Source organism: Rhinatrema bivittatum, chromosome 1 (assembly GCF_901001135.1).
Source record: "Rhinatrema bivittatum chromosome 1, aRhiBiv1.1, whole genome shotgun sequence".
In the NCBI taxonomy this organism is placed as follows: domain Eukaryota; kingdom Metazoa; phylum Chordata; class Amphibia; order Gymnophiona; family Rhinatrematidae; genus Rhinatrema; species Rhinatrema bivittatum.
The window spans coordinates 160702398-160937364 of record NC_042615.1 but is presented as its reverse complement, the minus strand read 5'-3'; the positions used below and the strand labels follow the sequence as shown (position 1 = coordinate 160937364).

The following is a 234967-nucleotide window of genomic DNA, read 5'->3' as shown; positions in this document are numbered from 1 at the left end:
CAGCAGAGGGCTGAAGGGATGTCTCAGTAGAGAGCTCCTTTAATATGCCAGCTAAAAGATCATTTTCCTAACTCCTTTCATAATCTAAACAATCTTTGGGGAGGGGGGAAGCTGTTATTTTTGTACTTTGTTACCTAAGCCCTAGTTTCAGCCATGTCAGTTGAAGTAACTAAAGCAATGGAAGGCCTGATCCTGAATCCCTTTTCCAGTACGCACGGAATGGGAAATATCACTGCTGAACTGAGCTCGGGGGGCATCATGTTGCTTTTAGGCATTGATAAGGATTCTCCTTTTTAATTTTTGGAAACAGGAAATCTTAATATGGAAAACTGTTCATATGTAATTTTATAAAAGATAAATAAATCCATCATATTAGATACCAGCCTTAAATAGTTTCACAACACAAACTCTGCACTCAGCTCCTGAAGTTTACATATCGCTTTGCACTTTGATGTCTTGATGTGTCTCTGAAAGTTATTGTTTAATGCCGTATCATCTTTTCTTGTTATGTTAAAGATTTGTATTTCTACATAATGCAAACCCCACCAGAAACTGGAAATAGAAATCCTTGCAGGCAGTGTGGGAAAACCCAGGAGTGGCTCATCCTCTGCCTTCTGACATGGACCTATACTGTCGTACTATTTAAAGTCAGGGTTTCCATTTTGCACCTGATGTGATCTCACAAAATGGATGAGCAAGCTGGAGCACGACTTTGAGGATAGGCACTAGGTAAATTATTTATATATAAGACCAGCAACCAGCCAGTTAGTCATTCAGCTGCCAAACTGCTAGTGTAGCTTGTATTAGGATTAGAAGCTCTCCTTTAGACTTCAAGGTAGCTTCTTTGAAATATATTTGTCATGACTGAAAAGTGGATAATTTAACTATTTAATTTATTCCAAATAAATTACTTTAATAGTCCATGTGGAAGCTTGTGCAGACATTATCAAAGTCAGTGCGGTGTTTATTTCAGATTGTAAAGAGTGTTTGATCATGCTGGATGAAGTTGTTTTTGGTAAGAACTGAAAAAAATTAATTGCACTGTGAGGGTGTAATTTTCAAAATGTATACAGGGAGTTTTGGGCATAAAATTGGCTTACACACATGTAAGTAGTGTCTGTGCAAATTTACAGAAGGGCAGGAGTATGTGCGGACTGCCACTGCCATGCTGAATAGTATGCACATACAAAGCAGATGTTCTGGGGTGGGAGTGCTAAGTATGTGCACATTTACGTATTTTATAAACAGAATACACACATTCCTCATCAATCACACATGCATGCTTTAGTGCCTGCTAAACAAGTCATGGCTATTAAATCTGACTTCTCTTTTCTCTGCAGTTTGTGAGTGGGGGGTGGCTCTGGAGCAAGTGGAGGAGGGGTGTGAGTGAACTGGTGTACGTGTCGGTAAGCTGGTGCTTGAAAGTATGCATTCAAGTATTTTCAGAAGCAAGATCTGTGCATATATCAGCTAATTTCATAAATATCTGCCGCTCCATAAACCGAGAGTTATAATGTACATATTACAATTATTTAACACGTCAGATATATGCATGTACTTTTATAAAATAGGTGTATAAACTATGCAGTCTGCATTAAAATCATGTCCGTGTGCTGAAAGTGGAGCTGCTTATTTGTAACAGGTACTCTCTGAGGACAGCAGGATATCAGTCCTCACACATAGGTGACGACATCTGATGGAATATGACATCGAAATTTGACTGTGCTTCACTGAGCATGCCCATGCATGCCATCACACCTCACAGGAGCCCTTTCAGTCTTTTAACCTTAGCAATTAAAGTTGAAACCAACTCCAAGGGGAGGCAGGCAGGTTTCACAGAAAAAAAAAAAGTTCACATTGCAAAATTAGATCAATGCATTTACTAATTGTGCATGTTATTCTTCGTTTGTTTATAATTTTTTCATCTTTTCCTTTCTACACAAATACTTAGGATAAATTGGCCTTTTAAAACAGTACTTATCTTCAGTAATGAAATGATTTTGTGGGGGTGCTGTCTAAGGTTTTCCCTTTTCACATTGCTTGATCCTGCGTGATGAGGTCTGGGGAAGTCCCCAGTCTGATCAGTTCCCTGTTGGACATCTCCCTGAGCAGAAGGAACCAAATCTCTCAGCCAAAAGGAGGCTATGAAGATCATAGTTCCCCTGGTGTTTTTTCAGCTTCAACAGCGTCTTCAGCACTAGTGGTAACAGAGGTTACATGTACAGAAGCCTTCTTCCCCAATGTAGGGCAAAGGCGTCCAAGGCTAGTTTGCCCTGCACCCTTTATATGGAACAAAGGAGCCGAGCCTTTCTGTTCAAAGGCAATACAAACAGATGCACCACAGAGTTCCCCACTGGCAGAAATTCTGTCTTGCAACTCCCTACATTGGCTCCCTATCCATTTCCACATCCAGTTCCTCTTACCTACAAGAACCTTCATTCTGCAGTTCTTCATTACCTCTCCTCTCTTATCTCTCCCTCTACCCTTCCTCATGCTCTCTACTCATCAGACAAGTCATGCCTATCTATGTTATTCTCCTCTACTGCCAATTCCCGACTCCATGCTTTCCACCTGGCTGCACTGTATTCCTGAGAACCATTTAAAAATGGAAAAAAACCCCCACATACCTCTCAAAAATCTTAGGACACGTAATAGCTCTATATCCATTTTATTCTCCTTGAGTATTATAGAAGCCAAGTTCTATGGACCTCTCTGATTGATCTGTCCAAAGTTGCTTGGAGCAATTCATAGTGGTAGAGAGACATAGCAGTAGCCTCAGCTGATTTTTTACAGCCATTAATGAAACTCCAGGGAGGACAACTCAGAACCGTCAGGAAATATTTTTTCATGGAGAGGGTAGTGGATGCCTGGAATGCTCTTCCGGAGGAGGTGGTGAAGACAAAAACAGTGAAAGATTTCAAAGGGGCATGGGATAAATGCTGTGGATCCCTAAAAGCTAGAGGATTAAAATGAAGAAAAGAGTGCATGGGGCTAACTTGCTGGGAGATGGTTAGCCAATAAGCCTTCATACTGTTGATGCAACTCCATTACTGCTCTCTGTTTCAACGGCAGGAGCAAAATAGGAATTAGATTCAGGCAGCAACCAACAAGGACATTGAATTTTACAGTCTGGAAAAACAAGCATGAGGTGGTTACTTGCTGATGCGGCTGTTACTACCCTTAACCAATAAGCCTGATACTTTTGATGCAACTCCAACATTGCTCTCTGCTTCAACAGTAAGAGGTAACTTGCAATTGGACTCAGACAGCAACCAACAAGGGCTCTGACTTTGATGGTCTGGGAAACATAAATATGGAGGTGACCTGTATGGTACAGAAAATGCTACCATAAGCTTGCTGGGCAGACTAGATGGACCATTTGGTCCTTTTCTGCCATCATTTCTGTGTTTCTAATCTAACTACCAGGAACCATGGGTGGGATATAGTCACAGAAGAGACCAACCAATGGTACATTTATTATATAGTCTAGTGGTTCTCAACCCTGTCCTGGGGATCCCCCAGGCAGTCGGGTTTTCAGGATATCTACAATGAATATGCATGAGAGAAAATTTGCATGTTATGGAGGCAGTGTTATAGAAGCCATGTTCTATGGACCTCTCTGATTGATCTGTCCAAAGTTGCTTGGAGCAATTCATAGTGGTAAAGAGACATAGCAGTAGCCTCAGTTGATTTTTTACAGCCACTAATGAAACTCCAGGAAGGAGTGAGGCACCAGAGCTACCCATCTCTTGGTTAACACCTGAATAACAAAAAAAATAAAATGAGAAATATCCAGCCTGTGAATGGGGAACCCAACTGTAGCTCTTCACTGCATACACTTGTAATGATAGTAGACCTTTGTGCTATGGTGTAGTCGATGCAACCTAGTAGGCGAATCTACTAGGCCCACACCGACAGCTGATAAACATGCCCTGGCCTTTGGAGTCCAGGGGCCAGCAACACTTTTTCCTAAATCCCACAGGGAAGGCTGGAAGAGTGAGTCCAGGGCCGGGCCAAGGGCAGGACGTGGTCAGGCAGTTACCAGAGTCAGAACAATGGACAGAGCAGGCAGTGAGCAGAGTGTAGTCGAGGTCCATGCAGAGGTCAGTAGCAGGTAGCAGGCAGAAGAGTAGTCCAAGTCTGAAGCAAGGATCAGTACCAGGCAGACAAAGAAAGGACTGGGATGAGACAGACTGGAACAGGAACAAGATTGGAGCAAGGCAGGATCAGGAATGCTGGAGAATCAACATGCACTGCTCAGAAGCAGGAGGACCTGTTGCTGAAGGGTTGGCTGGGAGCATGGCTGGGGTTTAAATCCCCAGCCAGTGGCTGTGTCATCTCCCGGTACCTGGGTCACTTTCCTGTCACGAGGCCTTTATCTGTTAGCGCATGTCTAGGGAAGCCAAGAGAGGAAACAATGGCGGTGCCCTAGCTACAAAGCAGGGATGGAGAGTGTCTGAGGCAATTGGCCGGTTGACTAAATCGGAGCCAGGACAGACCGAGAATGACAGGATTGACTGCCTTGAGTAAGATATAGGAGTCTGTGTGTTCATTGTGAAGGAGCCCTATCTGCATGCTAAGAGGGGCAATGATCATGGACAGGTGACCAGATAGAGGCTCGCCATAAACGGAGGAGATGGTGAGGACATTAGCCAATATATAGTGGTGGGCAAGTTGTGTTGCTGGACCAGTGACTCCTCAATAAAATTACCTGCTGCCCCGGAGTCCAGGAAGGCCTCTATATAGATCAGGGTTTCTCCAATGGTGAAGCAGAAAGACACCACTAATTGTGGAGGGGTTGGCTAGGGTTGCCTCTCCGACCAAACTGTAAGAGATAGCAGATGTTTTTACACCACTGTACGCAACCAAATATGACTACTGACCCTACAAGAGGGACGCTGACTTCATAAGATGGATGCCAACATGCATGTTTCAACAGAAAAACAAGATGAAGAACTTTTGACCAAAATGACAATATGTGCCCAGGTTATCTGTTCTGCCTGTTTAACTTAGGGCTATAGCTTCTTTCCATAAACAATGAGCTAAGACTGTAAAAACTAAGAGGTGAAAATAACCCAAATCTACCCTAAGACGTAAAACAGTCTATCCAAAGGGCAGTTTATCAGACAGGCCAGCCCACAGAAAAGCACCGACCCCACAAGACAGCTCACGGTCAAGAGGTTGCAGGACCGAAATCAGGTCCTTGTCTAGAGTCACCACGCAGCAGAAGCAGTGACTCCCCTCCCGATGGGAGAGAGGGACCAGCAGGCTGAAATGAAGAAATGTTCTGCTGCTTGCCTATGCACGAGCTTCTTACATATTCATGTTTTGTATGTTAAAAGCAGCTGGGGAGAAGGTTCAGGGGGACTGGCAAAAGAAGAACCATTAACACCTGAGGATAATGCCTGAGCCAGCACAAACCCACCCTTCCCTGTGATAAAGTAGATGAGCTCTGGTGTCCTGCGTATGTAAGAAGCCCTGGTTTCTTACCTGGCAGTTCATCTCAAACCTGTCTTTTTCTTCTCCAGAGCTTAGACCAGCCTTAGCCCAGCAAGCAACTAGGGACAATTGTGCCTGCTCCCTTCGGCAGTTGCTACATCCTCAGAGATTGTTTCAGGATGAAAAGGAAGGTAATCTCCTAAAATTATGGGGGTAGCTAGTTAGTTACATTTATTAATATACCCTTTGAAAGTCAAGGTCTCTGATGTTAAGTCTACTAATGATGCAGAGTTGTACTGATAAACCAGTGCTGAGCAACAAGGACTGTAGAGATATGTATTGTCTATTTTATTTTAATGGCTAAACCTGAAAAGTCTGATAAATAAAAGTCTGATTCTGTGGAAAAACCATGGGGTCTTTTCTGAGCTATTTGGATTATGTAGGTATAGGAGGTGATAAAGGTAATTGTCTATAACACCGCCCATCCCGACAGAAGTCAGGGAGGGGGAAGGAGGTGTACTAAGACAGATAGGAACACCCTTATATTGCTTACATAAATGGAGGTTCCAGCACAACAGATTAAGGCTATGCCGATCTGCAGAGATGACTTTGTATGCACAGTCAGATTTACAAGAATTAGAAGAGGAAGTGTTAGTGAGAATTACACAGATTTATACTAATAAAGAGGATGTCCAGCATCAAATCTCTAAGATATGTGAGAATATTAAATTAAAGACACATACCTACAATTAGGGCCAGTCACTAACTTATGTATTTACCCGGAAATTCTTGGTTAGTGAATCTAAATTAACTATTAAGATGATAGCTGAGTATAGCACAACTTTGCATTTAAGAGAATTATTACAAAATGATAATTCACACCTAGCATCACTGAATCATATTGGATGCACTACTTCCAGCTAAGGGTGGAAGTAGAAGGGGTTGTAAATATTTGTGTACACCAGGAGAGAGATTGAAAGCAGTTTGCAGAGGAGAACCAGAATCTGATAATGAAAATGAATACCCTAGAAGGATAGCCGTTAGATCTTCAAAAGCAAATCGAAGAAATGGAAAGGCAGATCTCTGCAGGGCACCCGAGGAATTCAGACCCTAGTACAAATGCAGATAAACTACCAGAATCAGAAACTATCACAAGAGATTAACCCAGTTAGAGTTTCAGGATTCAGAGCGTGATGGCCAGATAGAAAAGTTAAAGCAAGAGGTATTTTCTTCTCAAGAGGTTCGATACATTGAAATGAAATCGTTCAGAGCCAGAAATCAGAAGCTTGATAAGCAAATAGGAAACCATGATCAGCCAGCTACAGGGAAACGTATGCCAAAGTAAGCATAAAAGAGAGGAGCTGCAAGGTTTAGTATAGTTGCTATCTAGCAGCGCTGCAAGATGGCCGCTTCATTCAACTGCTCCGCTCCCGATCTCTTTTACTGTGGCATTTTACAGAAGCAAATTAAGCCCTTTATTATAAAATCGCTGTCTATCAACGTGGGAAGCACTCAGGATGACTACCCGCAAAAGAAGCACGGATTTAAAACAATTTTCCTTCAGTAAAATTGCGGAGGAGTTACTGCCCAATGGCGATAAACAGGCCACAATGCCTCCGGGGGAAGCAGATGCAACCGCCAAAACGAGTCTTTTACCTGAGCTCGTCGACGAACAACTTTCAGGTGCCCCCCACCCGGACTTCTCGACCCGTGCTGAAATTAGAAGCTGGTTCCTTGAGCTGCGAGCTGACCTTAAAAATCCCAAGGCTGAATTACAAGCGTCCATATCAGAAATGAAAGAGGACTTAAACACAATGGGACATCGAGTGGACGATTTAGATGTTTGAGCAGACAATCAAGGAGCTATGATGGACACTCTTGCTTCCCAGACTAAGTGGCTAAAATCCAAGCTCGAGACCATGGCGGATAAGGTCGAGGATCTCGAGAATCGATCGCGCCGATCAAATCTCCACATTAGGGGGATACCTGAAATTGAGCAATACAAGGACTGTATGCTGACGGCGACAGCTATTTGCAAGGACCTGCTATCCAGCAGCGGAACGACTATTGATGCAGGTGAAGGAGAGCATAAGATTGACTTGGAGCGCACACATTGAGCACCGGGCCCCAGGTGGGACAACCAACCGTGGGATATAATTCTCATATTTCATCACTTCAAAATAAAGGAGGAGATCATTCAACTAGCTCGATCCAATCCTCAGTGGAAATGGCAGGACCTCGACATTTCCATATACAATGATTTGGCACCACCCATGTTGCAGAAACGCTTCCAGCTTCAGGAGGTGACCACTGCTTTGAGGAATGAAGAAATTCGTTATAGGTGGGCCTTCCCGTTTGCCCTGATTTTCCAACGCAAGGGAGTTACTTACCGGATAAAATCGCTAGCAGACGCGGCTGACTGTTTCCAAAAGGCAGGTATTGCCATTAATTTCAGTGTTGACCCCAAGCCTGCATCGGCCATGCCCGCAGACACAACACCAAGATAGCGGCGACCAGGCCTGGATGAGGCTGTCTACACAGACAGCAAAACCGGATCGGGGCATCAACAGCTGACAAGAGTTGAAGTTACCAGACTGTGTTCACTAAGGTTTGTCTTAATACTGACCCGATGGACAACACATATGACACTGCTCATATTTGACTTTCAAACTGTGTGGCAGTTATCTTTTTTTGTTTGGGCTGTGGCGAAGCATGAAGCTTAATGCCTCTTATCTGTTTTTGTTTTACTATTGTCGAGGAGGAGGGAGGAAGCGGGCAGATGAAGGCCCATCGTGTTGCACATTATGCACCCCCAGGACCACGATTCGCGATGGGTGGTTAGCGAATCTTTAAGTGAAGGGTTTCGGGGAATGGTGGAGTTATTTTTTGTTTGTTATGCAGTTTACTGTATATTCTGAAGTACACTTGATTTCCTATCCATGACTGAGCCAGTCTCCTAGTTTAACTGTTTTCCTAGGTACAGGGCGTCTCAGCGGTATCCATATAGTGGGATACTCCTACTTTTGCGGACATCATGGTTAAAAAATCTCACTGAATGTTAAAGGTCTTAATACCTATAGGAAGCATTTCCTCCTCAAGAGAGAGCTACTGCATCAAAAGTCTGACATAACCTATATCCAAGAGACCCACTTAAAGCAGAGGCATGAACACCTTTTAGCCTATAGAGCAGCGGTTCTCAACCTGTGGGTCGCAACCCCGGCGGGGGTCGAATGACCAAAACACAGGGGTCGCCTGTGTTTTGGTCGAACGACCTGTGTTTTGGTCGTTCGACCAAAACACAGGTCGTTCGACCAAAACTGATCTGCGGACCGACCCCAACGGCCCGGTCCGCAGACCAGTACCGGGCCGTTGGGGTTTTTTGCCGGTCCGTGGCGCCGCGACTGCTGCGGGGAGGCGGGGCGAAGCTGGAGACCTGCCTCCTCCAACCCCAAAAGGGAGCGCATCGCGGTGCTCCTCCTACTTACTTCCTGCCCGCCCTGCCCCGGAAGACAAATGTTGCCGGAGCCGCACGGGCAGGAAGGAGGAGGCGCGTCAGCCGCGTGCAGAAGAGGAGCAGCGGGGCCGGGAAGACTAGGGCCGCTGCAGAGCCCATCCTGTGGTAACCCTTAAAGAAGAGGCCCAGAGGTGAGAGAGAGGCTGAGTGTGTATGTGTGCGTGTATGAGATTAGTTGAGAGATTGTGTGTGAGAGTGAATTGAGAGACTGTGTGTGTTTGCAGAGACAGCATGTGAGAGCCTCTGTGTGTGTGTGAAAGAGACAGCATGTGACAGTGAGAGCCTGTGCTTGAGCAAGGCAGCATGTGGGGGTGTGAGAGAGCCTGTGTGTGAGACTCAGCCTGTGCCAGTGAGAGACTGTGTGTATGAATGATTGCATGACAGAAAGAGCATGTGACAGTGAGATCCTGTGTGTGTATGTGTGTTTGAGAGAGAAATGCATGTGAGAATGAGAACCTGACTGTGTGTTTGAGGGAAGAAGACAGGTGGAGAGAAAAGAAACAGAAAAAAAGGCAATATAAAAGGAAATGGCAAAAAAATAAAGGGAAGCAGATGTAAAAAAAAATAAATTACTTTTTACTGATTGGTACATGTAATCTTTGGGAATGTGCAAGAGTAGCACTTTCTCTATGGTGGATCTCACAATGTACGAGATCAACATGGAGGAAGTGGAAACCCAGGGGGCCTGCACAAAGGAGGCAGCAGAATGGGCTTCAGTGCCAATAGCAGCAATCAGCGCCTCCCCGATAGCCACGTGGCAGCAGTGGCAGTAATTAGATTAATTGTTTGACTCAGCTGGAGGTGACAAAGTATGAAGTGGGATGTGAAATCACCTTGATCTGGTGGAGAATTAGGATTGCGGTTACACATGAACTGTATTTGGCAAACATTAAATTAAAGGGAGCCAGGATAATCAATTGAAACCTGCAGCTGAGGACTGATTCATTATGACTCATGTAGAAATTAGTGCATTTTCCAGATTAGTCTGCATAACACAATTCTCAACATTCAGCATTATTTCTGCTGCATAGAGTTTTATCTGAGAGGCTCTGAGGTTGTGAGGGAGCCAGTAAGAGTGAGAGCATGAGTGTGTATGAGAAAATCCAGGGGAGTAAGAGTGTGTGTGAGTGGGGGGGGGGGGGGGGGGGGGGGGGAGAGAGTGTCTTACACCCTGAGAGTGTATCAGTGTCTGTGAGAGCGAGAGGTTATGGTGGGTATAAGAGCATGAATGTGTATGTATGTGACAGTGTATGTGTGAGAGAGAATGGACATGTGAGAGTATGTGTGAGAGAGAGAGGATAACCTCCTAATCCTCGACAATATCAGGGTGACTGGAAATCAAGAGCTCCCATGTATGGACAGCAGGGGCTTTTTTAAAATCCTTATTAGTTTTAATTATTGTGTGTTATTTGATATATGTGCTGTTTTGAAATATTTTATTGGTGTTTGGGAAATTATAAAAATGTATATGATTTTAATTAATAGAAATTCTATTTATCAGTAATTTTAAAATATTCTTTTATTAGTATGGTTTTACTATTATAACTGATGCTTTATGTTTCTTAATTTTATTGTTTTATGAGGAATGGTGTTTCTGTTTATAAATGTCATAATAAATAAGTATGCACTAAAATCCAACCCCATCCATAACCCCGCCCCATATGACCAAAGCCCCGCCCTCACCCCGCCCTCGCAGGGCGAGGGCGGGGCGAGGGGTCACCGCAACATGAGGAACTGTATTACGGGGTCACGGCATTAGAAAGGTTGAGAACCACTGCTATAGAGAATACCCCCATGTTTTCTTAGCTGCCAGCGGGACCAAGAACAAGTACACTGGTATGGGGATTTTGCTCTTAGCTCAATTAGTATTTGAATTAATATCTCACACAGCACCCAGCAGGGAGGTTTTTATTATTGAAAATCCGGATAGGCACTCAGACTTACACATTGGTATCACTTTATGCTCCCAACCAGGAACAAAGCACCTTTCTGCAGGAGGTACAGGGCCTTTTGTTAATCATGCAGAGGGTTCAATTATTATCGGAGGAGATTTTAATGTTACCCTGTGCCAGGAATTGGATAATTCCAAAACACATCCCTACACCACTCATAAAATTTTTATTCAGTGCTCCACGATAGTTACTCACGCATTGATTATTTTTTAGTAGATAAAATTTTAAGCAATCAAGTACACAGAGTGGACGTTGATGCTATCACCTGGTCTGACCATGCTCCCATAAGCCTAGATGTTAATATGGGCGATGGGGACTTAGGTGACCATTTCTGGAAATTGAATGAATCTTTAATGCAAGATGTACTTTTTGTTAAGGAGCTGGAGACACAATTACATGAATACTTCACATTAAATAGAAGCCCCTCTATCACTTCCAGCACGCTATGGGAATGTTCGAAGGCAGTTGCAAGAGGGCTTCTCATATCCAGAGCGACCGCATGCAAGCGCCTTCGGCTCCAGGCCAGAACAGATTTATTGGCTAGAATAGACTGCCTATCTAAAGACCATATGAGGAATCAATCGAAACAATGCTATCAGAAGCTATTAGCCCTGAAATCAGAACTTTATCAGTTAGATAATAAACAATTACTCCACGCGCTAGACGTAACCAGGCAGATGTATTATGAGGGTGGAGACAAGGCAGGGCGCCTATTGGTGTGGCAGTTATGGGCCAGAATATCCCAGAACAGTATCTCTAAAATTAAGGACGCTAGTGGCAGCATATTGACAGCCTCCTTGGAGATTCGTGAAGTCTTTTCTAGCTTTTATCAGAAGCTTTACAGTCCCAAGGAGGCTATCCTGCAGCCTGAAATAGTGGACTATTTGCAGGATACTGAGATGCCAGGCCTATCTCCCAAGCAACAAACAATCACATATAAATCAAATTGTAATTGGATACCTAACTGCTGCCGCTTATCCGACTCACCTTACTTGTACTTTGTGAATTATAGACATATGCTCTCATGGATATGGATTAGTAACTTTTATTTATATGAATATACATTATAGAAGTTGAGAAGATGGACATGTGCTCTGATTTGTTCTTACATCATTTTGCTTTCCTTCCAATGCTCCAGTATTAGTCAGACTTTCTGAATTTATCATATTAAACTCTACCATGTTGGGGGAGGGGTGGGCGGATGGGGAACTGGGGGGTGATTATTGTTCTGCATGTAACATGTAAAGCTTGTATAAGTTCTTGTTTTAAACATTTACAATTTCAATAAAAATTTAAATTAAAAAAAAAAAAAATAGAGGACCTGCAGAAAGCAGTGGTCGGTGCCATCAGATCTGAAGAAGAAATGGCAGTACATCCGGAAGCCTCAGAATCGCACCATGATCAGGGAGCAACCCCTATTCCAGATACACCTTTCCCATCGGAGTTCCAGACTTGGTTCCGCGAGCTGCGAAAGGATATGGCTGAATGCCGCAAAGAGGTGGGCGATCTAACTGAAATGCGCGGTGATCTCTTGGACTTGGGCTGCCAAGTAGAGGAGGCTGAGAACAGTTTGGATGACCAGGCCTCTGCCCTAGGCAAATGGCGGGCAGAAAACTCCAGGAAATGAATGGAGAACTAGCTACTCGCTTAGAAGATATAGAGAACAGGACTCGTCGGGTGAGTTTACGTTGTCATGGAATACTCGAGGGGGCAGAGTTTGGGAACTGCTTTCAAGTAGTGCAGAGCATATGCACAGCCCTTTTGGAGAAGGAAAAAGGGTCAGAAGATAATCCCACCATTAATTTGGACAGAGCACACAAAGCCCTGGGCGCCACGTGTAATAATCAGGCTAGAGATATTATAGCCTGTTTTCACAATTTCCCACTAAAGGAGAAGATTGCGCAATTAGCACAGAAGTCTGGGCCTTTGACCTGGTGGGGCCTAAAAGTTGAAATATTTCAAGATCTAGCTTTTACAACTATCCGGAAGAGGCATGAATTCCAAGACATTGTGAGCCTCCTGCGAAACAGGAATCTCAGATACCACTGGCTTTTTCCCTTCGGACTGAGCTTTATGATTAGTGGTATGACATCATGAGTTAAGTCAGTTTTGGAGGCTGAAGATATTCTAAGGGCATTGGAAATGATGGCTCCATGGCTGAAACTGCCTGGAAAGGCGTCTGATGGCAAGGGATTTTATGAGGATCTGCCAAGATGGCAGCGTGTGGAGAAAGGAGGTGGAAGACTGAGATGCCAATCCGGTGGGTCATCTTCTTCTAAAGACCTGGGCTGAACTTGTGGAACTCTTGGTTTTGCCTTTTTTCTTTTTATGACACATAAAACCAGGTCTACCTTTGAACTGAGGGTATTGAGGGTAACACCAAGTATTTGAGTTGGGTTCACTTTCTGGAGGAGAATTTTGTTATTAGCAGTGATGCTATGGGGTTTGGGCAGGGCAGGAAAAGTGGCTCTCTCATAAGATGGCAATACCCCTCTGCATGGAGGGAAGCCATGAGAGTGGAAGGTGGATTGCTTTTGGGGAGGGGCGGGTGGTAGGGAGGGACTTTATGGTAAAGTGGTGGAGATATATGTCTGTGCTTCATTTATTTTATGGTTTTCTAGGGGATGGAGGGTCCCAAGCAGGGAGATATGATTCTGGAATTTTCTGGGGACGGAATCTGGGCAGCATCTCTCTTATAAAGAATTCTCAGATGTTTGCTTATAGGAGGAGGAGGATGGAGTTTAAAAATAGTTTCTATAAACACCAAGGAATTAAACTCGCCAGTGAAGCGAAGGGTATTCTTTCAGGACATGACCACGCTTAAGGCTGATATTATCTTTTGCCAGGAGACTCACCTCTCTAAACAGGAAAGGCTGCTATATTCCACGAAATACCCTCAATATTTTCATGCTGCAGCCTCCGCAAAGAAAAAGTATTGCGGGGTGGGTATACTATTCTCTACCTCAGTAGTGGCAGATATTAAGGCAGTCCTGAGAGATGTAGAGTGCAGATATGTTTTGCTTAAGGTAAAGCTACATGACAAGATTTACACCTTGTTTAATTTATATGTCCCAAATGTAGATCAGGACTGTTTCATAGATAAAATCTCAGCTATAGGGAGGGAATGGGTGGAAGGCCACTTGATTGTGGGTGGAGATTTTAATGTCACTAGATATCCCTACTTGGACAACACGAGCTCTGGAACCGAAAGAAGGAAGAAAAGTAGACTAGCATTGAAGAACTTAATTGGGGACAGAAACTTGATAGATATCTGGCGACTACAGAATCCCACTACTCATAAATATACATACTTCTCCCATTCTCATCGTTCTTACTCCCAGCTGGATTTTTTCCTCATTGACAAATCTCTAGTGAGCTCTGTCAAAGCAGTAGATATTTATTTATCTGCATTCATTTATCCACATTTATTAATCGCTTTCCAGAAAAAAAAATTTGCTCTAAGTGATGTACAAAATAAACAAAGATACAATAATAATAATCATAATGTAAAATACCAAAATGCCACAAAAAATTCAGACAAACATACATAATATAAAATGTAGTAAATGAAAATTATCTCTCCTGATCAAGAAAATATTTCCTAATAAACTTGGAAAGCCACTTCTCTCCTCATCGACTAATACATCTTAGAATTTGTAGAAATAAACCAGGTTTTTAGTTTTTTACTAAATTTTAGCAAATTGATTTCTTCCCTCACCTCCGTAGGAAGAGTATTCCATATATTTGGAATGGCAATATTACATGGTCAGACCATGCTCCAGTATTGATGACATTACAAACTGCTAGCAGAGAGGAGGGTACTCGCTTCTGGCGGCTAAATGATTTGCTATTGGATGATAAATCTTTTATCAACTCCTTAATAATAGACATCCGAGATTTCCTAGCTATCAATGATACTGGAGAAGTGACACCCGGTATTCTTTGGGACAGCTTAAAGACAGTAGTAAGGGGTAAGTTAATATCCCGAGCCGCATTCCTGAAAAGAGAAAGAGAGCTTACATGTTTAAGCTTAATGGAGAAAATCGCGAAATTAGAGTTAAGCCATAAAAGAACTATGGAGCTTTCTACCCCACACCACTTAAAAGAAGCTAGGAGAGCTTTAAATGAACTGGACATTGCCAAAGTAGTGTTTCAGTTAGATCTCTTAAAGCAAAAACACTTTGAATTCGGCAATAAGGCAGGTCGCCAGTTAATGAGGAGGTTGAAAGAGAGGCATTCACAAACCCATATTACTAAAATAAGAGATTCTGGTGGGAAATTAGTCTATAGGCATGCTGAAATTAGTAACCATTTTACCTAATTGTATCAAGCTTATATGACTCAGATAAGTCAGCCAGCTCACAGGCGATAGCTCAATATTTGGATAATATAATTTTACCAGAAGTTCCAATGGAGTATAGGACACATTTGAATGAAGAAATCTAAGCCGGGGAGATTTTATAAACTATCAAGGAATTGAAGGTGGGTAAATCACCTTGCCTTCATGGCTACACAGAGAAATTCTATAAGACCTTTAGTGGGGTGCTGGTATCACCCTTGGAGTACATTCCACCAGCTGCTAACACAGCAGATATAACAGTTCTGGCTAAAGAAGGCAGAGATCATATGCTTTGTGGCTCATATTATAGGCCAATCTCCTTGATAAATATTGATTTAAAAATACTAGCCAAGATATTGGCGGTACGACTGGGGAGGGTGGCTCCATTGCTTGTGGCATCGGATCAATTGGAGTTTATCCCAGACAGATTGGCTTCTGACAATGTTCGATGGGTCACTGAGTTGATTTGGATTTCACAACATCATATACCAGCGGCCTTATTAGTGGCAGACACAGAAAAGGCCTTTGACTGTGTCCACTGGCTCTTTCTATTTCAGGTACTAGCAAAGATGGGTTTGGGTGATGATTTTATATAGTGGATTCAGAGGCTCTATGAAGCCCCAAGGGGCAAGCATTGAAATTAATGGCACCTACTCTGAATCCTTTGAAGTAAAAAGAGGAACTCGGCATGGCTTCCCCCTTTCTCCATTATTATTCGCTTTATCCCTTGAACCTCTAGCAGAAAAGATTTGTTGTAATCCTCAGATTCAGAGTATACAACTGGGGAAGGGTGACTATAAAACTACCCTTTTCGCAGATGATCTTTTGTTCACTATCACGGGTCCACCAGTGGCAACAAGAGCCTCTCCCTGCTCCCAACACTGCCCAACTAGGTGTACTGCCACGTGCAATTGCATGGTTTTGCACACCTGGTGGCACTGGGCCTGGCTACATGTTATTTACCAAAAAGGTAACATTGCTAACAGAATTGTGACTTTTTGGCAGACCATCCGGGTTTAAGAACAATGAGGAGAAATCTAAGCTAATGAATATCTCTATGCCAGAGGGGGGGTTTCTTACAACTGCTGCTAAATTATCCTTCAAATTGGCAAAGAAATTGATAAAGTATTTAGGGGTCAAACTTAGTCCAGATCTGGGAGAGTTCTTCAATATCAATTAGGAGCCCCTGGTTAAGAACATACAGCAGGACCCGGATAGGTGGGATAGGCTGGATTTCTCATGGTTGGGAAGAGTGGCGGTCATAAAAATGAATTTATTTCCATGCTTTTGCTATCTCTTCCAAACTCTCCCTGTGGCAGTTCCTGAGGGGTCCTTGAGAACCTTGCAAAGGAAACATTTTTGGTTTATATGGAAACGAAAGCCCCTTAGGGTTTCCTGCAGAGTATTATATCACAGTAAACTGAATGGAGAGCTTAATATTCCAAATTTATTGTGGTGTTATGTAGCAGCCTTAATGGTGGTAGTAATTAGTTGGCATACCGTTGGGAATCTCTATCACTCAAACAGTAGTGGGAGAGCCACCTTTTATAACGAGGGTGTGAAGGACTGATGGTTCACGAGCAAAGGGGGAAACACCCTTTACCAAGTTAGTGATGGAAGACTTGGAGGAAATGGTGGAGTCAGCTTGTAGGCGATCGACGGTTTTATTATCACACTTCTTTTTTTATTCGCCAATAACTTTCGGCCAGGAGTGGAGAAGCTTGAAATAAAGAGATGGAGAGAGAGAGGTCTAACTATGTTGGGGCAACTATAAGATGGTCAAACGATGTTAGCTTTCTCTGACCTGCAGTGTTCATACCCCCCTGTTGTCGAAAGATATCTTTGCTTATAAGCAACTGGCCCATTATTTTATCTCAGAAAATTGTTCCTGCGATTTGCAAAAAGGGAAAACCATGTTTGTAAAATATTGTGAACAAGCTAACATGCTTAGAAGACCTTTATCCTGAATCTATGCCTTGTTAAACGATAATCCAGTTACAAAAATGTCTTACCGATTGGCTTGGGAGGCGAACTTTGGAGAAACATTAGCAGAAGGAACCTGGGATCAATGCTATATGGCCATATCCTCCCTAATTAAAGAGAATGGATATAAACTTTTGTAAAGTTGGTTCCTGACACCTGTTAGGTTATATAAAATGTCTCTACTCTCCTCGGAAGTTTTCGGGGACAAAGGCACTTTCTATCATATGTGGTGGTCTTGCCCGAAAATGGGAAAGCTCTGGGATGAAGTTTTGGCCTTTACAGGGGAAGTGGTGGGCTTTTCTGTGCTTAAAGATCCCAAAATATGCCTGTTGAATATTGCCCAAGGTGTAGGTACTATATCTGAAACTGATCTGATTATTCAGATAATGACAATGGCTAGAAAGAAATTGCTTGATGGTGGAAGAGGCAAGAAATTCCAGCTTTGTCTGATATTATATCAAGGATTAAGAGGTTGTATTATATGGGACATCTTACAGCTATCCGTATTGATAGATTGAATGCATTTCAGAAAATATGGGAGCCCTATCTATGTTGGAAAACTGAAGCTCAATTAGGATAATTTTGGGGCAGAAGGGTTGTGTGTGTGGGGGGGGGGGGGGGGGGGGGGGGGGGAGGAGACTGAGGGGTACAAGTTGGGGGTTATTTTATGTTCATTAAAAATCTATGGGAATCTGAGGTAAGGCTGGGGCCCAAGATGGCAGCATGAACGGTTGCAACAGAAGCTGCTCTCTGATAAATATTTCCTGGTTGAAAATGCCTCCTAAAAGGAAAGGTAAAATTCGGGTTTTCCCCCCCTCCGGAGCCCCCTTTACCTGATGGACAGAAGCTGATTACCTCCTTTGCAACCGCATCGGTGGAAAGAACGGGTGGAATTGTCCCTGCTTCAGCGACAGGAGAGGGAGCTCCGTCGCTGTATTGGGAAACCACACTTAGTCCCCTGGATTATCGACCTCCACTGCCTCCAGCACTGAGGGTGAACCTGTTGGAAGCAGCGCATAAGGATGACATCACCTGCCCGGCGAGGGGGGGGGGGGGGGAAGCCGAGACGGAGGAACGACGCTGCAGCCTCAGTTCTCCTCCAGAATGCTGGAACCAGCGTCGATAAGGGTCCCAGAAGAATCCGAACCCATCTTTATCCTCTGTTGATCCTGTGGAGGAAGAAAGGAGGATTATGGCGGCGCAGGCGTTGGATCTTCCAGGAGCGCTGAATGCCCATGAAAGGGGTGAGCCTTTTCAATTTCCCCTTAAACCAGCTATAGTGACCCTGAACACTTTATGGGACCTTGTTGCTAGCCTCAGAAGGCTAGTGAAGGACTGTGAAAACAAATATGTGAAAGTGGTATCGGAGATACAGTCTCTTAACCTTAATTTGGGAGGCCAGATTAAGGATTTTAGCAACAGAGTTGAAGTGGTGGAACAAAATACATCACAAGTTCAGTCCATGAAATTTAAATTTAAATTAAATTTAAAAGATTATGGAAGCCAGTCAAAAACACTGGAATCTTTGGAAAACCATGTGAGACATCTCAACCTAAGATTCTTAAATTTTCCTCGTGTCTTGGGAGAGGATACCCATAGCATATTAAGGAAGTTTTTTGTGGAAAATTTAAAATTTGAAGAGTCTAAACTGCCTCTGGTAAATAAGGCATATTTTATATCAAAATCCAGAAGAAATATTGGAGATAACCAGATGGAAGCTCTCAACAACTTAACGCAATTTTTGGAAAGTTCATCAGTAGAGATACTAGATCGAGGAGTGTTACTCATGTCATTTGTGACCAAGAAAGATATAAGTGATGTTATGAAAAAATATTTTCAAAATATAACTACTTTTTTTTTTTTTGGTCAAGTTGTTAAAATATTTCCAGATTTTGCTAGGGCCACCAAATAAGGAGAAGGGAGTTCCTTAATATGAGATCTCAAGTATTAAACTTAGGTTATACATTTGTATTAAAAGATCCTTGTAGATGCATAATTCGAGGAAAAGTTGAAAGTTTTGTTTTCATTATGTCTGAACAACTGAAATCCTTCTTAAATGCCAGGAATTTTAAACATCAATCCTGGGTAATAGATCCCTTAGATAATCATTTATTGTAATCCATCGAATCCGTTAAGCCAGTTTATCTTGTTTTGTATTGTTCCTTTTACACACTCCCTTTAATTATTAGGGCCTGTCTCTTTTGTTTCTTAATGTCTGAGATTTACACTTTGCTGATAAGTGTTGTAATTGGTAATTTCCTATTGGCATGTTTAATGTGAAATTAGATATTTTACATATCTTTTCTTTTTCGATGAAGTAAGATGTATGATTACTTTATGAAAACTAATAAAATATGAATTATATAAAAAAAAATCTATGGGAACCTACTGTTAGAGCATTTAGTGGCACTTACATGTTAGAGGAGAATTTCCTTGTTACCTGATGTCATTTTGGTATTTGGTGATTATGAAAGATGTTATTGGTATTTTATAATGATTGCTACTGTTTTGTAGCTTTTCAATAAAATTTCAAATTATAAAAAAAATAGGAACTATAACAGCCAATTTAAATGAATCTCGATATCAGTTAAAGGTGTCCCATAACATGATTGATTTATGGAAGGAAAAGACAGCTACTGTTGCGCTAAGTCCTGATCTAAAGCAAAGCATGCATGAATCAGAGTATCCCAGTGCAGCCCAGAAGTCTTTCCTTCCCCGACTCTTAGCTTCTCAGATTGTTTTTCATCCAAGACGGGGATGGGACACTAAGAAAAAGCCAGAGAACAAAATGGAAAACTTAGTGCATGGGACCAAGCCAAAGTGTTAGATTCCAGACACAGCCACGGCCCCTCCCAGTGCCAAGGGTCAGGACACACACCACTGCTCCGCCCTTCACAACCTGGGAAGAGGAGCAAGAGAAGCCCCTCCCATTATCCCAGAAGGGGACTAACAGGGGGCTGGAATCTGAAACGTCCACCCAGAATGGCTTACCTCCAGCCGACACTAGAGGGAGCTCCAAACCTAACAAAACAAATTAAGTTGATACCTTTAAAAAAAATTCTGGTTCAGATATTTTGCAGCACTTGGCAAGGTTGTATGAAGTTTTTGACATATTAGGCATTCATTCTGAAAAAGACCAGGTAGCCCTCTTTCCTTGGAGATTTAGTGAAGAAGCTTGACAGTATATCGCTAGCATCCTCCTAGAGGTTAAGGGTTCTTTAGACACATTTGAGTCCACCCTAAAGAGCACTTTTGAGGCTTATGCCAGTAAAATAATGGCTCAACAAGGCATCTACAACATGACAAGTGGCCCTGAGGAGATCCCACCTCGCAGCAGCCCTGACCAGTACGTGGCCGATGCTCCTCCTCCTTTCTGCCTGCACGGCTCCGGCAATGTTTTTCTTCTGGGGCCGTGCAGGCAGGAAAGAGGAGGAGCACCTGGATGTGACTTTTTCTTCTGCTGCTGGTGGACACGATTCCACTGGTGGCATCACAGGCCTCCACTTTTTCCGCCACTGGTGGGAACAGGTCCATCAGTGGCATCAAGAGCCTCTCCCTGCTCCCAACACTACCTAACTAGGTGTGCCGCCACGTGCAATTGCATGGTTTTGCACACCTGGTGGCGCTGGGCCTGGCTACATGTTATTTACTAAAAAGGTAAAACCACCACTAGGGGGTGGAATACAAATAAGAAGAAAGAAAGTAATCAGGTGCCTACCATAATTCAGAGTCCAGATGGAAACCGTGAAATTAATTCTCTAACTTCTTTTCCCAAATCTGACAGGCCCAGGACGCCTCCTCCCCTGGAGCAATCCACTGCTCCAGTGGAAAACCTGGAAAAGGGCTCCAGCGATTCAGAGTCTCCCAAAAGGAAATGCAACTGGAGGTGCAGGCAGAACTATAACTAGAGACAGTCTTTGGAGAGTTAGCTGGCAGAGTTGAAAGCCACCTTCCAGAGCCTCAGTGACCAAAGGAACAGTGTACCTGCTATGCCGGAGAAAACTCTCCAGAAAAATCAGAAAAAGTCTGGGGAATCTAAGAGTAGCACCAGGCCTAGCACTTCCCAAAAGGGCCTCAGTACCTCAGGGCCCTCCATTAGCACGCACTGACTAACCAATCATGTTTTTTCTCCCCAGGGGATCTTCTCTGTTTGAAGTGCCTGGGGATCTTCCCTGTTTGAACTCGCTGATGCCAATACTTCTGCAGTACCAGGTGACATCCAGCTGCACGAGAGTTATGCCCCCCCCCCCTTCTGGACGTGGACTCTTTCAGGAAACATAAGTATTTCTTAGGGAAATTGAAGCCTCAGGGACTCCGCTAAATGATCCTTATCTGAATACAAGATGTATTCAGTTGTGAAGGTTTTCTAGATACTGGTTCTGAGGTCACCCTAGTCACTCAGAGCTTGTTTAACAAGCTCTCCACTTCCTTACAGAAAGGGTAGTCCCGTGTGATGTGACTTTAGGGGCCTATGAAGGAATGCCCAAGGAGGTCAGAGGTAATGTTGCATGTCCCGCCCGTGGCAGGGCTGCGACCGGGCCTACTTACCTTCGGCACCCGGCTCCTGGACTCTGCCCATCCTCACTGGCGGCAGTTGGCAGCCGTCTGCGCTCCCGCTTCCCGGTTGCCTCCTTGGCCGTTCCTGGCTCCTCTGCGGACCTCCCCATGTGTGCCGCAGGGAAACGCCACCGTCCAGCGTCCTGCCTCTCCTAGGCATGTGTGCGCGCGCCTGCCTTGCCAGCATTTAAAGGGGCCACAGCGGGAAACTAACCTGTGGCCCCAGTTGATGACATCGGGCCCTGCTACTTAAGGCAGGGCCCGCCACTCGTTCCTTGCCTTGGCAACAGGTCTCCATGCTTGTCATGTGCTCATTGCTCGTTCTATTTCCTGACCATTCCTGGTTCCTGTTACTGTCTTCGTTCCTGGTCCTTGTTTCTGATTCCGTTCCTGGTTACTTCCTAGCCTTGCTCGGACTGATTACTGGCTTTGACCCTTGCTTTGTTGGAACTCTGCACCTTGACTAGCTCTGCCACCTGCCCCGACTCCAGCCTGTTCCCAACTATGCCTTCGGTATCTCCCTGGACTTGGCTTTCTCAGGCTCTGGCCTTCTACTACCCGGGTGTCATTCGTTCTTGTTCCTGGCCCGTCCTTGACGCCCGGGTCTCTGGATCCCTGCCTCGTCCGGACCTGCTTCAGTCCCTCCAATACCTCTGTTGGTCCCTGGCTACCTGCTACAACATCCACTGGGAATCGTCTGACAGATGCCCGCCTAAGACCAGCCGGCCCCGGCACCCAAGGGCTAAACCTGTGGAAACGTGGGCTGGTATTCGCGAAGCTCCAGTCGGCCTCCATCTCCTAGTCTGCTCCGCCTCCTGATGGTGGGGACCTGTGGGGCTTGCCCTACGGGTAGCGTCAACCCTACCTCGGATTGCCAAGGCCATGGACTCTTTGGTGCCTTCCGCCCTCCAGGCCATTCCGGGCCTGGCTCTGAAGAACCAGGAACAGCAGCGGTTCCTAGAGGCACTGACCTCCTCCGTCGAGCGCCTCCATGTCTGGCTAGATACCCACACTGGTCCAACAGCACAGACGTCTGCACCAGCCAGCCTTCAGCTTTCACCCTCACTCTCTAGGGTTCTGTTGGCCCTACCTGCTCCACCCCGTTTCAATGGGGATCCCAAGCTCTGCAGAGGGTTTATCAACCAGTTTGCTCTGCAGCCTTCCATCTTCCAGGATGAACTCACAAAGGTTACCTTCATTCTTTCACGTTTGGAAGGGAAGGCGCTGGCATGGGCATCTCCCTTGTGGGAGCATTTGGACAACCCGGGGAGGCAGACTGTAGCTAGTTCCAGTCTCCTACGTTTGCAGCAAGGTCAACGAGCTCTCAATGAATATACTATCGAGTTCCGAACTCTTGCCACAGAATTGGCTTGGCAAGAGGATTGCCTCCGAGCTATTTATTTCAATGGTTTGTCATCCCAACTTAAGGATGAGCTCACAGCCCGCAAGCTACCATCCTCCCTTCAGGACCTTATTGATCTTGCAGGCCGCATTGACCACCACCTCCAGGAGCGTCACTTAGAAGTTTGGATGCCCTGATGTCCCACTGCGGAGCATTCACGTTCTCCACCAACAGCAAGGTCCACCCCCAGTGGAAACCTTCCATCTACTAAAGTGGAAGAACTCATGCAGCTGGGCCGAGGGTGTCTGTCTCCAGAGGAACGCCTCAGATGGAGGCATTCGGGTCTGTACCTGTACTGCGGGGCTTTGGGTCACCACCTCCTGTCCTGTCCCGTCCGTCTAGGAAACTCCCAGGCCTACGTTCCGTGGGGTCCTGAACTTGGGCGCTACTACTCCAGCCCCTCAATTGACACTGCCAGTCACCATGACTTGGGACTCTTGCTCTTTCCCACTTTTGGCTCATCATCAAGGACCTGGTGCACCTCCTAGGCATTTCCACTCACACTATGGAGACACCACTACATATTGCCTCCATTCATGGTGAACCGCTACCTGGAAGGATCTCCCATGTGACGGAACCCATCTGTCTCCTCACTGGAGCTCTACACAAAGAGGAGGTTGAGCTCTTCATTCTAGAGAAATCCATCCATCCAGTGATCTTGGGATTACCATGGCTCCAGCGCCACTCCCTCTAGTTTGATTGGGAAACCTTACAGCTCACCGAATACAGCCTAGACTGTTGTCAGACGTGCCTCAAAAGGGTGGCACCATCCCTTCGATTCCCCTCGCAGTGACTGCTTCTAGTCTTCCTCCTCCATATGCTGACTTCAAGGATGTATTTTCTAAGCAGAAGGCAGATATCCTTCCGCCTCTTCACAAGTTTGATTATCCCATCGAGTTGCTGCCCGGCACTACGCCTCCTAGGGGTAGGACCTACCCTCTCTGTCTGTGCCCGAAACCCGAGCAATGTCAGAGTATATCCAAGAGAACCTGGCTAAAAGTTTCATCCATCCCTCTACTTTGCCCGCGGACGCGGGCTTTTCTTCGTCACAAAGAAGGATGGGTCTCTAAGACCATATAGTGATTACCGTGGCTTAAATGGCATTACCCGCAAGGCCGTTAATCATGGAGCTGTTTGATTGCCTCCAGGGCGCCCCCATTTTCACCAAGTTGGTCCGCATATGTCCTGAAGATGTCTGGAAAACAACATTCAATACCAGGGATGGACACTACGAATATCTTGTAATGCCATTTGAACTTTGTACTGCCCCTGCGGTATTCCAACGCATGATAAATTAAATCTTCCATGACCTCCTGTATACTAAGGTTGTCGTGTATTTAGACAACATCCTCATCTTTTCGAAGGATCTGACCACTCAACGTTCTGACGTCCGCACGGTACTCCAGCACCTATGGGAGAATTACTTGTTTGCCAAGCTCGATAAATGCCTTTTTGAAAAGATCAAGCTTGCCTTTTCTAGGCTATATCATCTCCCAATGAGACTCTCTTTCTTATATATTTTTACATTTTATCCTCTTAAGAGGGGTTTCTTATTGTAACTTCTATTAATTTACCTAACTGTCAAAAGATAACCTAGACTGCCATTTTTTTCACCACAGACAGGAGATGCAGAAGAGAAAATGCAGCAAAACCAATCTGAAGGCCCTGGTTTCCAGTCTGTTGATGGCCTACTAGTCCCCTGAGCAACTTGATCCTTACAGTGGGCTCCTCACCCCAATAATCTTGTATCTATATTCAGGAGCACCCATTGAGGAGATTCTCACTCGAGAGTGGTGTCGACCCCCAAGAGAGGTTTTGCCTCCTCAACTCTGGGAGAAGACAAATGTTGTAGTTCTTAGATTAAGGGAATCAGCAAGACAGATAAAAAAAACAAAACAAAAAACTGCTGGACACATATGGGCCCTGGTCCACTGAAACAAATGTAAGGAGGCTGCCATGAAGCCTAGGAACTGTAGATAATCCTAAACTCTGGGATCACTCCCCATGCTGTCTGGCCAACACCGTTGATGCTTCTCATCTTTTGAGCTTTGTGTCTCAGCCAATACTGTTCCACCTTCTTAGTCCTATTTTCTTCAGGACATACAGGCCCAACCAATGCTGCTTCTTCTTCAGGCCCTGCAGACACTGCTCTGCCTCACTGATTTCTTAGGACCTGCAAGCCCAACTGCTTCTTCAGGTTACATAGCATGAATGCTGCTCTGCCTCCTTTCTTCTGGCCCCGCTGGTTCAACCTTTGCTACTTCTTTGGGTGCATGGCCATCCCCTGACATTGCTGCTTCTGCTCCTTCAGGCCGCATCAGCCAGGCCTTCTTCTTTGGAGGTACAGCAGTGAAGGTCCAGGCAGCACAGCCTGAAGGACAGAAGCAATAAGGTTGATTCCGATCAGGGTTGATAGAACTAGGAGGCCGCTTCTAAACCTAAGGCGCTCTAGGTGGCTGCCTAGTGCTTCCCCTGGCCCTGCATGGGATACAAACAAAATGGTGCTCTAATTCCACCAAAATGGCCATCTGTGAGGAGAAAATAAAAACAGACTCCAACACCGGATTCAACAGCTGCAGCACATGACCTAAGGGTCTGACTACTAGCACTGTTGAACTTGTGCTACTGGTCCTAGGGGCCTTTACAAGCTCCTTCGAAGAATCACTGCTGCCGATGCAAAAGGGACAGTAAGAGCTTGGCAGCGCAGCAGAAATGCTGGCTCATACAAACTCCAACACCAACCGGACTCCAATGTGATCAGAAGCTGCACAGAACTACTGCAGCCAGAAGACAAGGAGAAGATTGACGGCTGGCACACTGACTCAAAGATGCCTCCACCCCAACTGGGAACTTACCTTTCTCCAGTTGCTTGCTTTAGCAGAAGCAGCCGATCTCCTCCTCTTTCTCTACTTTTTCTTTTTTTAAAAAAGCTTTACTAAGCCAGAGGGAGAAGGTGAAAGACTTCAAACAGAAGCTCTTCCTGAGCCAGAAACAAAGTTCCCATTCTCTAAGCTCTACCAAACAACCTCTGGGCATGGGATCTTTTCACAGGACTGGTTTCACTGGTGAGCACCAGAAGCCTGGTCTGCAGTTTGCTGTCAATAAAGCAGAAAGGGCTGACAAACGCAGACTTGCCCAAAGATTCTCCACCAGGCAGTGCAAAGGCCAAAGCCTGAAAGTCAAATTCCAGCTGTACCAGACCAGTATGTCCTTCTATCTGCTGGAGGCAGAGTATTGGCTTTTTGCTAGAGCTGCCCCATGCTAACTACCAGTGATGTCACAGAAAAAGGCTTGTCCTTTGTCTCCATCTCCTAGTAGGAGAAAACCCATCGGTCTGCACTCGTGTAGCAAGTAAAATTGTTTATTCTTGGGGGAGACAGCTTGCAGGCGCTACAGTGGCTCTCCTTTCATTTATAACAAAAACTGTCACTTTCTTATACATTACCATAGCTGGGAACTTTTTATTTTCAGTCATCCTGAGATTGTTGAGGAATCGTGGAAAGGTGGGGCAGCAGGGAAGGAGGAAATACAAAAACGTTCTCCTTTCTTTGTCATACACATGCACACAATCCTTCTACCCTCTTTCTTCATAAGCTTCCTTCAGTCTCACTCATCTGATCTCCCTTCCCTCCCAGTAACTCACCACCTTACTCCCCACTCATCTTCCCTTTCCTCAGTCACTCACACACCTCTTCTTTACCTCTCAATCACTCACCCCTTCCCTTTAAGTCACTCACCTCTCCACCCCTTCCCTCTCAATCACTCATCTCCTCCCTTCCATCACTCACCCTCCACCACCTTTGCCACTGGGCAGAATGGTAAACCCTGGCAGCCACTGATAGGGCCAGTGCTAGCATTTTTGCTGTACGCTGTGAACAATTACTGTGCTGTTTTTCCCAGTATCCAAAACGCATTAGAAACTGTCAATCTCACACTCGCAGGACCCCTTCCCCACCAAAAAAAAGCCATGCTCCCTCAGGCAATCTAAACTTTTAAAATTGATACTCCTCCTGAACCTCAATGTCAAAACTGGGCAGGAGTAATCCACTAACTTATGTAAAAACAGTGCCGGCTGACCCCATAGCTGGCATCATTTTGTTGTATACAAATGCATGCTCTATGGTGCCACCTAGTACACCCACATGGAATTAGGCCTATTGTAATATGTTGGGTGTGGGTTTCAGAAAATCTTGAGTAAACTAAGTGACTATAATGATATAGTTAACTTCCCATACTAAAATAGTACTAACTGCCAGCACTCAAACAGGAACAACCCTATCTATGAAAAGGCAACATTGCACAGTCTGCCTCTGTGTGTGTGTGTGTGTGTGTGAAGGACGTTTATGCAGCCCCACTAATCCACGACATGCTCAGGGTGACTGGAAATGACGTTTTCAGGTATGTAGTGAAGTGAATTTTCCAAATTTGATCATGTTGTGATCATTAATGGTAAGTGGCTCCAACAGTTACCTCACACAACATCCTGTGATCCACTAAGGACTAGGTCTAAAATAGTTTCCCCTCTTGTTGGTTTTTGTACCAGCTGCTCTATAAAGCAGTCATTTATTTCAACTAGGAACTTTACCTCTAACACATCCTGCTGTGACATTTACCAAGTCAAAACTGGGGTAACCGAAATCACCCCTTTTTACTGTGCTGCTGATTTTGTTAGTTTGAGATCACATTTGCATTTATGTATGCATTGTACCATATAAAATTTGTGATGAGCTATCCATGATGCTATCATGGTTCCTTGGAAAACCTTCTTGCTGAAGGAGTCCAAGAGATGGTAATCTTTTCCTGGTGGTGAGTTTGAGTGAAGTTGTGCCTTTTTGGCCTTCTTAAGAGCTAATTCCACTATCATTGACAAATGAGGCAACTGTATCATTCTGTAACCTGGTGACTTTTGCATACAAAATTTGATATCAAATTTCCTCGTTGCTGTTACAATGGATGAAGGTGTTTCCCATTATTTTCATCTATAGGCTGTCTAGAATTGCATGAGTGAGCACAGCTACTGGTTCTGAAGGTATGTCCAAAATATTGAAGGATATTCATCACATCTATCCAGGAATTTGGGTCTTTACGGACATGGACATTTAGAGATTTGCCCAGCTTTTCTTTGAATTTTGAATATGAGAAATCCTGCAGAGGAGGTGTGAACTGGAGGGGAGATGGGTCCAATAGGCTTCCCAGAATCCTTAGGGCCTTTCCTGGTGATGGGACAGCCAAAGAAGCAGGAGAGGGTGAGCAAGGAGACAAATGAGCAGATGGGGAATAGGATGGGCCCTGTGGTGGGGGTGGATATCCATTTCCATCTCCTTCTGTTGGAGATGTCACATCCTGTGGCGAGATCAAGGGGATTGGCACTGGAGGAGAGAACTCTAGGAGACTGCAGTTGATTAGAATGCAGGAGAGATATAGGATACACAAGTTGCCCTAGATAAAATATCACAAAGAATGTTTTTACAATAGCAGTCTGTTGTTCCAAGGATGTCTGGATCTGCTGAGTAGGTGATGGCAATACTACATCTTCTGGCTGGATTGTAGGTGGCCTATTGGAGGTTAGGAGAAGAATGGAGAAAATTGGCTCCAGCACTTCAAGCCTTAGGCCCTGCGCAATGAGAAATGCATATGTTCGAAAGGCAGTGGATAACACATCTGGTGGAAAACCATGTCTTGCAGATGGAACTGGAAGCGTTGTGGACAGGGTCCAGACAGAGAGACTAGGATGCTTGTGACTGACAGGGCTTACTTTAACACTCTCTCACACAAAACACCTTGGTGCTAGGTAACAGTAACAATGGATTATTGGCTTTTAGGAATAATTAGAAAAGGGGAATTGCTACATATAACACTGAATGGTTAATTGCAAATAGCAACTACTACAGCAAATACCAAAAAAAAAAAAAAAAGCAATATGTATATATATCAGGGTGGCTCATGGAAAAGTAGCCTCCTTCCACTGCACTGGTAGTGTAGGCAGGCTACTTTTCCATGGGCCACCCTGTATAAAGATCCAGAGCTTACATAGTCACTACTGCAAACAAGTATCCAACAGATGTCTGTTCATCCTTCCATATTGTTGACTAAATCCCTTACGGCTTTGCTCACCATTATACAATTTGTGAGAAATCGATTAGGAGAAACTTAACATTGGCCGATCCCTAAGGTGAGAATGAGCAAATTGCTTGAATCAGTTGGGGTGGGTTATCTTCCTCTCTTTGTTTTCTTATTAGTCCTGGTGCCACAGTTGAGCACATCATACACATCAAAGCAGTATTAGGGTATCTTCAATGCTTGGGCACTGTAATTGGGCAAATTCAAATCAACAGCATCTGCATATGTGAGTCACACCTTCCTGCTGCTGTAAACAGTAGCAAAGAGGCCTCAAACTCTAAAGCAATTGCTTGGGGATGTACAAACAGTAATTATTCAAGTAGTGGCATATATGCAAGCAGTAATTATATGGGGGGATTAGACAGCAGGAATAGTTCTGTGTGCCTGCCCAGGTAAATTAACTTAACTGGTTCTGAGCTGGCCAGGTTCAGAATCCATTTCTATATGCCTAGGTACATTGTGCCTGTGTTTGGCTGAATTAATCAATAGTGAGAAATAATCCCATAACATATTCCACTCCCTGCATTCAGAGAACACACACTACTACCTGTTGGTTGAAAGGTTTCCTAATAGTCAGCACTATCAAACGTAATATGAACATACATTACACACTATTCTCATAATATCAGGTTCTGGTAGAAGAGTAAGGGCTGTTTGACCCAGTATATAAATGATTCCAGTCCCACAAGAATTCTGGAAGGATGCTGGAGCAGATACCTCCCTTCATTCAGTTGATATTTCAAGGAATACAATGAAAAACAGTGATGTTAAAGAAGCATGAGCTTTCAACACATTGAGTGCAAGAAGTTTCAACACCTTTTGCTTCAATTGCTCTAGAGCATAGTGCTTGGTCTATTCTAGTGCACCGTGTTGGACAATGCTTCGACACACACCGAGTTGTTTTTTCTAGCATGTCGAGCTTCTCTTGCTCCAATATGCGTCACTTCTCTGATGCTTAGTGTGTCAAATGCACCGATGAGTATGCAGTGGGCTTTCTGAAGCAGCATGCTTCCAGTAGTCCGACACATTGGCTTTTTTCGGCTTTGAAGCAATATGCTTTGATAATGCAAGGGCTATACTCAAAGTACTTAAGACTGCCATCGACTCTTTTCACACATGCTTCATCTTTGACACAGACCGTTTGTATTTTTGTGTGACACAAGCTTAGAGTCCGATTGGGTCGTTGCGAAGGAGGGATTGAGCAGCCCCTTCACTCGACTCACTTTCTGGAGATACTGAAGAAGTTCTGCTGTGGGAAGGAGCAGGTGCATAAGTGTCTTGGTCTCAGTGCAGCTCATCTATTTTGGCCCCTCTGTGTTCTTTTGGACATTCTACCACCCACTGGACAGTTTGGTTGATTGTGCAGTGGTCCTAGACAATCTGTAATACTGATTATGTGTATCAATCATCAACATGAGCTGTCCAGTTACAGGCCTTGAAGTGGCTTATTTTGTTCTTTGTTGACATTCCAGAAGATTCTGTTTTCATCCTCTGCTCATTCAGGGGATAAAAGTTAGGTTAATTCACAAGTAGGTTGGTCTAAAAATTTATTCTGCTTGAGTATGAATAAATACTGAGGAGCAGCAGGTGGCACACCAAGTTAAGGGGGCAGTGCCTTCGAAACTTTCTGTCTCCAACTGCTGGAAGGGAGGCAAAACCCAGCAGTCTGGACTGACCTGAGGTACTACAGGAACGAAAATTAGCAGGTAAGAACCAATTTTCCTATATCACCTTCCCCAGCAATCTATAACCCTTGTTTTCGAGTCATCAAGTATTATGACAGCTGCCTCGCCTTTGATCGATGTCCGACACACTGATTTTGCCCCTCTGCTAAATAATTTGATTCAGGCTGACTTTGGAACCCAAGCTCGATTTCTTGGCTTACCTAAACAATTACTTTTCTGATTTGCCCTCTTCTATGCAAAAACAAGCCACCAAATAGCATACTTCAATTATTTTTATGTGACACCCAACTTCAGGCTAAATGGTGAGAACTGTTATGTTGACAGAGGGTCTTCCAGCTGGGTCCATGCACATTATGAAGATAATGTCTGCAACCCTCGAGAGCAGGGAAAGACAACTGAAGGTTTCACAATGCAGGAACAAACTCTGCATGCAGAAGGCAGCAATGAAGAGTTCATTTTCCTTCCCAGAACCTGACAGCAAGAAATGACTGGTCACCCAACAATTGTAAAGGAGAGAGTGGGCCTAGAAAAAAATGTTTTACCATTCAAAGAAAGAGGCTAAAGTACTGAAGCGTTATACCAAACATTTTATTTGTCCAACACCTTAACAGTGTTTCATATAGTCTCTTAAAGCAGACCGCATCCGTCACGTCTTCATATGAGTATTTATAGATATCCTGTTGTTTCATGGGTATAGATTTCACAATATAGATAACTGCAGAGAAAAAAAAACAAAATATTAAATTGATGCTGAACGATGGTCTACTAATATGGTCACAGGCAAAGAGTAAATTAAAAAAACATTCCTCCCACTGAAAGTAGTACATTGAGAGATACAGAATCATGACAGCAGAAAAAGACTCAATGGCCTATGTAGTCTATCCATCCACATCAACTACTCAGCTCTATAACATCTCAATATAATCCACAAATCAAAATATCAAATGATACATATACAAACCTTTACTGGATGTCTAGTTGTAAAATTCACCACCCACAGGTTTCCAGAAAAAGGATGCAGTAATCTCACAATTGCTAATCTGCATTAGAAGTAGCCTAGTGCTGTGGTTCTCAACCCCACCCTTAGGACACACCAGCTAGTTGGGTTTTTAGGATATCCAAAATGAATATACATGAGATAGATTTGCATACAATGGAGGCAGGGCATGCAAACTTATAATACACATTCATCGTGAATATCCTGAAAACCTGACTGGCTAGATGTGTCCCAAGTACTAGGTTGAGAACCAGAGTAGTGGTTAAAGCAGCAAACACAGCCAGGGCTCAAATCCTGTTTGTTTCAGATGTTCCATTTGACCTTGAGCAAGTTACCTCACCCGCCACTGCCTTAAGATACAAACTTAAGATTGTAAGCCCTCTGGGGCAGGGAAATACCCGTGATACCCACATGTAACTTGCCTTGAGCTCAGGTCTGAAAAGTTAATTAAAAAAAAAAGTTTGAAGTGCAATTCTAGTAGCTGCGCTGGTCCTGGAAGTGCAGTACTAGTGGCCATGTTGGTCCTGGAGAAAACTGAAATCTTTTAGAGTGCAATACCTTTTATTGCACCAACCCAAAAGATCAACTCATGAATATACAAATATTGTGACAAGCTGTTCTTTTCAGCATGGTGAGCTCTCAAATAAGGAGAACTGGTTAACAGGGATGTCCTGCTCACTAACTACCACATGATGTAATATCATAAAATCATTAGAGGTGCTATATGGCGTCAGACCAAAAGACCATCAAGCCCAGCATACTGTTTCCAACAGAGACCAAACCAGATCATTAGGAAGTATGCAGCAGATTCCAAAGAGTAGATCCAACTCCTTGTTATTCACTTCCAGGAATAAGCAGTGGGATTTACAGAGTTCATCTGGCTATTAATAGTTTATGGACTTATCCCCCAGTAACATGTCCAAATCCCTCTTAAACCCAGCCATGCTAGATACCTTGATCACATTCTCTGTTAAATTTCATTGCTTAATTGTGCACTGAGCAAAAAAACCCCCAAAAAAGCACTTTTCCAATTTGTTTAAATCGACTATCAGCTAACACTATTTGAAAGGTTAAACGATTGTTCCTTATTTACCTGTTCTCCCCCACTTATGATTTTAGAAACCTCTATCATATCGCCCTCAGTTTTCTCTTTCGTAAGGAAGCCTTCCATTCCTTTTATCATTTTAGTTGCCTTCTCTGCACCTTTTCAAATTCTGCTATATCTTGAGATCGGGCGAAAAGAAATGCATCCAATACTTACGGTATATTTGCATCATAGATCCGTACAGAGACAATTATGTTCTTTTTCAATAATTCCTAATATTCTATTTGTTTTTCTGACCACCCTCACACACTGAGCTGAGGATTTCAACATTGTCCACAATGAGTCCCAGATCCTTTTCCTGGATAGTCATTCCTAATATGGGACCCAGCACTGTGTAGCTATAGTTAAGATTATTTTTTGTTTTATGTGCATCACGTTACACTTGTTCTGTTCACCTCGCCCCTGAAACAGGAGAGAGCCCTACCTAGACCTTCAAGGAGTTAAGGGTCAAACCTTTAATCAAGTCGTCCTGCAAAAATTCCAGAATTAGTGGGATTTTGACTGCCCGATGGGGGACACTGTGTCCTCACACCAGGCCTCAAATACTCTCCAGACCCGCACTTACACTAGGGTCGATTAGAACTTCCACGCGCGAAGTAAGATGGCAATTACTGCTGCAGAATATCCTCGCTTCATCAGGCAAGCTCTCTCAAGAGCCAGACCCGTAAGACAGAATAGAATCTGATCCTCATGAAGGACCAGTCCCTGCTGTAGCAGGTCCCTGTGCGGTGGGAGGCACAGAGAGGTCTTCACCAGGAGTCGCCACATGTCCTCATACCAAGGACGCCTGGGCCAATCTGGAGCTACTAGCAGGACTAATCACCTGAGGTGCTCAATTCTGCAAATGACCCTGCCCAGCAGAGGCCACAAAGGGAAAGAGTATAGCAACTCTTCTTCTGGCTAGGACTGACCAAGAGCGTCAGTCCACAGGGACCACTGATCTCTTCTGTGACTTAAGAATCAGGTCAATGGCCGCATCTCACAATGCGGCCATTGACCTGCTGGCCGCATTGTGAGATGCGGCCAGCAGGTCAATGGACGGGAGACCACAACGATCTACTATTAGCTGAAAGGCTTTGGCCAACACCCACTCTCCTGGATCCAGACTCTCCCTGCTTAAAAAGTCTGCTCTGATGTTGTCTTTTCCTGAGATGTGGAAAGGCTGAGATCATCTGTAAGTGTATTTCTGCCGATTCCATAAGGAGATCTATCTCCTGTGTCACTTGCTGGCTCTTGGTTCCACCCTGGCGGTTGATGTAGGCTACGGTTGTTGCATTGTTTGACATTACATGGACCACTTGAGACTGGGGCTGAATTATAATCACGCCAATCTGACTGCCCAGGCTTCCAGGTTATTGATGTTCCAGAGGGCCTCTTTCTCAGTCCAACGTCCCTGGGCCATCAGTTCCTGATAGTAGACTCCCCAGCCCTGGAGGGTCGTGTCTGTTGTGAGGACCAGCCAAGTTTGGAGAGGATAGGGGTACACCTCTGCTCAGATGAGCTTCCTGCAGCTACCCCTGGAGCCGAGAGCATACTCCAATCGGCAAGTGGAGGCAAATCGAATAGTCTTGAGACTGCAGGTTCCAACCTGACAGTAGTGAGCATTGAAGTGGTTACATGTGTGCCCTTGCCTACGGCACTACCTCCAGGGTGGCCATCAAACCAAGAATTTGGAGATAACTCCACACTGTTGTGCGTATCATCCTCATCAACTGACATACTTGGGACATCAACTTCCTTATCCACGTGGTCAGAAGGAAGACCTTACTCTGCTTGATGCTGAACTGGAGTCCTAGATATTCCAAGGACTGGGAGGGCTTGAGATTGCTTTTGTCCAAGTTTACGACCCAACCAAGTTCCTGAAGCAAGGAGGTCACCCAAAGACTCTCTTCCACAGACTTGGCCCAGATCAACCAATCGGCCAAGTGCAGGTGCACCAGGAGTCTCTCTTTTCTCAATGCTGCTATGACCACCATAATCTTGGAAAATGTTCTGGGGGCGGTGGCTAGGCCAAAGGACAGTGCCTGGAACGTTTGTGTTCTTGACGGACTGGAATATGTAGGTAGGCCTTGGATAGGCTCAGGGAGATTAAGAACTATCCCGATTATACAGCCATTATCATGGAGCGTAGGGTTTCCATGTGGAAATGATTTACTCATAGATGTTGGTTGATGCTCTTGAGGTCCAGGATGGGGCAAATCCAGCTCCTCTGCCCACTGTGAGGCAGAAACTGCATTGGGAGAAAAATCTAAAATGGCTGCCGTTCCCATGGTTTGCCGGGTCGGGAACGGACTGGCCATGCGAGGTGAAGCCCATCCTTGGGCTTGAGTTTTCTGTGCCGCCGCGAAGGAGCCCTCCCCACCCGGGAGGCATCGGGAGCACACTCCGTCTCTGGAGAGCCGGGAGGCTGGCTCTCCACAGGCTAAGCACAAATTTGAATATGGCATGAGAGAATCAGCACAGTCGGGAAGGAAACAAATAAACAGCTGATAGGGGAGTCCCAGAGGAGAGGAACAGGAGATCGAACCCCGCTCCCTCCCTAAGAGCCAAAACCTTACTGCCGTTAAATTACCACAGAAAAATTACAAATTTAATATTTGTTGTCTTACTGGTTTTTTTTTTAAACAGTAGAGAATTACAGGGGAATGCGCTTCCCTGAATATGCACCCGAGAAATGGGCATCTTGGGGCAAGGTAGAAGGCCGAGGGGGAGTGACTGGCACCACCAGTATCACCCCAAATACGAAGGTCACCGGGAAGGGAACCTAGGCTGAGCAAGTCAAGGGGCAAAGCACCAACAGGAACCCTAAGAGCGAGGGAGACAGGACTGTCTCCCTAACACAGTCAACAAAATGACAGAATTTAAAAGTAGTATTTTTTTTTTTTTTTTTACATAAATATAACTTCAATCAATACTTGCTTGAGCTTGCCCCTACAGAAAAGAAGCAAAGAAGGAACCCCGAAGGGAAAGGGCAAGCTAACAGGGAACTGCAGGGTGAGCTGTCTGGCATCTGCTGGAGACAGACAAATACTGAAGGGCTGCAGGGTAGGTTCTGTCCTGATATAGGATACCCTTTCAGTTTTGGTCTGTCTCCATCTGCTGGACAGGAGGCTCAACCCATGGTCTAGACTGATCAGGGTTCATACAGGGAAGGGTGCATTGTCAGCTCGCTCTTAAATTTTATGCGCACAGATTTCAGACGCTTAGGCAGGGTGCGGTGAGGCACACATACAGCCTTACGCCCAGCTTTTACCTGTATTCTGTGCTTAGTAGGTCATGCGCGTATGTACGTGCACGGAGTTATGTGCACAGTGCGTGCGCAGAGCCAACACACTGCATGTGCTGTCCTTCTACGGAGGGCAATTCGGCACGCACAAAGATGCACGCAAGATGGCGCCACCACAGCCTACCATGCGGTGTGCTGACCAAGCCTAAAGAGGGGCCTAATCCACTGGGGGGTCACTCAATCTGCTTGGAAGCCCACTTCCCATTACCCCAATGGGCTCGGGAACGTCGGTATGGTGCGCCGAGCAAAGAGACTGGAGGAAGTCTTACGAAACCCCTCCAAATGTCTCTGAATTGGGAGGTAAATCATCTTTTCTCTCTCTCTCTCTTTTTTTTTTTTTTTAAACTTACCTGGGCTCAGTGCTTACCAACTCAGTAGAGAGACTGTCCCCAGCTGTGGGGCGAGAGGGCTTTGGCTGTCACTGTCACACTCGGCTTACTGCACCAGTTGCCTTTCAGCTGCTTGAGCAGCAAGTCCGTGCCAGGAACCAGCCACCGGACCAAGACATACCTTTAGGGATCTCAGAAACTGCCTTAGGAATTCTCAACTGGGGGAGGGACCTGTAAGTACTATCACAGGGCTCAATTTTTCTCCAATTTAAATGTAGAATTTCTCCTTCCAAAAAGTACAGCAAGCCCCATAGGGAGAAGTATGTCCACCAGTTGCTGGAGATGGCGAAATACTGAAGGGCTGAGGTCACTGCAGGGGTCTATCTAGGTTGACATCAGCTTTAAAATCTGACTCCATCTCCATGTGCTGGCAGGGGAGCATAACCCCAGCATAGTCCATCTGGCTATACGCAAGGAAACTGAAGCTTACTGCACTGACACTTAAGATTAGACAGGGAAAACTGGCTCAGTGTTATACAAATATTTTACAACAGTAATGTCAACAATACCAGAGAAACAGGAGGAGCGGGATGTTCCTGAACACAGGTTTCCTACTATGCGCATTAACCTACTGAAAGCTAAGCCAGCAGTGATCTTCCAAACACTTTTCAGTCCTACGTATCATCACCCTAGGCAACACTCAAGATATGTTAGAAAACCAACCTCCTGCTTCTTCATTCCTCAACTTGCTGAACTGTTCCCTTCTCAGAGACATAGATGCCATCCAAGAATTTTCGGATATCCTTGTTCTTCACAGTGGTGGCCTGCTGGATCAAGGCAGCTATGAGGGATGCAAAATATAAAACTTGGTTAAGGTAATGCTTCTCGCATCTGCTGGAGTCAGAGAAATACTGAAGGATCATAGGGGGCACACCAGTATATGAGGGGTGCTTTTCAGTTTGTTTCTCCGACTCCATCTGCTGGAAGGGAGGCACAATCTCAGCGGTCTGGACTGATCCTGGTACGTAAAGGGAAACTGTACAATCAGAGCACACCAGTACCAACACGCATCACAGCATTCGGCTTGTGTCTATGACAAACATCACATACAAACAGGTTCTCTATCACAGGAATTTCTTTAACCCCAGAACCAGTTTCTTAAAGGGGCTTATTCAGAGGAATCTTATCCCCACACTAGCAGTTGCTTCTTGTTTAATTAAGCCTTGCAGTTTTTATTTTAAAAATTTTCTATTCCATTTATGTCCAGCAATTCAAGGTGGATTACACAGGATACATGCACAATTGAAAAAACTGATATAACAAAGAGTGCTGCCTAGTCAATCATAGCCAAAGATGGAAACAATCTATGAAACTATAGTCCTTTTGTGCTTTTTCTTCCCTCCGCCCCCCCCCCCCCCAATTTAATAATGCCAGGATTTAAGGACTACAGTATGCCACAGCAATGATTGACATTTAATACTGCTTTGCAACTGCAAAGATAAGTAGAAAGCCCGGAGCAAATAAAGAGGAACAAGCTGAGACCGGAGCAAACCTTAGTCCTGGGGGAATTCTGCGTACTGCGGAGTGCAGAATTCCCAAATTCTGCACAGAAAATGTTATAGGAGAACCCGGCATGCTGCGAACGGAGCGTGCTGTTTGTGGCAAAGATGAAGGCCCCGGTGCGCCATTTGCAGCGCGAATGTGTGTAGAGAGGTGTGTGTGTGTGGAGGAGGAGGAGAGGGTAAGGAGAGAGGTGAAGGGGCAAGGGAGGATGAGAGGAGGGGAGGAGTGTTTGAGATAGCAAGAGCAGTGAGGAGAGAGAGAGAGAGACAGCAGGGGGAGGGTGTGAGTGTTTAAGTGTGGGTGCCAGAGAGAGGGAGTCTATATGAGGAGATTGTGAAGGAGTGTATGTGTGAGAGAGACTGGGAGCTGGTATGTATGAAAAAGGGATCCTGTGTATGTGAGGGTGCTAGCCTGTGTGAAGGGATTGTGTATGTGTGAGAGGAAGCCTGTGTGAAGGGATGCATGAGAGACATAGGTAGCCTGTGTGAGGGTGTATGTGTGACAGAGAAAGGGAGCTTGTGTGGGTGTGTATGCAAGAGAGAGGGACCCTGTATGAGGGGATGTGTGTGTGCGAGAGAATGAGGGAGCCTGTATGAGGGTGAGTGCATATGTATTAGAGAGAGGGAGCATGTGTGTGAGAGAGGGAGGGACAGAGGGAGTCTGTGTGAGGGGCAGTACTGAGAATGGGGTCAAACTCTGGGAATGGAGATAGAGTGCAAGGGACTGAGCCTAGAGATGGATGTAAGAGATACTAGCAGGTGGAGGAGTTGGGGCCTGAGAGGGCAAAATGGCTAGGGGAGTAGGGAGAGCGAGTGGGACACCCTTACAGTGAATTTCTATGGAAATTCTGCATCTTTAAGTAATAAGTTTTTTCTGTATTAATTTAAAATGTAATTACTTAAAGACTGTCATGTAAATTGTGTTATTTTGACCAATATAAAGTTTGCAGAATTTTAAGTTTTTGTGCACAGAATTCCCCCAGGAGTAAATCCTGTTGGTTTAATGGAGAGATTACTTACCTGATAATCTCGTTTTCCTTAGTGTAGGCAGATGGACTCAGAACAAATGGGTATAGTGTGCTCGTGCTAGCAGTTGGAGATGGATCTGATGTCAGCACGTAGTACATATACCCCTGCAGGAAGTGCAGCAACTCAGTAATCTTCCTTGCAAAAGCGTTATGGATATATGTGTGACTGACCGATTAACCTGACCGACTGACAGTAGCTGGAGACCGCCAGTGTTCTCAACCGGAAGGCGTCGACACCCGGCAGGGTGGATGCCCTATGTAAAAAAACATTGCTTACCTTGAATCGGTGAATTCCCATGCATATCGGCAGCTGGGCGGGATGCTGAGTCCATCTGCCTACACTAAGGAAAACGAGATTATCAGATAAGTAATCTCTCCACTTCCTAGCGTGTAGCAGATGGACTCAGAACAAATGGGATGTACAAAAGCTACTCCCGGACTGGGTGGGAGGCTGCCCGAGGTCCGTTTAGGATTGCCCTTGCAAATGCTGCGTCCTCCCTGGCCTGGACGTCCAAACGGTAGAATCTGGAGAAGGTATGGAGGGAGGACCACGTTGCCGCTTTACATATCTCTGCAGGCGACAGCATCCTAGTTTCTGCCCAGGAGGCCGCCTGCGCTCTGGTAGAGTGAGCCTTGACCCGTAGAGGTGGTGGTTTTCCCGCTTCTACGTAGGCCGCCTTGATAACTTCTTTGATCCAGCGGGCAATGGTTGCCCGTGAGGCCGCTTCCCCTTGCTTCTTCCTGCTGTGAAGGACGAACAGGTGGTCCGTCTTTCGTACTGCTTCCAACATTTCCAGGTATCTGGACAGCAGCCTGCCGATGTCGAAATGGCGCAGTATTCGACCTTCTTCCGACTTCTTCAAACCTTCCGTAGTTGGCAAGGATATGGTTTGGTTGAGGTGGAAGTGTGAGACTACTTTGGGTAAGAAGGAAGGAACCGTGTGAAGATGGATAGCCCCTGGGATGATTCTGAGAAACGGATCGCGGCAGGACAGCGCTTGTAGCTCTGAGATGCGGCGTGCTGAGCATACGGCCAGCAAGAACACCATCTTCAAGTTTAATAAACGGAGGGACAGGCCTCGGGGGGGTCTGAAGGCGGGTCCCGCTAGGAATTCCAAAACTAGGTTGAGGTTCCACAGGGGCACTGGCCACTTCAGTGGCGGGCGAATGTGTTTGACTCCTTTCAGGAAACATGAAACGTCTGGGTGTGTGGCAATGCTGTTGCTGTCACTCCTGGGGCCGTAGCAGGATAGCGCTGCCACCTGAACCTTGATTGAATTGAGGGACAGACCCTTCTGAAGCCCATCTTGCAGGAAATCCAAAATGATGGAGATTTTAGCAGCATGTGGATTGGTGCTGCGAGTTTCGCACCAGGCTTCAAATACTCTCCAGATCCTTATATAAGTTAGTGATGTGGAGAACTTGTGTGCTCGGAGGAGTGTATCTATTACCGGCCCCGAGTATCCCCTTTTCTTCAGTCGAGCCCTCTCAATGGCCAGACCGTAAGAGAACAGAGCTGGATCCTCGTGGAGGATGGGACCTTGTCGCAGCAGGTCCCTGTGAGGGGGCAGGGGTAGAGGATCCCCTGCCAGTAGTCTTCTCATGTCTGCGTACCAGGGTCTTCTTGGCCAGTCCGGGGCCACCAGAAGAACTAGGCCTCTGTGCCGCTGAATCTTGTGTATAATGGCACCCAGCAGAGGCCATGGGGGAAAGGCATATAGCAGGATCCCCTGAGGCCATGGCTGTACCAGGGCGTCGATCCCGTGAGAGAGGATCTCGCCTGCGACTGAAGTATCTGGGTACTTGAGCGTTGGACCCGTCCGCTAGTAGGTCCATGCCCGGCGTCCCCCACTGATCCATGATCATCTGGAAGGCCGTGGACGACAGCTGTCATTCCCCCGGGTTTAGACTTTCTCTGCTGAGGAAGTCTGCCATGGTGTTGTCGTTCCCGGCGATGTGGACGGCGGAGATGTCCTGGAGATTTGCTTCCGCCCAAGCCATCAGGGGGGCTATTTCTAGGGATACCTGTCGGCTTCTGGTTTCGCCCTGTCGGTTGATGTATGCCACCGTGGTGGCATTGTCCGACATCACTCTGACCGCTCTGTTGCGAAGTCTGTGGGCAAATTGCAGGCATGCTAACCTGACTGCCCGTGCCTCTAGTCGGTTGATGTTCCACCCCGACTCTTCTCTGCTCCACCGCCCTTGGGCGGTTAGGTCTTCGCAGTGTGCTCCCCAGCCGCTCAGGCTGGCATCTGTAGTGAGCAGGGTCCAGGTTGGAGAGGACATTTTTGACCCCCGGTTCATGTGGCCGGGCTGCAGCCACCACCGTAACTGATGCCATACTCTGGCTGGTAGAGGTAGATGCACGGTGTAGTTCTGTAATCGTGGGCTCCATCGAGATAGGAGAGCGCGTTGTAACGGTCTCATATGAGCCCGTGCCCATGGTACCACTTCCAGAGTGGAGGCCATTAGGCCGAGGACCTGTAGGTAATCCCAAGCTGTGGGCCGGGTGGCGCTCAGCAAAGTCTGTAAACGATTCCGGAGTTTTGTTTTCCTCTTGGATGTCAGGTTGACTTTGTCTCCCTGGGTGTCGAATCGGACTGCTAGGTATTCCAGCGACTGCGACGGCTGTAGGGAACTCTTGTTTATGTTGACTACCCATCCTAGGCTTTCCAGAAGAGATAACTCTGTTGGTTGCCCGGTGGCTCTCCTCCGGTGACTTTGCCCTGATCAGCCAATCGTCTAGGTAGGGATGGACGCGAATTCCTTCCTTCCGGAGTGACGCCGCCACCACTACTATTACCTTGGTAAAGGTCCGCGGCGCGGTGGCTAACCCAAAGGGTAGAGCCCGGAACTGAAAGTGTTGTCCCAGGACTTTGAAGCGTAAGTAGTGCTGGTGATCCCGATGGATTGGGATATGCAAGTAAGCTTCTGACAGATCCAGGGATGTGAGATACTCCCCTGGCTGTATTGCACTTCGGACTGACTGCAGAGTTTCCATGCGAAATCCTGGGACCCTTAAGTGCCGGTTGACTGACTTGAGGTCCAGGACGGGTCTGAAGGTGCCCCCCTTCTTGGGTACGATGAAATAAATGGAGTAATGCCCAGAATTTATCTCCCATGCAGGCACTGGGATTATGGCTTTTAGGGACAGGAGCCTCCCCCCAAGGTAGCTTCCAGCGCCGCCCTCTTGAGGGGCGGACAAGGAGATTCCACAAACTTGTCCGGAGGGAGATGAAGGAAGTCCAGGTAATACCCTTCCCGGACGATGGCGAGGACCCACTGGTCCGAAGTAATCTCGACCCACCTGCGGTAGAATAGGGTTAGCCTGCCCCCTATGGCTTCTTCCCCCAGAAGGGTCGGCTGATTCTCATTGTGGGGTGCGGCCGGGACCCGAACCCGAGCCGGTTCTCCTCTTGTTGTGCCTGGTCCGAAAGGACTGGTTCCTGGTCTGAGAACGAGGTGCTTGGTAGCGAGCCCTGTAAGGGTTGAAGCGCTGAGAGCTTCTACCTCTGGATGGCCTGGGAAAAGGGCGCTGGTTCCTCCTTGACTTGTCTTCTGGTAGATGGGGTAATGGAGAGGCGCCCCATTTATTAGCCAGTTTCTCGAGGTTGCTGCCGAACAGGAGGGATCCCTTAAAGGGCATTCTTGTAAGGCGCGTCTTGGAGGAGGAGTCGGCCGAACAATTTCGTAGCCAGAGCTGTCTCCTGGCTGCCACTGAGGATGACACTCCCTTGGCTGCCGTACGGACTAAGTCGGAGGCAGCGTCAGTGAGGAACGAGAGGGCTGATTCCATTTCTTCTCCCAGGGTGTTGTTCCTGGTTTGTGATAAACAGGAACGCGTCACCACGGTGCAGCAGGTCGCAATTCATAGGGACATGGCTGCCACCTCAAAGGCTTGTTTCAGAATGGCGTCCATGCGCCGGTCATGTGCATCCTTGAGGGCCGCCTCCCCCTCCACCGGAATGGTGGTGCGCTTCACAATTGCGCAAACTATGGCGTCTACCTTGGGGCATGCCAGCAGCTCCTTGGTTGCCGGGTCCAGGGGGTACATGCTAGACAAGGCCCGACCCCCTTTGAATGAGGCCTCCGGCGCATTCCAATCCAGATCGATTAGCTGCTGTGCTGCTCGTAGGAGGGGAAAATGGTGAGCTGTTTGACGCAGGCCCTCTAACAGGGGGTTCATTCTAGGTTCCCCTGGGGTGCCCTGGCCCGGGATAGCCAGCTCTGACAGGCATTGAGAGACCAGGTCTTGGAGATCCTCTTTAAGAAAGAAGCGTCTCATGGTTTGATACAGCTCTATCCCCGAGGGAAGTTCTCCCTCCTCAGGGGGCTCGCCTTCTTCCTCAGAGCAATCTGAATCCCCATAAGTGGGGCTTCCGGGTGGCGAGTGGCCGTGCCTAGGTCTTGAGGGTCCAGGGGCAGGGTCATCCGGTACGTATGGGTCCGTTCGGGGATCAGACTGCATCTTGACAAAGGCATGAATCCCCTTGAATAACTCCACCCAGGAGAGCGAAGCAGGTTCTAGCCTTAGGGGCACCAGGTCTCTAGGGTTCCCTGGCTGCTCACCGCGGCCTGCTAGGTCCGGGGTGTTCCCTGAGGAACTGGCAAGTATGCTGGGCTGGGACCGGCCCTGGCCTGGAACTCCCAGGGCCTCCTCACATTGGGCACATAGGGAGTCTGCTTCCTCGCTCTGTGTGGCTCTGAGGTGGCATGCTGAGCAGAGGCCTAGAGCTCTTATGCCCGATTCTGGAGGTGCCGGCTCTGCGGACGCATGGGCTCTCATACGCTCCACCGAGTCTGTTATCTCTATGCGTCAGTGCGCTCCCAGCCGAAGTATGCGCCTTGTAATATGCGCGAAAGATGTGCGCCTACTAATGTGCGCCTAGCATCGTGTATCAAGGCGCGCCCTTCAACGTGCGCCTCTATCAAATATGCGCCCAATTATTTTCGGGCGCCTAACATATGCGCCCGTCGCCTGTGCGCTTAGTCTGGTCTGAGCGCTAGAGCGAGGCGGCGAACCAGGGCAGATGGCGACGGTGAGCAGGCAGGCAAAATGGCGACCTCCTTGGCGGGCTGCCACGTAGGCAGACCCTGCTAATCCTCGCTTCCTCGGAGACCAGCAAAAGTAAAGATGTATGCCTTACCTGGCCTTCGGCGCTTACCGGCTGCGACCCGGGCGGTCTCTGGCTGCGGGGGAGAGAGGATGATTGCCGTCACCGCCACGCTCAAGGAAGTGCACCCGCTGCCTCTAGGCCGCGCCCGAACTAGTCTCGTTCGGGGGCCAAGTCCTCACCGGGACAGAGGCTGCCTCTATGCCGCACCCGAGCCCTTCTCACTCGGGGGCTAGGTCCCTGCCGCGAGTTGGCCACCGGACCGAGGCTCGAACCTCCGAGGGACCACGGAAATCACCTCGGGAAACTCAACTGGGGGAGGGACCCGAGGGTATCACCGCAGGAGTGCGGGGCTCGTCTTCAGGTAGGATTCTTCTATGAATTTAGTCGTTAGAATTTGGAAAAACGCTCAGCGAGCGTGAGGTAGCTCCAAACTGCTTTGGAGACGGAAATTACTGAGTTGCTGCACTTCCTGCAGGGGTATATGTACCACGTGCTGACGTCAGATCCATTTCCAACTGCTAGCACGAGCACACTATACCCATTTGTTCTGAGTCCATCTGCTACACACTAGGAAATGTGCAGTTATTGTAATATCAAAAAAGATTTTCAAATTCCCATGTAACCAATCCTGATACTAAAGACTGTCCAGTGTTCTCTGGAAAACACCATGCTAGGTCTCATAATACTACCATTATTTTATTAAGGTATAACACACCTGAATTTGATACCAGTTCAATGTCATTGCCTTCAAGAATCAGCTCATCCTTTTGGGCTTGGGAGAGTGAACAGACAACACCTAATGGAAGTTAAAGAAAAATCAATATCTGACAAATCATACTTTTATGATCTTAATGCATCTCTGCTCTCTGGATAAAAAGTTGACACACCATGGAAGATCATCATGGTTGAAGAATCTCATCTTTTAAAGGCTAAAGCACTGTTTGCTAGGATGGTTGTACTGCTCTGATGCGACAGGAATGCTGCTTTACAAAGGAAGTGCTTGATAATCTCAGCAGAGGTCACTATGTCCCAATATGGCAAAATTCAAAGAGCTTGATCCACCCACCCCACTTAAAAAAAAGCCACCCTACAGATACATCATGAAGCTTGTAAAATAAACTTAACACACAACTTACTCTAGAGTGCAACATTCTGGAAGTTGGCCTTTCATAATTTATCAAAGATCTGGAGCCCTCTTTTTTTTCCTTGGCCTGAATTTTCTTCTGCTCCTTTAGGATTTCAGCATAACTAGAATTTGCCATAAGTGGGCCTACAGCACCATAAGCCTTTATTTACCATTAGTTGAGATTCAGTCCCTATTTTCAATCCCCTATCATCTAGCTCAGTCTTTTTGTAGAGCAAGTCACGATCAGGGTCACAGACTGCCGATCTCTGGAACCTGGTACATGTGTACCCCTAGTCTGGCCTCTGCTGCTGTTGAGAGATAGCTGAGATTTCCCCTACCCCTCCACCCTCCCAAATACTTTAACATTACCTCCATAACTTCTCCAATACTGAACAGAACAAGGAGCAGAAACCTGAAAGGATTAGGTTCCCTCCAAGTAAATGGATCAATACTCTAACCGCTAACACACAATGCTCCAATCTACTCTACAAACACGAAAAAGTATTTTGCATGTACTGCTGCTTTACGTATGCAGTAATGATATTAAGGCATGCTGCAATGAACCTAGACAATAAAAGGAATCAGTTTTCAAAACAGACACAACAGAATCCCCTACACACAGTTCAGCTGCTTGCAGCCTACAAAGGAATTTTAGTCCATAGCTTGAAGTAAAGAGATGTTAATGATTTTATTTCATTCTGATGGTGTTGGTATTTTTGACTACTATTCAACTTTGTCACTTCGATCAAGAGGCCAGGACGGCACTGTTGCCCTGATCCCCATGCAGGAATCACGTTGGCCTATAAAGTATCAATACAGCATTAACAGCAAGAAATGATATCAGGGGAGCAGGGCCAAAAGAAAAAGCAGATGCAGATTGTGTGGAATCTCAAAATAATTTGGAGAACTTTGGAAAAACCCAGCCTTCTGATTTACAGAAAAATCCTACCAACTACTAGCACTGAACTATTAAACAGAAAAAAAATCCTTTATCTAAAGACACCAAAATGAAGTTCCAACTAAAGAGGCTGTTTCTGTCACAGAAATAAAAGCTGCAGTTTTGCATTAGTTTTAGGGAAAAGAATGATCAATTTATTCTGTAAATGCTTTGTCAAAAACTATCGTACTGTTACACAGTGGTGATGGGATGGAGGAGTTGTCATTCTTACACCTTTTACTAAGGTATTCATTACCAAAAAGGGCTCATATACAAGCAGAATTACTGCATATTCAATTACTAAATTTCTGTTTTTTTTTACATTGTGTTAACACACAATAAAAATTTATAATAAACAGAAGGAAAAACAGAAACATAATATGGCCATAAGGTCTGTCTAGTCTGCCCAATTTGCTTCCTTTTGCAATGCTATAAACCAGATAATCTCTGGCCCTCCCCTCACTTTCTGGAAGGTAAGAGAGGGGAGGGCTTATCTTAGGCTTTCTTGAGTTTTATTGTTACTTGTCAACAGAAAAGTTAGAAAAAAAAAACAGAGGAAACAAAGCGATCACATGGAATCGAGGTTCGCCTCATGGATGATTTCTTGGCACCTCTCCTGGGCAGCCGTGGGCAGGATGCTGAGTCCATCTGTCTACACTAAGGAAAACGAAATTATCAGATAAGTAATTTTTCCATTTCCTAGTGTGTAGCCAGATGGACTCAGGAGCAATGGGATGTACAAAAGCTACTCCTGAATGGGGCAGGAGGCTGCCCGTGGTCCGGTTAGCACCAGCTTCACAAAGGTTAAGTCCTCTCGGGCCTGGACGTTTAAGGGCAGTTGAACCTGGAGGTGGTGTGTAAGGAGGACAATGTCACTGCTTGACATATGTTGGCGGGAGACAGTAGCTTAGCTTCAGCCCAGGTTACTACCTGGGCCCTGGTAGAATGATCTTTGACCTGAAGGGGGTAAAAGGCTTCCCTGCCTCTTCGTAAGCTCCCTTGATTACTTCCTTGATCCAGCGAGCTACGGTGGCTCGTGAAGCCGCTTTGCCCAGTTTTTCCCCCGTGAAGACAAGTGATCTTGTGTACCGGATCTGAACGTTCCAGATACCGCACTAAAAGTCTACAGACGTTTAGATGGCGAAGAAGGCGGTAGTCTTCTGCGTCCTTGCGTCTATCCAAGGACGGTAAGGAGATGGATGGTTCAGGTGAAACTCCAAGACTAATTTTGGTAAGGAGGGGACGGACTGAAGCTGTACTGATACTGGAGTAAATCAAAGGAATGGTTCCCAACAAGACAGCGCCTGTAGTTCAGAGATACGAGTCGAGCATATCGCCACCAAGAATACAGTATTTAGTGTTAATAGGCGTAGCGCCAGACTGCACAATGGTCTGAAGGAAGGCCCTGCTAGGAAGCCCAATACTAGATTGAGGTTCCATAGGGGGACCAGATACTTTAAGGGTGGTCTGAGTCATTTAACCCCTTTTAGAAAACGGGCCAAGTCTGGATGCGCCGACAGACTGTTTCTGTTCACCTTGGCCCTGAAGCAAGAGAGGGCTGCCACCTCGACCTTCAGGGAGTTGAGGGACAATCCTTTGTTCAGGCCATCCTGTAAAAATTCCAGAATCATGGGTATCTTGGCTGTTTGTGGGGGAACCCCACGTTCCTCGCACCAGGCCTCAAATATTCTCCAGATCCATACGTATGTCAGGGACGTTGAAAACTTCCGTGCGCAGAGCAATGTGGCGATCACGGCCGCCGAATAACCACGCTTCGTCAGGCGAGCCCTCTCAAGGGCCAGACCATAAGAGAGAATAGAGATGGATCTTCATGAAGATTCAGGCCTTGCTGGAGAAAGTCCCTGTGCAGGGGGAGGTAAAGAGGACTCTCCACGAGAAGCCACTGCATGTCTGCATACCACGGGCACCTGGGCCAATCCGGGGCTACCAGAAGGACTAATCCTCTGTGGTATTCGAGCTTGTGAATGATCTTGCCCAGTAGAGGCCACAGAAGGAAAGCGTACATTAAGTCCTCCTCTGGCCAGGTCTGGATGAGGTCGTCGATCCCTTGGGAATGCTTATTTTGTCTGTGACTATAGAACCGGGGAACCTTCGCATTGTGAGATGTAGCCAGTATGTCAATGGATGGGAGGTCCCAGTGATCTACTAGAAGCTGGAAGGCTTTAGTCGACAACATCCATTCCCCTGGATCCAGGCTTTCCCTGCTGAGAAAGACTGCTCTGACATTGTCTTTTCCCACTATGTGGGAGGCAGAGATCCCTTGTAGGTTCAACTCCGCCCATTCCATAAGGGGGGGTCTATCTCCAGAGACACTTGGTGGCTTTTGGATCCTCCCTGGCAGTTGATGTAGGCAACTGTTGTTGCGTTGTCAGACATCAAGCGGATTTCTTGTCTGTGGAGCCTGTGGCTGAATGCAGGCATGCTAATCTTCCAAGTGGTTTATTTCCAGCTCACCTCTTCCTTGGTCCATCACCCCTGGACAGTGACAGTGAGTTCCCCACCCTCGGAGGCTAAGTTCGTCATGAGGACAATCCAGTTCGGTGGGTACAGGCTTACACCCTTGCTTAGATGAACTTCCTGTAGCAACTGGAGCCAAGAGCATACTTCTGTCAGTAGGTGGAGGTGAAACGAGTAGTCTTGAGAAAGTGGGTTCCAATGTGACAGCAGGGAGTGCTGAAGAGGCCACATGTGCGCCCTCACCCACGGTACTACCTCCAGGGTTGATGCCATAAGGCTGAGGACTTGGAGATAGTTCCACACCCTGGGGCGCGTTGTGATTGTCAACCGATGCACTTATTCCATCAGCTTCCTTCTCCTCGAGGGAGGAAGACCTTGTCCTGCTTGGTGTCGAACTGGACCCCCTGGTACTCTAAGGACTGGAAGGGCTTGAGGCTGCTCTTGTTCATGACCATAGTTCCCGTAGGAGAGAGCTGACAGTGCTGGTCACCTGGAGGGCTCGCCTCCAACATCACTCAGATCAGCCAGTCGTCCAAGTAAGGGTGCACCAGGATCCCTTCTTTCCTCAGTGCTGCCACGACCACCATAATTTTGGAGAATGTTCTGGGGGCAGTCGTCAGGATGAAGGGCAATGCCCGGAACTGGTAATAGCAGCCCAGTACTGAAAGCGTAGGAAACACTAGTGGTCTTGATGGATTGGGATATGAAGGTAGGCCTCTGAGAGGTCCAGGGAGGTTAAGAACTCTTCCAGTTACACTGCCATTATGATGGAGCGAAGAGTTTCCATGCAGAAGTTAGAATAGAAGGTTCTATTCTATTCAGCCAGATCTACCACTTCCACATGTAAAAATGTTATTACTAATGTAAATACCTATACCTAATTCTCTCCCTTTTCTTCTCTTCTCCCAGTTCTATTACCTTGTTATTTGTAACTGCTTCCTTCTACACTAATAGGTTATTCAACTGTTCATTGTACACCCCTGTTATATGTAAACCGGCATGATGTGTTTGCAACATGAATGCCGGTATATAAAAATTTTAAATAAAATAAAATAAGAAGTGAATAATTTAAGGTGCTGGTTGACGCTCTTGCGCCCTCTTTCTTGGTCATGATGAAATAGATGGAATAACGCCCCGTATTTACTTGGGGCATAGGTACCGGAGTTATAGCCCTCACACTGAGGAGTCTTATCAGTGTGGATTCCACTGCCAGTGGCATGGTGACATCGTGAACCTCTCCTGAGGGACAGTAAAATTCCATAGCGTATCCTTCTGGTATGATGTCCAGTACTCATTTGTTCGACGTGACCTTGACCCACCACTGATAGGGGGCCGACTATCTCTCTTCTATCTCCTCATCCCATGGATAGGTTGGCAAAACTTCATTGAGAAGTTTGGATCAAGCCTGAGCCCGAACCTGTTCCTCTTTTTGGTTGCCAGCTCCAAAAGGACCAAGATGACTGAAATGAGAAGTCTCTGTAGGGCCGGAGCCGCTGGGAGCCCCTGGCCTGACCACTCATGGGTGAGAGGTGCTGTGACCTCTTTTTCTAATCTTCCGGTAACCGGGGCACTGGAGATTCACCCCATTTACTGGCTAGCTTCTTCAATTCGCTTCTGAATAGAAGGGATCCCTTAAAGGGCGTCTTTGTGAGGTTTGCCTTAGAGGTTGTGTCCGCTGACCAATTTTGCAACCATAGCTGTCTTCTGGTCACCACCACTGAGGATAATCCTCTGGCAAAGGTACACACTAGGTCAGAGCTTGCATCCACTAGGAAGGCCGCAGCGGGTTCGATCGCCTCTCCGGCATGTGCCCCTGAGTTATCTGCCTCTCTCTTTCGAGGAGCAGACATGAACGAGCCACCAGGGCACAACAGGAAGCAATCTGCAGTGTCATTGCTGTCATGTCAAAGGCTTGCTTAAGGATGGATTCCAACCGCCTATCATGAGCACCCTTCGAGGCCGCTCCTCCCTCTACAAGGATAGTTATTCGCTTCGAGACAGCGCAGACCAGGGTGACCACTTTCAGGAAACTTAGGCATTCCTTAACCCCTAAGTCCAAAGGGTATAAGGCCTCCAAGGCCTGACCTCCTTTAAAACTTGCCTCCGGGGCATCCTATTTCAGATCAATCAACTCCTAGATAGCTTCCAGCATCGGGAAATAGCAAAAGGCTTTCCAAAGAAAGAGCCAAAGAAGAAGCCAACAAGATTGGCTTCTTCTTTGGCTCTGACATAGGGTCTGTGCCCAGAACTCCCAGAGTCTTCAAGGTCTGGGAGACTAGGGCCGGTAATTCATCTTTGTGGAAAAATCGAAGCATGGTCCGGTATGGCTCCAGACCTGGAGGGATTTCCCCAGCCTCCAATGAATCTCTGTTTGTGGTGTCTATGTCCCTGCAGGGATAATTTTGGTGAGGCAAGGCATATCCCGAGGCATGCTGACAGGGCTTGGAGGGCGAGGCCTCCCCAGCTGGGGCTCAGCCTGGGCAGGGGAAGGGGGTGACTGCACCTGAACAAAGGCTTGAAGGCCCTGAAAAAATTCCAACCAAGAGAAGGCTGCCAAGTCCATATTTGGCCCAGGAGGAACCGGGGTAGAGGCCGTTGAACTGACCTCTCGAAGATGATGACGCAGTTCTGGGATTCTGTCAAATAAGGTCGTGGCTGACCCATCCTCTGACTGGGTTGGTCCGGACTTGAAAAAGTTCTGAGAATCCAGCCTCCTCACAGTGTTGATTCAGGCAGGATTCAAGGTCAGACTGTGCAACCCTAATATGGAAGGCAGCACAAAGGGGGGAGTCATCTGAGTTTCTTTGCTACCTCTGTAGCTTGTACGTTTAGCCGGTTAATGGCTCTCGAGCGCGCCAAGACTTGCCTCAGCGTGCATAGATCTAAGCAGCCGGTTGTGTGCTAGGGTGTGCGCGCAGCTATGCGCGTATTTACGCGCATGTTAGGTGCACAGGTCGGCCTGCACTGCGCGTACTGTTGGACAAATGGGGATTGGAAATATTATTGCTCCTTTAGTAGCATCCATAATTAATCTTTCTCTACGCGAAAGGCATTTCCCAGAAATATTAAAATGCGCCATAATCAGACCAAAAAAAAAAAAATCTTGATCCATCCGTACTGATTAACTATCGACCCATATCAAACCTTTCATTCTTATCTAAATTAATTGAAAAGGTTTCCTGTTTGGATTCAGGAAATCCAGTTTGGATTGAGGAAATACTTTAATACGGAAACTCCATTACTAGCATTAACAGACACAGTATTGAGAGGCTTTGACAGTGGGCAAAGTTACCTGTTAATTTTGCTCGATCTTTGATATAGTAAATCATTCAATACTGTTTGACAGACTGGCTAAGATAGGACTAAAAGAAACAACTCTACATTGGTTCTCATCCTATCAAGTCCAAGTTAATAGGGTAACATCAGATAGGACAACCCATGATACTGGCATTCCTCAGGGCTCTGCATTGTCAGTGACAATATTTAATATATATATATCTGTTGCCTTTACGTCATCTTTTATCTGGACAAGGTCTTACGCACTTTTTATATGCAGACGATATTCAAATTTTGATCCCGATACATGACACAATTGAAAAGACCTACAAACTAACAACAATGTATCTAAAAGAAAATTATTACTTACCTGCTAATTTTCGTTCCTGTAGTACCATGGATCAGTCCAGACCGTGGGTTATGTCCCCAATCCAGCAGATGGAGTCAGCCAAAACTTTGAGGGGGCGTCACCATAAGTAGAACTACCCCCTCTGCAGGAGTTCAGTATCGAGTATATCAAAGCCCGAGTAGAAAAACCCGAACCCCCTCATTGAATCAAGTTTATAGAAAAGTGGCAACAACCAGCCATGTAACTGTAATAACAGACTAACAGTGGGCGTCCTACAACGGGTAGGAGGCAACAAGGACAACACGTCAACTTGTGAGGCACTGAGGCTGGGACAACAGTGAAAAATGGACAAGTGGTGAAGTACAGAAACCCTTACCGTTCCCACGAGCAAGATGAAGCAGGAGTAGAAAACCCAAAAGCGGTGGGCGTCTGGACTGATCCATGGTACTACAGGAACGAAAATTAGCAGGTAAGTAATAATTTTCTTTTCCCTGTACGTACCTGGATCAGTCCAGACCGTGGGATGTACCCAAGCTTCCCTAAATCGGGTGGGGTCCTGCGAGGCCTGCTCGGAGAACCTGTTCACCAAAAAGTCCCGTGACTGAAGAGGCGAGGTGTAGGCGGTAATGCCTCGCGAACGTGTGCAACGACTTCCAGGTAGCCGCCCGACAGATCTCCTGGGATGAGACCGAGCGCGCCTCCGCCCAGGAGGCCGCCTGAGACCTTGTAGAATGCGCTACAATGCCAGGCGGAGGCGTCCGCCCCGCCCCAACATAGGAAGCGGCAATACCCGCCTTCAGCCATCTCGCAATGGTTGTCTTGGAGGCCTGGGAGCCTTTCTTCGGACCGGACCAAAGGACAAATAGATGGTCGGAAGTCCGGAACTCGTTGGTAGCCTCCAGGTATAGACGCAGTGTGCGTTGAACATCCAAGAGTCGGAGAGACTTCGGCTCGGAGGCGGAAAAGGACGGCAACTCCACCGTCTGGTTCACATGAAAAACAGAGACCACCTTCGGTAGGAAGGAAGGGACGGTGCGGATCGAGACTCCCGAGTCGGAGAACCGGAGGTAGGGTTCCCTGCACGATAGCGCTTGTAACTCTGATATACGCCGAGCGGAGCAGATTGCCACCAGAAATACCGCCTTGAAGGTGAGATCCTTGAGTGTCGCGGTGCGCAAAGGTTCGAACGGAGGCCCCGACAGGGCTCGCAGCACCAGGTTGAGACTCCAGGAGGGACAAGGATCCCGTAGCGGAGGCCGGAGGTGCTTGACACCCTTGAGGAACCGAGCAATGTCCGCGTGCTGCAAGAGAGAGCCCCCATCACGCAACAACGAACCAAGAGCGGCAACTTGGACTCTCACCGAGTTGTAGGCTAGTCCCTTGTCCACCCCGTCTTGCAGGAACTGAAGGATCTGAGGGACCGAAGCCGTTGTGGGGCTAGTGTCCTGGCTGGCACACCACCGCTCGAACACCTTCCAGACGCGAACGTAGGCCACCGACGTGGACGTCTTGCGCGCCCGCAGCAGCGTTGATATTACCGCCTCCGGGTACCCCCTGCGCCGGAGGCGTCGCCTCTCAAAAGCCAGGCCGCAAGACAGAAGAGTTCTGCCTGCTCGAAAAATACCGGGCCCTGGTGTAGGAGGAAGGGGAGGTGCCCCAGCCTGATCGGGCCGTCGACCACCAGCTGCAGCAGGTCCGCGAACCAGGGTCGCCTGGGCCATTCCGGGGCGACGAAGATCACCGTCCCCGAATGTCCTTCTATTCTGCGGAGCATCCGGCCGACTAGGGGCCACGGTGGAAAAGCGTAGAGCAGCAGATGTGCCGGCCAAGGAAGTGCCAGGGCGTCCACCCCCTCGGCACCGCGCTCTCTTCGCCGGCTGAAGAAGCGGGGAGCTTTGGCGTTTAGAGCGGATGCCATCAGGTCTAGGTGGGGAGCCCCCCACCGATGAACGAGAAGCTGCGTCGCCTCGTCGGACAGAGACCACTCCCCGGGATCCAGCCGTTGACGGCTGAGGAAGTCCGCTTGAACATTGTCCACCCCGGCGATGTGTGACGCTGCCAGCCGGACGAGATGACGCTCCGCCCATTGCATGAGCAGCGCTGCTTCCAGCGCGACTTGTGGACTGCGCGTGCCTCCTTGGCGATTGATGTAGGCCACGGTGGTCGCATTGTCCGATAGCACTCTGACCTCGCGGTTTCGGAGGAGCGGGAGAAAGTGCCGCAGGGCGAGCCTGACCGCCCTGGTCTCCAGACGGTTGATGGACCACGTCGCCTCCACCGCCGACCACGTTCCTTGCGTGGCGCTGCGATCGCAGACCGCGCCCCAGCCCGCTAGACTGGCATCGGTGGTTACCACCACCCAATCCGGTAAGTCGAGGGACACGCCTCGGGCTAGGTTCGCCGGATCCAACCACCAGCCCAGACTGTCCCTGGCCTTCTGAGGAAGTGGCAGAATCATCTGGTAGTCCTGCGAGACCGGCTTCCAACGGGAGAGGAGCGCCCACTGCAAGGGCCGGAAATGTGCAAACGCCCAGGGGACCATATCTATGGTGGATCCCATCACCCCCAGGAGTTGCAGGTAATCCCATGAGGTGGGTTCCGGTAACACAGAGAATCGTCGTATGTGATCCCGCAAAGAAAGCGCCTTGTCCTGTCGCAAGAAGACTTTGCCCAGCCGGGTGTCGAAGGTCGCCCCCAAGAAATCCAAGCGCTGTGAGGGTACGAGGGAGCTCTTGGAGAAGTTCACCACCCATCCCAGGGAATGCAGAAACTGTAGCACCCTGGACACGGCCGCCTGGCCATGGGTGAACGACTTCGCGCGAATGAGCCAGTCGTCCAGATAGGGATGAACCAGGATACCCTCCCTCCGGAGAGCCGCAGCCACGACTACCATAATCTTGGTGAAGGTGCGTGGTGCCGTCGCCAGTCCGAACGGGAGAGCTATGAACTGGAAATGCTGGTCCAGTATCTTGAATCGCAGAAGACGGTGATGATCCGGCCGAATGGGGATGTGCAAGTAAGCCTCCGTGAGGTCCAGGGAGGCAAGGAACTCCCCCCGATGCACCGCTGCGATCACCGACCGCAGCGTTTCCATGCGAAAACGGAGCACTCGGAGGGACTTGTTGACCTCCTTGAGATCCAGAATTGGCCGAAACGACCCGTCCTTCTTTGGCACAACGAAGTAGATTGAATAGTGGCCCAAGCCCACCTCTCCGAAGGGCACGGGCGCAATAGCGCCTATCTCCTGAAGCCTGTTCAGCGTTGACTGCACCGCCTGCCGCTTGAGGGCCGAGCCACAAGGGGAAAATACGAAGCGACTCTTCGGTGGCCGGACAAATTCCAACGCGTAACCCAGCTTTACGGTGTCCAAGACCCACTGGTCTGAGGTAATCCGCGCCCACTCCCTGTAGAAAAACTTCAGACGCCCCCCGATCCTGGGGACGGTGGAGTGGGCGACTCTGGCATCATTGTGAAGACTTGGAGGAGGGGTTACCTGTCCCGAGAGCGGGGCGCGCGGGCCTGCGGCCGCGAAAGGAGCGCGACCAGGGTTGGGCCCGGGAAGCGGGCGGCCTGGAGCCCCCCGGCCTGTAGCTCCTGTAACGCCGCTGCGCCCTGGCTCTAGTCCGGGACGAAGCAAACGCCCGGGAAGGGCGATATCTATCCTCCGGGAGGCGGTGAACCGCATTTTCCCCCAGCGACTTGATGAGCTGGTCCAGATCCTCCCCAAAGAGGAACTTACCCTTGAAGGGTAGGGAGCCCAGACTCGACTTGGAAGACGTATCTGCCGCCCAATTGCGAAGCCACAGCAGCCGTCTGGCCGCCACCACCGAGACCATCGCTCTTGCCTGGACGCGGAACAGGTCATACGAGGCATCCGCCCCGTACGCCACTGCAGCTTCTAACCTGTCCGCCTGGGCGGCCTCCGCCGCTGGCAGATCCTGGGAGGTGAGAAGTTGTTGAACCCACAGGAGGCTTGCCCGCTGGGCGAGTGAACTGCACATCGCTGCTCTCATACCCAGCGCGGAGACCTCGAAGACTCTTTTCAGGAAGATCTCCAATTTGCGATCTTGTGTATCCCGCAGGGCCGTGCCCCCTGTCACCGGGATTGTCGTCCTCTTCGTGACCGCCGAGACTGCAGAGTCAACTCTCGGAACCTTGATGAGATCCAGGAAATCTTGAGGTAGCGGGTACAGCCGTTCCATGGCACGACCCACTTTCAGAGTCGCCTCGGGGGTATCCCATTCCCTCGTGAGGAGCTGCAGGAACGAGTCGTGAATGGGGAAAGCCCTCGCCCTCGGGCGCAGGGCCGCCAGGACCGGATCTCCTTTCTTTGAGGATGTGACCACCGCCGGCGCTACTGGGGCAGGCGGGTCAGGCGGCGGATCCAGATCCAGCTCCTGAATGATACGTGGGATGAGCTCGTCCAGCTCTTCCCTCTGGAAAAGGCGCAGCGTACGCGGATCGTCCCCCTCCGTCGTGGCGTCCCCTTGCCCCAGATCCATGAAGTCCGGGTCAGGGTCCACTGGGTCCGGCGCCGCTCCCCCTGTCGCTGGCGAAACCCGAGCACGTGCGGGAAGACGAGGGGCCCCCGCTCCCGCCGCAACGGGGGGGGCCTGAGCCGAAGGCGAGGTCCGGCATATCTTGGCAGGGGGGGGGTCCACCGGTGTATCCAGGCCCTGCAGGTATGCCGTGTGCATAAGAAGGACGAACTCCGGGGAAAACCCCGGTCTCGCCGCGGGGGCTCTGGAGGGGGGCACGTCCGCGCTCTCCTGCCCCTGCGGGCCCTGCTCCGGCAGCAAGGTCGGGGGCGAGTCCGGTTCCGACTCCCTGTCATTCGCTCTCTCCTGAGGTGCCGCGGGGCGCCGAGCGCTCAAGATGGCCGCCGTTCCCGCCAGGCCTGTGGGAGGGGCCCGCCCCCGGCGTCCTGGCAGAGGCGCTAGAAAAGAGAAATCGGCAACGGGCTGTGAGGTGCCTTCCCCCCCGGGAAGACACCGGGCACAGATGCCCTCCCTGGAGATGCGGGACCCCGGTTCGCCACAAGCCGCGCAGCGCGTCGGCCGCGGCATCGCGGTGCCGAAAAAAACCGCGAAAAACGAAAGTGCTCAAAAAGGATAAAAAAGTGAGCCTCGGGGTCCCGCGAGCCGAAACGCCGCCGCCGCGGGGGGGGCCCGATGGCCTGCACTGCCCGCCGACGTGAAGAATAAGAAGGCGCGGGGGGGCCCTCCTGGCCGCACTACCCGTGAAGAAGAAAAAGCCTGCCTGCCTGCCTTTCCGAGCCGCCCACGAGGCGCTCAAGATGGCCGCTGGCAATGTGGCAAGCGCGGAGAGGCCGGTGCTGTCGGCCTCCGCGAGGTAGCAGGGGAGTTTGGGGAGCTGAAAAGTAAAAGCAACACCAACTTACCCCGTCTGTAGAGAAAACAAGGAAGACACAAACAGAAGGTAAGCCACGCCTCCCCAAAGTTGAACCCCTCAATTAATTAATTAACTCAATCAGAGTCTTCTTTTTTTTTTTTTTTTTTTTTTTTTTAAACAAACTTGATTCAAACCTGATTCAAAAGAAATAGGCAATAGCCCAAGAAAGGGCAGCCAAAGACAAAGTTAAAAGCTTATGCTGAATTGGGAGCACTCCAAATTCCCTACTCGCATCTGCTGGAGTCAGAAGATACTGAACTCCTGCAGAGGGGGTAGTTCTACTTATGGTGACGCCCCCTCAAAGTTTTGGCTGACTCCATCTGCTGGATTGGGGACATAACCCACGGTCTGGACTGATCCAGGTACGTACAGGGAACAGTAATTAAGCAAGTACTAACAAACATGACATTGGTGTTAAACATTGATAAAACTGAAATTATATTGTTAGAAAGGAAACCCACAAATGTAAGACAAACAAATCTATCATTCCAAGACAATATCACAATTAAACCAACTGACAGTGCTAGAGACCTAGGAATAATTATTGATACCAAACTTACTTTCAAAAAGCATATATCAAATAAACTAAGAGAGGCTTACAGCTAACTTTTGACTCTCAGACGACTAAAGCCACTACTAACTCAAAGTGACTTTAGAACAGTTCTACAGTCACTGATCTTTTCTAGCACTGATTACAGCAGTTCACTCTTGCTTGGCCTACCATCTTCAACACTCAATCCACTTAGAAACCCCCTTCCCTCATCCAAACGGATTGGAAACGATGCTGGTATGGTGCACCAAGCAAGGAGATCGGAGGAAGGGATTATTGAAGCCCTTAGACGTCTCTGGATTGGAGGAGTTCTTCTCTACTTATCTGGTCTCAGCATTTACCAGCTGAGTACAGAGACGGTCTCCGGGTTGGGGGGGAGGCTTTGGCATTCACACTACACTCTGCTTCTGCACCCGCTGCCTTTCAGCTGTTTCAGCAGCAAGGTCCATGCCAGGAGCAGGCTACTGGACCAAGGCACACCTCTGAGGGATCTTGGAAATCACCTGAGGAGTTCTCAACTGGGAGAAGGACCGTTAGATATCATCGCAGGAGGGCGGGGCTCTATCTTCCTTTCAATTTGAAGGTAAAATTTCTCTTCTGAATTAGTGCTGCAATCCCACTGAACCCCGCTGCTGGTGTGGGAATAGTGTCCACATCTGCTAGGAGACAGAGATACTGAAAGGCTGAGGTCACTGCAGGGGTATATCTAGTGACGTCAGCTTGGAAACCTGACTCCATCTCCATCTGCTAGCAGGGGAGCACATAACCCATTGGTCCTGAGTCCTTCTTGCTACATGTTAGAAAATAGTTTAATTTGAAACAAAAATAACAGACGTGATTTTTTCTGATCACTCATGTTTCCTTAAAATGCTACATATCTTACAAATTCTGCCAGGGTGTATGTAAACTTATGAGCACAACTATATGCTTTGCTTGCTGTCTATTGATGTTTTTTTTTCTGTTTCATCTTTAGATTTGTTCCAGATTCCCCTTGAGACAACTTATTGTGAAATGTGGCTTGTGTTGAGGATTTTTTGCTGGACTAATTACATTCTTTACCTCTTTGGATTTACTTTTTATTGCAATAGATGTTCACTTGTTTTTGTCCAATAAACTGAACTTTTGCCTTCTTTCCATTGTAGTGAACAGCTATATGATTCTTGTCAATATTTTTCCGTTTTGACTTTGTCACTATTTCCATTATGTGAAAGGCCATTCCACACATCCACCACCCTTTTTCATGAAGAAATATTTTCTAATATTACTACCAAGTCTGCTATGTTTGTGTCTTACATCATAACCTTGTTCTTGAACTTCCTTTGCACAGAAAAATGTTTGTTTCTTGTGATTTATACCTTTGAGATATCTGAACGTCTAATATCCCCTCTCTCTCTCTCTCTCTTCAAGGGTATAGGCAAATTCATAAGGCTTTTGGTGTACATCCTGCACGATTTTGGTAGTCCTTCTCTGGACTGCATCTTCTCTGTCTATATCCTTTCAGATGAGGCCTCACTAATGAGTTATACAGAGGCATTATCACCTTTCTTCTGGTAATGCCTCTCCCTGTGCACTGTAACATCTTTCCAATTACTGCTTTTCTGCACTCTTGCCACACAGATATGATCGTTGTCATATACCACCTTAACACTATCCCTTAACTCTCACTTAGTGTTAACCCCCCTGGTTTCTTGGTGGGGCCTGCCTAGCACTGCTCAAGCGCCACCTAAGCCTGCATACTTGCCCCTATACTGGTAAGCACCAGCCAACTGGATTTTTGCTGGCTTCTGGGCAAGTAACCCGCTCCACAAGCTATTCCTTGGTGGTTTCTAGGAACACCAATTGCACAAAACCCAGGGGTCACATAGTTCCCAGAGAAAGTGCAGACCAAATACAAATACACAGGTCACCCAAGGACAGATTATAGGTTAATCAGTCAGAGAAAGAGCTAACAAACTAAGAAGTTTAAAAAGGAGTAACCGTGAATATGGAAAATATAACTTGCAAAACAAACAGGTGGAAAGAAAAAGGGAGTACACAAACACTACCTCATCAAGGGTTACTTTAATTAGCCAGTGCTGAGGGAAGCTCTGTTATTCTATTCACAGGATACTGTTCAGAAGTAGTACAAGTTCCAAAAGTTCTAGTCCACTGCACTTCTCAGTAAAGACTAGACTAGAGTGTTCTGGGCACATTCTCAGGCAATTCTCTGTGGGCCAGTCATAATCCAAAGCAGTAGCTTTCTGACCAATAACACTATAGAACATTATAACATCACAACACCTTGAGAATGGGAAACAGGCCAAGCCTCATTTTCAAACTAATGCCACAAAATTAACCCCCTTTGGTCCAGCTGACACAAAGGGAAACTTCCAGCTGCCAGGTACTGTAAAATACTGCAGAGTTTCTCAGATCACCCCTCAGTTTGTTTGCTACCTTAATATCTCACCTCTGTTGCAGATCTCAGTGTTAAAGAGACAAATCTTCCCTGCTACCATTAACAATACAACTCATCAAAATAACAAACAGAATCAACTCCAGGACAGTTAAGTAATGAAAGGATTTTAACAATTATAATCTGTGTCCAAAGTAACACCCCATACAGCACATCTACCTTCCATTTCAGAACATGCTCTGGGAGGGCTGATATCCATGCTGAGCATGAAGCAAGGATGCCAGATCTTGTGTCAGACAATGCTGCAGAGGCAGACAAACTGGGCCCTCACTAGATCTTCCTGCCCTAGCCAGATTGATTGTCCAAATAGATTTAAACCAATTTCACTAACCAGCCTTGAGAGAAGAATATGACAAGTACAGACCATTAGACCTAACTAATTTCATTCCTGGTGCATTGTCATAGATCCCAATTGATCTGTTGTCTTCCCCTCATTTCTTCATAACTTGGGATCCTTTGTGCTTACTGCAAGATTTTTTTTTTTTAATTAATCAGTTTTCTCCTACACCTTTGGGCTTTCAGTGCAATCAAAATCAGGGCTGGGATCTGGTACCATGTCATGAACCTTCACTTGTAATCAAGCAGGGATTCCTCCCCCTCCATTTTTTTCTCACAATTTATGATAGTCTAGCTATTTCAGCTGGGGGCCATGTACCTAGGCTTCTTCCAGACCCCTGCAATCGCAGGCACCACCACTGCCAGAGACTGAAACTGCCTCTACATCACCACTACAGTCCCAAGCTGGGAATCTAATCCAGATCTCTGCATAGCGCTGTCAGTGAGCTGGCCCATCCCATGCTTTCTTGAATTCCAATACTGTTTTATCTCTTCCATCCACAACTTGCTGTAACAACTTGGGGAAAAAAATCAGTAAATTTGTCATTGGCTCATAGTTATCTATCAGATTGGCATGCAGGGTATATTTTTTTGAACAGCAGCTTAAGAAATGTTTAAAAATATTGGGGGAAAAAAAAGCTCCTCACAGATGTATTACCATTTTTGTCTCCACTACCTCCACCCAGAGTCTATTCCAAGCATCCATGACCCTTTTAATGAAGAAATATTTTTTGTTGATGCTGAGTCTACTCCCCTTGGAGCCTTATATCATGCTGCCTATTCTTCTAGAATAGTCTCTCTTATGAATAAGGTTTGCTTCTTGTGCATGCATACCTTTAAGGTACTTTAAAGTCTATCATATCCCCAACATCTATGTATTCCTAAGAGGGTATACGTAGATATAGTCTACGTCAGAGCTTTGACTTAATAAGAAATGTAATAAAAATCAAAACACATAATAAATCCTGATTAAATAACTACTGAATCACTTACAAGAAATGTTTCCTATAAATAAAGGTTTGGGGATACCTGGTCTCATGCGCACCCTGCGGATGTACTTCTCACCCAAGAAGTTCCGGATTTCCACGAGTGAACCAGTCTCCTGTATAACTACATTGATTGGAAAGTGAGCATACACAGACCTCATCTTATAACGAAAGCCCTGAAATTAAACAAATCAACACATGTGACTATAAAGGCAATAAAACTGAAAAGTGTATCAAAAACACTATCTGTAAATTTTGAAAACTGTGCTGTCCTTTGGATCTATTCTCAACTAATGCCAGTAGTAATTTTCTATTTACAAAAATAAAAGTGGCAAGTTGGGACCAATAGTAACCTCCACTTTCCACTCCAGTTACAATGGAGAAAAGGAAGCAGTATAAAACCACCAATTTCTATATTCATACAAAGCTCACAAAATTCAGTGTGTGCTTACCAGTGTGACACCCTTGATCATATTTTGCACATGACTGCAAATTGTGCGGACTGTGGCCAATTCCTTCCTGTTACCCCACCATTTATCCACACGAAGCTGCAAAACAAAGATGAACCATGCAGTCTGTGAACAAAAGTAATCCTAACTATATCACTCTGACATACATTTTGATAAAGCATCAAATCTGGATGCCTAATTATAAGCAAAACATGTGAATGTGGGCACTGTCTCAACTGTCATCTGGGCCATATTAATATTCCCATGTATAACCAACTCTATTTACCACTCAAGAGTGCCTCACAGAATCATACTACCTGCTGACCTCAAACCCCAGATCTTATTAGGGACTTACTTATGGAGATATTTGTAGTGAAGTACTAACAAAGGTGCACCACAGAATAGGAAAGCAAAAAATCCTATCATATAATGTCTTCCACTATCAAAATTATTGCATCATTGTTTTCCTTTCAAGGCTACATAATACCTTTGTTTTCTGTTGCCTGGGAATTTCAATGTTAGAACAAAAAGAAATCAGTGAAAGTCAGTTTTTCACTAATTTCTTTTTGTTCTAACACTGAAATTCCCTACCAAAACTACATACATTTCAACTCCACTACATTGAAGAATTACTTTGATAATGTTTGTCTACCTAGCACCAGCATGGGTTAAAAAATAAAAAACCTTAACTCCTCACCTTCTTGCGCTTCTTGCCCAGAAGGCAGAGCTCCACGTTGATGTGATTAAAGTCCCGGCGCAGACTTCCCCTCGGACCCTTCACAATAACTGTGCGGCCCTTCAAGGTGATGTCCACTAGAAAGAAGAAAGAAAAAAAAAGTCCCAAAATGTAAAAAATTGACCAAGGGAGCACTACAAGTTCTTTTTTCACACCACTAAAACTACCCAGCAGGTAGGAAGCGCTTACCCTTCTCAGGGATGTCAAGAATCTGGTTGCTGAGAATGGTCTTCATTCTGGAATACAAGGACTGGGATTAATCACAGGACACACATCCATCGCTTTCACTTCTCCAAACCCCCAAGGATCAGGTCCAGACGAGGTCTCATTAACCTCAACTAGGGGCAATGTGGTGCTTGAGCATAAGTTGATAGATCCCGGACACTCTGCCCACGGCCGTGAGGATACCGAACGCCTGACAGAGGTAAACGGAGGATCCCAAAGAAAGGAGTTTGGGACAGCTCCCCTCTGGATATTTGCAATCACCCTACATCTTGCCCCACGGCACCCGCTCAGAGACGGCCCTGACCCACCGCAGCCTACATTCACAGGTACCCGTACCCAGCCCAATGACACTCCCGAGCGCGGTTTCAGACCGGGTACAGGCCACACGGGGGAGGGGCAGCAAGGGATAGCTCAGTAGCGCCAAAAAGCGAGTCCTGGTAGCTTGATGAAACCCTCTGCGTGAGGCATCCATTCGCGGGGCCCCAATAGTGCTTTATCCACATAGATGGAACTGGATACCAGCGACCACAATCCCGACTCCATTTCCTCACCTTACAGCTAACAGAAGAAAGGGAAGACGTCGTGCGTCATGACGCTATTGTAGGCCCGACTCTTTGACGTCATCTTCCGGCGTCATTCTCGGAGCGTAAAGCGAAAGTAATCAAACGCCGCTCACTTCAGTTTCAAATCAACCTCAATTTCGTCTCCAGCAAAATAAAGTAAATCAAACAACAACAACAACAATAATAGAAAATAGAGTTGTTAGCTTGTGTTGGTTCTCAGGGCACGGGCTGTTCCTTTAACATCTTCGTCCCTAGGAGCGCTCCATATTTCCGCGCGGCTTCAGTGGCAGGCCAGGTAGTAGAAAGCCGATCGGTGGAATATGGCGGCTGTGATACAGCGGGGTGGTATACGCTGGGTTCGCGTTTTGGGTCCTGGAGCTTCTACGGTGGGTATCAGGAGAGTGCCATCTGTTTTCCATCCTCTGCTCTCTCGAGACGAAGGAGTATAATAATGCATAATCTCAAATTTAGTCAAGGCCCTCACTGATATTTAGCAAGAGCGCAGGAAGCCGGGAGATGGGACGGTTGGGATTTGCGGTATGGAAGGTTGTTAGCTGGCTCTAGGTAATAAGCAATAGGCTAATGCAGTCCTGGTTTTGCTCTAATTCATGCATAGATTTTCTGTTATAATGTTTTTATTAAGGAAATCGATGAGACAATCATAACTACAAATTTGCACATACAAGGATTAGATTAACCTGTTTTTTTTATGACATGGAGCCAAGTGGCAATTATGTCCGGGGGGGTAGCCCATGGGTTATGAGGAGATCCTTTGCTATGGTGCCAGCCCTGTCCCAGATGAAGCAGAGGAGGAAATATGCAGGGAGGAGAGGAAGCAGAGTCACATCTCGCTTATGAAAATACACATATTTCGTTATACAATGAATTGACACAGCTTGCAAATGATTGCTGGCACAAATCTAAAGTTTTTCAGAATCTTTTTCACACACCTTCAGGCCAATACAGTACAGTGCGCTCCGTCAGCCTGCTATTGGACGAGCGTTTTCCCTTGCCCCTTATTCAGTAAGGGGAGGAAAACGCGCGTCCAACCCGTGGCACCTAATAGCGCCCTCAACATGCAAATGCATGTTGAGGGCCCTATTAGGTATGCGCGTGGGATACAGAAAGTAAAATGTACAGCCAAGCCGCACATTTTACTTTCAGAAATTAGCTAATTTCTTCCGGTGCCGGGAAAGTGCACAGAAAAGCAGTAAAAACTGCTTTTCTGTGCACCCTCCGACTTAATATCATAGCGATATTAAGTCGGAGGTCCCGAAAAGTTAAAAAAAAATAAAAAATTTTGAATTTGGCCCACGGCTGACGGGCCGAAAACCGGACACTCAATTTTGCCGGTGTCCGGTTTCCGAGCTCGTAGCTGTCAGCGGGCTCGAGAACCGACGCTGGCAAAATTGAGCGTCGGCTGTCAAACCCACTGACAGCCGCTGCTCCTGTCAAAAAGGAGGCGCTAGGGACGCGCTAGTGTCCCTAGCTCCTCCTTTTCCCCGTTTTTACTGCATCACCTAATTTAAATACAGAATCGCGCGCACCGGCAAAGGGCCGGTGCGTGTGCCGGTGGAGCCGGAGTTCGTCCGCTTTCCCACGGACTTTACTGAATCGGCCTGCTTGTAAGTTATAAGATCATGTAAAGAAGGGTAAATTTACTGAGGAAGAATTTATCTCTAATCTGTTGTAACAGTCTTTACAAAATATACTTTCCTGGACATACCCAGATCAGTCCAGACCAGTGGGTTATGCACTCCCACCAGCAGATGGAGGAGAGAACAAAACTTTGAGGCACGGCTATATAACCCTAGAGCCATCTGCAGTTCCTCAGTATTTCTCTGTCTCCAGCAGATGGTGGTTGTACATCCTGCAGCTCTGGACTGAGTGTTAGCAGGGTCCCCGAGGTGTGAGGTTCCGATCGCGGGCCATCCTTTTGGTCGAGCAGGGCGAACGGGGGGTTGGATACCCCTGGCTGTAGAGCCCTTGGATTCCGGGGAGTTGGATAGCCAGGGGACTGGTTCCCTCCATGCCCCGAAGCCCTCTTCCAGCGCCTTGTAAAGGAAAGTACCCCTGTGGGGATTTTTTTGTTACTTAGAGTAAAAAGAAAAGATTCTTGCCTTCAGTTTTTTTCTCTGCACGGGCTTTTATCTGAGGCTTCTCGTTTCAGGCAGTGCTCGGCTGGGGAAGGAGGAGCATCCTAGTGCCCAGAGCCTTCTCGGGTCGGGTAAGCAGCTCCTGGGCGTTTTTAGCCTCAGGGCAGGCGTCTTGAGGGCCTGCGTGGTCAAATCGGAGGTCTGCAGTAATTTTTCCTGCTTCCTTCCTCCTCTGCGGAGCGCTGAGCCTGGGCTATTTTTGGCGCGGGCGCCATTTTGAGTGCTGAGCCCGACAAATTTTCTGCCTTCTGGGACCCCAGGGGAGCTGGGGGAAGGACTGCCATGTCTGAAAGTGCCCTGGTGAAGGTCTGTAGGGCCTTTTAGAGTTGGATGCTCATTCTCTCTGTGCCTCATGTGCTGCGGGGGGGGGGGGGGGGGGTTTGGCATCTGCCAAGGGCCAGAAGCCCAGAAAGCCTAAGTGCGAAAGGTAAAACCCCAGGGTCAATGGATACTCAGAAGAAGGAAGCTAACCCCGCCCCCCCCCCCCCCCCCCCCCCCCGCTTTCCCCGGCAGTGATAGAACCGAGTCAGGGAGACCTGAAGGATTCAACTTCGGATTCCAGTAGCGATGATGTGGGACTTGGAGGTTTCTTCCCGGAGTTTGTGCTACTAAGGCATGAAGCCTTCCTGGCCAGGAAGGCAGTGAAGAGGAGCTCTTAAGACAGCACTGGTGGCTCTGCCAAGCGTCTGAAGAGACAGGTTCTACCTTCTCCGGGCTCAAGGGAGCTGTGGAGATGCGGGGATCGTGGGGGACCCCCTGGTGGGGGGTCTAGCCATGCCCCTGGGTGACACTGATCCCGATCTGGACCCAGTTGCTGGCGGGGATGATCCGTTGTTGCTGGACGCCCCTGGGGGGGTGATGACCCTCGGGTGGTCCGGCTGTTTAAGCAGGAGGAATTGCGTCCCCTTATTCCCCAAGTTCTGGAGGAACTGGGGCGCCAACTGTCACAGGAGGATTCGGACAGCGAAGGGGTTAACCCGGTCCTGGATGGGCTGCGAGGACTCCCCTCGGGTTTTCCCAATTCCGAAGAAAATTCAGAAGCTTATCAGCAGGGAGTGGGATGCCCCAGAGGCCGGTCTCAAGGCGGGACGGGCCATGGCCAAGCTGTATCCACTGTTGGAAGAGCATTTGGAGCCCTTACGGATCCCCAAGGTAGATGCGGCAGTCGCCGCTGTTACTAGGAAGACTACCATTCCTGTGGCAGGTTCGGCTGCCCTGAAGGATGCCCAGGATCGAAAATTGGAAGTCCACCTGAAACGCCTTTTTGAAGTCTCAGCCTTGAGCCTCTGAGTGGCAGTGTGTGCCAGTATGATGCAGTGTGCCTGCCTGTGTTGGATTCAGCAACCACAGGACCCAGCTGCCTTGGGGATCGTGTCCCAGGTGCAAGCAGTGCGCCTTGAGGTGGGGGTGGCTTACATGGCGGATGCCCTGTATGTCCTGGTACGGATATTGGCGTGTTCCATGGTCTCTTCAGTGGCGGCCCGACGCGGTGGCTCCGGAATTGCTCGGCTGACACTTTTTCTAAAGCACGTTTGTGCAATCTTCCCTTCAGGAGGAAGCTCCTGTTTGGCGAGGACTTGAACCAGCTGGTAAAATCACTGGGAGAAGCCAAAGGGAATAGATTCCCGGAGGATAGAAAGCCCTTTCGGAAGGCCTTTGCCCCAAGGACCCGGGTCAGAGATTCCAGAAGATTTAAGTCGGGAAGGGGGGGTTCCTCCGCTTCCGATGGATCTGGGCCTTCCTCAGGACGTCAAATGTCCTTTCGTGGAACCAACCAGGCAGTGAGAGGAGTTTCCGGCCAGGGAGCTGTAGCCAGCAAAGCCTCCCAATGAAATCAGGAGCACCCACTCCCCGGAGGCGGCGGTAGGGGGATGGCTGTCCCAATTCTATGAGAAGTGGGCAAGAATTACGACCGACCAGTGGCTACTGCAGGTGATCTGCGTCGGTTACTCCTTAGAATTTTCTCACCCGGAGCCGGGAGGAGAAGGCTACTATTACCTGTTTCCTGCGTGCAGTGGATTCCGGGGGTGAGTGCTATCTTGCCCCGACGGTATTCTCTTTACATCTCTGCCCGCGGTGATTTCCTGTCTCAGGGGGAGGTGCCTGCAGGAGGCGGGACCCGGGACTGACTTTAAAAGTGCAACTGTGCCTGAACTACCTGAGCCGGGAGGAGAAGGCTACTATTACCTGTTTCCTGCGTGCAGTGGATTCCGGGGGTGAGTGCTATCTTGCCCCGACGGTATTCTCTTTACATCTCTGCCCGCGGTGATTTCCTGTCTCAGGGGGAGGTGCCTGCAGGAGGCGGGACCCGGGACTGACTTTAAAAGTGCAACTGTGCCTAAACTACCTGAGCCGGGAGGAGAAGGCTACTATTACCTGTTTCTTGCGTGCAGTGGATTCCGGGGGGTGAGTGCTATCTTGCCCCGACGGTATTCTCTTTACATCTCTGCCCGCGGTGATTTCCTGTCTCAGGGGGAGGTGCCTGCAGGAGGCCGGACCCGGAACTGATTATAAAAACAAAGCTTCCTGCGGCGCGCAGCAGACGCCGGCGAGCTGCTAAAGCCGCGCGCGCTCAAGGGGCACGTGCAAGTAAGGCTTTGCCGGGCTTAGCCAGGACTTCGCAGGGACTTTGCCGGGATCTTGCTGGGACCTCGCTGGGACTTATTTCATATGGTTTGCTATGTTTCTTAAAGTTATATTGAGATAATAAGATTGATTCTTGTTCATAATATTGCTAGACCTCCCAAAGCTCCTAGAAGTGGAATATATATTAACATTAAGGGTGCATTTGTTATCCAGTACTGTTTTGAGATAATAAATTTTGCCTTAATAATGCCACACACTAAGAGGAAGGCTAAGATAAAGCCTTCTGGTGAGGTGGCTTCATTGGTATTAGGACAGAAAACAGTACTGGAATGGATAGATTCTCAAAATTCCCCAGGAGAGCTGACCGCATTAGAGACACCAGAACGGGGTGTTCCCTTATTGGTCAATGAAATATCTTTAAGCCCCGGGGCACCGGTTCCACCATCTCCACCTAGTAGAAGGGGTGTAATAACCCCAGAGATACTAGGTGATATGCAGGAGGGGATATTGAGTCCTTTAGTGGTACAAACAAAGAAAAGTGAACTTAAAGATTTGAATATTAATGTAGAAGAAAAGAATGATGAAGGTATATTGAATATCTCTCATAGCTTAAGTGAAACCCCATTAGATTCTAGTACACCAACTACAAGTAAGGTAGTAAAAGAAAAACAGGGTTCCATAGATATAGTTATAAAATCTGATCCAATAATTATGAAACCAACTAATATAACCCTAGAAAGTCTTTGGAACTATATGGTAAAATTAGATACATCTATAAATAAATTAACCGAAATGGTAAAGAAAACCTCAGATTCATCAGTAGTGAATGCCGTTGAATTAGAAAAACAAAAAGTGGAAATTGCTAAAATAGATAAAAAAGTATTACAGGTAGAGAAAATTCAATCCCAGCAGATTGTGGCTGAGGAAGAGATAAATAAAAGGTTGGAGAACCTAGAAAATGTGGTTAGATCTTTAAATATTAGGGTTAACAACTTTCCCATTATAAAAAAGATAAATCCTAATGAGTTATTCAGAAATTATCTGATGCAAATCTTGAAAATCCCAGAGAAATGTTTACCTGTTGTTGTAAAGGCATTTTACTTAGGGGGTAAGAGAAATGAGCAGAACCATGAGTTAAAAGAAGGGAGTAAGAAAGAGGTAGGGAATATTGGTGGTTCCATTTATTTATCGGAGCTATTGGAGAAATCGCAGGATGAATTAGAGATAAAGTTGAGAGGTACCTTGTTGGTACAACTTGCTTTTTCTACCGATAAGGATAATATAATGAGATCCTTTTTTAGAAATAGGACAACTACCTTCTACGGACAGAAAGTATGGATTTTTGCAGATTTAACGAAAACTACGCAAGTCCATAGAAAAAATTTTCTTCAGTACAGGGAAAAAATATTGGAAAAAGGTGGGAGTTTTAACTTAAAGTATCCATGCAGATGTTACATTAAATTGAATGAAAATAACTATTTGTTTACAGACCCAAAGGCTCTCAAAAACCTTCTTGCAAATTAATGACCGTATAGGATAAGAGTAGGATCTATATTGATGCACAGTAATTTTGTTTTCCTGTTATTCCGTTCATATAGAAATATTCCACTACTATTTTTTCCTTAAGTGTTAGTGAATAATGACATCTATGGATAAATATTGCAATTTATAGAGACTGTGATGATTAGTATGTTTTTTTAAGATGGTCATTCTCGCTTAAATGTGATATGTTTATAAATTTATTTGTTGTAATTATTGGAAACAAATAAATAAAGAATTAAAAAAAAAGAATTTTCTCACCCTCCCAGAGATGCCTGCCTGGTGTTGTGCTGTTCTTCCCTAAACAAGCGAACCATGGTGGAGGCTACACTATGCTGTCTGATAAGCCTGCAGGCCATCGTTCCAGTTCCAGAGGCAGATTAAGGGGCTGGATGGTACTCTGTGTACTTTTGTGGTGCCAAAAAAAGAGGGGACATTTCGTCCCATTCTGGACCTCCAACAAGTGAACCAGAGTCTGAAAGTCCCGCGTTTTTGAATGGAAACCCTGTGCACGGTGATTGCGGCGGTGTGCAAGGGAGAGTGCCTCGCCTCCTTGGACCTCACAGAGGCCTACCTCCATATCCCGATCCAGAGCGATAATCAGCGGTTCCTGCGGTTCTCGATCCTGGGACAGCATTTCCACTTTTATGCTCTCCCCTTCAGGCTGGCATCGGCACCCCACACCAAGTGATGATGATAGTTGCGGCAGTCCTCTGGCGGGAAGGAGTGTTGGTGCACCTATACCTCGACGACTGGCTCCTCCAGGCGAAGTTGGAGGAAGACTGTCGGCGGATGATTCGTCATGTGCAGTCATTAGGGTGGGTGATCAACCTTGCAAAGAGTCACCTGATTCCCTCCCAGGTCCTGGAATATCTAGAGGCTTGCTTCGACACTCTCCTGGCCTGGGTGTCTCTGACGAAGGAGCAGATGCGCAAATTGCAACAGCAGGTGAATTGCTTGAGGACGACGCAGGCTCCTACGGCCTGGGACTATCTACAGGTACTGGGATCCATGGTCTCGATGCTAGATCTCGTCCCGTGGGCATTTGCTCACTTGAGGCCGTTACAGCAAGCGCTCCTGTCCTGGTGGAGCCCAGTGTTGGAGCAGTATCAGGTGCAGCTGCCCCTGACCTCGCACTCCAGATCCAGCCTGGCATGCTGGCTAGTGGATTCCAATCTGCAGAGAGGAATGCCCCTCGAAACCCCAGACTGGGTAGTAGTGTCCACGGACGCCAGCCTCTGAGGCAGGGGTGCAGTGTGCCTGGACAGAGTGGCACAGGGCATGTGGTTGGAGTCAGAACGAGCTTGGTCCATCAACTGCCTAGAAACCAGGGCAGTGTGCAGGGTGTTGGGAAGCATTTCTGGATCTGGTGCAGGGTCGGATGGTTCAAGTGTTTTCGCCACCACGGTGGAGTACCTCAGCTGCCAAGGTGGTACAAAGAGTCCTGTCGTAGCGTGAGAAGCTTATCTCCTCTTCACCTGGGCCGAATACCATCTGGAGGGCATTGCTGCCTCGCACGTGGCAGGCGTGGACAACTTGCAGGTGAACGTCCTCAGCAGGCAACAGCTGGATCCAGGAGAGTCTGAGCTATCCAGAGAGGCTTGGAACCTATTTGTGCCAGATGGGGGATTCCCCAGTTGGACCTCATGGTGACCTGTCTTAACGCAAAGACGACGTGTTTTATTTTCAGTTGACGGAGATGGGGTTGGTAGGTCTCTACGCCCTGGTGTCCAAATGGTCAACAGGGATTCTGTTGTACGCCTTTCCTCCTTGGCCTCTCATCGATCGAATCCTCAGACAAGTGGAACAGCACAGAGGTCAGGTAGTGCCAGTGGCTCCTGGGTGGCCCTGTTGTCCTTGGTTTGCAGATCTGGTACAACTAGCCACGGACGGGCCCTTATGGCTGGCGCATTTACCGGACCTGTTGTGTCATGGTCCCATCTTCTCAGATCGGGAGGATTGCTTCTATTTTGCGGCTTGGCTTTTGAGAAGTGGCGTCTGCGACTGAAGGGGTATTCCGAGCCGGTGATTGCCATGCTGCTACAGGCCAGATGCCCTTCCACTTCCATGGCGTATGTGCAAGTGTGGACAGTGTTTGAGTCCTGGTGTGTGCAACAGGGGATCGGGCCGGGGTCGAAAACCATCCCTCATAGTCTGGTTTTTCTACAGATGATCTCTGCCTCCCATATCACGGGAAAAGGCAATGTCAGAGCAGACTTTCTAAGCAGAGAGAGTCTGGATCCTGGAGAATGGTTGTTAATGACTAGAGCCTTTCAGCTGCTGGTAGATCTCTGGGGCCTCCGATCCATCGACCTTCTGGCCTCATCTCACAATGCGAAGGTCCCCTGATTCTTCCCTCCGTGGCTTTTGCTGAGTAAGGTCATTCGCAAGATCAAGAATGACCTCTCGAAATTCTAAGACATTTATACCTAGCCTAAATAGCATATTTAACTGCATATTAACTATATGCCCAACCTGAAAGCCTGTTTAACTAATTGACCTGGTTGACTCATCCCACTTACTTTCCTACCCATCCACCTCACCCTGTAACCCCACCCTACTTGTGCTAGAACATGTTATACCAACTAACCACAACTTAACACGAATTTGTAAACTGATTTGACGACTATACGCTGTAATTTGCTTTAACTAACACACTTACCAATTCCTGTAAACTGTTCTGATGGTGAAACCGAATGATGGTATACAAAACACAACAAATAAATAAATAAAATAAGAACCGCAGAGGCTAGTCCTAGTGGCTCTGGATTGGCCCAGACGCCCGTGGTATGCAGACATGCAGAGGCTTCTGGTGAGACCCTTCTATGCCTTCCTCCACATGGGGACCTGCTCCAACAAGGTCTGATCCTTCATGAGGACCCGACTCGGTTTTGTCTTATGGTCTTGGCCCTTGAGAGGGCTCGCCTGATGTTACGCTCTCCTTCTCCAAAGGGGAGGAGCTAGCAATCTGTTACGCTCACCTCCTCCTAAAGGGAGGAGTTAGCAACCTGCTGTCGCTCACTCCGTCAGTAGGGCGGAGTTGGCAAGCTGTTCTGCTGTGCTCCTGAAAGGGGAAGGAGTAGCGATATGACATGACCTGCTCCTCCAGAGGGGAGGAGTTAGCTATCTGTAATTCTGTTAGCGAACTGCTGTTAGATACTCCTGTAAGGAAAGGAAGTAGTAAGCTGTACCAATCTACTAAGGAGTTGCAATCATATATATATATATTGCTACTCCGTAGTGGGGGGGCATGATAGATTGCTATCTCATAGCGAAGTACTATATACCTATTGCCAACTCCTCTTAATTGTGATTTACTAGCTCTGTGGACTCCATTAATGGCTGCTTTGGGAAATATTAACTTAGATGAAGTGTGGTAAGCTGTTAATCAGTGCCTCAAAACAGGTGCTTTTGGTTAATAAGTTTGGTGGTCAATATGATAGATCATCTTGCCTGGGTGTGATTCTGGATTAAACTTTTAAGAATCATATTTCCCATGTTTGTAGGATGTTCTGGTATAAATTGTATCTCGTGCTTGTCCTAAGACCTAGGTACACAATTACAAATGGTTGTTTAATCCTTTTAAGGGATGGTGGGGTGCAAACAGGCAGCCCTTTGATCTCAGGGCACAGACCTGGAGGATTAGCCACAGGACCAGCTGACCTTGAAACTCCTTGGTAATAATTACCTATTCTGCCTGGCAGGGGTAGTCCAGATCCCAGAAAACTTTCATATGGAAAGTTCACAGGAAGCTGTATATGAGGAGACTTTGCTTGAGACCCCCTTGCTGGTCCAAACAGTTGCCTGAGGAAATGCTGCATGACTCCCATTGATTCCTGATTCTCACCTGACTCCTGATCCATGCCTAGGCCTGAAGCCTTGACCTGCTTGTGTCCTAAGGTATTCCTTGCACCATCAAATCCTAGCTGTGGTCTGCACCTGTGGGCTCAAGCTGTGGGGAATGGCTGTGGTGTTGGGCAAAGGCACTGCCCAGGTGCCATGCCTGGTAAGCTTCCATTCTTAGCCACTGCTTACTAAAGCCCTTGGTCTTCCCTAGACTCCGTCCTCATTCTCCTTGGAGGGGAACCTCTGTGACACCAGACATGTCCTTAGTTTTAACATCAATGAACCATTGTAATTCTCTGCTTGTGGGGCTTCCCTTAGGGACTGTAAAAAGATGCAGCTACAAGACTGGTTACTGGATGTAGTGTCAGGAGCATTTCACACTGATTTTAGCCAATCTCCATTGGCTTCCGGTTCCTTTCAGAGCAGTTTAAGATCGCTTGCCTGTTTTTAAAGCTCTGTGTGGCCTGTCTTCATCTTATCTTTTGGCAAACTTTCCTGGACATCATTTACGGTCTGAACATGATTTTTTTTTTACTATCTGTGCTTTTTTATAGTAAATATGAGTTTGTGAAAACCAGATCCCAGTTTTTTTACATGTGTCTTTCTGGTCTTCTGGAACTCCTTAGCAAAGGAGCTTAGACTGTTGTCACTATTTTTATTTAAAATATTGGTAGTTCTTGAAATTGTATTTTTTTCCATTTGACTTTCGAGTAAAGTGTTTCTTAAAGGCACCTGCAAAGGCCTTTAGTCTTTCTGTGATGGCCTTATCATCCATAAGTGCCCCTTTAGCCCCTCGATCATCTAATGGTCCAACCGAGTCCCTTGCAAGCTTCCTGCGTCGGATATATTTAAAAACTTTTTAATTATGAGTTTTTGCCTCTGTGGCCAACTTCTCTTCAGATTCTCTCTTAGACTGTCTTTTATCAATGTTTTACATTTAACTTGCCAGTGCTTATGCTTTTTCCTATTTTCATCAGATGGATCCTTCTCCCAATTTCTGAAAGAAGTTCTTTGGGTTAAAATAGCCTTTTTCAATTTGCTTTTTAACCATGCCCGCAATCATTCAACAGCCTGTTTCTGGTAGATCATCAGACATTTCTAACTGGATCTTTGCAGCGAAGAGCAGATCTTTCATCGGTTTGAGGCACTTAATTTTAGTTTGCTTGTATTTCTTTAACATATAATAAAGTTACCATATTAAGCTGAGTGCAAAAGGGCAGAAATCTAGTGGTATCCAAAAAAACTGAGTTGACCCAGCATTAGTGTGTGGCCACATGACCAGTAACCCTCAGGAATTGTTGCACTGTGTTTGTTGTTTTTAAATCGTACAAACAGATGAAGCCCCTTGAAGCACATTAGCATGAAATGCTCCAGAGAGAGGGTGTGCCCTTTTAATCACCATTTGATTGGGATGGATTTTACCATTTTTAAATGGACATTTATACAGGTTTTCTTATTCTAATATAGGAAGAATGCTGCTCAATATTTTCTTTCCTTTTTGAAACAAATTAGATGCAGAGGGTATTTTAAAATAATTTTACCAAATAGACTATGTGTCATGATCCGCTATGCTGGTGGGAGGAGCAATCAGATAGGGGTGTCAATCTGATGTATTCCGTAGGCGGACTTAGCAATCTGTTGTTATAGACTGCCGAAGATAGTAGTAAGTGGATCCTTGGGTCAGTGGCAGATGACCACGCCCCCGGGGGAAGATCCCGAGAGGGACCACCGACTAGGCTTAGAGTATGGAGACAGACACACACGAGTTCTTTTATTAAACAGGTCTTGAAACCACCAGAGGTGGCAGTAGTGAGCTGAAGTGCCCGGTAGGGCTGTAGTCCCTCAGATACTGTTAGAGCGATCCCTGGATGGCTGAGCTGTTGAGCAACTGTAGACAGTGAGTAGGCAGGGTATGCAGAGTTCATGAACAGAACTAGATGACAACACTCACAAACTGGTCTCAGGGAGCTCAGGAGCTGGAAAGGATAGGCCCTCGAGGAGCGAGTACCTGGTTCCAGGGAAAGCTCTGAGAGAGCGATGGTAAGTCACAATGATGTAGATAATGATGACTTCCAGGCAGAAGAGAATCCGCAGATAGTCAGGAACGAGGGCCTTCGAGGAGCGAGTACCGTTTCCTGTCTGTAACCTGAAAGGCAAAGAGAGAGCACGAGGCCCCCGGGGAGCGGGTACCTCTGGTGAGTCCGAGGAAGCAGAGTAGCTTAGGCAGGGAACCCAATCTGAACCTTAGCCCTTGCTAACTCAACTAGTAGCGATATCAGAGATCTTTAAATATCGGAAGCGGATGACATCATCTCAGGGGCATGCCCCTGAGGTTCGCGCCCTTGCTGGTGCTTCACTCGGAGCGCGCGCGCGCCCTAGGCTTCAGGCAACATGGCGGATCTGCAGCGTCGAGCCGGCCCGGGGACGCGGAGAGAGTCGGCAGGGGACGCCGCGGCAGCCAGGTGTCCTTCAGACTTGGAGGGCGGAGTGAAGACGTAGGGCAGCGACGGTCGCAACACTATGCTTGTAGTTGCCAGATAAAGCTGAAAATGATTTGCCATTCTTATGGAAATGGTTTGGGGAAAATAGAAATTTATTATCTAGTATGTGCTTACCACGAACCATGGTTTACTTTGAATTTTGTCCCAGGGTGTCAGAACGCTAAAGAAGGTTGGCCTGATGGCTCAGTGGCCATGCTATGTGCCGCCATGCAGGAAACCTGGATTTGATTTTAAATCCTCATTTCTGCGTAGGCAGCGTTCCCAGCCTTTAGGGGAAGGACTCTCGACCATCATTTTATAGCAATACCTTGTCAAATTCAGGGCATATGTATACTAGGTTACAGAGGGAGCTACAGCTTGTTCCCAACCGAGGAGTGCCACTGCCATTGCTGGGTTAAAATTGGAAAAATCCTGGTTGGTAGCACATGAGAAGCCTCTTGATGATGTAGTTCTGATAGAGGCCAATTCTGATTGAATTGGAAGCCCAAAGGAGTAAGAGAAAACTACCAGACAAAAAAAAAAAAAAGAGCAAGCTAAAGCTGAATGCTGATTTGCAATGTCTAGTTTTATCACTGTTATGCATTGTTCAAAAGAACATCGGCATTCCATATAGATGTTGTTTTTGAAGAAATTTAAATATTTTGAGATGTGCAGCCATGTCCGGTGTGCATTTTGGCACAAAGTTAATTTTGGGGTTTAACTTTTCCAAATTATTTTCATTATACTGCTGTAAGTTATGTGGTGTGTGTGTGTGAAATAAATCATTTAAGCTTGTTGTATTAACCACATTTATTACATAGAACTATTAGAGTGTGGTTTCAATTTGGTATGTTAGTCTTTTAAAACAGGAGGTAAGATTTTTCCTTAAGGATGTGCATTAATTTTCGTTTGAGCAGCTAGTTTTATTCTATCTTTGTAATCCGCTTAGTTCATTCTATTGATATTTGTAGATTATAAATATGTTTAATAATAAATAATAGTGATGCACATTTAAAACCAGACAGTACTCTTTTATTTATTTAAAGGATAATTAAGGTAAGAATATATTGCCAGATGCTAAACTAGAAAAATCTCACTGTTAGCTCACTTATTGTCAGTTTAGATACTAAGATTTTTTCTGATTTATCCAAGATCCTACTCCATATTCCAATCCTTATTTTCTTTCTTGCTGAATGTCAGTTTTGTCAGATCCTTTTCCCCAGTAAATCTACACTGTTATAGTTACATTATAATTTTCTTCTCTGTTTTCTTTCCTTTTCTGCCTGTAGTTTATACTTGTTGTGCCAAATTGGCTAAAAAAAGGTTTTGAAGTTTGTTACAGCTGTGTTCTAAAAAAACAAAAAAACTTTTAACATGCACTTAACACAAGGGAGAGAAGAAATATTTCTTTTAAGGAAAAAAATGAACCTTTACTGTCTAAAGGTAGTGTGTAATTAGGATGACTGCTCAAATAGATATCACCTTCATTGATTTATATTAAAGTATGCCATAGGTAAATGGATAATGAGATTTGTTTGAAGATCCTCTGGATTTAAAGAAAAAAAAAGAAAGTGTTAAACAATATGATGTCTGTTAATGAATGTGTGGGGCACTAATAAGCACTGAATACAAAAAGCCAGTAAGAGAAAAATATTTTGTCTTTTATTATATATCATCTCATAATAGCAGTGCAGCATACCAATGTAGAGTAAATGTTAGCTCAGCTCTTCTGAGCCCTTATACTCAGTTAAATACATCACTGCGTCTAAACTTACAGACCAATGGGTTAGTTTGCATATCATTTTCCAGTTGGTTGGCATTATAATTTTCTCGTATATATTAATAAGACTGGATTCTTTTAAGTCCTATGATTTTTTGAGCCCAAAAGGTAGAAATGAAACTCTGTGCTGATCTTTAACATGCTAGTTAACCTTTAGCACACTTTAGCATTTCAACAACCTTGACTATTTCTAAAAGTCTGATCAGTGCAATCTCATTGTGCTGTGATTAGGCGGTTATTATCTTTGTATTTCTTCACTGCCACCAAACTAGTCTGGCTTTATAGAAAACCTCAAAGCACCCTTTTGTAGCAGGCACCTGTTCCAGCTTCTATGGCATATGTTAACTTTGATGTTGCTGAGCGACTAACCATTACAATTGTTCTGATTTAGGTGTCTGGAAATAGCCTGTATTGCCAGTACAGAGTGTCTAGTACAGTGGCAGATGGGAAGAAAGAGCTTATACAAAATGGACCTGACTTGCAAGATTTTATTTCTGGGGATCTGTCAGACAGAAGCAAGTGGGCTGAGTACAAAGGCAACTTGAAGCGCCAGAAAGGAGAAAGGTAATTCAAATGTGAAACCATTGGAACATATGTTTTATGTGTGTCCTGATACTACCAAATTTCGGGCTAAGGTAAGGGGCACTATGTTCTGCACTTCAAATATTATAATCCTGCATCAGGACAGCAGTGCACTTTTTACTTACTAGATATTAAAAACCTTGTTATTAAAGCTACTTATTTTTTTTAAGAATTTATACATTGGAGTTCATTGCATTGTTTTGCATGAGGGAAACATTACTTAATATATTGTTCAAATCTTGGAGAAGAGCAGAGGATCATGTTATGTTCTCATTGATTACTGTTAAAGGTTGTGTGTTTCATATGACATGCTGTTCAGTTATATCAGTCCTAAATGAATCATTTTTTGTCAGTCTAGTTATTTCATGTAAAGCCAAATACATTTTGCACCTTGTTAAGATGATCATGATTGCCCTGTCTGCTGTCTTTATAATCAGTGCTAAACTTGTGTGAGGCAGCATCAATGCTGAATTGGCTTCTACAGAAGGTTTTTTTATTTTTGTCTAAAGTTTTTTTTATCTTCTCTAATTATTGCAAAAATAGGCCTAGATTCATCATTCAGCTGTAAATATAGCGGAATAAAAAGGAGTGGGGGTCAGCCGCATCATGGTGGTGCGTTTTCATCCGCCAATTTTTTTTGGCCGCGCTGCACAAGATCGGGGCGATCTTGTGCAGCTATAGGCATTTCTGGTGCTACTGCTGGCAATAATGTGTGAAACATTATAGCTTGCAGCTCTACCGGCACCTCATTATTCCAAACCCTGCCCAAACATCTCCCTTTTTTACTTAAATTTGAAATGTAAATATTCAATTTGCGATGCAGTAATTATTGCATGCGTTACCATGGTAACGCACACAATAAGGCCCTATCGCAATTTGATGAATGATCCGGATAGTGTTTTAAACAACATGAAAATGTTAAAAAGATGAGATTAAGGGACAGAGGGAAAATTCTGCAATAGAAAACATTCTGCATCTGCAGATTAACAGAAAACTGGAAAAAAAAATCCCAAGGACTTCAAGCATGCTCTTCAATAAATACTCTATTACAACATACTTTTTCCAAGGTTTTTTGTTAAATGTTAACTAAAATACAATCACTGTCTTGAAAATATCTCCTTTCTGTCTGCATAATGCACACTCAAGAAAAATAGATCTTGTAATTATAGTACTTTTTGTGCTGCAGGGAATCTGCAGTATTTGTTCTCTGAAGTGTATTTTAGTTGGAAGTAGTAAAGCTGAATATGTGCATGTGTCATAATTTCATTTTATTGGTTGCCCTTCGCAAAAAGACTCTGAGCAGCATATAACAAAATAAACAAACTACAGTAGAAATACAATACATAAAGGGGCAGATTTTCAAAGGGGCATGTGCGTAAGATACGGGCGTAAGACCCGGGGCTTTCCTAGGGGGGGCATGTCGGGGGCATGTCGCGGCGGAGCGTCATCTGGGGTGGGGCCGCGGGCGTGGTTCCGGCCCGGGGACGTTTCGGGGGCGTGGCCGAGGCCTCCGAAACCGCTCCTGGGCCGGAGAATCGCGCGCCAGCCTCAGGCAGGCATAACTTTTCTAACAAAGGTAGGGGGGGGTTTAGATAGGGCTGGGGGGGTGGGTTAGGTAGGGGAAGGTAGGAGAAGGTGTGGGGGGGGGGGGAGGGTGGAAGGAAAGTTCCCTCCGAGGCCTCCACGCCTGAATGCAGTACTTGAACCAAAACCTCAATTGACAAATTGAGCAACAATGGAGGCAGCAGGCACCCCTGCCTCATACCCTGTCTGATTCGAAAGGTACTGGCTAGAGAACCATTTGTCAGCACTCTTGCCATGAGATGTGACTATAGTGCCTCGATCCCAGCTCACAAAAACCAGATCCAAGTTTAAAGCTCGAAGCACCATAAAAAGAAAGGGTCAATGAATCCTATCAAAGGCTTTCTCTGCCTCAAGTGCCACAAGGTGACCTTGAGTCTTGTGCTTCCAGGCCAAAGAAGTATGAAACGCCCTTCTTGAATTGGCTGTGAATAGACAACTCTTCACAAAGCCAGTCTTGTTCTTCCTTGAGTTGCGAGAGGAGGCCCTCAAGTCTCAACTGCGATATCTTGACCAATATCTTAATATCCATGTTTGAGGGAGATGGATCGATAAGAGCCATTCTTCCTTTCCTATATTCTAGTTACAATAATCTTTTGAGCATATGCCCCCTAAAAAGTGGCTCCCAGTCTGAGGTACTCCATCTTATGCAAACTTTCTCTCTCCACCCCTCACTAACCCAGTGGCAGAAATTAAGTCCCTGATTCCTAACTTATTAACACTCTATCTAAAGCCCTAAATAACCATCTTCCCTGTGTAGTGGGAGATTTTTTCCCCTTTTCAGAATATATACCGTACACATACACTTTACTGAATAAGGCTCCACTGTCTGTGAGGTATTTCTAAATCGATTAACTCTACCCATAATTAAACCAGCCCAGATGAAGTTTTAGGAAAGGAAACGAGGCAGGAATAAAATAATAAAAACAAACAGAGAAAAAGAGCAAAGTGGGAAGAGAAGCAGAAAGCAACATGAGGTCAGCGAGAGGTGTAGCTTTGCTCCATAACCCCAAGCTCTGGACAATCACTATGTTCTTCCTTGTATATAAGTATTATGGTGGTATTGGTTAGTTAGTGTGGGAAAGATGGGTTTTCTTTCAAGTGCTCGAACTCGCTGGCTAACAGGAGGGCTAAGTCCAGAAAAATTTCTTATAAAAATCTCCCAGCCGGGAGAAGTTAGGCCATCCTAGCCAGCTCCATCAATGTAATAGGTGCCCTTTATTTTTCATTTTGTTCATCTGTAACTTTGAACTATTGTAATTTTTCCAGAAATGAATCAATATCTGCCAGTGTACAACACTTCCTTCTTGTGTATAGGTCTGCATAATATGATCAAAAGTGTTTATCTCCTGGAGGTTACTGGACACCTGCCCATTTGCGGCACGTATACTCGTGATCAGAATGCCTCTGGACTGCCTCTTTAAGAGATTAGCTAGCAGTTTACCCGCTCATAGCATTTCTGGCACCTGAATCACATTGCCTTCTCTATTTAGTCGATGTGTAACAATTCCAAATCCTGGCTCCTCATCCCTAATTGTCTCTGGATATTTTTGGAGTAGCCCCTTTAATGAGGTTGTTCTAACCTGGTGATAGTCTTCTCCAGTGACTTTTCTCAGGCCATTCTGACCCTTTTAACATAACTGGTATAGTCGATAATCTTGTCCCTTAGGAAAGCCTTTAAAGTTTCCCAAAGAACTACAGAGTTATATGCTACATTGGCATGAATTTCTTTGAAAGTTTTAATCTCCCCAATAATCATAGCCATGAAATCCTAGAACATAAGAACATGCCATACTGGGTCAGATCAAGGGTCCATCAAGCCCAGCATCCTGTTTCCAACAGTGGCCAATCCAGGCCATAAGAACCTGGCAAGTACCCAAAAACTAAGTCTATTCCATGTTACCGTTGCTAGGCCAATACAGAGAGATTAAGCTGCCATGTATGTTCATTCAGCAGAGTCTGTGATATATTCACAGTTAGTTCAATGGGACTGTGATCTGATATATAGTAGGGCAAGACATCCACCTCTGTAATCTTATGCAGTAGACTTTTAGAGCAAAGAAAAAAATCCAGGTGACTGTATGTATTGTGCACTGCTGAATAGTAGGTTTGTGCATTTGTGCGTCCATTCGTTTTACCGCTAAGTGCATAGCTCACGAATGGATGCACAATGAATGGTATGCGCCTAGGTGAGTGCACAATAGATGAACGTGCACACCATTTGTTTTTTGTGCATATTCGTTACGTGTATGCTTAGTGGCGAAATGAATGGACGCACAAATCTCAACAAATGCACATCCCTAGTGAATAGTGGGTGTAGTCCCTGCCACTTGGAAACTTTACCCTCCACTCATCAATAGTAATCTTAGCCCCTTTTTGTATTCTACCTTCCTCTGGCATGGGTCCATACAAGCATGTCAATCCCCAGCTGCAATTATAGGGTTCATGGTGAACCCTCCACTATTGCCCAAAACTGAGTGTAAAAATCATTTTGATTCTTATTTGGCCCGTAAACATTCACTACCACCATCCCTTGTTGGTACAAGATTCCTTCTGTCAATAAAAACCTTCCCTCCAGATCCTTCTGAACCTTATTAACTTTCAGTGGTAGGGCCCTATGTATAAGGATATACACCCTTCTGCTCTTTGAATTATGAAAAGCATAATAAACCTGTCCAACTCAGTCTCTTTTAAGCTTATTGTGCTCCTTATTGGTTAAGTGAGTCTCCTGCAGCAACATTATTTGTGCAGAGTGAGTGTTTCTTCAGAAATTGGAATATATGTTTTCTTTTAATGGGTGATGTGACTCCCCTTATATTCTAGGACACCAAGTTAGCATTGGTATTCGCCATAGTAGAAAGAGAAAAATCAGTTGCAAACTTAAACATCTAAACCAATGATCTTGGTCTACATAGCTTTGTGATACACAAAAATAGAAAATACAGTGTCTGTGCTTTGAATTTTTTTTAACAATAATCTCACAACCATTAAACACTTCCAGCAATAGCCCCCACTCACCTCCCCCCCCCCCAACAATCCCCCAAGGCTTGGGAGAGGCCAGACAGTACCCACGTCAGCTTTCCGCACTCCCACACCCCCTATATCCAACAATTCCCCCTCTCTAATATGGAGCACACTCTGAGCTGAAGTTCTGCTGCCCCTTTCCATCCATACCTACATCTCCCTCTACCCCCCTCCTCTCCTTTCCCACTGTCCTTATCCTAACCTATAACTTCCCACCCCTTATCCTTATCTACCACCCACCAATGAAACTTGCCCACAGCCTCCTCCCCTCTGTTGGGCTGAGCATCACCTCATCCACATACTGGGCAACCCAGAACCACCCACCCCTGTGTTCCAACAATCCATAAAAGCAGTATCAAAACATATCATAGAAACCCATAAATTTCACGTGTTTGCTGTTATAGTCCATTGGCTGGAACAACTGTTCATACAGTTTCCCAGCGCCATCAGTGTCGCATGACAGTTTCCAGCTGCATGGCAAGGATCATTCCCCCCACTCATGCTGTGTAGAGCTCTTCCAGTCGTCAGCCCCGAAACACTCTTCCCATATTCCTAGCGCTGCAATGAGTGTGTTCCGCCTTCATAGCTGACACTTCTCTGAGCATATGGCTGTGCCATCTTGTTGGATGTACAAACAGGCTGTAACTCAGTATACTAATTTAGTACCCCATGTCCCCAGCTCACCCATACCCGACACAAAACAAAAGATCCCACATGGTTGATATCCCCAACCAAGAGAAAAAGAAATGTCCAGGGGTGCCTTTGTCAATCCGCAGAGACATGTTACATGGAACCTCCGAAGCCCCTCAGACCCTGAGCACCAGAAGAAGGAATAAAAACCAGATAGCGATAGGGAATACACAGGCACAGCAAGAAGGGCCAGGCTGAATCCTCAGTCATTATCACTGTAGCTGGACTCTTGACAGTAACCATCATGCTGCTCCTGCTGTTTGGGGGATCCAAAGCCACCTTTTTTTTTTTTTTTTGCCAAAGACTTGGGGAAATCCACTGTTTATCAATGGGATAAGTAGCATGGAATCTATTTAGCTTTTGGGATCCTGCCAGGTACTTGTGATCTGGATTGGCCACTATTGGAAATAGGATACTGGGTTGATGGACCTTTGGTCTGACCCAGTATGGCAAAATCTTATGTTCTTATCCGACGCCCTTGGCCAATAGATCGGCAGCTGTCTTATGACCTCAGCTCCTGAAAGCACAGTCTTTCCTTTTTCAACTCATTTTTACTGTACACTAATTAAGTTTTCAGATTATTATGATTTTGACTAGTAAATGATTGATATCACCTTGAAGTCACGGAACAGAGAAAAGCAGCTGCTTATGTGTTTGGACTTTCAGGACCCACCTGGGTTTGATAGAAGAACGTTTGAACCTCTGTGGGAGACTGGAAGATTTTTGTTGTATTATTCACTGACAATTTTAATTTAGCTGGATAAAGCATATTTGAGGACCTGCTGCCGAATAGACCTTTTAATTCCAGTGAATCCAGCCCTCATTTTCTGTAAAGCTGCCATTGAAGTCGAGGTAAAAGGAGACCCGGTGCTGCTGGTACTTCACATCTCCTGTAACTCTTGCCACATCAAGAATTTTCACCTTATCCGGAAAACGATGTCATTGGAAAAAATCACTGTTCAGGGCCATCCTCCAGGCATTGAAGGGGGGGAGGGGGGGGCAGTGTACGGTGATCTCCTTCAATTTGCAGGCCCCGATCTTCCATAGTCTAGGCCCAAAACTTGTGGTATCCAGTGCACAAGGAAGGCCTTTTGATCAGAGCCCTCCACCCCCTCCGAAAGCTCCACTAGACACAAGTTTGTTTTTTTTTCTCCTACCACAATTCTCCATGTCTAGTTTTTTCATTTATCGTAGTTACTCGGCATGCCAACACATCAACCTTTGATCGCTCTCTAGTAAGAGAGGCCTCTAACTCCTCCACAGGTGTCACTATTTCTTCTATAAATTGTGTTCTCTTGCATGCATTCCACCAGGGTTGCTACCTTCTCAATAACAACCCAGAGCTCCGAGTGAATGCTTGTGATGAGCTTATCGGAGAGTTTCTCAAACATATGCTTCAGTGTCTAAGTTGTATCAAAGGGAGTCGAGGGAACAGACTACTCGTCTTCCAAAGCCTGCTCCTCCACTGCATCAGATTTCCCAGTAGAAGACTTTTTCTGGCTTTTCTGAGCTTTCCCACTGATATCTCCTTAGATAGCTGACAGTGAACTCTTAGGTTGTTCCTTATTCATGTCTAGTGTAGTTTACCCAGTGTTAAAGCCAGTAAATAAAGGATAATATGCTCAGGTTCTAGGGAGCTCACCACACCAGCGTCTGCTCAGATCCTAGGCATCATATGACACCCTGCCCCTCCCCCCCAGCTCAATTCATTTCTAACCAACAGTTGTAGACTATTCCAGGCCAAAGGGCTGCTGCTGTTAAGTCACGTTTAGAACTCCTACTAGATCTAAATTTACGTCCATATCAGAATTCCAGATGTGTCCCCTGAGATGCTCTAAGATATTTGTCTCAGCAAATGCAATGATAACTTTGAGAGATATAGCGAATCTTTCAAACAAATACAACAGAATGTCATTACTAATGAGCTAAAAGGTGCTAAAAGGGCAAGCTTTAAGTTAAGTACCTGGCAAGATCCCAAAAGCAAAATAGATTCCATGCTGCTTATCCCATTGATAAACAGTGGATTTCCCCAAGTCTTCCTTTATAATGGTTTAGTCTACCTTAATAATGGTTTAAGTCCAATGATATCAGTTGTATAAATAACATATTCTGTGCCTTGTACTTTATTTTTGTGCAGTAATGGCATGTGGGAGGTCAAAATTTGATTTTTTTTTTTTTTAATCTGGAAAAATCACTAGGTACGCCTCTTACAAAGCCAAATCACTCCTTTTGGCACACAGGTGCATCGGGTAGCAAAAGGATGTTTTGTTTTTTTTAAATAAAATGACTGTACAAAAGGAGTGATCTCCTTAGGAGCTTTTGAATAACTATGATTGTTTTTATCTAGGCTGAGACTTCCTCCATGGCTAAAAACAGAGATTCCTATAGGGAAGAACTACAACAAGCTAAAAAATACGCTGCGGGCTCTCAACCTGCACACCGTAAGTAAACTGGTTTAGAACTTCTGTGAGAAAGTGTTTAATTTTTAGTCCATTAGCTGATAAATACAAACTGTCTTGGGATGATAGTCATCTTTCTTTGCTCAGATTTCAGAAAAATAGTCATGAAGTCCTGTTTTTATTTAATCCTTAAGAGGTTTATTTGGCAAAAGACATGTCAGTGTTGGCAAAACAGAGAAGCCTGAATAAAATTTGCGTTGCTTTATCCCTTTCAAGCCAATACTTCCACCGAAAGAAATTTCTGTCCCCTAGTTATATAAAGCACCAGCTAACTCCTCCCACAAGCTAAGTATGTGGGAGTAATGTCAGCATAATATCCAAACTCAAACCTTATTCTGATCCAGAAAAGCAAACACAAGCTGTCACTGCAGAGAAACCACTAATAGAGCAAATTGACAAACTAAAGAGTAACAAATCAGCCGGATTGGATGATATTCACCCCAAAGATCTCAAACAACTCAAATATAAAATTGCAGACTTGTTACTACTAAACCGTAATATATCATTTATAACAGCCACAGTATCTGAAGCCTGGAGTGTGGCCAGTGTAACACCAATTTTTTAAAAGGGCTCCACAGGTGATCAGGAAAAATATAGCCCAGTGAGCCTGATGTCAGTGTGGGGCAAAATGGTAGCAGCTATTCTTAAAAACAAAATTACTGGATAGACAATATGGATTTAGCAAAGAGAAGTCTTGCCTTACCAATGTACTAGTTCTTTTTTTAAGGTGTTATGTAGATAAAGGTGAGCTGATTGTTATGGTGTATCTGAATTTTCAGAAGGCATTTGATAAATTCCTTCATGAAAGTGTCTTCAGAAAATTAAAGAGTCATAGATTTAAAGATTTAAAGACAAGAAATAGAAAATAGGTCTAAATAGCCAATTTTCACAATAGAAAAATATAAATAGTGGAGTACCCCAAGGATCTATACTGGGACCTTTTTATAAATGATCTGGAAAAAGGAGCAGTGAGTGAGATGATCAAATTTGCAGCTAACACAAAATTATTCAAAGTTGTTAAAACACACGTGGACTGTAAGGAACTGCAGGAGGACATTGTCGGACTGGGCATCTACATGGCAAATGAAGTTTAATGTGGATAAGTACAAAGTGATGCACACAAGGAGAAATAAGTGTTACGATTGGCAACTTGCAGGAAGCTCCTATGAGCTGCCTCACTTACCCCTGACGCCATCAGCTGTCAGATACCGCCATCCTCCTGCCTCAGCACGAGGCCTTCCTCGGCTCACTCTGCATGTTAAAGGGGCCTCCGCAGGAAAACTCCCCGTGGTGCCCTTTGATGACATCACTGGCTCCTTGTGTTTAAGGGTTCCCAGAATGCTGAACGGGTCTCCTGCATCAGCAGTGCATGTTGCTCTCGAATTCCTGGTTTCTGTTTGTCCAGCGTTGTCTTCTCCAGCCTTGCTTCATCATAAGAACATAAGAACATGCCATACTGGGTCAGACCAAGGGTCCATCAAGCCCAGCATCCTGTTTCCAACAGTGGCCAATCCAGGCCATAAGAACCTGGCAAGTACCCAAAAACTAAGTCTATTCCATGTAACCATTGCTAATGGCAGTGGCTATTCTCTACGTGAACTTAATAGCAGGTAATGGACTTCTCCTCCAAGAACTTATCCAATCCTTTTTTAAACACAGCTATATTAACTGCACGAACCACATTCTCTGGCAACAAATTCCAGAGTTTAATTGTACGTTGAGTAAAAAAGAACTTTCTCCGATTAGTTTTAAATGTGCCCCATGCTAACTTCATGGAGTGCCCCCTAGTCTTTCTACTATCCGAAAGAGTAAATAACCGATTCACGTCTACCCGTTCTAGACCTCTCATGATTTTAAACACCTCATTTTAAACACCACATCCAGCCTCATTCCCTTCTCCGTGTCTTGTCCAGTGCCTTCCTGTGTCTTTGCTCATCCTGGCCTGATCTCTTGGTATCTACCTCTTGCCTTGGACCTAACTACGGTTGTCTGCCACCTGGACCTGACCTCTTGCTTGCCCCTAACCATGTTTGCTCGCTGCCTGCACCAACCTTTAGCCTGACTCTATGTCTCCAGCTTACTGTCTGCTCTGACCCCAGCATGCCCTTGGACTCTTGCTCTCTTCACCAACCTAGGGACCTGCCTAGGTTCTCTAAGGCCAGTGCCAGACCCCAAGGGACTAAACTTGCGGGGGGAGACGACTGGTAAAGATGAAGCTCCAGACTAACCTGCTAAAGGACACGTTTGCCATCTGCCGGCGTGCGTCAACTACTCTGCAGCACAAAGGGCTCACTTCCACACCACTCGTTACACTAATCCTAACTATATGTACATTATGCTAGGTTTTATATTGGGAGTCACCATCCAGGAAAAAGATCCTGGAGTCATTTTGGACAGTGTGTTGAAACCTTCAGCTCTGTGTGTGGTGGTGGTGGTGGTCAAAAAGAATGTTTGAATGATTCAGAAAGTAATGGAGAGTACGATAGAGAATATCATAATGCCTGTGTATTGATCTATGTTGCAACTGTATCTTGAGTATTTTTTTTTAATTCTTTGTTTATTAAGTTTTCAATATGTTATTACAAAAAATAGTTTGCAATATGAAATTACAGAAAATTCATGTACGCCGATATAAATCATACATTTACATTTATGCAGATGATATACAATTACTGTTACCCATTCCAAACACCATTGAAGAAACAATGAAACTAGCCAATATGTACCTAGAAATAATCAAACAGCTCCTAAACCAGATGGAATTAGTTATAAACATTGACAAAATTGAATTCTTACATCTTGAAAGTAAAAACACTCACCACACACAACCAACGTTCACAATCAAAAATATTCAAACCACCGAGTTAGCAACAAAAGTTAGGAATCTAGGAGTAATAATTGACCCTGAGCTAAACATGAAACAACGCATCTCACAGAAAATAAAAGAAGGTTATGCAAAACTAATGATCCTAAGAAGACTAAAACCTCTTAACGATTAACAATTTTCGCATAGTTCTACAAGCAATGATATTCACTAGCACAGATTATTGTAACTCCCTGCTGTTAGGACTACCTCAATCTACAATTCGGCCACTGCAAATATTGCAAAATTCCGCTGCCAGAGTTTTGACAGGCAAAAAAAAGAGTGACCATATTACAGGAACACTTGCTGAACTCCACTGGCTTCCAATTGAACAAAGAATACAATATAAAGCACTTCGTATAATCCATAAACTAATCCACGATGATAAAGCCAACTGGCTTAACACGGCACTGCACATGCATGTACCACAAAGAAACCTGAGATCTGCAAATAAAGCTCTACTAACTGTCCTCTCTGTCAAATCAGCACATCTCACGCAAGTAAGGGAAAGAGCACTGTCACTGACTGGTCCTGTACTCTGGAATACCATGCCACTCGAAATAAGACTACAGACAAATCTGAAATTATTCAAAACTAATCTGAAAACCTGGCTTTTTAAACAAGCATTTTATAAAGATAAAGAAAAGGAGAAAAATAGTTGAGCGATAAGCATGCACCAAGCTAGACGTTTTTAGTAACCTACATAAGCATATTAATGTTAAAATCAAACTGCCTAATTTGTTCCTAACAATCAGGTTTAATTTACACACCTAGTTTATTATTTTACATTGTTACCGTGCTATGATGGCACACGAGTAATTTGTAATCTGTACCACCCATATTTCTCTTTATCGTGCCCTTCTATAAACCGTTGTGATGGTATTTAACTTAACAACGGTATAGAAAAATTTTTAAATATATAAATAAAATATATATTCTTACTTAAAAAGAGCAAGAAGAAAAAAAGAAAAAAGTATTATATACCGTACTTACACATACATATTCTGTATATACTATAAGAAAAAGAAAGAGAAACTGTTAGATTAAATGAGCGTTATCACCACGGCTCTTGCAGCCTAAGAAAATAATAATAAGAAAAAAGTAAGTTTTCCCCTTTTTAATGACTTAAGATGTTCTGGATCGGTGAATTGATAATTATGCCCTTTAAATTTAACTAAACATTTACATGGATATCTAAGTTGGAATTGTCCCCCGTTTTCAATTATTTCACATCTATGTGCTAAAAATTTCTTCCTTTGAAATTGTGTTACTCTGACAAGATCTGGATAGATCCAGATTTTTTGTCCATAGAATGTTTTCAGTCTGTTTCGAAAGAAGAACTTCAGGACATTCTCTTTATCAGAAACAAAAGCAAATTTTGCCAGCATTGTTTCTCTGTTCTCTATATTTAACTCTTTTTGTGACTTCTGAAGAATTTCGGAAATATCTAAAGATAACTCAGCATTAGATTTATGTTTATTTGCTTCTTCATTATTCATTGTTATTTGATCTGAAACTTTTTTCTTTACTGATATATTTATATAGAAAGCTTTAACAATCGTGGGCATACATTATTCAGGTATATTTAATATCTGTATAATATAATTCCTAAATAGTTCTATTGGGCTTATTTTATCCATGATAGGAAAATGAATAACTCTAAGATTTAAAGAACGGGTATAATTTTCTATGTTTTCAAGCTTTTTATGAAATTCTACTTCTGTTTTTATTTGCTGAGTTTGTACTTTCTCAGCTAAAATTAAACGTTCTTCTATCTTAGGAATTTGCTTTTGCTGAGTTTCTATAGTTTTGGAATTTTTTTTCACAACTTTATTAGTTTCATTTACTGCTTCTGTTAGTTTCATAATAGATGAGTCCAACTTAGCAATGTAATTCCATAGCGTATCCATAGTTATGGTAGCAGGTCTTACAATAACATCCGTAGTATTTTTTACTTTAGGTTTTTTCTCAGTTTCTAGACATATATTATAATCAGAATTTTTATCATCTTTTGGTGTACTCTCTCCAGTTGGAATCAATGGAGAGCTAACAGCTCCTCTGGGATCTAATGTTGAAAAAGATACTTGTAAATCTATTTCGCTAGATGTCAGTCTAATTTCTTTCGATTACTCATCGTCCTTCTCCAGTTTTCTTAGGTCAGTTTGGGATATGCCTGGTATTTCCTGGGGTGTTACCCCTTCTTTTCCAGGCAGCATTGGAATTTCCGGCGCCTCCGGACTTAAAAGTGATGTCCTCAACCATTAGAGGTGGCTTCTGCTCTGATTCCACTCCTATCGTGGTTTCCTCAACAGGGGCTACTTGAGGGGATCCTAACCATTCTGCTACAGCCCTTTGGCCAGACTCTGCAGTTGGAATACTAGAGGAAGGCCTTATTTTGGCCTTTCTTTTAGTATGAGGCATCTCAGTCGTGTAATTATTATACAAGGCAATAGGAGAATATGGTTGCAGGAAAGCAGAACGTTTCCTTACTTATTTTTAACACTGCTTCTCTTAATGGAGGAAAGGCTGAAGAGGTTAGGGCTTTTCAGCTTGGAGAAGAGATGGCTGAGGGGAGATATAATAGAGGTCTTTAAGATCATGAGAGGTCTTGAACGAGTAGATGTGACTCGGTTATTTACACTTTCGAATAATAGAAGGACTAGGGGGCATTCCATGAAGTTAGCAAGTAGCACATTTAAGACTAATCGGAGAAAATTCTTTTTCACTCAACGCACAATAAATCTCTGGAATTTGTTGCCAGAGGATGTGGTTAGTGCAGTTAGTGTAGCTGGGTTCAAAAAAGGTTTGGATAAGTTCTTGGAAGAGAAGTCCATTAACTGCTATTAATCAAATTTACTTAGGGAATAGCCACTGCTATTAATTGCATCAGTAGCATGGGATCTTCTAGGTGTTTGGGTAATTGCCAGGTTCTTGTGGCCTGGTTTGGCCTCTGTTGGAAACAGGATGCTGGGCTTGATGGACCCTTGGTCTGACCCAGCATGGCAATTTCTTATGTTCTTATGGAGGACTGAGGAGACTCTTTATTAGGAAATCACAATATAAATTGCCTTCCTGAGACTGGTTCTATTCGAAGTCAGTCAATCAATACCTTAAGTCAACGAATGGAAATCACAGGCTCTGGGCAATTAGACAAATCCAGGCGAATCTGGTTGGAGCTGGTCAGAGCCGCGCGCCCCTTAGGCACGCGGCTTTGGCGGCACGCCGTCAGCGGCTATGCACCAAAGGAGGGCCGCTTTTACCACTGCTTCCGGCCCCTCCTTCTGAAGTTCTTGACGCTGATTGGTACGAGGACTCGTTGGGGCAAACTTCGGTCTACCGCCGAACTTCCTTCCACCGCACTGGCAATCACCCGAAGCAGCAAGGAACAAGAAATAAACAGTCCCGGAATTGATTTCCAGTCTCCACAACCAGGTAATGTAACTCCTCTGCATCTTGAGTATTTTGTGTAGTTCTGGTTGTCCCATCTAAAAAATTGATAAAGCAAACCAACAAAAAAATGATAAAGGGGATGAAGAAAGTCTTAACAGCTTGGGGAAGAGGCAACTGAGAGGTGACTAGGGGGCGCTCCATGAAGTTAGCAAGTAGCACATTTAAGACTAATCAGAGAAAATTCTTTTTCACTCAATGCACAATTAAGCTCTGGAATTTGTTGCCAGAGGATGTGGTTAGTGCAGTTAGTGTAGCTGGGTTTAACAAGGTTTGGATAAGTTTTAGGGAATGGCCTCTGCTATTACTGGCATCAGTAGCATGGGATCTTCTTGGTGTTTGGGTACTTGCCAGGTTCTTGTGGCCTGGTTTGGCCTCTGTTGGAAACAGGATGCTGGGCTTGATGGTCCCTTGGTCTGACCCAGAATGGCAATTTCTTATGTGATATGATAGAGGTCTATAAAATAATGGGTGGAGTCCAACAGCTGAATAGGGGACAGATATTTACCCTTTCAAATAGTATTAAGACCTGGAATACTCCATGAAATTAACAGGTAGCCTATTTCAAACAAATCAGAGAAAATATTTTTTCACTGAAGGAACAGTCAAGCTGTGGAATTTATTGCCAAAGGATGTAGTAATGGAATCTCTTTCAATGTAATATTGACGTAACAGTGGCACTCATGAAAGATGACATTTTATGTTCAGCCCCTATCTGCTGCCACCTTTGAATGACTTTCAACATCTCAAAGGTTTCACATTGGGCTGCTGAGGAAGCAGTTTTTCACACAGAGCCTACTCATCCTAGGTAGCATGACTCAAGGCCTACAAGGGAGTTGTCACCATCTATCTGGAGTGGACTCAAGCCCAGAGATAATCCATTCAGTTTTTTGTTTCTTTGACCTCAGTATTCCTGGAACTGTGATGACAAAGCACACCTTTTCTAATTGTGTAACAGATTGCATCTCCTGTTATGCCCAGGTAGACCCCTTTAGAAGGGCATGTCAAGGCCCATAATGTTTATATGTATGTTTATTTAATAAAATTTGATATTTAGCCATTTATTTTATGTAGCAACATTACAGCAGAGTAAAATTATATAAACATACAAAATTACAATAACTTCAATCCTCCCTCCACCATATTTCTCCCATTCCTATTCAATACCAATCCGTTTATCTACATATCATTCTTCAATAACCCCGATCTGTATAACAGTCCCCCAAATATAATTTATTTACTGAGCCCTTAACTACATCTTAAAATTTCCTCATAAAATCAACTTTTTATTTTTTCTTGAAAGTTAAGTATCCCATTTCATTACTCTGCTCAGTTGGGAATAAATTATACATAATTGGAATCGCACAACTCGAACTAAGAATAGCTACTGGAGGAGGTATCATCAACAGTTCTTGCTGTGAAGAATATAATGTTTAGAAGGTACATAAGCTTGTATATAGACAAGCAGATACTGTGGAACTGCTGAATATCGACAGTTATAGATCATGGAAAGAAACTACACAGAAACTGCTCATCCCAGGCACCATGACTCAAAGCCTTCAAGAGAGCTGTCGCCATCTATCTGGAGTGGATTCAAGCCAAAGGATAGTCCTTTCGGTTTTCAGGACAAATATGTTGGATGAAGCGGAATATAATATTAAATAAATAAATAAAATCTGGACCTGGCTTTAACAGGCAGCCAGTGAAGCTCATGTAATACTGGAGTTATATGATCACTCCATTTTTTTCCCCCATCAGCAGCCTTGCAGCTGTATTTTGCAGTAGCTGCAATTAGAGAGAGTTACAATCATTTAAACTGTTTATCAACAGATGAATAGTAATAGCAAGAGAGGCCCAAGATGACTAATCATGCGTAGACAAAAAAATTTCATAGATAATTGGGGATCCAATATAACTATTCCAAACTTGTTGCACACACTTTAGGTACAAGCATTTCTCCTGATAGGCCCTACCGCGTTTGGAGATCCACAGTACCTCTGATTTAGTGGGGTTCATTTTGTGTTTAACTTGACACATCCACTGTGCCACTGCCTCCCGACAGGAATTTAAATTCTGAATTTCCGTTATCTGGTTCTTCTTCCACATATATTAAAAGCTGGATACCATCTGCAAAAAAACCATGACATTCAATGCTATTCTCCTTAATCAGCATTAGTAATAGAGCAAGATAAATGTTTGAAAAGAATTGAAAATAATACTGCAGCCTGTGGTACCACACGTAAAAGCAAATGATTTGTGGTACAAGAACCATTCCACAGTCACCAATCTAAAGTCTGTTTTCATTGAGGAGATATGCAGTGCTGCCATGTGGAGTTCAGTCCACACGTTTACATCCCATTACTGTCTAGAGAAGGCCTCCCGGCAGAATAATAGTTTCAACTCCATCCTCTCTGGAGCCTGTTGAAATCATTTTGGGTTGTCTTCCCTGTTTAAAAAAATAAAATAGAAAATGGAGTTTTTCCCCAAAAATATTTCCCCCCTATTTGTGGTTCTTGTTAAATTCTCTATTTTGGGCACATTTTGGGAGGGGAGAAAGAAATCCCCTGTGCTAAGTGGCTCTTTCACCTTGGATCAATTAAGATGGTGTGGGGGATTTCCAGAGAAAAAGCAGTATGCACACTAGACTTTTGTGAGTTAATAACATGTATGCTACTACCATGTGCACACTATGGGGTAGATTTTCAAAGGGTTGCGCACGTAAGATACGTGCGCAACCCCCGAAAACCTACCCCTGCCTCCCCCGGCGCGCCGAGCCTATGCAAGATAGGCTTGGCGGCACGTACAAGCCCCGGGACGCGCGTATGTCCCAGGGCTTCGAAAAATGGGCGGTCCGGGGGCGGGGCCGTGGTCTGGGGGTGGGTCTGGGGGCGGGGCCATAGGTGGGGCCGCGGTCTGGGGGCGGGGCCGTGGGTGGGGCCGCGGTCCGGGGGCGGGGCCGTGGTCCGGGGGTAGCTGTGGTCCAGGGGCGTGGCCAAGTGTCCCGACACAGCGGCCTGTGTTGGGGCCTGGCCAGCCAGCGCGCACAAGTTAGTTACGCCTGCCTTGGGTAGGCGTAACTTTCCCAACAAAGGGAGGGAGGGATTTAGTTAGGGCTGGGGGTGGATTAGGTAGGGGAAAGTGGGGGGGCTGGGAAAAAAGTTCCCTCCAAGGCCCCTCCGATTTCGGAGGGGCCTCGGAGGGAACGGAGGCAGGCTGCTCGGCTTGGCGCACGCAGTTTGCACAATTGAGCACCCCCGTGCGCTCGCATGTTATAAAATCGGGTGTAGATTTGTTCGCGCCGGGTTGCACGAACAAATCTACGCCTGCCCATATGTTTTAAAATCTGCCCCTATGGATGCACTTTTTTAGTGTCTGCATGTTGTAATTTTTGCACAGCACAGTGCCATTTTAGCATGCGTGTTTAATTTTTACCAGTGTGCACGCTAATATTTTTAGCACACATTTTTATTGCATAGTCTCAAGTGTGAGTAATCTAAAAATTGTACATCATTTCAATGGATTCAGTCAAAATAAGCTGCTAAATTTCATGGAAAGTCAGCACTTTATCCCAAGTGTATAGAAAGTTTGTTCATGCACTTAAAAGCCAAGAGAATACAGTGGCTGCATGTGTAAAAGACTGAAGCAAGAAAAGTTTTGGCGCACGACTGTAGTTTTTAACACAGCTTATAGATGGCCAAGAATAGTAATCCATTTATCTGCATGCAAGAACTGTTGATCTAAAGTAACAAAAAGTAGGTAGTAATGTTCTTGGAGAATATAACAATAACTAATGCAAGGAATGTCTCTTTCACTGCTGTAACAATAAGGGAAGATTTTGTTGCTCAGATCACAATCCTTTTAGTATATTGCATGATGATTCTATTGTCAGATCCACAACAGAGTTACTGCTATTATTGTATGCGAAGTACTTGAAGGATTGCATCATCAAGGAATCATTCTTGGGCAATGAACCTTTGAAAAATACCACATGGGATAATTATTTTGTTGCAGTAGAAAAAGAGCTAGTGAATCTTAGATTGGAGAGATGGTCCGCAGAATTAGAACTTGGCAGAGACACAGGTACTAGTATGAGTGAGAAACTTAAGAGTTACAGCAGGAATGACAAATGTTGCAAACCATTTGATATCTGTACATTGTATTATGTGCAGGTTAGTTATGTGTTTTGAAATCTGTTAAAGATGTTCCATACATTTCCAAAGTGGATGGCACACATTGCATTCTTCAAATTCTGTCAAGGTTCATCCAAATGGCAAGGTGAACACCAAAATTTATCTGATGCTTTATGTGCAAAGATACTGAAAATTTAGCATCTTTATAGTGTTTGATGGGTGGCCAGTAAGTGAAAGCTTTCAGATTGCTAATTATAGATCGGAAGTCTGGTGATGTTCATCTGAAATCTGTTATGGCAACAGCCAATATTAATGAATCCAACGAATGCAACTGGCCTCTGAAGTTTTGGAAGGATTTTAGGTTTATATTAATGTTCATTTCTGGGATTCCCTACCTATTTTTAACAAGCTATAATTTTTCAATGAGAAGACCTGTTGAGTAAAGTTAAGATCTACATAGAGAGTACACTTTATTCTTGGAAAACTAGGGAAACCGTTTTGGAGAGCACATCATCAGAAGAGTTTCAAGAGGTGTAGTTGTCTAGAATGCCTAAAGCACAGACAAAATTCCAGCCAGATAGAACTGAGCTCCTTAAAACCTTAAGACAGGTTTCAAGCACTATTAATTGTGAAGTTATTGTGAAGAACTACTCTGTGTTTGATATTTTCACAAGAACAAGTGGTTGTAATTGGAAGTCTTTTGGCAATTATGAAGAAAAAAGGCTTGCTTCTCATTTTTGGCATCTTCTATCAAGGGAGCCCGTTGAAAGTGCTCGTGAAAATGTTCTCTCTGAATGCCCTTAATAGAAGATGCCAGAAATGAGAAGCAAGCCTCTTTTCCTCATACCAACTAACAAGAAATAGCCCTAGCAGGGGAGGTCAAGAAATCTTTAAAGATTTGTGACATAAGAAAGTAAATCCTAAAAGAATTAAAATATTTAACTCCATTTTCAAATTAACAATGTCTAAAATTAAACAGTTGGAAGTGATTTGTAGAGAACGTGTCCATAAAAAAAAAAAAAAAAAATTTGGTGCATAGGATATTTTAAAATTAAACAATAACATTTTTTTAAAGGGACAGTCATATGTGGGGGAGGGAAACCTTGCAATTTCAGTTCTTGTGAATTCAGGAAGAAAATCTGAACATAAAAAAATACAATACTATGTATGTCCTAGTCAGCTGTTGTGCACGAAGTCATTCCAGAATAGTCTGTGAAAGTACACATTTATTACATTAAATTTGGCACACTGCACAGGCAAGCTTTTACAGCTCACACCTTAGTGATGACTCTGTTTTAAGGAGGAGTTTTGCAGAATCATTTCTTTTTCTTTGATAGGTTTGTGAGGAAGCCCGCTGTCCTAATATTGGAGAGTGTTGGGGAGGTGGCGAGTATGCTACTGCCACAGCAACAATCATGGTAAGTGACAGCCCGGTGCTCCAGGGCCAGCATCCCATGACTCATGTACAACTTGCAAAGATCTCAAGCACATACATCAAGGGAACCTTAACTCTTCCCCCGACCTGCATCATGCTTATTGTACAGAAAAGTTTCTCATCCACCTTACCTCTTCCATGCAAATAAGGAAGAGATATGAAGGGGGAAAAGTTTAAGGGAATCTCAGTCAAGAGTCATCTTCTTTCCATTGTGTTTGCGGGTGAGAGTACGAATGGTCACAGTGCAGATACGTTTATCACTATGGCAGCTACCAAAGCATAAGATCTTGTATTTAGTTTAATTCTTCCATATACTCTCCTTTTGGTTTTAGAGAATATTGTGATGGGCGGAGCATACAAATGCACAATGTCCTCTTACATATAAAGTGAAAACAGGGTATTTATATCTAGGTGGTTATGGCATGTTTGCGTGTTCCCAGTCTATACTTATTTTAATGCTCTAATAAAGAAGAGGCTGAGCTCAGCAAGTGCCCTGCTGGAGTGCTAGCATCGAAGTTACAAAAAGAACATTTGAATGCAATCTTAAAAATAGCAATCTGCATGTGTCAGGTATGAAAGGGGTTTATGGAGTTGGTCCAGTAGCTATGCTACTCACCACCTTGAGGAAAACCCAGGTTCGATTCCTAGGCCTAGGTTTTGCTACCCAGCAGCAGTAGCACTCGCAAGCCCTGGGGTGGGAGGCAGTCCCATCTGTTGTTAGATGGTGACATCTACCATCTGGAACTAGGCTGTATGCTATCAGGTTCCATAGAGAATCATAGTCTGGGGCCCACAGCCAAGGACTATCACCACAATGACTGGGCAAGGAAAAAAGTTATAAAATAGGGAAATACCTTAAGTAGTTTCAATGAAGGTTTATGGTGCTGAGTCAAAATAACAGGCGGGAACTGCTGGGCTAAACATACAATAAAAAAAAAAAAAGTTAAGGATTCCCAGAAGTGGATTGCAATATGAAGCCCCACAGTATTTACTCATCCTGGAGAATCAAACATCCAGAGCAGGACAGCAAGCCAGCAGCATGTGTTGCTTACACATTCAGAGCATTAACATTGTGAAAAGTACCACAGTTTTTGATTTGGATTTTGAAGTCACCTCATTAGCTAGTAGTACTGTGATCATAGGATCCAAGTGGACTTATTTGAGCACCAGTGCCTCAACGAACAAGCACATCCCTCTGATAACACAGTAATGCATCAGAATGTCAGTGGTACATGGTCAGTGTACAGCACCTGCTTGAAAACTGTGTGCAGAACAGCACAGAATGCCATTCATTTCCAGCATTTTGAAGGAGGTAAGTTGTGTTCTCGTGTAAGACAGACTCAAGAGTTCTGGATATGAAGCAGTAGTAACACCATATGTCTATTTCAGCTGATGGGGGATACGTGCACCAGAGGGTGCAGATTCTGCGCTGTAAAAACATCAAAAAATCCCTCTCCACTGGATCCCATGGAGCCATATAACACATCAAAAGCTATAGCTGACTGGGGCTTAGACTATGTTGTGCTGACGTCTGTGGATAGAGATGGTTAGTATCTTGTACATTATCACTATCAGAACAAAGTAGAAATGCTAATATTCCTAACTTCCAACAAGAAAAGTGTTTGGTTAACACTTCATGTAAAATCTGTGTAAAGTAGTTTTCCATTATAGGCCATCTATAGCAGTGCTCCTGAATTTTGGGAAATGCAGTATTAATGACTCAGTTCAGCATGCATGCAGTAACATCCTCCAGAAGATTGTGCACCAGGTTCCAGGTGTTGCTTCAAGCTCGTTCCTTCCCCACTCCCCATAACTAGTGTCATGAATTGGGCTGTCACATTCACAATTTTTAAATGTATCACTTTCAGGCAAAAGTTTTTTAAAGTGTTTTAGGTTTTCCCTCTTACTGTCTCTAGGCTTAGAATTGTTTCTTATAAAATCATTTGCCAGACAACTGATTCCACCTTAAAATACAGATTTATTGCATTTTGTTCACGTTGTTTATACTCGGAAGGTGACAGCCCATCTCTCATAAACAAAAATTTAAAGAAAGCAAACAGTTCCAGCTATCTGTTTACTTTCGCCAGCAGCTTTTCCTACCAGTCCTAGGAACTCTCCGGTTAGGCTCTTCTGGTAGGATTCCCGGCTTTCCTTAGCCAGGTTTACTTCTCTGTGGTTTGGGCCTGTAGTCAGATTGCCTCTGGTTCCCTCAACTCCTTGGGCTTCAGGACTCCTAGGCTTTTCTTTCCCGCTGTCTTCAGGCTGTCATTCTTCCTGTTTCTTCTCAGTCTGTTTTAAACTGTAAGAAACAGAGCTCACCTGTTGAGTCAGAAGGTTTCTGTTTTTTTAAAGTGGACCAGTCTAACTCCTCTTGAGGATTTTAAGGTGAGGGTATAGTCCCCTACCCTTAAACCCTTACAGCTATTTTGCAGTAGTTTTTGCAGCATTATTTTCTCTGGAAAATTTTCCCTTCAGTTGCAAAAAATTAAATCCTTAGTTTAAAGATCTATGACTTTAAATTTGTGCAGTCAAACTGATTTGCAGGCATTTTATCTAAAACATAAATCTCTTAGAATACTGTAATAACATTTGATAGCTTTACAGCTACTGCTAAAGTATATTGTCAAGCCAGCATAGGAATATACCATGAACAGGGGACTAGAATGGAGAGCATCACCCACCATATATCTTGTTGGATGTGTGCATTCTTTGAGCAGTTGCTCTATAAGACCTACATCTATGTACTGTGTTTATAAATGGAGTCCTTATAGTCTGCAGTCCAGGAGCTAAAGGCTGATATCACCTCACTGAGAAACATTGTCCACCCATAGTGGTTAATAGATGTGACCAAAGAGCAACAGCTATGGCAGATTAGGTGATGGGAAGGAAGTAGGAGGGAGAGTAGTCTGAGGACACTAGAGCACTGAAATGACTAGAGGTATCAGGGAAAAGATGAGACATATCATTGCCCACCTCAGCAAATACACTCTGTCAGGAGTGAATAGCAAGGAAGGCTTGGAGTTGCAGGAACACTGGAGGATATGTCTTTATCAAATACACTAAAGAACTATCCCTCTAACAAAAGGGCAAAATAAGATAGGGAACACAAAGATAACTAATAGTGATAGATGATTCAGTGGTTGAGAATAGAAATAGGCTAATCTGTAAATCAGATGACAAGAATCATTTGGTCAGTTGCCTCAGATACTCAAGGTTTGGTACATTTCATTAAGGAAAGAGAGGTTGTTATTGGAAGTGACCCATCATGATGGCACCAATGATGGCAGGTATAAAGAAAAGAGGTTCTCCTTGGTAATTATAAGAAACCAAGGGCCAAATCACAGGATAAGATCTTAAAGGAAGTATTTTTGGAAATATTGTGAGGAAAACCTCCTTTAAAAATCAAGGCCTTGGGAGGAAGTGACGTCACCTCTGTGGATGGTTGCCTAATTCAGAAGCTCTCCCAGCACCACACGCAATCTTCAGCTCATACAAACATCACTGGCAAATTCGATCAATAATACTCCTACCATTTCTGGCAACAGCAAGCTGATGTCAGTGAAACGCAAATCGTTGGATTTTAAAAAGTATTCTTATCAAAAACAAGTTTGCAGCGTCGGGTCCGATTTCCCCAAAATGGCGCAGGGGGCTGAAAGCGCGATACCAGAAAGCACAATGGAGGACTTAAGCCCCGAAGATGATGAATTACCAACCCGGGCCGAAATGAAATCTTGGTTCGCGGATATAAAACAAGATATTCTAAACAATAGAACGGAGATCATGCACTCAATTGAAGAAATCAAAGAAGAGCTTGCTGAAAATGGCCGGCGGCTCTTCGACGTAGAAACTCACGCCAAGGTGAACAGTGAAGAAATTAAGCAGATGCGCGAAACGCATGCGTCTCTGCAAAGTGAAATAGAACGGCTCACAGACAAAGTCAAAGGTTTAGAAAATCGATCGCAGCGACTAAACTTACGATTCAGGGGAATACCCGAGACGCAGGATCATCAAAACTGCATGGAGGTGGTAAGCCAGATCAGTGTTATGCTCCTGCAAGTCATGCCAACCACTTCAGCTCTAGAAAATCCTCCGGCTGTTAAAATTGAGCGAGCCCACAGAGCTCTAGGACCCAGCTTGAATAATAAACCCCGATATATCATAGCTTGTTACCATGACTTTGCAATTAAAGATCAACTAGCTATGATAGCAAGGAAGCAAACATCGTGGTCCTGGCAGGGTCACAACATAATGATTTACACAGATCTTTCACCTGCTACCATACGGAAACGCCGGGAACTACCATACAGAAACTCCGGGAAGTTAAAAAAACATCACTGATGTCCTCCGCAAGGACAATGTGAGGTACCATTGGCTATTCCCTTTTGGGTTAAGCTTTACTCTTAAAGGGGTATCACATCGGGCTAAAACTCTGACAGAAGCCACCCGCATCATGGCTGAAGCAGGCTACCCGGGATTCATATGCCAAAAACCGTTCCGAAAGATTTTAAATGGAAAGAAGACCCTGCCATGCTGGCAGCGTGTGCCCAATGGAGGCCAATTCAGAGGATGGGAACCCACTCCACGATCCAGCTTGAGCTGAGGGTATTCATTCATAGGATGACCACAGACTTTCCTGTCGTGAGCTAACACATTGTTGGTCAAACGATTGAATGGTTTCCTTTGGTCACTTCAGAGTTGCTGAAGACTCACATAGGTTGCATAAATTGTTCAAATGTTGCTGAGGTTTAATATCAAATGATGTTTCAGTATTATGTTTAAGAAAGTGCTGGGGGGGCTCCCTCCATACGAGGTAGATTATATCCTCCATATTCATTCCTGTATCACCCTATTATTGGGGTTATACAGAGAGGGGTGGGGAAAGTGGGAGGGAACTTGCAGGGAATGTGTATTTTATATTACTGTATGGGTTGTTGGCTAGTGATTCTATCTGGGTTTCTCTTACATTATGTCCCAACGCGAGACTGTCAATCTCATTACGAAGGGTCAAGTCCACATTATTACACCAGGATTTACAGGGGATTTCCTATGCTTTTTCAGTATATAGTACATAAAGATGACACACATCAATTTTTTCTCCCTTAACGTAAAGAGGTTGAACTCTCCTCTCAAACGCCACTGACTCTTTACAGACCTGCAGCAGCATCACATAGATGTGGCTTTTGTTCAGGAGACGCATCTTAAACTGCATCATGAAGGTCTATTAAAACACAATATATATCCATCGCAATTTTGGGCGGCCAACTCTAAAACCCACAAATATCGGGAGTAGGCATACTGATAAAAAAGGACATCATTTTTGATCAAGTGTCTTTATATTCAGATCCCGAAGGCCGCTATCTCCTGCTAGTTATTTTAATCGGGGGAGTGAAATATACATTCATAAATGTTTATGCCCCAAATTCTAATCAGGGATTATTTTTTGACAGATTATCTCATATTATACATGGCCATGCTGAGGGTCACCTAATACTAGGAGGAGATTTCAACCTCACTATCAACCCATACTTAGATAACTCACCCGGTCACAATCAGGCCATTGGGAAGGACCGTAAAAAACTCAAAGCGTGTATTTTCCAGATTTAACTTGATAGATACCTGGAGGAACAGATTTCCGAAGTCCAAAAGCTAGATGTTCTTTTCCAGAGCACATGAGTCACATTCCAGATTAGATCTATTTTTGGAAGACAGGGGCTGTATCAATATGGTCTCTCAAACCACGATAGAGCCGATCACATGGCCTGACCATGCACCTATTCGAATGACCCTAACTATTCTACAATACGATAGAGGGAGACAGTACTGGTGTCTTAACGACAGTCTGATCGAGGATCCAGACTTCAATACACAGCTAAAAACAGACATACAAGACTATTTACAATTTAATGATATAGTCGATACTTCCCCAGTGGTCCTTTGGGACTGTCTAAAAGCAGCAATTCGTGGCAAATTGATAGCTAGAGGTACGCATTTGAAAAAACAGAGAACTGCTGAAAGGGTCCATATCCTGATACAATTACAGCAGCTGGGGGACTCACATCAAAAAACAGGATCCCGTAAAATATTGGCTCAAATAGACAAACTCAGGCTACGACTAGGAGAATTGGATGCAGCCTTCATTGCCCATAAATTAGAACTGTGCAAACAAGTATATTATGAAGGAGGGAATAAGGCTGGTAAACAATTAGCTCGTAAACTAAAAACCCAGATAGCCCAAAATAATATAGTCAAACTTAAAGATCACCAAGGCCTCATGTTAATCACTAACGCGGACATTCGACAAAGATTCTTACAATTTTATACGGAACTTTACAGTGCAGATTCTAAAATTAGAGTAGAGGAGACTACCACATATCTAAAGGATATTCCTCTGCCACATCTATCAGTAACAAATAAAGAGGCATTGGATAAAGAAATTACGGGAGCTGAAGTGGTGTGGGCGATCAAAAATTTGAAAGTTGCATCAGGAGTGAATGCCTAATAGCCTCATTCACATGCATTTAAACGTAATGATCGCTATTAGATTCACTCCGCGTTGGAAGCGCGTTGAATATGCACTAATCCCCTTATTGCATTCCGTGATTGATTAGCGCCCAATATCGTTGTGATATTAAGTAGGATGAAAAATAAAAGAAATAAAAGTAAAAAAAAAATTTGACAGTTGGACCCATCATGAAAACAGATGCCGAGTTTATCGGCGTCGGTTTTCCTTAGCGGCGAACGGTAGTCACAAAAAGTAACGCTGGGTTTATTGGCGTCAGTTTTTGTGGCTGTCCACCAGTAAGGAAAACCGACGCCGATAACCTCGGCATGTTTTCCTTACTGCCGTACACGGTCATGAAAACCGATGCCTAGCTGTCTGCCAGTAAGGAAAACCAACGCTGATGAACGTGACCGCCTAATTTTAATATTGCATGGCGCCCGTTAAGAGAGCGGGTGCTGACTGTTCAGTGCCCGCTTTCTATGCAACTTTATTGCATTGGCCCCTGAGTGTATGAAGCACTGACCATACTTCCTCAGCATTCCAGCTTGGGTAACTTTCAGTGTGAGTTGGAAATATTCTTTTAAACAGTAAGATTTGACATAGCATTTCACATGGTCACCTAGGTAGACAGGATTTATTTGATTAAGAGCTTCATGTATGAAACATAAAACCTTAAAGAGTGATAAAGGGAAAGAATTTAAGCTAGAACTAATTAAGTTCCTGTAATATACTGGCTCTGCCAGTCAGCACTATAGGCTTGAAGAAAAATATTCAGGTTGTTGATTTTTCTTCTTTCTCTTTCTGTCCTTAGATATTCCTGATGGTGGAGCAGAACATTTTGCTAAGACGGTGTCCCTCCTAAAGGAAAGGTACTTTTTTGCTCTTTCCTTGTCATTGGAATGTAGACACTGAGGAGCAGGTCTGTTTCCCAGAAGTGTGGTTAACTCCCAGTTCTCTGAAATGCTAAGCACTGGGCAGTTTCTTCAGTATAGATATTAACAGCTTCTTATAAGATACATGTAACCAAATTTCTTTATTTACATTAGCACTAAATAAAGCAGCATTTATATTCATAAACATAAACAAATATAGGATGAGCATAATTGATTTGCTAAACCAGAGTGGGCTGATGATAAATCTGAGACACAAGTACCCAAAATCATGCTCATGGCCAATTCGGCTGCACTCAGGTTTAGTTCCCACCAGAAATTAAATGGAGACCTATTGATGTTGGCACCCATCATTCTGGTAAGGCTGCATTTCAGGCACATATGGGGCCCGAGCTCATTAGGACTCACCATCACTGTCCTAGCAATAGACAAATCTCCATATCCTCTAAGGATTCGGGAGTGTTAAAATTCTACTAAGAGGAAATGTGCAGAAACAAGCAGTGAGTACTCTTCTGCAAATCTTGGCTTCTCATCTTAGTGTTCCATGTTCTGCCCTGTATTGGAAGTAGAGAGGCCCTCAAATGTTATGATTCTACATGAAAATGCACACACACAAAGGAGCTGTAGTATGTTACCTAGCTATTACTTCTCCACCAGCAATTAGTTATAGAGACAATTTTAAAGCGCTGCAGGGTAAACTAATTTTGAAAGAGAAGATCTTTGCAGAGTTTTCTTTTCAAAATTTGGGGCTGGCTGGAACTTTGCACCTGCTTTATAGATGCAAAGTATGCATGGGGATTTCAAAATTAAATCCCGGCATGCGCTTTACCTCCTCTGCTACATTTTGTTGCACTGAAAAGGTGTGCACATGGTAAAACAGCATATGTACCTCTGGCTGCTAAAGGGAGGACATTTTTCATCCCAGATTACTGCTTAGTTGCCCGGCCAAATTCCTCTGAAAATTGTCCTTGCCATACAAAGTTAACCACATTTCCAAAGTGAAAGCTAACCTGCAGCTGAAGACAGACATTTTATGTTTGTACGGAGTTGTATAAAAACCGAAGGAGAATCAATTGCAGCATCTTGAGGACAGTGTAGCTAAAATCCAGCCTGAAGGAGGGCCACCACCTTTCATTATTCTGTGACTGTTACTATAAAGGAACACTGGAATCACTCATCAGAGAAGGTTGTGATTTGTAAATAGTGTCTGTATTAAAATTTACTCAACCCTGTTTAAAGTGGTTTGGTTTTTTTTTTAATGTGATATTCAAAAATTGATTCCAGTAGTACTGCAACAGTGACGTCACTGAATAATTTCATGCATCCCCTACATTTAGCCCTGATAATTGACCTTTGATATATCTGAGAGAGGAGGAAAACGAGAGGTAGTATTCTAAGATTGAAGGAGACGAGGATTATTTTGTGGAGAAAAATAAGAAAAAGCAGAAATTTTAAATACTTCAGTTCCACGTTCATTAAAGAAGACCTTTTTAGTGATTGGCAAGAGTACAGATGGGAATAGGGTGGATGCATCTTCATTTCCAGAAGAGAATGTTTGGGTGGGACTAGCAGATCTGAAAATGGACAAGGCCATAGGGCCTGATGAGATACGTCCCAGGATACTAAGAGAGTTCAGAGAGATGCTGGCAGGCCTGCTGAAAAACCTGTTCAATAGATCCTTGGTAATGGGAGTGGTGTCACAAAATTAGAGAAGGGCGGTTGTGGTTCTGCTTCACAAAAATGGTAGTAGAGAGGGAGCTGGAAACTACAGGCCAGTTAGCATTACCTCAGTGATGGGAAAATGAATGGAGACAGCTAAAAGAAAGGATAGTGAACTATCTACACTCTGGTGGATTGCTGGACTTGAGGCAACATGGTTTTACCGGAGGAAGATTGTGTCAGGGTAATCTGATTGATATTTTTGCTTGGGTGACTAGAGGATTAGATCAAGGATGAGCACTTGTGATTTATCTGGATTTCTGCAAAACTTTTGATACTGTCCAGCATGCTCATGACCAAAATGAAAAGCTGGGGAATAGGTCCCAAGGTGGTGGAATGGATTATAAATTGGTTGACTGACAGATGATGACTAGTTTTAAGTAGAGTACCTCAGGGATTGGTTCTGGGATTGGTCCTATTTACTGTTTTTGTGTGTGATATTGTGGAAAGGTTAAAAGGAAAAATGTCTTTTTATGGATGACACTAGGATCTGTAACAGAGTGGACACACCTGAAGGAATAGAGAGAATGAGAAGCAATCTAAGAGAGCTTGAAGAATGGGTGAAAACTTTGCAGCTGGGATTCAGTGCCAAGAAGTTGAGTCGAGGATATGGGGTGCAGATATCCAAAAGAGCTGTTTGTGATTAGGGGACAAAAGACTGATGTGCATGGACCGAGAGAAAGATCTCAGGGTGAAAATGTCTGACAATCTGAATGTAACCCCTGGGCAGGACGGATTATTTAGCTGGCACCCAAGGGCACATAGGTAATAAGAGTTGGTTGATGACAGACTTCTCCTATACACACTTCTCTCACCCACTCCACAGATAGCATTTACTAATCTGAGTTCTAAGGCTCCCAGTGGAGGAGAACAATAGTTCTAAGGCCCTTTTGCGATAGTCACAGTACAAGCCCCTCATCGTCCTTGTAAACAGCACTAGTAATTATCACAATCTTCTCAGCCAAAAAATACACTGAGAAGCAGAGTGATTTCCAACCTCTTTCAATGATAGTTAATTCAATGACTGAGGAACACCCACATCTCTCAGGTCAGCAATCAAATAGTCAATAAGCAATGGAACAGCAGATAGACTAACAAACTTGTGATCTCACTTTTATAGTAAATTCTTCTAATTCCTTAGAAGCACACATTTAATACTTTATCTCTTTCTCTTCCCATTTTCTCCAACTAATCAGCTTACTCAACTGAAGATAGTCAATCCCCCTCTAAGTTCCCAATTCGATCCCAGCTTCTCCCCACTGTGGAGTGGCCAGAAGAAAGACCCAATATTACATATTAAAATGTAAGTCCGAGACTTCTGGTGATGTCACGAAGCTAGGAAGTCGCAAGGGAGAGGAGCTCCAGCTGGGCCTAATCTTTTCTCATATTTTATGCATCCTCCCATTCCCTCTTTGATTGGATGAGACAATATCTCTAAGATTCACTATCAACTTCAACTTGATGACTACAAAAATGCCTAGAGTGACCAGAGAAAAAGGGAAAAGGCTGGGAAGTGCTTTTCCTTCATTAATGGGTCTGGTGGCCATGTCTTCAGCTGAAGAAGAAACACAAGAAAATTCTCTGGTTGTCTAGCATAATCTGTATATATACCCTGGAGGAGAGTAGAGACAGGGGGATATGATAGAGATTTTTAAATTTTTGAAAGATATGGAAAGAAAGCTGTAGGACTAGGGGTCATGATATGGAACTCCGAGAGGATAGATTCAGGAACAGCGTCAGGAAATGCTACTTAACAGAAAGAATGGGGATGCATGGAATCCCTTCCCAGAAAAGATAGTGAAGACAAGGATGGTAATGGAATTCAAAAGGGCATGGGATAAACACAGAGGATCCCTAGTGGCTAAAAAATGGAAGGGAAGTAAAGGGGGTAACCTGTGTTAACTGGAGTAACTTGCACGCCGCGACAGTTATTATTCTAAAAAATAAATAATAAGATAAAGTTGCTGGGCAGATTGGATGGACCAATTGTCTTTTTGTGCTGTTGTCTACTGTGTTACTAGCTTAAAATGTGGTAGTAAGGCAACTTGGAAGTTCCTCATTTTTGTATTTCTTTTTCAGGAATCCTAAAATTTTAGTGGAATGTCTTACCCCCGATTTCCAAGGTGATCTGAAAGCTGTAGAAATCGTGGCACGGTCTGGATTAGACGTGTATGCCCATAATGTGGAAACTGTCCGGGAATTACAGAGGTGATCACAATACATTGAATGCTAGAGTGTAGGAAACATAGGATCGGGGTTTGATTATGTTCATCTTTTCTCAGACAATCAGGTATGCTGTTTTATTCTGCCTCACTATATCTCCATACATTTCAGAATAAAGCTTGAGCAGCTTTGTGAGGATCCCTGCGGAAACCCACCAGAGTATTTTTTCATGCATGTTTTTTTTGTGTTCTCTAGAAAGAGAACATTATTCCTTTATTCTCTCTTTCAGTACACCTTGAGTCTCTAGTAAAACATCGATAGAGGAAAATATGATTGTAGCCATTTAATTTATATTTCTTTTGACATAGCTGTTTGCATGAAACTGGCAGTGCAGTAAGTTAATTGATGTTACCCTATTTACCGGTGATGTGGGTTTATTTTCAATGCCTTGGAAATTAAGATCAGAAAACAAGTTGTATGCAGTGCCTATTTTATTGAATGGACCTAATATATTGCTGACTCCATTGGTGTCCAAAGGGTCTATCTACTAACTGTTTTCTCCCATTTTGTGTCTATGGGAAAAATGCTTAGTAAATAGGGCTCTAATTCTTAGTAAATCCAATAACCGAAAGTGCCCCCAAACTTATATACTCCAGGCTCACCATATATAGTCCCCATTCTTTCAGTAAAAGTGTTCATGATCTTTGTAACCAATATTACTGTTACAGTCCAGCCAACAATTTACTGATCTATTCTGACCTTCCTTTGCTCATTTGGCACGGACCCAATTAAGAGAAGTTGACTTTCAAAAACCAGTCCCAATTGTTAAATCAGTCCACTAAAAGAGTCGCCTAACCTGGTTTGCTGACTTTTATTTGTATGTAGTTTGGTGGACTTGACACAGCACCTCATTAATTCATTTTTTAATGCTTTGAATTCCATAAACCAATAAGATACCAGAATATTCTTTTGTCAGTTATTGTTAGCACTTGTTTTTATATTCACGGACCACTGTAATAGTATGATAGCCAGTGAAACTCCCAGAATACTCTTGGCCTCTTCTCTTCACACACTTACATATTTGTTGTGCAGAGTTTTCAGCAGCAGTCTCCTGGTATGTTTAAAGTAATCTCTCCATAGTTCCTCAGGTCTGTAGAAAAGAGATGCCATATCCTGTACAGGCCACATTGCATGTCGTGATACCTTTTATTATACAAAGAGGATGAGTGTGAGTTTTTGGGACCACACAGGTTGCTTTTTCAGATGTGGTCTCAAACTCATGTTCATTATCTTTGGAAAATGATGTTGCTCCTATAAAAAGAATCCCAGCCTGCAAAACCTCCACTCTTCTCGAGGTCCAGTGCAGTTCTTAGGACACAGCATGTTAACCTTTCCTAAACATTGTCATGCTTGTGGCAGGCACGTCCGAGATCCTCGAGCCAGTTTTGACCAGTCATTGCGTGTGTTGAAGCACGCGAAGAACGTGCAGCCTGATGTAATTTCCAAGACCTCCCTAATGCTGGGCTTAGGAGAGACGGATGACCAAGTGTACGCAACCATGACAGGTCAGTCAGCTGCCAACAAAAACCATATGTTGGAGTTGGGGCTTCAGGTAATTTCACTTTTGAAGTTTTTAGCTTCCAAAAGAAGCTAGAAATAAATGCTGTTCAAAAATGTGCTTTCTTTAAAAATGATTATTGCGTCCTATAAACATAACATTTACAAATATGTCCACATGGGAATTTTTAAAACTTTAAATGTACCTGAACCCCTGAATGGAAACAGAGTAGGGTTGCCAGCTGACCCCAGGTCGACCAAACAGGCTGATCTAGTCCTGGTTTTGTCCCCTTATATGCAAGCACATGTGGTTCTGTTTTTCTTAGTAAAATCAATAGGACAATCAGAACTACAAATCCCTGCATGTAGAGGGCAAAGCCAGAACTGGATCAGTTTGTTCGGTCAACCATAGTTTAGCCTCTGTATGGTTTGGATTGGTATTAAAATAGAAGTGCAGTCCGAAAATACTTACTTCATGTATTGTGCTCCTTACTTTTGTAGAAGTTGCAAGCAGCGTTCTGTTTTGTTTTGTTTGTTTTTTGTTGGGCAGTTTTTTTAAAATGAAAGTTAACTTTGCAGTTTTTGCTAGAAGTTGAACTCAGTCCTCGAATGCTGTTAAGAAAGTGGTTTCCCTCCCTGCTTTTAGGCTGCTGATCTGGCCACTAGGACCTCTTATTTCTGACAACTGGAAGAGCTAATGGAAAGGGATAGCTTCTGAAGATATAATCCCCATGCTCTCTCTGTTGTCCTACTTCCAATTTGGCACAGGTTTACATAGGCTCATTGTAGTGTCAGATTAGATTCAGTCACTTTAGCACCATGCAGTTTAACCACTTATCCTTAACCTTATCTCCAGAAGCTGCACTACTATTGCCACTTCTTTTGAACCCCTTTTACTGCTGTTTACCTTCAGCCTTTTCTGACTCATCATTATTCAGCCACCACTCCTTTGCCTGCCCCCATCCTTTAGCCTCTGCTTTTTGGCTAATCCCTGCCCTTGTCTCCCCTGCTTCATGCCAGTTTTTAGGTCCTCTTTCCATCCACCTCATGCCACTATTTCTCAGTCTTTCTACCTCAAGTTGCTACTGGCATCCTTGGGTCCTCCATGCTTCCCCCAATCCTAACTTTATATCATTTCTACCACTCCTTAGGTTTTCTTCCTCTGTCAGCTAGCTGCTCCTTTGGTCCTCCTCCTAACTGTCTCTCAGATCCACTGTCCCAGAACTACTCAATTCACCTCCAACTACCAGCAGAGGTTCGGGATCAGCTCCAATGGTGGATACAGGAAGATCACCTAAGCAGAGGAATAAGCCTATCCCCACCGAACTGGATCTTGCTCACCACGGATGCGAGCCTGCGAGGGTGGGGAGCACACTGTCATGAGCTGACGGCCCAGGGACAATGGAACAAGAAAGAGGCAGAATGGCACATAAATAGCCTAGAAGCTCGAGCAGTCAGACTAGCGTGTCTGCAATTCGCCCACAGGCTCCGGGGCGAGTCAGTCAGGGTAATGTCCACAAATATCCACAAACAAGCCTCTTCCCGAGTCTAATATCCATTGAGAGACCTTACTGCATAATGTAAATAAGTTATTTCTGTAAAGATTCTTCTCCTGTCTCCTTCCTCCTCCGGTTCAACTACCCTGTTATATTGTAACTTTTGTTTCCGTTGCACGTGTTAAATGCACAAAGTTATTGCACCCCCTGTTATCTGTAAACCGGCATGATATGATTGTATCATGAATGCCGGTAGAGAAAAGCTTTAAATAAATAAATAAATAAATAAATAAATAAATAAATAATGTCGGACAAAGCGATAACAGTCGCTTACATCAACTGCCAGGGAGGAACTAAGAGCCAGCAGGTGTCTCTGGAAATAGACCCCCTCATGGCATGGGCGGAGATATACCTGCAAGGGATTTTGGCCTCCCACATTGTAGGAAAAGACATCTCAGCAGACCACCTCAACAGAGAGAGCCTAGACCCGGGGGAATGGATGCTGTCCACCACAGCCTTCCAGTTGATAGTAAATCGCTGGGGCCTCCCAGCTATGGATCTACTAGCAACCCATTTCAATGCCCAAGTTCTTCAGCCACAGACGAGAACCACAATCCCAGGGAATCAACACCCTCGTCCAGAAATGGCCAGAGGAAGACCTAATGTACGCCTTCCCTCTATGGCCACTACTGGGCAGGGTCATCTGCAAGAAAGAGCACCACAGGGGACTAGTTCTGCTAGTCTCCTTGGACTGGCCAAGACGACCATGGTACACAAGCATGTGAAGACTACTTGCGGGCAAACCTCTGTGCCTACCTCCACACAGGGACCTTCACCAGGGCCCGATTTTCCACGAAGATCCGTCTCTATTCTCTCTTACGGTATGGCCCTTGAGAGGGCTAGCCTGAAGAACCGTGGTTACTCAAAGTCTGTCATTGACACCTTGCTCCAAGCACGCAAGTTTTCCACATCCGTATCTTACATACGGATCTGGAGAGTATTCGAAGACTGGTGTGAAGACCGCAGGACCCACCCGTGGACAGCCAAAATTCCCATAATCCTGGAGTTCCTACAGGACGGGATGAAGAAGGGGTTGTCTCTCAACTCCCTCAAAGTCCAAGTCGCCACGTTGGCCTGCTTTAGAGCCAAAGTGGAAGGCATCAGAGTATCAAATCATCCAGATGTGTCCCGCTTCCTGAAAGGTGTTAAACATCTCTGACCACCCCTAAAGTGGCCGGTGCCCCTATGGAATCTCAATATTGTATTAGAAACATAGAAATGACGGCAGAAGAAGACCAAATGGCCCATCCAGTCTGCCCAGCAAGCTTCACACATTTTTTCTCATACTATCTGTTTCTCTTAGCTCTTGGTTCTATTTCCCTTCCACCCCCAGCTTTAATGTAGAGAGCAGTGATGGAGCTGCATCCAAGTGAAATATCTAGCTTGATTAGTTAGGGGTAGTAGCCGCCGCAATAAGCAAGCTACACCCATGCTTATTTGTTTTACCCAGCCTATGTTATACAGCCCTTATTGGTTGTTTTTCTTCTCCCCTGCCGTTGAAGCAGGGAGCTATGCTGGATACACGTGAAGTATCCGTCTTCTCCCATGCCGTTGAAGCAGAGAGCCATGCTAGATGTGCAGACTTCCTAGTGGGGGAGTCTTTCAGACCAACACGCGGTCTGTCACTACGCCTCCTAACATTAAAAACGGCATTCTTGGTGGCAATCTGTTCAGCTCGTCGCATCTCTGAACTTAAGGCACTATCGTGTCGGGAACCATTCCTTAGGTTCACACCTGGAACCATTCAACTGTGCACTGTGCACTCTTTTTTACCGAAAGGGGTTTCCCAGTTTCACATGAACCAAACCATCTTGCTACCATCACCAGATGAGCATAAGGACTCTGAGGTCTCCCGCCTTCTTCGCCATCTGAATGTTGGCAGACTCCTAGTCCGATACCTGGAAAGATCGGAACCTGTGCGCAAAACGGATCACCTATTCGTTCTTCACAGCAAGAAGAAGCAAGAGGAAGCGGCATCACGGGCAACCATAGCCCGCTGGATCAAAGAAGTAATCAAGGCAGCCTACATTGAGGCAGGAAAGCCCTCACCTCTACAGATTAGGTCTCATTCTACAAGGGCCCAGGCTGTCTCCTGGGCGGAAACCAAGCTGCTGTCTCCTGCCGAGATCTGTCGGGCGGCGACGTGGTCCTCCATACACACCTTCTCCAGGTTTTACCGCCTGGATGTTCAGGCCAGGGAAGACACAGCATTTGCAAGGGCAGTACTAAGTGGACCACGGGCAGCCTCCCACCCTGTGCGGGAGTAGCTTTTGTATATACCATTGGTCCTGAGTCCATCTGGCTATATGCTAGGAAATGGAGAAATTACTTACTTGATAATTTCGTTTTCCTTAGTGTAGACAGATGGACTCAGCATCCTGCCCACGGCTGCCCCAGAAAACGAGAACCTCGTATAACAAATCTCGAGATTAAAGTAATACGGGTAAGCCATGGCCTACCCCTAGCATAAGACACCCACTGTCTCGTCTGGTGTCGGCGTTGATCAATTGAGTACACCGGCGGTCTCCAGTTTGAAAATCAGTTGAACCAGTTCAAGTTTAATCAAGTTATTCGAGTTCATCCAAATTAATCAAGTTAGTAAACAAACGTATATCCACAATGGCTTTTCGAGGAGAATACTGAAGAGCTAAGCTTCCTGCATTAATACATAAATCCCTTTACAACGAGAAGGTTGTCTGGCTAAATGCAGCGCTACATTTTCATGTACCAGCACGAGTAACCAGATCCGCTAATACAAAGCTACTACCAATTCCGACAATAAAATCTGCACATATGAATACCGTACGAGAGAGAGCATTATCCATTGCCGGACCCAACTTATGGAACAGTTTACCACCGTATTTGAGGATGGAAACTAACCTTGGAACTTTTAAAAACGGAGTCAAAACCTGGCTTTTTAATCTAGCTTTTAACAACAAGGATTGACTCTGCTATATTTATTTCCATTATTACAACTTTTAGTGGTACAGTCTGTTTATTTTTAGGATGCACTTTGATTTGCAGTTTTAATTCTATTTTAGCTTTTAATGATATTGATATGTCTTAGATTTATTTTTATTTTAAATTAATATGTTTTAGATGTTTTTCTCTTTATTTTAAATGCAAATGTGTTAATCAGCATTTGATTTATGATGTGAACCGACATGATATGTTTTGACATGAATGCCGGTATACAAAAATTATTAAATAAATAAAAATAAATAAATGTAGAGTGACGTCAGCTTTGAAATCTGACTCTTAGTCTCCCATCTGCTAGCAGAAGAGCACTATACCCATTGGTCCTGAGACCATCTGTCTACACTAAGGAAAATGAAATTATCAGGTAAGTAATTTCTCCATTTGTGGTGTTCAGGTCTTCAAGGTTAGGTTCAGCTGTGAACATCCTTTTATGGTAAGTGACTTATGCCCTACAGCAGGAAAATAAGATGGCAATTAATAAAATTAAGAAAAGGATTAGAAATTACTTCTTAAACAAGATATTTGCAAATCAAAATTACAAAAAGTAAAAAGGCAGATTCTAACAGGACCGGTGCTAGTTTTTTTGCTGGCCTGTGCGAACAATTATTGCGCTGCCCCCCCATCACACTTCATTCATTCTCTGTCTCGGGCCTGCCAAAATAAACCCAGCTCCTTCCAGCAAACTAAACTTTAAAAACTGTCACCCTCTACCCTCCGAGTCGTCACTCCCTCCCCTGGAACCCATTGCTGATGCAAGAGTATTAGATGCCCTAAGCAAATCTTATACCCTTGCACCCCCGCCTCCTGCTCTCTCCACGTATATAAAAATGTTGTATTTATAATAGATTTTGCATGAAAAAGAATATTCAAAGGACAGTTTTCTGATTAAAAAAAAAGTATTTGCATGCAGTTCTTTGGTGCCAACCAGAAAATCCTATAAAAAAAACCCCACTTGGAACCATATAACATTAGGGAAATCACCAATCATTAAGTCTTAAAATCAAGAAATTTAATAAATACATTCATTATAATAGTATAAACATACTAATAAAAAGAATATTTCAAAACAGCTGGTGAATGGAAGATCCAATAATTAAAAACTCAATTTGTTTTACATTTCTCAAACCCCAATAAAATATTTCAAAACAGCAAACACATCAAACGGCATTCAAAAATTAAAACTAATAAAGATAAAATAATTCATACTTTCTATACCTGGAAATTTTTGATTTCTAGTCACTTAGATTGTTGTGGATTAATGAGAGTTGCATAAACTTTCTCCTCTCTCTCTGTTTCATAGATATATATCTATACATACCTATGCTCTCGCCCTCATACCATGCCCATGTTCCCTCTTACATATATATGCACATGCTTCCTCTCTCTCTCACACACATTCTCACTCACCCACATGTTCACAGATGCTCCCTCCTACATATACATGTTCATACTCTCACGGTCCCTCTTACATACACACACAAAGATCCCTCTCTTTCTCACATATACATGCTCAGGCACATACCTGCTCACAAATGCACACATGCTCAGACACATACAAAGCTTCAATATCTCAACCTTTCCTGATATTAACTGAAGAATTTATTGCTCAGAAAGAACTTGCTACTATTTAGACCTCTTATTCCATGATCCCTAGAGCTTGCATCTGTCTCAGTGCTCTCTATCTCATGCATGCACACACGCTGCCTCTTTCACACACGCCTCCTCTCACATGTTCAGACACCCACACACACACACACCACTGCTGCTCACACACACACACACACACATATATGCTCAGATAGCCACATACACTCCACTTATGCTCAGACACCCACCCACACACAGGTTACCTCCTGCTCATACATACACTGTAGAACCAAGGCCTCTCCCAGCAGCCCAGGCCCTCCACTTCTTCAGTGGGGCAGGTTGGGAGCTGCCTGGTGGCTTGTTTCTTCCTTCTGGCTGCCTAGCACATGGTCCTGCAACTCATCCTGACCTTGCAACTCTTCACCGCACGGCAGGTTGGGAATTGCTGCATGGTCCTATGGCTCCTGCTCTTCGTCGTCGTGTGGCAGGTTAAGAACTGCTGCGTTGCCCTTTGGCTCCTGCTCTTCTTCGCCATGCGGCAGGATGGGAACCACCGCGCAGCCCTAGAGCAGCTCCTTTCCTTTGCTGCGTGGCCCTAAGGCTCCTCTTGTTCACCGCGGCGCTATGGCTCCTTCTCCGCTTTGCCGTGCGGCTCTGCAAATCTTTCATCTTTGCCGTGTGGCGGGTTGCGAACCGCCACACAGCCCTAGGGTGGTTCTTCACCGTGTGGCGAAGAAGAGGAGGATATAGCGCTAAGAGTTCACGGATCCTTATATTAGATTAATCGAGAAAATGAAGCAAGGAAAACATTAAATTAAAGAGTTTCCACCTTTTATTTGTGAGTGATTGAAAGAAGGTTTCGGTCCCCCAACACAGACCATGTTTCGCCACACGGACTGCGTCAGGAGGGACAGAGGCCCAGAAAATCAACTTATAGTAGTGCCAGAAGGTTTCCAATACATAAACCAATAATCGTGTCTATATGAGGAGAAAACGCCAGTGTTGTGTGAAGGGCGCCCTGCGGAAGATTATCCAGAGCAGAGTGAGCTGCCAAGCACAGTGAAAACAAAATCTCGAAGCAGTTTTCGATCTCTGTATAAGGCCGACCTTTTAAACTAATTTGTTCAAATGGGGGGAAGGCTCCAACACAGATAACATTAGAAGGCAGTTGGAACAATGAGTCAGTATCGTCTCCTCATATGGACACGATTATTGGTTTATGTATTGGAAACCTTCTGGCATTACTATAAGTTGATTTTCTGGGCCTCTATCCTTCCTGACGCAGCCCATCTGACGAAACACGGTCCGTGGTTGGGGGACCGAAACCTTCTTTCAGTCTCTCACTTCATTTTCTCGATTAATCCAATATAAGGATCTGTGAACTCTTAGCACTGTACCATCCCTATTTGTGGTTTTCACCGATAGTGAATTCCGATCATCATCTCCATTTCCTATTTGCTGAAGAAGAAGGAGCCATAGCACTGCATGGTCCTCCGCTGCCTCATCTTTGCTGCGTGGTGGGTTGGGAACCAACACAGGGCCCTGCAAGTTCCTCCTCTTCGTCGCTGTGGCCTACAGCTTCTCCTTTTCTTTGCACAGTGGGTTGTGCCAGCCCTGAATTCTAAGTACTTCAACAAGAAGATACTTAAATGTTGCACTTCCCCTTTAAGGGTTCTGAAAGTCCACTCAAGTTGGTGGGATTGATTTGCTGTGGTTTGGGGGTGGGTTTTTTTTGTTATTTTATCTAAAAGTTTTACCTCTTCATTACTGTACACATATATACACATGCTTTGTAACATCCATCCTCCTAGGATTGTAATTGCAATTCAGTTTATTCACGTCTTTCTATGTGCCAGTCCCATACCCAATTTGCATTACATTAGGGCTAATACTATATACAGAGAATAACAGGATTCACCTTTTTCCTACAAAGCACTACAGATGAGGCTGTGAGGTATCATGGATATTTGAGAAGAAGCAACTTTCAGAACTAATTTTATATCAGATTGGAAAAGCTTTTGTAAAGGTCTTTGAGAAACCTCATTTGATTTTCAGTAATAACAAACTATGCAGAATCAACATAATGGAATGTGTTTGGTAAGAGCGTTACATTTACTTGAGAGGGAAGTAAATTTTTGTTTTGGTGGGGCAAGGAAGAGAAGAGAGAAAATTCTCTCAGCCCTCTGGAGATAGGCCTGCAGTATAAATTTTATGCTACAAAAACATTTGGGCTGGCTTGAGGGATATTAGGCTCTGTGCTGCAGAGGTTTATACATGATCATTATTTTTGCACAACTATAAATTTTGTAGTCCTGAGGCCACACTCAGTGATTGGTTTTAAAATAAGAGCATGTGCGTCAGCAAGAAAATGCTGAAATTTTTAATTGTGCACACACTTAACACACGGTGCATTTTAAAACATACACGCGCAAGTATGCTCCTAATTTTGCGAGGTTACTCAAGCACAGCTGGTGCGCGTGTTTTCCATAGGACCTTGTCTGCTTTTACGTGCATATGTCGGTGAATTTCAAACCTTGCTCATGCAAGGCACGTTCCCTGTTTTGCAATTAGTCCACAAGTTTATGCAATTAATAGCCCTCCAATTGACCTGGACCCCTCACCCTGTTCTGTAAACCCTAAAACTCGAGATCTATAGACTTGCTCCTCAGCAAGAGCAGCAGTAAAGTTACGCGGATATCTGGTGTACGCATGCTGCGGTTTTCGGTTTTAAAATTTGCAGTTACGTGCATAAGTCTTGGCCCTGGTTCAGAACGCCTATGCCCTGCCCATTTCTCACCCCATTCCCGCTTCCTTATTTCTTACACATGCACTGGTACATATGCGCTTATTTTGCAGCTTTTTAAAATCTGTGTTGCTCACTCATGCGCATATATGGGTAGTTTTGTGTGAGCAACACTTTTAAAATCGACCTGTTTGTCTGTTATCACTGTGCAAAGAATCTTAGTGGTTGCAACCCCCAGAATTACGATGTGCCTCTGAAACACTTAGAACATTTAAAATATTCAGAGAAATTTCAGGGTATGGATCCATGGAGTGTTACTAAGTATCAGCAGACAAAATGTCTCTTATTTTGTGTCATATGTCAAAATATCTTTTTCAAAATTGGGCTTTTAAATAATAAACTATCACTGCAGTTAGACATCCCAACTAGGATAAGAGCAAATGCATGCTGAGCAATAGATAGTTCTGTGCTCCCCCCTCAAACTGTGACTGACACCCATTTTCATACAATACCGGCTAACATTACTACTTTCCATTTGACAGCTTTACGAGAGGCAGACGTGGACTGCTTGACCTTGGGACAATACATGCAGCCAACAAAACGTCATTTAAAGGTAAAAACACGGCAGTGCGCAAAGGAAGCAAGCAGTGCTCATCGTCGCTCACGATGACAGGGGAGTTCACTTGCTGTGCACATCACATATCACCCATGACTGTCCTGGAAAGGATACCTGTTTCAGACACTGCCTGCCCATGGCTCCCACGCCTGTGCTGTTAGTTGTGCAACAATTCCCTTTGAGACTTTCAGAATGAGGAGGCATGGACTAGTGATTAGAGCCCTGGACTGTATTTCTGGAGAAGCCTTGGAACATGAGGTCAGTAATCTCCTCTGTTCATTCCTTCCTTAAGCAAGTCACTTTATTTCTCTGAGTTCCAGGATCCAGTTGTAAATGAGGGATAATGAATAAATAAAGCACAAGATGGAACAATGTATTTTGTACTGTTCCTGCAACTGTCTCCATTCACAGGATAGAAGCACAAGGACTTGATTTCCCATATGATGTTTAAAGGACATTGTCCCAAAATGCTGGGGGGGGGAGTTAAATTCTGGTCACTGTTTGTTTCCATTCCCTCAGTTTGTGAACAAAACATTGGATCTCTCCAGACCAGGCATTTTAAAAAGAAAGTTTAGAAATCATTTTGGATCTAGTTTCCCATTTCTAGGCTTTCAGTGGGTTTCTCGTTACCATTTTTGTGAAAGGGACAGGAAGATGCAATTAGATGAGACATGCTTGACCACTGTTCCACAGGCTATAATTAAGAGCTTCAGTTTCTGGCTGGCCCAGTATCAAATTCTGCAGTGGATTTTGCAGAGGTGCAGCAGGGCCGGGCAGCTCAGTAGATGAAATGTTGGAATTTGATGAGTGAAATGTATGGTGGGATTATTATAATACAGTGGCTCCCAAATTCTGTCCCTGAACACCCCTCCCCTCTCCCCCACACAGCAGAACTCGTTGTCAGAATAACTTCAATGAATTTTCATGAGATGAATTTGCATACATGTGGTCTAATAACCAAGTTAATTTGCATGTTTTGGATACTCTAAAAACCAGACCTATTGGCGTGGCTCTTCAGGACTTGATTTGGGCATCATTGTTCTTAGACCGACCCTCTGAAGGACATGAGTTTTGTTCGGGGTTTGTTACTGCCACTTGGAATCTGAGCATTCTTCTGCATGGATTGTTACTTTTTAATTACAGATCAAAAATGAGAAATGATGGCTGAGATTCATCCTGCAGTGTGTTCTATTGAGGACTGTAGAAAGCAAAGAGCTATCTGTATCAGCAACAGATGAAATGAGAAATTTGATGATGGAAAATGTTTGACATTAAGACCATCTACAAGTTTTTATAGGCTTTCGTCACAGGAAGTGCTGGAGAATGCTTTATGTTGACACTGATTTCCATTCATGTCTTTTTTTTTCAACTTATATAATGTTCAAAACTGTGAGCTTAAGTTTCCCAACATCGGAAAAATAGAGATTGTGAAATAGATGTTAACTAATTTGGATGCAGCAAGACGGCATCCGTTCTCACATTCAAGTCCACATAAGCTTGGATTTTCCAGCTGCTGCAGAACTTGCACATGTAAATAAGCAGCAATGGAAAGTTTACCTGTGTAAGTTGAAAAAGGGGACAATGACAAAGATCAAGGGGACACACACACTCCATTTCTCAAACACAGCCCCCATTCTTTCACACACCAACACATAGACATCCTCTATACCACACACAAACAGCATCTGTCACCAACACACCTAAAAATTCAAAGTCTCTCTCAAATACACACACCCATGAACAACCTCCTTCTCATATGAACAGCCTCCCTCTTGCACAAGGAGCCACCTATTCTCTCTCTCTCTCTCATATATGCATATTCACTGTGGATATTCTGAAAACCAGGCTGTTTGTGGTTCTTAAGGACAGGAGATGGCCAGCCCTGCCATTGTCCTTTGAACACAATCCAGCCTTTTTGTAGCTAGACTGCATTCAAGTATAAAACCATTTTAACATGTAATGTGATGTCCCTGTTCATTGGCAATAGAAATACTTTGGTAGTGTGCTGTTCCTCTGAGCAGTAGTGTTGCCAGTGATGAAGAGCCTTTATTTTTTATTAAGTGTTTTTTTCCGGTTTGTCCTGTGCTGCCGGGTTTTTTTGCCATGTATTTCCTTCGTCACCTTGCAGCTGTGTGGCCTCCAGTTTTGTTTCTCTGCTTCTCCCATTTATTTCATTTTCATTTCATTTATTACAATTTATTAATCGCTTAACACAACAAAATTGTGGCCTAGGCGATTTACAATAGAACTAAAATAGTATCAAGAAACAAACACCAAAAATATCACATACAACAGCCTTGGATTCTAAAACAACACAGAAACTACCAGCATTTAGAAATTCAGACCTTGCATCAAGAGCACTGAAGGAGGAAGCTTTTTAGGGAAAGTCTAAATTTCTTCAGATTTTCCTGCATTCGAACCTCGAAAGGTAAAGAGTTCCAGATAGAGGGAGATCTCGTTTTTTTCCCAGCTGCTTGGTGTCTTTGTACCAGCAATGTTGAGCTTGGCTGTGCTCTCTCCCATCACTACTCCACTTGTGCTCCCTGCCCTGGCCAGTCTGAGGAGAGTTCTAGCTATTGAACTAAAGTCCTTTGCTGTAATAAACTTTTTTTTTTTTAAATGTTTTAACTTCATTGGGATCCTCTTTGTGTGAGCATTACAATTTTGGTTTTGCTTGGTAAACAGTATTTTGTGGTGCTCAGAATTGATCCTCTATTACAGGTAGAAGAGTACATTACACCAGAAAAGTTTAAACACTGGGAAAAAGTAGGTAATGAGCTTGGATTTCTTTACACAGCCAGTGGGCCTCTGGTACGCTCTTCATACAAAGCAGGTATGTGGAATGCCATTGTTTCCCTGGTTTGTTTTTGGGTTTTTTTTCTTTTTTAATAAGGTTACCGAACTGTCCTGTGGTTAGGTGAAAATGGCTTTTGATGGGATAGAAGGGAATGATCTGAGGGTGACAATCTAAAAGCTGGACTTCGGGGTGAGCTTTCTATGCTGGGTCATCAGCCTTTACATGAAACCGAAGGCCAAAGTAAAAGCCATAAGATTTGAACTAAGTAGAGGCACGAGACAGGGAAGAACTAAGTAGAGGTGTTTGAACTAACTAGAGGCTTGAGACGGCGATGTCACCTGTCCCCTCTATTTGCTGTTGAAATGGAACCGCTGGTGATGAGTGTGAGAGAACAAGCAGATAGCCATCATTTCCAAATATTTCACTATGTGGACAGTGACCTATTATATTTCAGGACCTGTTCATCTCACTGAAAGCTGTAGTGGGAATACAGAAGGAATTTGAGAAGGTGTCAGGCTATAAGATCAGTATACATAAAATACAATTTGTGCACACTTCCCAAATACAGAACACCACAAACTCCATGTTCAGTCCCATAAATAAATACTAGCACCTGAAACTTTACTTCTCTGGCCAGGAGTTACATTTCCAGCAATAAGAAAACCTGAGTTAAGCCTAAACCCCTCTCTGCTCTGGGAAATAATGTCTTGTTAACCTGGGATTTGCATAGAGGCATATTAAGTTGTTTTTTATGCCCTAAACTCCTTGTTAAGTCACAAAGAAAGTTGTATACATAGAAACGTGTGATAATATATGCAGAGAGCCGTGCTTCCCTTATTACATTGGCCTATGAATGATATTCTTCTACTGTCCAAGTTAAAATGAGACCTGAGAGTATGGTTAGGAAGAATACCAACAGTCAAGATGAATGTCCTTCCTAGGGCTACTTTTTTGTTTTAGTGATTCTCAGAATGTTCCTGAGAACTTTTTTAGAGAACTAAAGTGGGCTAGCAAGCCCAGACTTTAAGCTTTTTTTTTTTTTTTTACCGGCCAGTCCAAATAAGAGGGATGTTGGAGGGGTCAGAGGATAAGTATTGCATTGCCATAGAAAAGGAAATGATACCCATGGGGGATTGTATGTCCTTGTTCTCCGAGGACAAGCAGGATGGCAGACCTCACACATAGGTGACATCATCCGATGGAGCCCGGCACAGAAAATGTATGCCAAAGTTTTTAGAACTTTGACTGAGCCTCTCTGAGCATGCCCAAGCATGCATTATACCATGCATCCACGCAGGGACTGTTCAGATCTTCTTTTCCACAGAGCCCAGTGGTTTGCGGTAGTTGTGAGACTCACTTCTTTCTGTTTTCTACGGGAATTGTTTTTTCTGATTTTCACTGGAAAGTACTATTGGGATCTTGCTTGTTGATATGGAGTCCCTTGATTTCCCTAGTAAACGTTCCTAGGTAGGAGCTTTTGACGTTTTCCAGTAATTTTCCTTTCATGTTCGTATCCCCAGGGTGGCGATACACTTGATTCTTGACAGCTTGACAGCCATTGAAAGCTACCACCATCGATTTTGATCTCACGTCCCTTTTGTTTCACGACATGATGTCATCAGGGTTCCAGAGATGCTCCCAATGCACAAGGACCATGTCTTTCATGGATCTCCATGCTAGATGTGTCCTCTGCTTGGGGGCATCGCATGACTTCTGAGGTTGTCGCAAATACACACAGATGACCCTCAAAGGATGCTGGGTGTATTTGGAGAAGATGGATCAACTCTTTGGACACTGAAAGACCAATGTATCGGCATCGAGGGACTTCTGAGCTGTACAGATGACCTTTGATCCATCAATGTTAGCAGGGCCATTGGCTTCAATGGCATAGATGACTGTTAGGGACTCCAAAGACAGGTCATTGCCCAGATCTGCCAGGCTGAAGACAACATTGTGTTCATCTTCTACGACCTCTGCATGGATAAAGACCATGCTAAGCATTGAAGGAAGCCGAAGAAATATCGGCATCTGTCCCTGTCAATGCATGGTGCAAGGCACAGGGATGCTCCAGCATCAGCAACCTTGTGGTGAGGAGTACCAGTTCTCCACAATTCCCAGGAGTTTTCCATGGCATCCATTAATCCAGATGTCAGCCACCGATCCTCCTTTCTGTTCCAAAGAGGATCTGGTCACTCCTCCTGGCTCCCATCAGTGTTGACATCAGCGATTTTTGAAGATGAGCTAGAGAAATTTGTGCAGCTTGCCATGAAGAAGGCGCTGCAGGTTCTCTGTGTTGGAGAACAGATAGCACCAGGACCGGCACAGTTGCTCCTCGAGTGGCTGCTCAGCTCCCTATATGTACTCATTGGGGTAGTGCCAACGCAGTCACCAGTATCAGTGCCTGCAGCAGTATTGACACTCGGTAGGGCATCAGAGCCACTGGTTATCCATGGTACATCAGAGGATGAAGCTCCCCCAAAAACGAGTGAGGTCTCAGGTCCAGGCCCAGGCCCACCTGGCCAGTCGCTTTGGTATCTGTACCGCTGGCCAAGGACTGAGCATCACAGGGTCTACCCCCAGTCAGTGACAGTGATGAGGGCACCCTTTACCCCTGGGGAAGGCTCCTCAGAGGTTTCGGAAGATGAGGCATTGGATGGCCTCCCTTCCGACCCTTCTCCTTCCACCTGTAGATGAAGTCTCACACTGAAGACCTCTCCGTTGCAGGTTTTGTCCGACTGATGGATGAGGTCATCCCCTTTAATTTACAAGCAGAGGAATATATCCAATACAAGATGCTGGATATCCTCCAATATGTGGAGCCTCCTAAGGAGACTGTGGTAGCTTCAGAACACAAGATCCTTTTTGAGTTACTGAAGAGGATGTGGGAGAACCCCCTCTCAGTGGCTCCTGTTAATAAAGCTCCCAACTTTGACAAGCGCCAGTTGCCACACCAATCAGTAGTGGTCGAATCTGCTCTTATGTTAAAACATTTTTATTGGCATTTATCATACACAGATACAACGTTGAGGATGTTGTGTTTCTGATACATCCCCGGGCATATACAACTTTTATTTCAAAAACAGTAAAATGCCCCCAATCTCCCTCTCCCCCTGTTTACAAATCCCCATGCAGACATTCTGTGTCAGTGAAATTCAAAAACAGATAGTAAAGAATCCAAACCAGCAAAGCGAGGTAAATAAAAGGAAATAAATCTTCAGTCATTCAAAATCAAACTTCTTGATCTGTGTGGAAGTGCCTGTAGGTACAAGTCCCAAGTAGGTTTGAATCTGCTCTTAAAAAGGCCAATTATACTTGGACCCACTCCTTGGTTCCCCCCTGGAAGCGATCTGAGGACCACGGATACTTTGAGGAAGGTGTTTCAGGGAGCTATGCTTATTGTCCACTTATTAGCCTACCAACTCTTCATAAGCCAGTACATGAGGGATATCCTGAAGCAGGTGCAGGAGGTGGCCAAGCAGCTTCCTCAACAGCATCACAACACCCTCCAAACACTGTTGAATTTGGTTCTGGAGTGTGGAAACCACTGGGTCTGTGTTTGAGGCAGCATCAAGAGTGTCTGCCGCAGGGATCAAGTGCCACAGACTCACCTGACTACAGGCCTCTGATCTCTGTCAAGAGATGCAGGAATGACTTGCCGACGTGCTATGCACAGGAGAGAATCTCTTTAGAGATCTATGATCACTCTGCAATGCTCCAGTAGCTCTCCATGAGCCCTCAGGACCTCCGGCCTCCTTACTAGGAGGGCTCCTAGATTGGGCCCAAGGAAGTCTTTCTTCTGCCCAAGGAGACACTATCCTCCACTATCTCAGGCCCCAGGCAACAGAGGGCTCTGAAACTGCTGATGGCGCTTCAATTAACTTCTGGGACGGGGTTTTGACTTCATCGGAGAATGTAGTCAAAACTCCAGTACCCATGTCAAAGGTTGGGGCAGGCTGCAGTTCTGTGTGAACCAGTGGCCCAGTATGAGCTCAGACCAGTGAATCCTGGGCATCATTTGCAGAGGGTACAAATTAAACCTATTGGATGTTCCATCAAATCGCCCTTTGAGTCCATTTTGGAACCTGTTGCTCATCAGGAGGTGCTTCTTTCAGAGCTCTCCTCTCTCTTCATGGCCAGAGTGATTGAGTCCCTTCCACCAGGGCAAAGAAGGAGGGTATTCCACTCCTGGTACTTCCCGATTCCAAAGAAAACCAGGAGACTTCATCCCATCCTAGACCTAAAGGCCTTGAACACTTTTTTTCAAAAGAGAAAAGTTCAAGATGCTTTCCCTGGGTACCTTGATCCCTTTTCCTGCAAAAAGATTATTGGGTATGCTCTCTCTATCTAAAGGACGCATACACTCACATTGAGATCTTCCACAGCCACTGGAAGTATCTCAGATTCATAGTAGGAAACAGTACCATGGTCTGCTATTTGGGCTACTGTGTCCATCCCATGGGTCTTCATGAAATGCTTAATTGTGGTGGCAGTGCATCTTCGCAGACTGGAAGTGTACGTTTTGCCCTATCTGGACAATTAGCTGATCAAGAGCACCTCTTGGGCAAGGGCCGAGGTGTTTGTACACTCAATCATGCATGTACTGGAGTAACTAGGGTTTGTCATCAATTACCCTAAGTCCCATCTCAGCCCACCACTTCAGTTGGAGTTCATCGGCGCCCTGATAGACATAGCTCAGACGAAAGCCTTCTACCCGAGGTAGAGGGCGTCATCTTGATGACCATTGTGGCAGAGATTCAAGGGAGTCCGCGGGAATTGGCATGGCACATATTGAGGCTGTAACGGCCATATGACCCAACCATGCATGTTACTTCCCTGGGACACCTGTACATGAGAAGAGCCCAATGGACCTAAGATCCCAGTGGCTTCAGGTCACTCAAAATCTTCAGGACTGCATCCAAGTCACTCAGGGACTCATTGTCCTGGTGACAAGAAAGACCAACTTAGTTAAGGTTCATCTTAGTGCAAGTGGCACATATCACTATGGTGTAGAAGGTAAACCCATCTCTGTACAGCCTATAGTTGTACATTTCATGTTGGGTCTGCTTCATTTGAAGCATCCATGAGGCCTCCCACTGTATCCAGCTGATGAAGGCCTCCCACTATGTTCAGCTGATGAAGGCTCCTGTGATCTGAAGTACCTGACCCAGTGATTGTCACTTTGGCACACAGGGTCAGTGAGCTCCAGACCTTAGTGACATATCCACCTTACACTAAGTTTTTTCCTGCCTAAATTAGTGTTGGACTTCCATTAATCATCCTGCCAACATGTTTTCCCAGGCTTCATGCTTACCAAGTTGGACACAATTTGGACTGCAAGAGAGCCTTAGCCTTCTATCTGGAGCAGACAGCAGTTCATACAGTCCACTCAGAACAGGCTGGGAATCACAGTTGCCAAACAGATGCTATTCCATTGGCTAGCAGACTGCATCTCCTTTTGGTATGCCCAGGCAAGATTGCAGCTTGTGGGTCATATCAGGGCTCACTCTGTCTGAACCATGGTAATGACAGTGGCCCAATTGCAAGCAGTCCCCATGGAGGAGATCTGCAGACCTGTGATATGTGGAGCTCCATCTACTCATTCACATTCCATTACTGTTTGGACAGAGATGGCCAGTCTTTCCTTCGGAATTTGTTTGAGATTTAGAAGTCAAATCCGTTCCTGCTTCTAGGGTCTGTTATTTTTGTTCAGGCTGGCCCTCACATAGGCTGCATGCATACCCAAAAATGGCCTGTTGCCAACAAAAACTTTATTGGTGCTCGTTGGCATCTGTTGTTTCCCCCTTTTTTGTTGGGGGACCGCCTGTAGCTAGGGGTTCACCCATAATGGAGGACTGCCATCCTGCTTGTCCTGGGAGAAAGACGAGGTACTTACCAGTAACAGGTGTTCTTTGAGAACATCAGAATGGAGTTGGGTTTCCCTTTCATAGTTTTTTTTTCTTAGAATTCTATATTATAAGACTGAAGGGACCGTGCATGGATGTGTAGTATAATGCATGCTCGGGCATGCTCAGAGAGATTCAGGTAAAGTTTTAGAAATTTTGACATAGGTTTTCTGTGTCAGGCTCTCTATTTATTTATTTGTTTTTATACACAGCCTTCTCCAGTAGGTTGATCATAGCGGTTTACACCAATACTATACACATTATGCGATCAAATTAAAACAAAAAAAAAATGGTGCAATAAAAATTAAATTTGTAATTTAATTAATACTGCGAAGGAGGGCCAACTGAATCCCAACAATGACACAAAACATACAGGGAAACAAGAACCAAGTATTCCCAATGCAGAGTTCTAGAATTACTAAATTTGAAAAAAAAAATATATTACCAAAAAAATCAGCAAGATAGTCCATGTGTCCTGCGTTGCACAGGCCACTCAGTCTGTTCAATCCTATATAGCAGGGGTCGGGAACCTTTTTGGCTGAGAGAGCCATGAATGCCACATATTTTAAAATGTAATTTTGTGAGAGCCATACTAACTACAACCCCCCACCCTCCTGACGCCCCCAAGACCTGCCAAATTAATTTACTACAACCCTCCATCCTCCTAACCCCCCCCCCCCCCCACCAAGACCTGCCAAAAGTCCCTGGTGATCCAGCGGGGGTCCAGGGCTCGCAGACAAATCTTTAATAAAAAAGTAAAAATCTAACAAAACCCCCCACCCTCCTGACGCCCCCCAAGACCTCCAAAATTAATTTACTACAACCCCCACCCTCCTGACCCCCCCAAGACCTGCCAAAAGTCCCTGGTGATCCAGCGGGGGTCCAGGGCTCGCAGACAAATCTTTAATAAAAAAGTAAAAATCTAACAAAACCCCCCACCCTCCTGACGCCCCCCCAAGACCTCCAAAATTAATTTACTACAACCCCCACCCTCCTGACCCCCCCAAGACCTGCCAAAAGTCCCTGGTGGTCCAGCGGGGGTCCGGGAGCGATCTCCTGGACTTGGGCCGTCGGCTGCCAGTAGTCAAAATGGTGCCGACGGCCCTTTGCCCTCACTATGTCACTGGGGTCGACCCCAGTGACATAGTGAGGGCAAATGGCCGTCGGCGCCATTTTGACTACTGGCAGCCGACGGTCCAAGTCCAGGAGATCGCTCCCGGAACGCTCCTGGACCCCCGCTAGACCACCAGGGACTTTTGGCAGGTTTTGGGGGGTCAGGAGGGTGGGGGCTGTAGTAAATTAATTTTGGAGGTCTTGGGGGGCATCAGGAGGGTGGGGGATTTTGTTAGATTTTTACTTTTTTATTAAAGATTTGTCTGCGAGCCAGATGCAGCCATCAAAAGAGCCATATCTGGCTCCCGAGCCATAGGTTCCTGACCCCTGCTATATAGGGATATTAAATCTGAAAAAAAAATTTGGGGGGGGGGTGGGTAATTTTTATTTAAAGTAAATAAAAACATTAGACAACAGTCTTAAATAAACTCCTTTGACAAAGCCCAACAATGGCCAATATTTTGCAGAATACTTCCTCAGGAGCTACTTAGTAATGAGTAATCAGTAATCTATTTTCTTTGGCTTTTCCAAACTCCCAGAGTTAATTTCCTGTGTAAGATTATTAAGTTATTTTACTTTATTATATTTCTCCCTGTTTTACTTTATATTTATATTGATTTTATGTATGTTGAAATTTTGTAAACCACCTAGATCCACCATTGTGGGTGTATGCGGTAAATAAGAATCTTTTAAATAAATAAATAAAATAATGAATGTTGTAATCTGGCGGTGGCAGTAGACCATTGTCTGTAAGATCAAATCAGCAACAAAAATCAATACAAATCCATAAATAAAGTATAAAAGTACTTAGCTCAGAACCCGTGTTACAGGTAAGCAACTCTGCTTTATCTTCTTCTAAGAGAATTATGAAGCTTTTAACCACTAATCATTCCTTGGTCAGAGTAGGACTGCAGACATTGTGGCTCTGCAATTAAGTCAGGGCACTAGGTGTTGCTATTGTGGGATGGGACAGGACCACCCCCCTTCCCCACCCAGTCACTGTGAATACAGAACCCCTGGGTCCAACCCACCTGAGGAGCAGAAGACCTGAGCCACAAATCAAACCCAGCTTCCTCCAAATGGCAGTGTGCTATTGAACCACTGTGCTTGCCCATAATTGTAAATATCTGAATGCAGAGATATGAGCTTTTTTTTTTGGGTCATTTTTTTTTAAGCCTTGGAAAAAACTGCTGTGGAATAATGTCCAGCTTTTGTTACACACACCCTGTTCCAGAGGTCAAATGCCATAGTCGAATACATTTGAAGCAACTCTGGGTTCCCCATTGGTACTGTTACATGGAAGGGAGAAAGAAGTCAGCTTATAGTTGGTGGCTCTCTGTTTCCAATGTTGACTAAAGTAAATTGAGAGGGGATATAAAACAAGCAACAAAATCCTCCACTAGTTGCAGGTAAAGGCTCATGGCACCAACTCCCAGCCCTAGTTCTGACTGAACTGGAAGCACAAAGGAGCAAAAGGAAACAGCAGGGTCCAAAAAATATTTACAATTAAAAAGCTTAATGGCCAACCCCCTACCACCCCCTCCTTACTGGATGATTGGCCACACTTGTAGTAGTTACTTTACAGAGTACAGGTGCCATTTCAAGGCTCAGTGTTCTACTGCAAGATGACGCCTAAGCTTTTTGGTGCTGAATTTTTATTCCAATTGGAAGTGTCATCTCTTCAACAGCAATCTCTCTTCACCATGTGAACCGGCATGATGTTCCGATGAATGTCAGTATATAAAAAAACAAATAAATAAATAAATGTCTTCATCTCAAGTCCATGAGGCAGAATGTAGTGGAGTTCAGATTCACAGGAATCAGACAGGGGCAGCAATGTGAATGCTTCTGCCGTGGTCCCTGGAACTGCACGGAGACCATGATCTCATTGCCAGTGCTACACTATATTTATGAAAGTATAAAACAAATACATAGTCTATATTACTTCAAGAGCTTTGTCACTTAAATCATTGACAAATCTATTAAATGAAGACTTCTGTATGTTTTTCTTTCCAAAATGTAAATTTCTTTTTAAATTTAGGTGAATTTTTCTTGAAGAATTTAATAGCGAAAAGGAAGACCAAACCCCTCTGACTGGAAATCTACCAATCCACAGATCCAGCACACAAATGAACTGCATTTGTTCCCGAGGAACGAGTTAACACACTTCAGAATAAAGACATGAATTCACCTTTTAGCTTCTGATTTCAGGGCATATTTCTGCAGAGATTTTTTTTTTGTCTATTACTTGTGTTCTTCTCTAATTATATTAAGAACAAAATCGACAAACAGGCCTGAAATTTTGTTGTGAGTGAGTATATCATTACAGAACTAGGGCACATGTGCTATTGTAGTTAGGAAAACTGCTGGTGCTAGCAACCTACCTGCCTGCCCGCATGATACTGTACAGTAACCATTGCTGATATTCTGCCACTTCACCAACCTGGAACCTTTTTTTTTGTAAATATTTTATTGAAATATCCATATCCTTCACACTAGTAAGCAATAGTTTAAACCTGGAACCTTTTTGAACTTGCTTCCTTTTGCCCAGTGGGAAAAAAAATGGAAGGTGGAGATTACTCAAAAAGCACGAAGGAAGGCGATCTATGAAAGCCGTCAGGATGAACAAAGAAGATAGATGCCTGATGTCTTATGAATTCCTTTATTGAAGCGGAGACACAAAATTTGCCCGACTCAGGCCGAGTTTCGCCGTTTGAAAACGGCTGCCTCAGGGGCTACAACATAAATAAATAAATAAATATATAAATATTTAAAACACAATGATAGTATAAATCCAAAAGAATCCTTATTTTTTAAAAAAACCTATTGAATATGTTAAAATGGTGACATATAAAAAGCGCATGGAAATACATAACGTTCAAAACATAATAAACAACTATGAAATACTTATATTTTAAAAAATACTTATATTTTAAAAACTCACGGTTTGTATAACAAATTCAATAAAATTTAAGAGAAGAATTATTAATAGTTACCTTATATTCTCTCTAATTCACAATTGGGGTAACTGTATACAAAAGGTCACATAGAGAACTATGCGACCAACAGCATTATCTGGTCTGTAATGATTGAAAAAGGATGGCATAAATATCTAGGACATTGATATCGATATCTTGTTACTAATGAAATGTTCAAGAAATTATTTTTGCTGAAAACAATAACTTAATAATAATAAATGCATATAGAACAAAAAATTGATTCTGTAAACGATTAATCCAATGATGGTAAAAAATATATATGTAATTGAATATTGAAAGCTTGATTCAATTGTAAAAATAATAGCTATAAATGTATGCATAATGTATTAATGCTATAGTAACAACCATGCTATAAATAGATAAAATTAATATATCTTTTCGGAACCACTGTTGTAATTTATCTCTATTGAAACCAGAATGTATTGATTGATCAATATCAAAAACAATCTATGTGATATTGTAAACTAAAAAGATATGTTATCACTTAAAGTTGAGAATGCTGAAAAAAATGTTTATATAAATGTGTGAATATATTGAACTGAAGTTGAGAAAATTGTACATTCATGTATTTATAAATATGGTCACGTCCATATAAAACAAAAGAGAATTCATATAAATGATAATGAAAGGAGATATCAATAACTATTCACCAATTGCCTCCTAATGAAATAGAGGGGGCTCGTGACAACGCCTACCATTTAAAATACCTAAAGAGGCTAGTATATATTAAATTCAACATATAGCCTTCTAATGCAAGAGCAGAGCGTGGAAATGTAGCGTTGGATGCCGAGTCAGAATCAATATCGGCATTTTTAGATCTTTTGCACATAATAAACTTATTAAATATATGTCAATTTGTCAAATAGCTTGCTTCATAGAATCTAACAAACTAATTCTTTGATATGTCAAGTATCAACTAGAGCATATTCAATAGTGATTCGTATAGTAATTTAAATAATTGATCAAATGATAGTGAAAAAATAATAAATACAAAATATCCAATCAAGTATTAAATACAAAATATCCAATCAAGTATTAAATTATTAAATAAAAAAAGGCTTAATTCAATTATATAAATTGTGACTATAAGTGCATTATTTAATGTTATCTTATTATTAATCCATGATTGCTTGTGTAGCGATTATATAATGGTGTATTAGACTTGTAAAGAAAAATTGTATGGCATCTGTTTTTTAGAGAATGTGTGAATGTGTGAGTGCGAAAAAATTAATTATGATACTTCAATTGAGTGATAAATTAAAGGTGTGCATATGATTGAAAGTGAATTAGTGCTGCAAAAACATCAAAACTGTAAAAAATATATAGAAAATGCATCTTTTCCGAACCACTATTATAAATCATGTGTTGAAACTTAAACAAATCGTTTGTTTAAGATTCAACACATGATTTATAATAGTGGTTCGGAAAAGATGCATTTTCTATATAATTTTTATTTTTATATTTTTTACAGTTTTGATGTTTTTGCAGCACTAATTCACTTTCAATCATATGCACACCTTTAATTTATCACTCAATTGAAGTATCATAATTAATTTTTTCGCACTCACACATTCACACATTCTCTAAAAAACAGATGCCATACAATTTTTCTTTACAAGTCTAATACACCATTATATAATCGCTACACAAGCAATCATGGATTAATAATAAGATAACATTAAATAATGCACTTAGTCACAATTTATATAATTGAATTAAGCCTTTTTTATTTAATAATTTAATACTTGATTGGATATTTTGTATTTAATACTTGATTGGATATTTTGTATTTATTATTTTTTCACTATCATTTGATCAATTATTTAAATTACTATACGAATCACTATTGAATATGCTCTAGTTGATACTTGACATATCAAAGAATTAGTTTGTTAGATTCTATGAAGCAAGCTATTTGACAAATTGACATATATTTAATAAGTTTATTATGTGCAAAAGATCTAAAAATGCCGATATTGATTCTGACTCGGCATCCAACGCTACATTTCCACGCTCTGCTCTTGCATTAGAAGGCTATATGTTGAATTTAATATATACTAGCCTCTTTAGGTATTTTAAATGGTAGGCGTTGTCACGAGCCCCCTCTATTTCATTAGGAGGCAATTGGTGAATAGTTATTGATATCTCCTTTCATTATCATTTATATGAATTCTCTTTTGTTTTATATGGACGTGACCATATTTATAAATACATGAATGTACAATTTTCTCAACTTCAGTTCAATATATTCACACATTTATATAAACATTTTTTTCAGCATTCTCAACTTTAAGTGATAACATATCTTTTTAGTTTACAATATCACATAGATTGTTTTTGATATTGATCAATCAATACATTCTGGTTTCAATAGAGATAAATTACAACAGTGGTTCCGAAAAGATATATTAATTTTATCTATTTATAGCATGGTTGTTACTATAGCATTAATACATTATGCATACATTTATAGCTATTATTTTTACAATTGAATCAAGCTTTCAATATTCAATTACATATATATTTTTTACCATCATTGGATTAATCGTTTACAGAATCAATTTTTTGCTCTATATGCATTTATTATTATTAAGTTATTGTTTTCAGCAAAAATAATTTCTTGAACATTTCATTAGTAACAAGATATCGATATCAATGTCCTAGATATTTATGCCATCCTTTTTCAATCATTACAGACCAGATAATGCTGTTGGTCGCATAGTTCTCTATGTGACCTTTCGTATACAGTTACCCCAATTGTGAATTAGAGAGAATATAAGGTAACTATTAATAATTCTTCTCTTAAATTTTATTGAATTTGTTATACAAACCGTGAGTTTTTAAAATATAAGTATTTTTTAAAATATAAGTATTTCATAGTTGTTTATTATGTTTTGAACGTTATGTATTTCCATGCGCTTTTTATATGTCACCATTTTAACATATTCAATAGGTTTTTTTAAAAAATAAGGATTCTTTTGGATTTATACTATCATTGTGTTTTAAATATTTATATATTTATTTATTTATGTTGTAGCCCCTGAGGCAGCCGTTTTCAAACGGCGAAACTCGGCCTGAGTCGGGCAAATTTTGTGTCTCCGCTTCAATAAAGGAATTCATAAGACATCAGGCATCTATCTTCTTTGTTCATCCAGGTGGAGATTACTTACTGTTAAGTTTCTAGCATTAATCTGTAGTAGTAGGATTTATTAAGAATAGAGCTGTAGGAAGGGCAGAACTATGTCATTTAATAAACTGTCAGTTTTACAAAGTAATCCTGAATGCCGCAAAGGAACTATGGAAAGATAAGGGATGTGACAGAGCTTTTATGTAAATTATCAGTTTTCATTTGCTGGTAGCTTCCTTCCCTGGCTTTTAAAGCAATCGGAACATGCCCTAAGTAGGGCTTGGCTGCTGTGAATCTTATATAGGAACATAATTGCCAAACTAGGTCAGACCGAGGGCCCAGTATTCTGTTTCTAACAATGGCCAATCCAGGTCCCAAATACCTGGAAAGATCCCAAGTAGTAAATAGATTCCATGCTGCTATTGCAATGATAAATTGTGGTGATTCCCTAAAAATAAGTTTATGGACTTTTCTTCCAGGAACTTGTCCAAGCCTTTTTAAAAGCCAGATATGCTAACAACCTTAACCACATGCTCTGGCAGTGAATTCCAGGGCCTTAATTGTGCTTTGCGTGAAAAACATTTTTCTCTTATTTGATTTGAATGTGCTACTTACTAACTTTTTGGACGGGCTCTTGGTCTTTATAGTTTTTGAAAGTGTAAATAAACAATTTGTTTACCCATTCTATCCTGCTCATAACTGATTAATATTTACCTGTTCTATTCCACCCCCTCTGGTGTCTCTTCTTTAAGCTAGATAGCCCTAACATTTTTATTCTTTCATAATAAGGGAGCTGTTCCAGCCTCCTTTATCAGTTTGGTCACCCTTCTCTGTACCTTTTCCAATACAACTATTATTTTTTTGAGATGTGGCATCCAGAACTTCAGGTGCAGCCTCACCATGGAGCAATCGTGAGGCATTATGATAGTCTCCATTCTTTTCCCAATGATTGATAAAAAATTATTTGCTTTTTTGACTACCATTGCAGTGTTGAGGATTTCACAGTATTGTCCACTATGATACCCGGATCCTTTTCCTGGGTGGTGGCTCCTAACATTATGTATCACTTTGCACTTGTCCACATTAAATTCCATCTATTTGAATGCCCACTCTTCCAGTCTCACAAGGTCCTCCTTCAATTTTTCACAATTAGCTTATGCTTTAGCACTGAATAATTGTGTTGTCTGCAAATTTATTCATTTTACTCATCATTCCCCTTTCCAGATAATTTATAAAATGTATGAAAAAAAACACAGGTCCCAGTACAGATTCTTGAGGCACTCCACATTTCTCCACTGAGAAGACTGACTATTAGTCCTACTCTCTCTTTCCTATCGTTTAACCAGTTTGCAAGCCACAATAAGACATTGTCTCCTATCCTGTAACTTTTACACTTTCTCAGGAGTCTCTCATGGAGTATTTTAACTGCTCCTAAAAATCCAAATCCACTACAGCTAATGGCTTGCCATTATCCATGTTTACTAACCCCTTTGTAAAAATGCAGCAAATTGTTGAGGCAAAATTTCTCTTCTATACATTCAATAAACCAAGTCTTTCTATATGTTTTGTGATTTTGTTGTTTAAAATAGCTTACACAATTTGTCCCAGCACTGAAATCAGCCTCACGGGTTTAGTTTCCCATCTCATCCCTGGAGGTCTGCTAGCTGGGGCTCTCCCCGCACACAGTGCTTGCAGTGCACTGCAGAACTATCCCCAGTTAGCATTGGCTGTGAATGCTGCCTCCAGCCATTGCTGAAGAGTTAAGTTCAGCACTGCCAATGGGCCAGCTGCGAAGTAGTAGTTGGATATGGCAAATAATGCCAAACAAATAAAAAGGGAGTAGCTGTCTCTTTTCTCTTAAAAAAGCTATAGCTTATGTCAGGATCCACAAGCATTTAATTAAAAACAGTTGGTTTATTTAATGCAACACTTGCTTTGGCTTTGCTTGTGCCATAGTTGCTGGAATTACTTTACTAGTTGGATTATACCTACAGATTGGTTTTTTTTTCTACTTCTGGAAAGCAGTGCCCTTGTTTCTTCTACACATTGGTACTGTGATTTGTAGCTTTTGCTAGTGCTAGGTATACATGTCTAACTATTTTGATAGTGTTTAAACAGCAGCCTGCTTTAGAAATAATACTGAAACAGGTTTTACCGAACACTAGTTTAGCAGCACTGTAAGCCCCAGCTATAAAACAGTAAGCATTAGAGGTGGTGCTGTAGCAAGTAAGTAATATTTTTAACACTTTAATAATCAGTTTGTGTCTTAACTTATTTATTAAACTGACTGTCACTGCATTTTTATCATCTTATAAACTGGGTTTTAGATATATCTGTTCAGACCAAACTGTCCGCTGGCTTTTGGGGGGCAGTGCTTCTTACCAGGGGAAAGACCTGCATTTGATTGGGGAGCTTGGTTTCTGGCCCTGGGACCAGAGATCTGGCAGAGAAAGAAGTATTCACCATGAGCTGCAGGGAGTCTCTCAGGCAGCCCCCACTGGTGACACCTAGTGGCCAGACTCCAGCAATACACATCTCAAATTTCAGAGAACAGTAGGCAGAGGTCACTTAGTGGGGTGGTGCAGGAAGTAGGACAAGAACTCCAGTATGGTTAAAATAAAGGCTCATGGTTCTGATGCAGAGAAGTAGGAAGAAACTACTGAGCCAAAAAAACCAAACGAAATTTTTCTTCCTTGACTAACACAATGTTACATTTATTAAAATCTGAACCACTAACATTTTTTCCTCAGAATACTGCTGCTTTGCTGAATTGATCATGAACTTCTGGTTATCCATGAGGCAAGTGAAAAATATTTTAATAGGAAAAAAGTTGCAGTGGATCTGATTTTTGTTTGGTCTCCTCCCTGTGTGCTTTGTCTATCATTCCTACACAAGGGGTACATGCCCAGTTTATAGTAGAGTAGTAAAATGAAGTATGGTGAGGTTCTCCTTGCAGAACCAATGTGAGAGAGAATGAAAACATTTTTTTAAGGAGTTACAGTCCTCTTAAAATGTTAGAGCTGTGTGTTTATTTCAGAAAAACCACCTTTTAAGTCAGATGCAAGGGTTTCAATAGCCATTACTCCACAATTGAGTTGAGGAGGATAGTACTTGATGTTAGCAAAACACTGAAGTATTTTGAACCGGAAATAAGATTGTAAATGGAGAATCTTTATTACAAGACTAAAATAGCAGTTTCCTGACAGAAAAGCAATCACAATGAGTATTAATGCATTATGGAATACAAATGGTAGGGGGCCATTATTTTCTGCAGTTCTGGGAGAAGAAAAAAAATGGAGGGGGTTGTAGCATAGCTGAGTGACTTTAAATCAACAGCCTTTGGAGTGGGTCCCATCTTATAGCAGCTTGTAACTCTATTTTCCTCCATAATACTGACACAGTAAGCAAGCAGAAGGCTGTCAGGAAGGGGAGGGAAGCTACAAAATGTTAGTGACCTTTTGGGTTTAAGCAATAAGCATAACCTCCCCTGGCTGGCTTATTGTTCAGCTCTACAAAGAGCCTTACTTCCCTTAAACAAACGAATATGAACAGACCTTAGACCACACCCCCTTAAAGAAAGCACACCTATCTTATGCTAAGTAATCATTTTCCCTCCCTTTCCAAGCTGATTTAGATAGGAATCACACTGATCAGTCATGATATGGCTTGTACAAAAATAATGCAGCTATCTCCCTACTGTTGAAACAGATTGTCTTGCCAGGTGGCCACTGTCACCCACATGGATAATAACGGCCATGAGAATTTGTGATCTAACCGTGCAGTTCAGGTCTCGACCCACAATCCATACCTCAGTAGTAACAGCCCGTGTGTTGTGTTGAGGCATTATCCACATATAGGCCTCCTCTGGCATTGATTAAACCAATTAGCAAGTACACAAGTCAGGGCTGAGCTAGTTGACCATCAGCAATTTTAGTGTAAATGTTTTAAAAAATGAAGTACATTTGTTAACTTATTTTTATAGCATTTCTGGACATGCACAGTGCTGTACAAAAGGTAACAGGCATTCAAGTACGACAAGTCATTTGTCCTTCAAGCAGTGACATTACACAAATCACATTTCTAAAAATAAAAAAAATGTTGATCTTTGAAAAATTCTTCTTGTAATTAAAAACAAAGTAGACAAGACAAAAAACAGTCAGGTTGTAATTTTATCTTCAGTAGAGAAGTTATCACAATTCTATTCATATTCCAAACTACAAAAATAGAATGATCAGGAACAGCCTGGCAGTAAAAAAAAAAAAAAAGTACCAGGTCTTACTTGTGTGTAAGAAATACATTATTTAAAAAACATTGTAACAGAGGGCTATCTTCTTCAGTATGCTGATTCAGCTGCTTTCCCACAAGCAGAAATACTTAGAAAACGGGCATTAAGTGTTTGCCCTGTGTTGGGGTACAGTTAATATTCTCCAAGTCCACAGCACCCCGTTAGACCCGTGGTTTCTTCAGAGGTGGATCCGGAAGACTGAACTTTAGAATTTCACCTGAAGGAGTGAATGGGATTCTCGTCGCCACTTTCTTTCCAATTGTCTCAACCTAAAAGGCAGCAAAAGAATAATTTTACAGGGCAATCAGGCAAAAATGTACTGTTGCAAATCTAACACTGGGGGGTGGGGGAGACAAAGGCTCACCAATGGGTTTACTTAGACAAATATTAAGTTTTTCTTTTCGTGCTTGTACTGGTAGGGCATGTGCAACAATTCAGCAAAACAGAGAGAGGGGCTCCGAGGACATCTTCTGGCAATGGAAGAGAAGACTGCAGTCACTGTTCAGGACTACTCCAGGCTCTGCATTACACTATATTAATGGCAATGACGATGCCAGTTGTGTTCTGAATGAGGGATTATTAAGGTGGTAAAGCAACAAGCTCCCTATCTGCATCTCCCAAATACTTGGAGTGGAAGAGTAGCCCTACAGGTTACAGCAGGGCTCAGAACCAAATCCCACTGCTGCTCCTTAAATTCACCCACCACTGCTTCAGGTATAAAACATATTTTAAGTCCTCTGGGAACAGGGAAATATCTACCGTACCTGAATGTAACTTGCTTTGAGCTACCACTAAGGAAAAAAAAAAGGCACAAGCTAAATCTAAAATATTGCTAAAATGTGAGTCTACAAGCAGCAAGGGAGAACTGTTACTGCACTCAGCATCAATAATACAAGAGAAATAAGTGCAGAAAAGTTTATTGGTCCACACACAAAGTTTCATAAATAAAGATATAATATTTCAGAAACAGCAACTCCACTGTATAAATAAGTTTTTAGAAGGGTCCCCCAACATGGACCCCGTGTTTCGCTGCAAGGCTGCATCAGGAGGGCCAGCAAATTTTAGCAACAATCTAAAGAAATACATAAAAGCAAGTTTTACTCAAATGAGACCAACACATGGGTGAAGCCGATGTAATACATAAGAAATGACATTCCTGTGGCCATAGTTATATAGGTTCACAGGGAGTGCACAGGAGGGACTTTAAACGCTGTCAAATTGGCACAAAAAGCATCAACCAATCAGATCACAGCAATGGGACTTAGGTAAAAAAAAACCTCTATCATTATTTAAACCATATGGAGACAGACTGTTCAGGATGTAAATCCATTTTTGCTCCTTCCGCATTAAAATTTCTGAAAAATTGCCCCCCCCGGAGGAGGTGAAACAATAATCAATGACAAAAAATGTTAGATCTGAAAGAGTGGGATAGTGAAACCCAGTGATTAAGGGAGCATTCTCCCGAAGATTTTCAATATTAGAGCAGTGTTCTACAATGCGTGTCTTGATCATACGTGTTGTGCTCTCCCTGTGAACCTATAACACTACGGACCCAGGTATGTAATTTCTCAAGTATTACATCAGCTTCACCCAAGTATTGGTCTCATTTGAGTAAAACTTGCTTTTAATGTATTTCTTTACAGATTGCTGTTAAAATTTGCTGTCCCTCCCGACATAGCCTTGCAGCGAAACACAGGGTCTGTGTCGGGGGACCCTTCTAAAAAAACATATTTATACAGTGGAGTTGCCGTTTCTGAAATATTCTATCTTTATTTATGAAACTTTGTGTGGACCAATAAACTTTTCTGCACTTATTTCTCGTGTAAAATGTGAAAGTGTCACATCTGAATCTGTAACTCTTGCTGATGTCTGCGATCTAGGATGAGACTTGCTGGTTTGACATCGTGCTATAAAATCAATTACCACCAACACACCTAAAATGATTTTTCTTTTTTTTTTTTTAAAACAAGGAGCATTACATTGCTGGATTTAACACTTGAAATTTAAAATTTATCTATTTTTATTTTATCCTTCCCACTGCCCAGACTCCAGCAGTGCATTTGGGCTTCAGCTGAAGAGGGCTGGCTAAGCATGTGTGGGCATCAGCTTCCCAAGTCCAAGGATCATTCTGGCATAGCTGCTATCAAGCGCCAGAGTTCATGCACTGCTGCGTCAAACCCAGACACGCACATCCCCACATCACTTGTTGCTTCAGGCTCCATTTCTTTTATTAATTACCTTTTTTTTTTCCTTTAAAGTTGTTTTAGCACACACCCCTCAATGCTAGGTGGAAGGTGAGAGATCACTAACACACCCAGGAGGGATGGGTCCATTCATTCCCATACTAGGTGAAGCACTGGAGTGGCAGAAGATTGGCCTGAAGTTGCTGAATTTTCTCAGGGTCATGCACAAAATCGGCATTGTCTTGCAGACTGGATCTTGCTCAGCCAGTTTCCAAGTTGTGAAACATGAAGACTTTCCCTAGCTCAAGGGTTTTAGCACTCTCTATTGCAGTGCCCAAAATGTCACACACACACACACATTCACCACAGCCAACTGTTGGCCAGCTCTTACTAAATCCCACTTGTCCCATCTTTTGGAGCAATCCAAACACAGGAATGTTACACAAAGGTACAATTTTCCTGCTCATCTGAAGGCAGGAGTAGAAATATAGTTGGGGAAAAAAAGGTTTTTGGACTAATTCAGGCACACAAAAACTCAGTGCTCAAATAAAGGAGCAAAAGTGGTGCAAACTAAAGACAGTTTGAATGCATAAAAACAAAAAAAGACACGTCAACAGCTAGGCAACAATTTATGAGAACACAGTTGACAAATCTGAACAAGCTGCAGGTTCAGCATGATTGGTGCATGTTGATACAGTGGCAGCTATGAGTATTACAGGTAGCCCAGCTGATAAGGGCAGTGTTAACAAAGGATCAGTAAGAAATTCTCACTTCCAGCCCTCTCCAGCATGACAATATTAGGAAAATAAAATTTTGGGACCACACATGATGCTCCAAGGTAAGATCTCAGCCCTCTCCCATACAAGGGGGGAGGTGGCTGTCTAATGGGATGCAGGGCTACTTGGCAGCTATACAGAGCTTAACATTTTTGGGCAACCCTCAAAAAAAAAAAAAAGAAGAATTGGGCAAAATCATTCTTGAACTTTTCAATGCAGTTATCCATGCATTCTCATTTACAATTAAATAGCTATACTGGGCTGGTATCAGGCCTCAACGTGTCATGAAGATAAGCTGTCACCAGGCCTGACCCTTGCTGACATTTGCTACACAGTCAGTGCCTATAGGCCAACCAATGCCACTAAGTGTGCACCTTGAAGGAGGTGTCCTTCCAGACCTGGGACGTAGTGGAGTCGTTCCCCTGATGGTCGACTGCACCCGCTAGATCCTCCTGAGCCAAAATTGCCTGGGATGGATGACCATCAGTTCACAGATGGGGACGCTTGGGAACTCCCACTCTCCCATCCTGGGCTCTGCGCTTTGCGAGCTTCCGAGCCACAAATGCTTCATGCATGAGAAGCACAAATTCCAGTGAAAATCCCCCCCGGTCCCGTTTCGTCATTGCTAGAATCAGTGTCCGTGTCTCTTGATTCCTCCGGTCTTGGAGACCGCGCAGTGGGGGACCCCAGGGGAAGGTCATCCTGGGAGACCTTTTCCACAGGGTGCGCAGTGGGGGTTGGGCTCCTTCTGTTAGACCCAGCCGCCGAGCCTGACCTGTGTGCAGACTTTTTAGGTTTGGTCCTCTTGTCTGAGGCCCCTTCCCCACACAGTGCACAGTGATAGGGGGGGGGGGGGTCTAAAACTGACCATACCCCGCAAGCCTTACAGGGTTCCACTAGAGTTTCTGCCATGTTCCTCTTGCAAAAAAGGGCATATAAACCCCCCCCCCCCCCCCCCCCCCCGGAAGAAAACAGGTGCTGTCACCCAGCCCTGGTGACTCCCACCAAAAACGCCGGAGCCGTGTGGGAGGTCAAAAAAGAAAACAAAATGGCCGCCACGGTAAAAATAGCTCCAGAGCCAGTGGTAAAAATGAGGCAGGAAGCCTAAAAACGTCCTCGGAGATTCTTAAGAGGGCTGAAACACTCTCCCTTCCTCTTCAGGGGTCTGCCTGGCTCTGCACCACCAGGCAGACTGATTTACCCTGGGAGCTACGCTGAACAGGGAACATGGAGCTGGTTTTTTTTTTTTACACACAAAAACTAACTTCTGGTAACAGAAAAAAAATAAAGCCTAAGCTAAGAATAATAGAAAAAATCCCCAAAGGGGCTACTTCCCTGTACCGCAGACACTGAGGGGGAGCCTTCTGGTCACTGAGGGAGCCAGTCCCCTGGCTATCAGGGGACCCAGAACCACACAGGCTAGCACCGCCAGGGGTTCACCCGGCTCTACCTGAGGGATGGCCCAGACACTGAACCTAGCACCTCAGGGAGCAAGAAAAATCCGTCTCACACAGAGCTGCAGGTATGCACGACCACCATCTGCTGGAGTCAGAGAAATACTGATGAGCTGCAGGTGGCACACTTGGGATACCATTGCCTCGAAGCTTTGCTCTCTGACTCCATCTGCTGGTGGGAGTGCATAACCCACTGGTCTGGCCTGATCTGGGTATGTACAGGAACAGCACCTCCCAGCCATAATTATCTGGGGAGGGGGATTGAGGGCAGTAGAGATCAGAGGGTACCAGCAAGTGTTAAAAAAAAAAAAAAAAAAAATTAAACCAGCCAAGCAAAATTAATTTGGCAAAAGAAGTGAACATTAAGATCATTTGTTCAAACTTAACCAATATTAGATGTGCAGCGTTTTATCTACCAGTCCTTAACAGCTACTTCTCTGTTCCCCAGTCCCAGGGTCGGTGCTTCCTTTAGACAAACTATGCGGTCACGAGGAGAACCAAAATTCTGGGGTCAGCAAAATCCTGCCAGTACAAGGCTTAAAGGGGCACTGTGCTAGAGCCACTACTGCCAATAGGAGGGAGTTCTGTGCTAGAGCCACTACTGCCAATAGGAGGGAATTCTGTGCTGGAGCTAACTGAGGGGGTACATGACCAAAGGTTCACCCAGGGTGGCAAATACTCTTGCACCGGCCCTGCCCAGACCTAAGCCATAGTTTTCTGAGATACGCTGCACAGCAGGAGGAGATCACCTCAGGATACCAGTAAGCAGAGAATGCCGCTCTTTTCAGAGGTAAGTTAAACTCATGTTGTGGATTTGTAACAGTTATGATTCCTTGTTGTACCCTGGGACCTTTGAGGGGGAAAGGTGTTTCCACTGGGAAAAACAAACTCTTCAACTAAATATGCACACTCCCTGACCTCTGCAGTGTTAATCCTCATTTTGAATCACTTGCAGGATTAATCTGCTGGTTTTTCAGTTGTCACAGAGTTGTTACAGTGTAAAGTTGATAGTTAAGTGGGTTATTTAGATAAACACTTTTCTTTATGGTGTTTGTTGTCTGCAAGTTGTAGTTTTATGTTCACTATTTTTTTTTTTTTTTTTTTTTAGGTAAAGCTTGTTAAGTTTGTTAGTCCTGTGTCTGATCAGTAATTCCAGTACTTTTGTAGGTGCTTTTTCCAGGAACTGCAATATCCAGAGTTTTGTGGGGGTTGCAGTGTCCCTAGAAACCACTATGGGATACGCTCGTGGGGCAGAATACATGCCCACAGGCAAGGAAGAGGTTGCAAATACAGGAGCACATGACACACGAGCAGGACCATCCAATTAACTGAGGGATTAACCCTGAGTGGGCAGTAGGGTTGCACTAAGGCATCGTGAGACACATGAGAAAACAAAAGAACCCTGCATGTCTAAAGAATACCCATTTCAAAGGTTCAAATAGAAACTAAGCTATGCAGAGAGGTAAGTACGCAGATAAGGACACTGGCCCCAACAAGTAGAACGTTTCTTTACAAATAAACTATAAAAAAGTGCTTTAGTATTTGGGAAAGATACTTTTCTTCCTTTCCCTCTGTGTGCAATTCTCTTCAAAAGGAGATACACCAGAGGGAATAAATCCAGAGAGTGGCTACTAAAATGATGAGTGGTCTTTGTTTTAAAGCATAAGGAGACAGACAAAGATCTAACACACACATATCCTAGAGGAAAGATGAGATATGGAGATACGATAAAGACATTTAAATACCACAGGAGGTAGCTATGTACAAGAGGCAGGCCTCTTTCAACAGAAAGGAGGTTCTGGATGGGATGAAGGTGAAAGATTATTCCTGAACTTATCTTCTAAGGAAATATTTCTTTAAAGAAAGAGTGGCTGATGCACAGAACAGCCTCCCAGTAGAGGCAGTGAAGGCAAGGACAGTATCTGAATTCAAAAAAGGTATGGAAGATCCGGATGAGACGTCAGCGGCTTGAATGGAGGCCCGATTGTGTGATCTGATTCCCGCTAGGCAGAATCTGCGGCGAAACACAGGCATCCATGGACAGAAAGATTGATAGAAGTGCCTGAAAGTCAGGACAGTACGTAGAATATCCGCCTGAAAGAAAAGCGTGGACTTCATATAAGAAATGGTGCGGAGGGCAGAATGAGTCGGCGAGCAACAGGGGGAAAGATGGCCACAGCTCACCAGAGCAGTGCGAGCAGTAAATAAATTATGAAAGCTCATAGGTGGGAAGCGACTTATCCTCTACAGCTGAGTTTAGGAGCTGGTTTTGTGAGCTCTGTGCAGACATGAAAAAAAATAACAGGAGATTTTAGAAATGATATCACAGAGCTGGGCAGCCAGGTAGATGAAACAGAGAACCACAGACACCCAGATGAAGTCCCTTGCACAGCTTGATGGTAAATATCGGGCGCCGCAGGCAGAGCAAGCTGAATTACAGGACAAGCTGGAAGATATGGAAAACCAGGCCTGGAGGTGTAATCTGTGCTTCAGGAGGGGTGCCAGAGACCTGCAAGGATGAGGACTGCAAGGTGGTGGTGGTGGTGATCAATATATGTCAAGAGATTCTGAAAGCATAGGAAGGGGGAGAAGCCGAGGCTGAAATAGAATTGGAACAGGCACACCAGGCAGGCATTGAACCAGCGGATACAGAATAAACTCTGAGTCAATATAGTTTTATTTATTTATTTATTTAGCACTTTTATATACCGAATTTCCAGTAACAGAATTACTAATCAAGTCTGTTTACATTCAAAACAATAAATATGACAAGGCGATGTCTTACAATAAACAGGGAGATTGAACTTGGATAACAAAAACTGGGGTTAACAACATAACGTAAAAGTTATGGGGCCTAATGTAGTCTGGAGTTGAGAACGGGTGATGGGCATAAGGCTAGTTTTTTAATATTGTTCTTTGTAGCTTTGGGAGAACCCTTCTATTGCAATTTATGCTGACTTAGCCCCAGGCACGCTGAAGAAGGGTCAAAAGATGAGAGAGAGAGAGAGAGAGATCACGGCAATGATGCGCAAGAAGGAAATTAAATACCGGTGGCTATTTCCCTTCAGTCTCTCCTTTACTGTTGAGGATATTACATTCAGAGTAAAAATAGCACGTGGAGGCAGAGCAGATTTTGAGAGTGGCTGGAATCTCTGTCCTACCACATCAAGAGAGACCAATGCAGAGGCCTGAGATGCAGGAGGAGGTCTCTAAATGGCAGCTTATGGGCAAAGGAGGAAGAAAACTGCGCAGACAGCCCGGAGGATCCACATCAAAAGACACACAATGACCTGAAAACATGAGGTGCCTGTCTAATGGGCAAGATTTTGCCATTTTTCAATAAGCAGAATAAGCTTTAATTAGAGGTGGGATATGAGTGCCTTCTAGATAGGGTTGATGGTTTGGGGGGGGGGGGGGAAATATGATTTCAGCAGTTCAATGATAATAAATGTGAAACTGATTTGGGGGCATAAATAAGTATGTTATAGATTTTATGAATTTGGGAGTCCATATTGAAATGACTGCCTGGAGGGAGGTGTTTGACCCAGAGCACAGTCACACCTCCTCTAGGGCTAAGGGGAGTTACCAAAAGAAAAAAAAAAACAACTCATGAGTATGTTGGATATATGGATTGCAGGATGGTTTTGGCACAAGGTGGTGATCTCCTGACTCAATTTCAATCTCTGGAGGAGATCATTGCCTGCTATGGGGAGATGGTTGGGGTAAACTTGTGAGGTAGGAGGTGCCAGAACATACCGGTAGGTAGGAGAAGGTTAGGTGGGAAAGATTATAAGATGGGGATGAAAAGAGGCATAAGGGTGGAGGAAGTATTGATTCAAATGTATGGGGGGGGAGTAGGTGGGTTAAAGGAGCGGGGGCTGTAGGATAGCTGAGTGACTTTAAAGCAACAGCCTTTGGAGTGGGTCAAAGGCCTGCTTAAGAATGGATTCCAATCGTCTATCTTGAGTATCCTTCAATGCAGCCCCTCCTTCAACGGGAATGGTTGTTCGCTTTGAGACGGCACAGACCATGTTGTCCACTTTCGGAAAATGCAGGCGTTCCTTGGTCGCTGGTTCCAGAGGATATAAGGCTTCCAAGGCCCGACCCTCTTTAAAGCTGGCCTCCAGGGCATCTCACTCCAGGTCAATCAGTTCCTGGGTGGCTTCCATCATTGGGAAGTAGCATGAGACTTTATGAAGGGACACCAGGATGGGGTTCTTCTTTGGTTCCACCATAGGGTCTGTGCCTGGAATACCCAGAGTCTTCAGAGTCTGTAAACAAGGGCAGGTAATTCATCCCTGTGGAAGAAACGAAGCATGGTTCGGTATGGTTCCAGGCCTGGAGGGATTTCTCCTTCTTCCAGGGAGTCGCCATCATCATCTGAGGTGTCTGGGTCCCTGTCAGGGAAACTCTTGTTAGGCAAGGCATGTCTTGAGGCATCTGAGTAGAGCTGGGAGGATCTTGTGCTTCAGGCAGGGGGTTGAGCCCAGGACGCAGCTGGGGCTGATTGCACCTGAACGAAGGCTTGCAGCCCTTGGAAAAATTCTAACCAGGAAAAGGGAGTTGGAATAGGGGCCCCTGAGGTGCCCTCTTGTGGAGAAGTCATCTCGGGGCTGCATAGATCTGGTGAGCTATCGTATGTAGTAGTTCCAGACCCATATTCAGACAGTGAGGGACCGGGCTTCTTCACAATGCTGACATAGGCAGGACTCCAGTTCAGGCTGCGCAGCTCTTATGTGGCAGGCTTTGCAAAGAGTGTGCCTTCTGGCCTTCTTGGATGCCGGTGCCATTGCCTCTATGCCCAGGCGCACAGGAATTGAGCTTAAATGCGCGTGTGTAGTTGTAAGCTTGGTTCTGTGTGCAGTTCTGCGCACGTCTATGTAGGACGCGCACAAGTTAGGCGCATCAGCCGTCCGGCCTGCCCCACGCGTACCACCGATCGAGAAGGGAAGATGGCACAGACGACCCCGCGCGTAAGATGGCGCCCCTGAGGGTCTCCACGTATGTGGACCCTTGCACTGGATCGGGGCCTAGCCCAACCAAGGCTTTTCAACCTGATCGGTGCTCCCTTTTTCCTCGCCAGAAGGAGGAATCGGTATGGCGCTTCAAGCTCTGGAGAGCTGAGACCTGAATTTAAAGTTTCCTGCTTACCTGGTCTCAGCGCTTAGCGATCATATGCCAGACGGTCTCCAGCTGCGGGGGGGGGGAGAGAGGGTTTTACCTTCACCGCCGCGCTCTGTTATGCACTCGCTGCCTTTCAGCCACTCTGGGGGCTAAGTCTACACCAGGAACCGGCTACCGGACCAAGGCACACATCTGAGGGATATCAGAAATCACCTTAGGAATTCTCAACTGGGGGAGGGACCCTTAGGCATCACTGCAGGAGAGCAGGGCTCGATCTTCTTTAAGGTAATTTTGTCTTCTTGCTGTAATTTTTCTAACACTGTGCTAGTGTGCGGGATAGTGTCTGCACCTGCTAGGAGACAGAGATACTGAGGAGCTGTTGTAACTGCAGGGGTATATCTAGGGTGACGTCAGCTTTGAAATCTGACTCCGTCTCCCATCTGCTAGCAGAAGAGCACATAACCCACTGGTCCATCTGGCTACACGCTAGGAAAACTTTGCTTTCTACAAAAATATTCATCTGGCACATTCGAGAAAAAATGACAAGAGGCAGATGGCACCTTATAGACCAGTGGTTCTCAACCAGATGTGTCACCAAAAATTTAACATAAGAAGCCTATGCTTTCTATTACAGCCACATGTGGTTGCTGCTTAAGGAGAGTGCAGAGTAGGGAGCTGATACTTAAATTCCTCATCACCGCTCCCTGTTGCTGCTTTACCCTCAACCCTGGTGATCACTTCTGCCACCAGTCCAAGCCATAAATGTTGCAGGCATGCTGTACCCTGCCCCATCATCCCGACACACCTCCCTCTCCCCCCTTCTTGGAGTTTGTTTTTCTCTGTATTCTTGTTTATAATTTATGATCTTTTATTCTGTATTAAATAAGAGAGTCAGTCTGCATTATGTATGTTTGATAGAGGTGAGGGATTCTGCTAACTAGGATATAGATACTATTTAGTAAGCTAGTCTGGCTTCCTTTGTTTTTCCAATATTAAGTGTACTGGGTTCTATATTTGCAGTCTTGCTTTTTCATAAGTAAGGTGGTTGTTGCTGTTCAAGTCCTGGGTGTTAGTTCTCTTCCCTCTTCCCTCCCCCTCTCGCCTTTTTACTTTTCCTATTCCGTTTACCATGGCACGCTACTACTATTGTTATTATTATTATTATTGTTTTATCTTTTAATTAAGAATTTTATTTTAAACTAGTAATTATCTGGCTACTTAACTAAATTTATGTACTTTTTATTATTTAATTTAATTTGCATTTTATTTTTATCTTATTTTAACTACTGTAAACCGTTTTGATAAAATTTTATTTTAAAAAGCGGTATATAAATACCTTAAAAAAAAAATAAAAAAATAAAATGGTATGGCTGGTATGCTATATAATTTCTAAATGTCTTTTTAGCAGGTTTTCATGTTATTTCACAAAGTGGCTGGCAGGAAATGGATTTTGAAGTACTATTACTGAGGGGATATCAGAATTTGAATATATTTTTTGTATGGTGAGTTGAAAGGGGAAATTTCCTAACTCTGCTCTGTATAAACTTCAGAAGAGGTCAGCACTTTCTGAGGTTGACAGTGAAATGCATAAGTGTCTGTATCGAAAAGCTGTGCATTGCATTTGCATATCAGTCCCAGGTTTCTCACTGATGCAATAAGCAAAGATCTAAATTTTTGTGAAAATAATAACATTTAATAATGATATTTTATAAGCAGTTATCGAAATTAAAGAATATGTTCTCTCTCTCTCCCTGCATCATTTTCAACAATAAAATGTCTAGGATTTTTTTTTTAGTATAACTGTTAAATGTAGTGTGCATCATCTGTCAACTGTGGCATGATGGAAGAATGGTTAGTCTATAACAGTGGTTCTCAACCTATTTGAGGCATGAGTTTGAGAACAGAATCCACTTAGTCATGCAGCTGATGAAGTGGACTGTCCTCAAAAGCTCATGCCTCAATAAACTGGTTATTCTATAAAGGTGCCATCTGCTTCTTGGCATTTTTGCTACACAAGACTAACACGGCTACCTGTCTTTAAAAAAAAAAAAAAAAAGTGGCATAGTAAGATCCCAGCATGTAGATATAGACTACATAATGCTTAGGGTATAAAATCAAAGCGATGCTACTGCCCCCTTTAACTACATGAGCAATTTTCATTGTGACTATAAGAAGGGAGGGGCTGGATGAAGATGAACAGCGTAATAAAATCAAAGTGCATTATTTTTCAATGTTCTCCTCATGGAACCAAGTCTCGAATGAGCAAATGGCTCATTATATAATGTCTTTATCCAGAGTGCTTTACAAGCTTTACATAAGAACATGCCATACTGGGTCAGACCAAGGGTCCATCAAGCCCAGCATCCTGCTTCCAACAGTGGCCAATCCAGGCCATAAGAACCTGGCAAGTACCCAAACACTAAGTCTATTCCACGCATCACCTCTTACAACTGCTGCTGATTTTTTCTATTTCAGATGAACAGTAGAGAACACTTTTACTGTGAAGCACATGTTTATACGTATGTTACAAACAGATGCTGCAGGTGGCAGAGATTTCTCTAGCATAAAATCAACACATGGCGAGTTTTTATTCAACCAGTTAAAATATGCTCAAGTCCTAGTCATTTTGTCACCCTCCTGCATCCCTGGTTTTACACAGGACTAGACCACGGATGAGCTTGGGCTTTATGTTACAGACTCCAAGCTGAACGCAAACTGGAAAAATGTAATAGAGGGGAAAAGATCATCAAGATACAGAGACAGGCAGATCCCAAGGACCTGTACTAGTCTCGGAATGCACATGCTGCATACAGATAAAAATGTAACAAGATACAGCTCAGTGGCCTAGTCTGTATGATATGGCAGACCATTCTGATTTGCTATTGGTTTCATTCCTTTGCTAAAGCTGTATTTCACTAGTAAACCCAAGAGTGCTCCTTTGTGTGTTGCACTTGGGCATGAACTTGCATCACATTTAAAAATTAAAATATCAAAAGGAAGGGAAAAAAATATATCAAGTCACCTGGAAGCCAATGTTCTGAAGCTCAGCATGAAGATTGTCCAGCACACGCCTGCCATCAAAGATGAAAGCTGGCTTCAGCATCTTTTTGTGAATACGCTCAAAATCCAACTCCTGCCACATACAAAAAAAAGCTTTGCATAAGAATTCATAACTATCCTTCAGTATGGTAATCCTGTTCAGAACCCCCTCTTTTCTGCTGCCTTACCTTAAACATATCCCACTCTGTACAGATCACAAGAGCATGGGCACCATCACAGGCTTCGTAAGGATCCTTCGCAATATGGACCAATCGAGAGACTGTGGCACAAAGAGTTAATACAATATGTTAAGAGAATTCTCACTGGCAACTTGCATTTGATCTTGACTTGAGAGAATTTTCAGTAAAGGAAAAGGGTAAAAGCCTATCCTGGAAAGGCAGACTAGTGTCTTATAATATTGTTTCACAGCATATGACCAGCATTGACAGCCAAGAGTGAGAGAGTGTGGGGGGGGAGGGGCAGGAATAAAAAAAAAAAAAAGGTGATCATAAGATAGTTTTGAAAGTTAACAGATAAACAACAAGAACTGAAATGAACTAACCCCTGTCATCCCCGGAGACACCTGGAAGGGCGAGGTCCTGGAAGATTTGTTCGTTTGGAACTTTTGGATCATAAATATGGAGTTTTGCACCCTCGTCCATCAAGTACTTGCTGATATAAATACTGGAGGATTCTCTAGGGAGATAAATCAAGATGTTGAGAAATCGTGTGCAACATTAGAATCTAATGAGAAATTAAGACAGCAATGTTAATTCATGGATAAAACATCTCCTAGGTAATGAGGGAGTGGGAAAAGGCAGAGTATGAGACAAAGCCAAGGGCAGTGCCTGGAATCACTAACAGCAAAAGACATTCACTGCAAATGGCCAAATTTATCTGTAAACCACAGTTTATATATAAAAATACATAAGCATTCCATAAGTGTGTGTATCTAAGAAGAGTGGTTCTGGCTCTATTCCTGTATGACTGAGCAATCACATTTAAAGCATGAAATGCAATGCCACACATTCAATAAAGTTGCTTGAGGAGGTCACATGCAGTCTCTCTGTGAAGACAAGGAGCATGTGTGCTGAGCTCCCATGAGTAACCAATTCATTCTTTTAACACCATCGTAAATCCTGAAAAAAAAATGTGCTAAGTAGTGCCCAAGGAGTGTTCCAAAACCTCCATTCTGACACTTTGGTTGGATCAGTCAGCAAAACCAAAGCAGTCAGAAAATAAAGCAGTGCTTAAAGCATGATCAGAGGGAAAAATAGCACCTGAAGAACTGAAATCAGAGACCCTTCCCCCCCCCTGCATGATCACTGTTTTTCTGAGCTTTGCTCCAAACTGGCACTCCCTTAAACAATATGCTGCTGGCTCTCGATCAGGCCAAACATCTCGCTCCACTAGAAGCTGTTGAGGTATGGAATATAAGAATCATAGAACAAATCACAGAAAACAGTATATGCACTCGATTGTCTAGGAGCTGTTGTGAATAATCATTTTTTTGTCCTCAGTAGTTTGAAGAAAGGGTTTTAGCTTTAGTGTAATTGCACCATGTAAAATCAGTGAGACAATCTATACACCATGGAACTAAAAAAAAACCCCAAAACAAATACAACTCTTCAAAGTTGTCAAGTAACCTGACATTCTTCCCTAGTAGCAAATTGCAATAAATAGATCAGCGGAATACAAGTTTTAAAATAAATAGTAATAAATCGTTTTCTTTGCACTTTTCAGGGCAAACTCGATAACTGATTATTGTGGTAATTGGACTATTCCAAATCTGATAATTTTTATACTCCTTATTTGAGATTTAACTTTCTTGCAGTTGGGGTTTTCCCACTTTCTCAGTAGTACATCACCTGGACCGGATGGTATACACCCCAGAGTTCTGAAGGAACTAAAAAATGAAATTTTAGACCTATTAGTAAAAATTTGTAACCTATCATTAAAATCATCCATTGTACCTGAAGACTGGAGGATAGCTAATGTAACCCCAATATTTAAAAAGGGCTCCAGGGGCAATCCGGGAAACTACAGAGCGGTTAGCCTGACTTCAGTGCCAGGAAAAAAATAGTAGAAAGTGTTCTAAACATCAAAATCACAGAGCATATAGAAAGACATGGTTTAATGGAACAAAGTCAGCACGGCTTTACCCAAGGCAAGTCTTGCCTCACAAATCTGCTTCACTTTTTTGAAGGCTTTAATAAACATATGGATATAGGTGAACCAGTAGATGTAGTGTACTTGGATTTTCAGAAGGCATTTGACAAAGTTCCTCATGAGAGGCTTCTAGGAAAAGTAAAAAGTCATGGGATAGGTGGCGATGTCTTTTCGAGGATTACAAACTGGCTAAAAGACAGGAAACAGTCGGATTAAATAGACAATTTTCTCAGTGGAAGGGAGTGGGCAGTGGAGTGCCTCAGGGATCTGTATTGGGACCCTTACTTTTCAATATATTTATAAATGATCTGGAAAGAAATACAACACGTGAGGTAATCAAATTTGCAGATGATACAAAATTGTTCAGAGTAGATTAAAGCACAAGCAGATTGTGATAAATTGCAGGAAGACCTGAGACTGGAAAATTGGGCATCAAATTGACAGATGAAATTTAATGTGGATAAGTGCAAGGTGATGCATATAAGGAAAAATATTCCATGCTATAGTTACACAATGTTAGGTTCCATATTAGGTGCTTCCACCCAAGAAAGATCTAGGTGTCATAGTGGATAACACATTGAAATCGTCGGTTCAGTGTGCTGCGGCAGTCAAAAAAAGCAAACAATGTTGGGAATTATTAGAAAGGGAATGGTGAATAGAACGGAAAATGTCATAATGCCTCTGTATCGCTCCATGGTGAGACCACACCTTGAATACTGTGTACAATTCTGGTTGCCGCATCTCAAAAAAGATATAATTGCGATGGAGAAGGTACAGAGAAGAGCTACCAAAATGATAAGGGGAATGGAACAGCTCCCCTATGAGGAAAGGCTAAAGAGGTTAGGACTTTTCAGCTTGGAGAAGAGACAGCTGAGGGGGATATGATAGAGGTGTTTAAAATCATGAGAGGTCTAGAACGGGTAAATGTCAATCAGTTATTTACTCTTTTGGATAATAGACTAGGGGGCACTCCATGAAGTTATTAAGTAGCACATTTAAAACTATATCTGAGAAGATTATTTTTCATTCAACGCACAATTAACCTCTGGAATTTGTTGCCAGAGGATGTGGTTAGAGTAGTTAGTGTAGCTGGGTTTAAAAAAGGTTTGGATAAGTTAATGGAGAAGTCCATTACCTGCTATTAATCAAGTTGTCTTAGAGAATAGCCATTGCTATTACTGGCAACAGTAGCATGGGATATATTTAGTGTTTGGGTATTTGCCAGGTACTTGTAGCCTGGATTGGCCACTGTTGGAAACAGGATGCTGGGCTTGATGGACCCTTGGTCTGAGCCAGAATGGCAATTTCTTATGTTATAATCAAGAGGTGCAACAAATGAAATATCCAGTTACATCCAGGGTCCTTAGATTTACATGAGCCAGGGTTTAACTGATTTCTAACTGTCGATATGGCCCTCCCCAGGCAGGGCCTTGAAATTGGTTTATCCTCCATGACCAGGATTAAGTGTCCCAAATGGGCTGGTGGGTGTAACAGATACCATACCCAGTCCCTGAGGTCCACAAAGAATCCCAAACTCTAACCTAGAAGTGTCCTGTGTTGAAAACTCTGTTAGGGGTCTCCAGATGTTCTCCTCTTTCAGACTCCTCTTCAAAAGACAGATGTAGATGCAGCTTTCCGGGAGAAAGGCCAGACACTGAAAGCACTCCTTACATCTTCCAGCTTAGGGCAAGGAATGGTGGCAGAAAGTTTCCTTCCTTTTGGAAAAAAAAAAAAAAAAAAAGTGCATGGTCACTGCGGCCTCCTCTTGAACTGGATGAACACGCACAGCTCCCTCCTGACCCACTGAGCAGGAGATTTCTGCCTGTCAGAAGGCTCAGGCAAAACTGTGAGAAAATGTCTGAAAAACTGCAAAAATATTTTTGCTTCTCTTCCCTCTAGTCCAATTCTGAGGACCTGGCAGGGCAGTGTCTCTCTCTCACTCTGTGCTAAGCTGAGGGCCTAACTTACACACTGAAAAAAAACTTTCCTCCTTTGACATCAATTCTACACTGCCACACTAACTAGGGCTATAACCCCCCTTTATGGACTAGGAGATCATCACTCACAGGCAAGCCTCTGGGGGAGGGCCTATGAAGGAATGTTATCTCCACCTAGGCTGATATAAATCCTAAGGGCTGGGATCTAGGGCCAATTAGTGGCTGACTAGTGGGTCTACCACACATACATCAATGGGGGCATGAGTGCCGTGTATGGACGGTGAACCGTGTGTCGGTGCTTAGTCTGTCCCCAGTGCTTCTTAAGACGTTGGTTGCTCCGGCGGCTTCGCAGAGTGATGCTGCTTTTCATTTGATGCAGGCTGATCAGCACTACTTGACCCAGAGGTTCTGGCTTGCCCTGCTGAGGAGTGAGGTTTTGAGGAATTCCAGCTCTACTTTTTTTTTCCTGGTGAGGCAGATGTTGCTGCTCTGCGGGAGGAGGAGAGACTGCTAAGAGACTTACGCAGTTCCTCCATTTTATAAGCTCTAGCATGTTGTGTATGCAGGAACATCTGCCTGTAATTTTAGCAGTTGGCCTGGTCGTGCTCCAGTCCCAGGAAATGGTAAGAGAGTTCGTGTCCATCTGTAATGGATATTACTTTACCACAAATGTGTTTTTTGAACTCACTTAGTGTAGCCTTCTTTTTGCCAGACATCTTGAGGAAGGAAGTATTTTTAAATTTTTTATTTTTTTGTAGCACTGAAAAGTTCTATTGGGGATGCTGCTGAAGCAAATACCAAAAAGTAAAGAGAACTGAAGAAAACACACAGGGACAGACTACATGTCTGTGCTGTGCTCAGATGAAAAAAAAAAACCAAACTGAGAGGCTCACAAGGCAACACCCCTGCAGGAATTCCCGAACATTCTCAGTAGAGGCAAAAGCTTGACTAGCTAGGAGAGACAGGACCGTTCAGTGCCGCCAGATGACATCACCTACAAATCATGGCTGATTCAGCCCTGCTTAGCAACAGAAAACATAAGATGTCTCTGTAGGCATACAATGTGCTTCTGTATATTTCATCACCTAAGATGTCAGCACGAGGAATATAGCCCAGCCTCAGTCTTCAGAATGTTAGAAATTATTTGGAAAGGAATAGAGAACAAAACTGAGAATATCATAATACCTTTGTAAAGATCCATGGTGCAACCATACCTTGATTACTGCATGCTGTTCTTGTCACCCTCTCTCAAAAAAGACATAACACAGTCCCTTTTTGAGTGTATAATTTGCAATGTTACATATTATGTTCTTTGGTGGTTTTTCCATCAGGTACTGCTCCTATTCTCCTCTTCCTCTTTTTCCCCCCTCTTCTCTCGCCCCTTCTCTCTTCCTAGCTGCTCCCCTCCTCCCACCCTGGTTTTTTGTATTTTCCTCCTTCAGTTATATTGTAAACCAGCATGATGTACCCATGAATGTCGATATATAAAAGCAAATAAATAAACAAATAGAGAAGGTACAGAGAAGGGTGACAAAAATGATAAAAGGAGATTCAAAAGCTCCCTTATGGGGAAAAGCTAAACATTTTAAAGCTCTATAGATTGGAAGAGAGAAGTCTGAGAAGGAATATGTTTTGACATGTATAAAATCATGAGTGGGGAAGGAATAGGTATATAAGGAATGGTTATTTACCCTGTCAAACACTAGGACTAGGGCCTACTATGAAACTACCAACTGGCAGATTTAAAACAAATTGTAGGAAGTATTTTTTCACTCTGCACACAATCAAGCTATGGAATATTTTGCCGCAGGACATGGTCAAGGTAACTAACATGGTGAGGTTCAAAAGAGGACTGGACAAGTTCCTGAAGGAAAAAAAAAGTCCATAAACTTATTAGCCAGGTAGACTTGGGAAAGCCAACACTAACCCCTGGAGTGGGATACAAGAAATAGATCAACTATTGGGGGATCTGCCGGGAACTAACAACCTGGACTGCCCACTGCTGGGGATAGAATGCTGGGCACAATGGACCTTGGTCTGACACAGCACAGCAATTATGTTAAAAAAAAAAAAAAAAAAGATAAAATAACTTATGTTGTGAAAATGTTTTGAATGAATGAACAAACAAGTATTTTACATTCCTCACACATACACCTTTTCTTTCTGGCTTTTCCCATGGAAACAGCAGTGGGGATAATTTCTTCTGCTTGAATTTCTTCTGTTGTATTGATTTCCACCGTGTGATAATGTAACATATGGCTGACTTTTTTTTTTTTTTTTTAATAAAAAGACACCCTTCATTTGTCAAGTCCTCGACTTGCACCCTATCTTCAGTGCTGTGTGCTGGCTGCTGTCTCAGTGTCCCTGCCTGCAAGGTTTTTGGTCCTCACCTGGTGTCTCCGGTGTCCTTTTTGAAGGCGAAACCCAGTACAGCAATCTTTTTATCCGTCACAGTGTTAAACAGACAATCAATAATTCGGGAAGCAAACCTTCTTCTCTGGTAGTCATTCATATCTATTACCTGCAATTTAAACACAAAAATGATTGAGTGGCTTATAAAGAATAGGAAAATTGGTTCTTATATTCATGAAGTACCACAAATCAGTCCAGAAAGTGGGTTTATGCACCTCTACCAACAGATGGAGACAGAGAACAAAACTCTGAGGCACTGCTACTTAACCGAGAATGCCACCTGCAGTCCCTCAGTATTAACCTGTACCCAAGCCAAGATGATTACATTAAAAATACCCTTCATTCACACTAAGGGCAAACAGAGACTTAAAGTTGGATCCCCTGGAACTAGGCCCTCTTGATTTAACATAAAACATATATCCAGCTATGTACACTGCTCATCACTCCTACTATATCAAACATTAGCTCAGCAACATCCAGAGGTGAGGAAGTCTTTCGAAAGATGAGGATAGGTCTCTGGACTGATCCGTGGTACTTTAGGAACGAAAATTAGCAGGTAAGAACCAATTTTCCTTTCCTGTTCATACTCTGGATCAGTCCTGACAAGTGGGATGTACCCAAGACCCTCTATTCTGGGCGGGAACTCAAAAGACCCACATGCAACACACTTTCCCCAAATGAAGCCTCATCTGAAGCCTGTACATCCAAGCAGTAATGTCTGGTAAAAGTGTGTAGAGAAGACCATGTCGCTGCATGACAGATCTCCTGCAGAGAAAGCAGTTGGCACTCCGCCCATGAGGTCACCTGCACTCTCGTGGAATGCACTCTCAAGCCCTCCGGCATCAGCCAGCCCTTACAGATGTAAGCCAAAGATATCGCTTCCTTCAAACATCTTGCAATAGTGCCCTTGGAAGCCTTACTCCCCTTCTTTGCTCCACTGAAGAGGACAAACAGAAGATCAGACCTCCGAAAGGCATTTGTTACCTTAAGATAGTGCAAAAGAATACGGCAGACAGCTAACAAGTGAAGCTCCCTTGCCATTGGAGCCTCCATCGACAAATTTGGAAAGGCCGGTAACTTGACAACTTGGTTAAGGAGAAGAGGACATCACCTTAGGAAAAAAGGAAGGCACTGTATGTAAGGAAACACCATCCTCCAAAAAGCACAGAAAAGGATCCCAAAACGATAATGCCTGTAGCTCAGATAGCCGTACAGATAGCCACCAGGAAGACAACCTTCAGGGTTAGACACCCCCCGCATAGGTTCAAAAGGAGGACTACATAGCACCCTACGTACTAAATTAAGGTTCCAAGCTGAACACATTCTCTGCACCAGATGCAGATGCTTCGCCCCTTTGAGGAAATGAACCACATCCGGATGAGATGCCACCGGTCTTCCGTGAATCCTACCTCTAAGGGACCCTAAGGCTGCCACCTGAACTCAAAAGGGAATTATAGACCAAACCCCTTTGCAAAAAGGCCAGGATATGCGGAACGTTCACCTTCATAGGTTGCACCTTATTGTGAAAACACCATGATTTGAACACCTTCCATACCTGGACATAAGCCATGGATGTGGAAGATCTCCTTGCCTGAAATAGAGTCACAATCACAGGCTCCAAATAACTTTTCAAACGGAGCCATCACCTCTCAAAAGCCAAGCCACTAGACAGAAGCAAACCTCCCAGTCTGAAAATACAGGTCCCTGCCACAACAGACCTACCAGATGGGTCAAGCGAATGGAACTGTCCAGAGCTAGCCGCAGAAGGTCCGCAAACCATGGCTGGTGCAGTCATTCGGGCGCCACCAGAACACCCTGCCCGGATGTTGTTCAATTCAGCACAGCATTCGACCTATGAGAGGCCATGGTGGGAAGACAAAGGAGGGGTCGTGTCTGCCATGTTGAACTAGAGTGTCAATGCCTTCCGATCTGACCTCCCTTCTGAGTCTGAAAAACCAAGCCACCTTCACATTTCTCTGAGTCGCCATGAGGTCCACCGCTGGCTTGCCCCACCTTGCCTGAAACAAGGCGAAGGATTCCGACAACTCCCACTCTCCAGGGTCCAGGCATTGTCTGCTGAGGAAGTTCGCCTGTACATTGTCCATCCCCACGACATGAGAGGCCACTATTCTCTCCAGATGTTTCTCCGCCCAGATGAACAGCTCTTGTGCCTTCTGCGCAACTACATGACTCCCCCAGCTCCCCCCCCCACCTCCCAGGGCCTCCAGAGCCGGCCCAGCTGCCCTCACATTCCTGCCACCCCCCAGGGGATCAGCCGATGTCCCGGGCCTCCTGAGGCACAGTCATGGCAAAACAAGGCCAAATCAAAGCGAGCTCACCTCAAACCGCAGTCGCGACAAAGTCGGCATGCTGGGACAGTCGGGCCTGCACATGCGGCGAGACCTAAAAATAAATCCTGCCAATGCGATTGCTCCTCCCACTGTCCAATGCTGAAATCTGCTAGCACCCAGCCCAGACCAAGGCAGACAATTCAGTCTGCTCCCTCCGGGCAGAAAACCAACACTTACCCGCTCCTCAGCCCAGCTCACATAAGGTGCTGCTGCTTTTTTTTTTTTTTTTAATTAAAGAAACAGGACCAAAAGAAAAGGGGAAAGAACTACTTCCCTGCTTCCAGAGGCCACGCGCTGAGGAGTCAGGCACACTGAGGGAACCAGGCCCTCTGGCTGTCTACTCCCCCCCCCCCCCCCCAGAAGGGTTGAGTCTGGACAGGGGTCACCCCACCCTCCCCCGAAACATCTCAGGGAGCTGAATCCTCTTTACTCTAATCCTATTTTTATTTTTTTTTTTTACAGCTCCAGACTGGTTTGCACCTCTACCATCTGCTGGGAGAGAGAAATGCTGAGGGACTGCAGGTGGCACTCTCGGTTAAGAAGCAGTGCCTCAAACTTTTGTTCTCTGCCTCCGTCTGCTGGTAGGGATACATAAATCCACTTGTCTAGATTGATCCGGGGTAGGAATAGGAAAACCCCTTACCCCTAAAAAAAAAAAAAAAAAAAAACCCCGCAAGGTGTGCATTACTGAATATTATAAAGCAAGAGGAAAGTTTCCCTCCGTTGCGACTGTGTTGCTGAAGGTTTTTGACTCCCACTGTGCTACCCAGTGGAACAGACCGGGCAAGTCACAGTCTGCTGCAGGGGAAGATTTCACACCCTTCATTCCAGCACACCAGCACCCACTCACCCCTCCACTTCGTTTTTCTCATTTAAAAAAAAAAAAAAAAGTCAATCTTCTACTTTTAGTACAAGGTGTTCCCCTGTAAGTTACATATTATGAAATCATTTTTCATAGCAAAGCGTTCTCTCACAAGCTATGCAGTAGTGAAAATAATTGCAAGTAAAAGCTTCCCCCTGCCCCATCATCCCTCACTCTGTATTAAGCTGCATCTATTCATGGGTCTAGTGTCAGGTTTTGCCTTTTGTTGCCTCCCCCCATTTGGTTTATAGAAGTTTTTACAAATAGGATCGATTTATGCAGTGATCATATGAACTTCATATACACCATTTCAAAATAAAAGCTTAAAAACGAGAGGTAACTGCCATGCAGCACACCAGAAACTACACTGCAGTGGAAAGCACCCCTCCGGTCTATGCAGCCAATCTCAGACTAAGAAAGGGAGTCAGCTGTGCAGTTTCACAACTCAGTATACCCATGAACATTGTACAGGGTGGCTATTTTTGAAGAGGCCTTTTTACCCGGGTAAATGGTTTTGAAAAATTGCCTTCTGTAAAAAGACAGTTTATAGTGTACTCCTGGGGGAATTCTGCGCAAAAAAAATTAAAATTCCGAAAACTTTATGTTGGTCAAAATAACAATTTACTAAATGGGCTCATAACAAATTAAAATACTTAGGGGTGTTCCTTAGTGCTTCCCAGGATCTATTTCTCTTAAATTAGGATACTTTATGGTCAAAGATCTCTAAAGAGCTAGAGGAATGGAATAGATATAGGATATCATGGCTGGGTAGGATTGCTGCTGTCAAAATGACAGTCCTCCCCAAATTATTATCTCTCCTCCAAAAACTTTACCGGTGGCAATCCCACGGCAGCGGCTTGTTCACTGGCAGAAGAGGCTATTATCCTACATTTGGGGAGGTAAGAGACCACGCATAGCTCGCCAAACTCTTTATAAATCCAAACTGCAAGGCGACCTAGGAGTCCCTAACTTAGAGATACTTCCTAGCGGCGCGCTTTAAGACACTGGTGGAATGGCACAGGCAGACTCCGCCAAAACCTTGGGTTTCTTTTAGTCAACAACTATTGGGAGACTTACCCTTATTGAGCTTTCTCTGGCAACCCAAGAAGACTTGGCTCCTACAACCTAGAGATATATTACCCCCCACCATGCTCTTGCCATTAGGGGTTTGGCTTGACAAAAGACAATTGCTCCTGGGAACCCGGGAATACCATCGTTGTACTTACTTGTTTGCTAATAGTGCTTTTACTCCGGGTTTCGAGGCTCCGATATTCAGACGATGGCGCAAACGGGGGAATTCAATTTTGAGAGCAGATTTGGGGACATAAAGGTCTAATTTCCTATCCTGACCTACAATTGAAATATGATCTAATTGTCGCTGATATATATGGATATTTACAACTCGGTCACTTTGCACATGCCGCTATGCTTAGCGCTCACTTCCAACAAGAGAAGTCTGATTTTGAAATACTGTGCCAAAAAGCGGATCAGACTACTAAACTACTATCCATCATGTATGCTTTGTTGGGCAAAAACATTTCAGAAGGCTAAACATCTGATTGCCTGGGAAAATGACCTTTGTCTTACCCTGCCCTAGCGGGAATGGGGAAAAAAACTCTTTAAAAATCTTGGTAAGAGGCTAATTGCGGCCTCTTTGATTGAGAACGCACTCAAGATGTTATATAGGTGGCATTATTATCCTGTAAGACTACACCGTATATCGTCAGCTACTTCGGATCTTTGCTGGCGAGGCTCGTCACACGGTGGGCAGTTATACTAATAGTCACACTCTATGGGCAAATATTGAGATCCGGATACACCAAATGTGTGGCATTCAAGTTGAGATCCTCCCACAACATGCACTATTGAGCTTTCCCTTATTACCAAGCAAGGAGGGTCTAAATAGATTGGTAAACTTTATTTTCACTGCCACTAGGATTGAAATTGCCCGGAACTGGAAATCTCACCAGACACCCTCACTGGCTGAAGTGCAAAACAAATTGGGTAAAATATATTTGTTAGCAGAGATTACAGCTCGCTCTAAGAAAACTCTTGGGAGATTCCAAGATACCTGGAAGGCGTATTGTACCTGGAAAATGGGGACAGAAGGCTCTTGAAGGGGTTAGACCACTACATACCCGTGGCTTCTGACCACCCCGGTGGTCAGTCAATGTACAGCGTAATGTTTAAGCAAAGGGTAACGAGATGACATTCAACATATGTACGGTCCATCCTGAATTATGCCACCGGAAGGGGGGGGGGGGGGAAGGGGGGATTCTAGGACGATAAATATGGTTTATGGATATATATGCAGGCACGTTGCCCTGCACATTGGTGAAGTTTGTTTATAATAACTTGTATGTAGAATGATACTCTGTACTAGTAACCATATATATTTTATGCTGCAAATTTGGGTATATATGTATGAAGACGGAACCTTACCCTGGTTTGCACTGTTCATTATGATAGGGTCATGTTTTTTGTTATACTTGTTCCATTTTATCTTTAATAAAAATACTTAAATTAAAAAAAAATAAATTTGCATGACAGTCTAAGTGATTACATTTTAAATTAATACAGAAAAAAAAAGTTATTACTTAAAGATGCAGAATTTCCCTAGAAATTCATTGTAAGTGTCCTTTCCACTCGCTCTTCCTACTCCCTTGGCCACTTTGCCCTCTCAGGCCTCAACTCCTCCACCTACCAATATCTTCCCCTCCACTTCTAGACTCAACCCCTTCCACTCTATTGCCAGTCCCAGAGTTTGACCCCGTTCTCAGTATTGCCCCTCACACAGGCTCCCTCTGACCCTCCCTCTCTCTAATACACATACACACACCCTCATACAGGCTCCCTCACACACATCCTCTTTTTCATACACACGAGCTCCCAATCTCTCACACACATTCACACTCCTTCACAATCTCCTCATATAGGCTCCCTCTCTCTGAAACCCATACTCAAGCATCTTCCCCCCCCCCGTGCTCACACACACAAATATTTTCTCTCTCACTGGGCCTTCCATCTTCGCCGCAAGCGGAGTGCATCCCGTGGCACACGTGGGACGAGCTCCATTTGCAGCATGCCAGGGTCTCTGCTATTTTCTGTGTAGGGGGGAGAATTCTGAGCAAATTTTGTGCTCCGCAGTAGCTCAGAATTCCCCCAGGACTAATAGTGGTAAACTCATAAAACATGAACAAAATAAATACCGTATTTTCCGGCGTATAAGACGACTTTTTAACCCAAGAAAATCTTCTCAAAAGTCGGGGGTCGTCTTATACGCCGGGCACACCTGCTCTCTGACCAGTTTTTCTCAATCACACACACATGCTCTCAATCAAATGCATTCTCGCACTTACACACAGGCAGGCTGCTTCTCTCTCTCTCTCTCTCTCACTTCCACCCCCACCCCCGAGCACAAATAGTAGCTGCATCACCTCCTCCTCCAGCCCCCGCAGGCCAAGAAAGAAGAAACCCATCGGCCGCGGGAGGCTCATGCTGCTGTCTCCTTTCCCGATTACCAGCTCCTTCGACTGCTCGGGGCCGATGCTGCTATCTTTTCATGCGGCACGGCTTTCTCCTTCCTGCGCACCGCACTGCCGTTGCCGCTGGGCTAAAAGCACGTTCAAGCCCAGCGGGAACGGCAGCGGTGCAAAAAAAAAAAAAAAAAAAGCTGTGGCATCCGCGGCTGGCCTTTTCTTCCCGCCCCCCCCCCCTTTGAACCGGAACAGGAAGTGATGCGCGGGAAGAAAGAGCCGTGCTGCGTGAAAAAATAGCAGCGGCGCAGCAGCAGCGGCCCCCGAGCAGTCGAAGGAGCTGGTAATCGGGAAAGGAGACAGCAGCGTGAGCCTCCCGCGGCCGATGGGTTTCTTCTTTCTTGGCCTGCGGGGGCTGGAGGAGGAAGCTGCTGCAGCTACTATTTGTGCTGGGGGGGGGGGGCGTGGAAGTGAGAGAGAGAGAGAAGCAGCCACCCTGCCTGTGTGTAAGTGTGAGAGAGAGAGAGAAGCAGCCAGCCTGTGTGTAAGTGAGAGAGAGAGAGAGAGAAGCAGCCAGCCTGTGTGTAAGTGAGAGAGAGAGAGAAGCAGCCAGCCTGTGTGTAAGTGAGAGAGAGAGAGAGAAGCAGCCAGCCTGTGTGTAAGTGAGAGAATGCATTTGATTGAGAGCATGTGTGTGATTGAGAGAAACTGGTCAGCTAGCTCATGTGTGTGAGAGACAATGAAAGTGACTGCTCAGAGAGATGACTGATGTGTATGTGAGTGTGAGAGAGAGAAAAAGCATGGAAGTGAGAAATCTGGGTATGTGAGAAAGCATGGGAGTAAGAAGCCTGATTATGTGAGAGAGAGCATGGGAGCGGGAGGACTGGCTGTGTGTGTGTGTGCGCGTGCATGCGAGAGAGACTGGTTGACAAGGTGACTGTGTGTGTGAGAGAAAGAGACTGCTGTGTGTGAATGTGAGAGAAAGAATGTGATTCAGGGAATGAGAAGCCTGTGCACGTGGAGAGTGAGCATGGAAATGAGAGAGAGACTGGTGTGTGTGTGTGTGTGTGAGACAGAGAAAGTGATTATGAGTGAGAAGCCCGTATATGTACGGTAAGCAGAACACGGGAGTGGGAAGCCTGTGTGTGTGTATGGCATGAGAGAAACTGTTCAGGAAGGTGTCTGGTGTGTGTGTCAAAGACTGTTTGGGAAATGATTGGTGCGTGAGAGACAGAAACTGGTCATGGGGGCATGACTGGTATGGTGTGTGTGTGAGAGACATGGGCCCTAAGGAAGAGGAAGAGGAATAGGAGAGCTGCTGGAGGGGGTAAGGAAAGGTGGCTTTTTAAGTTTATTTTTCTTGATTGACTGCCATTTTAATTATTTAATATTATGTGATGTGTCTGCTTTTTTGAAATATTTTATTGGTGTTTGGAGAATGTTTAATAGTTTTTATGAGTTTTTAATTGTTGGATGTTATTCTGTTCATAGCTGTTTTGAAACATTTATTCTGCTTATTAGTATAGTTTTACAATTATTTATATGTGGGGATCTATAGCTGCTTGCTAGTTCTGTTTTCCTAATAAGAGGTATATTGGTTTTTAGGGCCTGATATACGGTATTTGTAGTGTTGCCTTTTCATAGATAGGGTTGCTCCTGTTTGAGTGTAAAATTATTTTTTTTCTTAAAAATATGTATAAAAAAGGGGGGGTCATCTTATACGCCCAGTCGTCTTATACACCGGAAAATACGGTACATCCATATCAATGTAGAACAGATTTCACACATGAATGTGCAGTGTCCTAGTAAGGTATTTCCCCCCTGACTCCACCCAATCATTGCACAGAAGTCCTCAGCCGGGGGCTATATAGCAGAGTTTCTTCCAGACACCTGCTAGTCTGGGTCCTGTAGGTAGCCACTAGTTATTCCCATCGCAGGGCCCGGTAGAGAGGGAGTCCCAGCCATCGCATGAGTATTGCTTCCACAGCATCTCCAGCCCCAGGCCAACCCAGAGCACAGCAATGCAGAGCACAGCACTCCCACTGAGCCAGCCCGCAAGGTTGGTTTGCGAGCGAATTCTAGGCACTCCTTGCTTGTCCAGCCTCACCCACAGGGAAGAAAAAACAGATCTCAAACTCTTTGCAATTCACTGTTTTCACACAATTACCATTCCCTCTTCTCTGTGAAGGAACTGGTCTTGCTGCATTGTCTCTGCATTATATGACTGAGGGAGGGACGTTACAATGATGGTATTTTTATAATCTGCAAAAGGGCATTTTCCTGTAGGAGTCTTTTCAACTCTTGCAAACCAAATTAATTACTGTTCATAGAAATAATCACTCCTACAATCCCTCCATAAAAGGAAAGAGCCGCATCTACACACTGTTTCACCCAAAGTTGTTGCATCAAAAAGTTATATGTTCTTCAGACAGACAATGCTAAATTATAGAACTGATGGCAAGAGGTGGGGGAACGAACTATGCACTGTACAGGGGTCAGGCCCAGCTACAAGATCACCGTTCCAGGGCCGTTCGCAGCTTGCACTACACTTGCTTTATCTATGTCCTTGCTGGCACCCTGCCGTGGATTTACTGCCCTATACCCAATGATTCACAGTCTTGTTACCCCAGCTCCATGACCACAGGGAAAAAAAAAACGTGCCATGAGAAAATAATTCGAGTTATACAATTTTTAAACTTGGTGGTAAATTTTCCAGCTTTTACATTTTCTTGCATTTTTTTTTCCTTTCGCTTGCAAGTTTGTATATCCCTGCTTTTATTGCTATGTTCTACCTTTGACAGCTTCCATACATATGTACCAAAATTAAGCTCTGGGGCGGGCAGGGTAGCTTGGAGCCTAACAGCCAGCAGGGAGATAGAGAATCCCTTACCCCTTCAATTCTGAAACTCGGGGGAGGAACAATTAGGGAAGGTTTTTGTTGTTGTTTTTCTAAAAGGAGAGTCAAAATAAAGTTTGCACAGTTTCCCTACACTGCTCAGACATAAGAACGTGCTGGGTCAGACAAGGCTCATCAAGCCCAGCATCCAAACTCTGACAGTGGCCAGTCTGGGTGACAAGTTCCTGGAAGATCCTTTAAAGTAGGCCTATTTCTTGTTACTCACTCCCAGGGAGAGCAATAAGCTTTCTTTAGTCTACCTGGCACGGAGAGAATGCAGCAGGACTGTTTGTGCCATACAGAACATGACCGAACCCTCATTTAACATCATTGCCCAGTAGATCTCCAGTATATTTTCTACTCAATGTAATGCTCTCAAAGTAAACTGAAGCTCTTAGCCAAGTACATATGGGTCTCCAGTGTTGCTATACGGCATAGAAAATAAGTAACTAAGTTTAGAGTTAGGAAACCAAACCGATTATGTACAATCTCACAGATTTTTCCCTTTACCTATGCCCCTCTCTCTACACCTGTTATGAGAGAGGAATATTGCCACTAGCCAATTAAGGAGCATTCACATACACAGATATTTCAATCCCATAAGTTCTGAACTTTCTGCTACAGAGATGAATTGCAGAGCTTCCTGCCCTCTGTCTCCACAGATAGCATATAAACTTTACTAGCGAGGGAGGAGGTCAATCACACAAAGCATCAGCAAGCCCGGGGCGCTACGTACCTGCTGCCAGTATCGTGCCACTTCTGGCAAGTTCAGAGCCTCACACAGATACACCAAGTTGAGGACGTCTTTCTGAAAACAGCTACCACCGAATCCTGGAGAGGAGGAAAGCAGCAGGTTAGAAGAGCCCCAGCACCCTGAGCATGCTTACAAACAGGGGAACCTCCACAGCCTTAGCCATGCCAGCCAGATGCCTGCACAACAGCTGGTATCCTCAGGGAATGAAATTCACTGGCCGCATAAAAACGGATATACTCTGGCATCAGATACACAGGAGCACAGGACAGATCAGTAAGCGACGCATCAGCCATATCAACACACTTAGGTTTCCTTCACCCCAAAATGGACTGAGATTAAACTCTATTTTTCTAAAATCGGTTACTAAACTAGTGGTTTAATTTTGTACCAAAAGTTTTGGCACTTTACTTTATTTGGTATGCTTTTTTGTTACCATATATTTTAATAGTCATTTTTAAAACATGTTTTAAAAAATCGTTCAGAGAAATTAGTAAATCTAAAGTTAAAAATGATGATTCACTTTACTGTTGTATTCTGTCGGGCCATGTAGTGAAAGCACACTTGACAGTAGGCAGCTTTTAAACTAGTACTCGACCTACATAATTTTAAGGTAAAATAAAATATAGCAGAACACAGGAAGCCAGATACTATTCATTACTATAAATTACTGTTTGCTGTTCCTGGCTTCCTGCACACAAAATACCAAGGACAATTTTCTCTAGCTCACCTGCTGTTGGCTACACCCAGACTCCTCCTTTGCTTGCAGGTATCTATAATGCTATCATTTTCTTCAGAACCAAACCCTTTGAAGCTATTTAAAATCTAAATTAATTCTCAAAACATGCTAGCTGAGATTCACACTCTATAGCATGTCAAGATAAATACATAATGATGCCCAAGGCTTCATTATAAACTGCTAACAATTTCCCAGTCTCTGGTTACACATAGAAATTAATAAAGAGAAATAAAAAAAGTACACAAACTCCCAAAAGGTATGATGAAAAATGCTATTCTAATAAAGCAAGTTTGTTTACCTGCAAACCTGGCTCTCCACAGACAGCTGGATGAATTAGCCCTAACGCATGGGTGACTACACAGACAGCCCCAGGTCTCAGAAATCAGTAAAGGCTTTACAAATCATACACAGGAGTTCCCACACACTGCCTCACGAGCCCAGTCTCTTCTAGAGCTTAAGCAAGGCAGTCGACTCTCTGGGGAGGTGGCTAATTTACCTTGTTGTCTAGAGAGAACCCCGATAACTGGTAAGCAAACTTGATTTCTCTGTTGACAAGCAGGCATGAATTAGCCACATGTGGGGAGCCCCAAGTTAAGGGAGACAGCAAAGCATTAATTTAAAAACAACCAGGACCCACCAGTGGAGAGGGGACTTGAGGGTGAACAATGTGTAAAACTGCTTGTCCAAGTTTCCTGTCTCTTCCGGATAAGTCTTCCCAAATGTAGTGGCATATAAAAGTGTAAATAGATGACTAAGTAGCAGCTCTGCAGGCATCTCCAATGAAAATGACCCTGAGATGAGCCACTGAAGCTGCCACAGCTCTCACTTGACGAGCCTGTGATTTGTAAGCCAGCCAGCCAGCTAGCTAGCTAGTGCATAACCACACTCTTACACACTCGCCCACAGGCCAATGCAATAAAGTGCATCCGGTGGAGCATGTGGTTTCATTTGAGATTGAACGCACATTTTGTGTGTTTAAAATCAGCCAGCAATGCACAAGGAGATTAGTATGTCTAAAATGCGCACCTTAAACACAAACCGGTTAGCAATCAATGCATGTAACTTCAATAAACATGAGGACATTAGCTATTACCACCCGATGCAGGAAAGCATGCCCAACGCACATTTTGTTTACCTGGGAAAATTAACTCCAGCTCTGGAGGTAGAGTAAAGTTTACTTGCAGTCAAGGGCTCAGGAGAAACATTAAAAATTTGGTCCTCTGTTTTGCAATAAGTGTGCCACTTGTAGGATTTGTTTAGATTAGTATAAGATTTAGTTATTTGGGGTTGGAACAAAAAAATACAAAAAATAAATGTAAAGTAGTAGAGCAGAACATGATGATTAGCTAAAGGACACCTTCAAAAATTGCAGGTGTAGCAGAGGTTTGGAGTATGGACATGAGGGAGCTTCTGAATTCTTCTCTACGTGCTGTTTCATGTGTATGCACAAGGGACCTTTTAGTTTGGGAGGCCTTAAGGGAGCAATTTGGCCTGCAGAATTTCCCTATGGCTACCACTAGTTGAGATTCTTTGCTTCCATTAAGGCCAATAAATAGGATTCTCAGACCCCTCTCTCTATTGGAGAAATCCGTGTTTGAGGGGGTCAATTAAAGGGCAGGCAAGTAGATTGCATAAGGCTATTCTTTGGAGGGAGGAGTTTAAGTGTTCCCCTTGGATTTGAGAAAGAGTTGGGGCATTCCTGGAAGGAGGACTGGGATCTAATTACCATGGGGCTCTGGAAATGTTCCCTGTCTGCCAATATTGTGGAACAGCAATATCAGATTTTTATGAGGGCTTGACTCCTAGCAGGTTGCATGCTATGGATCTGAAGGCAGGGTCACGGACAGGAAGGACACCTTGTCACTTTTTTTTTTTTTTTATAGCTACATTAAACTGGTGACCTACTGGCAAGAGGTTAAAGGGGCAGTTGAAGTTATTTCAAAAACCGTGGTTCTATTAGATCCCCGGGTTTACATTTTTCTGTTTTTCCCCCATCGGGATTGACTACTAAAAGGAGGTCTGCCTCGATTCTAAAACTTTTCCCCAATGGGATGAAAGGTGAAATGGAGTAGGTGGAGAAGCTTGGAACCTCCATCCTTTAGTGAGTGGCTTAGAGGGGTGAGCCAATCTTGGAAATGGAGACGCTAACATACAAACTGCGTGGACAAGTGAAGAAAGGCAAGAGTTTGTGCGAACCAGTTTTGGAATTTCTCCGAATGTCAAAGAAGACTGGTTAATGACATGCGAGTTTTAGTTCTCGCTGAAGACTACTGAACAGAATGTGTGAGGGAGGGGGGTTGGGGGGAGGAGGTATAAAAAGGATACGTTGGAGGTTGTTCAGTTGAAGAGCTGTTTATATTTACAACAAGTGTTATATTCCTTTTTGGTGTGTATTGTTGAAAAATTCAATAAACTGAGTATAAAAAAAAAAAAATTGTAGTTGATTCCTTTCCTTTTGGAAAACAACAGGTATTGCAGATTTCCATAACTTCATGTAAACGATGCACAATTTAGATTTCCATGCACCTGATGCAATAAACTTTTCAGCGCCAGAGACCCTCATTTCTCAATTAGGGCGCCCTTTTTTTTTTTTTTTTTTACACCAGGTCAACGTTATACTCATTTGAATACTGCATCTGGTGCACAGGGGTGTGGTTGTGTGTGCATTAGGAAAAATGGGCACTCATATCGGGCGCGTCTTATTGCATCGGCCTGCCAGTATGGCAATTCTTGAGAGGTAGAAACACAGTCAAAAGACTAATATCGAAGCGAGACTGGGAACATGTCCATGTGGTAGCTCGGGCGAAGAAAACTGAGGGGCTCACGAGGCTGGGTGTATATGCAGAACTCCCACACATGCTCAGAAAAAAGTTTTGCTGAGCTCTTGAGAGCGGGGTTTGGGTTAGCGCCGCCATCCTCCACATTATGGCTAGTTCATGCCTGCTTGTCAACTCCAAGTACTTCCCAATATTGCCTACTCCCAATACATCCACATTTCTTTTTCATTTTTGCTCAGCTACGCTGGTATAGTGCAATGCTTTTATGGCTAAGACAAGACCATTAAGAAGAACTGTTTGTCACAACCATGTACAAAGGGCCAGATGTTCAAAGATTTTTCCCCCACCACAGATAAAATGAGGACAACCTTTTAGTGCATTTAGCCCAAAGTGAATAACCATAACAAAACAGTACCTGGATCACAGATGCAGCAGATAAGAATTTTTTTTTCTTTTATTAATAGCTTCTTCCACATAGTCCTATTCTAAAAAGAGCCAAAGTGGAGAACAAAAAACCTGCACTGCTCTATAAAGCCAACAAGGGCCCTCCTGAAGGAATATAAATATAAGCCCTAGCTGCATAGCTGGTGGAAGCATTAGGCAGCTGCCTACAGTGCCACAGTTTTAGGGGTGGGGGCAGCAGCAGGACTAGACCAGGCTGGCATTGATTGGGGCCCCGAGCCTTGCCACAGTGGTGGGAGCTTGCCAACGTACTTTCCTGCCGCTTCCTCTACCTCCCTCGCCCTGCTGGCTCTCTCCCATGGCTGCAGCTTTCAACTGCATCACCACCCAGTTTCACTTCTGGATTCGCAGCATCATCAAAACCACCGGCCACGTCCTCAGAACCTTACATGTGGGGTGGGAGCTCTCAGCACATCCCGGGTCTTGGGGTCAAGAGGAGAGGAAGAGGAATGGTCTTGGGGCTGGCACAAGGCTGAAGTTTTGCCTAGAACTTCTAATACCCTTTCGCCAGCCCTGCCTGGCTGCAGTGAGCTGTATTGATCTCCGTCTATCATGTATTTTAAGCTCCTCTCCAGGGAGAAGCCTACACAGAGGGAAACTTGTCTCGGGGCTACCTGTGCAGAGGGCACCCCAATTTACTCACCCAACCAGTTTTGTCATATCTTGAGAAAAACTATGAATACGCTATTTGCTTACCAACGCTGGCTTTGAGAAATTTATTTCCAATTCTTTGGTCCATGCCGATGGCTCTAGCTACCTCCTCGACATCCGCTCCCGTGGCTTCACATAGGGCACTGATGGAGTTAATGCTGCTGATCCTTTGGGCAAGGAAAGCATTGGCTGCCTGCAATTAAGAACACTAAATTATACATGCTGTCCTCCAGCAGAAGAAAAAGAAACCTCAAAGTCAACAGATCTTTGTATCAGTGCAAAAGATGTTATTTTAGCTAAAAAATGGCCTCTTAGCTTATGTCACCGGTTTTTAGTACACTGCAAGCTGATGATGGTAGCGAGAGTGCTGTGCTTCCTACTATTGGCCAGGCAGGCAGTGGAAACAGATGAAACAAACAAGAGACGTTTTACTCAAGAAGCAACATAAAAGTTAAGAAATAACGAGACTACGTTTATTAAAGTTACAGTACACTTCTGCTTCTCGTGTTGGCCAAGGTGGGGAATGCCACATAGGCAGCAGTCTAAGCCGCTGGGGGAAGGGGGGGTGTCATTCTCCTCGTGCAACAGCAACTCCAGTGGCCAGATTTAGGGTCTATGATTGCAGGGTTTCTGAAGGCACTCAGATGCACCCCCCCCCCCCCTCCCAAATCAGGACTGTCGCTGCAATGACTGGACTAAAAGTAAACTGAAGGGGGAGGGGGGTTATAAAGTAAGAGAAAAGATTCCCAGGTACTTGTAAATGAAGGCTCATGGCACCAAAAGCCCAAGCCCGGATTCTGACCGAGATGGAAGCCCAAAGAAACAGGAGAAAACTGCTGGGTGGAAAAAAAAAAAAAAAAGAGTTACATTACAGAACTGGTACTCACACCTGCCCTTGGTCAGAATTGCAGGATCACCTTAATGAATATTTTTTAGGTATATTTGCATGCACTACCTTCAATATCTCATGCACATTAAGGATGTCCTGAAATTCTGACTGACTGGGGGGACAGAGGGCCAGTTTGAGCACCATGGTAACATAAGCAAGCTACTGTGCCACTGATAATGCCATTTGGTTTTCTAGGTTACTGTTCATTTAGGCAATGCTGTCATTAGCTAGGGAGGCAACAACTGTTTCACTATAGGGAACTGTAACCCATCCTCTGAATGGGAGAAGCTGGGCACAGAGCCAATGCATCGTGCATGCGTACCGATGTTCTATGGTGGGCAACACGGTGCGCAAGATGGCACCACCGCTTCCTACCACACAGAGTGCCAACCAAGCCTAGAGTGGGGCTGCTCAACCCACTCGGAAGCCCACTTCCCCTTACCCCAATGGGATCGAGAATGATGTCAGTACAGTGCACAGAGCAAGGAGACAGAGGAAGTCTTACCAAAACCCCTCCAAATGTCTGAATCAGAAGGAAATTCTCTCTCTCTCAAAAAAACAAACAAAAAAACAAAACAAAATACACAACTTAGCTGGGCTCAGCGCTTACTCGCTGAGTACAGAGACTAGCTCCAGCTGCAGGGAAAGAGGGCTTTGGCCATCACCGGTGCATTCTGCTTCCCACACCCACTGCCTTTCAGCTGCTTAAGCAGCAAAGTCCACGCCAGGAACAGACTACTGGACCAATGCACACCTCTGAGGGATCTCTGAAATTGCCTCAGGAATTCTCAACTGAGGGAGGGACCTTTAGGTATCATCGCAGAAGAGCGGGGCTCAATTTTTTCTCCAATTTACATGTAGAATTTCTCTTTCCAAAAAATACAGCAATCCCCATAGGGAGAGGTACATCCACCATCTGCTTAAGACTGAGAAATACTGAAGGGCTGAGGTCACTGCAGGGGTGTTATCTAGGGTGATGTCAGCTTTGAAATCTGACCCTGTCTCCATCTGTTGGCAGGGGAGCATAACCCATCTGGCTACATGCTAGGAAATCTAATTTGTTGTTTAAGGGTTGTTTTCTCTATTGTAGCAGCAAGGGGGGGGTGGGTTGCCCGAGCGGGTTTGGGGTTCAGCATTATAGCTGAATTATTTGCTGATTTGACTGTGGCCATGTCTAGATTTCTGGGGGAAACTGTGTGCTTGGGCAGTTGCGGGAGTTGTGGGAGCAGCGATAGTGCAATGCTTGAAACCTACAGGTCGGGTGGTGTTCATCTTGCTGGTTGGTGGCAATGTTCACTGTGCGTTCATTATTTCTTGCTACTATTGGGCTCGGGCACTTGGTTGTTCATTGTAATAAAGCTGCGGCCTATTTGATCCCACTCAGGTGTCTGTGTATTTATTGTATTGATCTTTGTAAAAAGGGCTTTATATGTTCTGGCTATCTATATTATAACCCAGATCCTCCATATATGACTATGCATGGCATTGTAACTGCCAAACATAACATTTTTTTTTTCTGGATTTGTAAAGTCTCAAGAGAACTGTGATCATATGAGTTTTATAGTCTGTGGCTGTATGACCAAGTTTTGTACAGTGTTCACTCTTTCAAAATAACGAGTAAAAAAAAAAAAAAAAGTAGCAAAATCAACCTGTTTGCCAAGTCTCACAAGATACATTGTAATAATTAAATCAAGCCATCATTAAATCTGAGGTTGTAAGATAAACTTAAAAGCTGTAATCAAAAACGCATGTTTTTCTGCACGGTAATAAAGGCATGAATGGACATGCACCGTTGCCCTGTTAATATATTCTCTTTTGGTGTTTGCAAGTCATGGAGCAAAAGTCCAAGAGACAAGACTTCCTGAAAAGTTTAAATGCAAGGGTAGCAGTACACATCCTCAAGTGCTGCACCTTATAAAACTTAAAACTATGGTGGGTCATCACCTACGGGTGCTGGAATCTCATTGGAGGGTTTTAAGAGCAGATTAGATAAATCTGTCTGGGATGGCTGGCTTTGTAGTTCCCCCCCCCCCCCCCAAACCTGTCTTGGGGATACCCTACAGCCAGTCATGATGGAATATGCAGAAGGTAAGTTTTATTATACAGAGTCTCCAGTGTATGCAAAATTTATCTCATGCACATTGATTGTAGATATCCTGGAAACCCGACTAGCTATGGATCCCTAGGTCAGGTTTGGAAAGCCCTGGTTCAGGTAAATGACCTTGTGTGTTTTCCAATCCCATCTTTCTACGAAATTTTGATAAAAGGAAAAAAAAAAAAATGCACTTCTATGATATTCCAGTTCCATCTGAATATTTTAAAATCAGCCTTGGGGTGGGGGGGAAAGAGTGTTCTAGTTCATCATAGAGGACAATTTGATTTCACATTTCAATATCATGCACAAACATTTTTTAAAAAGTAATATATAAATACACAAACCAGCTTAGAAAGCTCAGAAGACCAGGTATTGGTGGTGATTATTCTCTCTTTTGGGACCCAGTGTTCATACACGGCACAGAGTGCTCTGACAGCCTTCTGCCCCTCTGGGGTCTCATCCCCGCCAATCAGCACTCTGTCTGGGTTCTTTAGGTCCTTGATGGCAGTTCCTTCCGCTAGGAACTCCGGATTAGACAGCACCTGTGGGCCAGACAGAAGGCTAAATATGAGTAGCTATATAACTTAACCCAGTACTATCACAGCTCATCCTTCTTATGCATTTCCATGTAGCTCACACTTCAGTTACAGGAAAAAGCGAAGCTTTGTACAGCCTTACAATACATCCTGCCCTGGAGTTCATGTGTTTTAATCCTTCTCTTTTGAGTTTATTGACCCAAGTTATTTTTCTACAGGACCAGTAAATACCATTTAAGGTCTCAGTAGTTCCTCTTCTGAATTTTGAGACATCATACTATCACCAATGCAAACAGAGAGCTGTCAATATTAAACAGTCCATAAACTCTTCAAGTTTAAGTGCAAATCTGTTTTATTTAAACATATTCCAGTGGCTACTCCAAGGTATTCAGCGCACAGTGCATAAGTTTTCAACCAGGTCCCCCATCTTCGCATGTCTGTGTACCATGGCCTTCTTGGCTAGTTCGGGGCCACTAGAAGTACTAGCCCCTTGTGGTGTTCTATCTTGCGGATGATCCCGCCCAGCAGTGGCCATGGAGGGAAGGCGTACAGCAGGACTTCCTATGGCCAGGTCTGGACGAGGGCGTTGATTCCTCGGGATTGCGGTTCTCGTCTGTGGCTGAAGAAATTGGGAACTTAGGCGTTGGGCTGGGTTGCCAGGAGATCCATGGCTGAGGTTCCCCAGCGGTTTACTATCAACTGGAAGGCTGTGGTCGACCGCGTCCATTCCCCAGGGTCTAGGCTCTCTCTGCCGAGGTAGTCCGCAGTGACGTCTTTTCCCACGATGTGGGCGGCTGGGATCACCTTGCAGGTTTGCTTCTGCCCACGCCATTAGGGGATATATTTCCAGGGACACCTGTTGGCTTCTGGTTCCTCCCTGGCAGTTGATGTATGCAACTGTTGTGGTATTGTCCGACATGACTCAGAGATTTGCCCAGAGTGTGACTGAATTGCAGGCAGGCAAGTCTGACAGCTCGAGCTTCCAGTCTGTTTATGTTCCAACCCGACTCTTCCTTGTCCCATTGCCCCTGGGCCGTCAGTTCCTGGCAGCGGGCTCCCCATCCTTGCAGGCTCGCATCAGTGGTGAGCAAGATCCAGGTCGGTGGGGATAGCCTTCCTGTAGCCACCATTGGAGCTGGGTCCAAACCTCTGCCGGTAGCTGGAGGCGAATGAAACCCGATGCCCCAGAACTACTCCATCGTGACAGTAGGGAACGTTGTAGTGGCGCATGTGGGCCCTTGCCCATGGGACAACTTCTAGGGTTGAAGTCATGAGACCGAGAACTTGGAGGTAGTCCCATACCTTGGGGCACGCATAGTTTGACAGTTTTCACAATTGGTCCATCAGTTTCCTTCTCCTTGTAGGGGAGAAGAACAACCCTGTCTTGTTTGGTGTCAAACCTGACTCTCAGGTACTCTAGCGATTGGGAGGGCTGCAGGCAGCTCTTGGCTGTGTTGACAACCCACCCGAGATTCTGCAATAGATTCTTGACTCTAGTGGTCGCCTGGTAACTTTCCTCTGATCAGCCAATCGTCCAAATATGGATGTATGAGGATTCCTCCTTCTTTCCTCAGTGTCGCCACCACTACCACCATAATTTTGGTGAAGGTCCGAGGAGCAGTAGCTAGTCTGAAGGGAAATGCCTGGAACTGGTAATGATGGTCCAGTATTGCGAAGCGTAGGAAGCGCTGATGGTAGTGGTGAACCGGGATGTGGATCTAGGCTTCGGATAGATCCAGTGAAGCCAGGAATTCTCCCAGTTGTACTGCCCTTATGACTGAGTGTAGAGTTGCCATGCGGAAGTGCGGTACCCTCAGGTAGCGATTGATGGTCTTGAGGTCCAGGATGGGCCGGAACGTTCCCTCCTTCTTGGGGACGATAAAATAGATGGAATAGTAACCAGCCTTTAGGCTGAGTAGTTTTGTCAGTGTGGCTTCCGCTGCCGTCCTCTTGGAGAGGGAGTGACACTAAGGTCTCACAAATTTGTCTGGAGGGATGCTGTGGAAGTCCAGATAGTATCCGTCTCGAATGATGGTTAGGACCCACTTGTCTGACATTTATCTCGACCCATCTTTGGTAGAAGAGGGTAAATCTGCCCCCTATGGCTTCTTCCTGTGGATGAGTGTGGCTGGGGCCTGTACCTGAGCCGGCTCTCCCCTTTTGTTGTGTCTGTTCTGAAAGGACTGGGCCCTGCCTGCGGGGCGAGGTGCTTGGAGTGTGTTTTTGTACGGTCTAAAAACACTGGGCTCCTCTGCCCTTGGTTCTTCGGGGAGAGGAGCGCTGGGTTCTTTTAAAAGGCATTCTCGTGAGTTTTGTCTTGGAGGTTGCATCGGCTTACCAATTTCAGAGCCATAATTGCCTTCTAGCTGCCACTATGGATGAGACACCCCTGGCTGAGATGTACAAGGATTCCTTCTTTCCTCAGTGTCGCCGCCGCCACCACCACCATAATTTTGGTGAACGTCCGAGGAGCAGTAGCGATCAAGGGAGGGAAATGTTTCGGCAGAAGTGGTTGCGTCCCTGGAGAGAAGCAAGCAGGCACGTGTCACAATGGCGCAGCAGGAGGCGTTCTGCAGAGTCATTGCTGCGGCATCAAATGACTGTTTAAAGGATGGATTCCTGACGTCTGTCCTGGGCATCCTTGAGTGCAGCTCCTCCTTCAGCTGGGATGGTAGTGTGCTTTAGGATTGGACACCATGGTCTGCACTCTTTTGGGAACCCTAGGAGTTCTTTGGCCATGGGTTCCAGGGGGTATAGGGCTTCTAGGGCCCATCCTCCTTTGAAACTGGCCTCTGGGGCATTCCATTCTAGGTCAATCAGTTGTTGTACAGCCTGCAGCATTGGAAAATAGCATGAGGCCTGACGGAGACCAACCAAAACTAGGTTAGTCTTTGGCTCCGCTGTGGAACTTGCGCCAGGAATGGCCAGCATCTTCAGGCTCAGAGACACGAGATCTGGCAGCTCGTCTTTGGAGAAGAACCGCATCATGGTTAGGTATGGTTCCATCCGTGGAGGGATTTCCCCTTCCTCCAAGGAGTCAGGCTCTTCCCCAGAGGTGTATGTGTCCCCTAGGGGGAGGCCTTGCGCTTCTGGTGGAGACTGTGGCTGAGTCGCAGGCGGTACCGATTGTGTCTGGACAAAGGTTTGTAGCCATTTGAAAAATTCCACCCAGGAAAAGGTCCCTGGGTCCATATTGAATCCAGTGGAGTTCCGAGGTGCCCATCTGAAGAGGGACCGGGTCAGAGATACAGAGGTCCGGGGTACTATCGTTGGTGGAGCTGGATTCCTCTACTGGCTGAGAGGAGTCTTGCTTTGGTTCCCCCTGAGTCTCTTCGCACTGCAGGCATAGGGCAGAGGCCACTTCAGGTTGCGCAGCTCTCAGGTGGCAAGCTGGGCTGAGGGTTTGTCCCTTGGCTTTCTTGGCTAGCGGTGCCATGATTTGTGAGTGTGGAGTGGCTCAAAAGTCGTCTGCGTGCATAGGTGCGTGCGCACCAGGAGACTTAGTTGTGCGCCGATGTGCGTGCAGGAAGCTGAAGATGTGCATGCAGGCCGCTTTTTATGCGCTTAGCGGGGATGCGCGCACAGGCCTATCTGTGTGCCCAGCACTGTTGTGCGTGCCGCTGTGCACACAATTCGTTTGGGCGCCCAGCTCGCTGCTCTGTGCACGGCTCAGCTGTGCGGATGATATGGCGATCAAGGGGGGGAAATGGTGCAGACGACCATGTGGGCAAGATGGCGACCCCCCCCCCCCCCAGAGGGTCTCCGCATGTGTGGACCCTCGCACCGGATCGGGGTCTAGCCCAGACGGGGCTGCTCAATCCAATTTACCAGATGCCGGAAGGACGATCTGAGCGGCTAACCGAGCCTTGGAGACTTTAAGAAAGTTTTCTATCTTACCTTGTCTCGGCGCTTCCCGGTCTCGTACCGGGTGGTCTCCGGCTGCAGGGGGGAGAGGGAGAATACCTTCACCGGCGTGCTCGGTATTGCACCCGCTGCCTTTCAGCCACTGTGGGGGCTATGTCCACGCCGGGAACTGGCTACCGGACAGGCGCTTGCCTCTGAGGGATCTCGGAAATCACCTCAGGAATTCTCGACTGGGGGGCGCGACCCTTAGGTATCACCGCAGGAGGGCGAGGCTAGTCTTGTAGAGGTAAAGTTTTTCTCTTCTTTGGTTTGGATTTTCTAACACTGTGCAAGTGTGTATATTGTCCCTAACTGCTTAGGAGACGGAGAAATACTGAAGAGCTAAGCTTCCTGCACAGGTATATGTAGGCTGACGTCAGCTTGAAATCTGACTCTGTCTCCCAACTGCTATCAGGAGTACATTATACCCCATTGGTCCTGAGTCCATCTGCTACACGCTAGGAAATTATATTTTATGCGCATATTATCAGGTTGGCATGCTTTTAATACCTGATGCATTAGCACACAGTATCAGGAGTTAGCTTTTTAGTGTGAGTAAAGAAAATGTGCACAATTTTTACTCATATCTTATTGTATAGAGGCCAGAAGATGGAGTTTATTTACCAGCCAAGATATTCTTTGCACAATCTGTAGCCTCCAGGCAGTTTACTACCTGAATATCATTTTAAAGATTTGATGGGTTACCTGAAGGTTTAAGTTGGGTTTAGTATTGGCATCAAATATACGGCGAATGCTCTCCGCTGCCCGGACTGGCACTGTGCTCTTCTCTGTGACAATTTTGTACCCATTTGAGTTTTGTACAATCCGTCTGGCGCAGGCTTCGATGTATTTCAGGTCTGCGGCCCGGCCTTTTCCCATTCCATAAGTTTTTGTTGGGGTGTTAACCTAGATAAATTAATAAAAAAAAAAAAAAAAAAAGTCATTTCTGAATGTAGTTTTTTTTTTTTTTTTATTTTATCCTTTCCGAAAGTACAGAAGTCTTCATAGCATCAAACTCCAAGGGACAGCTTTCACATGATCATGTGAACCTCCTCATACAGTTCAACACTTGGGAGCAGTGCCAGCATCAGTCTCTTGAAACAGTGCTGCCATCTCTAGCAGGCAAGACAAGCTGCTGATTCAGGAGCATAAGTCCTGCTGTGGTTTGTGATTTTTTTTTTTTTACTTCTGTACATGGAGGCAGGCATATGAAAATCTAGAAAAACAGACTGTCATAAAAGCCCTACTCACATGGGATCACTACTTGGGCTACCATGAAAATGGGCCTGGATTAAGCACCAGTATATGCGGCATGGCAGAAAACATTGCAGCTACGAATGTGCCTCCTACTTCCTGAATATTCTGGTCTATGGGGCACATTTTGAAGAATTTAAACACAAAATACAGCAGAGTCCCAGCATAATCAAAACAAAATTGGCTAGGCTAGAATGCAACCACGTGGTGGGTGGTTACTAGGCCACAATCCAATGCTACACACATTAAGAGAAACTTAACATTTTTCTGCTTATTCTTTGCAGCCTAATTTTCAGAGTTTGTTTTTTTTTTTAAATTGCACACTCAACTGCAATTCAAGAGCAATACGCAGAAAAATGTCAGTCTGCCCTCTTACCTGTTCTCGTCAGACATCTTTATTCATTTTAAGTTTAGACTTTTTTTTTTCTTGCTCTCATCTGGGATATTACTGGCTTCTCCCCAGTCTCCCTGCAGTGCTTCTCTATGCCTTCGTCTGTTTCTTCATGGTTTAACCAATGGAAACTTCAGTTCCATAATATACGAAAAGGACCATGGCTGAAAGTGTGGGGGTGTATGTGTAGGAAATGGGACAGACACAACAAGTAGCCTTATTTAAAAAGATGAATCCTCTTGCCACACACATTAATTTTACAGGATTATGCTATTTCTGAAAGCCATGCGTGTGAAAGGCCAATAAAAATTTTAATCTAATTTGGATTTGAGGGCAAATTACAAAAGCACGTATTTGGTATGGCTGCACTAAACACATCATTCTCTGTCCATTAAAAAAATAAAAAAATTTACACTGCCTTTTAAGACCTTTCTACAAACATGAAAAAGGCCCACTGTGAAGAGGAAGACTTACAGAAATAAAGACCAGATCTGCCTCTCGGATAGCTTCATCAATGTTGGAGGAATAGAAAAGGTTTTTCCCTCGACAGGACTCCACAACTTCTTTTAATCCAGGCTGCAAGATATAAATTAAAAAAAAAAAAAGTCACTTCACTGTCAAGAGTATCGCAGCGGACACAGACTGCAACACTTCTTGACCTCTGATGTCAGTTAAATTGCTTTATATGAATTGAACTCTATTCCTTAACAGCTAAAAAAAACAGCGGCTCACAGTCTGCATGCAATCCCAAAACAAGTTGTCTGGCTAAAAAAAAATTTTTCTTCTTCCCAATTTCACTTGTGCCCAACATGAAAAGCCAGGAAGGTGGAGGCCAGCAACGCACCAGGACCACAACTGTAGCATGGCAGCTGGGTCTATGCAAGAGGTGAGGTGGCTAGAAAAGCAGCAGCGGCCAGGATGAATGAGGCACAATGGTCAGGGGTGGCAACGGCTGGCACTGTATAAGAGGCAAAGTGGTCAGTGCCACAGAGTGCAAAATTGTCCCTGGTGGCAGAGCCCTTTGTTAATCTGACAGCAAACTAAGGAGTAAAATGAGTGTGAAAAGTTAAGAGAAGGGGGGCAGGAGTCACCATGTTTGCTGTATGTTTGAGTTGTAACTAACCATGGAAGTGGAAAGGGGGGGGGGGGGGGGAGGGAAAGAGAGAGAGAAAGGAGTAAAAAGGGGGGGAGGGGGAGCAGATTCATTGGAGCAGCTACTCAAGCAAAAATCTGAAAATCTTAGGATGTTGAGAGATTCTTACGTCAGCTTTAAAGACAGTAAATTTATTATACCACAACAACAAAATCAAAATGCGTGGACAGACCCAAAAGGAAATATCCAAATCTATTAGAACTTGTAGACTTTGCCACTATTTTGGCAACTGGTTCAGATATGAGACATTTTTTGTGAGGTTCTGGCTACAGACCAGAACCCAAAGAACAAGGGGGTGAAAAAAAAAAAAAAAAGCAGCTCAATAAAGGCTGGAATGAAAATTACAGGGGGGGGGGGGGGGGGGGCGGACTCTTAATACCACATTTTACTCCAAATCACCACCCACCAGATATTAAAATATGGAAAAAGATAAATTCAAAATGACAAAGCAAGCAACCAAACAATTCAAAATGAAGCAAATAGGCACACCAAAAATAGCTACTATTAAAAAAATATATACATTTTTATTATTTTAAACTGTGTACTTGTATTTTATTTTGACTAGAGATCTGGTTATGGAAAACCCTAAAGGACACTACTGCACTTGATTAGAAGCAGTCAAAGAAAACAGCAGTGAAAAGCACCAGAGAAGAAAATCCTTCATGAAATACTAATGTCTAGTTACACTTTACTTAGGGTTATGCAGGCTATGCAAGCTCCCCAGCCAGAGCCCTCAGGAGACCTACCTCAGCCCTGCTGCACATTAACTAAGTCACAGAGACAAAGGAGGAGAATGATGACTTATAAAAAGGCTCAACAGGTCAGCATTATCCAGCAGTTTCTGGAAACAGGGGGTGGAAGGAGCACAGATACTCCATAACTGCAGATGCCTTTGGTTCATGTGACACTTGGAACAACACTATAGTAAAAGGGGGAAGGGGGGAGAGGGTGAGCCAACAGCTGAGGGAATGAAAAGACTTTTCATCCTGGCCTTTCGTCCATGCTGTATGTTTCTGTAGGGGGTGTACGTTTCTGGAGTATTAAATTGTAAAAGGCCCCTGGGTTCCAGTCTGAAAGAAAGGCACAACATGAAATCCACGCTTCACAACTTTTCTTTAGGGGGTGGCATGCAGAGGTGCTGCTTGTGTGGCGCCAGACTGTGGTGTTCATGTTAAACGGCTGGTGAGATCTTGCTGCAGTTGAGAGGGAGAATCCTATTCACTTTCTGCAGGAAATGTAGACTTTGCAACATCATGCTGCTTATTTTGGACCCAGCATCTACACTTCAAGCTAATCTCTCTTTTAAAACAGGGATGTTAAAATTGTGGCTACAGCAGTGACAAATTGAAAAAAAGGTTGATTCTTAATATTTAATTCAATTTGATTTCTTGTATTTTCCTAATTACAAATCACTGGACGCGGCTTGCATTTGCATGCCATTTTAATACAGTATCGAGCGGTAGGTGAGTCGGACTGTGCGTGCGGCAAACGCGGGTGCGCCCGGCACTAATGCAGCTCTTCCTACCACTCCTTACTGTATCGGCCCGTGTATAACTTAAGCTGAAATTTGTATGTAAGTTAAGGGTATTTGGAGGTCCTCTCAGCTACATCCCTCTTAAAGAAGCCAGCAGGTGAAACATGGCCGTGTTGGGGGACCATATTAATCCAACACTCCTTTGTAACTGAATTTTCTATACAGTGATGAACTGTGGAATAAGCAATTCAAGACTACAATGTCTGAATTACAATATTTTACTTTGGAGCAACGTTTTCAAGAATTACTAAATATTAAACCTGATATTTGGACACTTCTCACACTCCTTTACTGCTGGTGGCCCTATATACCCTCAAATTGAGTTCCAACTAAAAATGTAGTTCCAATATGAACATAAACATTAAAATGGAACAGACTCCCCTGAAAACTTATTCATACAAACAGTTCAAGAACAACCAGCCAGTATTGGCCCACATTCTTGCTGCTAAAAAAGGCTTATTCAGATAGCTATGTCTTTACATTTGCTGACACATGATAATTGTGGTTCTCTTTTATGAATGGCAGTGTATCAAACTGTTATACAAACTCTTCAGCCGAAGCTCAAGAGGAACAGTATTCCAGAGCTGGGGAGTGTTAAACAGCTAAGCACCATCATCGTGGTAATTGCCAGGAGGACTGTGAGGGGATAAGCTAACTGTGCTTTCTGGGATGACCTCAGGGGGGGGGTTTTTTCCCCCCGGTGCATAAAGCTGAAACAGGTATGGCAAGGGTCGGGGCACTGCCATTTGGAGATAGTAACAGGGCCTCGAACTTCAAATGAAATTTGACAGCCAGTGCAGCTCCTTCAAAAAATAGGGGGGGGGGGGGGCAACATGATCACTAGAGCTGGCAGCCATCAGAAGCTCAGCAGCTATATTTTCAAGTAGCTGTAAGCTTTTAAATATGCGAGGAGTCACATGATGAAGGGGAGCAGAAGTTCCTCTCCCTTCTCGGAGGCCTCTGCCCCGCATCCGGCCCCATCCGCGCTGTTTTAAGTCACTGAAAACGGGAGCCTAACCCTCGTTGTAATTGGTGGACGACTGCTGCCTTCCCTGAAGCGACACGATGGCGTCCAGGCTGCAAAAAGGGGGAGAAGGCCCGATCGCCAGAACACCCACGCTGCGGCCGGAAACGGTGAGCCTGAGCCTCTGCCCGCGGCCAACTCTGCCGCGATTAAGGCAGGGATGTAGGAGTCCATTCGGCCTGAACTTTTAATAATCTTGGCCAAATTAACAGAACTTACTGCCACTCTCTCCTCCTACGAAACGCGTTTTGCCGATGCTGAGCAGCACATCTCAGACCTGCAAGATGGCCACCAGACCGTGCTGCTCGATATTGCAGCGTTAAAAACCTCAGTAGCGCATCAGTCAGAGCAGATCGAAGACCTTGAGAACAGGTCTCGCCGCTCTAATCTGGCTCCCGGAGACCATTGGGGGACAGAGACCTGACCACGTGGCTGGAAAAGTGGTTGGCCAAATCACTGAGCCTAGCCCCCACCCTGGGGCCACTACGAATCAAGCGAGCTCATCGTTTGGGGCAAAAAAAGGCCACGGATGTTAGACCTCAGGTTGTAATTGCCAAAGTGCTCAATTATGCACATAAAGCAGGAATTCTAGCTCAGGAACCACATTGACATATGATAATCAGAAGATCCTGGTGCTTCAGGATTTTTCGGCCAGTGTTGGACAGCAGTGTAAAATCATGGCTCCGCTGTGTCTAAGTTGTATGCCCTGGGGGAAAAAGGTGTATTGGTATACCCGGCACGCGCCACAGGGTAAACACCTCCATGGGCCCCAGATGGCTTACAGAACTTGCAGCAGTTCAAACTTATATTGCAGAGAGAGAAACTCAGCATGGGGAACACAGTAGAGATTCTTTGAGCTACACAGGCTGCTTCTGGCAACACACATTCTATATATGGCAGTCGTCCAGTTTGTTTTTAAGATCACGGTCATTTTGCAGACCGGGGTTTCTATGGGAAATCATTCCAGGCTTAAAACCCGGAGCTCATTCTAAACAGGTTTGCTGTTTTTGTTCTAGTTGGAACTGTTATCTGAAGGAGCAGTACCTGGGGAGCAATGTACCTGCCATCCAGAAATCTTGAGTAAGAATCACAAGAAGTGAGGCAGTCAGAATGTATTTGGGTGCGCTTGGACCTGCTGTTTAATTTTTTGTCTAAACAGCTGTTCAGCAATCCACTGGCTAAAGAAGAGAACTGCACGTGACTGCTGAGGAGGATCTATCTTGCTCCCAAGGAGGCCTGTTTATGGTGTGTCTGTTTTTCTTTTTTGGGATACATGTGCAGGCTCCTTTGTTCAGCCTAACTTCCTATAAAATACTTTGATGGCGGATGGGGGGGGGGGGCTCCTGATTTGCACTACTGTGACCTCCGCGAGTCCCATGGTACGGTGTTGGGACTTGATAATTGTAAAGGTACTGGGGGGGGGGGGGGGGGGGGAAGGGGAATGGTTGACATATCTCCTGTGGCCTGGTATTAGTCTCATTACATACTTGTTTCTTTATTAAGTGTGTGGTCTAGTATCTGATTGACAGCTCGATACGGTAAGGTGCGGTTGGAGATTAACTCGCTGTGGGCGCACAATTGGGACGCGTAAGGCGATCCTGCGATACAGTCTCCAGTTTCACGCGCCCTTAGCGCTTCTTGAAACCGACCCGTAACCTTTTCCGCACGCAGCATGTATGAGATATGTAAATGAACGAATTAGCTATTTCCCTCCGATTATCTCCTTTGTAACCTGCTATTTTGCCACGTCCTTAACCTGTTAGTGTGGTGTTCGAACAGATATATATATATATATATATATATATATCGTCCCCGGAGTCTACTGCTTAATGATTAGTACTTTGAAGAGAAGTGGCCACTACCTCAACAGCACGGTTATCTCTTACATACGGGCCAATTCAGTAAAGTCCGCGGGAGAGCGGACAAATGCCCGCTCTCCTAGTGCGCGCACCGGCCACTTGCCAGTGCGCGCGATTCAGTATTTAAATTAGGTGGTGCGGTAGAAACAGTCAAAAGGAGGCACTAGGGACACTAGCGCGTCCATAGCGCCTCCTTTTAGCTCAGAGCGGCGGCTGTCAGTGGGTTTGACAGCAGACGCTCAATTTTGCCGGCGTCGGTTCTCGAGCCCGCTGACAACCACGGGCTCAGAAACCGGCTGCCAGCAAAATTGAGCGTCCGGTTTTCGGCCCGACAGCCGCCGGCCCATTTTAAATTTTTTTTTTTTTTTTTTTTTTTTTACTTGTTTTACTCTTCAAGACTTCCGACTTAATATCGCCATGATATTAAGTCGGAGGGTGCACAGAAAAGCAGTTTCTACTGCTTTTCTGTGCACTTTCCCGGTGCCAGCAGAAACTAGCGCCTACCTTTGGGTAGGCGCTAAATTCTTAAAGTAAAATGTGCGGCTTGGCTGCACATTTTACTTTCTGTATCACGCGGGCATACAGAATAGGGCCATCAACATGCATTTGCATGTTGAGGGCGCTATTAGGTGCTGCGGGTTGGACGCGCGTTTCCGTCCCTTACTGAATAAGGAGTAAGGAAAAACGCGCGTCCAAGGGCAGGTTAACAGTGCGCTCCATCGGAGCACACTGTACTGTATCGGCCTGATAATTTGGTATGTTACTAGACTGTTATTCAGATCACAGGAGACTGGGGTGGGATTTCAATAGATGGGAGAAAAAAAAAAATGAGTATCTTGTTGTTCGCCTGTTGGTAAGATTCTTTGTGACTGATGGACATGTTATTTGATTGATACTCTGCCAACAATATTGTCTTCTTGGCTTTATAATGCTCAATAAAAACCATTTTAAACTAAATATGCGAGAAAGGCCTTGATATAAAGAGTTACAGTACTCTAAACGACTTGTAACTGTCAAAATGGATAATTGTCGCCATATCTTTGTCATACAGAGGCAAAGTTGTTGGATCTGACGTAATTCATAAAAAACAAACAACTTTCATCCTACCAATGAAACCTAATTCTGCATGGATAGCTGGGAATCTAACTGGACACCAAGACAGTTTTTAAGGATGTTGTAAACAAAGTCACAATCTGCCATGGAAGGGGGTATGGAGAGAGAGACTTTTCCATCTGCTAACTCACAAGGCTTCCGATTTCAAGGGATTAACTTGGAATCAGTCAAGCCATTCCACTACTGCCCCCGAACTATTTGTAGTTTGTAATTGCCAATACCTGGTCCTTGTCAAGATATGCAACAAAACTAAGTAGTCAGTATACAAAAGATTATGCTCAGCCAAAACCTTGAATTAAAGAGGCCAGTGGGGGCCAAATATACATTAAATAGGATTGGTGTTGTCACCTGTGGTCCCTCATAGGTCAATGATACGGCTGTAGAGTAATGCAGACCCACTGCATATGATCAGAAAGGATCTGGCCACTTCCAAAGCTGTCCCTGAAAGGCCAAGTTCCCAAAGCACAGATTTAATAACCCATGATCACTGGTGTGAAATGCAGTGGAAAGCTCAAAGAAGAAAAAAAAAGAATCTACTCCTTTGCCCAAATTTGAATACCATTGATGAACTTTAGTATGGCAAGTCTGTGCCATAGCCTATACAAAAGCCTGACAAACATGAAAATCTATGCTCAGCCAAAATATGGCAGAATTAGTTGCTAAATTTAATACTCAACCTTACCAAGGAAGGGCAGGTTTGATACTGGGCAATAGTGATCCACTATAATTTGCATACAAATTCTGCTTTAATAGTGGCTAATTCATTTCTGCTTTCAGAGCAGCAGGTAAGATATTCTGCCTTAAACTACAGTTCACCATCTCAATTAAAGACCTAATTCCTGGTTTGCTATTTTTTTTTTCACCAGCTGGATCTAAAGAGCACATAAGAATCTCTCACATTATCTCCTCAAATGTCTTGGCATCACCTTGGCTCCCTAAGGATGGGAACCTCCAACAACAGATATTCCATCCACAACTGGAACAGCATCAGTCTGACATTTCCCTAGCATATGTCCCAGGCCTATTAGGATACCCCAGGAGTCCCCAATCATGGACTCCTGGGATATCCTAATAGGCCCAACCACATTAACAAAAGTAGAAGGGATAGCAGAATCTCATCTACAAAGTGGTTTATAAGATCTTTGCTATTTAAGCTGTAAACAGACCCACCAGCCCAAAAGCTTGAGGTTAGCCAACTGTTTAAATATCTGAAATTAATCGTTTGGGCCAATTCTTAGCCATTCTGAGCTAATTCACAAAGTAAGAGACTTGAGTGTCTTATTGCATATTAGTATCTTAATGCCTGTATCTTACAAAGACTGACATTAGATATGGTCCTATCCTTTCACCATTGCCTTTTGAAGCGGAGTAATCAGACATGGTATTATGAGGTGTTCTTTTTAGGATTAAGCCAGTAACATTTGAATGGAGTTACCTGATCCAAAGCTAAGTGCAAATTCTTATTCCATGCATCAGCCTATCAAGATGAATTTCACTCAAGTCAGCCGAGGTTCAATGACTTAAGAGAGCTCTTCAAAATCAAATCTTTTAGGCTTCTTGAGGGCAAATGGATCCTACCTGCCAGGTTGCGAATCACATCAAAATTTAAAGTAAATCTAAATCAACAAACAGTCTGACCAAGGAGACAAGATTGGGTTTAAGGACTGCCAAATTTCTGACAATGTTAGGTAAGCAATAAGTGTGATTCATGCAACCAAAAAAAAGTAAAAGGGGACCAGATTATTCTACCCTATCAAATGGAGAAATTAAGTTTTCTGATAATTTTGATTTCCTTACAACCAAATTTGCATGGCTGGGCCTTGCGCATAACCCCCATTACACACAGAAGTGCCAGGCCCAGAGAAAGGGGCGGGGCTGGAGGCAGCCGGTACAGCGGCCATTTGCCGCTGTGCCGGGGAAGCGCACACAAGTTACTTCTGCTTCAACGGAGCAGTAAGCAATAAAACAAAAAAGAAAAAAAGAAAAGAAAAGTAAGCGAAAGGGTTTAGGGGGTAGGGAAGTTCCCTTGCAATCCTCTTCTTAACTGGAGAGGACTGGGAGGGAACTCAGGAAGGCCCGATTGCGTTGCCACACATAATCTTACAAAATTGGGCCCCCTGCGCATGCCGCCTGCAAATGCGCGCGGATTATAAAATCCAGCACATGTGTGCACAAGGCCATGGGATTTTATAACATGCATGTGCTGGAACACGCATGTTATAAAACTGGTGCATCTGTGTGCGCGCACCTTTTAGAATCTACCCCTTAGTGTAGCCGATAGACTCAGGACCAATGGCTTTATGCTCCCCTGCCAGCAGATGGTGACGGAGTCAGGTTTCAAAGCTAACGTTGGCCTAGAAACACCCCATGCAGTGACTTCAGCATTCTCTTCAAAAGCCACCGTGGACATACTAAACGAAAAAACTTGATTTAAAAAATGATAACCATAACTGTACCCCAGTAGGGTCATAGATGCACTGATCTAGGGACTGGATGGCAGATTCCCCATAATCTCTTGGAATAGATGTCCACTCTATGGGAGAGTCCTTGGCACTGTTCTTGGGGAGGATGCCGAGTCCATCTGTCTACACTAAGGAAAAGGAAGCTATCAGTTAAGTAATTTCTCCATTCCTAGCGTGTAGCCAGATAGGACCAATGGGATGTAAAAAAGCCACTCCCAATTTGGGTGGGAGGCTGCCCGCTCTTCGGTTAACACTGCCCTTGCAAAGGCTGCATCCTTTCAGGCCCGAACATCTAGGCGATAGAACCTGGAGAAGATGTTCAACGAGTTCCATGTCGCCAGATGTCGATAGGAGACAGCATTATAACCTCCACCCATGAGACTGCCTGAGCCCTAGTGGAATGAGCTTTAACCTGAAGGGATAATGGCTTTCCTGCCTCCACATAGGCTGCTGTGACCACCTCCTTAATCCAGCGAGCTACGATAGCCCGTGAAGCTGGTTTGCCCTGCATCCTTCCACCGTGAAGGACAAACATGCGGTCCCGTCTTTCAGACCGGTTCTGAAACTTCCAGATACCGCACCAAAAGCCTACTGACATTCAAATGGCAGTATTCTTCTGCGTCCTTGTGCTTACCAAGGGATGACAACGAAATGGATTGATTCGAATGAAACTCCGAGACTACCTTGGGCAAGAAGGATGGAATGGTACAAAGCTGTAACACTCCTGGAGTAAACCAGAGAAACTGTTCCCGACATGACAACACCTGTAGTTCAGAGATGTGACGTGCCAAGCATATAGCCACCAGGAACACCATTTCAAGGGTTAATAAATGCAAGGAAAGACTGCGCAGATGCCGAAAAGGTCCTGCCAAAAACTCCAATACTAGATTAAGATTCCACAAGGGAACCGGACGTGCTTCACCCCTTTCAGGAAAAAAAAACAAAAAACGGGCTGTGTCTGGATGAGCCAGTAGGCGGGTTCCATTCACCTCGCCCCTGAAACAGAACAGCGCCGCTGGACCTTCAAGGAGTTAAGGGTCAAACCTTTATTCAAGCCATCCTGCAAAAATTCCAGAATTAGTGGGATTTTGACCTTCTGAGGGGAAACACTGTGTTCCTCGCATCAAGCTTCATATATTCTCCAGACTTGCACATACTCTAAGGACAGAGAACTTCTGCACGCGGAATAAATTGGCAATTACTGCCACCGAATATCCTTGCTTCATCAGGCAAGCCCTCTCAAGGGCCAGACTATAAGACAGAACTGAGTCAAATCCTCATAAAGGACCAGTCCCTGCTGTAGCGGGGACCTGTGCGGTGGGAGGCACAGGGAGATCTCCAGCAAGTGTCTCCACATGTTCGCATACCATGGTTGCCTGGGCCAATCTGGAGCTACTAGTAGGACTAATCCCCTGTGGCACTTAATTCTGCAAATGACCTTGCTTAGGAGGGGTCACAGATGGAAGACACAGCAGCTCCTCTTCTGGCCAGGTCTGAATAAAAGCATCGATCCTCAGGGTCAACTGATCTCTTCTGCGACTGAAAAATAGGGGAACCTTTGCATTGTGAGATGTGGCCGGCAGGTCTATGAACAGGAGACCCCAGCGATCTACCACCAGTTGAAAGGCTTTGGCCGACAATGCCCACACTCATGGATCCGGACTTTCCCTGCTTAAAAAGTCTGCTCTGATGTTGTCTTTTCCTACGATGTGAGAGGCTGAGCATCTGTAGATGTATTTTTGCCCATTCCATAAGGAGATCTCTCTCCTGTGACTCTTGCTGGTGGTTGATGTAGGCTACCATTGATGGTTGTCCGGATTGCTTGACCCTGGGGTATGTGGCTGAATTGTAGACCCGCCAATCTGACTGCCCAGGCTTCCAGGTGGTTTATGTTCTAGAAGGCGTTTTCCTCGGTCCAACGCCCCTGGGCCGTCATTCCCCGACAGTGAGCTCCCAGCCCTGGAGGCTCACGTCTGTTGAGGACCAGGGGTACACCCTTGCCCAGATGAGCTTTCTGCAGCCACCACTGGCACCAAGAACATACTCCATTGGTAAGTGGAGGCGAATCGAATAGTCTTAGGACTGCAGGTTCCAATGTGACAGCAAGGAGCATTGAAGTGTTTGTATGTTTTTACATGAAAGGGGGGGGGGGGGGCGGGTCCCTAATTGGAGATGCCATTCTCACCCATGGTCTGAGGGTACCAGCAGACTGGCAATGAAGAAAAACACTCAACTGGGAAGCAGCAAAAGTACCAAGTGAGGCTGGGTACCTGGAGGCCACCACTTAGTTTTTCTTGGAATACAGTAGTGCGTGCCATCCTGGGTGGCCACCGTTTCCATATAAATCTGAGTAGCTTTCGTTGCCATAGGGTCAGGGTAGCATCTGGCACTGGTATTGGGAGGGTTTGGAAAAAAAGTAACTAAGTCAGGGCAGTATATTCATCTTTATAACTGCGATCCTGCCAAATCATGAGAACATACACCTATCCCACCGAGTCAGGTCAATTTGGATGTTACGAAATAGCGGGATATATTTCAAGCAATACAAGTCCTGACTCTCTGGACCTATTTTGACACCCAAATATTTCACCCAGTCTTTCGCTATATGAAAAGGGAGAGTCCAAGCAATGTCAAAGAGGTCAGGCTCCACTAATACATTTAAAAGTTTGATTTATCCTCGTTGACATTAAAGCCGGACACTGCCCCGTATTCTCGCAACCCAGACAACAAAAATGGTAAAGATCATTGGGGCTCTGTTACGGTAAATAGGAGGTCATCCGCAAACATTGATATTTTGTAGTCAGGGGGTTGACGAGAGGCCCCACTAACTTCTGGGTTTGCCCTAACCTTGGCCTCGTATGGCTCGAGGGATAGTGCAAAAAGAAGTGGAGATAAAGGGCAGCCTTGTCTGGTACCTCTCTGTACCGGAAAAGGTTTCACATACCCCATTGATCTTTAGACTACCCCTTGGGTTTTCATATAATCTCTGTATCCATTTAATAAAGTTAGGGCCCAGATTGAATTTGTCTAAAACTTTAAACACGTAGGGCCAGTGGACTCTGTCGAATGCCTTTTCTGCATAGACAGCCAGAACCACCATAGGGATGCCAGACTGTTTCGCTCTCCACATTACCTCCAATACTCTCCTCACATTATCCAAAGCCAGTCTGCCAGGGACAAAACCAGATTGATCCTCATGTATAAGGGATGAGGCAACCATGGCCAGCCTGGTAGCAAGGATCTTGGCCAGAAGCTTAAGGTCAATATTTATTAGTGATATAGGTCGGTAAGACCCGCGCTCAGTGGGATCCTGTCCACTCTTTGCAAGGATAGTTATACCAGTGGGGTTTGACTCTGGGGACACCGAAACACCCCCCCCCCCCCTATCAAAGCATTAAACATAGAGAGCAGAGGCGGGATCCCGACTGCTTGGAACACCTTGTAAAATTTTGCAGTATACCCATCGAGCCCTGGGGATTTGCCCACCTTCAGCTCCTGAATTGCCTTATATAATTCAGCGTGATTTCTGCATTGAGAAAATCTTTTGCTTCGTCAAGTAGGGACAGAAGGTCAACACCTGCCAAATAGTCACCTATGGTAGGAGGCTCCACCACTGTATCAGGGGCATATAGATCGGTGTAAAAGCTGGTAAAGCGTGAGCTAATTTCCTCAGCAGTTAATAACAGTGTCCCTGAGACATCTTTTCTCTTAGTAATGTGAGATTGTGTTACCCTTTCTTTTAAACGTCTAGCTAAGAGATGCCCGGCCCTATTGCTAAATTCAAAGTGCTGCTGTTTAACCAAGTCCATCTGAAAGGCTATCTTATAGAGATCTAGAGCTTGAAGCTCCTTTTTAGCAGATAAGAGTTCCATCAGTATGCTAGGGTCTAAGAAGCGTTTATGGCTAAGCAATAAATCGGGCAATGCGATGAAGAAGGTGAGCTCGCTTAGCATTCCTATCTTTAAGAAAGCTGGCCTGTGAAATTAATTTACCTCAAACTACTGCTTTTAAGCAATCCCATATACTGGGAGAAGTTCCATCTAGATCATTAAATGTCAGGTATTCGCTAATATCTTCTGACAATGAGTCAACAAATTGCTCATCATTCAAGAGACTGTCATTTAGCCTCCAGTAGGAGTTACCAGGCATTCTATTGGGTAATTTAAATTTCCAGCCAAATGGGGGAGTGGTCCAACCATGTGATAAGCCCAATATTGGAATCTACCGTTAGGTGCACTAAATCTTTGTCTACAAGGAACATATCTATGCGAGAATAGGAACAGTGGGCATGAGAATAATAAGTATAATTGCGCTGAATGGGATTCTGTAGCTGCCCTATATCTTCTAGCCCCGAGAGCAGGTGTTTAAGGGCCTTCCTCTATGCGGAGGCCTGTACCCCCCATTCCCCGATTTATCCAAAAAAGGGTACCTGGTCATATTAAAATCACCGCCCACTATCACATGCCCTTCAGCCCAGGACTCTAACAATGTGGAGATGATGTCTAAGAAGTTACCCTGTTCAGTGTTGGGGCCATATATATTAAGAAGAGTGTACAGATTCGTGCCTAACAATTTTTAATGCAATGTATCTTCCATCAGGGTCACACCGGCTATCCTGGACATGGATCACCAGCGTATGTGCAAAGAGGATGCCCACCCCACTGTATTTCCGTTTAACAGAAGCTGAAGTTAAGTATTGCTGGGAATAAAATGTCCCAAAGCAAACATGCTGAGCACATGGGTCTCCTGACAGAAATGACATTTGCGCATCCCTTCCTTGCCTCTTGGAATAATAATTTCCTCTTATACAGGGAGTTCAGTGCCTTCGTGTTAATGGACACTATACGTAAACCTGCCATCATTCTTTTTTAGGACTGTGACAACTATGGTTCCCCGCTAGTCTCATGAATGTTAAGGTGAGACAACGTCTGGCTGCTTTAACTCCTATGTGCGGTAAAGTATAATCAGCATCCATAAACATTCCCCCCTTCCCCCTCCCTTTAACTGAAATGAGGCCCTCATCCCACCCCCGCGGACCTCTATTCGGAGGAGTGAGTACATCGTCCCATGAGACCCCCCACCACCACGACCGGCACCGATCCCCCCCTTTGCCAACATGTCAAAATGACAAACAAACAAAAAGGAATAGAGTTAAGCCCCTAAAAAGTGAAAACTTGTTATACGAAACCATTCAGTCCTCCAGTACTGAAAGATCTCATGGTATAGACCTGGGAGTAAAACATCTGCGGACAGTTCAACCAGGGTGATCGCCGAGAGGTAAAGATCCGCTGGAGTGTCTGCGAAGTCTCTTGCCCCCCTTTTCTATGCGTTGCATTCTGGGCACCTCGCTATGTGGCCGGCCCTGACTTTCGCCTCCTGGAGCAGTGGTTAGTATGTTAACGATCATGCCTACAGCATCTCTCCTGATTCTTCTGGCGAAGTAATCCGTGATGTATCGCCCTCTATGGTGAAGCTCAAGCCGAAGGGAAATAGCCATCTGTATCTCACATTGTGAGTGCGGAGCGTGGTTACAACATCTCTAAATTCTCTCCTTTTGCAAATAGTTGAGGGGGCCAAGTCTTGATATACCTTTATTTTATTGCCTTTCCAGATTACTGAGCCCTCTCTGCAAGCTTTCAAGGCAATTTGCTCCTTCTGTGCATAACTATGAAAACACACCACAATGTCTCTGGGCCTGTTGGGCCGTGGCGCACCTAGAGCCCTGTGAGCTCTTTCCAGCTTTACTACTGCTGCAGCTTCAGGGTCGTCCGCCTGCATGCCCAGAATTTGACCGCAGATGCTGTTTACTACCGGCTGGCAATTTAGAAATTCCTTCGACTCAGGGACCCCCCTGAATCGGAGGTTAGCCTTGCAGGATCTGTTCTCCAGATCTTCCATCCGATTTAATAAGTCAATGTTGGCTTGAAAAAGCTTGTCTTGGCCTTGCTTGCACTTAGATAATTCAGAGGCCTGATCTTCCAGCCTTGTCTGTGTCTCCTCCACCCTGCTCCCCAGCGTGGCCAGATCACCTGCAATCTCTGCCCTCAGGTCGTGGATATTTTTCTGGAGCCCTGACACTGCACATTTAAGCTCCCCAAACCAACGCTGGAAATCTTCTCAGCTTGGAGCTGCGCCTCCTGCACAGTCCCCTCCTTCCTCTCACCTCTGTGGTCACGAGGTCCGCCGAGGCCCATTTCTCCTCACCCAGCGCGGTTTGCACCACGGCGCTGGTGAAGGAAAACTTGTGCAGGTCTATTTTTTTCTTTGCTGCCGACATCTCGCTTGTAGGCTGGTCGTTGGGGAGGAAACTGCTGAAAACAAAGCCATTCGGAACCTGGATGCGGGGGGAAATCGCAAGTGCCGGATCGGGAGCTCAAGAGCTAGGTGGCCATGCTTGGCGGTGACGTCACTTCCTCCTAAGTTATTTTTTTTAAATTGACACAAAAAACTGTGGAATCTGTTGCCAGAGGATATGATCATGGTAGCACAGCTAGATTTAAAAAACACACACATTTGGACCATTTTCTGGAGGCCAAGTCCATTACAGATTATTAAAATCGAGCCAGCATCGGGGAATCACCACCTTCTATGTATGGGAATGAGCACTTCTCCTACCATGTTTCCCCGATAATAAACCCTACCCTGAAAATAAGCACTAGCTTGATTTTCAGGATTTTTGGAGTAGGGCTTGAAATATAAGCCCTACTCCAAAAATAAGCCCTAGTTATAGGTGGACACACGGCTGCACCAAGACTTGTCCGACCCACACCCCCCCCCCCCCCCAGACCTACCAAGAGTCCCTAGGAGGGGGGGGGGGCACGTAAACAAACAAAAAAAAAAAAAAAAAAAAAAAAGCAGCCCCCAAACCCACTCCAACCCTTCAAATTTAATTCACTGCAACCTCCCACCCTCCCGACCCCTCCAAAACTTGCCAAAATTCCCTGGTGGTCCAGCGGGGTGCCAGGAGTGATCTCCCGCTCTCGGACCATCGGCTGCCAGTAATCAAAATGGCGCCGATGGCCCTTACCATGTGACAGGCTATCGGTGCATTGGCCGGCCTCTGTCACATGGTAGGAGCAATGGATGGAGTATAGACTATTAAACTAGTGGGATTTGGAAGACCTAGCTCTTAACTGGGCAAACTGGTGGCTGAACTGGTGAAACTGGCAATGGCATGGGCGTGTGCCCCTTTTTAAACTCCCTACTTTATGTGGTGGAAGCAGGATTTGCGCGCACCTATCTAAAATTGGGTTCACGTGTGCGCGCCCAGGCTATTTTATAACATGTGTACATAACTTATAAAATGGACGCATCTCTGGGTGCGTGCCGGCGCACCAGTTTGAAAGTTACCAACATATAATTTATTTATATTTACTAATAAAAGTAAAAAACAAAGTTAAATTAAATTTTGTACCGTTGTGATGGCTCCCCCGAACGATAGCATACAAAAATCAGTAAATATCGTGCTTACGAAACAGCACTGAAGCACATATATCTGAACCCCACCCTGGAGAGCCCCTTAAGCTGCCCCTTTATTCTCTGCTCATACTTACATGCAATTCTGTACGTACGCATTTAGTCTAATGTTTATAAAGTGCTTATACGTGCGTACATGCTAGATTTATGTATTGAACTCCTGCATAACTTCAAAAATTACCTCCTCTAGGCGCAACAGGTAAGAACTGGAAAGCTAAAGGAAACCCCACTACAGGTTGGCTAGAAAGAGCACCAGCATATACTATCTAGATTTATAGGTTTTCCTTATCTACCTACACATGGAAAGGAAGAAGCCTATTTAAATGTGAGACATTGTCTCTTATGATTTTCTTTTAAGGATTTTTTTTTTTTTTTTTTTTTTTTTTTTTTTTATTAGATTTGTAGCTAGCCTGCATTTTTCTGAAATGCTATGTATGTCATGTAAGGAATGAACTGTTGAATATGCACCTTACCAGCATTATAATATTCAACTGGTAAATAATGCATATTTCCAATAAATATTAGATGACCAACAAAATAAAAAGCAAGACATGGCTACTGTGTGCTTCTGGGTCAGTTACATGTTTGAAGTAATTTAAAAAAAGGAGCCTGAATAGGGGTTTAGATTCATGGTCCAGCTGAAAAAGAGAGTTTGATTTCTAGACCTGATTCCTGCTACGCAAGGTAGCCAGAAATCCCAGGAGAAACCCTGAATGTATCAGTGTTACTGGTCTGTGAAAGGACTCACTTATCCCAAGTTAATGAAAGGGAAAGGAGTGGAACATAGTTTTCAGAAGAAGGGGCTGATTAAGGAAAGCTAATATATTTGATTAGAACTCAAAAAGGTAAAAGAGTTGTAAGGAAAAGGAGTACAGGGAGACACACCTGGAAGAGCAGAGGGAAGCAGGGAAGGTTAACAAGGCAGTGAAGGTAAAGACGGACAAAAATAGCCAAGATAACAATGTAGGAAGAAGGAGGTACGTGGAAGGGACTGTAAAACAGATGAAAAGAACAACATACTGAGGCTGACATGGAAAGCAATGTCTGGTGTTCACTGAACAATGGTTTGGAGAAGGAGAAAAGATATCACTCCATTTATACAAGAGCGGGTTCACGTGGAAACTAGCAAAAAAAAAAAAAAAAAAAAAAATGGATACGGCAATGGGACCACTGAATCACCAGGGGCTCATTTGTAATGAAAGTGGAGTGGGGTTTCAAGGGTTAGAGGTCCCGGTTTCTGGATTTTCTTTTTTTTTTTAATTGACGTAGAGGGATTCAGGACTGAGGCAGGCTTCTAAACCTTTTGGTTTTTTTTAAACAGTGGCAACCTCCAAGCAAGGGGGGGGGGGGGGGGGGAAGAGACAGGATTTCTGTGGAGACCTCCGGGGTGTTTGATTACAACATTCGGGGCAGGGTTGGCCCTTACTCAGGGCCAATTGGGCCCCTTTAAACAATGGCAACCCCTCAGTCCCCAGAGCCACCATCATGTGTTGTAAGGGGGGGAGGGCATTTACTGCTGCAATTTTTCCATGGTGAAATATTCTGTAGGAGTCAGAAATCAGCAGGATCATTTAATCCGGCTTTAAACACTTATGAGGTATTGCTCCCTTGGGGAAAAATACAGTGGCTTAGTGAATGAGCTCCTTATATTGAACCGGCTCTGGGGATAGGGAGTTACCCACTGTACCTGAATAGCAGAATACAAACATCAAATAAATCCCCAAACAGCACACTTTGCAACAGAAATGCTTCTAGAGTAAGGAACCACAGTACAAGGCTCAGGGGGGTAGACTTATGAACAACACATGAAAGTATTCTTTTACACAAAGGGTGAGGTATATAAGACAGATGTATTCCCAGAAGGCAAATACAAAGCAGCATGGAATAAGCACCAAAGATCTTTAGCTGCAAGGAAATGACAGGGAAAGTCATAAAATTGCATGGACTCTGTGGTATTGAATCAAGAAGAAAAAAAAAAAAAAAAAAAAAGAAGTGTGGGGTGGAGGGGGCAGATTTTTAGTACCTCTGGCTATTTTCATCTGTATTTAGTTTGGTGCAGTTTACGTGGTTTCCTAGTTTCAGCAGCTTCTCAGACTGAAGCTGTCACAGCAGGGGCTCTTCAAAGTGGAAAGGCTGGCTGTTGGATTCTAACTGAATCTGGGTTAAAGTTGCTGGATTATCAGTACTCACTAGCCTCCTGTATTTTTTTTTATTTTTTTTTTTAAAGAAAAGCTATGTAGGAGTGGAGGGATTGTTTAAACTATTTTATTCTTGAATTAAAAAAAAAAAAAAACCTTCTGTAGGAATGGGTATGGTTTAGCCTTTGTCCTCAATGAATAGCTGTGAGGAGGAAAGTTAACCTCAGACTGATTGTTAAAAGAGAACGGATAACCCAGCTGTAATATAGCCACATGCTCACTTGGTTTCTGATTATTTTATTTATAATTCCTCATACTCATCCCCGGGCCTGCCCATTCCAGTTCCAATTCTTCTCATATGGCCTGTAAGGAGGCAAGCCTTCCTCTAAACTTCTCATGTGAATACATGATATCTAGCCATTATTCTAGTATTCAAACAACTAGATTTCTAAAAGATGTCAAAAAAAAAAGAGAGAGAGACACAGATATTTCGAAAACACAAAATTTTTAAAAAGTCTAAACAAATATCTTCACATTTGTGCAGCTTAAGGCAGAGCGGATCAGAACCGGAGAAGCCCCCCCCCCCTCATATCCCAACACATCTGCCCCCACTCTCACAAAGAATCCATAAGACTGGAATAGATGGATTACACTGGGTTTGAGAAGGATACAGTGCAGTGTATGTCAGATAGCACTATGGAAGTGATAAGTAATAGTATGAGCCAGAGGCATGTCTCCTATAAGCCCTCACAGGTATCTGAAGGTAAAACAGAAGTGAAGGTATGATAAGTGACCAGATATCCTACAAGAAGAAGAGCAGGCTTATTGTTGAGGGACTTGGAAGGAATGGACTTGGGAGCGAAGTTGTAGATGCACAAGATCAAATACCTACCAGGATCCTTGGCTAGCTGAAATATAAAATCGCATTTAAGAGTGCTGACCAAGAAAGAAGGGAAAGGGAGGCTGTCGTGGTTAACTTGGGCAAATAAGCATAGTAAAAAGGAAGAGTTTAAGAAGTTAGGAGCAGATGCAATATCATGCGTCCAATCTAATGAGCTGGCGCACAAAAAGGGACGTGCAATGGATAATTTGAGTGTCCCTAGCACGGCCATGCCAGCGAGCGCCCAGGAGAAGTGACTGTGCAGACAAGGAAAGACGGTTACTCAATTTTCTGAGTGTCTGTTTTCCTAACCAGTGTACAGCCATGGGTTAGGAAGATGGACGCTCGTAACTTGAGCTTCCCTTTTCCTAACCTGACCACTATCAAGTTTTTGGTATTTGTTTTAGCTTTCTATAGTTCCTCCTGCTCAGTATCGCAACAATATTAAGTAGGAGGAACCACAAAAACCTACTTTTTTACTCTTCTGAGCATGGCTTGGGGTGCCTCAAAAAACTTAACACCAGCTCTGGGCTGGCAATTTTTGAGCATAAAAGTTTACACATCTGGTGCATTTTTTTTTTTTTAGTACGGGAGTACTAGCTAATAGCCTCATCAACATGGTGTTTGCATGTGATGACTGCTATTAGCTACATGCCAGTATGAATGTGCATTCTGTACGCGCTAATCCCAATATTGCATTGGGCGTATGTAAGGGAAACTGCAGGATCAGCTGAGCACAGCACTGACATACAGCACAGAGAAGGGATGACCTGATTAAACCATCCTTGAGTCTGGAATGCATAGTTTAGACTGGGACTGTTGGCATAGATCTGATTCTGGGATAGTGAGTAATCCTGTCCCACATACACAGTCTAGTTTGGCACGCACACTTGTTTACATTAGGCTATAAAAGACAAACAGCTATGGCCCAGAGAGAGAGAGAGAGAAAGCTGCTGTTCCTTTGCAACATGCAAAATGATGCTTTTCCTTTGTAGACGTACAAAGTGACGAGACCCCTTCGCCTGTGATGTGCTCTCTCCTTGCCAGGCTGATGACTAAAAGGGTGTTGCGAGTATTGGCCGAGATACAGTGCACACACAGATGTATATGCTTAGCACTATTTTTATGCTTAGAACTGTATACCTTTATGCTTAGAATTGTTAAGATTGTATATCAATAAACATATTTTACTTTTACCTTATTCTCGCTTACCTCATTCCTTACAGCGTATGTCTAGCAAGTCCAAAATGCACTTCCAACTGTGCATTTAGCGGCATGCTGAGCTCAGCGCCTGATATTGCACCGGCCCCTTAGGAGGAGGATCTTTGGCGGTATGCAAAGAAAGCAGCATTTTCAGAGATGCTACTTATGTATGGTAGGCTATAATCACACCAGAATTCAATACATTGCTAAAAAGAGGGGGTGTAGAGGAAAGGGTTTTTGGATATCTTAGGAGTGGGTTGCGAAATGGAAAAATACATCATTGTACTGGAGGGACAGCCTGCATTTGTCAGAGAGAGGTACCAGGATCCTAGCTGAACAGCTCAAATCATATTTTAGCATGAATTTAAATTAAATGATGAAAAAAGGTAGAAGCCAATCAATCAGGCTGTTACCTCTAAACAAACAAAATTGGGGCTGAAAGACACAAGAGTATCTTCAAGGTTACCTGGAAACAAAGATGACAAAGAGCACAGGGAAGACAAGGGAAGGAGGAATATCTGAAAGACCATGAGCACAAATGCTGACAGCTAATGGTTCCAGGCTTGCAAGCTCTAATGGTGGAGGCAGATCTGGCTACCATAGCTGTCCCAGTAACCTTGGCTCAAAGATCTCATGACTGGGCTATAATCTGCTCTGGAAAAAGAGTAAACAGAAAATGGGGAACAGCAACACGTTACATAAATATTAAAGCAACAGAAATGCAAGGGCTTAGTGAAAGAGGAAGGTGCTGTGGGTTATCTTGGAAAAGGGAGATGTAATTTCCAATTATATTGGCATGAGTAAAGAACTCTGCACAGACAGAATAGTTAAAGATTTTCTGATCTTTCTTCCTTCCGTCAAAAAAAAGTCAGTGGAGGTGGAGACAACAGTAATGGAATTCAAGAACGCGTGCAAAGTAAAATGGAAAGCCAGAGTTTGTGGCATTGTACCAGAATAAAACTGGGTAGACTAGACTAGAGGAGCTTACAGAGCCTTTTCTGCCATCATATTCACGTTAGTCTTTGGCAATTCTGACACAAAGGGTTGTTCTAAATTTTGCCCTTTGGAGACAGATACTCATGTTAAAAAACAAGTAACTACAAGAAATAAAGCCAGTGGTGAACTAGATGAAGCAGGAAAAGAAAGACAAAAGCATAACTTACCTCATAAATAGGAAGTGTATCAGAATTCCATGCACTGATTCTAACTTCGTTCACATCGACCACTGTTACTTTAATCTGGGGGCACATCTGTGCAATAACACTACATGTTGGTCCACCAACATAACCAGCTCCAATGCAGCAGATCTTCTTAATTTCAAACATGATTGCTCTGGAGAGGAAGACAAGAAGGCTCAGTCACACCGCACACTATGGCAAGGATACTATTAACATTTAGCATTACAGAATGGTAGGAAGAATGCATATTGTGCTCAGCAGCTAAAAGGTTTTGTGGTTTATTTAGAATCAAAACACATCACCGCATGCTTGAGCCAAACCACTGCATCTCTGAAAAAAAGTCAATTTTAGAATGACAAAACTAGGCACCCTAGTATCTGCTGTGGAGAAAGAGATTCCACTTCTCCTTATTTCTATAGTGCTACATACCAGTACTTTTTGGGTGCTTAAAGGCAGCCAGGCCCTGAAATATCTACCATCTTCATATCTCTTGCTTGATTATATGCTTGGAAAATGAAAGAAAACTACTTGCTTACTTGTATATTGTGAAATTTCTGTATAATTGTACCACAGCACAATATTCTCTATTATAAATAATCAAATGTTACTCTTAGTGGTTAACTATCTTTAAAAAAATAAAAAAAAAGAGACACATACTAGGTTTGAGACTGCAGCTGGCCCTATCTTCAACTTTTCCCCAGTGAGTAAAGGAAGTAAGGTCAAAACGTTTCCAGGTCAGTGACCTGGCAGAAAAATCATCCACTGGTTAGCAAATAGTGTTTTTCAAACATAAAATAAGTGGCATGTGATGGCCAATTTTTCAGATATTTTCAGCTTTCAGAACTCTTATTTTAAAACCAAAATGGAAAGGAAAGCACATTTGTCGACTTAATAGGGAGATTCTAAAACCTCTACAAAAAGGCACTAACTATCTTTTTATCCAACTGTTTGATAGCAAACTTGGGTTTTAATGCCCAGCTTGCAAAAAAAGTGTTACATCATTTGGGAATCTGGCATTAAAGCTGAAATTAAATGTGAAAGTGTTACCCCTTCTGGTATTCATCCCCTCCCAAGTGTGCAATGAAGGACCCTTACCAAACAAAACAAAACAAAACAAAACAAAAAAAAAAAAGAGTTTCTATCCCACCCCTCCCCCACGTCAAGAAGGCTGATCCCCACACCATTCCCTCCCCCCTAAAAAGACATCCAGGCAGAAATGGTGACCCTATACTCTGCCCCTGGATCAAGAGGCTCCAAGGCCCCACATTTCTCCTCCACCTACCCCTTCAGAGACCTGCAAGGAAAGGGAAAAGTTCTCTCCTGCCGACAGGGAATGTAAACATGGCACCCAATGACCTCAAGCTCTCCTCTGCCCTGCATCAAAGCAGAGAGACTTCTGTAGAAAAATGTTTAAAAAAAAAATTCTGGACAATTTATATTGTATGAACAGGAAATAAAAAGCCTCAAAGCATCGACTAATGAAGGTTGAAAGTGATCCCCCTTTAGAAAACTAAACAGAAGGAAACCCAGAAGCCACAGGAATTACAAAAGCACAGATATCACTTTATTTAATTTAGCTTTTTATATCCTGCTTTTCAGCACTTCAAAGGGTACTTCAAAGCGGATTACATTCAGGTACTATAGGATATTTCCCCAGTCTCCACAGGGTTTACAATCTAATTTTGTACCTGAGGCCAACACAGGGTAAAGTGACTTGCCCAAAGTCACAAGGAGCGATGGTGGGATTTGAACCCTGGTTTCCCTGGGTAATAGCCCGCTGCTCTAATCACTAGGCTACTCCTCCACTCCACTTCTGGTGTTCACAAAGTAATGCCACAGCATATCACTGCATAATGGCCAGCCATCAGACTCTGGGGTCCCCCTTACTAACTTGTGACTATCATTCATGATCACAAAACTGACTCCCACTGCTCAAGACCCAGAGCGTAGTAGTATAAGAACAGGTGGGAGAATGATAGCTAAAGAAGCTGGGGGAGGAGAGACTTGGATACTGGACTGGCTTTGGCAACCTAAAATGATCACCTGGAAGATAAAAAGGGATCAAGAAAGGAAGACAACAGCTGGTTAACAAAGCATGGAGGTATTTATGTAAAGGCTCCCTCAAAAGGAGGCAAGATCCACCCAACCATGAATCTCAGCCCTCTCCTGGTTAATGTTTATTTTGTTTTTGTCTTTTGCAAAAATTAAGAGGTCTATATTCACCTTCCGCGTGGCTCTGCTAGTTAGCTAGTTATACTTAACAGGCTAACTACTGCTGTATATCCAGCAGCACAGGTCACACCACTGAATATACCGGGCTATGTAAAATGGTAGCCAGTTATGTATAACCAGCTAACTTTAGGATAGCCCGTTGGCCAGATAAATCAGTCAGCCAGCTCTGAATATCAAGATGGCCGGATAATTTATCCGCCCAACTCGAATGCTCCCCATTCTCAGCCAACTAAGCCACATAAATCAGCTAAATGGATCCCACTGACCGTAACCGGATATTCAGCAGTGCCACTTAGCCAGCTAAGTGGTGTTTTCAATATAGAGCTCAAAATAAGCAAAATTTAACAAAAAAACAGGGCCTCCTGTGCCCAATCTAACCCACTCCCCAAAAATTGTTAGGGCCAGAAACCTCCCTAGCCCAATCACCAAGGCCCAGGCAAAGGGACCTGGCCTTCAGTTCGGGCCTCGATGCTGGGGCCTGGGCCTAAGCCAAGGCTTTGGAGATGAGACCCAACCTTCATTCTGGGCCTTGGCGACAGGAACCAGCCAGGACCTAAGCCAAAGCAATGGGTAGGGTTGCCAATTTACCCCAAGTCGATTGAGCATACCGATCCAATCCTGGTTTTGCCCTGTTGCATGGCATTGTGGTTCAGGTTATCCCTTTGATTTATCTTAAGACAAACAAACAATCAGAACCTTGGCTCTGTGCACACAACGGGGCAAAACTAGGCCCGGATCAGCCTAGTCGGTGGACCTGAGGTGAGCTGGCAACTCAGGGAAGCCTTGGGTCTGTCTAGGGGCCTTTCCCTTTTGTAAACTTTACAAAACGTTCTTGACATTTCTAATTTTTGTTTCAAACAAATGCACATCCCTAGCAATCAGGAGTGGAGGGGTGGGGGAAGATGTCAAGTGTTTTTTGGAAACACCTCACAGCCAAGAACAAGATGACAAGAAGCAATAACCTACAGGCAATCAAGTTTGTGCAGCCGATAGCCACAAGATATTCCTAGTACAGTGGATGGAGGTAAGAAAGGTGATGGCCACAGTTACGACAATGGAGATGGTCAGGTTTATATAACTGACATCCTTAGTTACAGCAGTGTAGGTAGGGGCAACAGGACCAATTAGGTCGGTGAGTCAAATAGTCCTAATCTGCCAATATCTACCATATTACTATGGATTTTATTTAGGACAAAAAGGGCACTGTTTGAGGCTTGTGCAGAAATAAGTGTTTTAAAACTTCCATCCAGAAACAAGAGTCATTCAGTAAACATCAACCACAGTACTGCAGAAAGCGTTCCCTCCATGACTGTTACACAGTGCTGTCCACTTTATTGCTTGCTGTACAGTACACGTTTTTAAACCCTGAACAGACAGCTTGTGAGAGCATGCAAGAAACAAATCTGTCCGGCGGCAGAGGAGGGAAGGCAAGATTTTAACTGTATATAAAAAAAAACACCCCACAACTTAGAACTAGTGACATTTGGGGAAAAAAAGACCCTAACTACTTCTCAAACTATTTAATACAGAAAGTGATAGATAAGAGCCACAAGGCTCATCTTGAATGCCCATTCCTGAACTACCACATTAACAAACCTCAGGTTTTACTCTCATAACTAAGGATCAATTGTGCTTATCACATGCTTTCTTGAACTGTTACTATTTTTGCTTCCAGCACCTCCACTGGGAAGCTATTCTACATATCCACCAGCCTTCCTGAGAAGAAATAAGTTTGCCGATGTTAATCTGGTGTCTTCCTCTTGGAGCCTATTGTTGACTTCACTCTAGAAATTTCTTTCAACTGAAAAATGCTAGCTTTGTGTGCCTACTAATATCCCCTCATAGCTGAACGTCCATCAAATCTCCCCTCATTCTCCTTTAGAGTACCCATATTTACATTTAGTCTTAAGCCAAAATGAAGCCTTTTGGCACATGCTACCAATGGGAATCCGTTACAACCCATGGCTTGCCAGAGCAGAGACCTTTCATTAACTAAAAAGCACTACATTGTAACGCCCACTATACAACAGAACAGTCCATGGAGGGGAGCAAATTTAAGAACAAACCACATAAAATTCTAATTCACTGCCAAGCTAGGAACTACTTTTTGGTCCTCTATACAAAACCCACTGGAATTCTATTTACTCCGCAGTAAGGTAAACAACCCATCAAGAAAGCACTCTTTTCTCCAGACATCTTACACCAGGGGCGGCTCAAGGCAATCTGCTGCCTCAGGGAAAAGGATAAAATGGCAGCCCCCCCCCCCCCACACACACACACGGCCCGGTGCAGGTGAATCAACAGAAAGGACAGTGCAGGGGGAAGGCAATGGAGGGTGAAGTGACTTGCCCAAGGTCACAAGGAATGGCAACAGCATTTGAACCCTGGCTTCCCTTGTTTGCAGCCCACGGTTCTGACCACTCAGTTTTGGGCGGGTTATTTTTTTTGTTCTCAGTTTTTGGCATCTGCACTAGGGAGTGCCGGAGAAAATGTTTAATGGGGCTGAGCAGTGGATTTAGAAATAGGACTCCTCCATTCCCTATTGCCTGCCTCCCACCCTTCTCCAGGATCTGCCCCCTGGGGGTGCGAGAGGTTGGTGAATGATGGGAGTGTGTGTGTGGCACACTCCCTCTTAGGGATGATACAAGGGTATTAGATGCCCTGCCTTGACAAACCTTACAGCCTCTCATTTCCCCCATCACTCCCCTCCCCAGATAATTAAAAAACTTATGTATTCTTTTCCATTTTAAAATGTATTAAACTTCCCCATCCTAAAAAGGCAGATAGAATGTCTTTTTCCATATGCAAAGCACAATCTTCTGAAGTAAAAAACATCACAACATATACTCATATTATATAGGCATACACTAAAAGAAACTTTCAATAATGTTTTATATACCGTTATTCCAAAATAAGATCACAACAATTTGCAACGTTATCTTTCAGTTTCTGGGTCAATATTCCCATTTTAGGTCAGCATTCATGTTCTGGTTTAATACAAACAGTTAAAAGATAGTCTAGGTCATATTCATACATTAGATAATACACATAACTAGATTGTTTCTTACAATTATAAATACTAATTCTAGGTCAACAGATAATTCATCAAAATGTGAGTTAATGTGCTATTTCATTATCCTATGTGCCATGCTCATGCTGTAGACTTTTGCACTTAATATCATTCAATTCTTTTTACTCAATTTACTAAAATTGTTTAAAGATCTGAGTGTAAAGTCAGTTTATTGGCCTTTATGTTAGATTATAAGCTTTTCTAAAGAGCCATGTTTTCAGTTCCTGTTTGAAACTCTGTTGTCAGATGTAACGACTCTGGGAGACAGTTCCATAGCTTGGGGCCTGCTATGGAAAACATGCGGTCTCTTATTTGCATTAAGTGTGTGCTCCATGTTGTAGGCATTTTTAGAAGTCCTTTGTCTTACGAACTTAGGGCTCTCCCATTTTGTGGTCTGAACTGTATCATGTGTGTTATTATACTTAAGTAAGCATTTGTTGGTTTTTGGGGTTTTTTTAATTATATTTGTGACTAAAGAATTCCTTTTTTTGTAACCAAGAACGATACTTGGATGATATGATTTAAGACTAATGAAGAAATAATTAAAAAAAAAAAACCAACAATTTTCATCAATCTGTATTCCAGGGTCTCATACCTGATATGAAGGAGTAATGTTAAAGTTTCCTAGGTCTAGGACGGGCAGTTTGATTATTGTGGAATTGCTCCTCAACCATACAATTTCAGGGGAGGGGGGCTGTGTTTAGTGTTAATTTCAGCTGAGTTTGTCTTTGTTGTATTGCCTTCATGTATGTTGACATTGTGGAGGTAGTTTTTTCATATGATTTGTCGAATAGGATGTAGAATTGTATGTCATCTGCATAAAGGAAAAATTTGATTCTTAGTTCCGCTAGTAATATGCATGACAGCATATAAATATTGAATAGGGGAGCTGATAGTGCTGAACCCTGGGGGGACACCTGCATTAATTGGGAAGGTGTCAGATATGTGATTGTCCAGTTTTATTTGCAATGATCTGTTTGTTAGGAAGGATGAGAACCATTTGGTAACAGTTCCGACTATTCCAATTTCTCTCAGCTGATGGCATAACAGGAAGTGGTCTACGGTGTTGAAGGCTGCTGTTAAGTCTTCTGCATAGAGTGTCATATGTATGATTTTTTTACCTGCCGGCGAGAAATTGTACATCTGCATGCGACGCAAAGAGCTCCTGGCTCTCAGAGAATGAGTCCGATCTCTGGAGGCTAGAGTGGCAGACCTGGAGGAGCTGAGGCAGACAGAGAAGTATATAGATGAGACCTTCAGGGACATAGTAGCCAAGTCCCAACTTCAGACTGGCAGCCCTGGTGCTGCCTTGGAGGAAGAAGGTCTCATGATTGGAGAGCATCAAACTGGTGCAGCAGGAAAGGATCATGTAGCAAGGACCTGCTCTCCAGGTGATGCATTGTCCTTTTGCACCGAGGATATCTCCCCAAGGCCTACTGCCCAGGAAGGAAGGGTTAGGGCGGCCATCAGTTGGTGATTCAATTATTAGGAATTTAGACAGCTGGGTGGCAGGTGGGCGTGAGGATCGCCTGGTTAACATGCCTACCTGGTGCAAAGGTGGCAGACCTCACGCGTCACCTAGATAGAATTTCAGTCAGTGCTGGGGAGGAGCCAGTTGTCGTGGTACATGTGGGCACCAACAACATAGGAAAATGTGGGAGGGAGGTTCTGGAAGCCAAATTTAGGTTCTTAGGTAGAAAGCTTAAATCCAGAACCTCCAGGGTAGTATTCCCTGAAATGCTCCCTGTTCCACGCGCAGGTCACCAGAGGCAAGCAGAGCTCCGGAGTCTCAATGTGTGGATGAGATGATGGTGCAAGAAAGAGGGATTCAGTTTTGTTAGGAACTGGGGAACCTCTTCCGAAGGGATGGGCTCCACCTTAACCAGGGTGGAACCAGACTGCTGGCGCTAACCTTTAAAAATGAGATAGAGCAGCTTTTAAACTAGAACAAAGGGGAAAGCCAACAGTCGCTCAGCAGCGCATGGTTCGGAGAGAGGTATCTTCAAAGGATACTAATGATGCATTAGAATTAGGGCATCCCAACAGTGAGGTTCCAATAATAAGAAAAGTAGTCCAAGTGCCTGTAACTAAAAACTCACCTGAGCTAAAAAATTCTAACATCCCTATCAATTAAAAATACAAACAAAAAACAAACTTTGAAATGTTTGTATGCTAATGCCAGAAGTCTAAGTAAGATGGGAGAATTAGAATGTATAGCAGTGAATGATGACATAGACTTAATTGGCATCTCAGAGACATGGTGGAAGGAGGATAACCAATGGGACAGGGCTATAACGGGGTATAAATTATATCACAATGACAGAGCAGCACCCGGGAGGTGGTGTGGTGCTTTATGTCCAGGATGGCATAGAGTCCAACAGGATAAACATCCTGCATGAGACTAAATGCATAGTTGAATCTTTATGGGTAGAAATCCCTTATGTGTCGGGGAACACTATAGTGATAGGAGTATATTACCGTCCACCTGGTCAAGATGGTGAAACGGACAGTGAAATGCTAAAAGAAATTAGAGAAGCTAACCAAATTGGTAGTACGGTAATAACGGGAGACTTCAATTACCCCAATATTGACTGGGTAAATGTATCATTGGTACTTGCTAGAGATATAAAGTTCCTGGATGGAATAAATTAAATTTTTATGGAGCAATTGGTTCAGGAACAGACAAGAGAGGGAGCAATTTTAGATCTAATTTTCAGTGGAGCACAGGATTTGGTGAGAGAGGTAACGATGTTGGGGCCGCTTGGCAATATGATCAAATTTGATTTAATGACTGGAAGGGGGACAGTAAGCAAATCCACAGCTCTCGTACTAAACTTTCAAAAGGGAAACTTTGATAAAATGAGAAAAATTGTTAGAAAAAAAACTGAAAGGAGCAGCTACAAAGGGAAACTGTGCAAGAGGCGTGGTCATGGTATTTTTTTTTTTTTTAACAATCCTAGAAGCACAGCCCAGATGTATTCCACACATTAAAAAAAAAGGTGGAAAGGCAGCAAAACGATTACCAGCATGGTTAAAAGGGGAGATGAAAGAAGCTATTTTAGCCAAAAGATCTTCATTCAAAAATTGGAAGAAGGATCCAACAGAAGAAAGTAGGATAATGCATAAGCGTTGGCACGTTAAATGTAAGGCATTGATAAGACAGGCTAAGAGAGAATTTGAAAATAAGTTGGCCGTAGAGGCAAAAACTCACAGTAAAAATTTTAAAAATATATCCAAAGCAGAAAGCCTGTGAGGGAGTCAGTTGGACCATTAGATGATCGAGGGGTTAAAGGGGCACTTAGAGAAGATAAGGCCATCGCGGAAAGATTAAATTATTTCTTTGCTTCGGTGTTTACTGAAGAGGATGTTGGGGAGGTACCAGTAATGGAGAAGGTTTTCATGGGTAATGATTCAGATGGACTGAACCAAATCACGGTAGACCTAGAAGATGTGGTAGGCCTACTTGACAAACTGAAGAGTAGTAAATCACCTGGACTGGATGGTATACACCCCAGGGTTCTGAAGGAACTCAAAAATTAAATTTCAGACCTATTAGTAAAAATTTGTAACCTATCATCAAAATCATCATTTGTACCTGAAGACTGGAGGATAGCTAATGTAACCCCAATATTTAAAAAGGGCTCCAGGGGTGATCCGGGAAACTACAGACCGGTTAGCCCGACTTCAGTGCCGGGAAAAATATTGGAAAGTGTCCTAAACATCAAAATCACAAAACATATAGAAAGACATGGTTTAGTGGAAAAGTCAACATGGCTTTACCCACAGCAAGTCTTACCTCACAAATCTGCTTCACTTTTTTGAAGAAGTTAATAAACATGTGGATAAAGGTGAACCAGTAGATGTAGTGTACTTGGATTTTCAGAAAAGTCCCTCATGAGAGGCTTCTACGAAAAACTAAAAAAAAAAAAGTCATGGGATAGGAGGTGATGTCCTTTCGTGGATTGCAAACTGGTTAAAAGACGAAACAGAGTGTAGGATTAAATGGTCAATTTTCTCAGTGGAAAAGGGTAAACAGTGGAGTGCCTCAGGGATCTGTACTTGGAACGGTGCTTTTCAATATATAATATAAATGATCTGGAAAGGAATACGAGTGAGGTTATCAAATTTGCGGACAAAATTATTCAGAGTAGTTAAATCACAAGCAGATTGTGATACATTACAGGAGGACCTTGCAAGATTTGAAGATTGGGCATCCAAATGGCAGATGAAATTTAAAGTGGACAAGTGCAAGGTGTTGTATATAGGGAAAAATAACCCTTGCTGTAGTTACACAATGTTAGGTTCCATATTAGGAGCTACCACCCAGGAAAAAGATCTAGGCATCATAGTGGTTAATACTTTGAAATCGTCGGCTCAGTGTGCGGCAGCAGTCAAAAAAGCAAACAGAATGTTAGGAATTATTAGGAAGGGAATGGTTAATAAAACAGAAAATGTCATAATGCCTCTATATCGCTCCATGGTGAGACCACACCTTGAATACCGTGTACAATTCTGGTCGCCACATCTCAAAAAAGATATAGTTGCAATGGAGAAGGTACAGAGAAGGGCAACCAAAATGATAAAGGGGATGGAACAGCTCCCCTATGAGGAAAGGCTGAAGAGGTTAGGGCTGTTCAGCTTGGAGAAGAGACGACTGAGGGGGGATATGAAAGAGGTCTTGAACGAGTAGATGTGAATCAGTTATTTACACTTTCGAATAATAGAAGGACTAGGGGGCATTCCTAATCGGAGAAAATTCTTTTTTACTCAACGCACAATAAAGCTCTGGAATTTGTTGCCAGAGGATGTGGTTAGTGCAGTTAGTGTAGCTGGGTTCAAAAAAGGTTTGGATAAGTTCTTGGAGGAGAAGTCCATTAATGGCTATTAATCAAGTTTACTTAGGGAATAGCCACTGCTATTAATTGCATCAGTAGCATGGGATCTTCTTAGTGTTTGGATAATTGCCAGGTTCTTGTGGCCTGGTTTGGCCTCTGTTGGAAACAGGATGCTGGGCTTGATGGACCCTTGGTCTGACCCAGCATGGCAATTTCTTATGAACTACAATCCCAGTATAGTAAGCCTTCCATATCATAATTGTCAGCACTCAACCTATGAAAAAGTCATTCTACAAATATTACATCAGGCCCTATACACCAATATACCTCCTAAAGCCAGGTTGTTGTAAATCCCTACACAGAAACTAAATGCTTGCAGAATACCTAAAGCCTCAGTCACACAAGCAGAACACACAAAAAGACTCTCAAATACAGAATAAAGAGATCATAAAATATAAACTGAAATGTGCAGATAAAAACTTAACTAGAAATTACAAGAAGCCAAACTCTGTAAGCAATGCAAACACAATCAAGAAAAATAAAACATTAAACATACCGATAAAAAGAATGTCAAATCAGCTGAAAAATTCAGCCAATTAAAAACATGTATAAAAATGTTTACAATTTTACCAAACACTTAATAAAATATTTCAAAACAGCGGATACATCACACCCAATAATTTAAAACAAGGATTTAAAAAAATTAAATAAAAAAAACCCCCAAAAAAAAACCCTCCCACTCCCCATACCTGGGAACTTTAGATTTCCAGTCCTCCTGAGATGGTCATAAATTGGAGGAGGGTGCACAAACTTTAACCTGTTACACACCCCACCCCCCCTCATATATGCATACAGACACACACACCCCCGCCACTCTCTTATACATGCACACACAAAGTCTCTCACACACAGGCACTCACTCTCACAGGACAAGTCTCTTGCACACACACTTTTTGGACCTTTTCTCTGGCAACACTGCAGGCCCTTTCCTGCCAACTGCGGGGGAAACACTGGCAGCACCGCAGTGACTCTTCTTTGGCCGCTGAATCATCCTTTTGCTGGCGGGGAGTGGAAACCCCGCCCGCATGTTATTGCTCCATGCAGACAGCACTGCAGGTTTTCCTGAATGAAAGGTGAGGCAGCTGTAACAGGAAGGTTTCAGAGGGTAATTTTGCCACCTCAAAATCTTGCCGCCTGAAGCAGCTGCCTCACCCTGCCTCATTTTAGAACCGCCCCTGTGTTACACAAGACTTTCACAGTCCTCCGATATCAAGGCTTACAGCTCTCTGCAATAGTCCGAGAGTATATTCTGAGGCAAAAATAAACCATGTGCTGCTGAACCATGAAAAATCAATATGCAAAAGCAATTATTTTTCTAGGATATTTAACACCATGTTATTACAGCCAATTAAAGTATTTAATGGTAACATAAATAGGATCTACTGAGGTTAGGTTAAGGGCTATCCAAGTTTTGCTGGTGGTGAAAAAAAAAAAAAAAAAAAAGACTGCTTCGTATTATTTAAAATTGTTATCCAAAGAAAAGCAGTATTAACCTCTCCACTTTTAAGCTGATGGGTACTAATCAGGTAATGTACACAAATAAGCCATTCTAAATCGTAAATCATGCGTTCCCTTCATTTACTTTTGTTCAGACCTTCAAGAGAAAAAAAATAACCTAAGCACTCAGTTAATCCATAGAAAGCAAAGGGATTTTTTGTACCTTGTTAAGATGCTCATAACTGCTTTGCCTGCTGGGTATGAATGTCTATAGCAGACCTGCCTAAAACAGTGTCTAATACTAGTGAACTCATTTTGGCAAAAAAAAAAAAAAATTGGTTTTGAACTACTTTTATTCGTGTCAATATTAATGCAAAAATATCATGAAAATGCACAAAGAAAAAAAAAAGGGACTATGCAGAAGTTAACAATTTCTGCAATATCTGCACCCAGACAATAGCCATAATTAAGAGACTTACATATCAGGCAACCAGCTTGCTAACACACAGGTAAGCATAATGGAGAATGTCCCTGGTGTCAGGAAAATAAAAAATTCAAGGACCAGCCCAGTGGCTCAGTAGTAGTGCTGCAGACCAATGAGTTGACAGTCTCCACTTTGATCCCACATCAGGTCTTCTATGCCCTGGGGCTGTCAGAGCAAAGGATGCTGCAGCAAAGCTGCACTCACAACCCCTAGGGAGGAAGTCCCAATCATTGTGCAATGCTGACACCTACTGGACAGACTTACAGGTCCATGACTACAGGATTCTGGAAGGAACCCAGATGTGTAGCCCCCTGACCAAGGATTACAACTACAATCACTGGGCTAAGCAATTTGGGAGAGAATATAACATAAGGTTAAAAAAAAAAACCCCAGAAAGTTGCAGATTAAGTTTGAGGGCCCCTGTTCCCAAGTCCAACTGTACTGAACTGAAAGCCCCCCCCCCCCCCCCCCCCCCCCCCCAATTTTGGTAAGAAACTAGTTGGGAACAGGGAAACCAATGTGAGACCATGTTCAGAAAGCATAATGATACTTTACCAATTTTTCCAGTACACTGGTTCTTAAGTCTTACATACTAACAGGCCGATTAAAAAAAACAAACCCGCAGGAGAGCCGGCGCTCCATGTAGAGTGCCCGCTCTCCCAACGCCTACCCAGGCACCTCTCCTGGGCGCTCGATTCTCTATTTAAATTAGGGCCCGCGCTAGTAAGGAGGCGCTAGGGACACCAGTGCGTCCCTAGCGCCTCCTTATTAGCTGAAGCAGTGGCTGTCAGTGGGTCCGACAACTGACGCTTAATTTTACCGTCTGTTTTAAAACCCGCTGACAGCCATGTGTTCAGAAAACGGTTGCCGGCAAAACTGAGCATCCGTTTTTTTAACCCGCGAGCTGGCGGACAGCTTTTTTTTTTTTTTTAATTTTTGGGACCTCCAACTTAATATCACAACGATATTAAGTAGGAGGTAGTACACAAAAGCAGTTTCAATTGTACGTCCCTAATGAGTCCATGGCATTGAGCGCCCAGGAGAAGTGGCTGTGTGCCTGGAGCAGGCGTTAATTGCTGAGCGCTAGATGTGCGTCCTAGACGCACATTTTTTTTTTTTTTTGCATCTGGAGTGAATGCTAATAGCCTCAATCACATGCATTTGCATGTGATTAGCGCTATTAGACTCACTCTGCCTTGGACACGAATTGAATACGCGCTAATCCCCTTATTGCATTAGGGGATTCATTAGCGCCTATTCAACCCGCGTCTGACTGCTGGTTATACAGTGCACATCAGCCCCTAAGTGCTCCAAGCTGTCCAACTCCCCCCCCTCCAAAGCCACAAAAAACCCCACAATACTTCTTTTCTGTGGTTCTTCCTACTTAGTATCATTTGGGTACTAAGTAGGAGGAACCACAGGAAGCAGCATGAAAAACAATTTTTGGCCAGCCGTCAGGTTAGGGAAACGAATGCCCATTAATTAAGCGTCTGTTTTCCCAACCTGTGGCTGGGAGCAGGTTAGGAAAATGGATGCTCATTAATTGAGCGTCTATGTTCCTAACCAGCACACAGCCACTTCTCCTGGACGCTCAATGCCATGGACGCACAATTTATCCCTAGCGTGTCCTTTTTAGCGCGATCCCTCATTTGATTAACGCATCGTGCGCCCAGGAGAGGTGGCTGGGGCACATTAGGAGAGCGAGTGCTCGATCATGAACGCCTGTTTTTCGCAAATCGATATAGCAACAGCCTGCTAGGGGCCAATGCAATAAACTGCACCTAAAAAAAGTGCATCCAAACTGAGTGCCCGTTGTTTAATGCATGCATATTCACCTCTCTTCAGCCCCCGATGCAGTAGGTAAATGAGGTGCCGTGCTAAAAAGAATCCGCTAGGGAAAATTGTGCGTCCCCTAACGTGGCACGTGGCTGTGTGCGGGTTAGGAAAACGGACGCTCGATACAATTGGCCATTTTATCCTGCTACCAGCACAATACATATAGCCTGGAACATGTAAACATGCCAAGAATATTTTCCCCCTTTTCATTTTTGTCATGCTACAGCTTTCTGTGATTCCTCAGACTTAGTATCGTTGCAAAAATAAGTAGGAGGTACCACAGAAAGCAGGATTTTATTTTTTTTTAATGAGCCCTTCCTGCACAGCAAGGCTTAACGCCAGCTCCAGAGCTAGTGTTAAATTTGCCATGATAACAAGGGTGCATTGGGTGAGCAGTAATTTATTGAACCGTGGGGTAATAGCTAATAGCCTTATCTATATGGAACTTACATGTTATGAGCACTATTAGATACGCCCGAGTTTGGACGCGCGGATCCCCATATTTCATCAGGGGTTATGAACGCGCATCCAACCGCTCATTAATCTGTACACTAGACTGGGCGCACTTTATCACATAGGCTCCATATTTTGTGCACAAAACTGTGCTGCTTCAGGCATATATTTTGCATACAAAATAATCAGGCCAATGCAATAACCTGTGCATTAAGCACCTGTGTGCTGGTTGTCAGCACAGTTAAAAAAAAAAAAAAATGCCTGTGTTAAACTCCTGTTGCATTAAGCTAATGCTATACTAATGCACTGGGAGTTAAAATGTGCAGTCAGCCTGTGCTGAATGCACATTTTAACTCCGGGGGGGGGGGGGGGGGGGGGGGGGTGTGAACAGGACAGAAGGTACAGGGGCATATCTTTTTGTCTTACTCCTAATTTATCCGACTATCTGGCCACAATTAGGCTTAAAAAATAAATGCACTGTAGCTTGTTCTCGTGGCAGTGGTTCCAGAGATAGAAACTTTACTCCACTTCTAACCAGGAGTAAAGTTTCTAGCATAAAGGGGCTGATGTAATAATTATGCGCAGAAAGCGTGCACTGCACAGACAGCGTCCACTTTCTTAATGCGCCTCCAGGCGCCCCTGCTGGGGGCAGCATGCAATATTTAAATTAGGGGGTTGCATTAGTAAGGAGGTGCTAGAGTTGCTTGACGCACGCCTCCTTGCTAACGAGAGCCCGATCCGCATCGGCCGTCCGCCGGTTAGGAGAACCGATGCAGTTTGTCGGCATCTGTTTTCCTACACGCTGCACAACCAGGGGTTCAGGAAACGGATGCTTCTCAATTGAGCATCCGTTTCCTGCACCCAAATGTTGGCGCTTTTTTTTTTTTTTAAACTTGTTTACTTTAATTTTTCCTCCTACTTAATATCTCAACGATATAAAGTAGGAGGCAGTACAGAAAAGCAGTTTTTTCTGCTTTTCTGTACTAGTTTTAGCAGTGTTCAGCTATTAATGCCAACTCCGGGCAGGTGTTAATTTCTGATCGCTAAATATGCACCCTAGATGCAAATTTGTTTATTTTTTTTTGGCATTGGGAGCGAATACCTAATAGCCTCATTCACATGCATTTGCTTGTGATGAGCGCTATTAGATTCACTCCACGTTGGTCGCGTGTTGAAGAGGCACTAATCCCCTTATTGCATAAGAGGATTATTTAGCGCTTAAACAACCCGCGTCCAACTGCAGGTTATACAGTGCACTCGGCTGAGCACACTGTATTGTATTGGCCCCTAAGAAAATATGCACTCAGCCAGTGCATCTCTCTGCATTGGGAGGGAATGCTTAATGCGGAATTTCCATATGAGGGCGCTCAGCTGAGTGCACATTTTTAAATGCACATATTATGCAGGTAAAACTCCTTCCTGCATCGGAGTAATGTTTACCAGCACAAAATCAGGTGACTTTTCAAAGGATGTGAATGTAACATACTATTGTAGCAATTTTCAAAAGCCATTTACACGCATAAAGTGTACTTTGTGGGTAAATCCTATGGACAATTCAATGGCGCACATGTAGCAATTTTCAAAAGCCCACTTACTTGAGTAAAATGCATTTACTCTCGTAAAACCCAGTTTTATTCCTGTAAATGCTTTTAAAAATTAGGCCCAATGTACGTTTTAAGTGTGGGTAAAACTGTGTTCAGCTGATTGCATCGGCCTCTATGTTCACACAACTACTGGTTAAACTGTGGAATCTGTGGACCATACCTTATGACATTGACCCTTTAGTCTTTTTAATTAAAAAGTAACTTTTCAGGCTGAAGATATTATTTGGCAATGCCTTGTTTGACCTTAATTAATGCATGTTTGCTCTGTAAGCCTCTTAGAGATGGTTTATTTGTAGTATATATTAAACCCCTGGTTGAGGGCCAACCCCATCATTTCTCTGTCTCTATCTTGTTTTGCTTTAAATGTCAAAGATTACCTTTACCCAAGGGAGTTCTAAGTTTTGTGGTTCTTTAAATCTCATATATTTTTAATTCTGTAAAATATCCATATTCAACACTTCTTTCTTTTAAAATTTAACACAATACTGTAAAAGATGGGCAGGTTAAGACAGGATTAGAACATGTAATTGGTTAAGGGAGCACTCTGCTCCAAAAGTTTATGTATCTTTTGTGTGGCCTGTAAAGAAAAAAAAAAAAAAAAAAGAATACTATGTAAATACACTGTTTGTATTAATTTAAGGTCTTTTATATACGGCTTTCCTCTTTCCTGGCACAAGCATGCAAAGTAGTGAACGAGCATGCAGCTCAATGTGCACTGAAAACATCTTGCATAAAACCCGAACAAGATCCGCAATACATAGACAAGTTTTATCTAAAAAGAAGTTTTCAACAGCAATTACAAAACATTTTTCAAACAAAAGCAATAATATACAAAATGCAGAAGTATTTCTTTTCCTATCAGGACTGAAATAAACTGGAAGACAAAGGCTGTAAATCTGATCCACTATTAAACTATCAGCAGTCTGATAGTGAGGGGCAGGGGGAAGAGATTAACAGTCTGTCAACCTTTTTCCACTTATGCTAATTAAATCAGTGTAAACCACCATCACTTTAGGGGGAAAAGAAGAATCCCAGCATGTCGTCTTCCTTATATTATCAATACATGCAGTTCACCTAAGGCAAAAATGTTGTAATTTTAAAATAATACGTTGGAAATATCTATGCTTCCAGCATAACACATATATGCATTATTTATTTATAAACAGCAGATATTCCACTTTTTCCAAGTTAGTCTCAAGGTGAATTACAGTAGGATTAACATTAAATTGCAGTTACAATAGTAGCACATTTTACAGCTGCAGAGGCAGCAAACATGAAGAGTGGCAACAGATAAGACTGAATGAAATGAAAGGATTGAAACAATAGGGGATATGAAAATAAGTGATCAGGCTTAAGTAGCTGGTGATAAAGGGAAGTCTGTGTGGCGTCTGATGTGGAATCTAGAGGAGAGCTGGCCTGACTAGCTAAGCTTTAACTTTCTTCCTAGGGCAAGGTTACAGGTCTCAAGTCATGGGGTAGTGGCAGGGCAGCTCAATGCACAGAGTTTTGTACAAGTTCTAATAGACTTAGTTTTTGGGTACTTGCCAGGTTCTTATGGCCTGGATTGGCCACTGTTGGAAACAGGATGCTGGGCTTGATGGACCCTTGGTCTGACCCAGCATGGCATGTTCTTATGGCAGAAGCCAGAGAAGGGGACAATAGAAGGTCCATTTTGTTGGAGTGCAGGAGAACAGGAGTTGGGAAAAAGCTTACTAAAGGGTCAGATCATGCATTTTAAAGAGAAGCAAAGAGGTTTTTTTGGTTTGTTTTGTTTTTGTTTCTTTTTTAACTGTATCCTCTTTCCAACCAGGAGCCAGTGTAATCAACTAGTGATTGATTTTATGTAGTTGGTTGTTCTGGCAGCTGTGCTTTCTAGGAATTTGAGGTATTTGAGATTGTTTACTTGTGTGTTTGTATTTTGGTTGATCCTCCAGTATGGTTGCAGTACTTGATGTGGGTGGAGTCCCTGACTAAGTGGGGGGGGGGGGGGGCTAGTATTTTGACATCCATACAGGCCGAGCGCACCGTTTAGCCCCAGTTTGACCACGCATTTTACACGCGCTATTATTACCCCTTATACAGATATTGCAAAATTAAGTATAAGGAAAAACAAAATAAAAAAAAAACACAAAACACTGGCAGGAATGACAAGCATCTGTTTCCTGAACCCCCTCTGGCTGTGCGGCATTTAGGAAAACAGACACAGATAAACTCAACATTGGTTTTCTTAACTGGTGGACAGGGGTGGATTGGCCTATCGAGGGATCGGGCATCCCCAGTGGGCCAGTCGCTCCAGTCATGTGGTCTGCCGTGCATGGCTGTGTCTGAGCCACACTGGGCAGACCACGTGATGCGTCCTGGGCGGCGAATCCCCGGGCCGGTCTTCCTCCGGAATCTGCCATTGCACCACCGATCGGGTTTGCATTAGCAAGAAGGTGCTAGGGTCACGCAAGCAACCCTAGCGCCTCCTTACTAATGTGACACCCTAATTTAAATATTGCATGGTATACCCCTTGGGGTCACTGAACAGTCAGCGCCTGCTTTCTACGCACATTTATTGCAACGGCCCCTTAAAGACTTAAGGCCAGCCCTCAGGCTAGCATTGTTTTCCATGTTAAAAACGTGCAGTGATTTTTTTTTTTGCCTGGGGGGAGCTAACAGCCTAATCTACATGCATTTGCATGTAATGAGCGCTATTAGGTAGGCGCTGGTTTGGATGCAGGTTTTGGGCACGCTAATCCCCTTATTGCATCGGGTGTTAGCTAGAGCGTCCAAGAGCTTGTTAGCCTGTGCGATAGGCTCAGCGCAAGATATAAAATCGGACTGTATGCGTGAACAAGGTTAGCGCTCTCATATGCAAATCCCATCCAATGAGCTGTCTTCACTCCCATCCCGCGCTGGTTTATCCCCTTTACTCTTAGGGCTGGAAACTCCTAGACCGAGGTGCAGTAAGGTTTCCCTGGAAGTAAAGTTAAATTATAAAGGCCAGAGATAATTCAGTGAGGATTTTCATTTTCTCTAGTATAAAGAACTCTCCGAAATAGAAGTTGACAGTAAATAATAATTAAAAAGAATCCCAGAACTTCATCTCCGCTCAGGCTCCGGAGGCTGAGAGCCCGGAATAAGGCAGGCTCCGAGCATCACTCACGCCGGCGCACGCACAGGACGGAACTCCAAGGCGGCAGAAGCGGCCTGAACAGACCCCCGCGCGCTCGCCCCCTGCACCTAGACTCACCTCCGCGCGCTTCTTGGTCCCGGCGCACGAGTCGTTAGCCCCAGCGGTGGGAGAGAGCACGAGGCTGCGGAGGCCGCTGTAACTGTCCCTCTTCCTCCTCCTCAGCTGAACTTTGCCGGCGGCAGCTCCGACTGCTGCTGCTTCTTCTTCTTCTTGCACGCTGCAACCCCGGGGCCTCTCATTTAAAGGCCGGCGCCGTCCCCGCCTAGGGCGGGATTCACTCCCCGATACAGTGCGCCGGATGCCGGGCTCCACCCCGAGAGGGAACGCGAGGGAGAGTCTGGGCCCGCCGCCGCCACCTCCTCCTCCTCCTCCTGCTGCTGCTATTGCAGCTCCGCCCGCTGACACAGAGTTAGGGGAGGGCGACCAATGCAGACCGCATACATCCCGGAACCGGCAGCAACATCCAGCGGCTGAGCAGGCGGGAGGGAAGCCCCCTGGTGTGGAGAGCGGGTCAAGGCCTCGCCCTCACATCCGAGTTGCGTTTGCTCAGCTCGTTAAACGAAGGACCGTTACAAAGTGCCCCTCCATGGGCAAGGCTGAAATACAAAACGTTTTGCTCCCTTCAGGTTCCTGACGCAATTTTTTGGCCGAAAGCCTGTGCGGAAATAAATTCCAGACAGGCGGAAAGGCTAGGGAGCAGCGCCGCGTCAGAGCTAGTCGGGCGCTTTCTGTGGCTTACTTTTATATTCTCTTACGGTTACTAGGAGTATAATAAAGCGAGGGAGCGGGATACCGCTTTCTTATACAGAAATCTCCCTTACTCCTTTCCAAGAAAGAATATTAATTAGGTGACCAGCATTTGGACTGACTAAAATTTAAAATCAAAACATCTTCAGAGGGATAGCCGTGTTAGTCTGGTGTAGCAAAAATGACACGATTGGAGTGGCACCTTATAGAATAACCACGCTTTAATAAATTGGTTAATCTACAAGGTGCCACTGAACTGTCATTTTTGCTATAATCTAAACAGTACCCCCAGTCACTAACTTTTGCAAATAGCAATGCCATCTTCTGTAACAATCGCCTCCTGTGGAACCAGCAAGGCTGCTGGCATCTCCACTGCTATCTGGAGCCTGTGGTGAGAAGGGTGCCCACCATCAGGCACTGCTAAACCCAGCTCATATCCCACAATTAAACACAATCAAATGTCCAAAATTATAACGCCTGGCTTGGTTTCAGCCACCAGCTGGGACAAGCCATACAGAATAAAAGGGCTGGTGGATGGGTACAGAGCTGTAGCCACGCCATTCAGCACCGATGGCCAAGTATCAAAGTGCACAACAAACAGCATCACAAGCCGGGCTACTCTGTTAAATGTAGGGGGCTTTAGTTTTTATTTTGATCTAGCAGTTTCTTCCTGCTCCTATGGGTTTCTAGCTGAATTGGAACCAGTGTGGGGATCCTGGCGCTATGAAACTTCATTCAAAAACTGAACTGGAAACCCCAAGAAGCCAGAATCTGCATGGCATCCAATACCAGAGAAACAGAAATACACTTCCTCCAGTATTGTGTAAAATAAAAGCTATCATGAGTTTCACATTCTCAAAGATGACATTCCATTCACTAAACTGAATCTAAAAGCCATCAGTGCTGACCTTCAAAAAAAAGCTTAAAACCTGGCTATTCAGACAAGCTTTTCCCTAATGGATGATCGTTCTCACACCCATGACAGGACACTTGTATCGACTCTGGTTAGGGCCTATCTCCTTCTGGCAGGCTCTCCCACTCACTAGCTCACATTCACCAGATGCTTTATCACCGTCCGGTGTAATCTTCAACCCTAACCTTCCCTTCTCGTGACCCGTACCCCCATCCCTAGCGAAAGCTGGTCATCTTATTAGAGAACCAGCAGTCTCTTAATCTCCTGTTGTAATCCTCTTGTTAACCTACTAGTTCTTCTTCACCTGTTGTAATTTTTTTTTGCTAATCTACCATAAGAAAGTCCCCTCCCCCTCGCACACTAGATCCTAATCCTCCTCCTACCACTTAAGTAACTCTGAGTTCATCACAGAAGGTGGTGTCATTTCGGTTCCGTTTAACGCTTGTACATTATTTATTGTTACATTATTACATTATATTATTATAAATAAATAAATACATATTAATACATTATTTAATAGCTAAAAGACTAGTAGGTTCCAGAAGTTGTCCAGGTATAACCAGACTGGGTGTGGCAAACTCAGAGGTTGGGGGCAGCTAACTTGTGAGCCGGCTGGAACAATACAGACTGCTTGTGGCACAGCCCAGGAGAAGAATCAACTGTTTCCAGAGCAGATAAGCCACTGAGTGCTAAAAATTGAAATTATTATATTGTAGAAGCTTTCTGTGTATAAATACTGCTCTGTGCTTTCCATTATCCCCTCTCTACTAGTGCTCTGTGTTTCATAATCTCTGTGCTCTCTGTGTAAAAAAATTGCTCTGTGTTTATCATTATCCCTTCTCTACTAGTGCTCTGTGTTTCATTATATCTGGGCTCTCTGTGTATAAATACTGCTCTGTGCTTACATTATACCTTTCTCTAGGTCTGGTTATTGTATATTATTTTGTTTGGTTCCTTGCTAATTGTTTGCTTTAAGATTCAGTAAACCTGCATCTCTCTTATTGTATAGCTGTCTTTAATAATCTGTTTAATATTGGCACATAAGTGCTGTGGGATCATTTAATAGCTAAAGGACTAGTAAAGTTCCAGGAAGTGTCCTGCTCTAACCAGATTGACCTAGGTTTAAACTGTTTGACACCCACCCACCCCTAGGTTTGTTTTTCTTATGTAGACTGCCGAACTTAAAATTAGCATCAAGATAAATTAGTACATTGGTATTTCCTTAGGTGTTAACAATCAAATAATTTACCAAAATGAGGACTATCCAATGTAACTATTGTGGAGCCTTAGTTCTGAGGGAAAGCATCTGGAAACTTAGAGCTTGCCCCATTTGTGAACAACTGTCTTCCTTGAAAAAGGAGTTGGCTGAAGTTAAAGCTCAATTAGCTTCAATAAAGAGAATTTCACCCACATTACAGTACTCAGAAAATAATTCCCCAGTGCCACAGAAAAACCAGGAGTCAAGAAAGAGAGATACAGTAGGCTCAGGTAGGATAACACATGTGACCCACAGTCACCCATTCTTGACAGATGGGCAGCCCACAAGTATACCCCCCCACTCAAACAGGACATTAAGGAACTTATTAAAAACCAGGATTACAGTGGGCTCTGGTAGAATTAGACCTGTGATGAGGAGACACACACTGTATCAAGTGCAACAAGAACAAAAAGCCTTCTCTATATTAAACACTGAAGAAGTTCTTGAGAAAAACATTGAAATGTTACCAGAAAAGAGAAAAAAAAACCCAATGCAAGCAGAAATTCAAAATCCATAACCAAAAGAAAAAGCACATTGAGATGGATGACTCTGTAATCAGTGGCACAACTGCAAAGGGAAAGAGTGAAGTGAATAGCAAATCTCAACTAAAGTCTCAAAAGGAGTCAAGGAAAAGCAGTAACCTTAACGAGAAAACCTGGAAAGCTATGACCACAAATGCTCATAGTTTGGGAAATAAAATCCCAGATCTGCAAGCCCTAATGGTGGAGGCGGACTTGGACGTTGTTGCTATCACAGAGACATGGTTCACAGAATCTCATGATTGGGATACGGCAATACCTGGCTATAACTTGTTAAGGAAGGACAGAGTGGATAGAAAAGGGGGAGGTGTGGCTCTTTATGTCAGAAACAATATCCACTAATAATTCGTATCCTTCTCCGCTTGTGATGAGAAATATCTATGTATGTCTTCCCAAACCCCCGTGTTCTCATCTACAAAAAAAGTTCTAAATGAACCATTCTATTTTTATCATTTGTAATAAAACATATATAGAAGAACGAGGCTAGTTTCATATTATTGGTGCATGCCTCCACGGCCTTGCATCCTTCTTGTACTGTAATCATCAACTTGCCTCCTTCCTCCTTTTGTGCTTTTTATTTATTTTATAAATTATTTTAATGTGATATAATACAAAATTTTTTTTTTAAAAAACAATTATAATCTCCACTGTGCATGAAAAAGGATAATCTAATTTATATTTTTCTATCGAATACTTCAATTACGCTATCCCCTTGCTTGTGGAAGATTATATCTTAATCTCCGTTTATATGCGCCTTACACCTTTCCTTTAAATTCCCCAAAAGGGTTTTGTGAACGCCATGATCTTATATCTTAAGACTACCAATGTCCAAATAAAAACTATAAGAGACTTATCTCCCGACACAGCTGCGTTTCGTTCTTTCTTCGTCAGGGGAGTGTGTCCATTCCTGTTGTCTGTTCCTTGGTTAATCCAAAATTTATAGCTTGTTTATTATTTGTTCCGGCTGTCCGTCTCTCTCTCTGGCGTATAAGCTCCGAGTGGCGGCGTTTTTTTAGCGCTTCAACTGTGCTTTAAAAGCTAGTCAGCAGATCACACCTCGACCAATGGGGTTGGATACGTGTAACGTGTTGCGTCATCCTCGCAAACGTTTACTGATTGGTGGACTCAAAGTAAAAACACCGCTTATCCCAAGTAAACATATATAAGGGCCCCTTCCTTTTTAGATTAAACTCGCCCATTCTACTTCTTCGTTTAATCCTTGTGGTGCCACGGTATTCAACCGAAAGATCCATAGTGCTTCATCATTGCCCCATCTTCCTTGCAGCTCAGATGCTTGGATATTGTTTCTCTTCCCAAACCCCCGTGTTCTCATCTACAAAAAAAGTTCTAAATGAACCATTCTATTTTTATCATTTGTAATAAAACATATATAGAAGAGAACGGGAGAACGAAAGAGAACTACATTGAACAACAATGGATCTTTCGGTTGAATACCGTGGCACCACAAGGATTAAACGAAGAAGTAGAATGGGCGAGTTTAATCTAAAAAGGAAGGGGCCCTTATATATGTTTACTTGGGATAAGCGGTGTTTTTACTTTGAGTCCACCAATCAGTAAACGTTTGCGAGGATGACGCAACACGTTACACGTATCCAACCCCATTGGTCGAGGTGTGATCTGCTGACTAGCTTTTAAAGCACAGTTGAAGCGCTAAAAAAACGCCGCCACTCGGAGCTTATACGCCAGAGAGAGAGACGGACAGCCGGAACAAATAATAAACAAGCTATAAATTTTGGATTAACCAAGGAACAGACAACAGGAATGGACACACTCCCCTGACGAAGAAAGAACGAAACGCAGCTGTGTCGGGAGATAAGTCTCTTATAGTTTTTATTTGGACATTGGTAGTCTTAAGATATAAGATCATGGCGTTCACAAAACCCTTTTGGGGAATTTAAAGGAAAGGTGTAAGGCGCATATAAACGGAGATTAAGATATAATCTTCCACAAGCAAGGGGATAGCGTAATTGAAGTATTCGATAGAAAAATATAAATTAGATTATCCTTTTTCATGCACAGTGGAGATTATAATTGTTTTTTAAAAAAAAATTTTTGTATTATATCACATTAAAATAATTTATAAAATAAATAAAAAGCACAAAAGGAGGAAGGAGGCAAGTTGATGATTACAGTACAAGAAGGATGCAAGGCCGTGGAGGCATGCACCAATAATATGAAACTAGCCTCGTTCTTCTATATATGTTTTATTACAAATGATAAAAATAGAATGGTTCATTTAGAACTTTTTTTGTAGATGAGAACACGGGGGTTTGGGAAGAGAAACAATATCCAAGCATCTGAGCTGCAAGGAAGATGGGGCAATGATGAAGCACTATGGGCCAACCTAAAAAAAGATGACGGGGCGTCCATTTATATTGGAGTGGTTTACAGGCCTCCAAACCAAAAGGAAGAGTTGGACAGAGATCTGGTTGAAGACATCCAGAAGATAGGAAAGAAGGGAGAGGTGGTGATCGTTGGAGACTTTAATATGCCAGATGTAGACTGGAAAATCCCATCTGCAGAATCTAAAAATAGTAGAGAGATAGTGGATGCCCTGCAAGTAGCTTTGTTCAAACAAATGGTAATGGAACCCACGAGAGAAGGAGCTATACGCGACTTAGTGCTCACTAATGGAGATAATGTCTCTGATTTCCAGGTGGGCGCCCACCTCAGCACCAGTGATCATCAAACGGTATGGTTTAATATCACAAAAAGGATACGGAAAAGAAACACAAAGACCCAAATTTTGCTGTTCAAAAACACAGGCTTTGAGGAAATGGGGAAGTACCTGGAGGAAGAACTAAAAGGCTGGGAGAATGAAAGAGATGTGGATCAGCAGTGGACCAATCTAAAAGGAGCAATTACCAAGGCAACTACTCTATATGTTAGAAAAGTAAAGAAAAGCAAAAGAAAAATGAAACCTATCTGGTTCTCAAAGGAGGTGGCTGACAAAATAAAGGCCAAAAGAACAGCATTCAAGAAATATAAAACATCCCAAAGGGAGGACCACAAAGAAGAATATTTGATTGAACTGAGGGAGACTAAGAAATTAATCAAGATGGCAAAAAGTCAAGAATGGTGACAAAACATTTTTCAGATGCATCAGCGAAAAGAGAAAAGTTCAAAGTGGTATAGTGAAATTGAAAGGTAGAAAGGATCAATGTGTGGAGAGTGACGAAGAAATGGCAGAAATATTAAACGAATATTTCAGTTCTGTGTTCACTAAAGAAGACCCTGGAGAAGGACCATCTCTACTTAACAAGAAACTGGAGGGGAGTGGAGTAGATGAAATTCCATTTACTGTAGAAAATGTATGGGAAGAGCTGAAGAATCTGAAAGTGGACAAAGCCATGGGACCTGATGAGGTTCATCCCAGGATACTGAGGGAGCTCAGAGATGTGCTGGCGGGTCCACTGTGTGACCTGTTCAATAGATCCCTAGAAACGGGAGTGGTGCTGAATGATTGGAGAAGAGCGGTGGTGGTCCCGCTTCACAAGAGTGGGAACAGAGAAGAGGCTGGTAACTACAGACCAGTTAGCCTCACTTCGGTGGTGGGAAAAGTAATGGAGTCACCGTTGAAAGAGAGAATAGTGAACTATCTATAGTCCAGAGAATTGCTGGACCAGAGGCAGCATGGATTCACCAGGGGAAGATCCTGTCAGACAAATCTGATTGACTTTTTTGACTGGGTAACCAAGGAATTGGATCAAGGAAGAGCGCACGATGTCATCTACTTGGATTTCAGCAAAGCTTTTGATACGGTTCCGCACAGGAGACTGGTGAATAAAATGAGAAGCTTAGGAGTGAGTGCCGAGGTGGTGGCCTGGATTGCAAACTGGTTGACGGACAGAAGACAGTGTGTGATGGTAAATGGAACTCTCTCTGAAGAGAGAGCGGTTTTAAGCGGTGTACCGCAAGGATCGGTGTTGGGACCGGTCCTGTTCAATATCTTTGTGAGCGACATTGCGGACGGGATAGAAGGTAAGGTTTATCTATTTGCGGACGACACTAAGATCTGCAACAGAGTGGACACGCCGGAAGGAGTGGAGAGAATGAGACGGGATTTAAGGAAGCTGGAAGAGTGGTCGAAGATATGGCAGCGGAGATTCAATGCCAAGAAGTGCAAAGTCATGCATATGGGGAGTGGAAATCCGAATGAACTGTATTCAATGGGATGGGGGGAGGGGGGGAGGCTGATGTGCATGGAGCAGGAGAGAGACCTTGGGGTGATAGTGTCTAATGATCTGAAGTCGGAGAAACAATGTGACAAGGCGATAGCAAAAGCCAGAAGAATGCTGGGCTGCATAGAGAGAGGAATATCGAGTAAGAAAAGGGAAGTGATTATCCCCTTGTACAGGTCCTTGGTGAGGCCTCACCTGGAGTACTGTGTTCAGTTCTGGAGACCGTATCTACAAAGAGACAAGATGGAAGCGGTACAGAGAAGGGCGACCCGAAAGGTGGAGGGTCATCATCAAATGACTTATGAGGAGAGATTGAAGAATCTAAATATGTACACCCTGGAAGAAAGGAGGAGCAGGGGTGATATGATTCAAACTATCAGATATTTGAAAGGTTTTAACGAATCAAAGACAACGACAAACCTTTTCCATCAAAATAAAATCAGCAGAACCAGGGGTCACGAGCTGAAGCTCCAGGGAGGAAGACTCAGAACCAATGTCAGGAAGTATTTCTTCACGGAGAGGGTGGTGGATGCCTGGAATGCCCTTCCGGAGGAAGTGGTGAAGACCAGAACTGTGAAGGACTTCAAAGGGGCGTGGGATAAACACTGTGGATCCATCAAGTCTAGAGGACATGAATGAAGAGGGGGTGGCTCGCGGGATTGAAGACTACTACCTGGAGATAATACCCTTATTCAATATACATACACACGGTTAATGCGACTCCAACATTGCTCTAAGCTTCAACGTAAGAGGAAATGTGGAAAAAAAAAAGAAGGATTTGCATTCACAAAAATCGGGGTGTAGCTTGCTTGTTACGGCGGTTACTACCCCCAAACCAAATAAGCCTGATACTTTACTTTCAATGCATATCTAGCATAGCTCTCTGCTTCAACGGCAGGGGAGAAGGTCTGATACTTCACTTTCAACGCATAGCTCTCTGCTTCAACGGCAGGGGAGAAAGTCTGATACTTCACTTTCAACGTATAGCTCTCTGCTTCAACGGCAGGGGAGAAAGTCTGTTACTTCACTTTCAACGCATATCCAGCATAGCTCTCTGCTTCAACGGCAGGGGAGAAAGTCTGAAATTTCACTTTCAACGCATAGCTCTCTGCTTCAACAGCAGGGGAGAAAGTCTGTTACTTCACTTTCAACGCATATCCAGCATAGCTCTCTGCTTCAACGGCAGGGACAATGTAGAAAAGAGGATCTATATATATAGACAACAACCAACAAGGACTAAATTACATAGTCGAGTAAACAAAAGCATGGGTGTAGCTTGCTTATTGAGGCGGTTACTACCCCTAACTAAGCTACATATTCAATTAGATGCAGTTCCAACACTGCTCTCTACATTAATGGTGGGGTGGAAGGGAAATAAAACTAAAAGGTACTAAGAGCCAAGCGTAACTAGTAAGAGGGAAAAAAAAAAGTGCATAGTTTGCTGGGCAGACTGGATGGGCCGTTTGGTCTTCTTCTGCCGTCATTTCTATGTTTCTATGTTTCTATATTTAAATTATATGTTAGCAGTTTGCATTTAACTTCCTGGAT

General features: G+C 44.1%; 3 protein-coding genes across 3 annotated transcripts; 1 reads left to right on the top strand and 2 right to left on the bottom strand.

The window, feature by feature from the left end:
- Positions 1–31558: 31558 nt before the first annotated feature.
- RPL9 (ribosomal protein L9) lies at positions 31559–63738 on the bottom strand. The gene is made up of 7 exons (XM_029589305.1): positions 63692–63738; positions 63464–63579; positions 62770–62865; positions 62361–62493; positions 45131–45211; positions 37432–37549; positions 31559–31706 (listed from the first exon to the last, which is right to left on the bottom strand). Exons 1-6 carry the CDS (start codon positions 63735–63737, stop codon positions 37443–37445), a joined length of 579 nt encoding a protein of 192 aa, XP_029445165.1. The 5' UTR covers position 63738; the 3' UTR covers positions 31559–31706; positions 37432–37442.
- A 783-nt stretch (positions 63739–64521) lies between these two features.
- On the top strand, positions 64522–139437 carry LIAS (lipoic acid synthetase). The gene is made up of 12 exons (XM_029589290.1): positions 64522–64676; positions 79069–79241; positions 86902–86995; positions 98791–98871; positions 100278–100434; positions 106202–106259; positions 110079–110207; positions 111582–111727; positions 121127–121197; positions 123922–124033; positions 133055–133582; positions 137168–139437. The coding sequence occupies exons 1-11, from the start codon at positions 64611–64613 to the stop codon at positions 133105–133107; spliced, it is 1140 nt and encodes a 379-aa protein (XP_029445150.1). The 5' UTR covers positions 64522–64610; the 3' UTR covers positions 133108–133582; positions 137168–139437.
- Positions 139438–140289: 852 nt separating this feature from the next.
- UGDH (UDP-glucose 6-dehydrogenase) lies at positions 140290–226368 on the bottom strand. Its single transcript, XM_029589276.1, has 12 exons — positions 225818–226368; positions 206557–206725; positions 185026–185127; positions 183612–183812; positions 178812–179009; positions 175529–175676; positions 170840–170934; positions 160497–160627; positions 154563–154696; positions 154189–154280; positions 153984–154094; positions 140290–141693 (listed from the first exon to the last, which is right to left on the bottom strand). Exons 2-12 carry the CDS (start codon positions 206716–206718, stop codon positions 141586–141588), a joined length of 1482 nt encoding a protein of 493 aa, XP_029445136.1. The 5' UTR covers positions 206719–206725; positions 225818–226368; the 3' UTR covers positions 140290–141585.
- Between the last annotated feature and the right edge of the window lie 8599 nt (positions 226369–234967).

Bases quoted from the DNA above. Each gene is read 5' to 3' on its own strand.
- LIAS (XM_029589290.1), top strand. From the start codon at position 64,611: ATGGCGGCTGTGATACAGCGGGGTGGTATACGCTGGGTTCGCGTTTTG. The intron at 64,677-79,068 runs GTGGGTATCAGG...GTTCTGATTTAG, and splicing joins TGGGTCCTGGAGCTTCTACG to GTGTCTGGAAATAGCCTGTA. The intron at 79,242-86,901 runs GTAATTCAAATG...GTTTTTATCTAG, and splicing joins AAGCGCCAGAAAGGAGAAAG to GCTGAGACTTCCTCCATGGC.
- UGDH (XM_029589276.1), bottom strand. From the start codon at position 206,718: ATGTTTGAAATTAAGAAGATCTGCTGCATTGGAGCTGGTTATGTTGGT. The intron at 179,010-183,611 runs GTAACCCATCAA...TCTGGCCCACAG, and splicing joins AACCCAACTTAAACCTTCAG to GTGCTGTCTAATCCGGAGTT. The intron at 141,694-153,983 runs GTGACTTGATAT...GCTGCCTTTTAG, and splicing joins TTCAGAACATTGGCTTCCAG to GTTGAGACAATTGGAAAGAA.
- RPL9 (XM_029589305.1), bottom strand. From the start codon at position 63,737: ATGAAGACCATTCTCAGCAACCAGATTCTTGACATCCCTGAGAAGG. The intron at 45,212-62,360 runs GTATCCCCAAAC...AACTTCCATTAG, and splicing joins CAGGGTGCGCATGAGACCAG to GTGTTGTCTGTTCACTCTCC. The intron at 37,550-45,130 runs GTGTGTTATACC...CATCCCTCATAG, and splicing joins TGAACTGGTATCAAATTCAG to CTGCCTTGATCCAGCAGGCC.